We start from the raw sequence: 288,358 nt of genomic DNA on the forward strand, positions 1-288,358 counted from the left end.
ATGTCATCATGCAGAGGATTGCTTTTTTACCTAGTTCTTTGTTCACTTCTAAAAAAGCCATTATTTCCTATAATTTCTATGCCTGTCAATATTTAAATAAATTTTGACAGTAAGCTCAAGTTGATCTTGCATTTAATTCAAGCTTTACAACACCTTTCAGTCTCATAAAATTAACAAATGATTTTATACTTCCTATAATTTGTTTTAATTCAAATTTTTATACAATTGGAAATACATTTTATTCCTGAAATCATATGTAGACTTTAAAGCACAAAATTTTTAGCCTTCCTCGGATGACTTTTCATTCAAAAGCACACACTTCTTTGCATTGAAAAAAGGGTTCCTTCTGACCTCGAAACACGTGTCTGCAGTAATTTGCAATTTTTGTGCAATAAAATGTTGGTAATTCATTCATTTAAAATGCTTGTTCTTCCAAAGTCTAGTACTTTCTTTAAAATTGTGAACTACCGGTAGTTTTATAACAGCTCAAATTAGAGATTAAAAATATATATATATTAAATAAAACTAAAATAAGGTGACATGAGGCAACATATGTTAAAACAACTTCTAAATTTAGAAATTAGATGCAAAAAACTAGAGATCTCTAATATGACATATAGTTTTCGAAGAAGCAGTTGATTTTTAAAAGTTCCTGGGAATTAATCTTATTTAGAGATTCAAGATTCTGTAAAACAAAAATGCTAGGGGCGTTAATGAGAAATTAATTACGTATGAGAAACATTAGCTTATTAAAAAGAGATTTATTTCTAATGTTTAAGTAGTCAATTTCTTAGTTGTTTAAATACAGTCGAACTCTTATAATGAGCCCTAATTCAATGCGAAAATCCTAAATAGTCTGAAAACAATGTTAAGTCTATGGGAGCATACGTAGCTTTTAGCAAGAATGCACTGCTTAAAGCAAGCAATATTTTGTGATTAATCAAATTTCTATTGACTTGACTTCAAGTTCAGTTTAACCTTACTTGGACAAATGTCTTCAATGCTCTGATGACAAACGAAAGTCAGAGGTTTTTTTTTAATTAATGGAGAAGAAAAGCATTAGGAAATTTTACATTGGTCGACGCCAATGTTATCACTTTCGAAGTACACTTCCAAGAATATTGTTTCTCAAATTCTAGATACTGCAGATGAAAAAAAAAAGAGAGAAATCCTCGAACAAAATAGTGTAAAAAAGAGACAATAAGGCAGTCAACGCAAATTAACCAGCAGTAATAATAATCATAATAGTTTGAACTTTTGTGATTTTTTCTAGAAACTCCTTTTTTTTCACAAACACCTGGTTACAACGAGTAAATATCACGGTCCCTTTGTTCTCCAACTGTGTTCATCAGCGTGTTGTGTGTGTAGTTCATTTCTTAATTCTAGTAGTGGATGGTTAAAAAAATAATTGGAAAATGAAAAGACAGATCCCAACCATGAACTTGCACAAATAGTTTGGATTTATGCTCCCAAAAACATTAACTTGCATAATAGGATTTGATGGTGGCAATGAGGGGAAGGGAGAAAATAATGCTAATGAAGCTCAGCAGGTTATTTTATAAAGTAATTAACAATTGCAAAGCAGAACATTAGATTTGTCCACCGAACCACAAGAATGCACTTTGGCAAAATCAAAAATTGGCGCTAGAATGGAATTCTGAGAGAATTCATTGTGTTTTGCTGAGATAAGTTATTTTTGACTCGGAATTGGCACTACTGTGTTCTAGTTGAAAGAAATGAAACAAATAGAAATATGTTTTTTGAGACAGGAATATTAGGACAAAAGGTAAAAATCAGGACAAAATATATTTTATTGAGAATACACTCAAACCTGTTTTTGTGAGGTCCTTTTTAGTGCAGTATACAAAATTTTCAATAAGATTGGGACTCAACTGACGAAACTATTTATAAAACGGACAAAGTAACTTATAAACGAAATATTCTTTTAATGCAACCCCTATCCATTGCACAAAAGCAGTTTTGAGTGTATCAGGACAACTATGAACTCTGAATCTATCTTTAAAGCAGAGCTTAGTGCTTTTCCCAAATTTAAGTCTTTCTAAAGTTGTTTTTCTTGTTATATTTTAAATCAATTCAATTTAATTATTTTTTATTTGACATGTTAATTTTTTAAATAAAAATAAAAGAAATATACCAGTTTTTGAGTAGCAACAGCATTCGGAAAATTCTTCATGCAGACAGCAATAAGTCTCAGTGCATGGTACAACCACTAAAAATAGGGGAGAAAACATAATCAATATCATAAGCAATATATCTGGTCAACCAGAAAGTTCTGTCCACTCATGAAGAACAAGTAATACTGTTTTAACATATCTTTCATTTTTGAATCCCCCCCCCCCCCCCAAAAAAAAATCTGCAAGGTCTAAAGACCAGGTATTCTTCAAGAATGGGGATAAAATTGCCATCATGCTGGCAACAAATCATAACCAACAATGGAAAATCATACAGTAAATACAGCTAAGTAAATATTGTAGAGTATTAAGAACTGCATTATGCTCTTCCTTTACCTAAATGGACAAAACTTTCAAGGAGAACACACACACACACACAAATATTATAAAATAATCTTAAATTTGCATATTCTTGGGATTAAAAAAAATCTACGTCTTAGACATTCAATTTTTAAAATTTAGATAAAGATGTCAAACACAGAAAATAGAACAATATTTAAATTACAAGAGAAACAAAATTCTCTCTCAAAATTGTTTCTCTTGTAGTTTAAATATTGTTCTGTTTTCTTAATATAAATCTTGTAGCTTAAATATTGTTCTATTTTCTTTATATAAAACTTGTATTTTACGTTTGTAAAAGGTTCAATGTTCTTATTTCTTGTCATGCTGATATTCTAGACTTTCAGTACCCCTATGGCTAGTTTTGTGAGATGTCGGGGACTAGTGCTGCTTTTTTTTAGGCAATTTTGCCAGCAGCACTCACGAAACATCTCATGGTTTTTCCCTACCCTTGGGGAGTACCCCCTGATGAGGCCCAAGGGTATTTTGGGAATTTTTCATTTTTTCGTTCTTTTAAAAGAATTTTTTCTTTCTTGTTCAATCCCTATATTGCTATCAAATGTGTTGTCTACCAGTATCATGGAGCAGCCTATGGCGCCTATTGAACTGAGTAGTGAAGTTCATTTTGGTTGACTTGTCCAGATAATAAATACAGTATATGATAGTGTTTCTTTATATATATATATATATATGTGTGTGTGTGTGTGTGTGTGTGTGTGTATGTATAAACAGCAGCTGAGCTTTTTTTTTCTTTTTAATTTTACACTTCCATACCTTGATTCACATAAGAAGGTATAAAATGTCACTATTTCAGAAATACATTTTTATTTCCTATTCACTAACAACCATAAAAAATTATATTTCGGTAAATATGTTACAAAGATCCAGCTGGTTACAATAACTTAATTTTGATAAAAAGTGTAGATGCAAGTTCTGCATTTAGCACAGTAGAATGCACATCAATTCCTATTAATGTATTTTCCTGTGTATTATCCATGGATTATCTGTTAAAAAAGTAAATCTAATGAAGTGCAGATAATACCCAGCTGCGGATTAACTGTGCTTTTTACCTCAACGCTAGTGCATTTACACTCAATTTACAGAAGGATTCACCAATAGAGTTTTCGTAGCCTGAAGGGTTGTTTATTTTACATAGCTTGAATTTTCCTCATACGCAACAATTCTCACCGGTGGTCCAGAATCGTGCGCAGAGATTTTTGCTCATCCAAGTAAAAAAAAAATCCTTCCCTAAAAAGAAAACATGATAATAATAAAATCCTATATGTGTTCATTTAAATGAATTTATGATTATTTTTCAGTTTTCTATGTTATTTCAGCACCTATATACGATTATTACAATAATTACTTATCTTATTTTTTTCGCAAGTTAATGGTACCCGAGTCGAAAACTGCTATTTTTTTTACATTGCTTTAACGGTCCTCAAATGCATGGTTTTTAAAAAAGGGGGGAATCAACTGTCGGCACTTTTTTTTTAAAGAACTGTCGGTCCACAGGTCAAAAAAGGCTGAGAAATGCTGTCATATGTGATCAGGCTGCGTAAAATAAACAGCCGTACATTCATAGTAGCAGTCTCCATTTGCACTAGATTAGACAGTTTGCACCTTTGTTTTGACTGTTTGACTTTAAGTAATTTGTGTACTATAACCACGATTTCAAGAAATAATCATTTTTAGCTTAATTTTGACTTAAATATAAATGTTATTACTTCTTTATTTTAGTTGCTGAGATTGTATGTTAGATCAAAACAACTTTGTTTTATGACATTGCATTATACAAAGTTTCTTGAGGTCGATTTGAAGGCCTGCAGATTATACGCAGGAAAATATGGTACACTGTTAAAAAGATGAATACTAATGGTAACATAAATAATGCTATAAGAAATTATATAAACCACTTGTCATAGAGGCTTTGAAAAGCAATCACAACACAATATTACAAAAAGGGGGGGGGGGACAAAAGAATTTTAAAAAGAAGTGTGATTCATGCAGGAATAAATTTTGGCAACAAACAAAAATGCAAAATTACACTCAATTTTTTTAAACAAAAAAGTGTTTGTCAAATTTAATTTTTCACAAAAAGAAACCAAAAAAAAAGTTTGAATTATACTAGCCAAGTATGCACGACAAATAGCTTTTAGAAATTAAAAAAATGGCACAGAATATTACAGAAAAATGGCAAATTCAATAACTTTGCAAAAAGTTCTTTTCAACAGGAAGTTGGTAAAAATTAGATACAATGTTGGTAAAATCCATATTGTTAGGAGGCTTTTTGGTAAAATGGAAAAGAAATGGAGAAAAGTCATAAATCTTTTAATGACCAAAACTTCCTTAAATTTAAGAAGTCTAATAATCTGACATAAATCAGGAGAACATCAGCTCTGTTCTGGTGAGAGAAACTACTTTTACTAGAATTAATTCAAGTAAAATGATTTTTAAAAAACTTACTGCATCGGTATCATCAACATGAGGTATTACATCCTTAATTATTGCTGGTACAAGTGTATTTCTTGCTTCTGGTTCGTGAGCTGCATTCCTAGCATAATTCTCAACTATCATTATCAGACATTTGCAGGCAAGTTCTTTACATGCTGGTGCATTTCTACCCTAAAAAATAAAACAATTATTGTTGATAAAATTCTTCAATTCAAAGAAAAAAGTGAAAAAAAAAATGAATTCCACAGAACCTTTTACATTGTGTTTAATCCTAAGTCACTGAAAACAAAACACTAGTTAGGACCTAAAAAATAATCGATTGTACTAAGTAAAAAAAAACTTAAGTCAATTATACATTAAATGTTTTGAAAATAACCTCAATATTTAAAATGAGAAAAATAGATTTGAAACATATTAAAAGTGCAACAACATCTCAATCCTGCATGTTTAAGACAAAGTAACAAAGGATAAAATTAGTAGTTGCCACCAGCTACAGGGCAACTAAATGAAAACAAAAAGGCAGTTAAAATTATCTATCAATCTCTAATTCAAATTGACCTTGAAAACTACATGAAAATGCAACACCCAAAACAAAAGATCTGGCAATTAATCAGATATGGTCACAACCACAGCTCTACATGATTGCAATCTAGTTCTGGCAAGGGTGAACACCTAGGGAAGGTCATAGCGCAGTTTGAAATTTTTAGGGGGGGGGGGGCTTTGAGAGGTATTTTTCTCAATTGGGGAGGGGGCACCCCTGGTTCTGGCATGCTTCCAAAGCATCAAATGCTTTTTATAGTTGCTTACTTTCTTATTTTTATTTTTTTGAACATCAGAATATTTCTTTAGTTTTACTTTCTTCTATATCTTACATCTTTACAGAAAATAAAATAAGAAGTTTGCATGTGTGTGGCATGCTTCCTGGCAAAACGGTGAGGCCTAGTAATATCAAATTTGGTACACAAGTGCAATTTTTGCTGATGGTGTAGCTCAATCAGGGTTCGTACACTTGTTGGTAAAAACAATTCCCTGACTTTTCCAGTTTATTTTTTAGAAAATTCCAGGCTATTCGCTTCATTCAAGACTTAGTTTAAATAGCAATATTTTCAAAATAATTAAAATTCTTTAACGTAGCCAATGCAGAAGGACTGAAACTTTTCCCCGTCAGATTTAAAAAAAAAAAAAAAAAAAAAAATCTTGGTTTTTTTTTACACGTGATTTTGCTGTAAATAGAGCAGCAATCTTTTTGCATCCGGTTTTGGTTTACAATACTTGTTTTTATTTTCTTATTAGTATATAACACAAAACATATTGAGTAAAATACAAAGGTATTTTCCAGTATAAATATGATTAAGTTGTTCCATTGATCAGCATACCATATAATGCAGAATAACAAAAGTCAACATCTGCCTATCATAGGCCAATGCCAATAATCATCTTTTTTTTCTTTTGCATATTAAAGGATGCTTTTCTAAAAATTAAATTTTTTATTTTCAAGAAAATAATTTTTAAAAATTCATAATTTATTGCTCATTTTATGTTACTTTCAATAGTTTACATTGAGATAAACATCCAATTCTGTTTTTGGAAATTTTCATCTACTTCCAGGGGTCGATCCAGCGTCAAATTGGGGCCGCTTTGCGGCCCCTTCACAAAATTCCGCATGGCAAAAGCGGCCCCATTCACAAAATTCCGCGTCGTAAAAGCAGCCCCTTCACAAAAATTTATAAAAAGGCAGCCTTTTCACAATATTTTTTAACCGCAAATGTGTATGCATCTACGTGGGAGCCTCTTCAACCTTCCCCCATCTTATCTTTTTGCTTGCTGCGTGAGGTGTTTTTGCTTGAGGGCGTCAGAGGGGGAACGGGAGAGGGACACTTGTGATTGGTAGCTTATTTTCAGGAAAATCTTAAATTTTTCATTGATTACGCAATATATATTTAGTACTAGCAAAAATACCCGGCGTTGCCTGGGTCAGTAATAATTATGAGAAAAAATCGTTACTTGCTTTTGTTTTCTGTTTTAAGTGAAGGAATTTAAAACACATCTTTTTTGATGTGATTAAAAATAGAGTTTCTTCCTTACCCATAAAAGTAAAATAGCAATAAGTATAAAGAACAAAATAGTATTGATTTAGAAACGAAAGCACTATATTTAAGCATATACAAATTTCCAGAACATGAAATTATTCTTCTCATGTTTAAAAAGATTAATCTGTTGATACTTTTTTTTTTTAACATGGAGTCTAAAACCTTCTCTGTATGGCTAATGAAGTACGAAGTGGTTAAAAAAAAGTAGCTGCGCTCGTAATCCCCTTATACTTGCTTTAGTTATTTTGGGAAATTTCAATCATTGTGGGCTTTTGATGCGATTTTACCGAATTTGCGAAAGTCGTTTTGGGGTACCTTCGATGATGCTCCCCCCTTCTTTCCTTACTTTGTAAAACGATATGATATTAATTTTTGTTACAGAGATATCGTCGCCAGATGCTGAGATACTTTTGGTCACCATAAAATGGCGCCTCAACAGTTTCATCCGAAATGTTTCCAAAATAAGTAGTAAAATTTGGTGATTGTTTGAAATCGTGCAAAAAGGAAAAATAATGGAAGTTTTTGTGCTGTTTATGGATTTGCCTAATTTAGTTGCTGGATAATTTAACACAGTAAAAAAAGTCTTTTGAAAATTCTTTGATTGGCGATATTTTGTTTACATGGTGAAAGCTGAGAAACATTATGACGTAGTCTTCGGCTTTAAAAACAGCGACGTTGAAAAAACTGCCAAATGCATCAGCTACGGAAATCTTTCTGCAAAAATTTTGGCGATGTGTGCTGGTTGATATGATAATAAGTAAGTGTTCAATCAGCATAAATATCAATAAAAACCATTAATTACATTAAAGTTCCGTTTAATTGGAAAATGATCAGCCAAATCATGTATTATTTGCCAATCTTGTGCAAAAATCATACTTCAAGATTTGACTTGAGAAAAGCCTTGACCAGTTACGAAAAGCAAAGATAGTCAACAATACAACAATTGTCGCTATCGACAGGGAGTTGAGATGATACACTAAATACTGTATTGAGTTGAGGAAAGCCTTTGAACATGGAACTAAAAAGCTCATAACTCGTTTTTTATTCGACTTAGAAATTTGGAACAGGTGCCATCTTCATCAGAAAAATCAGAGCTTTCGATGGAGATATAATGTTAATATGTGCAAGTATTTTTTCATCCCAATATTAGAGAATTTATACAAAAATTGTGTTTTTTTGCCCCCCTAAGGGGGTTTTGCCCCCCCCCCCCCATAACAGGACGAAAACTACCCTATCTGTTATTCTGATGCATAAGCTATGTTATTATAAAGTTTCATCAAAATCCGTTCAGTAGTTTTTGCGTGAAAGAGTAACAAACATCCATCCATACAGACAAACTTTCGCATATATAATAGTAGTAAGATTAATTTCATTTGAGTTTCAAAATCCAATTCTAAAATAACTTTACTTAAAATAAAATTATTTTACATGCTGTTTTTATATTTTTATTGTTTTGAAGATCTTGATTTCCTTACATCGGCCATGGTAAACGAATTTTTCGCACTTTTGATGTTTACTGTACCTTGTTAAGAGGCAAACAAATAAAATTTCTTATATATTTATTAACATCATTAAATTGCAAAGTTTTAAACGAAATACCTACTCTGTAAGAACGTCAAAAGTCAAAAAATTAAACGCTGAATGCTGGTACAGTATTATTTTGGGTTTTAATTACTTTTAAGTTTTTCAAACACATACATGGAATCTTTAATGAGTATTTCACTTCTGTGTTAAGAAATATGTGATATCTTTGAGTCTGTTCATATTGTATTTATTAGGAGTTATCATTACGTTCAGCAGCATGTGCAATTTTCATTGCTCTTAAAGTATTTTATAGGGGCAAACAGGAAATCTGTTGTGAGACTTTCACCTTAAGAAAGTGTGCCTTGCATATGTATATTTGTAAAAAGCAATAAATGTAATGTATGTGTCAAATTACGAATAAAATGTTAAGGGTCTTACTTCCCCCCTCCCCCAGCGCATTTTCTCTTGACAGCTTTCAGGTATTCTTCAAGAACTTGCAATCACCCCCGAAACCTGTCTAGGGCTTTTCTACAACGATACGACAGCTAAAAATGCTTTAATATAATCTTTTCCAAGAAAAAAATCACAAGAAGGTCTTTTTTACAAAAATAAAGAAAATTCACAAAAATATTTTGCTTTTTCACAAAAATAACGAAATTTCACAAAAATATTTTGCTTTTTCACAAAAATAACGAAATTTCACAAAAATATTTTGCCTTTTCACAAAATGGGGACCCAAAAAATAAAACCTGGATCGACCCCTGACTTCCATTGTGCAAGCAACCAAATATGGCGACTAATGGAAAAATTTAATAGCCAGTTTTTATAAGAGTCAGGCAGGTCAGATACATGCCATTTTTGATTTCGCTAAAAATTTTACAGCGGTTTCTTTGAATGAGTTTAGAAAACACATATTTTTTTCTTTTCTTCCAAAAAAATTTTTTGTGTCCCACAAAATTCCCAAAGTTGAACCCAACATAGGGTTTTTCTCAAATCGACATTTTTTTAACATTCAATTATCTCTGCGCATTGAACATGAGTAAAAGTAATCTTTGTGATTACGTCCTGATATTTAGTGCCTCAAATGAAATGTATCGTAAATTTTATGGCTGACTTTCAGTGGACCCTGGCAGGGGTGGCTAAACTGTGCCGAAGAAAGTGAAAATGTGTCAGGTTTGAGACATCCTGGTTCCATGCACTGAGGTTCAACCATAGTTTTTGCGAGCAATTTGTGTAGTGGTATATATAAATTATTAAACAGACTCATTAAATGCATGGTTAATGCTCACTGCTGCAAAAAAAGAGCAGTTTTGTCATCAAAAAATAATAAAAAGTGTACTTTTTAGGGGTATGTATCTCGGTGCACTGAGGGTCAGTACAGAACATACTGCCTGCATTTCAAACTAGAGTATGTATTTTCAAAATCAAGTGACGGAACTATGGGCAAATTATTTTCAAGAACACAATACGTGTTTTAAAACAGTAAAATGAAATATTTCATTTTCAATTCAGTCAACATATCTGGGTTTAAACTTTCCTCCAGAGACTTCCAGATACAATTTAAAAAGCTAGTATGATCAAAAACTTATCATAAAAGAGTTATAAACTTGCATATAGACTGATTATGCTTCCTCACATACATTATAATATGATAATTGGAAGCAAAGTGAGAAAAAAAAAGGTTATTATTGCAGTAAAAACGTAAGTTATTTGTAACACTTTTTTAATGGGTTTTACGAATATTTTTAATTATTTTAATTACGATAGCTTTTTTGTTTGTACTGTACATTATAGCTCGTTGACATTTGTTTAGACTGTACATTATAGTGACAATAACTATTTTCTCTGCACTAAACTAGCATGATAGAAAACAATTTCTAAGTCATACTTTATTACTTATGATAAAAGCAATACTATGACAGTATAAAGCAAGGGTATAGTTGTCTAACTGACTAGTGCAACAATAAAAAAATTCAAGACAAAGCATTGTAGCTTGAGTACAACTAACTGGATACGTCATAAACTCTTATGCAGTTTCCTCATCTTGAAGTGCAATTTATTAGCCTGCAGAACCATTGCCACTTGTTTGTGAAAAGACACACTCTAGTTTGAAACGTAGGCATCAAGTTCTATATCAACCCTCAGTACACTAAGATACAAGCCAACGAAAAGTAAATTCTTTATCGCATTTTTATGTTTTTCTTTCACTTTGCTTCCAGTTATCAAAGTATGAAGTATGCGAGTAAGCATAATCAGATTATTTGCAAGTTTATAACTCTTTTATAGTAAATTTTTGATCATACTAGTTTTTTTAAATAATATCTGGAAGTAGTAGGGGGGCATACTACATTCCGTGGGAAATTTCGTGAGGAAATTGTGAGACCATTTTTTTTATATTCCTTATGGCCTGTATAACTATGCCTCACCGGGTGTTTTGCTTGAATTTGTGTCAGACGGCCTGTATGACGTCATCAATCCAAGATGGCGGCTTTGATGAGTTTTTGCAATTATGAGTTAATTTTTGTGTATTTTCTGATAATTTTCTGGTGAATTTACTTGATTAATATTCAATTCATCTTCTTACTATAAATTAAAAGCAAAATATTTGATTTATTTGTTTATTAACATATTTTTTAAAAAAATCAAGATAAATCTTCTGTTTTCACTTTGGTTCTCAGAATTAGCAGCTTTAAGTACCTCAAGTGGGATTTCGCAGTTAAAAATACTTTTAATTTTCAGGCTAAGATCACTAAACATTACTACAGTCGAGCCTCGTTAATTCGAACACGATCACAACGAACTACTGCTAAAGCGAACTACATTTGCAATCCCCGCCCTTCTGTTTAAAATCAATTTCGGATAAAACAAGCTGTTGTTGAGACAAATTCACTTTGAAGGTCCCTTTGAGTTAGTTTTAACGAGGTTCGACAGTATAATCGTTTAACAGAATTCTAACAACCTGGATACCCCCTAACCACCTAAACTCTTTGAGTGGGTGTGAATATCGTACATCAGGGGTGCCCTTAAGAAATTTGTAGGGAGAGTAGTAGATAAAGCTTCTGAGTAGAGAAAATATTGTTTGCCGATTCTTTGGTGAATAGTCTGCAAATCTACAAGTACGGGTATTTTTCCGTAGCTTATCACTGCTATTTTATTCACGATGTCTTCTCTCCCAGAAACTCATTTACAAGTTTCTTTGCCTCCATCTTTAAAAAAAGCAAGGCTACAAATTAATTATAAACTATGTCTTTTTTGTCAGATTAAGAAGTGCCCATTAGTTAAACCCATTGGTTATGATAAAGTATTAGAATGTATCAAGAAGAGAGTAGAATGAATTGACAAAGAGTATATACATTACATACTGATAGATTAAGGAATGTGACCGTAAAAGAATTGAAAAATGAAATCGCGTCATGGCATGCAGAATGCTACAAGAAGTGCACTCATAAAGCAAGTATGGACATAAGTAAGAAATTACAAGAAATGTAAAAGAATAAACCATCTTGTTCTACTTCCATTCATGAAGAAAATGTTGTAGGCTACACACAACGAGATCCAAAATTGTCGTTGGTGACAAAAATAAGTTTTTTCTGCCTCGGAAAAGGCGATGTAAGAAAACCATTGGTGGCGATAAAAAAGATTCTGCAGGTCAGCAATTAAAAAAAACATTGAAATTTCCAATTTCAAAATTAAACTCAGTGACTGTACAGATCCAGGAGACCCTCATGCAAAGAACATTTTATACCACAAATCTTGCTAGGCAAAACATGTATTTAATATTTTACGAAAAAATTGCGATTATGATGTAGTAACAAAGTCACAAGATGTTTCTAATGAAGCAACAGACGTAGAATTTCTGTGTACATTAAATAATTTTCTTGTTCAGGGAAATGTTACTACAATAACGGACTTGAAATGAATTATCAGTCAATTGTAAATAAAAATAGAAGAAAAAAATAAAACGTGAAAAGAAATTAAAAATCTCATTCAAGAAGAAATGGATGATGCTATATTTAGTAATCCAAAAAAGTGTAAATGAGTCGCAACGCGTATCTTTAAAGGCAACTGTAGATATTACCCTATCTAATACAGAAGATGATTTTATAGACATTGGGAAAAACATGAGAACTATCTTTGAAGCTGCAAACATTTTACGCAAAGCAGTTTTATCTGATCAGAAATAGACATTTACAGGATCTCTTGAACAGAATCAGATAGTTGATGCCGTTCCAACCGAAGTTGATCATTTTTTAAATGGTGCTGCAACGTAAAATTCGAAATAAATTCTATTTATGAGGTGCAGAACAATATCGTGCTGAATAAAGCTAAAAGACTATCACACATATTCATGTATACAATACTGTCTCCTTACCAAGCTTCGAAAGAAACTGTTCATCGACAAGACCGAAATATGCCTTTGCAAGTTGGTGTTGGCCTTAATATGCACTCTGCTACCCGAAGCAAATATATAATTGATTTTTTTTAACATAAAATAGGTGTTTCGATTGATTATGCTTAAGTTCTACGCTTGGAAACACAGATAGCAAATGAGGTAATAAAGGCGCATGGATGAGAGTGGCGGAATCTATACTCCTCCTGATCTAATAAAAGCAAGATTATTTTATGCTACAGGTAACATTGATTTTCTTGAAGACCCATCTTATGGGAAGAGTACTTTGCATGGCATTGTAATGGTACCTTATCAACAGAAAAAAGACTCGGATAGAAAAATTCCACTTTCTCTTACACACCTTCAGCAGCCCGTTCCCTTTTGACATTACCTCAGTCCCTGACTGAAATAACGTCCTATAAAATTGCAAAGACAAGTAAGAAAACTGAAAGTGATATATTAAAGGAATTATGACTGCATTAGAGGATCAGAAAAAACTAAAGGAATATTAGGACTCCATGCTCTATCAGGATGTGATACAGCAGGTTCACTTGTTAGGGAGGGAAGCCACCTTTTTTGAAAATTTATAAGACGGCAGACAAAAATACTCTTGATGCTTTGAGTCATCTGGGGTCAACCGAAGAATTTAGTGCAAATAATAAAGTTGCTACTGAAGGATTTATTTGCTCCGTGTATGTGCCGCTGAATAAGATTTCAGATATTGAAGTACTTCGTTGGTTCATGTTTTCCAAGCAAGAGGCTCAAAATGAAAATTTGCCTCCTACAAGATCATCTTTGTCCCCATACATTTTAAGAGCACATTATCAGGTATTAGAGTGGCGTCTTACTGACCAGCAGCACCCGAAATCACTATCACCGTTAGACTTCGGATGGGAAAAGAAAGACAACTTCTAAGCTTCAGTTATATGTATACTTCCTTCTGTGTCTGAATCCATCTTGAAACTAGTTCCATGCAGCTGTGTAAAAGGCAAATGCATTGTTTCATGCAAATGCAAATCTCAAAACATTTCATGCACTGAACTTTGTGTGTGTGGAGGTGATGAAACTTATGTGAAAAGCACCTCCACCCCCCCTCCCCAGCCAACAAAGTGATATTGATGACACTTCAGATGAAGAACTTTAAGTGAGGACTGTTTGTTTACTTCTAAATCTATATTTTTGAAATAAAATCAGAGTTTAAATAAATTATTCATTTCTTAGAGTACATAAAATGTAAAAAATAAAATCGTCATTGCTTCCGGTATGAAGAAACGGAAGTTGTAAATTTTTTCTACATTAAAAAAAAAAAAGCTTCTTATAACCCCCAAAACACGTGTATGTAAATAATTTTACTGGTTTTTTGGAATAATAAATTTGATTTAATCGTACAAGCTTTCCAAAATATTTTTTAGCTGGTATTGATTACTAAAAAAGTTCATAAAATCAGTATCAAAAGTCAAAAATAGCAAAATAAATAACTTATTTTACATAAACAATTTGTTTTTAAATTTGAAATGTAATAGTATTAAAGTGTTAAATATGTAATATAAGTTTAAAAAATGTCACAATATGCCTCAAAAATGAGTTAAAACCGAAAATTTTCATCAACATCTAGTGCAGCAACATCTTGGATTAATGACGTCACACAGGCGATCTGACACAAATTCAAGCAAAACACCCGGTGAGGCATAGTTACATAGGCCATAAGGAATGAATTAAAATTGGTCTCACAATTTCCTCACGAAATTTCCCACGGAATGTCTTTTTCCTTAAGTATGCAACTGGACTAAAGTCCCTGGAGGAAAGTTTAAAATCAGATATGTTGATTGAATTGAAAACTAAATAGTTCATTTTACTGTTTTAAAATATGTACTGTGTTCTTGAAAATAATTTGCCCATAGTTCTGTCACTTGTTTGTGAAAATACACATACTCTAGTTTGAAATGCAGGCATCAAGTTCTACACTGACCCTCAGTGCACTGAGAAAGGCTTATGAAAACTGTACTTTTTTGCATTTTCGATACAAAAACTGCCATTTTTTGGCAGCTCAAAGGGTGAGCCATGAAACTAATGAGGGTATTGAATAATTTATATATATTCTTACCCAAATTACAAGCAAAAACCATGGTTGAGCCTGGAAGCAAGGAACCAGAGGGCCTCAAGCATGGCACTTTTTCATTTTCTTCGACAAAGGTTGGGGACCCCTGAAAGGCTGTACCGAAGATCAGCCACAAAATTTACGATATATTTCAATTTAAGTACTTTATGTCATATTGTAAACACAAGAATTTTTTGGCTGATGCTTAATACACTGAAAAAATCACATTTTAAAAAATGCTGATTTGGAAAAACCTTTACGTCCGGCCCCCATGGCAGAAAGCTGCCGACACGGCGACATTGTCGCAGAATGAGAGAGAGTTAGTGCAGAAAGATTTTGCACCAAGGAGGGAAAAAAGGGATAGGGGGAAAAAAAGGTCACCAATAAAATCATTCTGCAGAACAATACCAAAGGATAGCTGTTTCACGGTAAAAAATGTAACTGGACTATAAATTAAGGAAAAGGCCTGATTTCCTACAAAAAATAAAATAATTGCGACATTTTACAAAAAAAAAAAAATTTGGCGAGCGCCAAATTGAGCATCATTAATGACAGTGGTAGTCTGCAACATCGGAGATCGGGAGGTATGGCATGGATAGAAACCAGTTCTAACCAGAACTTCTCACCATGTGGAGCGATTTTAAAGCAACCCTGTGTTGATTAAAGAAGAGTGGCTGGCAATGCACATGTTTGTGTTTGTTTGTGTGAAAGACTTGTGCCGACTTGCTTTTTTTCACCTCTGTTGAAAAATTAATTTAAGCCCTTAAAAAATTGCTTATTTGCGGTGTCGCAAGTTGCAGCAGCAGAAAACAGATGGAATACTTGATAAATTGTGTTCTATTTTGGGCTGATTAACAGTTATTCAGATAGGGGTGCTTACATGAATGAAAATCTTCCCTCTTTGGAGGAGTTATTAAATTTTTTTCTAAATGCATACTCTAACTAAATTCTTTTTTCTTCAAAGGAAAGGGAACTTTTGTTTGCTCCAGTACTTGGTTTAAATTCTTTTTTTTACATGAGGGAGAGGGCAGGGGTGTCCACCTGAGGGGGGGGGGGATCATGGCGCATACTGAGACATTAAAATTTGTAAGGAGGGGGAGTTGTTTTGAGGGTATTTTTTTATTGGGGGGCCGTAACATTGAAGGGGGTTCGCCCTCGCTCTTAGGGGGGGGGGGCATCCCGGAGTGGGATTTCTTTTTTACTTTAGTATTTTAATAAAATCCTATTTTCTTCTGAGGGGTGGTTGAACTTTCAATTTGTTCTGACTAAAATGTTTTTTTTAATTAAATTTATTTTCCTTTCAGGGAGAGGGGGATACTTCGTTTATAATCTTGTGTATTGCATATACATATATATATTTTTTTACAGGAGGGTGCCCTTTATTTATTGATTTTTTCCTCCAAATCACATGCATGTTTTAGTTTTTTTTTTTTTCAAACTGTAATGCATATTTTAATTAAAAATTATTTTTTCTTCGGATCTTATTTCTTTGAGTATTGAATAGATGTTGCATCTGTATTTTTCTGGTATTTAGAACAACAGACAAGTAAGAGCGACGAAGAATGAAAACTTAAATATGAGAGTGGCATCTCTGTTTAAATAATCACCCCTGCTATAACATATTAATTTACACTAGCATTACATAAATTAGCATAATAATTTACATTGCATTTGGTTAGATTTTATTTTTTTTCTGCACTTACCAATTGCTGTTACCATGGTGTTAATATTTTTTACCATATAGATTTAGTTCAAGGTCACCCCCTTTTTTTTCCATAGCGAAAACTGAAAATCTGTTAGAAGCTCTGATACTGAGCTTTAATGCTTTTTGTTTTGTATAAAGAAATTTACCTAAACAAGAAGTTGTGTGAAATTCGTTAATAAATAAATAAATTTTTCACTTTTGAAATGAACTGCACTTAAGTTTTTCATTAGTTCATTTTTCACTTCACGGAGCATTCTTGCAAAAAGAAATGAGGTCCAGAAAATTTGCCGCAGAAAGTAAAATAAAATTCTGCCACAGGGTGTCGGGCTCCACTTAACGAATTTTTATAGGTCCCCAAAAAACTTTTTGGAGGAAAAGAAAAAATACATGCCTTCTAAAATCTTTAAAAGAATCCACCATAAAAATTTGAGCAAAATCAAAAATGGTTTATATCTGAACACCCCATTTCTGCCTGGTTCTTATAAAAACTTGCTCTTAAGATAATAAGTAGATTTTTGAATTTGTAGCATAAAGGTAGTTATAAATAATAAATAATCCTTAAAAAACTACACTTAAAGATAAAATAGTCAGTTTTTAGCACATAAGCGTCTAAACCAATTAGAATAAAAAAAATATTCTGAAGATAAAATTTTGTATTTTTTTAGAAAATAAGTACGAATTATCCAAAATCGCAATAAAAAAGAGCTGACGTGTGCATCACATGATTTTCTTTTACACCAATTTAATGTTATTTCCCCATTTTTGGCAATTTTAATGTGATTCCATAGTTTACTCTCTAAATATCACTAACAGTGGTTAAATTGAAATCAGATTTCAAAAAAAAAAAAAAAAAAGCCAGATTTGTCACCAAGTTGGCGACAAAACTTGGCAACCAAAAAACTGCCGATGTATCGCCAAGTGTCCGCCAGATTATAACACCACTTGAGTTTGCATCGAAATTAACAATGATTTCCCCGCAAAAAGGTGCAAAAGACCTTTTTAGAAACACCCGAATGCAACCAAAAGAGTAGGTGCACAACTAGACCCCACTAGAAGTCTATGTACCAAATTTCAGGACCGGCCGAGACCACATATTTGCATTATATTTAACTTCACTCAATGTCAATGTGTCACTTTTCATTAGTTCGAATTTCACCAAAGAAAATTTTCTTATTATCATCGGTAGTATCCGATAAATGGATAGATAATGTGTTAAATAAACTATATTTCGTTTCATAATTTTAATGTAACACATACAAGCATGCATGGCAGCCAGTAGATAATGCGCATAAGAAACTACTTTTTCAAAAGCATACTTATAGGAAATGGATGCATGTAACTGTGGTAGAGATTAAACTGCAAATATGCAGTTTTTTTAAAAATAAATTTTAATATTTTTATGAAAACTTAAGACACTTTTTCTACATATATGTTTCAATGATAAGTGGGGAAATGTGGGGGAAAGTTAAATAGTTAAGAGAGCTAACCTTTTTTTCAAAATAAACACATTGGAAACATGCACTGAAAATTATGGTACATAAAGAAAGAACAATGTATTTGAAAATAAAACCTGCATTGAAATATTTTTTACGGTTAGCAATAAATTTGTACCTCCAAAAAAAAAGAGGAAAATTTTCACTTCTTTTTTTATGGGGCAAAGTGAAAAATACTATTTTTCTCTAATGAAATATTTTCTATTTTATTAGAGATTGTTAAAAATATTATTGATAAAAAAAAGAAAAAAAAAGTAAAATTAAAGAAAAGAATTAATGAGTTAATGAAAAGGAAATAAAACAATAAAATGAATAAATAAAAGCAAATGTATAAAAAAAGAAATGAAGGAAAAAACTGTGAATTGATTAAAAAAAAAAGTAAATGAATGAATAAATAAGGGAATTATTAAATGAAGAATGCTAAAAGAAATAATGAATGAATACGTAAGTGATTTGATAAAGGATTGTATAAGAAAAGGATCACTATTTCACTTCGCGCATCCACTTTGCCCCGTATGCACTTGATTAACTGTACAAAGCATTCAAAATATAAATAAGCATAATATTAAGCAAATAAATACTACACTGAATATTAGTAGGTATAAATTAGTATTTAAACAAGAACTTTATCATTTTTAATGACAAAACTAATTTTTGACTTACAGCAAAATATTACAATGTGAGTATCATTTTTTGAAAATGCCTTTTGTATTATCATATTTGATTTTCAGAGGTAATTTTTTTCTTGAATGGAGTAGACTACATAAGTTACTACATAGTTAAAATATTACTAGATAGGTGGCGCTAAAAGCAGAGTAATTATTTCCCCATTCCACTTTGACCCGTTATTTCACTTTTACCCACATTTCCCTACATCTAAACTTCATACCAAAACATGAAATAATTATAAAATAAGAAATAAAATAAACCAATTTAAAGTAACATAAGTGAAAATAACTTTCACTTTTCAACATTGTTGAAAACTTGACAGGATGCAAAAGGATTGAAACTTCAAGTTCAGCACGCAATTTTTGGCGAATATAAGCAATTCTTTACCCCTTCTTTTACTTATATGCTTCTTTTTAGCTTTCAATGACCAAAAAATGTTTGGGGTAACAAAATCACATTTTTGGCGCAAAAATCGCAAATTTGGCCGTTTTGTACCAGAATTTGAAAATTGGCAGTTTGGCAGATTTTCCACCTCTAAAATTGTTGCATTGCTAATAATTTTATGAATATAAAATCATTAATGACGTATTCACATCATAAAAATATAGCACACAATTTTTTGGTTATTTTAAATAATAAATGAATAATATTACTATGATTAATATAATTTTTATAATGAAAATACTGTAGTTGAAAAAATAAATATCGAAAATATCATGATATTTCAAAATAAATATTGGATATATACTGAGATATATATATCATGATATATATCGCCGAGCCCTGCTTCTTTATAACATTTTCAAAAATTTTCCTTGTAATGTTTACAGTATAAAGTTCATATTATGAAAATAAGCATCATTCACTACATTTGGCACATTAGAGAACACCTGCTTTTGAAATGCACTTTCTGACCAATTGGAATAGGTCAGGGAATTTTATTCTCACCACTTAAAAGACTATTTTGTACTTTAAAATAACGGTTCTAGGCAAAGAGATAATTTTGCTTAGTTCACTTAGAGCTGAGGGTTTTGCTAAGGCTTCACTTGGTGGTAGGCTTGCAATGTTGTAAATATATTCCTACAAAGAATTTTGTTTGAAAGAGTAGAACAATTAAGCTAGAAATGTTTTGTTCAGAATCTTTCGACGATATTCATGCTGATATTTTTTATCCATATTATTAATTTTTACATTATTGCTGAGTCTTTTGCTTGATTTTTGTCGAAGAACAATTTGAATCTGGTATCAAAAACAGCTGCAGTGCAATATAGTGTTCATAATCTTGAATTCATAAAAATTGTTCCTACAAATTTTATCCAAAAGTCTTTCGTGGTACTTACACAATAAAATCTGGATTAATCTAAATATAATTATATTTTTTCTATTGGAATAACAACTGAAATTACATTTTCTCATAAAGAAATTTGGTTTGTAACAGTCAATTTGGTAAAATATATACACACTAGAAATTTATGCGATGCAATGCTGAATCAGTTCAGTTATTTTCTTTTCCCTATTTATTTGATTATATGATATTATTCATAATACTCCCATGTTATGAAGAAAATGCTTCTTATAGAAAAAAATAATAGCTAAGTATGAAAATTAATTGTAAAGAGATGTAGCTAAAGTTAATATATTCCTCTTTTTGATAATTTTTTAGGCAAATATTTTTTTTAGTTTTAATATTATTATTTAAAAAATTTGCTCTGAATCACTTTGAAAAATCTTTTATAATGTATATATATTGGACTAGTAATGATTCAAGTTTATGCTTTAAATGCAACATATGCTTTGTTTTTAAATCAGAAACGAGTAAGCAATTGGATGGCTGAATAGCTAAATATTCGACTTTGATTGTGCCTCAATAATCGGTATTCGGCCAAATCACGTTCCTTGCATCACTAGCTGATAACATATTAGATAAATAAGAACTTTGCTGAGACCAATGAAATACGGTTATAACCAAGTTTATTGCCATAAACTGTGTTGTTATACACAGAATGTACTGTTTTCAGTTTATAAACCAAGTACTTAACTAAATTAATTTCTTGATATGTTTTAGTGAGTGGGGAGGGAGGGGGGACTTTTACAGTTTCTTTTTTTCTTTTCAGTAATACAGGTTAATTTGCTCAAATACTCATGATCACTTATGATGTTACTCTTACATCAAAGTACAAAATGACAATGTTTACTGCATCTGAATTTTACTTTAAATATGTACTATTTGTTAGCAGCATAAAGACGTTATGAGGGGGTAGGAGTGGTGTTGTTTCATTATTTCAATTTGAAATTCAACCAACATATCACTGAATATATTTTTTTTTCTGCATATTTAAAATTTATTAATACTAGTAACAATATATATTTTTTCATATTAACTTAAACTTTGCATATAAAATTTGTTTTTGACTGTATTTGACAAGAAGCGTCAGCCAACCTTTCTTGATTTTAGTATCTCTCACAGTGGATCCACATATCTATCATGGAAGGATTAAAAATTAATCAGACTGTTGGACACACAAAATAGTGCCAAGAAAGAAATTTGTTGAATTTTAAAACTAGTGCAACTGTATAAAAATTAATTTACCAATATTTCATGCAAAAAGTATTTTTTAATTTTCAAGTGAAAAGAATTATATCAAAAAAAGAATACCCGCAAAACTGATAACAGAGCATTACTCCATTTGTTATCTGCATACAACAATGGACACTGCTGCAAAGCATTTTCAAGTAATGCTAATCCTTCACACCTAGATAATAAAATATTTGCATTCATGAGTAGATTTACATTATAAATTACACTTCATAATTCATTTTGTTCATTCATGTTAACACTTACCCGAAAAATACCCAAAGGTTTAACAACACAATTATCAGAAACAATTAAAAACTAATAGAAACTTATGTGACAGGTAACAAGTCAGATAGTGCACACACTAAAGTTCAATTTAAATAAACACTTTAAAAAACAGAGATCCATACAGATATACTTGATGATTGTTAATAAATATGGACTCACAATTCATTAGAAAAAGAAAGCTTATAATAAGCCTGAACCTATTTAGAGTCTCAATAACGGCCGCTACTTAACCTTTTCCGGCAAGGTGGTCACAGGAACAAATTTCCAAAATTCACTTTAAAACCACAAAAAATGCTTTGGAGGTAGATTTATACTCTTTTTAATGATCATATAGAGGACAGCACTATGAAAATCACTTTTCCTGTTAGTTCAATTTTTTCTTTAAGTAACCGCCATTTTTTACAATAATAGGAATTTTTGCAAGCTTTTAAAATTTTAAATTTTAACTTTAAAAAATCAACTTTAAAAAAAATGATTTGTTTATATTTTTGTAAAAGATTCAAATTCATTTTTGAATGCATAAACACATTTGTTTCTGCCCTAGGCAGGCAGTATGAATAAATGTAGACACCACACCCTGGTGAAAGAAATTCATTTAAAAAAAAATAATAATTAATTGCACTGGTTTTATTGCCTAGGTGATAAACCCACTCATAGGTTTTTTTTTTAAATTATGATTACTATATTTACTCCGTGTGGTGACCGGAGCAGAATAGTCCCAACGTAGTCCATGCGTGTCGTAAAAGGCGACTAAAATGGATACCCAATCTAAGGCGTGAGGCACCGTGCTGATGCATGGATGGCACCTGGGCTGTATGATGTCTAAACGGTCTCCTTGTTGTAATTTGCTTTGCACTCGGGCGAAACCTTGTTGTAATTTGCTTTGCACTCGTACAGGGTGGTTGTGTGGGTGTAGACAAACCAGTTCCCAACTCCTTTGGAGCTGGATACTGGCTTGAAGGAGTGAACCAGCAACCTGACTGCTGGAGGAGGTGAGGGTGCAGGTCTGCAACCCACCGACACTGCAGTAGGGAGGCAGAGGGAACTCATTTATGCACTAAAATGCAACAGGTGCAAGCAAGAGAGGGAAGGCTGTTACAGAAGGCGAAAGCCAATGAGCCAGCCATTCCTGAGAAAGTAGGAGAAACCAAACATCGTCGATCGGAAGTTTCAACTCCTTCCCCTGCAAACTGCTGCTTCTTAAGGAATAAGGACTGGTCAACCACAGCCTATGCTTATGCAGTGCGTATGTTTAAGATGGCTGTTGTAAGAGAAACCTTCCTGTGAGAGAGGTTATCTCGCGATGACATTGAATATATTCAGCTTGTCTTTCTAAGGAGGACAGACCTGATTTTCTCTCAGGATCATATGCCAGAAATGCAATAGGCTTCTTAACAAAAATAATATTAGGAAGGCTTTTGGTCTTCTTACTGGACTTTATACCTTAAAGCAGCACCTTGCTATAATGGGTGTCAGTAATGATTCAATTCACAGAGGTTACCTCTTTAAGGAGGAAACTATTACTCACACCCTGTGTGATTGTGAAGTGTTTTGTGCCTATAGGTTTGAACACCTTGGTCATCATTTACTTGAACCATGCGAGATTCATGATATTCCTATTAGGTGTTTGCTGAGTTCTGCTTCAGCTATTGGTCTGTTTTAAGACTCCTTTTTGGGGACTAGTACAATAGACCTCTGGTCGCAAAGCTTGGTTCGGTTGAGCCCCCCCTTTTATTCATTTCATTTCACACTATATTTAAAAAATTTTAATGTCTCGCACTAGACAGGGTTACAGTACAGTCAGATCCCGACTTACGTGAGGGATGCATTCCAAGATCCCTCACATAAGTCGAAACTTCCTGTTGTGGAACGTATATTCAGAAGTTTTCTATTAAGCATACCCAATTATTTTAGACAATTGTAAATGCCCCCCCCCCCCGAATTGTTTCAAAAGATTTCTCAACTGTATATTACCATATCTTTCATAAAGAGCTTGCTGTATATTAGAAAAAGAGTTATTATTTAACATAAATTATGGTTATGAAGCAGAAAATCAATGGTCAATAGGCGACTAAGACATAAAACAGTTCGGTACTTACATTATGTACATTACAGTTTTATAATAGCACTGAACAGTAGATATCGTAAATTTAATTATAATTTTAAAAATGAAGATGTTAGTTTATGCAGAACAATCAGACTGTTATCAGTCTTCTGACAGCGTATGCACGTCAAGAAACTTGTCAGAAGAAGAAAGAGTGATGGTTCATCTTCAGCATTTTTAGTATAATTTTGGCTTTTTTTCGGTGGATCAGTCACCTTTATAAGAAAGGCTGTTATCTTATGGTGACCTTAGTTTTTTTCTTCTCTAAAACAAGTAAATTGCTGTAAAGAGCTATAGCAGACGCAAGGTGATTAGGAAGGTAATGGAACACATCATATTCTGATTTTGAGTCTCGGATAGTTTTAGCATTTCTATTGCGTATATGCTCATTTTGTTAAGTACTTCAAAATTCAGTTCTGGCAGCTCCCCAGATTTAACGAACTCTGCTAGGTCAGTATCTGACGGAGTGTGGCCATGGCAGTCGATGAGCTCGTTTATATCCTCTTCCTTCAGATTGGAGAACTCTACACCGAGGTGCTTCGCCAACACCACTGCTTTTTGAACTGCTTCATGGTGAATGTCTGCAGGAGCAAAACCTTCACAATCATGCAAGATACCTGGTCAATGTTTCTTCCAATTCGAATTGGTTGTCTGTGTTTTCATGGCTTCTAATGATGTGCCTATGTTTTGCAGAGTAGAGGCAATTGTGCACTGCTTCTGTACTTTTTCAGGTTGAAATTTTCTACACTGTTCATTGCTTGCACAAGGTTTTGGAGACACTCCCTTGCAAAAAGGACTTTAAATGCCTTAATAACGCTTGAGAGCCATTATATTTTATCAACATTCATGTGTGGAATGAAAAAAAAAGTAAAGAATCAAAGCGGTTTTGTGTACGAGTGCACAAATTTAAAGGAAAAAGGGTTGTTTAGACTAGAACAGTAGTGTGAACTTCCGTTTTCAGTGATGCTGAAGGGATGAAAGTCCATTTATGAAACCAATATTTAGTTTCAACGAAACCCAGGCTCCGAAACTCCTTTCCAAAAAAAAATCATACTGCAGGCAAGCAATATGCGTCATCAATAAAAAAAATTCATTATACAGGAAAAATTCACGTTATAGCCATTTTGCATAAGCCGGATTGTGTTGTAGCGGGATCCAACTGTACTGATAGATAAGGTTGACAAAACCTAAAATCCAAAACTCAAAAAACTGTAATCTTATAGTTGTTGTAATATTATTAGTAGTATTGCTTATGTCTGAGACAATGCATTAATGAGACGATTATCACAACAATTTGACAAAGGTAGCCTGAGTCATGTAAAAAAATTGGGGCTATTCTTTTTTTTTTCCTTAGCTAAGAAAACTTTACTGTAAAACATTATCTTAATTATTGCCATATTTTACTTTAATTCTCTATTACATGTATTACCAGTTTACTAAAAAAGAGCATGCAGTGTATTTTATGTATTTCTGCCTTAGGGCGGTAACTTACTGCAAAATAGAAAAGACTGCTTTATGCCCCGAAAATTCAAAAAAAAAAAAAAAAAATCAAGGAGTATTTAAGGAATTTTCAAGGTTAAAATGAGTTTTTTCAAGGACTAGATTACTTGGAAGCAGGACTGCGGAGTTGGAAGAAAAATGACCAACTCCAACTCCGGAATTTTGAGACGTCCAACTTCGGCTTATTTTTTAAATTTACTTATTTTTTCAAATCACCTTGCCTCATGGGAAGGGGAGAAAATCAATAAAGAGAGATTGAAATATTTATTCCTTTTTATGAAATTTTCGCGTAGTATTTTATTGTAAACCTAAGATGCATACAACGTTAGAAGTTCAATTTGAAAATCAAATTATCTAATAGTTGCGATTTCTAAAGAGAGATTACTTTAAAATCCCATTTTCAAGAAATTGAAAAGGATTAATTTGCTCCCCTTTAATGTTCAACAAACAGATGTTGATCAAATCCTGCGCTTTCAATTTTTTAAAGCTGTAACTTGAGAGAGAGAGAAAAAAACTTTTTTGTTAAGTCAAAAAACTTTTCTTGAGAGAGGAGATCCCCCGCTCTCTCCTGGGTGACACCCATCTGGTGAGTGACATCGCAACTTGATTTCAGAGTCTATAAAAATTGAAAATTGAAAATATTGAATTCTGAAAAATTTCTCCAAAAATAAATCTTAAATTTCAGCGAAAAATTTCAACAAAAATATAGCACTATATTATGGGGAGAGGTCGGGTACATGTACATCTGGAATAAATTTTACACAAAATGCGGCGATATACAGCTTTGTACGACTAGCATTTACTTTGCCCACATTTCTCGGCTCAACTTTAATTTTAATGGTAGCTTTAGAATTAACCTTAATTTAAAGATTTTAGGAGTAACTACAATAATTATTGAGTGTTGTAACCAATAAATCATGTACTGATTTTATTTTGTACTTTTTAGTAATAACCAAGCTTTTTTAGATAGTCTTTAGATTTAAAAAAACATTTATATTTTATGGGATCTTTTAAATTCATGCTTTCGTGCCAACACTTATTTGAATTTACCAAGCACAATCAGAAGTTTTTCGACTTGCTCAAGTGATACATTCCTTTTACTATTTTTATAACTGAGATCGTGGTAAAAAATATATTATTTTCATATGAAAGTGATTACTTAGAAAATGGTAGACAACAGAACTGTTTGCTGACAGTTGCTATTAGTTAAATAAAGTAAAAAAATAAGCAAACTAGGAGACTGCGGTGTAGGTAGCTGTTACAGAAAGTTCGATAAACAATCAAGCCAGCTGGTTGCCACAATGAGTTATTTTCTTATTAGTAGTCCTTTATACACGTAATCAAATTGATAGTCAGTTTTTTGAAAATTGCAAGGAGAGTCAGAGAAAATTAAAGAAAAAAAGAAACCAGGAGTCGGAGTCTGCCTGTTTTCAAACGACTGCTTTACCCTAAAATCAGTCCGACTCCGACTCCATAGCCCTGCTTAGAAGCGTGAACTTTTTTACAATAACAAAATAATAAGTGCTGATTCAGTTCTGGTTTATATAAAAGGGGGAGGGGAGGAGAAGGAAAAAGAAAAGGTTGTTTGTTTCACCATTCGCAAAATAATTGAGTGAAAAAAGAAAACTTGCATAATGCATATCCAATTAGTCAAACTTCATTTTCTAAGGAAACTCGAGCATTGGGCTGCTTTTTTGCTTTTGGTTGCTAAATAAATGTTTTACAATGGAAAATAAAATTAAATCAACATGCTTTGTGCGGAAATCAGCAAGATATTTTTACTTGAGTATGTAAAAGGTTGGTTTTTGTGATTGTAAGTTTTGCTAAGGACAATTTTTTTGATAATTTTTTTTTAACTTATTTTTTTTAAATATGAATAATTGCCGATAAATTTAGTTTCTTAATAATTTGCGGCCTTAACATCATTTTTTTTAATGAGCTCAAATGCAATTTCCATGCAATAAATTATATAGAAAATTGGTGAAATAGGAATGAAGAAGTTCATGCAGTCATTTGTTTGTTTTTGAGAATATAAGTAACATAGCTTGACCACGGGCACGAAGATAAACTGGAAGCGGAAACAGACCACGTCATTTTGTAGGTAATAGGTAGATCAACAAAAACGAGCAAGCAGCAAAGACGCATATTCTAGCTGATCCAACCTGATCAGAAATGAAGTGATCCTTTCCCACTACCAGTTCATCCGCTATCTCCTATGGTCAAATTAAAACTTTACTTTCTAGGATTAGCATAGCTGCTAAACCTAGATGATGTTAAACTTTTGTAACTTATTATGTGTATTTATTATCAGTACTATTATCATTATTATTTCTCAACTTAAAAGGCAATACAGTAGTGCATCAATACAGAAGTTTTGGGGTACAAAACACTTTCTAGAAACCTTAGTTACCAACATAGCGTGAGTCCTGGTAATTTACATACATAACATATAACATGACAAAATAAAAGACCCATGTGATTTCTGGCCACGCTACTGATTGTTGCCAATGCTTTTTGGGAGTTAAGTCCCAGAGAATAGTGCCTCAGATTTTTTAAAACAGCTAGAAAATAAAAAGTCTAATATAACTTACTGTGTTTTCTCAGAAACTATAAGTTCCACAATTTTGGTGATCAATTCTTTCAGATGGTCAGGTTCCTGGAAAAATAAATACTTGAAAACAACACAAGTACACCAGAATATATATTTTTAAAAATCAACTTTGGGTAGGACGATTAAAAATTCTAACAGAGAAACTTTGTGTAGTAAGAGTTTTTTCTGTGGACATTTTGAATCAAGAAAAATTTTAAATCAATTATCATTCAATCTGGTTGTTCTGAGGCTCATTTTGCTTTGAACTTGGTTCTATAAGGGCACAAATAAAAGAACTATTCATTGTTCAATCATTATTTCCATTTTTCATACATTCACTTTGACTATCTAAAATATTAATCTCTTAACAGATAAAGTAGCGGTATTTTAATTTAAGACACATGTTATTTCATAAACAGTAAACTCATGATTTATCCTGGGCAGATTATCTGCGAGTCAATCAACAAAGAGGAACATTTATTTTTGCGGCAAAAAGCAAACACTAATGGCTGGTTTTCTTTTTCTCAAAAAAAAAAAAATTTCAATTTAAACTCGGTTATTTTTATTTTATTTATTAATTTGCTTATTTTTTTATTGCGTTATCATCATTGTGCATAAGACTTATTCTTGTTATTGATGAAAAGTTCTATTGTGCAAAAATACAAAACAATTTTACCGTACTGTACACATTTTCACTGTTTGCTGAAAGTATTATGCATAAATACAGCCAAATTTATGAAGAAGGAGTTTTTACCTTATTTGACCCTCATTTTAATTCTTTGCGGTTTATCTGCGCACATGTGCCATCCAATTCGGCAGATAACTGGGAGTTTACAGTACACACAAGAAATACATAAGATAAACAGCACAGTAAGTGTAGAGGATTTACAAATGTGAGTTGTAAGCTAAAACAAATTGTAACCTACAGAAGGAAATTAATTGTTTCCTATCAGCTAAATAAATTTCTACCTATAGCAGGGGTGCACTCCCCCCCCCCCTTCTCATAAAGACACCCTAAAGCAAGAGTCCATCAAAAGAGAGAAATACCCTGCGCCTAAAAATTTCAATGCCACAGCCTGCGACATGACCCCTCTAGGTGAGCATTGGGTTCCCCTGGCTATAGGCTGAAATAGATTGCTTCTGACCAGTAGGATAAAACATATCATTACATATGCTAGATTTCTTGAAAATGTAAAAAAAAAGTTGGTGAGATTGATATTATTTGGCCAGTTGTCACTGAGAAATTTCAGCATTTAAAATATTTGCCACCTTGAAAAGTTTGCCCGCATGGGCTATAAGCCTAGCTAGCCAAGTTACAAATCCCCCACCAAGTGCTAAATTTTTTCTCAAATTGAAGTTTCATTTAACTGTTATTCAAGTTGTTTTGATACTTCAGTAAAATATTTCAATAAAATCAACTAAATGAAGCCAAATGATATTTAACCTCTTCATATTAGAAGCTTCAAAAACAACATAAAAAGCCATTATTGGCTTTTACACATGACGTAATAGACTAGGGGCTCTTAAATTAGTGCCATATAGGAAGAGGCGATGGATACTTTTAAACGTTTATGATATTAATATATAGTGTTAAGACAAAACTAAGGGGGGGGGGGAAAGAAAATTCTTCTAGGTAACAGAATTTCATATTTCAAGCATATTAAATTGCGGCTCTCCTCTGATATGCCCCCCTCTTGGCGAGATTTTAATTTTTCGCTCGATACGAAAATCGCCAATAAGGCGATAACTTGGCAACCCTGGTTTTGCAACTTGAACGCTGGAAAGTAGTTTCTCGAAGTCTGTCTTTTTGCACGGGGGTAGGAGGTAGGTGCTCATATGTTCCGCTCTTAGGGAGATTTTAAGTTGAATACTCTAAAATAAAGTTTCAATTCAAACTTTATTTTAGAGTATTCTTTTTCTTGTTGTTTTTTAATGTTAATTTAGTTGAATTTTCTATTTTAATTATGAGTTCGGTTTGTGATGTTGTCCAAATGTATCAATTGAAATTTTTGAATGAATCTTCTTTTTCTTTTTCGTCAGGTCGTCCAACGTTTGGACGTACCGGAGTCCTAAATAGATTTTTTATATTTAAACTAATTGAAAATAAAGAGGTTTTTTTAGAATTTTTAAGGGAAATTGGTTTACTTAAGAATGAAATGTTATGTTCTAGATGTAATTCTGTTATGAAAATTAAAAAAACTAAAAAATGTTCAGATGGGTTAATTTTTTTTTGTAGAAAGGTTATTGGGGGTGTTGTTTGTGGAAAAGAAGCAACGATCAGGAGTGGGTCATGGTTTAGTTCTAGCAAGTTGAAAATAGAGGAGATTACGAATTTTTGGAAATAATTCGCGAAATTAATTGGGTGGAGTACAAAATACAAGTAAAATAAGGTTGTTGTTTTTTTGGAATTTTTTTTGTCAAAACAAACATAATTTAAATATTTTTGTAAAGTAATGATAATAAAAAATGGGATAATTTCCCTAAGAGCGGAACATATGTGCACTGCCTCACGTGAGGAAGTAAAAGAAAAGTAAAAAAGGTAAGTGAACATATTTTGAATTATTGTGTTTTTAGTGTGTTTCTGGTAGTTTGTATTTTGGTCTGGTTGGCATTTTTGTAGCACAAAAATGGTGTTAATTTCACATAAAATCTGTGACTTTATTGTATACTGAACGGAGGAGATCTATGACTTATATCCGACTGTGATGTATATTAAAAGTCGGAGGGATAACGGACCGAGCGGCAGCGAGGTCCTGGCGAGCCCGAGGTCTCATAGTACTTTCGTAATGAGACCGAGGCAGGGGTCTCATTACGAAAGTACTATGAGACCGAGGGCTCGTATCCCGGAGAAACAACGGAAAAAAATTAATGCATTAATTTCATTAAATAATTAATGACATAATTTGAATTTTTCCTGTTGGCGCTAAAAAAGCATCGCTAAGAACGATGTATGACATATGACGTCATACATAGTTTTCTTGGCGACGCTTTTTTGGCGCCAACAGGAAAAAGTCGCCAAGAGGGGGGTATATCAGATTTGTTCCTAAATTGCATAATATACTGTGCAGATCATTACATCATTTTGTGTGAACAGATTTTTTGTGTTAACGGCTTTCAAGCTAAAGGTACTTCAATATGTACTAGCGCAGACTCCAAGAGGCTTGAGAGGGCTCGCCACACCCCTTGGAGGTACAGTCCCTTCAATAATTTTTGCAAGTTGGCACCTCTATATATCTATACTACTATATAATGGATATAGACTAGAGAAAATTACTTCGTCAAAGGGAGCTGCAAATTGGAAATATTTAGGAACCCGAGTTGATACATGGAGAAAAAAAAGCAACATTAAATGAAATGATATTTGAGAGCACTTGTAATTTAAAGTTTATATACGTTGACTTCAGGTTCCCATAGATCAGTAGATTCTATACAATAAATGTGAATCACATAAGATTTCATTTCTAAAACAACTGAAAAGCTTGTAACATTTCAAATTGCATTAAGCATATTGGCATATATTGGTATAAGGCATAAGCATTCGGCATATTGAATGCACTTCAAATTGTTTGTAAAATGCATCGAATATAGGTTTTCTCATGAATAAAAACTATTGCTCTTTCCCCAGCTGATTGAAGCTATTTTGTGATAACGGATAAAACAATCAGTTCATAATTAAACTTAGTTCCATTTGGAGAAACTTCTCACAACTTTCACAGAAATATAAATGACAAAACCCAAATAAACACAAGCATACAAGATTTTGAGCAAAAAGCTTGGGATCCACAATGATTTAAATTTAGTTATTGTCACCAAATTTTGGGTAGTTATTTTATTCTAGCAATATCAGCAAAGCAGAAATACATAGTTCTTAGTCCTTAGCTGCAAAAAAATTGCCAAGAATCTCAGTCATCGAAATCTTACCCAGAATATCAACTTCAAAACAGAAAAGAAAAAAATCAATATTCACAATATTAGTACACGAATTTTCTACAATCAGCAGCAAAGTGGCAGCATAGGAAATCTAAATCATAATAAATTCAAATTCGCAAGTCAGAACAGCAAGATTGAATGATATGATAGATGATTTAAACAATTTCGATTCATCAATAAATACTTACAGCGCGGAAGGTATGACCACTCAATGCAGAATTTAAATATGATACTTTACTTCTTAACGGTACATTCGGTTGAAACAACGTGGCAAGCATTTCATTCATGTTACTGCTTTCGTCGTGTTCGCTTTAAAAAATTCTAAATAAATACACGAACACGATATTCTAACATTAAGAGACGCGCCGCAAAAATAAACCTTTGCAATTGTCGGTGGAACAGTTAGGCCTGACAGTTACAGTGATATTACATAAAGTTAGAAATATTTTCCCCAGGGAAGCTTTTACTCCCTGTTTTCCCCAAAGAATCAAAATAATTAAAAAACACAAAACTCAAAGGTCAAAATTTTCGTTTTTAAATACATTTTCAATCTGAAACGGGACCGAGAGTTATGGTATAGCTGGAGTCAAAACTTGATTGTCTGCCAGTACTTGCGGAGTCAGAGTTGGACTAAATTTTATAGCAAAGGAGTCGGAGTCGAAGGTTCTATTTCTGGAGTCGGAGTCGGTTCTTTTCCTTCCGAATCCGCAGCTCTACTTCACACTTCACGATCATATCCTTTTACTTTGGGCCTTCTATAGTCCTAGAGTATAGTATACTATTTGTTATAACCGGGATTTAACGTCTGGAGACGGTTTTCGCAAGAGGAGCAGCATCGTGAGGCCGGTCGACGCGACGGTGGTGATGGCAGAGGGTGCTGGTGGGAAAATAAAATGAGAGGAATTCAAAACAGTCAAATGAGAACAATAAGCAATCGTGATTGCTCAAAAAAAAAAATTATATTAATTTGAATTTTTGGCATCTTGAATTCAAATTATGTTTTTCGCAATCACGAGCGTGTGTGTGTATGAATGCGCGTGTGTGTTATTTGCGTAGGCGCATATGTGTGTGTGTTTGTGTAGGCACATGTGTGTGGGTGCGTGTGTGTGTTTGTATGCATGCATGTGTGTGCGTGTTGTGTATGCAGTGCTGTGTGTGTATGCGCGCGCCTGTGTGTAGGCGTTCGTGTGTGTGTGTGTATGTAGGCATATGTGTTTGTGTCTGTGTGGAGGCATGAGTGCGTGTATGTGTGTAGGCGTGTGTGTGTATGTGTGTAGGCGTGTGTGTGTATGTGTGTGTACGTAGGATATGGACGCAACCTGGAGACGGTTTTCGCAAGAGGAGTAGCATAGTGTGCATGAGGCCGGTCGACGCGGCGGTGGTATTGACAGAGGGTGCTGGTGGGAAAATAAAATGATAGGAATTCAAAACAATCAAGTGAGAACAATAAGCAATCGTGATTGCTCAAAAAAACATCCCGTGGAACATTCAAAAATCATCATCTGAAAAAAGAAGAAAATGTCGTGCATTTCACTCGCATAAGAACAAATCAAAAGTTTCTTTTCTTTCAAAACAAATCGCCAAAACAATGAATTACATTTACGGTTGCTTTAAAACAATAATCCTAGACTGAACTGCTCAGTGCCTAATGCGCTAAGCGACCACGCTACCGGAACCCAGCCCTTTTGCGAGTGAAGCGGTTGTTTTTTCTTTAGCAATAATAAATGTTTCACCAAACAAACAAAAAGGTATTAAATCACATTAACAGTAGCTTTCAAATCTTTATATATCGAGAAATTCTTTAAATGACAACACACAGTTCTTGAGAAAAATACAGGAGATTTATTTACAACTATGTACAAGAAATATCGTTAACTGCTAAATTAACCATTGCAATTAGGCAAACATCAATTAACACCGTAAACTCATCGATGGCACACGTATTTACATCCAAATACGCAAAAACACAGCGCAAAGGCCAATACACACAGAGCTAAGTACATGCTCTCAGCGCAACGGCTAAGTCGAGACTGACTTTGATGACGCCGTCACGGCTATTTATAAACCTCGAAAGAGAGCTCTCAAATATCCCATAAATCCTACACCGTTTCTACCACTTTCTCACATTTTCTTTTTATTCCATTCACAAATCTTATGATTCAGAAATGGGAGGACCGTTTACTTCAGTCGAATTTAAGGGATTGTATATACATTACACGAAACTATTTACAGATTACGTTACTAAGATAATTTTAGATGAAAAATAATGGAATAAACGCCAAATTTAGACAGATTACAACAAATTAATCATTAAAATAATTACCATTTGCAGAATTTATTACAATATTAAGAACTGCGTTGCCCCGCTTTGTCCGGTCAACCTTGAGAAAAAGAATTGTGTCAAGTGACATATATTCAACAATCAGGCTTAAGTAAAAGAAAAAAAAAACAAAATGCAAAATTACCCTTTCAAACAATGACAACAGATATTAAAATATTTTCAAGAAATTAAAATGCGAAAGATGGATTTTAAAAGCGTAACCATGGAAACATGAAATAAAAACGGTTTAAGAAATTAAATGCAAAATAAGGAAAGAAGCAATGGATTAAAAAAGCGCAGCCGTGGAAACGCGAAATAAAAGTGTTGACAACCTGAATCAAATGACATTTTCCGAACTTGATTTTAAAACGCTTGTAACTTTTTTTGCTTTGAAGATAGAAGTTAAGTTTTGCGACCATAAGTCAAGAGAGATCTAGAGTAAAAAATGCCGCTTTTTCCAATGGCGTCAAAAAGAAAACTGTAGGACAGTTCCTTCACATTTTATTGATAGATTTACTGAAGAAAGTAGTGCCGTGCCTAAATTTCAGCTAAGCCTAAAAAAGTTCGAGCTAAAAACGAAAATTACTCCCGCCGTAATTAAGTTGGAGCATTGAAACAAATTGTTTAGAACGCGGGAAATTCTACCCTTTTTAACGATATGTCATATTAATAAGTGCAAGTAATTTTTCACTCCCATATTCGGGAATTCATGTGAAATTTGGGCCTGAATTGCAATAAAAAAAGAACTATTTTTCGTATTTTTTCGAATTATAGCCTATGTCACTCAGTAAGAAAGCACCTTTCATATAGTGAAGGAATTTTTCAAATAGATGCAGTGGTTCCGGAGATCACCTCGAACACATAAACACACAAAAATCCGCCCTCTTTCTTTATACGAGTAATATTAGTATAGATAAGTTTTATTAAAGAATTCATGAACTATTTCAAATTAGTTCTTGATTTGTTCTTAAAACCATGTTGAGATAATATATTGATACTAGCAAACATGGGTCAGTAATAGTATCGAGAAACAATTTGTACTTTCCTTTATTTAGTTTTTGCTGTTTATACGTTTCAATTGATTGCGCTAAACATCAATGCAAATTTTCAAGACAATATATAAGTTCAAAATAATTTCTTGGCAAGTTTTAAGCCAAATAGCGCGACAGGACAACACACCGATACTGGTGACAATGACAACAAATTACCATTTGTTATGCAAACAAAAAAAAAAGTTTTTGGCAAAATTTTGTACAGTTAAGAGAAAAATGAAAAAAAAAAAAAAAAAAAAATTGAATTTTGACATTTTGAATTCAAATTATGTTTTTCGCAATCACGAGTGTGTGTATGTAGACGTGTGTGTTTGTGTGTGGGGGTATGTGTTTGTGTGTACGGGCTATGTGTATGTGTGTGTAGGCATGTGTGTTTGTGTCTTTGGGGGGGGGGGGGGTATGTGTAATCTGTGTGTAGGCATATGTGTTTTTGTGTCTGTGTGCAGGCATGAATGTGTGGGTAGTTGTATGTATGTGTGTGTGTATGTTTTTGTGTGTGTATGTGTGGATGTCTGTAAGTGTGCGTGTGCATATGTGTTTGTGTATGTGTGTGTAGTTGTATGTGTGTGTAGGTGTATGTGTGTGTAGGTGTATGTGTTTGTGTGTATATGTGTTTGTGTATGTGTGTGTAGGTGTATGTGTGTGTATGTGTTTGTGTGTATATGTGTGTGTGTGTGTAGTTGTGTATGTATGCGCGTGTGTGTAGGACATGGATGCAACCTGGAGACGGCTTTCGCTAGAGGTGCAGCATCGTGAGGAGCTCGTCGACGGTGATGGTGAGGAGGGTGGCGGTGGGAAAAATCAAAGGAATGTCAAAAACAGTCAGAGGTGAGAACAATAAGCAATCGTGATTGCTCAAAAAAAAATGAAGTATTACTGCTATTAATAGTTGGAATAAATTTTTCATAGGAAAAATGCATTTAAAGTTACGCTTGAAATTAACTTTCACAAAGAGAAAGTGAGTGATCAGTTAAATGGAAAAATAAAAACATGGTGCACAAAAGCGCAAGAAAATGCGATTCATCTCGCCATCTAAAAATGACATATCATTTTGCAATCTTCCCGCTAATTTTGTTTAATACTATTCTATTAGTTCGTGCGTTTAAAGCCGTCAATAATTAGTTCTATATCATGGAAAAAGAAATGTGCATTTAAAATATAAATAGATATTTGATAAGTTAAATTGAAAATTCTTAAATTGAAACTATTTATTATTTTCAGCCAATACCGAGAATACCGGTATTTTACCATTTTATCTCAACAAATTGCAAAATTGCTCGAAATACCGGTATTCTGTGTACCGGAATTGCAATCACTACTCACTGCTTGATGTTATATAGCCTATAGCCTCCCTCAATATATAGACTATTCAACACAAAAAGAATTTTTGAATTCCAACTAGAAGTTCCGGAGATTAGCGCGTTCAAGCAAACTCTTCAGCTTTATTCGTTTAGATTACATAGCGTATCCCTTAATATCATGGTTTTTCTAAGAAGCTACCATATGATTTCTTTCATTTTGCATTTGCTGAAAAAGAAACCTATTATTTCGCAAATAGCTTCCTGGATAAAAAAGACTCTTTTTGGCACTCCCACACATTTTTTAAAAAATGCGAAATTATTAATTCTATCACAGACGAATTAATGGACAAATCGCGATATTACGTTATTTTGAATTCGAAACCAGCATGTTAAATGTATTCTGCCACTCTGGGCCTCTGACTCCAGTATTACTCCTTTAGCAATCAAAAACGCTTTTATTCAAAATATGCTCTATGTGTTTTGTGTTCTTTTTAATAAACTAAAATTGCTGTAGAGAAGTTATTAAAAAATAGTTAAATGCATTCATTCTTTTGGGGACAGGGGGGGGGGCTGGGCCCCTTTTAAAAGCGTCGCAATTGCGTCATGGTAAACTGTTTCTTCTAGTGTATTGCCAGTGTTCCTTCTCTTTGTGTTGAAAATCTTTCCTGTGTTTGTCAGGAGGCAAAGGCGCTTATTACGCAGTCCTCCATCTTCATAGAGATGATGATTTGTTTTTGTTATATTTTGTGTTGCAATCTTTGAAACTGAAACATCTGAAATTTCAGACAGCAATGCACCTTAAATATTCACACTTCTCAAATGAAAACCACAAATAGTCGTTGAAAGGAATTTGACCTCAGGTCGATGCGCTTTCCCGCCTATGCGCCCGTAAACCTGTCGGAGCGCTTTCGTACCTGTCTGTGCGCTCTCAAACCAGGCAGTGCGCCTCTTTTTTTTTTTTTTTTGAGCAATCACGATTGCTTATTGTTCTCATTTGACTGTTTTGAGGTCCTTTGATTTTATTTCCCACCGCCACCCTCTGCAGCATCACCGTCGACCGGGTCCTCACGATGCTGCTCCTACAGCGAAAGCCGTCTCCAGGTTGCATCCATGTCCTATGCACGCACGCATACATACACAACTACACACGCACACACACAAACACACACACACACATACACCTACACACATACACCTACACACATACACACACGCATACATACAGACACCTACACATACACACACACATTCATACATACAACTACCCACACACTTATGCCAGCACACAGATACAAACACACATGTCTACACACACATACACAACCCCCCCCCCACATACACCCATTCATACACACAACTACCCACACACTTATGCCAGCACACAGACACAAACACACATGCCTACACACATACACATATCCCTACACACAACACACATACCCCCACACACAAACACACACGCCTACATACACACGCTCGTGATTGCGAAAAACATAATTTGAATTCAAGATGTCAAAATTCAAATTCTTTTTTTTTTTTTTTTTTTGCGCTTCGAACCTATGCGACTTCAGGAAGGGGAAGGGGAGTTGCACCTTGTTTTTTTTTTTACACCCACTAACGTGTGCAACTTCGTTTTTTTTTCTCTCCCAACCTGTGCGACTTCGGGTTTTGTTTTGTGCCCTCAAACCAATGCGCCTTCACTTCTTTTTTATTTTTTTTAATTTTTTATTTATTTTTATTTATTTATTTATATATATTTTTCTTTCTTTTTTTTTCTTGCGCTCAACGCGCTTTTTGGGAGTCAAGGTTGGCGCCCTCTTGGAGGTTCCAGTCTGTCCCTGCTCAGGAGCCCATTTGCCCTGACACAATATTTTGGCTGTCTTGGTAATACAATATGCCCTGACACAGGCCCGTGACTTAGCTGTGTCAGGGGGGGGGGAGGACAGTTGCCTCCTGACTTTGAGAAATCAATGATGGCGCAGACTTAGGCATTGATAACTTAAGGGGAATTAAAAGAGAGAGATAGTCATTCCTCAGCATGACATCCCTGAAATGGTAGTCTGTATATTAACGGGCCTGTTTACTAGTACTATCTCGTGTTTGTTCGAGCTCCTCAGTACCTGCGGATATATAGATGACTAGTGGTACCTGCACGGCTTTGCCCGTAGTAGAAAATTAAAAGGTCATTTGGTTCGCTTGTATATTTACAAATAATGGATGATGAATTTCTCGCCAATTTGCTATGTTCATTTATTCGCCCATGCTACGGTTTCACGTTATGATAATTTGGTAATTTACTCATTCACGTTGTGATAATTTGCTCGGTAAATTTTTCTTAAAATTGGAATAGAAAAAGAACAAGGTTGAAATTTCGAAAAATCGCTTCGAGGTGCAGACTAGTAATGGGCATAATCGAGATCTTTTGATAATCGAGGTCTCGGGAATCGAATACTTCTGATAATTGAGTGATTGATAATCGAGATCTTTTGAAATCGAGAACTTGAGCGATTGATTAATCGAGATCTTCCGAATCGAGTACTCGAGCGATTGACTTCTCGAGATCTTTGCAATCGAGTACTCGAGCGATTGACTTCTCGAGATCTTTTGAATTGAGACCACGAGATGCTTTAAATCGAGGTCTCGAGACGTTTGAATCGAGTACTCCAGTAAAGTAGTTCATTTTCTAAGCTTTTCCAGAATTGAGTTGATTGCTACAGGGTTGCCCACTAAAAGTAGACTTGTCAGATTTCTGAAATGTTCAACCGGGACACCCGAATGTCTCTCCCCCCCCCCTTTCTTCCCTAATATTCAAAAGGGTACACACCTGTGGCTGATTTTTGGAGTGTTTTGTGGAGAAATTAATTCTTAATGCTTTGAATGAATGGTTACTAGCTATGAAATTATGAACAGGGGTAATAAAAAAGTGACATAAGCAGCGAAAATTTGAACACTTCACTTCTCAGATGAAAATTATTTACAATTTATTTCAGTGAGAAAAAATACTTGAATGAAGAATAAAAGATTGAATAATATTAACACATACCTTTCATTTTTATGATACCTTTTTATAAAATCTTTTTTGGTTTTAATTTTGTTGTAAAAATCCTTACAAGCTAATTCGGTACAGGCCCGCGCCAAGCCGGATCGGCGCCGTCGTGCAAATGTCTTATGAGCACCTTTATGCAGTAACGTTTTTAAACTGTAACAGTTTTTAAACTGTGGAACACAGTGTACGTTTTTACTTCATCTCTCGAAGTTATTTCGGCAATCGAAACTGACTTTTGAAATCTGACTTTTTTTATGTTGGAAACCTTGCAAGGAGCTGCTGTTAAAAAGATGGCCAGTTTCAGTTAATCAAAGAATTTTACCCTAACAATTTAAAAAAATAAACTTTTTTGATTGAAATATTTATTTTTTATTTTAGTCTAATAAGTACTTGAAAAAAATGGGAAACGGCTATTATATGCAGCTTATATTTCTAATATTTGGTATACTGTCCAGAAAGGAAAGTTGTCCTTTATGGGCTTTGAATTGATTAAGTTTGTTTCTGAAGAAAATTTCAAAATGTAGAAAATTGTGAAAATCCCACTTCACCGAAATAGTGGGTTGTTTCAAGTATGCCTGCCCGAAAAAAAAACCGGGCGGGTTTTTTCGGGCTTGGCCCGATTTGACGAATTCCGCCTTTGATATGCTGATGCGAAAAAGAAAATATTTTATTTGTCAAAGTTAACACCGTTCTAAATATCTCTCTGATCTCTAATTGGTAAATTATTATATTCAATGTTTTATGCCAGTCAAAACATGACAACAGAGAGCTAAATAGATTTCTAAATTGAAGTAGAGGGTATTCCCCCTTAAAATCTGAAACTGAAATCATTTTCAGTAAAATAAAAATTTCTAAAATACAGAACCGTTACAAAAGGCGCTGAATTTAATATCTAAAACAAATGCAGTCTCTCCAAAGCTTTTTTTTTTTAATTTAATGCGCAAATAGTTAAAGAAATAAAAAGTCGAGGGGGGGGGGAATCGAGTAATTATGTTCAAATCGTTACTTTTCGGAACGAAAAAATTAACTGAAATTATTGTATAGAATACATAAATATAACGCACATTAAAATATTGTGAAAATGTGCTTACCTTATTTTTTATGTATGATAACACGAAGCAGTGGAATTACCACGAATTAAAAATCACAAAAAGAATATAATTGCACAAGTTATAGTGTACAAGATATTCACCGCAAGATCCAAAATGGGGAGTAGCAAATTTCCTGCGCCTCGTATGCTCAACCTTGTGTACTATAGACATACCGAAATATCATTCATGATTCCACATTAAAGTTAAAAGTGCTAATGTATACATTGATTAAAGTCACTTGTTTTCAGTGTTGATGCTATGCAACACATGCTATTCAAAAGATTACGCTTTTGAATAGCATGTTCAGCCAAAACAAGTTAATAGTTTTACCCTTTAGATTCTCAGCGACACGGATTAATTATTTCAATAAGCATTATAATTCACCGCCGCCATTAGAATTCTTCAATCATCAAATTTATCTTCTTCTGTAACGTGAAGTAAACCGGCCGGGACACCGGGATTTTGTCTGAAAACCGGGACTGTCCCAGTCAAACCGGGATGTATGGCAAGCCTAACTAAATAAAGGGGGGGGGAGGGGCATAGTGCGATATTGGCCGGTGTTTTCAGTGTTTTTTATCATTTTCGGGAGGAGTGAGGGCATGGCGCAGACTGTGCCACTAAAATTTTTAGGACCTTTTTCTTTAAGAGGTTTTTCTAAGATCATTTTCGGGAGGAGGTCCATGGCTTAGCCTGCGAAACCGAAATTTTTAGATGTGGTTTTTCGAGATGTCTTTTTAAAAATCTCATTTCGGGAGGGGGGAGGAGAGCTCTTTCTAGATGGATGCTTCGTGCGCCATCACCCTGCGAAAAGGGGGGTTTGGAAGTTGAATTCCCGAATTGTTTTGGCAGGGGTGCGCTAGAGATAGGAATATTTTGTGTTATTCGGCATAATATGCAACTCGTACGATACTCTTTAAACCCTTCCTCCTCTCTTGTAAAGTCCGAAATAACGGACCTGAGTGTCATGACGCATACGATACGTAGCCATTGAAACTTCAATTTATGGTTGTCATGGGGGAGGGGCTTGATTCCCCCCCCCCAATTACTTGAAAAATTTTAGTTTTTATTTAAGTGGGTCTAGTTTTCGTTATTTTCCCTAAAATGAACAGTATACCCTTTGCCCCCCCCCTACCCTCCGGAAAAGTTCGAAAGCAAGTCTGTTTAAGGGGGTCGATTTGATAGATTTTAGTCTTCATTTAGGGGTCGCAATCCTTGGGGGATGCAGATTTGACGAGATTCCCTGTTAGCTTGTCAGAAACTAGGGGCTCGGCATTTGGGAGACCTCTGGATCGTAGTAGTAGGGAGAGGGGGGCACATGGGAACAAAAACGACATTTTTCTATATTTTTCATCATTGATTTGAGATAAAAAAGAAAAAGGTGATAAATATGATAAATCAAACATTTGCTAATATTTTCATGCAGTTATCCCCCTTCTACAAAAGTAAATTCCAACCTAAAAATTAATTCTAAAATATGTTACATTTTGTTCACATCTGCCCCGGTGGGGGGGGGGGCAGTTGTAAACACACCTGGGGCACAAGTGAACAGATACATAAATGGTATAAAATGCACCTAAGCATATCTATAAGTACTCTTGATTACACATTAATAAACACAATGAAAATATAAATATTGAGTGCATAATAAATTAACTTGATTCAACGAACATTATAGCCTTCAAGTTTTACAGAAAAAGAAACTGAAGAAGCAGCTCGATATGTGCTACCTAAAATTGTTGGTGGGGGTAATTTTAGCAGAATATCATCAGTGTTTACCATCGATGTATCATCTGTTTTTGGAAATACAAAGGTTTCTTTCTTCTGCTTCCTCATGAATTTAACATTTGCTTCATCACTCTCCATTTTCTCGATACGGATAACATAGTGAATTTTTGTCTTTTTTGTAGTGAATTCTATGAGGACAAAGTCATTCACAGCTAAATTTTCTGGTGCAAGGTTGACTTCAGCATAAATTTCTTGATGGCTACTCTCTTCAAAGCTAATGTCGGACTCGGAGTCACTGACTACAACCTTTGACTGCTCCTTTTTCAACAGTTCAGCAAGTTCTAACTTTCTTTTCTTTGCAACTCTTTCACATTTTATCTTCATTTTCTCTGCCTTTTCTTCCATAGCTTTGACAACAATGTCTTTTTCGGGGGTGTCTGTCAAAATTCTTGATTTTCTTTTTTGACGCTGCTTACTTTTCCCTAGAGTGGAATCGTTAAATTCTATTCTAGGCAATGGTCTCACACATTCCGGGGTAGGACTTGAATGTGCATTGCAGCTGGTGGAGGCATCCTCAGGATTAACTGGCATTAAGCTTGTTATTTGAATTGGGATGAAATCAGCGTCAGTAAAAGCAAGCCGAGATAACGGCCAAATTCCTGGTTCATAAAAACACGATTTAATATTTTTGGATGTAAAGGCTGCTGTGAAAGCTGGTGAAGAACACTGACCAATTTCATATTTAGTTATTCTTTTTCCTGGGTGTAATGTCAACCAGTCATTGAAAGAAGTTTTCAGTGCAGATTTAAAGGGGTCATAAACACCTACATCCAAAGGCTGTAAGCGATGTGAACAATGAGGGGGGGGGGGAATGTAAGGAGTACTATTCCATTCTCACGACAAAATAATATTACATCCAAACTGATATGACTTTCATGATTATCAAGTAGAAGCAAAACTGGATTTGCTGCAGTACAGCGGGAGTACTTTTGGAAGTGTTTTACAACTTCTAGGAAGATATCTGCTGTCATCCATCCAGTTTTGGATACTAACCCTAAGCTTTCTGATGGTGCTCCATTTAAGAAAATATCTTTGTATCTTTTTCTTGGGAATACAAAAACAGGAGGTACAGTGTTTCCCATTGCATTAACTATACCACAAAATGATACAAGTTCACCTCTCTTGCCTGAAACGTTTTGTCCAACTTGTTTCTCTCCACAAACCGCGATCACTTTTGGAGCCTCCAACACAGTCGCGATACAGCTGATACTAACTTCAATTATTGAAAATTTTAATTATTCAATGTTTCTTAATTAGCCTAATCAAACAAAAAAATTAAACAATTTTTGAAATTGAAATAACTAATAAAAAAAAAAAAAACAGTATGGGGCACATGTAAACAGTTCACACCTGCCCCTACATAGTGTGTTCACATGTGCCCCATATAACAACTTAAGCCTAATCTGATAAAAAGCAATATTTCTTTCAAATTTAAAAAAAATAGAGTACAAAAACTTACTTTATAAATCCCACTTCAAAATGAATAAAGTTCAAATCACAATAAAGATAGTGTTGAATGTGTTTTTACTCTGAGAACTGGAACATGAAAGTTTATTGGCACCTTCCAAAACAAAAGTTATTATAATAACTAAAAAACAAAATGGTTGAGATCTTTGAAATTTCAGGCAGCATACAGTACTACTGCTGTCATCTACATGAATTTTTTTCTGATTTTTTCCCTCATGTTATCTGGGTAAAATATGGTTTGTTCACATGTGCCCCATGTTTACATGTGCCCCCCTCTCCCCTACAAACTTTTATAGTGTTAAGGGTTCCGGTGCAGCTTCAACTTTCTTGAAAGGACGACACAGTTCTTGAGAAAAACACAGGAAATTTATTTACACTATGTACAGGAAAGATCGTCAACAACTGCTAAATTAATCATCAGCAATCAAGCAAATATCACCCAACACCGTAAACTCAACGGTAACACACGTATTTACTTCCAAATACGAAAAACAACACAGCGAAATGCCTCGCAATAAACAGAGCTAATACACTCTCAGTACAAATTCTCAATTGAGACTGACTTTTTATCATGCGTAATGGCTTTTTATACACATCGAAAGAGAACTCTCAAATATTCCACAAGATTCCCGAAAAGCGTAGACCGTTATTTTATTTCCATTCACAAATTTTATCATTCAAAAATAGGGGACCGTATACTTCAGCCGAATGTACGGGGGCTGTATATTCATTGCAAGAAACTATTTACAGGTTACGTTACTACACTAATTTTAGATGAAAGATAATTTAATAAACTCCAAATTTAGACAAATTAATCACAAAAATAATTACTATCTACAGAATTTGTAACATTGCCCCCTTCCCAAGGACTGCACGTCCCGGGCAGTACAATCCCCAGAAAGGGTGCCAAACTTCTATCACAAGTTTACAAATATACACATTAATTAATAACTAACAGATACAGAAAACACAATAATAACAAGAAATATTACTAAACATTTAAAGCAAAAATTATCTACAACTTTTATGTTATCAACCATGATTGTTTACGTAATACGCATGAACTATGGCCATAGTATCGGGCTAACCGATCATAATGTACAACCCTAGGTTTTGAATTAGGTGATTTTTGGTTCCTCACTACGACGTCATTCCATCGAGAAGGAATAGATGGAAAGAGCGCAACCCTACTATCTCGATACGGCAACCATACCATGTGACCTGGGGAGCAATTTCTAGTTGACCCTAACCGCTGAAGAAGTTTTCATTAGCTGAAGCCATGAATGATAAAAACATTTAACTATAGAAATGAAAAATTAGATTTATAGCAATGGTGCAGTATTGTAGCATTATAAACTGTGAAGAAAAAGCCACACCAGGAAATCCAGTAACTTTTCTTAGGTATGTACAAATGTTTTTTATTTCTAAATAAAGAAAAAAATAACATATATATGCGTTCAACGAGTACATTTCCCACAGTTGCCTATAATTTTTAAATTTTTGTACTGATTTTACCTATAAATGTAATAAAACATTGCATATCATGAGTGCAAATAACATTTTAGTTCCATAAAAACACTTTTTACTTAACTAGTAATTATTTTAACGGCTCTAGAGTAATTTGTGTACGTTTGCTTTGTTGGCGAGTAGCTTCTCGCCAAGCTCCTGTAAACGGCAGATGCGTTTAGAACAAGTTTTAGATTTAAAAATAATTATTTGTTACTTTTATGCTTTAATTTAAATACTATAGTGAGCCTGCGTATGAAATAATTTCAAAACATTGATTACAAGACACAATAATCCATAAATTTTCAGTCAATTCGAGAACTCTTTAAACATATTTGTACATGACCGTCAATACAAGGAATAAACATCAAAATACATGAAAAATGCAGTTACATCATATTTTAAAATCCGGGAAGAAGTGGGGAAGGGGAGTTTGAATGACAGGCCTGTATTTGTATCCGTAATTTATTTAAAACAGGGAAAAGGTTCGCAGCGTTGCCTTTGCTAGTAACAATAATCAGTAACGATACCTTTTAGAACTGATCCTACAACATTGCTCAAAACTCTGTTAATCTTCTAATAACAGTCATAGAGAAAGTTTCAATACTATTTTTCAAAAAGCACACACATGCGCTCAATTTAACTACACCGATGCACAACATAAAAACTTATCACAATAATTCAGGCTGAAAACTTTCGCTTACTCACAACACACTTGGTCGATCTAATATTCTCAGAAAAAATAACAACTCTTAATTGTTTCCAAAATATAATAAAAATGAATTTACGCAGACGATAAATTAAAAAAAAAAGGGCGGTTGAATTATTCTACTTCGTTTTCTTCTTACTTGGCTTGGCTTTAATCTTCTGTTTTAATAATATTGTTTTTCGAAAGCAGACGATATTTTTTCAAAAAACATATTCATTTGAATTGAACAGAGATGGGCAGACCATAGACTAATAATAAGAGTAGACCAAGCTATGGCAACCCTTTTGCTGCTCATAAACCAAACCATGTGACTGGTGGATATCCTAGCAACAGCGGGCTTTGATCATAGCAGACGATCAACAATAAATAAAATAAATTGAATGGATGGAACACGAAAGAATGATCTTTTATGGAGTCCGATTTGTAAATTTGTTATTCTAAGTTGTAAATATTTTGTTAATATAGTGAGTTTTTCGCTTAGATCGTATTGTGCATTTTCTTTAATCAATTTCAATAACTCTCTAAGCAATTAAAGATGCAAGCGCCCAAAAAAAAATCGGCAAACGGTAAGATTTTTACCTAAAATTTCAATTTAAGATACCGATTAGTACATTTTTGCGTTAACGCAAAACGTTTACGCCATTACGTTCACGCCAACGCTGACGTAGCAGCTCCAAATGAAATAAAAGTTACTGAAAACTGTGATCAAAAACTAATGCCAAAATAATGCATAACTAAAAGGAAAACAGTTCAATCTCTGCATCTGGAAAAAAAATTATAATGAAAATACATTACGTCTTAAAATGCATATCGAGTGCCAAACTATAGATAATGTTGCCATCTAGCAACCATGATGCCAAAGTGTTCGCCAAGCCTTCCACCAGTCACATGATGTATCCATGAACCAATTTTTTCATCAGCAAGTCTGGGAAAGCTCGGTCTACTCTTATTATTCGGAACTCCAGCGCTCGAATACGCCACCTTGCGGTGATTTACAAAACTGCAAATGAAACTAAAACATTGCCACGTTGCGTTCCACATGTGTCTGTTGACGTAAACACAGGCAGTTTGTTCTGAGTATTTATTAACGCAATCGATGTGTCTTAGTTTGCTTTCAGCTACAGAAATTGATTCGTCCCTTAGTAGTATTCTCGAACTTCTCAAAATAATGTTAGTTTTCCTTATTTCCTTCTAAAATATGAGTTGATTGAAAATGGTGAAAGCGAAAACTGGATTAACAAACTTGGATAACGTTATACAAGGTAAAAAATTTTATTGTTTTGAATGAATTTGTAAGAATATGAGATTTTTTTAATCTTAAATTAATTTAACTAACCATCTTTTACAGCAGCATTTAGTTGGAATGGACGGTATGCAAAATATTTTCTTGAATATATTATCGTAGAACAAAATGAAAAATGTTTCACCGAGAAAGAATTTACTTTATTCCTTTTATTCTCAGTTGAAAGGTTTCGCCAAATTTGTTTAGGGTTATAGTTTTAGTATTGTGCGAGCAAAGTAGCCTTGGCGAGATTTCGCGTTTTTAGTTAAACCATTTTTAATTTTTATCATGAGTGGAATAAAATGGTAGTAAGATTACAGAATTCGATAAGTAAAAAGAAATAATGGTCAATCAACTGAAAAGAAAACTACCACCATATATCCGTAAGAATTCTGTAGATGATTTGCATAACTTGACATAATTAAATCGTAACTCAGAAATTAGAAAAATCGAAACAGAAAAATTTTAAATTAACCGATTCGGGAATTCGAGAGAAATAACTCAGCAACAAATGCAAAACAATAAGCGCTAGCCAAGCAAGGCAAAGAAGTATCATCTTCTTTCGATAATAATTTGTAATGTCATATTGAATTTTCTAGCATTAATTGTTGTTCTTGTCAGGCCACAATTATTATTTAGTTTTATCAAGAATTGATAAATATCGAATTCAACATCGTGGAAATAGCTGCTTAGAACTACGAACTACGTAGTTTGCATTAATCTTTGACGTTTAGTAATGCTTCTTGAATTCTCATTTCTTTCTACGTGGGCCAGAATATCCACAAGACTTTGAAAATTAATTTAAAAAGAATAAAGCGAAAAAATCATACGTACGAACAAAAATCACAACACTTTTAGCATTTTCTTCGTTACCATGTGCGTTTGTTTTAGTTTTTAAGTCCGCCATTAGACAGTGACTTCAGTGCCCCCTATAGTTCGTTGGAGTTGCGAATTAGTCTATGGGGCAGACTTTACCATAAAAAGAGATACTTTTAATTTTCACGAATTGTCTCGATCTACCAGAAATGTGTGCAAAAATTATACATAAATTAATAATGTTAATAACTGACGAATAATTATTTACGTAGATAGTTAAAACAGGAAGAAAGACCTTCATTCTAAAAACCTTCTGGTAAACAATGTTTAAGAGTTGAAATTCAAAATAATAATATCAACAAATCAAATAAATATTTACATTATGTGCTGAAACAATTCAAAATCTAATTCATCCGAGATTTGCACTATATGTTATCTGTTACTTTGGTAAGCTTGGTGTATACTGATTGCTAGTCTTGCGAGTTCGGAATCAGAATCTTAGGCTCTAAAATTCCCGGAGTCGGGGTCTGCCTTTTTTCTCCCGACTTTGCAACCCTAAAGTGTTGCAGGGTTGCAGAGTCGGAGTTGAAGTAAAAGGGTCGAAGCGGAGTTCGAAGGTTTTGAAACTCCGAGTCAAAATCGGAGTCTGACTGCTTTTGGGGTAAAAAAGTCGGAGTAGGAGTCAAAAGCTCTAAAATTCCCTGTGAGTTGGAGTCGGTCCTTTTTCTTCCGACTCCGCAACCCAAATTTCTTGCAGTGCTGCGGAGTCGGACTGCTTTTGAAACTCCAAAATCTGACTCGGACTGCTTTTGGGGTAAAGGAGTCGGAGTCGGAAGCTCTAAAATTCCCTGAGTCGGTGTCGGCTAGTTTCTTCCGACTTCACAGCCCTACTTTGTGGCAGGGCTGCAGAGTCGGAGTCGGACTGATTTTTAAGTAAAATAGTCGGAGGCGGACCGTGTACTTCAGCCGAATGTACGGGGGCTGTATATTCATTACAAGAAACTATTTACAGGTTACGTTACTACAATAATTTTAGATGAAAGATAATTTAATAAACGCTAAATTTAGACAAATTAATCACAAAAATAATAACTATCTACAGAATTTGTAACAATAGGTTTATAGGTAGCGGCTAGAAAACTGGTAATGGGTCCGCCTTGACTCTTTGGTGGCCCTCAGGGGATGCTCCGTAGTGATTGGAGTGGTGCGCTATTATCCCACCCCCCTCTTCCAAACGGGTTGATTTCTCAGTTATCACGTGATTATTTCGAATGGTTTCGGGCTCTCAAACACGAAGTAAATAAGTAGGGGAATCGTTGCTCTGCGAAAAAGGACTAATTTATTCTTGTTTATTGCTTTGCTTTTTTTTTTGTGATGTTCTTGTTGAGAGTAGTAGTGGAATTATATTTATCCGAGTAATACATGAGGAGGGAGGATAAAATGTTTCTTGCTGTGTTTTCCAGAGGATTGGGATTCTCGGCTCATTGAAACATTGAAAGTGTACAAGTCTGGCTTGAAGTGCATTGAAGTTCATGATTTTTTTTCTTTCTTGTGTGTGTGTGTGTGTGTGATTCGCTCTTTTTTTTTCTTTTTCATTCGCTGACTTAGAGGAATATGCAATAACAGTAAAAGTGTAGGGAGTGAAGTTGAAATGTTTCTAAGTGCATAAAAAAGAAATATTGAACTTTGTCGTGTGGGATTAATTTTAGCTTCTACTCTTTGGCCCAATTTTTTTTAAATAAAAATTACATTTTATACAGATTATTGGTTTTTTTTTTTTTCAAATTCCATACGCAAGATATTTGTGACTTCTTGTGTGCGTAGCATTTATTTTCACGCGCGTAGTTAAATTTAAGTGTTTTGCTTGTTTTACTCGCCTCGCTTCTGTTTATGTCTTATTCCTTATATCTCAATGTCATATTCCTTATAATTTTCATAAATGTTGATTAGTATATTATTTACTCAACTTAAAAATTTGGAGTTAATTGATGTGCTGATTTTATGAGATTTTTTTTTTTTTTTGTAAAGTGTTGTATGTGAGGAAAAATTGATAAATTGCTTAGGCTCGCGACGGTCCATTTCGGAACTTAAGGTTCCGTAGCTAAGCTTCATCTTCCGTGCGCTTTTCCTCAAAAGGATTTAAATTTATTACCAAGTTTCTCTGAAAAGCAGATTACGTATTCGGTTGTCAAACCATGCGGCACGCTCGATAACCGAACATTCGACAACAAACAATATATTATACAAGGGTCCCCGCGAGAGAGAGGGTAGGGAGGGGGGATCCATGGCGCAGACAGCGCCATTGAAGTTTTGAAGAGGAGAGAGTAACTTAAGAGGGCTTTTAGTCTTATTTTAGAGGGCTCTCGTTCTGGGGTTTCTCCGTCACAATTGAGGGATGAGTGTCATCGTCATAGGGGGGGGGGGGAGGGGGCACCATTGCATTATAAACACATTGTGTTTAACGTTTCATAAACGTTTTGACATGGTTGTCACAGCGTTAACAGTCGTTTTAAAACGTTTACTCACCGAAGTGTGACCTTTGTGTAACCCCATCCGAAAAAAAGCACTCGATAAACAATTGTTTGATTTTATAACTTTATAAAATGAATGGGGTATCCGTCCGTCTCTGTGAGCAATGGCGGCCTCTTATGACACTTCCCCCTTACCCTCCCCTAAGAAACGATAATTCGAAAAAGAACTAAGACCACCTTAAAATTTCAATTACACGGTTTGTAACATACCGGTTCAATATATTTTTAAGTTTAACAACTCTCAAGTTTAAACCTGCTAGTGTCGTCCAAAGACCCGCCCATATCATTACCTTTCACTTTTTAATAAAAATTGTACACATTTAATCTTGATAACTGTCAAGTTCAAAACAGTATGTAAAGTGTTTCTCTACCCTTTGTACTTTGTTTCAAGATTTCACCACCGGATCACACCAGGGGCGGATACAGAAAACCATTGGGGGGGGGGCATGCGGAAGAAAGCTCTCTCCCTCCCCCATAAACGAAATTCCCGTTTTAGGTACGAAAAATGTCTTGAAACTGTTTGGGGGGTAAATAAAAAACCCCAAATCGGTCAGGAATAAGGCACCTAATTGGGGATAAACGTTGCAAATAAATTTTATAAGCAATGAAACGTAGTAGTTCAAATATTTACTTTGAAAAATAATTAATGCATTGAAAAGATACTGTCATCGCTTACATTTTATGCATAAATTGTTTGAACACAATGTGTACGAATACTGTTATCGATGACAGATGTTGTCATGACCCCTATGACGGTCCCATTGATCCGCTACACAGACAACACATGCTCCTCTCATAAATCCGCTCTTATTTTAATTAACAATTTTCGTTCGAAAAATATCGTTCCATTGTTAAGGAACCGCTCAATTATCGAAAATTCGGTGCCAAACATTCAACTATAACCACATCCGACTAAAGCAAGCGAAAAGCAGTCATTCGATTTTAAAATCATTCCAAATCTATTCATCCCAAGAGCGAAAGCGCACCACCTATGAAGTTCTTCCCCGAGAGCAATACCTCCAAAAGAGACAAAATCCTCTAAAAATTACAATCCCGCAGTTTGCGTCAAAACTCCCCTTCTCCCCTCTTATTTGCACCCATAGGAATTAATTACATGAGACGTAAAATAGTTATTTTATTAAGAAACTAATGGTACCCACACGGCTTTGCCCGTAGTTGAAAATTAAAAGGTCATTCGGTTCGCCTGCATGTTTACAAATAATGGATGACGAATTTCTCGCCAATTGGCTATGTTCATTCGCTCTCCCATTCCACGTCATGATAATTTCGTCATTTACTTGTCCATCTTATGATAATTTTGCTGCGGAAAGCGTTCTTAAGATTGAAATAGAAAAAGTGCAAAATCGAATTTTTGAAAAATCGCTTCGAGGTGCACACCCCCATGCTACAAACTAACTTTGCCAAATTTCATGAAAATCGGCCGAACGGCCTAGGCTATATGCGCGTCACAGACAACCTACAGACATCCAGACATCTAGACAGAGAGACTTTGAGCTTTATCATTAGTAAAGATAAATACCTTTGTGCCGAGAAGTAACATGAAATAACAAACGTTTTGTATCCCAAATATATAGAGTACTGCAGAAACGTGTTTTGGAGTTTTAAGGTACCCTTTTTTCAACAAAATAGTAAGCTTTGCATGTAAGGGGCCATTCATTAGTTACGTTAGGTTGATTTTGGCAATTTTTGACCCCCATCCCCCCATGTAAGGGTACGCAAGATTTTTCAAACCCCTCCCCCTATTCTTACGTAAGATTTCATTTTGTTTTTCAAAATAATAAAATAACGAATCTAACATCACTATAGAATCGAAATTAAATTCACTATTATTAAATTAAACCTTTTTGTGCAATGAAAAAATAATAAAAAGTTAGAATCTAGACTAAATGTTTTTTTGACATTTTTTGTATATGATGCGATACTAATTAAAAATAAAACATGCCATACATACTGTGATTCTTTTACTATATTTTACATTATTCATTCTTTGTAAAACAAATAAAAAACAGCTCATCCTAATACGTTTTTTATTTTTATTTTCCAGACGCAAATGAAATATATAATCCCTGTCAAACCACTTGATCGCGCGATTTCAAATGTAAAACATCGACTTGAAATATTGCAGAAGAATGGGTTTTAACCTCCCTCAAAGTATGGAGACATTTTTCCAACCCCCCTCCGCCTCGTGAGTCGGAACCCTTACGTTATTAATGAATGTTCCCTAAAGACATCCAGTAATGTCTTTACATCCACAATCTCACTATTTTGCGCTGAAAAAAGGGTTCCTTGAAACCCCGAAAGACGTGTCTGCAGTAATCTGCAGATTTGGGCTCTAAAACGTTTGTTATTGCTTGTTACACTTGTATCATTACCCAATGGTGTAGTCGAAGGTGGACATAAGGGGGAAGACGTTCCCTCAGGTTTTCAACTTAATTTAAGTTGAAAACCTGAGGTTTTTACCTGAAATATAATTTTTTTACCCCCCTTTTTACCTGAAATATAATTTTAATGCCTCTCAAGTCAGAACCTTATTAGCGCTCCCAACCTTTACTTCCACCACTGGGACACACAACACATGTCTCCCACAGAACCGTCCATGTGATCATCCATTAACATTTTTTGCTCAAAACGAATCATTAGACTACCAAAGCATCCCAAAGAATCATTTGATAATCAAGCATTCGACAGCATACACATTCAATTATAACACTATTCGAATGAAACATTCGAGAGGCAATTATTTGATCATAACACCATTTAGATCGCAAGGGTAGGTATCTATTCCTCAAGTATACTGGCACACCTTTTAAAATTAGGGACCTTCCCTTCCTCCCTCGAGAAGGATACTCCCTAAAAAAGACCGTCGTCCATTAAGAATTTCAATGGCGCATTCCGCGCTATGACCCACCTCCCCTGTAAGCACCTAAGCGCAACCCGTCTTCTAAATTTTTCTGGGGGAAGGGTTAAAGGGTCTCAATGCAAATCTTTTCAGAAGACAACAAAAACCATGCCCATTCATAAGTAAAATTATTAACTTTTCAAAGTCAGCCCTCTGACCCCCTAAATGACGGATTCGCCCTTGCAACTGAATAACTTCAGAAGCATGGGTGCCCCCCTGAGGTCAAGGGCGCACCCCCTCAATATCACAGAGCCCCCCAAAAAATGATAAAAATACCCCTTAAACCCTCCTAAAAATGTCAATGGTGCAGTTTGCACCATGATCCCCCCTCCTCCCTAAGTGTGAACTCCTGTCAGAAGTCAACTATATTGAGAGGTTCATTCGATTATCAAATCGATCGAGAAATACACTGCTCAAATGACTGACATCTCGAGGACTCAACATCTCGAGAACTCAATATCTCGAGAACTCAATATCTCGAGAACTCAACAGCTCGAGATCACAACAGCTCGAGAACTCAATATCTCGAGAAGTTCATAGCGAGAACTTGAGCAGTTAGTTGTTGATCACTCGAGCACTCGGAAAGTGATACAGTAAAACCTGTGAACTTGACCACCTTTGTAAGTTGACCACCTGGCTAATTTGACCACTTTTTTCAGGCACGGAATTAGCCCTGACCATATAAGTCAACCTTTGTAAGTTGACCACCTGTTTAAGTTGACCACTAAAGTAGTGCACCGCAAGTGATCAACTTACACAGGTTTCACTGTAATCGAGAACTCGAGTAGTCCATCGCTTGAGAACTCGGAAAGGGATAATCGAGAACTCGAAAAGTGATAAACGAGAACTCAGCAGATGATCGCTCGAGTACTCGGAAAGTGATAATCGAGAACTTGAGCAGTCCATCGCTCGAGAACTCGAAAGGTGATAACGTCAGAGATCCTGACAGAGAGATATCCAGACAGAGAGAGATTCAGAGAGACTTTCAGCTTTATTATTAGTAAAGATTAAATAGAGGCAGATTTTTTAAATATTTTCAAGAATAAAAGAAAAACAAACAACGAAAACAGGCACAAATTTACAGGAAACTGCAGCCGCGTATTTCGGGGTTGCAAGGAGCCCTCTTATGCAAAAAAAGTGAGCTTATGGATGAAAAGACATCCGACAAAAGCCCTTTCAGCTTCAATGAGATGACATTTGCCTCCAGCTCGGTTCTTGACTATTCCTGACTGATGAGTTCATAACAAGGACAAAACTGCAGTGTCTCTGTGTGTCACAACCGGGTTGTCGGTATATTGCATGCAGTTCAGCCTTAGCCCTAGCTTGAGGGTGATATCTTAGTGCTTAAACGCAGGGCTGCGAAGTCGGAGGGAAAATGACCGAATCCGGCTCCGATTCCGTGAATTTTAGAGCCTTCGACTCCGAATACTTTACCCCAAAATCAGTCCAACTCTGATTCCGCAAGCACTGGCAGAGCTGCTGACTTGTGGGAAAATGACTGGCCCTGATTCTGACTTCGACTCTTGAAATTTTAACCTTTCGACTCCCAAATGCGACTCCTTTAATCCAAGTTCGGCCCGACTCCACGATTCCGACTCTACAGCCCTGCTTAAAAGCCAGTTTTTTGTTCCGTGGGGGTCACTTCTTTTGAGTTTGTTGTAACCCCGAAACACGACTCTGCTATGCCCCCCCCCCGCCCCCTTTTCATCTGATACTGGATATTTCCAATTTCCCAGTTTTGAAGAGTGAAATGTACTATAAATTCTGCAAGTCTGAACCTACAATAAATCTTCTTTAAATAATAGTATTATTGAGAGACCTCCCTCCCCCCTTCTCTGGAAGTTCATAAAGATGATTTCCCAACATGGTGATAAAATTAATGAGTCGAATATGTTAATGCAGGTTTCGTTTCATTATATTACTCAGGCTCTTTTGTTTAATATCATCTTACTCTTTAACCGACTTCAAAAAAGGAGGTTATGATTTCGTATTGCGGCTTTTTATGTGTGTTTTCGAATCATTTCAACACTACTGGACCGATTTGAATTTTTTTTTTCGTTTGGAAGGGTATACTTCTCAGATGGTCCCATTGTAATTTGGTCTGGATCTGATAAGGGGTCTCGGAGAAATCCAAGAAACATTAAATTTCATACGTCATGGTGACGTGGTGTTGCTGTGAGCGGTGTATTTTCACACCTAAGCTTTTGGCTTTCGCTTGAACGATATTTAATTCTCGCGGCACATGGAGGATTAATTTTCTCAACGCTGCGCCACATGGTAATTTTTACTTTCTTCTATATCTAATACATAGCAGAAAGTATTAGATTCGTGCAAATTTTCGAATTTCGAATTTTGACGGATTCGAACGTTTTGAGGTGTGCTGAGTCCATTTCGACTATTTTTGGAAAATGTCTGTCTGTCTGTGTGTGTGTATGTATGTGTGTGTGTGTCACGTCTGTGTGTGACCAGTTTTTTGTGGCCGCGCTACAGCAAAAACTACCGCATGAAATCGAACGAAACTTGGTACACATATGTACCCCTATGTGAACTTGTGTCCATTGGTTTTCGGCGCGAATTCCTCCAAGGGGGGTGGAGCAATGGGACGTTTTTTGAGTTACGCGTGGTTGCTATTCCTCAGGAAGTAACTGGCGGAATCAAACAAAATTTGGTCCATATGTTGCCATTAACAAGAACAGGTGCTGATTCAATTTTGGTGTCAATAACTCAAACGGGGGTTGAGCTATAGAACGTTTTTCGTCTTCAATTGTGCCTGCTGTATCTCAAGAAATAATGAATGGAATGAAAGAAAAATTTATCGGCAAGTACCCCTTAGTGGGTATAAGAGGTGATTTTATTTTGGTGTCAACAGCTAAAAAGGGGTTAGCGCAATCGCCCGTTCTTTTTTTCCATTGTGAGTGCCCTATCTCAAGAAGTAATGCTACGTTCTGGTTGAAATTTGGAATATATGTGAATCTATATGTAAACAGGCTTTGGTTCAACTTTGGCGCCAATCGCGCCAAGAGGTGCTGATTTATTTTTATTATCATTATTTTTTAGCGAATAAAAATAGTTTTATTAATGCAACAATAAGAAAGATAAATCATAGACTAATAATAAAAGTAGACCGAGCTTTCTCATTCTTGCTGATGAAGAAAATTGGTGCCATAGCTCGGTCTACTCTTATTATTAGTCTATGAGATAAATCGTAATAGATTGTCGTCTGCGTATTTCTCGTGATTTTAATTGTATGGAAATGATCAGAAATATTCATAGACTAATAATAAGAGTAGACTGAGCTATGGCAACCCTTTTTCTGCTCATAAACCAAACCATGTGACTGGTGGATATCCTAGCAACAGCGGGCGTTAATCGTAGCAGACGATCAACGACAACGCGAAATAAAATAAATAGAATTGATGGAACACGGAAGAATGATCTTTTATGGAGTCCGATTTGTAAATTTGTTATTCTAAGTTGTAAATATTTTGTTAATATAGTGAGATTTTCGTTTAGATAGTATTGTGCATTTTCTTTAGTCAATTTCAATAACTCTCTAAGCAATAAAAGATGCAAGCGATTAAGAAGAATCAGCAAACAGTAAGATTTTTACATACAGTTTCAATTTAAAATACCGATTAGTACATTTTTGAGTTAACGCAAAACGTTTACGCCATTTCGTTCACGCCAACGCTGACAGCTCCAAATGAAATAAAAGTTACCGAAAACTGATCAAAAACTATTACTAATGTCAAAATAATGCATAACTAAAAGAAAAACAGTTCAATCTCTGCACCTGGAAGTTTTTTTAATGAAAACACATTGTTTTAAAATACATGTCGAGTGCCAAACTATAGATAATGCTGCCATCTAGCAACCATGCTGCCAAAGTCTTCGCCAAGCCCTTCCACTAGTCACGTGATACATCTATGAACCAATTTTCTTCATCAGCAAGAATGAGAAAGCTTGGTCTACTCTTATTATTAGTCTATGGAAATATTATCTCAATGATTTGAAATTTTTAACTGTTGCCATCTTATATTTGTTAACAAATAAAATATTTGTAATTAATTCAAGCAAGGCTTTTAAAATAACTTTCAATTTTCGCTCTTTGCTTTGCTTTTGCAATAATTCAGACATTGGGATGGTCGTCAAGTTTTTGCATGTGTAATTTCGTTTTTGTTGGGAATATTGCTTCCTCGTCAAGCATGGGGAGGGATCAGAAAAAAAAAAAGAAAAATATAGAAGAAAGTTTCGTGATGGTCACAACATACTAGTTTATTATAGGTGTTACTGATGTATTTATTACTGCGTAGCAAAGCAGTAAATTAAATATGTTTTGCTACTTTAATAGTTGAATCAATTACCTTAATATTTTATTTACAAATAAATAACTTTATTTAGGCACTAAAATATAAAGTTCTTTATTTAATATCCCAACTTTTAAATATATTTAGTGTTCAATTGAGGGGTAATTGAATACAGAACACCCCTCCCCCACGATTTAATTTATATTCTTTAATAATATATATATATATATATATATATATATATATATATATATATATATATATATATTATAACTGTGTATGATTTCTGAAGTTTAACCAATATTCTGGATTTACTATTTCACGATGCCGCCAGTTCAATTTGAAATTGGGGTTATATTAATTAGCAGGCTTTAAAAAAAAGGACGAGGTTCTGAACTCGTCGAATTTGTTTTTCCTTTGTACAATGTTCCATAAATACTCGAAGACACCTGTACCCAGGGGCGTGTACAGGGAGGGGGAAGGGACACCTGTTGGCCCGGGCCCGAGCCTGGAGGGGGCCCAATTTTTTTGTAACTAACGGTGAAATATAGGGGTAAACAATATGGAGAGGGTCCCGGAAAATTCATTTGTGATGGGCTCCAAAATTTCTGTGCACGCCCCTGCCTGTACCGATAAGGAAAAGTCTTTTTTTGTTTGAAACAGCATAGTTCCTCGGCGGTCTAATGTTAATCAAATTCAGGTTTGATGAAATTGAAGGAACTCTTCAAGTATCATACTCACATTTAAATCGATTTGTACTTTATTAACTTTGTATATCGTATCACTTAGTGAACAGGTTTTTATGCTTTTTTTTTTGTTTGTTTAGTGGTGGTTTTGTTTATGGGTGGTCTAACTTAGGTTCCAAATCTTTGATTTACCTTATTTGTTCTTTAGGGAAAAGTTAAGGGTAAAACAATAAATTTCATGCAATTTTCCTCACAAACGATTAAATATAAAACCCACTGATAAACAAAGGCCACAAAACAAAGGATTATACTTTCTTTATCGTTAATATAGTTAAATAGCTTTTTATAGTTAAAGAAAGTACTAAAAATATGTATTATTAAGAGTAATGATAATGAAAATTTTGAATTAAGGATTCTCTGAAGCAAGCATAAAATTCATTCTAGTGGAATTTTTAATCTTCATCTATAGTGGGGCCATGTGAAGAAACATGCGACTTTTATCACGAGTTACATAACACTAATTGCGAAACATGAATGACAATTTACAATATTACAATTTTACAAATTTAAACTAACAGCTATTTCTGTTTTTTTAGTGACTCGTGCATTTGCTTTCGGAAAGCAAACTTTGATAAAGCTGAACAAATGATGAAGACAATTTTTTTTTCTCCATAGTTACGCATTTGAAAACGCCTTTCTTCACAGTCGTCGGAAGTCTCCGAGACGCTCGCCGTGTTATTTACACCACTAAAAAGCAAAAAATAAATTACTTTTAAATAATTAAAAAAAAAAAACGCCTTCAAAAAATACCCAGGAACTAAAAACAAAAAATAACTGATTACACTTACATTCTATTTCCTACCCAAACATAGAAATGAAATTTATTTTACAATTCTAGTACAAAAATCAACTAAACTAAACACCGAATTATAAAATAAACACTGACTTAAATTACTATTCGATGAATTATTTTAAATACCTAACTAATTATATACGATCTCTTAATTTTTAATAACCTTTTTAAGTCGGGGCCTCCTATAAACTACCTCCTAACGTAACTGAGTAGGTTTAGTTTTAAAGACTAATTTCGCGTATAGTTAAATTAGTGTTTAATTCACGATTCGGTGGGTTGTCAGTTACGTTATGTTTATAGGAGGCCCTGACTTCAAAAGGTTATTAAAAATTAAGAGATCGTATATAATTAGTTTGGTATTTAAAATAATTCATCGTATAGTAATTTAAATCAGTGTTTATTTTATAATTCGGTGTTTAGTTTAGTTGATTTTTGTACTGGAACTGTAAAATAAATTTCATTTCTATGTTTGGGTAGGAAACAGAATGTAAGTGTAATCAGTTATTTTTTGCTTTTTAGTTCCTGGGTATTTTTTGAAGGCGGTTTTTTTTTTTTAATTTAAAAGTAATTTATTCAGAACACCCTTTATTTAGAAACATTTGACATTACGACATTATGCTGTAAAAACTTATCATAAAAGTAGGTTTAAAATACTCTTATGATAAGCTTTATATTTACTGTTAGTCAAAAAGTTAAATAAAAGGCTATAATAAAAGACATTACCTGCTGCTTTACACAACCGTTCTATTTATGTAGCCGAGGTGCGACATCGATGAAAAACTATCGATGTTTAAAATTAAAACATCGATGACGAAAGTATCAATACACCGACCTCAACACATCCTTGTTTTGAAACATCGAACTTTTATGAATACATGCTTCAGCATAGGGAACTCTAAACAAATATATTTATAAAAGAAGTGAGTTCGCAGCACAGAAATATGTATTTATTAAGTTACAATAAAATTTTTTAGCTGTCTAATCAAAGTCAATAATAATAATAATAATAATAATAATAATAATAATAATAATAATAATACAATAAACTATTAAAAATACATTATTTAATATAAAGGAATAAGTAACTGATGCATATTTAAATAAAAAGCATTGAAACATCGATCCAAATTTACAGGAGTAATTCAGTAACACTTTTTAATTTTCCACCTTAGTAAGAAACAAAAAAGGCTATACATGATTAATGCGAAGTAATTAGAGACGTTGGTAATACTAGTATTTTTCCATCTTATCACACGAAGAATGTATCAAAAGAATAAACATGTGTGGATTTATTTCCAGCTGAACTACAAAGAAATGCTCAAATTATATTTTACAGTAAAAGCTAGATTCAGTGGCTAAGAATACTAGGGGGTTCGGTCCGTCGCTTGCTAACCTCCGTTCATCACCTGCGGTGGCTCAATGCCGCCTGCGGCGGGTGACAATGGATGAACTTATGCTTTTCAGTGTGTTAGGACATTCCCTGAACTGGATGTCCAGCCCTTTAAGGTTTAAAGGAGTAAGACTGAGCGGAATCGCTTCCCCTGAATGTCCTGTATCAAACGGTACGAGTACCGTTTGATATAGGACCGGTTCACCTGGTAGACATTGTCAGTTCGGAGGAGATAGGGTTAAAGACACACACACTCATACAGACGCGTACAGATTTTAATAATATAGATAGATAGTGATTTGAAGCAAGTACTATTAACAGTACGGTAAAAATTTAAAATATGATTGTAATTTAAATATTTTAATCATTGACTTATTAGGGGGGGGGAGCTGAATATTTTAGTTAGCAGTGCTGAAAGGAAAGGATTGTTACCTTTTCTCCAAAGGAAGTCTACTTCTTTAGACAACTACTACAGAAAACTCTTTCCAATCTGATGGATGTCCATATCACCAGTGGCGGCAATTCGGAGAGGGGGGGGGGGGGGCAAGGGGAGAGTGAAAGGGGGAGGGGCAACCGCCCCAACCCCCTTTTTTATGGAAATTTATTTATTTTATTTTCAACAATTTTACAAATTTAAACTTAAAGCATTTTTTTTTTGTGACTCGTTCATTTGCTTTCGGAAAGCAAACTTTGATAAAGTTGAACAAATGATGAAGACAATTTTTTCTGTACATTAGTTACGCATTTGAAAAAGCCTTTCTTTACAGTCGTCGGAAGTCTCCGAGACGCTCGCCGTGTTATTTACACCACTAAAAAGCAAAAAATAAATTACTTTTAAATAAAAAAAAACCGCCTTCAAAAAAATACCCAATAACTAAAAAGCAAAAAATAACTGATTACACTTACATTCTATTTCCTATTCAAACGTAGAAATGAAATTTATTTTGCAATTCCAGTTCAAAAATCAACTAAACTAAACACCGAATTACAAAATAAACACTGATTTAAATTACTATACGATGAATTATTTTAAATACCTAACTAATTATATACGATCTCTTTGAAGTCAGAGCCTCCTATAAACTACTACCTAACGTAACTGAGTAGGTTTAGTTTTAAAGACTAATTTCGCGTATAGTTAAATTAGTGTTTAATTCAAGATTCGGTGGGTTGTCAGTTACGTTATGTCGTTGTTAATAGGAGGCCCCGACTTCAAAAGGTTATTACAAATTAAGAGATCGTATATAATTAGTTAGGTATTTAAAATAATTCATCGTATAGTAATTTAAATCAGTGTTTATTTTATAATTCGGTGTTTTGTTGAGTTGATTTTTGTATTTCTATGTTTGGGTAGGAAATAGAATGTAAGTGTAATCAGTTATTTCTTGCTTTTTAGTTCCTGGGTATTTTTTGAAGATGTTTTTTTTTTTTTTATTTAAAAGTAATTTACATCTAATGATGTTTTACACTTCCTTCTTCGGTATGCATGTTAAGAAAGATAGTTAAAACATTTTTTAGTCGAAAACTAAAATTTTCTTTGGAGAAATTAAACAAATGCAAAACATATTTTTAATGAAATTTACATTGAAAATCCGTCTGGAGCTAATGTCTACGGGGGTGATGGAATAAGTTTTGGAAGATAAAAAACTAAATTTATTTCAGCGATACTTTCAAGAGGGGGCTTGCATTCTTCCCACAGGCTCGAGTAGAAAATAATAATAATAATTTGTTTGGTTTTTAAATTAAAATTTGTGCGGGTCGTTAATAAACAATTATAATATTTGAAATTCAAGTTAAAACAGTCAATTAGTAATAAATCAAACTAAGCTATAAACCCATAAATTCATAACAAAAACAAAGTAAAACTTACATTCAAGAATCAGCTCAAAAGAAATGCTTTAATTTTTTCTTTTAATTATAACATTAAAAAATTATTAAAAAATTAGCTTGAATTTTGACATCCTGAATTCAAATTATGTCCCTTGCAATCACGAGTTGCGATTAAATCCTACTCGTTGGGTTTATTGTTTCTACAAACCGCTCCTGTCCCCCGTAGTAGTTGGAAAAACTACATTTTTGTAGCGAACTACAACTATATTGTTACAAATGTAGTTAACAACAACTACTTTTTTTTTTTTTTTTTGTAGCAACTACTAAGTACTTTTGAAATGTAGTTGCTGGTGTGGTGTCCTACAAAAAATGCAAGTCGATTTTTCAAGTCGCATCGCCCTTGTATCGTTTCCCATGTAAAAACAATTGTGAAAAAAAGTTTCAAAAAATTGAAACAACGTCAACCCGTGCCGACTTGCGTCTGAAAGTGTAAACCAGCGCTTGGATGCTAGGCCAAAAAAAAAAAAAAAAAAAAAAAACTTTTTTTAGAAACTCGAAAATTCTGTTGATCAAACGTTGCCTCTATGCCCCACACTCCATATGTACCACAAAATCATTCAAATTAAAAAACATGTAGATATCATACACATGGCCTAAACTTTATAAATTTGTTCACAAAATCGATTTTTTTCTATTTATCTTTAAAAAAATATGTATAAATTTAAATGAAATATCAAGTTCAGACATTATTAGCGAACATTTGCAAATGAATTATAAAAAAAAATAATATATTGTTAAATTCTGTAAACAGTAATTATTTTTATGATTAATTTGTTGTAATCTGGCTAAATTTGACGTTTACGACATAATCTTTCACCTAAATTTATCTCAGTAATGTAACCTGTAAATAGTTTCTTGTAATGAATATACAACCCCCTTTCATTCGAATGAGTACGTATATGGTCCCTCTATTTCAAATTGATAAGATTTGTGAATGGAATAAAAAGAAAATATGAGAAACTGGTAGAACGAAATAGGATTTTCAGGATATTTCTTTGCTGAGTATAAAAGCCGTGTGGCATTTGAATGAGAGTTAATTTTGCTTGTGAATCGTATCAGCCGTGTGCTGGAGAGCATGTATTTAGCTCTGTGTGTATTAGCCGTTGCGCTGTGTTTTTGCGTATTTTGAAGTAAATACGTGTGCGACCGTTAAGTTTACGGTGTTAATTGATATTTGCTTAATTGGTATGGTTAATTTAGCAGTAGTTAACGATATTTCTTGTACATAATAGTTGTAAATATAACTCGTGTTTTTCTCAAGAACTGTGTTTAAACTAAGTTGCACAGAACGTGGAACAATATTTAAAATGAAAAATTTAACTTAAACTTGAAAAAATCCATATCTTTGAGAACTATGTGGGGGATTTAAATATTGCAGGAGAGCAAAATTTTCTATCTAACGGAACTATCTACTTTACTGTTTACATTTTTTAGCTTGATAATTTCGTAAAATTTTCCTAACAGTTTCAAAAATAAATATAAAAAAAAATCAATTTTTGAAAAAATTATAAATTTTAGTGTGGGATACCTAAATGTTTTTTAATTTGAATAAATGTTCTTGTGGTGCATGTGGAGTGTAAGGGTGGCAACGTTTTATCAACAGAAATTTCAAGCTTCTGAAAAACGTGTCTTTTTTTTGCTTGGCCTAGCATTATGAGTGCTGGCTCACTTTCAGCCCGAAGTCGGCACTGGTTGCCGTTGTTCAAATTACATGATTTTTTTTACAAGTGTTTTAACGGTAAAAGAAAAAATTAAGAGGGTGTGTGACTTGAAAAATCAACTTTCGATTTTTTGAGACACCCTAATACACTCACACACCGTAAGAGGATTGAACGAAAAAAGGTTTAGATTGATAAATTAGCTCATCTGAACATGGAATATTACTAAGAATTATTTATCTATTATTTATTTTCTCTTCCCCCCCCCCCCCCCAAAAAAAATGTCCGTTATCATGCTCGTATTTTTGTAAGCCAGGGACGGCAGTTCAATCTATATACATCGTAATATATAAAAATCTTCTGTGCGGACGTTTGTCACCATAAAGCTTTTAAATGGCTGGACTGATTTTGAACAAATTTTTTGTGTGTAATTATATTGTGGCAAGCATAGTTTATATATATATATATATATATATATATATATATATATATATATAATTATTTGAACTTGAAGTAAAATATTCTACATTTAGACAGCGCAAATGCAGCTAAAGTATTAAATGTGTATTACATATATTATTTAAAGTCTCACTCATAGATAGCACAATGGCAAGTGTACTAAACAACAACAAGAAACATAAAAGAATATTAAAAATGTAAATTGAAAACCATGTAAATATGAAACGTTGAACAATATGAGCAATAGAATGGGCAGTAACTGCTACGTTATCAAAGAGCTGGAGCAGTTGGCATAATATATTAATTTTCAGATTTCTATAGAGGTCGGTAACGTTACCGACCTCTAACGTTCCTCTTTTATGTTTCTTGTTGTTGTTTAGTACACTTGCCATTGTGCTACCTATGAGTGAGACTTTCAATAACATATATATATATATATATATATATATATATATATATATATATATATATATATATATATATATATATATATATATATATATATATATATATATATATATAGAGAGAGAGAGAGAGAGAGAGAGAGAGAGAGAGAGAGAGAGAGAGAGAAGCGCGATGGATCGAATCGGAAACTTTTTGTTAATTAATGAATTAATTTAAACATTGGATGGTTATATCTCCCAAATGATTAATATTTACTTTAACCTATCGTTGAGCGAGAACTGAAATAAATATTTAATCCGTTGCCTAAGGACAACACGAAAGCCAGCTCTGCTTTTTGTAATGAAATTTCCCACTGTGATATGTCAATTGAGAATAGATAAAACGTAGAGAGAGAGAGTGAAGCCTTCATTTCTTGAAAGCAACGATTTTAGGTCCCGTGATATATTTTAAAGTCAAGTACTGGAAGGTTCACGCAAAACGTGCGTTCTGTCGTTCGTAGTTGAGTTGAACCATGTGATCGGATTGGTGCTTTAGGTTTTCCTAACCAAATGATCAGTACAAACCTCCCGTGTTTTCTGCAGACCTAATATGATTTTTTTTGCCAACCTGGTGTCAAAGTTTATCACATTATAAAGAAATGAATTTTTATTTTCCCTTTTTTTTTCTCCCAGAATGTGTATGAATTCTGTAAAAGTTGCTTCGCTGCCAACACAGTGCCAGTGCAAGGAAACAACCCCACATTACTACACTATTCAGCGTTCCTTAATAAAAGAGGTGCTTTAACTTTTTTTTTTTTTCTGGTGGATCTTTTATCGATTTTTTCTGTTTCTCATGAACCGCGTACGTAGGGTTAGTTCTAAAATTAGTTGGGCAGTGTAATATTTACATTGAGCTTCCCAAAGTAGTGTAAATCAAATGGTGAAGTTTTTCCCAAAGCGTTCTAATATTATCACATAGAAACAGAATGCATATGGATAATTAACGCATAGGCGGTTGGTGCACCAAAAAGGTGGGGGGTCAAAAGTGTGAGGGGTTAGGGGGCTCTCCCCTAAAAATTAGAACTAGTCCCTCCCCTATAAATTAGAATTTCCCTGCTTTTTGTTCTTTTTCCTTTGAAAACATGTAAAAACATTTCTTCTCCACCCATTATTGAAGATGTTATTAAAAATGTAAATTTTAGTAACTCTAATCTGCACTGAAATCGGTTTCTGTGGGGGGAAATATCTGAGCTCTCCCACTGAAATTTTGCATATGGGCGCTGATGGGAAAATATTTTTTAAAAGAAAAAAAAAAAAAGAAAGAAAGAAACATAATGTGTAGGTGTTACTTTGCACCATTGTTATAATGTCACTGATTTGAAGAGATGTAATAGTTCAAGATTTTCCAAGAAATATACTTATTTCAGACTATATTAAAAAGTTATAAATTTCGAATGTAAAACATGGCAGAAAGAGGAGGGAAGAAAAGGAGTTAGATAAGTTCCAAAAGACCTTGAACAACCAATTCACTATTGCAGAATTTTTAAAAATATAATGTACAGCAACTTGAGACAAGATGCTTTCATAACTCAAGTTGTAGTCACTTTTTTATAATTTTCACAAGAAACTATAATATATGTACAAATTATTAAACAATTTTGTTACTTACTATATAAGCTTACTTCAATTTTCTTTTTACAAATAACATTGTTATTTCTTTTATATAGATATTGATTTATTATTAAGTTTTAAGACAAATGTTGTCAATTTAGAAAAGTTAAAAAAAATCCCCCCTTTATCAAACACCCCGCTTAATCGAATAATATCTCTTGGAACCAATGATATTTGATTAAGCGGGGCCCCGACAGTAATGGTTAATAAATTATTTTTTCATTCCCATATGAAATTCTATGACTGCTAATATGATTTAGCTACACTGTGAAGACAATGGCTTTTGTTTAAAAATTTTTCATGCTTGCTTTATGACAAAACTCAAAATAAAAATGAGGTTAAATATCTTCAATTGGCACTTTTAGTAGAATTTTGTCGAGAATTAAACATTTTTATAGAGAATAAAATGTTGCCCCAGCAAAATTTAGAAAAAACAAGATAAACTGAAATAATTTTTATAGCTTTTATTTTATATAAATATTCAGTTCTTGAGTAGTATATTTATCACTTTAACAAATCACTTTAATTAACAGAAGTGTTTAGAGAACAAATTTCAAACAAAGCATCTTCTTGAAACAAATTAAGATTACATATCCGAATGGGAAATAACGTATTAGAGGAGAAAAACATAACTAATGGAAAAAATTATCATGACATTCTTTAGAATTATATTTCATTTTTGTGTCATTCAAAATCAAATTGAAATTCATCATGAAAATTTCAAGAAAGTACCTTAGAAAATAATCTCCCTGTAAAAAAAAAAAAAAAAAAAAAAAAAAAAAAAAAAAAAAAAAAAAAAAAAAAAAAAAAAAAATTGGGGGAAAAAAAAAAATGAAAAGTATACCATAAAAAATCCACAATGCAACTTTTAACAAAGTCAACAATAACATATTTAAGGCATGCTTATAGGGCTGCAGGGTCCAAGATAAAGAATAAGAGTAATATAAGCAATATACCTGGCTTAATAAAGGAGCATAATTACTGCTTAATTAAAGGAGTAAGAGGTTTTAAAAATTCAGGTGTCATTGTTGATCATTTTCTCTCTGAGTTTGCATCTCTGCAGAGTTGGCTTGAAGTCGTGGAACCAGTTTGATTTTGGGATAAAGGAGTCAAGAGTTCCAGACTTTAAAATTCTAGGGGGTCATCACCGGACATTTTTACTCTGACTTTGCAGCCCTGTGTGTTTACAATGAAAATTATAGATGAATACTTCAGGTCTGAAATAAGTCCACACCAAGGATGCCCATATGGGGGGGGGGGAGTGAGGGTTCAACCCCCCCCTTAGAAATTAGAACTTCTTTGCTTTTAGTACTTTTTTCTTTGCAAAAATGTAAAAACATTTCTTCTCCAGCCCTTAATGAATAAGTTATTAAAAATGTCATATTTTAATAACTTTAATCTGCACTGAAATCAGTTTCCATGGGGAAAATATCTTGCTAAACCATGGGGGAAAATATCTGAGATCCCCCCTCCCTTAAAATTTTGCATATGGGCGCCCTTGGTCCACACCCAGTGAATAGATATAGAGCTATGGATGGAATCATAGTTTCATCTCTATACATTGGGGAGGGGACTTGTGAATTTCAGAGCTTTATGTATGCAATTTTCATATAAACTTTGATTTGGATTCTGCTTCTATACAAATTTAGAATCATTATATAGTTCAAAATTTCAATTAACAGCTATAAGTAAAATATGAATAGTACATTGCACAAGATTTTTCTACAACATTTACAGATGTATTTGAAGGGGATTTCAATGTTATTTGTTCTTCGATTTAATAGAATTAAAAGTTTTCTATCAGTAGGAAACATTCGGAATACAATTAGCATAAAATAAACTTAAAATTAACCAAATAAAAAGTCATTTTTCTTTTATGATTTGGATTTACTTTTTATTGATCAATTGAAATTTTATAAGAATTACACTTAATTGTGCAGGGGGGAGAGGGGGAGAGGAAAGGAGCAATTGAATTTTCTTATTGCACAAAAAATCTGTAGTTTATATTATAGGGTCTGCTTTCTCAAATCTGCACAGATTGAGACCAAGGGTTGTACAGGGTGTAAAAATTTTTAGATTTCAGGCAATAGAGAGTTAACCATATCACAATTGTGAGGAGCCTCCCAAGACCATATACCAATTTTGAATACCTTGAAGGGTATTCAAAAGTGCACATGATAAATGTTTTATATAGTTCTGTGTTAGACAAAGGGGCCTAAAAATTGTACATCAGCCAACAATTTTAGGACATTGATTCTTCAGATTGTGACATGTGGTTGTAGCACTCTCCTCGAAAAAAATACATCTAAATAAGAATATTACAATCAGTGGCGTACCTAGGGAGGGGCGGAGGGAGCAGTCCACCCCGGGAGGCACTTTTTGGGGGGCGGCAATTTCACTTTCGATTTGAAAAAATTTAACCCGTTTTCCCAAAAAGTAAATCATGAATTCATTTTTTTTTTGAGTCAAAAAAAAAAAGGTCTTTTAATTCTGAGGTTGTGGTACGAATAAAAGAATAAAATTATTCAAATACAAAATGTGTGTTGTTCTTGTGGACACCTCAGAATTATATTGTTTGTTTTTCCTCTGAAACTACAGACTGAGGATAGCCTAAAATTGCTATCAAGATAGCTTAAAAGTTGCTTTTTTAAGTCTTCAATTTCGGATAATTTCTTTGCGAAAAGAAAGCATAAAACTGACTTTAATTTTGAAAAAAAAAAAAAAAAAAAATCAGGAGGGAGTTAAACGCCTCTTTCTATAAACTGTTACAAAAAATTGCCTAAATTTACGAATTTTGATTTAACTCTTGTAATTTTTCGTTGGAGTTCTGAATTCCTTTTTTTTCTTCTGCAAGAGAAATAAAAAGGAAAAAAATTTTTTTTTCTCTTTATTTAAATCTTATTTAAACACTTTTTACTCTTTAATGTATTAACTATTTCCCATCAAAAGGGCGGCAAATTGAGGAACCGCCCCCGGCGGCAGAAAGCGTAGCTACGCGACTGATTACAATTTAATAAACATTATTTTTAAATTTTTTGTATCTTTCAATGGTTCTGGTTTTGAAGGGGGAGAGACATAAGTGTGATATGCGGGTACAAATAGCGGGTCTGGGGGGGGGGGGGATTTACCCAAAATATCCCAAAACGCAGCATTAGGCTATCTTTGGTTGCTTAAAGGAGGAGGGGGAGGCGGGTGACTCTAGATCCATACTTGCATATATATATATATGTAAATACATACACACAGTAGATTCTTTAAACATTGTAGACAACTTGGGAATTAGGGTGCAAACAGAATTAGTTCAGTTTATGTAGAAGTTCTTAATGACTTCTTCATAATACTTGGCAATGACAATTCTCAGAAAATAATCGAGATACATAAAAGTTAATACATTTTAGCTTTTTTTCAACTTAATTTAAAGTCAATCTTACCTACTTCTATGCACTATAGTTTTTATAAATGATTGTTTGTTGTAAGACAGTTTAAAAAGTAAAATGAAATAAAGTGAGTAAATTTCTAAGACTTTACTGTCTGTATATATTTAAATCATTGTATAATATACAAGCATTTATTGAAAAATCAAACAACGTATCCCTTCACCCCCCCCCCCCCAAAAGAAAAATGTTTCTCAAATTTTAGAAAATATGGCAATATTTAAGATTTTCAGTTTTATTTTCCTACATGGTGTTTAGTTTCCTTTAAAATTTTAAAAAGAGCTCTAGTCATGCATTGTATGAAACTTTTATTTAAATCATCGCTCATAAAAATAATCTATGTAAAAAATTGAAATAGGCAATTGTATATACATTTTTTACGGAGAGAAAACTTTTTATAGATAGTAGTTCTTTGAAAGACAAAATTCTTAAATATCACTTTTTTTTAAACAAATTTTTACTAACATGTAGAGTAAAACCTCCCAAATAATTCCAGCTAACATGTGACCCTGCAATGAAAATGTTGAACCTTACTAATAAGTTATTTTTAAAAGAAAGGGGGATGATATATTTTCGACGGCGCATTATGCAAATTTATATAAGAAAAGAAAGACAATTATGTAAAATCAGTACTGTAGATGGGGGGGGGGGGCACCATCCCCTGAAATATTTGATATTTCACTACAGCATTGTGTCATCAATCATCAACTACAGCATTGTGTAGTGAGCATAAGTCACTGATATCAAAACGAATTAAGTTTCCATTCTCTTTGTTAATACATAACATAATAATAAAAAACTCATAATTCTTTTTACATATACCATATATGTAATGCAGTAGCTACTGCTTACTAAAATCAGGTTACTTACACTGATCCTACAAGAACAACTTTTCATTGGGGGGGGGGGGATGGTTCATAAAAACATGCATGTACATACATGTATACACGAACAAAAAAATGTGTACTATAGAACATCTTCAATCCGAAATACCTGGGAGACCAAGGGGTGCCCATTCCCCCAAATGCAACGAAAGCTTCCAACAGCTATCGCTGTTGAGGATCCCCTTAAAAAGAGAAAAATACCTCACAAAACACACCCCTAAAATTTAATGCTGCAGTCTGACACCATGACTCCCCTTGGTGGAGACCCCTGCAGAGTTCCAACTGCCTAATCATTAGGTTACTAAACGTATCTTTTCACATGGCACATTCGGAAAACAATTTTTAAGAGGGAAGGGAGAGGGGCATATTTAAAGGGATTCCTCTATATGAATGAATATATATATATATATATATATACCCACTGGCATTACCAGAAATTAATTTTACAAATTAAAAAATATTTATATCAAATTAAAAAACTATTCAAATGCAAATAAGTTTTAATCAAAAACCAAAATGATTTTAGGCACGTTGCCAGGATTGAATAACCAGTCTCATACCGTAATGAAACTAATTTGAAAGAGCCAATTTGATTTTATTAAGTGGAGGATATTATATGCAGTCAAATCTCGATAACTCAAAGTCCTAAGGGACCGGCTAAAACCTTTCGAGTAATCGGCCGTTTGAGTTATCGCAAGTTCCTTTCCTAACTTTTTGAAGAATAATTTTTATTTTCTTTTTCAAAAATAATTTATAATGGATACACTATAACACTTTTTGCTTGAATAAAATTAATTATTTATACTAGGCAAACTTATCTTTACAGAGAAGATATTTTATTAAGATACTTCGAAAAGGAAAAAATTATATTTTTTTATCTTATCCCTTGATTTTAGTTTGTATTGCTTTTAAACATCTTTTTGTTCTAAAAGCAGACTAGTATGACTTCAAGTCATACAGAAAATAAAGGCTAGTTGTTTCAATTTTTGGCAAAATTTTAAGTGTTGTTAGCCACTTCAAAAGTAGTTCATTTGGCTACTTCTCATGCAATCTTACAGCACTGTGTGTCATTAAGGAGCACAATTATAAATAAATTACCCCCTCAACAAGATAAGCAAAACACATTAATAACAAAAAAAAATTCTTTTGTTAGGCACATTTTTTCTGCATAAAATGAAAACAAAACTTTCGTTAAAGTTTCAACTTAAAAGGAGTACATTTGAGATATAGAGACAACTTTGTGTAGAAAATACTAAACTATTTTGGGACTGAATTAAAACTGTTGAGATAAAAAAGATTCGAGTTGTAAGGTTTTGAGTTATTGAGAGTCAACAGTACTTGGAAAGATCTGATTCTATTTTGACTATGTAAGAAATGTTTGTATCAATGATGATTTTTTTTAATTATTTTTTTTATAAGCTGAGACTACAAAAATATTTAAACAATGAAACTAAGTATAATGAACAAATACAAAAATAATAGCATTATGAAAATGGCATGAATTTTATACAAATATAACCCAGTTTCTAGTAATGTCAACAAGTGCCATGATTAAAATTTAAAAATACTAAAATAAATAATGACAAAAAACACATCAGTCTTAGAAGAAGCACATTAGGGGCCATTCACAAAAGATGCCATGCTTTGAGGAAAGAGAGAGAAGGTTCATGAAATTGTAAGATTAGCCAAGTTCACATGACTTTCGCTGTAACCTGCTTGTCACTGCATCTTGGTTTTTATCAATAAAATGTGGATTCTGCTTTGAACTGATGTTTCCACCCAGAATATAGTATGCAAGCTTGTTTACGGTACTAGTCAAACCACCTTCCGAGACATCACCAATTTTCACCTGTGCACAGGGAAATTCACAACTTTTTTCTGAGCAAGAGTGGGAATATGTGGATTTAAAAGTACGCCTTGTGAACAGGGCTTTGATGTCAAAGGGAAGGGGTATGACAAATACATTGAAAAAAGTGCAACAACATTTATGGACAGCTAGTTGTTGAGTTTTGAAGACATATTTATTTTAAAGAATTGCAAGTTTTTTGTAAATATAAAACACTCTTTTGTAAACCAAAGGGGTCCACGAGGTCGGGAAGGTGAATGACCCAGATTGCACAGTTAACATTTTTAGGGGTTTTTAGTTATTTTAGTCTTATTAGGGGATTTTGTTCCTTGGGGTCTTCTGTAACATGAAGGGAGGGATGGTTGCACAATCACTTTTAGGGACATCCCTTTGTAAACATACATTTAGATTAGTTTAAAAAAAATTGCACTGAAATAAGATTGCTTTTTGGCCTTAGTAAACTAAAAAATACATCATATTAAAGTGTACAAAACACATATAAACTTTCATCACAGTAGAAGTTTGTAACACATTCTGAATTTATCCTTTTCTAAAAATTGCCATTTCATAAAACCTTATAAAGAATGTCATGCCGCTGAATGGTGGTTCATTTATAAATACATAGGTATAAATAAAAAAGAATATGAAAGAAACTTACTTTACTGCATCTTGTAGTTTTAGAAATAAGATGAGCCTCAACACTATATTAACTGCAATGTGATGCTGCTTTAGAAAATCCCAGAAAAAACCAAAAAGAAAAAAGTTAAAAAAAAAATTATATTTTAATCTCAACGTTGATGTGAGCAAACTTACAAAACATCATAAGTAGAACTAACATTATTAATTTAACTTAATCTTTGAGGGAGGTTTTACTATACATAAACAAATATAGTTAGTTTTTACAAAACACTTGGGTGAAACAATTGTCATTGACATTAAACAACAAAGCTGTCTTTTATGCAAGTAGGTGCATTTTATGCACATTCACTAACAGATACTGCTGCCATTAGAAGATAATAATTTTTCTACTTCCATTTTCGCAGCTCCATCGTTCACAGTGTCCGATTCCACCAGCCGATGAGATATGCTGCGACAAACAATTTTGAAAAAGTCTTTGCTGATCCTTTTTGATTTGTATTCCGGATTTAAGTGCTTCCGCACCAAATCAGCAGCTTTTTTAAGATTGTCATTCCGAATTTGTGTAGTAGTTTTGACTTTCTCACTTTTGTGGTTGATTTTTTCTACAAAAGGGAACTTGTCAGGTGAAGGAGAGCGTTTCCCTTTTTTTGTGCCTGACTGGTGATGGCGAAGAGGGTCTCTTATGACTCGAGGCATTTTTTTCAGGGGATGAGCTCAAAGAACGTTTACTTTTTTCTGGCGAACCAAAATCAAATGATTCACTATTGATAGGACAGACACTTTCAAAAAAGTATTTCATAATGGGTTTTTCTTCTTCTATGCTATTCTTTGAGCTTACAGAGTATCTTTTACTTCTATGTTTTTTAGAAGGACTCCTTTTCTCTGAGCATTCAGACTCACTGTCTAAAGACATCTTTAAAAGTTTGTGCTTCTCAAAGTTATCACAGTTTGCACTGTCCGTCGAGACCGTCCTCTTCTTCCTACGGCTCTGCGGGTTGCGAAATATCGGAGCCGCCATTAGTCTTGTGACTATCAGAACAGGATAGAGAACTACTGAGATTTATATTTTCCAGTTTGTCTTCTGTATTTGGTTTATTTTTGGAGAAATAATCTATAATATTATGCAATCTTTGTTTAGGCACAGACCTTGAACCTGCAGTATTATGACCATGAACAAATTTTGAGACAACAGGGTGTACTTCCACTTGGCGAGAAGCTTCTCTCAAAGATTTTGTCAAACTAACAATTTCTCTCCTGTACATGTGAATGTTACCCTTTGAGCTAAACACATTCCACTCCAACTCGGCTGCACACTGCTGAACATCTTTATCACTTAAAGATGGGCAATCATTATTAGTTGAAGATGATTGCAAATGAAATTGCACTTCTTGAACCAATTTGTCGAAGTATTTTTCTCTCATTGGAACAGACACCTCTGGAATCTTTTTCACCGAAGGTTGTAAGACCTTTGGAACTGGAAGTTTTCATATATTTTTGAGCCTTTTCTTTCTCACCTCTCCTTTTACTGAATTCTTCACTAATTAGATTTGATAATTCAGCTGCAGCTTTTTTCTCTCGGGATGATGAAGTATCTTCCCTTTCATAGTCCTCATACTCATTTTTCGTGCCTTGTCTTCCTCCACCATACAGATCTCCACAGTCATCATTCCTTTTGTGCTTTAATTTAGTGCCTAAGAACATTGCTTTGACCACCGATATTTTATGCTCAACTGACTTAGGATTGGTACAGACATCACAATGCTTTCTACAGTCAGGCATATCATCGCCAAACTCTCTAGCTAAGACATAATGTCGACACGATGATTCTTCACAATACTTGATCATTGTGTTGAAGCTCTTAATGGTAGCAGCAATTTTGATACGAGCAATTTTGGATTTAGCCGAGGATTCGTCTTTCTTCAGAAGAAAGAGAATAGTGTCCCGATCTTTTCTTGAATAATAAATTCTACATTTAGCAGGCTTTCCATCTCTACCCGCTCTACCAGATTCCTGATAGTACCCAGCAACTGACTGTGAGACACACCAATGTGCAACAAATCTTACACTAGGTTTATCGATTCCCATTCCAAAACTGACAGTCGCTGCAATCACTGGTATTTTACCATCCATCCAATTGCTCTGAGTTTCTTTACGCACATTTGGCTTGATTCCGGCATGATAAGGTTGGGTAGGCAAGCCTAGCTTTGTTAGCTTATGCGATAACTCTTCACATCCATCTCGCGTGCGGCAATAAACGATTCCACATCCTCTTTCACTAGGAGGACTCATTTCCCAGTGATCACCTAAGGCAGAATAAGCAAATTTAGTCAAATCTTCATAAGGATCTCCTCCAAGTGTTTCTTTGAACACAACATCATAAAAAAGATTTGGACGGAAGCAAGAAGTTTTGAAGATAGCAACTGGTTGACAAAGTTTTAACGAAGCTAGTATGTCATCCATAACCTTAACTGAAGCAGTAGCCGTTAAAGCAACCCAAGGTATTGAAATATATTTCTCACGGAGTTCACCTAGACGTAGGTAGTCTGGACGAAAACTATGTCCCCACTGCGAAACGCAATGGGCTTCATCAACAACTATTCTTGCAATGTTATTATTTTTATACAATTCATCCATTATGGTATAAAAGCCAGAAGTCGAAGCAAGTTCTGGTGTGATGTACAACAGTTTTGTTTCAGGACAATTGCTGGTCAAGTCTTTTTTAACTCTGTCCCGTTCAGATACTGCCATTTTGGAATTGATTGTTTCTGTGCGAATTCCTAATGCTATCATTTGGTCCATCTGATTTTTCATTAAGGCAATTAAAGGAGAAACCACAATAGTCAAGCCTCTTCTTTCACTAACAAGGGCAGGAAGCTGGTAGCACAAGGATTTACCGGCCCCTGTTGGCATAGAGACAAACACATCTTGGCAACAATTAGCGACAGCTTCCACTGCTCGTTTTTGAACGAGTGTCCTATAACTGTCATATTTGAATACATCTTTCAGTGTTTTGTACAACTGTTTTTCTATTTCTTTTACAACGCAACCAGGTGTTTCGACTTCCTCGGGAGGAGGAGGTGGGGGCTGGGCCATTGGTAAAAGTAAACAAATATTTAAAGTGCAGCTCTAACAATGAGGTCGATGTTTTTTACATGACTTTTAATTTGAAATACAGTCAAACATCAAATACGAAAACAGTAACAGGCATTAAAATGTCCGATTCTATTTATTTTCATTTCCAACATGATTATTAAATTTCAAAATAAATCACATAGTTAAAAAAACTTTACAAGCAGCCAAATTTTCTTGAAAATCGGTCAATGCAGGAACGATCCTGACAGATAAACGGGAGGCAACCCTATATTTTGGCGCTAAATGATATCATTCTCAGACTTGGCGACAAGGATTCTTCCTGTACCTCGTGCGTGATTTAAAAAATGGCTTGAAGAATGTTGTAATGAGTAATGTGTTGATGTATTTATTATGATGAGATTTTTACAATTAGATATGCATGAAAGTAAGTGAAATATTTTCTTGGATGTGACTATATTAAATTGTATCTTTTTGTTTTTTTTTATTTTGAAAAAGAGCGTGTTCCTTTATTTATGCTTACTGTCTGACCACGGATTGTATGGAATGACAAACACCGTTTTACAGCCGGAAATGGATAAATTTATTATTTTTTACCGATGTCAGCTTTTGCAGAAGCAGAGTCTCATTCAAATGAGCGGAATACGCGCATCAAATTTTTACTTTTCCCCCTTATTCACATAGATTCGTTGATCTGGACGTTTGAAAATTCCATGCAATCTGTGGTTGGACAGTACAACGGTCATGAAATTAAAACCATGTATTAAGATTTATTATGGCTTGGCCTTAGGTTTTTTTCTAGATTATCATTCTATGTATCTGTACTTTCTATCCGGACAAAATTTATATTTATTTATGCCATAATTAGACGTCTTTCAGATATCTAATATAATATGGGAAATTGTTGTTAGACGTTAGCTTGCATAGGGGTGCATTAAATAAACGTTTCTCGTGTGCTTGAGATTTTTGCTTCCCCCCCCCCCTTGAATAATCGAAACTATTAGGCTTCTTTTAATTTCCCGCCTAAATTAACGTACATTTCTTTAAGACGTCCTTAAGGATTCTTCCTGTAAGCGTGCATGTATTCACATCATTAAACGTTTATCCTTTCTGAAACATTTAGATGTTTCCTTTTCCTTGCATAATTAAAGCTACTGAGTTGCTTAATTATCCAAAATTAACAATCATTTTTCTCAGACGTGTTGACTTTTGTCAGAATTGTTCCTGTCAGCCTTTAGCGTGCGTAGATCTGCGTCAACTGGAAATCTGTTATCGTGAGTAAATTGTTTAATTTCCTTCATTTAGTAAAACCATTTTGATGTATGATTAATTTAATTACTGCCAGAATTAAATTTATTCCTGTCATCAATTCTTAAGGGCAGATTCCTCCTGTTAGCCATTAGCGTGCAAAGATGTGTTTCTAATGAACGCTATTGAAAATTGTACTGTAAAGCATTTTTGTTCCTTGAACAATTAGGAATATTTAGCAGCAAATTTAATTTTCTGCCAAAATTAACTTTCTTTCAGATATCAAGTCTTAAGTAAGGATTCTTTCTGTCTCCTGTGTAGTTGAGCATCAAATGACTTCATTCTGACATTTATTTTCTTTTCCTGTTGCATAGTTGAAACTATTTAGGGCCATTCCTCCGTCACATGTGGGACAAAAATACGCTTAAATTTCATTAACATTTCATCATATCTCTTAATATTTTAATGAAACTGGGGTAAGCAATTATTTTAATCTTTAAATTTGATACAAAGATACTTCTGAAACAATTTTTTTATTTAAATTAAAATTTATTTACATGCGTCACGTGCAGAACATCTAAAGTCAACCTCTGGTAACTTGCTTGTGGATAAGCTAATATTTTTGCTCTATTAATACAGCAATGACGAAACAAATTGCAGATTTTGAAAGCTATGGTTCCAATGTAAAGGAAACATATCTCATAAGTTTAGAAATAATTATTTAAACCATTGAAGAAAAAAAAATGCCTATTCCATTGAAAATGGTCATTTTGTCCCACATGTGACAGTTTCTGTATTTCATAAAAAAGAAATAATTTTAGAAGAAAGTTTTGGCTAAAGAAATCACACATGCATTTGTGATGTCTTAAGCAACAAAATTTTGTTCATTATCCTTTTTAATTATTATTTTTTATGAAATATACAAAGCGTCACATGCGGGAAAAAATTACCGTTTTCCGTGGAATAGCCCTTTAACTGTTCAATTTCCCGGCAAAATATTTCCTTCAAAAATTAAATCTGTAAAGGTTTTTCCTGTTAAATCCCCTTCCCTTCAACTATCATATCTTTTCTTCTTGTTGAATATTCTCCCTATTAGCCTTCCCGGATGTGCCAAAAATGAACATTTATTAATTTTCATATTCTTGGTGTCAGAAATCAGTATGCTGTTTAATTTACTGTCAAAATTCATGAATTTTAGGTATTATTCTTATCCAGCATTATAGATGTGTAACAAATAGGTATTTATCATGAGTAAAATACTTATTTCCTAATCCTTACATAATTGAAATTATTTAGCTGTTTAATTCATTACTTAAAATTATATGCCAGATTTTTAATCTCTACTGAACTTTAACTTTGTCTAGCAACAAATGAAAGATTTTTGTAGTTTGCTAAGAGCTAAATTATTTAAGCATGAAACACTATTCTATTAAATTAGTAGGGCACCTGATACATTTGTCAATAGAACCTGAAGTATAAGTTCACCTTTCAGTGAGCAGTCATTGTTACAGCAATGATTGAAATCTTTGAGATTGTGGGTTTTTCACTGGTCAGTCATCAGTTCCAAGTTCATCTGATGCACAAAATTCCTGCGGACATGTGTATAAAAATGCTTTATTTCAGTGTGCCCAAAGTTTAATGTTCTATTTGTATTATGAATACATTTTTCGCTTATTGTTTATTTTTCAGAAGGGTTCCTCCATGTTAGTTTACCAAGATGTCAATTGTTTGATCCTGAATAGCAAGAAGTTGGATGATTTCATGGAAACTTAAAGCACAACACTAGTTGAATTTAGACTTTGCATGACAGTTACTTTATTAAAGTCTGCTGCAAAGTCTTAATTTTGCTGGTAATAATGCTTTAACTGGACCTTTCAATGAGCAAGAACAACCATTAGAATCTTTGAAATGCTGGGTCTATGCTTTGCAGTCAGAAATCAGTATTAAGTTTATCTGATGCACAAACTTCCTGTGGGATAAGTATAAAAATAATTATTTCAATGTGCCCAAAGTTGAATATTCAATTTGTATTGTGAACTATGAATACATTTTTTGCTTATTGTATATTTTTCAGAAGGGTTCCTCCATGTTAGTTTATTAAGATGGCAATTGTTTAATCCTGAATAGCGAGAAGATGGATGATTTCATGGAAACTTAAAGCACGACACTAGTTGAATTTAGACATTGCATGACAGTTACTTTATTAAAGTCTGCTGCAAAGTCTTAATTTTGCTGGTAATAATGCTTTAACTGGACCTTTCAATGAACAAGAACAACCATTAGAATCTTTGAAATGGTGGGTCTATGCTTTGCAGTCAGAAATCAGTATTAAGTTCATCTGATGCACAAATTTCCTGTGGGATAAGTATAAAAATAATTATTTCAATGTGCCCAAAGTTGAATGTTCAATTTGTATTGTGAATTATGAATACATTTTTTGCTTATTGTATATTTTTCAGAAGGGTTTTTCCATGTTAGTTTTCGAAGATGGCAATTGTTTGATCCTGAATAGCGAGAAGCTGGATGATTTCATGGAAACTTAAAGCATGACACTAGTTGAATTTAGACCTTGCATGACAGTTACTTTATTAAAGTCTGCTGCAAAGTCCTAATTTTGCTGGTAATAATGCTTTAACTGGACCTTTCAATGAGTAAGAACAACCAATAGAATCTTTGAAATGGTGGGTCTATGCTTTGCAGCCAGAAATCAGTTTTAAGTTCATCTGATGCACAAACTTCCCGTGAATATAAGTATAAAAATAATTATTTCAATGTGGCCCAAAGTTGAATGTTCAATTTGTATTGTGAATTATGAATACATTTTTGTTTATTAATGTATCTGTTTTTCAGAAGGGTTCCATAGTTTACCAAGATGTCAATTGTTTGATCCTGAATAATGAGAAGATGGATGAGGTTATAGAAACTTAAAGCACACTAGTTGAATTTAGAACTTGCACAACAGTTACTTTATTAAAGTCTGCTGTGAAGTACTAATTTTGCTGGCAATAATGCTTTAAAACCGACTTGTTAAAATTCAAGTGCATTCAACATCAGTCATATAGTGTAGTCTAAATATATGATTCTTGTGTCTGATGTATTAAAAAGCATTTACAGAATTAATATAAAGGGATGTTGTCACTTAATTTATGACTAAAACCCTCTTTATAAATGCTAACATTTTTTAGGCTAATTTTCCTCGAGATAAAAAGTTTGGTTTGAATATTTTTACTTGGTCACAGATATATTTTATTTCTGGTACAATTATTTTGCTTAGAATTGTAACACAGCCGGCTTAAAAAAAAAATCTGTATTATTCTATTTTAAAACAAATTCTTGCTGTTATCATACCAAGAATGAATATGCTTTTCTAAGTTATTCCTGTAGTTAGCTCTACTCTAGTTTTTCCTGGTGCATAAGTTTCATAAATGTCAAAAGAAAAGCATTTACAAAACTTCTTTGGCATGCTGGCATTAAAACTTGGAGATCACTATCTGTAATTTTATGGTGTAAGAAATTAGGGGTATGAGGAAAGTAGAAATTAAGCAAAGTATTCTAGTAAGTGAAGAAAATGAGCATTAAATCAACGTTGCATTTTAAGTAAAAGGTATCAGCAAAAACTTAAGTGTATAATAGTAGTGGTATATATGCTTTATGTTATTGACATATATAGTTTTTTCAATTATGTATTTAAATATTAAATTTCAAAGCTATAGTTAAAATAGAAAATTATTGTCTTTCTTTGGGTCAAATATATTTTTCTTGTACTTTATTGTTTTCTACAAAAGCACTATATTAGTAGTTAATGGTAAAAATAATATAGTAGTTTGGTAACAAGTTTAGCATGATAGTCATTAGGCATGTATTTCCCGTGGGGATTTTAAAAAGATCATCCTTTCAAATTAACAGAGGAGTAATTTTAAGCTATATTCATGTTTCAATGTCAAGAACATTTGAGCAAGAGCATTAAAAATATTCGCACCATGTTGAATAAGTGCTGAGAAGCATGTGGAGACATTCCTCAATTTATCATACGATCCTATTTTTAAGAATGTTTTATTCTGGATTTAGTTATATGCTGTAATTGTGTTTTTCAGTGTTAGCATTTAAACAACACACATTACAATTATAAGAGGGTAATTTTGCTTCTAAATTAAAATAAAACCACAACATTATATTTTGAATATGCTTCACACTTAGCAGGTTTTATTTTATAATACAGTCAATGTAATTGACGTTCGATTTTAACAAATTTACTGTAGTACATTCGTCCCTGGTATAACATGGTACTTGCGCAACACGGTTTCGATATTACACAGTACGAAACTTCAATTTAATACTTCATGGTTTTGATATAACACGAAAGTTATCTTTAATAAAGAAGACATTTCTTTTTTGTTTAATACATTCTGTTAATGTTTGATAACTCTAATGATGTTTTACTTTGTTTTTCATGAAACTTGGTTTCGATATCACACGATAGGCATGCTTTGATTTACATTATTTCTAAGTCTCGTATAACACGGTTTCGATACAACACGATACATATTGACATGATTTTTACTATGTACATGATTAATTAGTGTAAAAAAATATGTTAAGAAGTTTAAAAAAGTCTCGTATAACACGATTTCGATACTACACGGAACGAATACGAGAGACGCCTGTATATTTACAAGAAAATTATCCAGCTTTATATATTAAATAGTTTTATTAAGAATTGTTATTTAACTTTATGTTTCACATAGAGTTTTATTAAGAGTTTGTCAAATTTTAATCTATTCAGAATTATATCATGTATTTATATGAAACACATTACTTGGAAAATTCATTTCTATTTTAAACAAGTGTTATCGTTTTTTTTTTCTCCTTAATCCGTTTGCTATATGAACATTTTTCTGTATTAAACGTTTTTTTTTTTTTAAATTACTAAAAAGTCATAGTTTTGATTTTGATTTTTTTTTTTTTTTAATGAAGGCTATTTTGAGTGTACAAGCACCTGACAGGCTCGTCATTTCAAAAAAAAAAAAAAAAAAAACCAAGGGAACGATGCGGAAAATACTCAGTTTCTATTGCAGGAGAAAAATCTAGAGTAGGGAATGTTTAAACGGGCGGGGGGGGGGGGGTGCACCCCTAGTCACGTTAATTTAATATCTGTTACTCATGGAGTAGGAGAGGAGAGGAATTTTTTTAGTTTGTCAGTTTAAACATACATTTGCCCTTTGTATACTTATATGCACATATTATATAAATTGGGCTAAGTAAATAACTTAATGAAGTAGTGACTTGCTCCTTGCCTTTTCGCTGCAATAAATTAATAAATAATAGTTTAACGTAACAAATCGGTGGGTAGCCTTAAGTCCAGGTAGGTTTGCGTTTTCTTTGAAGTGGAAGGGGGGGGGGGGAATTCTAACATATTCTCTATTAGGGGGCAGCACAATAGGAAATATTTTTCTGCGGTCCTTCATTTCGAAATTTGACATGGAGGGAGGGGGTGTGCACTCAATGGGAATTGACTTGGGGGAAAACAACGAAAAACACGCCCGCTATCCACTTATAACTAATAAAAAGCATTATTTTTCCAAAGCAAGGGGGACTTTCGACCTTCCTCCCTTTCGTCCACATGGAGGGGGGGGGGGGTGGCAAGTGGGGGCTCAAGCCCCACCTTGGAAAATAGAACTTCCTTGCTTTTAGTACTTTTTTTCTAGCAAGAAAGTAAAAACATTTCTCCAGCCATGAATGAATAAATTATTAAAAATGTCAAATTTTAATAACTCTAAACTGTACTGAAATCGGTTTCTATGCGGAAAGTATCTTACTAAACCATGGGAAAAATATCTGACCCCCTCCTTCCTTAAAATTTTGCTTATGCGCGCCCATGCCCCGAAACCCCTAAATGACGACGGTTACTTGTGGCTCATTAGCAATCTTCGTGTTTTCATAAGCACTCAAGGATTAGTGAGAATTGCTTGAGACTCAATGAAGGTGCTCCCACCCCCCTCCCAAAGCCCAATATCTAAGGTTGTGCTCCTGTTTTTGGGCGTCCACTGATGTCCTGTGAATTTCTTCATTTGCAAGGAAGTACTGCTTGAGCTATTTACTCACGTTCTTAATATGTCATACATATCATTTTATTACCAATCTCTGAACTCTCAATATTTATTGCCACAGTATCCAACTATTTATTGCTGCTTATGCATAACGGCATGGAGTTGGAAAAGCGATATACAGTTTATTTTGACACAAAAGTTAATATTGTTTCTCTTGAAAGTTGCGTATGCTGTATCTATGTTACAAAAAAAGAAAAGAGAGAAAATATTAAAAAATTTAATGAACCATTTCTAATGAAAAATGTTACAACTATTATTTTGCAGAAAAAGTTTGCAAAATTACTGCATTTAGGGGTTCCCCCCTCCGCTTAAGAGCAAGGATGCACCCCCTCCAAAATAAGACCCCATAACAGGGAAAATACCAACTCGAAATACTTTCCCCCCATAACAATTTCGATGGTGCAGCGCTCCATGGCCTCTCCAAGGTGGGTACCCCTCTGCATCTATGTGTTTCGTAGTTGTCCCCTCCCCCAGTCGTGAGCAGCACCCAGGATACCCCTTAAAATTTCTATGGTGCGGTTCGTGCCACGATCCCCTTGAGTGGGCACTCAAGGGGGTCAATTAATATGTTATCAAAATTAAGGTAGTTAGTACAACGAGGGGGCCTCCGTAGCTCTGTGGTAGAAGCTTCGTCTTCCAAGCCGAAGATCGTGGGTTCGAATCCCGCCTGTGCCTTGAGTGTTATTTCCTTTTCTAGTGTTGTAAATCTTTCCTGTGTGTGTCCGGAGCCAAGGCGCTTGGCACGTAGTCCTCTATCTATGTGAAGCTGTCTAAAATAAATAGATAAATAAAGTGCAACGAGTGGGACTTCAAAGCAGACAGCATGATTGAAATTTTTAGGGAGAGGAGGGTTTGCTAAAAGTTGTCTTTGCCGTTTTTAGGGGATCTCATTTTGGGGATGCATTTGAGGGGAGGGGACGTCATTGTTCTTGAGGGGGAAGAGGAGCATCTCTGATTTAGGAAAGATGTTTTTTTTTGGTGCAAATGGAATTTTATAAAAAATGCGAAAAAACTGTAACGTCATTTAGTTTGTTTTATTATAATTCAAAATATATAACTGTAGAATACAGAACGAACCAGTTTATATTCTTAAACTAATTTGCATTTAATGATGTTTACCATTCTTGAAAATACCAATACATGAAAAAAAGTACACTTAAAATCGGAAAGAACATACTCCTTCAGGAAGTGTTTCCAAAAAGGAGAAATAAACTGCAACTGTATTGTTTATGGTATCGCACTTTTTTTTTGGCATCATGTTCGTCGTTGATAAGAATTCGCCTTGAAATAGATAAAGTCGCCAATATGGTAACCATGGACCAAGGATCGTTCCTGCATTGACCGACGTGTAATTTTCTTGATCATCACTTCACATTAGTTACAGTTACAGTTTACTTTTGACTTATGAATGCACTAATGTTAAAAGAGAAACAACTTGCTTAAATTTCGAATAAATCTTGAAAGCATTGAAAAATACTAAATATGGATGATATTTTTCTCCTCAAAGTGAGTCAAATCTCAAATCATCATGGGAAACTCAAAAACTGTTTTCATAAAAAATACGCAGCAGTCGTCAATCTACAACTAAAATCGTGTTTGTTGTTGCGGAGAAAAATCAAAATGACAGAAGAAAAATTATTTTATCGGTCATGTCAAATAATATTCTCAATCAACTAACACTAAGATGTAACTAGAAGTATTTTCATAAATTCAAAGCATCTTTTTTGAAAACCAAAGGTTTCTTTTTCAAAAATGTGCATTTTTTTCTATTATTTAAAGCAAAAATAAGATGCTTCCGAAGTATCACCATGCCGCTAGTTTTCTGTTCATTGGTATATTTAATTTTCAGTTTTGTTTCGCCTTAGCTTCTGAAGAGTCCACAGTTCTTAATTCTGGTAATAAAGCGACAAATAAAGAATTGGGTGAGTGTTAGTTTTTTCCCTTGTGCTTTTAAAGTATAAATATTTCCATCGCACTGATTTGACAGAGGTGTAATGGGTTGAATATTTTTGCAACAAGTGTTGTCTTGAATACCCTTATTTTTAAATCTAATACTTTTGGCGAAAAAATTAGGATTGTATTCACCATCCAAGATTAGGGATAATTTATTATTTTTGCACAAAGGTAAATTTTTGCATCTCAGAATATAGATAAATTTTGACGCATTTATCTTTTTGTGCAACAAATGAGTTTAAAGAGTCAGGCCCGTCATTTCAATTTTTTCCAGGAGGTGTACAGGTATATAATCATTGCATTGTACTGAAAAAACCGCCAAACCCCCTCCCCTCTCCCCCGCGAATTAAAAAAAAAAAAAAACTCTCACAAATCTGGAAATACCTTGATTTCTAAACGCAAAGGGTTCTACTGCCCCCGCCTGACCACTCTAAATGACGGGCCCAAGTCTTTGCTGTCATATTTTTTAAATATGTATTTCATGTTATGCATGTAATCACAATCAAAACATAAAAAATACATCTGTTGTCGTTACGGACTCTACATTGAATTTTTCTTCAATAGTGACGAACAGAGTTTCAAGCTAAAACTGCTTGGGACAAATAAAGTAAAGGATCATCTCTAATACAGATTAAAATTTTAATTAAAAAGTGCATTCGTTAAAAAATTATAAGTTGTGAAAATGATAATTTTCGAGTCCATATCAATAATTAGAAGAAAAGTTTTGTTAAAATTTTTATTTATCATTTAATCTCACTAAATTGAATATTTTCTAATCTCACTTATAGTGTTACAATATTCTAAAATAAGTTTCATGATTATTTAAATTCGTTATTTTTTATTGATTTTCTAAATTTGGTTACGAACTCGACATTTGGCAACTGTTTCAACGCAGCTCTTTCTTTACCAAAATGCTTGAACAGCCTGCACAGGAAAAAAAAAAAACTAAATCTTTTAAAAGGGAATACAACTTATATTTAAAAAAAATTTAGATTTTCAGAAAAATTTTGACTGCAAATTTTTGGGGGTTTTCGGCCCCCAAAAGTTCTCCCGAGGTCTTTCGTGTTGGATAACTTGGTTTTTTCATATTGGCACTAGTATACACAAATTTAAAAAATAAAATCTTTGACCCTATTTTTTGTAAGGCAAGCCCGTTTTTTTCTACCTATTGACTGGACTATTTGAATTAAGATAGAAAGATGAAAAACTGTTTTAAAATTTAATTTGCCTAACAATTTTTATGTTTGCAAAGCAAAGCAGAGGGAGTTTTTAAACTTCAAAACCTATTGTTTACTTCTGAAGAGTAGTGCAGTTTATAGAGAATTGCGTTATATAGGTCAGCGTTATAAGGGTCTTCTACTGTATTCTATTTTTAATTTAAAATCCAAAGAACGCAAAGGGAAAAAAAACAGCATGAAAACTAAACCGGTAAATTCAGAAAATCAAACTTCTACATGTGCGTTGACGGTCTTTGTGCAACAAGCTCTTCGAAAGCAGGGCTGCGGAGTCGGAAGGAAAATAGCCGACTCCGACCCCGACTCCGACTCCGGGGTTTCGAAACACCCGACTCCGACTCTGACTCCGACTCCGGCTTTTTTATTTATTTATTTTTCAATTCAACCCCTATCCCCCTCATGAGAAGGGAGGAAAACCTCTATACAGAGATTGAAATATTAATTTGTTTCTTATGAAATTTAAGCGCTGTATTTTTTTTGTAAAATTAAGAAGCATACAACGTCAGAAATTGAATTTGAAAATCAAATTGTTCCAATAATTACGATTTTAAAATTGAAATCACATAATCATCCTATTGTTAAAAAAAATTGAAAAGGTTTAACTTGCTCCCCATTAATGTTTAACGAATAGATGTTGATCAAATCGTGTGATTTTCAAAAACGCTTTTTTTGCTAAGTCAAAAAACCTTTCTAGAGCGAGGGCGGTCTGCTCCGGCCGAGATCCATCTGGTGGGTGACACCTCAAGTATATTTCAGAGTTTATAAAAACAATACACATACTTTAATTCTGAAAAAAAAAATCCCCAATAAATTTGAAATTATATTTCATCTATAAAATTTCAACGAAAATAAGGCACTATACTTGTATTGAGGGAAAATATGGGGTACATGTACGCTTGGAGAAAATTTTACAGAAAATGCGGCAATATACAGCTTTGTACAAATAGCTTTTCTTTTTCCTATAATTATTCCCTCAATTTTTAATTTTAATTTTACTGGCTGCTTTAGAATTAATCTTGAAATGAAGATTTTAAGATTAACTGCAATTATTTGAGTGTTGTAACCAAGATATTTGTTCTATTTCATACTTTTGTTGAGAATCAAGCTTGTAGATGTCGTCCTTAAATTGAAAAGACAGATATATTTTATCATGTCTTTTAGATTTGCGCCTTTGCACGCCAACACTAAGTTGAATTACAGAACACCGTAAGATACCTCTCGAACTACGGGCTCCAACTTGCTCAAGGGGTACATTCCTTTTACAATTTTATAACTGAGGTCGAAGTAAAAAAAATGTTATTATTGTTGTTTTAAAGTGATTTTAAAACATTTTATTATTGTTGTTTTAAAGTGATTAAAAAAATATAAAATGTTAGGTAAGAAAACCGTGCTCACAGTTGCTATTATTTCAAGAATGTTGAAAAACAAGCAAACTAGGGAACAGCGTAGGTGGCTATTACAGAAAATTCGATGAACAATAAAGCCAGCTGGTTATTAATGACAGTTGTTTTCTTATTAGTAGGCTTTTATACATGTAATCGAATCAACTGGTAGTCAGTTTTTCAAAAAATGCCAGGAGAGTCAGCGAAAATTAAAGAAAAAAAAAGTAGACCGGAGTCGGAGTCGGCATATTTTCTACCGACTCCGACTCCAACTCCTTTACGCCAAAATCAGTCCGACTTCGACTCCGACTCCGACTCCACAGCCCTGTTCGAAAGTTGCATGGTGTAAAGATGGATCGGTTTTCAGATCGCGATGCTGATCCAATCATTGAATCTTTGGCAAAAAAGCGGAAAAACTGCCAAAAAAGAATAAAGTTTTTTATTCCATATTATTATTTTCTGTATGATATTTGAAATTTGTTAAGTATCGTGGTTTTTGTTCTTTATACTGTTGACAATTCATCACTGTTTAAATCTGTGGTAGTGGCCATGCCCCCTTCCACCTACCCCCACTGCAAAATGCTGCTACCATTTTGGATTTTCAAAAGTTGGCAGCTCTGCTCAAACGTGACAAATATGTAGAGTCTGTAAGATGTTCATAAATGTGCAGTTCTTTAGTTAAATAATACCTTAAACAATACTTTTCGCCTTTTTAATAACTATTTTGGTGTGTAAATGTGTTATAGATAAACTGAGGCATAGTAAAAAACCTTCATTAGGTAAGAATAGTTATTACTTTCACAGAAAATTTGAAGATAGTTAAAGCAAAAATTTCCATGTCTTTTGATTGTAGAGTCCGTAACATGCTATATATCCAGGGCTCGAAAATATAATGATATTTTTGAAGATTGCGGATATTTTGATATATGTCCGATATTTCCAATCAGCACAAACTAAAGCCTTCAAAATAGTAAATGCATCCTCAAATCACTTTTTATTTTCTTATACTATAATAACAATATGTGGACTTAAATTAAGGTTTCTTTCGTTATGTATAATATTTCACTTTACATTTTTATGAATTTTAATGGAGTTAACCCTTAACAGGGGAGGTGCGGTCTCACAGACCGCTCGAATGTTTACCCCACCACCCCTTAACTCATATTTGGTCAGATCGAATGGTTTCTCCCAATAACTTATCGTTTTGTGATCTTGAACACCCTCCTAGCTTCTTTGTATTTTTTGGCACATGCATCTGGTAGAAATTCCGCTACATTCTTCAGTAGCGGTCTGAGAGACCGCACCTCCCCGGCTGTGTAACTATTTTCGGCCCTACTACTCATGGCTCTCAAGTTAGGTCCGCGGAGATATATTCAAGAAAAGGAAAACATCATACTTATGTTTATCATGTAAATACCCTGTTTGCTTAGAATGCACACAAAAGCTTTGTAATAATTGTTTAAGGGAAGATGAGGACTGAATAACTGTAGGAAACATGATGCAAAACTGTCCAAATTCAGGTACTGTCAAAATTTTTTTGTATTGTGCAATGTCGAAATTTCTGGTACTGAAATATTCTTTACATATTAAATAGCCAAGGTACATTCATTAATAAATACTATATTCGTTTTTATTACGAGTTTTAAATAATTTACTTCAACTTACCATTTTTTTCGAAAAATCTTAATGCTCCGGAAAAATTTCCTCAAAGAGCGTAAATTTATTTTTAAACGCAAAAATGATTTTTTCCCTTAGCAGAAAATGGTTCAGTGAACATTTTTGCCAAATTACACGAAATTAGTTCAATTACACGATTTTTAAAAATTTAAAAGTAGCGCGGTCTGTGTGACCGCACCTCCCCTGTTATGTCCCATTTTTTCACCTCCCCTGTTACGGGTTAATTCAGCATTCGCTGTTTTCTTCATTTTTCTTCTGTTAGCTACTTTTACAGTTATATGATTCAGAAATAAATAATATGCATTAGTCAAAGCACAGTCATAAGACATTTTCTTTTTTTCTGAGCTGCGTTTGATATTTACATAGGCACTTTTAATATGAATTAAAATTGTTACGTTACTAATAATTCTATGAATATAAAATACAACTAAAAAAAGAATATTCTATAACTTTGTTATATTAATGATGTATTAATATATCATAAAAATTTTTGGTTATTTTTAATAATAAATGAACAATATCACTATGATTAATGTACTTTTTGTATTGAAAATACCGTAGTTGAAAAAATAAATAGGGTCTGGTGGGTGAAAGTGGTCAATGGGGTAAAGTGGTCATTGGTCAAATAAATGGCTATAGCTTGGAAATAAATGTTCGAATGAATGTGAAAATTTTATTATAGAGTAGGGCAGTTGGAAACTACATTTTGAATAAAAAATTTTACAACTGGCAAAATTTAATTTGGTAAACAAAAATATTTTGTGTGAACATCAAAAGTTTTAAAACCTAAACACCTCTTTTAACTTCCTTGGGAAATTTTGTTTGTTAAAATTATGAACAGATTGACTGCATAGGAAACTGCCTACATGTCTCAAGAACTCTTACTCATTAGCAGTTAGCAGAATCTATTTTAGATAATTTTTAAGAACAATTTAAGTAAGATGGGGTAAAGTGGTCATAATATTAGGCTTAGCGAATATTGTTCTTCTACTGTCAGTTAATCGTTAAGTATAAGGCAGATATAAATTAAATATTAATTTCACTTAATATGTATTGTTTTTACCGTAAACGGGGTTAAATATACTCGTAGGCACGTACATAGACGTATTCACATAAATGCACCAATAAATACGTATATGGGTATCTGCAAGTATTTTTAATCTGTACAGATATACATTCAACTATACACGTATATACTCGCTTATACTCGTATATATATATAAACACTTATATACTCAAGTAGACACGTATATACGCGTACGTACTCGAGTAGACACTTACGTGCAAGCATATGATATACAAGTATACAGGGTGAGTTTAAACTTTTGGGAAAATTATTAAAAGGTGTTAGAGAGGATGATATGAAGTAAGAATCATAAGGAACATATGGTCACAAACACAATGCTGACGCGCTACATGCACGCAAACACAGAAACTCATAAATACAAAACACGTCACAAATTTATATATATATATATATATATATATATATATATATATATATATATATATATATATATATATATATATATATATATATATATATATATATATATATATATATATATATATATATATATATATATATATATATATTAATATATATATATATATATTAATATATATATATATATATATATATATATATATATATATATATATATATATATATATATATTACACAAAGACAATTTTACACAACATTTTAGGTCTCAAGAAAGTTTTAAAGCAATTGATAAAATTTCCGGCTAACTACAGGCCGTAACTTTTAACAACTGCTCTAAATATTTCTTAAAAACTAAACTGTTGGGTAAAATTATCTTTGTGTAATAAATTTGTTATTTGTTCTGCATCCATTTGTTTCTGGCTTTGTGTGCATGTAGCGCGTCAGCGAACTTAAGTTCCTTATAATTTTTTGCTTCTTATCCTCCCCTCTCACACCTCTCAGATTTTTGCCCAAGAGCTTGGATTCACTCTGTAGGCACACATGTATATAAGCTTATATACTCGTGTATACATACATGTACTGGTGTATACACGTAAATATACGTATATACGTTTATACAGGTATATAATCGTGTTTGCGCGTATACATACGTATATACTCGTGCTTCACAATATATATACGTGAGTAGACACGTACAAACACGAACTGGGTGTATCCACGAGTTAACTCGCGTATACTCGTATATGTGTGTATGTACACATATATGCGTGTATACGTCTACTGTACACGTATATACTCTGGTATGCACGTATATACTGGAGATACAAGTGCATGCACGCATATGATGTTTGTTTACACGCGTGTATTGTATACCCGTACATACACGTGACACGTATTCGTGTAGAGACGCATACACTCCTATAGATAATCACGTATACATGCTTATATACTCGTGTATATACGTATATACTTGAGTAGGCACGGGCATGGGGGCATGTATCTGATGCATACATGTATCATCTCATATATAAACATGTTTACTAATGTTTACACGACACGTATATAATCGTGTATACGTGTATACACACATATGCTTGTGCATATAATACTTGTAACTATAAAAATAACCGAAATATGCAATTACTAGGGTCGTTTATAATGGTTTTGCATCTATTTTTAACTATGACCACTTTACCCCATGCTATGACCACTTTCCCCCACCCCATGGGGTAAAGTGGTCATAAATACAAAGGGAAAAGCAAGTGTTATAAAACTACTTAAATTAACATTTATTTTTCTAAAACTCAATGTACCGTGTTCTTTAATAATGCAATGTAAAATAAAAACAAAAAAACTTTAAGTGTTTAAAGAATTTATTGTATTTATTATTCACCTAAGTTAAAAACCTGCGATTTTATGACCACTTTACCCCACCAGACCCTATCGAAAATATCAAAATATCATGATATTTTCAAAATAAATATTGGATATATCGTGATATACATCGGTGAACCATGTATATATCTTTCTATATTTTTAGAAATTCAAAAGAAATCTAAACAATTTTCAATGCTATGACAACAGTACATGTAGGACCATACATTTGCAAAAAGTTTAACTTAACTATTTGCAATAATCATGAGTAGGAGGCTAAAACATCCTTATGAAGTGTAGAGTCCGAAACAGCCAAATACTGTGAAATGCTCCTTCTATGAATTTTTTAAAAAGTGTATACAGTAGGCGCCGCTTAATGTAATCACGGTTAATGTTATCATTTGCTTAATATTATCAATCACGAAGTCCCGGAACACTTCTATATTACAATGTGTTAAAAAAATCAGATATTGTAATCAGTACCTTCATTTATTGTTATCACTTTTCCATAAAATTTCAATTTTTTCCCCCTCTTTTTTTTCTCCTCAATCAACAGTAATAACTAAGGCAAATCCTGACACGTAGCTTGCAGGAAAATAAATTCCCTTTTTATCAGTAAAGCTGAAGACTTTTTTCTCCCTGCTTACACTGAAAACTTCACTCTAAACAATCAAACATTTCAGAGATGTAGAAAAGGTGCAATTATTTAACTATCAGGGAAAAAATGACATTTTAAAACGCTTTAACAATTTAACCGTGATGAGTCATGGAAATGCTCAGAAGAGTTGATGGTTGACAAGATTTAAAACGAAGTGAAGCCTAATGAAAATTTAAACAACAAGTGAAACCGTGCTGGAAAATATGGTAAAGTTGAATCTGCTTTGAAACTGTTGTGTGCGAATGTCAGGGAAAAGGATGCGCGAGTAAACGGTCTGTTAATGCGACAAAAAGAGAAGATCTTGCTTTTAAAATGGGCAAAATAGACCAACTCTGAAGCATCGGATGGATGGTTTAATCAATGAAAAAAAGAGCTATCCCATTCTGCTAATTTAGTAATTTATAATTTAAAACTGCATTCAGTTGAATCACTAATTTTAATATGTAGCTGTAAAAATCAATGCTTCTTTTAATTCAAAAAAAAAGATCATTTTGTACGTGCTGGATTATATTCCGATATTGTTATTAATCGGTTATTGTTATCAAACTGTATTTGACTCAAAGTGATCACATTAAGCGGTGCCTGTTGTAGTATATTTATTTAACTCATTCAATGTTTTTTTTCAATTGTGTAACGTTTTTCCTGATACTTTCAGGTCCAAGTATTTGGTACAACTTCAAATCTTCTAAAAAGCCACTGATTAAATTAAAAATCCGAAAGCGAGCATCACGTAAAAGCCTGGGTGATAAGTGTGTGACCTTCAGTGAGTGCCCACCTATAGCACTATGTATGGGGGGTATCTGTTCCTGCCCATATGACTATTATAGCTATGCTCCACTTTCTCAACCAGAAATGGCTGTTTGTCGAAAAAAGATTAAATTTGGCTTCTTTTGCTCTCTTTCAGAAGACTGTTTAGGATATGATTCCAATTCACTTTGTTCCGATGGCATATGCAAGTGTATAAATGGAACGCATTATATAGGATCTCGCAACCTGCTTCCATACCATAAACGGTGTTATAAAATATTAGAAAGAGAAGGTGATGTATGTGAAATCGATGAACAGTGTAGTCGACTAGCTGATAATCACCACAAGTGTCGTTGTGTAGGCAGATGCGATTGTGCCAGCATCAATCGCTATGCAGGATGCAGCATTTGTCATGAAAATATAAAAAGAACGTTTTTTGGCGGAGCCGCATTTATTGTGATTTTACTCTCATCCCGTGTGTTCTCGAAAATGAGAACGCGAACTAGCTCACGACAGCAGCAGAATATTGCCTTGAATGGTACAAGAGAGAGATGCTATCGATTGAATACGAGTCGCACAGTCCCGTCGGTGTCGTACACGCGTAGTAATCTGAGATCAAACAGACATATTACTACCTCTTTGCCTGATGTGTTTTTAATCGAGAGCCATAGCCTGATAGGTATTCATTCCTCAAACACAACAGACTTTTATCCTCAGACCAGTCCATCTACGACAGACCACTCTGGGGAGAGAAATGAAGATGCTCCTCCTTCTTATGAAGACATTGTTGGGGATGATCGCGTTGTGTGGAATGAACCACCACCTGCTTATCATGAAGTTACTGCAAAAAGTCCATAAATTTCACTACTTTATATATTAACAGATATATAAGCTGTACATCAGAGAAATCCCTTTATAATTTGCATTAGGGCATTTCCATTTTAATAGTCGTATCCTTAGTTGCACAAAATATCTTTGTTTCATTGCATGAGCTTAAGAAAGAACGAGGACTCGACTTCCATACTGAGCAAAACAGTGTTTTTAAAAAATTGTTCTGGAAATCTTCAAAAGTTAACGGCATTGCATTTAGAAATGAATGATTCTAAAAGACCTACCCTTTAAAATGAACAATACATTAGAATCTCCTAAAAAATGAATAAAGCGTTCTTTTGAACAGGGAAAGTTATATCTTAGGAACATTGCACTAATAATACTCTTGCCACCCTGATTTGTTTCAGTGCATTCATTAATTCATTTTTACTTTTATGAATCTTCAAGCTATATTACACAAATAAGCTATTGCTGCTTGTTTCTCTTTCCTTTTTTATTGCTTGGTCATCAGCTTTTCGTTGCCATCTTGTTTAAACCACTAAATAAATCGAGTTTTGTTAATTTTACATCCTACTGTACAGGTTTTTTAATCATTAATAATTTAATCAATTTATTAATTGTTAATTTATTGTAAAAAATTTGCAATTATTATTATTTAAAAATATATTTAATGATTTTTTTAAAATTTAAAAATTTTTTAAGAACAAATTTAATGTACCATTCAAAACAATAAAACAATCCTCTGATGAACGGATCATTAAAAAGAATGACATTGCTCATGCCTAATTCCACTAGAATGAAATGGAATCTACGTTCTTCATAAATTTCATGCATAGAAGCAAGAATCTCAAGTAATTGGAAATTTCACAGGGTGTTTGGTGCAACAATTGATATATCTGTTATTTTGTGTTTTCTCATTAGTATTAACTTTTTAAGAACAGAAATATTTTGTCTTTTCACTAAAATCTAACTTAAAAACATTTAAAACCAAAAGGTTCAGTAGGATAAAATCTTTCACAAAAATCTCCTCTTCTGCTTAAAGACATGAATTTTTACTGGACAGTAATGTTAATAAAATTTTCGAATTCAAAATCGTAATAAAAAAAAATGTCTTGGCTGCTTAAAAGGATAAATGCAGATTTTTCAGTAAATGCTCAAAGGGAAAAGATTATGATTCATCTTTCCGCTTGTCATACATCAGAACAAATGCCATGCCTTGCAATTTTCTTAAGATTACTTCCTAGCAGACTTAGATAAAATGAAAAGGTTTCTGAAAACACAAATCCTAACTGGAAAATTTTCTGCAAATAATTATTTTGCCTAATTCACCCTTGTGAATAAAGAATTAAATTAATATTCAAATATGAAAGGAACAAAAAAAAAGTGCTTTAAATGATTTTTTTTTATAATAACATATAGTTAGTTCTTATTTTTCACCAACTGAAGAAAACTGCCAAAACCATTAATTTTTTCACACATGTGTTTTAAAAGGCTTTTGGAGAAAGGCTTTAACAGAAATAAACTGAGATTTTTTTAAAAATTCTCTTTAAAAAAAATTATTATTTTTTTCATAAACGTTAGCAATTTGAAAAAAATTTCTGCAGACCCCAAAAAAATTTTCTGCTAACGCTGTTTGCGCATTCGTCTATATTATGCAAGACTGCTTCCTAGGATCTCTTAAAGATGTTAGTCCAGATAGGTTAGCAAGGAAGGCTTTTAATAACCTCAACAAAAAAAAAAAAAAAAAAATATATATATATATATATATATATATATATATATATACACACACAGTTGACTCTCTGTTTAACGACGCTCTATTTAACGACTTTCTCTATTTAAAGACGGCTTTTCATGGTCCCAAATGGTCCACTGTAGTGTTAAAAGCATTCTATTTAAGGACGCTTTCTACTTAAGGATGATTTTTCGTGGTCCTTTGAAAGTCGTTAAACAGAGAGTCAACTGTATATATATATCTTAAACGTACACAATAGCATGAATAATTTGTTGAAATTGTTAGATTTGTTGATATTGATAGTGAAGAATTTGTGGATAGTATCTTTTAGAGTTTATGTTATGATTAAAGAATTTATAGATACATGAAGATTTCACATTGAAATATTACAATCATGATTTCTTGGAAAACCAAAGTCGAACTTTCAATTTGAAAATGTTTCTGATTAGTTTTTCTGATTTTCGTTATCAATTTCCAATACTGCATTATTGTAATCATGTTTAACATAGGTTTTGAGTAATTGCTGAACTTGAAAAAAAAATTAATTAAAAAAAAAATAATTTTATCAGTACTATTTTTTGAGAAATAAGGAGAATTCTGATCTTAAATGTTTCATTAAAATATGCAAAGTGCTTCTGAGAACAATATTGAACATTAATACTTTTCATATTATTCTGCTGCTAGTAAAATGAACTCTTCAACAGGATTAAATAACAAATACAGTGAACACTAGCAAAGCCAAAGAAAAAAAGTTTAACCTAAGTATGAAACAACTCTTGTTTTTTTTTTTCTAACAACATAGTGCATTATATGCATCAAATTTTCTAGTAGAGACATAGATTCTAATAAATTTCATGTATATAACTATCAATTGTTGAACTTTTTAAAATTACACTCTGAATAATTATTCTCTCTTTATACAAATATATTTATTGTGCTTGTGATAAAGGGGTTTCTCTGCTGAAAAGTTTAGTTCTATGCTATAGACTGTCTCAGATATTTTTGCCTTTTTATTATAAAAAGCCTTAAACAAATGGGAACAGATATAATTGTATCTTATCTCAGTTAAGAATTATTGTATGTGTTTTTCATAAATAATGTATGCATAGCTGTAGAATATCATTACTTCGGGGCCATTATTTGGTATTTAATTTTTAAATATTGAACAATATGTTTTTGTTTCTTAGAAAAGCTCATACCTGAATTGTCTCTCAAAGCTAATGAAAATTTCTAAAGAACTTATTTTGCATTGGGTCATTCGATTCTATTTTAATTTCCTCCTTGTTAGCTGCATAGCCAGATAGCCTTATTCATTCTTTCCATTTCAGTGCGAATTTGCCAATGCTGCGATGTTTTCTGGAAAATATTTTGTATTTTGTTGTGTAGCTTGATCAATTGACGAATTGAATCTTTTTAATCCAAGATGTGTAGCAGTTTTTATTTTGATGCTTATATGTTAGAGATTTGAAATAGTACCTGATGTTATGATGCAAGTAGATACAATCTGGTGCTTTTGATGTTTTTTTTGTTAAAATTTTCCAAGTTACTCTTTTGTTTATGGTGGCTAATATGACTTTTACCAAAAGTTCCTGGGGAAGGGGTGATATCTCTCCCCCCCCCCTTGCGGGTTTTCACTGGTGGCTGATATTGGCACTAAAAGAGAACATTTTAGATTTTTATTTTTAGTTTAAAAGCTAACGTTTTACAATATTACGATTCACTTTCAGAGTAAAAATTTTATTTCTGTAGAACATTACTACAAAAATTACTGAATGTTTTTAGGAGGTGCTAATTTTTTATGTGTTGGAACTTCAAAGTCCTAATCATACTTAATTTGACTACACCAAACAATGGCCCTGATTATGCCAATTTTTTTAATACACTGATCATTCATTTTTCCTGTCTTATAGATAGCTTATGATGTGCTGTAACATTTCAGTTGAATTGCTAAATATATAAGAAATATCATGTTTGGTGTTAGTTTAATATGAAAGAGAGAAAACCCTTCTTTTATACATCTTTTCTGTGTCAAATCCATTATCCTCGCTAAATCTCTCCTCATTTCTGCACTTCTTCTTTCTCAGAGCATTGCACTAGCTGCCAATTCATTAAAGCATTTTAAAGGCAGGGTTCATAATTTTTTTTTAAATAAAAAAAATCGTTTTTTTTATTTAAATCAGAATTTTTATATAAAAGCTTCAAAAATTTGTAGTTACCTGTTAATTATTTTACATTTATAAACATAATATTTTTCATACAATAGATGAATCCATTCAGCTTACTTTTATAACTAAGATAAGTTTTCCAACTCTTCAATACATTTTAAAGATTTATAATTACGTTATAATACCTACTTAGGTAAGAAGGGATTTTGCTTTATGCTTTTGCAATAAACAAATATGCTTGGTAATAAGGTTTCCATCATCATGTATATTGTAGTGTATAAGAATATTCTGATCAAGTACTTTTCTTAACTATATTAGTGATGGTGTATAAGAAAAACTGCAAATTTGTGTTTGATTCTGTACTGAATTCAACTGTAATTTTGGAGTAAAAGCAGTATCGCAAGAGTGAAAATCTGTTTCACACACAGAAAGAGGGATCTACATAGTTTTGCTTGTTGAACTTAATATTGTATAATGCAGTGTAATTAAATTTAGAGCAACACATTCTAAAAATACAAAATTAATTTATAAAAATAAAAGAAACTGATCTTAATTGATGATTTTGTTAAATCATTTAAATCAAATCAACTGATTTTTAAAAAAAAAAATCACTTATATACAATACAAATACAAAACTGACAACCAGCAATAGGCTCTGGGCCCAGCTAGACTGGTCCTAGTTAATTTCACAATCCCCAGTGAAGATCAATGATCCTCTTAAAACTATCTACTCCTTTGCTCATTACCACCTCTTCCGGTAAGCTGTTCCAAGGTTCCACTATCCTGCTGTAATAATAATTTTTCCTTATATTCATGTTAGCCTGAGATTCAAATAGCTTAAAACAATGACCCCTTGTCCTGTTTTCAGTGCTAAACTTCAGCCCCGTAACATCTTTCATTTTAATAAATTTAAACAACTGAATCATGTCCCCTTGGTCTCTTCTTTGCTCAAGATTGTACATTTTTAGCCTTCTAAGTCTGGAATCATAGTCTAAATGAGAAAGTTCATTTATTAGCCTTGTAGCCCGCCTTTGAACCCTTTCCAATATATTAATATCTTTCTTAAGATAAGGAGACCAAAAACTTGATTTAAATCAACAAACCCTATTTAAAGGTATGATTGTCATGATCTCTCTTGTATTTAGCAATTCATTTTCAATCTCATTTGCAATAGATGTGATAGCTAAATATTTACTATAGCAATAAATGTAAGCTCTGACATGTGCTTGTGAATATTGCTGATACAAGCACTGCCATTGTTGGTGTATTTTTAAGTCTTTCAGTTAACAATCATTAATGAATTTAAGCCATATATTTTTGTACTATTGTGCATTTGACTATATTCTCTCATGCTTTTGCTTTATTACAAGTGTTTATGGGAACAAAATGATTTTGCTCAATGTGTCTTTAAGTAAGGCTTACTTACGGTCCTCATTGGAGAGATCAATATTTTATTGCAATTTGCTCATTTGTCTATTGTCTCTCTGCCAATGTTTGTTGTTTTAAATAATTTTGCAAAAATGCATCTGTCAAACAATAAAATGCTTTGTAAACTAGTATTTATGCATGTTTTGGATTAAAAAAATATTAGAATGAAAATTGTTAATTATGTGTATTATTATTTTTGTAAACATAATAATTTGTATAAACAACAACAGAAATTGTTCTGAGTGATAACATATTTTACTGTTGAAGATGTTGTTGATGTATGCTTTTTATACATTTCTTTTTAAATTTTAAGTAAAAAATTATAAACTGAACAAAATAATGTGGTCAGCCACATTTGAATTTTGATTACAGTGGAACCTGAGAAATCTGAACTAATTGGGGCTGAGCCATGTTGAGATTATTAGAAAGTTCGAATTTACCTGATGGTCTGTTCAAACCCTCATTATTAGCTCAATAGTGATCTGAAAAACTTTGTTTTTTAAGTCAATGGATATGGATAAGAAAGCAAATTTACCCCTGATAAGGCATGAGTGCCTAATTTGTCATCACGTCGTTATAGTAGCAGGAATGTCTTGTAAGTATGTCCTTTACATTAGAAGGAAGCACAAAACCCATTGCATTTATTTAATGTTTTTACATATCTGTCTGATGTCAGAGGTACCCCCCCCCCCCCTCTAAGGGCAAGGCAGCACCCCTCCCTCCAAAATGAGAAAAATACCCCTTAAAACAACCCCACCTAAAAATTTCGATGGCGCAGTCTGTGCCCTAGGCGGGCACCTCTGGAGACGTACAGCGTATATGTGATTCATACATTATATTCAAACGTTTGATAACGGTAGCTGTCTTTTTATAAAACCAACTTTGCTTTTAAATCATCTATCCATTTTTCCTTTTTTCAAATCTAATTTTAGGCCTTTACTTTATGAGCTGTTCAGATTTTCCAGTACTTTAGATCTCCGGAGTTCAAATTTCTAAGGTTCCACTGCACGGTATAAAACTTTTTCTTCCTTTTTATTAAAATTTCCCATGACAATGATAAGATTATTTGCAGGAGTTTTGAATTCCACTGCTGTTGTTGTTCTCACCATTTATTATTGTTAAATTTGAAGTTTTAGTTTTGTAATAAGTGTGAGCGTTGTACTGAATGTTGCTTTTCTCTTGACTATATTGTTATAGTTACTTACGAAGAACAAAAAGTTCATCTAGAACTAAACAAACCTACTTTTCTATACATCAAAATAGATTTTGTAACATTAGTTATCTAATTAGGCTTTGGCGCCAAGTGATTCCAATTGACCCCTTTCGATCAGTTGAAACAATTATTTCAAAACAAAACTGGTCTTCTTAATATAAAAAGAAGCTATGGATTGTTGTGAAAATTAAACCCAATTTGTTCTCTTAAATAGTTAGCTATTATATTTTAGTAAATTCCAACTGTCAAGACTCTTTATTATGAGAGTTTGTAGCATCCAAGCACAGGGCTTTGGTGTGTAGTATCTAAATGTAGAAAAAGTAAAGTGTAAAACGGAATTGTAATATAAAATTTCAAAATTGAGTGGATTTTAAAAGAAAAAAAGCAAAGGGAGAGCATGTTTTACAAACTGTTGTATACACACACTTGATTTTAAAATAGTAAATCATGAAATTGCACTGGTTTATTCTAGAGAAACATATATTTTTACTTTTTAATAATTGCCACACTAATATAAAAAAAATAATAATAAATTATATATATAATATTATATATATAATTTATAACTGTATATTTTAAAACTTCATAGAATGTACTTCAAATACTAAGCAATTTTTTAAAGAGCCTCCAGTTTCATCTTTGTTAGACATTTTCAGTCTGGCAGAATTCAGGATATTTGCTTATGAATTTCTATCAAAAGTGTTCCCCCACTTTTGATAGAAATTAGACCTTGAAACATGATAAAATTTCCTGTCAATATTTTGGCTTTTACTATAATGTCATAACTGCCAACTCTCCCTATTCGTTTGTGAGACTCCTGAACTAATGAAGTAAATCTCACAGGGTTCATACCCTATTTGGATGAAAGAATTCCATGACTTTCTCATGACTTCAATAAAAATTTTCATGACCAAATAAAAATTTCCAAGCAGTAAAATTACATCGCTGAAAAAGGCGAGCGGTTGCGACAGAAGTGGATGCAATGCGATTTAAAAATTCAGATTTCATTTTAGGATCGCTATTTTTTAACTTTTAATAGCTTTTATGTGCTATACTAATAAATCATTCAAGATTTCTAATGCTCTATTAGTTACTGTTACTTTTTCTTTGTCCAGGACATTTTTCCATGACTTGATATAAATTTCCATGACTTTGAATGAATTTTTCAATTTTACATGACTTTTCCAGGTCTGAAATTTTTTAATTTTTTTTCCATGACTTTCCAGGATTTCCATGACCCGTACGAACCCTGATCTCAGGGGTGTTTGTGATCCAAAAATTTTGGGATGACAACACATTCTAAAACTGAAAAATTATTGTGACTGATAAGAGAGAGAGAACCTCAAGTCTGCTTTGAAAAACTTTTTAAACCTCAACTTTTTAACTTCAAACAAATAATGATAGTATTCTTTTTTTTTCCAAATTTTGAATCCTGCCGGATTGCCGAATTTTGGGTCTTATACGGGAAGAACTCTCTACCTTTATTTTAAAAATCCCTTTTGCACTCAAATTTCTGATAAATTTATTCTTGTTAAGTTTCTTGAATTAAATGATTATGTCTCCATAATTTTCAGCTTTTAAAGTTGACAACTATGCTGTATTAATCTTTAATTACAGAATATGATCCTTAGAAGCTTTTAATATCCATGGTTAGTTTTTGAGAGGAAGGGATCTGCTGCAAATTAGAATTTAGTCAAGAGTTAAAGGGGATAAAGCATGAAAAAATATTGCAATTCCTGTTCTCCGATATACAATGTTAAAGGTATTTAAGAGTCTCTTTGACTTATTTTTATGAAATTCTGCATAACTTGACCATTACTTTTTTATTGTAACATACTTACAAATTACGAAAATGTTTCAATAATGTAATTATTGGATGTTTCCTATATTTTTATAATTAATTGTGGATAATTTTGCTAACTAATATGAAATATATATTGAAGTGGCTTCCTTGCTGCTGGATAAGTTCTTGATTTTCAATTTTCTGCATGTGAATTAGTTGAAGAGAATATATTTTACTTTAAACATTGTATGTGATAATATAGTTTTTGCTGTAATGTTGTTCTTGCTTTGAAAAGAATAGTTTTATAAGACAATAAGTATACATATTTTTTTAGAAGACTGGGACAAGTAGATAGTATTTCTAGCATGCCTGGTAGCTTTTAGTAGAATAATGCTAGTAGTGCTTATAACATATTCAAGTAGATATTTTTAAATGTTCCGGTTATACATCCCCCCCCCCCTTTTTGTTATCCATTTAATTGATAAATAAGGTGAAAACATTGTATTTTGTATTCAGTTACATAATATCTATATCCAAAGCTGGCCTGCCATAGAGAATTCAATTTCGACAAATTTAATTCTCTGTGGTGTTTTGCTTTATCTTTATTTTTTTTTGGTTCACATGTATATTTTGAAGCACTCGTCCTACTTTCTTCTTGCATAACCTCTCCAAAACTTTCTGTACAATTCTTCCTATTTATGGAACAGTAAAATTCCAGTCTTTTTTTTTCTTTTAAATATCTTTGGATGAGAGGGACTGGAAAACCAGAAGTGTCCACCTGGAGGGATCATGGCGCAGACATTGAAATTTTTAGGGGGAGATCTTTTTCTCTTTTTTGAGGAGTGTCTTTGTGGTATATTTAGAGGGCACCCCTGGGGAAACATAGTGTGTTTAGAATAATTAAAACACAAATTAAAGAGCAATATTTTAGGAAGATTTGTATAAAAATTTCACGTTGAGTGTTGGCAACCATTCAAGAGGAATATAGGACAATGTTGAAATAATATAACTCTTATGAGTCCAAAGAAATATATTTTAATCAGTACATTAACTTTTTTCAGTGAAAGCAGTTCCTTGTTAAAGCCAGTACAGAACAACATTGAATAACATTTAGTAAAGAATGTATCATAGTCGATTCTTTGTTTGATGACTTTATTAGTGATATTCTCTATTTAAAGACAATTTTTCATGGTCCTGGACCCTCCTAAGGACACATTCCACTAAGGAACAATTTCTTGTGGTCCTTTGAAAGTCATTAAATAGAGAATCAACTGTATTACTATTGTACCATAAAATCTTATGTAAAGAATCAGTTAATTATTTTCTAGTTTACCTATGTTTAATTTGTTTTGCTGTGTAGCTAAGTAATTCTTTATTTGCCTTCGCCCTTTTCTTATTGCAGATTAGTGTTAGAACTGGTTGAATGTAAAATTATTCTGTATTAAACTTGTTAGAGAGGTTTAAATTGAAGTTTAAAAGTATCTTGTTCAGCAAATTTTTGATCCGAACAACTGTACCAACTATTGCCAAGTAATCTTTTTGAGGACTTGAAAACAATTGAAAAATGGATTTAAATATCTTGAAAAATTTATGAACAATATTTCTAAAATACGAAATCTGCTAAACAAGCATTCAGTAAATAATATTTTCTAAATACTCATGTGCATTCAGATTGCAAAAAAGTAAATTAATTGATTAAAAAGTGTAAAATTATAAGAATTTTAAAGATTATTCATTATTATAATTAGAAGAAAAAATGTTGATAGATTTTCTTTACTGTTATATCGTGTTTTTATGTCATCAACGTCAATTCCACTAAAACTTTCTCAGTAGAAAAAAGAAAATGTCTGTACAAATTTGCTAATGAAAATCATGGCATGTAAATTTCTTCAACTGACTAATTCTTTTACTGTTAAATTCTTGTCAAAAATGTAAAAAAAAGAAAAAAAATTAAAGAAATATACAAATGATTTCAACATGCTTGTCAAATTTTTGGAGTGAATTCCTTCACCATACGTACTACTCAAACATTCTTACGACCACATAGTTTTCACTATAGAAAATTATCCCACGAATATTGCATTAAAAATGTTAAAGCATTCCTCCTTAAGTGCTAATTTATTAAAATAAACTGGTTGCCACTTTGAATTTTTTTGCATACAGCTATTAGAGCATAAATTCATTTCATTAAAAATAAAAGAAGTCCTTGAAAAGCAGTACAGGTAATTGATTTTGGAAAGCAAGGCTAAAGGATTTTTGATTTTCTCTCTAGATCCTGCTGCAAAACTAAGCAGATCTGATTCTTTTTAATTTTCTGCATTTTCCTGTAATGTCAGATTAAAAAAAAAAAAAAAAATGTTTAAATTTTATATGTGTTCTGAGCTACCGTAAGACAGGGTAATTTTTGGACTGGGCGGCTAATTTCGGGATAGTAGATAATTTTTAGTTTAAGGGGTTCTCAGTGGGACACACTGCTTTGGTTCAGTCTGCAATCATGAATGTTGAGTAGGCCTGTATTATACTGCCACCTGACAGCTGTTGTCAGGACCATAGTCCACTGCCCTCGTTGTGATAGCCAAGTTATTCTTGCCATTTGTTTTTCAAAATTTTGGTCAAAGGTCTTTGGCCTCAAGAACTGCACACACCAAATTACATTCAAGCCTGCATACACATTGATAAATACCTCCTCATGTGACTAATATAGAAGTAAATATGTTATAAGTTTTATAACCTATACATTATAAATTTTCATCTTTACACCGGATAAATTTGGGATTCACAAATTTTCAAACTTGAAGAGCTGCAAGTTTACACCTTTTGGCTTTGGTTGATAAAAACGAAACTTTACAAAGTGTTAAAATAGTTTTTGTTACATCATTAGTTTGTGTAGTAACAGTTCAAAACAGTTAGAAATAATATATGCAATCTCGAGTTTTACCCTTTAAGTAGAATGCTTTCTTCTCATGACCTGCTAAATATAATATTCTAAAATTAGGTATTGTAATATTAATATAAACTCATATCCCTTGTTGTTTCTAATGTAGGTTGTCGTGTACCTATATACAGTGGTGTATATAGGTACACGACAGTGGTCTCAAACATTTTTTTAGACATATAGTATATACCCTCAAGCTTCATAAATTTTCACATTATGACGTACTATGTATATGATCACATACACAAATTATGCGTAATGGATTACTGGGAGTATACCACTAGAAAAATTGATGGGAACATCACTGCCTATATAATGATAGTAGAGTAACATTGGTACAAAGTCATGTTTCCTTCTGTTTTTAATGGGGATAAAACACTGTCCTAATGTTAAAATTGGGACAAATTATTCTTATCTTTTTAAAAAATGAAATACCATAGCAACTAAAGTTGTTCTTTTTTGCCATATCTTGTAAGAAAAATACTCGATCGACATATTAATGATTTTAAGGCTTTTTTACTTTGAAAATATTTACAGGAACAGAGAGTAAAACTTTAAAAAGTTCCAAAGTTACCCCATCTTACGGTATGAGATTCCTCTTACTATGAAGTTGGCCTTCAGGGTAAGGGTTTTTTTTTTAAATTTTAAATTTAACATATTAGTTCTTGGTTCTTTTTAAAGAGTTGACATGTATTAAAAAATGTACTGAAAACAATTATTGCATAAATGTATTTTTCCTCCCAAATAAGTTATAGATTGAATTTTTCGGTTTTATGTCAGAAGATTTATAAGTACAGTATAATCCTGATTTAACGATTGTCAACAACTGAGAAAAGTAATCGTTAAATTGAGGAGCATATACATTCAATGCAGTTAAATCCGGACCAGTGAAATATATCATTAAATTAAGGAAATTGTTAAATCAAAGTTAGTCTTTTTAAAACTTTTTTTAAATAGTGAATTAATTTAACCTAGAATCTTCTATTAAAACACATTCAACAGTGTTCTTATTGTAAAATAAAAAAAACTAATGGCCTGAAATAAAAATTTTCCATCTCAAATAAAAGAAAATCAGAAAGAAGAAAGTATACAGAAACATTTAAAAAACATTTATTTACACTTCCATTTGCAAGATAAAATACAAACATTAAATCCTCCAAACATAAAAAATGGAATGCTAAGCTGATTCTCATATAGAATTTATGTATATTAAATGATTATTTACACATTTTTCCTTTAAAAAATATTTGGCAACAAAATTCAAACTTGACAAAGCAACTTCCTTACTTGGAAGTATTTTGCAAATGATATATGTTGTACTACACATCAAATACACTATTATAATTTCAAATCCACTAATTGAATTATAATGTATTTAATATAAAAATAGTTTCTAATTTCACAAGGTTGATGAAATTGAGGCATTGAATGTGAAACATTATGTATAGTCCACTCTTTTCAGATTTGAAACTTTGCTTAACTTTACCAAAATTGATAAAGATTATTCTTAACTGAATTCAAAAATAACTCAGAAATAAATAACTTAATGAAAAATAGTATGAGATTATTTTGTTGAAAAAAAAAAAATGTTTCACATCAAATGGTGAGCCTCGTGTTAATAAGAGTCGAAATTTGTAAACAAATGATGCTTTAAAAGTAGGGAATTGATTTAAAAATTTGTTAAAACAATATTTGCAGCAGTGAGAAGCAAAGAGATCTAAGTGAACTTCTTCAAATTTTGAGTAAAATGAAGATTTCCTTGAAAATTTTTTCTAAGTCATGCTGTATGGCAGCTGTTACCAGGGCTACTAGTACATCTCTTGTGCCAAAAGAGATGAGCATTTCTTCTACCATTTGCAATGCCTGATTTAGGGGAGTGTAGGCGGGGCTACTGATCCGGGGCCTCCACAACAAAGGGCCCCCACAATAAAATTTTTACAAAATATCCTAACTTTCACGGGTCGAAAATAACGGGTATATACATATATATCAAAGTATTCGGATATATATAAAAGTATCGGATATTTTCGAAAATATAATGATCTTTTCGAACCCTGATTAGGGGTCTCCACTCCTTCGTTGCCCTGCGGCCTCCACACTTTCAAATCCGGCCCTAACCATTTGTACTAGACCTCCAAATTGTTAACTTTGGCACTTGCACCCCTTTGCTTCTAGGTGCTTCATTTGTCGTAAATAATAATAATAATTTAAGAAACTATAACTACAGTCGGACCTCCATATATCGAAGTAGCAAATTGCCGGAAAAAAATTCGATACATAGAAATTTCGATATATAGAAACGATATTATTTTATCCTAAAAATCTCTTAAAACATTAAAATTAAAGCTAATTTTCGTGTATGAAACCTAATTTCTAATTTATACGAGCATCGGATTAAATGGAAGATAATAATTAAAAAAAATAACAGAAATTACATTTTTGCGGCTTTTAGATCTTCATTTTTCGGCAATTCAACTTGATCCGCAACATTAAGGGATTTTCGTTTTGACAAATCGAGAGAAAAGTAAAAAATTAATCTCTTTAACTTGAATGATTTTTACTGCAACTAAAATGACTAGGAACGATAATCAACAGAACAAAAGGGATGACTTGAAACTGATTTTACAATGTTACTGGTTACAACTAAGATATTTGAAATAAACTTGAGGGAATTTAAGAATTCTAGAACGAAACAACGACCTATCTACACACCCCTCAACCCCAGATTCCTTATAAGTTTCGTAGCGACCTTTAGTGAACATAGTTTTCTCTCCCAACCTTTATTTTTCATGAGACAAACAGTCTAAGGAGGAAAAAAAATCTACGAATGTCTCGAAAAAAATTTCGATATATAGAGATTTTTTCGATATATAGAAACAGTTTTTCTATGTAATGAACATAGAAATTTGCCAGGATTTCGATATGTAGAAAATTTTGATGTGTGGAAGTTCGATATATGGAGGTTCGACTGTATAAGGTTTAAAAAATTCCATTCATCAAACTGGAGCAATGTGGATGATTATGCAGTTAATTATGAAGAAATGTTTCACACCCTATTTTATCCCCAAACATTTTTTTTAGGCAATACAGGTTGAAATTTTAATTTAGATAATAAAAAACATTAAAACATGATTGCATGATACACATTTTTTCCCTCTTACATTAATATACTTCACAGTAATCAAGAGGGAGAGGGGGGGGGGAGATCATTTCTTGCACATTTCCGTTACAATATAGCCCAAGTTAGCGGCAGTCCGTAATGAGCATTACTTGCAGGTTGTAAGAGAGACTCAATCTCAAAAGCAAGACCTTTTAGAGAACTGGAGGTTTAAAAAAGGAATCAAACAAAAATTACAATTGTTAAAATGAATTCTTTATAAAAGGTAAATTTCAAATTCATTTTTATGAAAATGGTAAAATTTATAAAATAGGATCATATAGCAACACTGGGGGCAGATCATTGATATTAGTTGCCATTACAAGATATTAACATTGAATTCCATATTTTTTTTTCACATTTTTGTAGCCATTGCTTGAAAAAAATACTGCTCAATTTAGATTATGTATACATTCTTTGTCCTTTCAATTCACCATCAATTTGGTATTGTAGTCAGCAATTGGCTACCAAAGGCTAGAAGCAAAACAATGTACATTCTGTGTAACAATATACTCAGTTTTTCTTTTTTATATTAGAAAGTCGCCCGTCAAAATATGACGGGTGAAAATTGCTTCTAGTCTACTACATTTGAACGAAGCAATTGCCTGTTTGATGACATTTTGATAGTTGAAATTTTAACCCTAACACCAGTGGCTTAACCCTAAAGTCCAGTAGATAGAGTTAATTGTTTTTATTTCTTCATTTCCCTGAAATGACACAGTCTTACCAGTAAAACTGTTAAGTTATTAAGGATGGAGTTCTGCCTTGTCACAGTCAGGGCTGGATTTAGGTGTGGGCAGGCGGGGCTACTGCCCCAGGGCCCCCACAACAAATTTTTTTACAAAATATCTTAACTTTCTCCGGTAGAAAATATCAGATATATATCAAAGTATTGGATATTTTTGAACCTTGATTAGGGGCCTCCACTCCTTTGTTGCCCCAGGGTCTCCACACTTCCAATTAAGCATTACCAAAACATATTATCAAATTATCATGCCGTGGCGAGGGTTTCATTGTCGAAACATGTGGGTTACTCAATCGTCGGCTATTATTTATATGAGGATTCAGCTTTTTGAAGGCTTTTTCAGACTCATGAGCTCAAAGGACGAAATTGCAGTCTCTGGATGCTAAAACGAGTAGTTCAGTATTTGCTTGCCACTGTGCCATTGTTCAAGTCATGGTTTGAAGCTTGTAGCTTCACATTTTGAGATGAAGCCTACTTTGTTTGTGGACCTTTCTTTGGTGTGATGAAATATTTTTAGCAACTAGAGGTATAATCAGCTTATTAATTTTTGTTTCCTTCAGCTCTGATATTGCTATTCCAGACTGATAAACCCAAAAAAGGGCAAAACTGCAGTCTCTGGATACTGTAACTGAGCAGTTCAGTATTTGCTTGCAACTCTGCCTTAGTTCCTGTTAGGGACTGCTGACTTGTAGCTTTATCTTTTATCATCACTTTACAAGGTGACATTTTACCTTGTTTGCTGACCTTCCCCTGGCATGCTGAATCATTTTTAGCTACCAGCATAAAGATATACTCAGTTTCTTTATTTTTATTGTATTTAGCTATGTAGTAGCTCTTCCAGACGGACAAAACTAAACAAAGGCCTTACTATAGTCTCTGGATGCTGTCACAAGACATTTGGTATCTGCTTGCAATGCATACATAATCTAAATGAAAATTTGAACTACATTATATAAATGTAAAATACAAATTTGGAACATATATAGGGAATAGTGGGCTGGTCCCTTCAAAATAAATACATTAGTTTTCCTGTTCCCAGCAAATAATTCCGGTTTCAAAGTTTTCTAAATGTTTGGCCCTACCTGAAATGAATACTTATATATGCACTTGTGTAGCAGAAAGGTACATAAAAATTTAGTTTAATATTTCAGTTACTTTCCTCTAACTTTCAGAGTATTTTGACCATTTGTTTTTCTTTTCGGTGTTAACATATTGACCTACATAGAAGACGGAAAAATTATTCGATGACTTTATAGAATGACAGTGAAGTAACAACATGGCATAATTTTAATATTTTAAGACATAAGAGGAAATAAATTTATAAAATTATACAAAATGTTGTTGCATTACTAAAATAAACAACATTCTAATTGAAATGTACCGGAATTTTCCAGCATAAATCTTCCTTCTGGTAACGTACAAATTCAAAGTTTCAACAAATTTTCAGAGTACTGATTAATTTCTTATCACTTAACTCTACCGCAGAAGAAAATATTTTGTATAATAGATATGGAAAGCTTTTTTTTTTTTTTACAGAAACAAAGTTTTAATGTGGAGTAAAACACATTTATAACATCAAAACGTTTCTCTTAAGCTGTTGAGTAGAAATTTATCAACACAACAATGAGAAAGAACCACAATAGCTGTTTTTCCAACAGACAGTTATGATTGGAAATAACTTAGCATGTAAGAGCATAGTTTTAGTAAAACATCAACATATGGAGCATCAACAGCATTTGTGTTTTTTTTAAAGGGGGGGGGGGCAAAAAAGGATATAAAACTGGAAAATATGGAGTTTTTAGTTAAATTTCACTTTGTAGAAAATATCTATATAATTAATTGACCCTCGAAGCATCAAGCAGCCTATTTCAATTTTTAAAAGTTCAGTTAAAAAAGATAGGATAAACCCAAGAAAAGAAAACAGGCAATTCGTCATTAAAAAAATTTGATTATTGTTGAGTGAAATGCATTATGAAATTCTTTTTGCTATCTGTGCAACTTTATTGTCATAATGTTTTCAACTTCTTGCATAAAAGTAAACATTGAATCTGCGTTGTTGAGTGGTTGAAGTATTTTATGGTCTATGTAAACACCGAAGATGTTTGAATGATAAATATTTTAAATAACACAACTAAAAATAAATTAAAAAACAAGTAAATAAAAACAATGAAAATATATATATTTAAGAGAAGAAACAGGTAGGGTCGATTTTTCATTTTTTGATCACAAAAATTATAATTTTCACTCTGCTACACTCATCATGATACACTTTAATATAAAGAGTCATATTTGTACTAACATATAATTCAGCTTTTCAGCTGCACTCTGTTATATCAACTTTTGAGAAAAGTTGCTTTGGCACAATGGCATATCCAGATATTTTGAGAGAGTAAGAATAAAATCATACGTAACGTCCCTTGAGTTGTGAAGTATGATTATTAAAATTGAAAATTTTAAATTTTCTAGGTTATACATAAAGAACAACTTAGAAAAAGTAGCAGATTTATAGAGAAACAATTGATACAATAAAAAAAAAAGTTAAAATCAGCTAGAAACGTCTGAGTAATCATATCGATTTGATAGTTGATAAAACAATTTTGGTTGAAGCACATCCTCTCCATTGTACTTTCTCTGAGCATGCCACTGCTTTGGTTCGAAAACAATATATTTTAAATAAGCTATCACAAAATATAATCATTTTCAAGCGATGTTCGAGTATTAATCTAAAAAAGATTTTCATACTGCATGAAAATGCTGAAGTGCTTGTTCACACTTCCTCACAAAAGCGCATACATGTTTGCACTGAGTAAAATCTTAGTCAGCCTCAAAATGAGAATCACATGGAAAATCATGGCAATGAAAAATGCCTGATGTATGAAAGCCCACCAGTAGTTGGGTTGCTGCTCTATCTGTCAGAATCTGCAGATGTGGACATGTGCGTTGAATCATCTTTGGAAGCGTCTGAGTAGCAATGGTCTAGGAAATCATCCATTGTTTGATACAGATGTAATTTTACATGACCGAGTGCGTGATTTTCATCAGGATACACCTAAAAGAATAAGTAATTTAACAATAATACGACTAAAAAAATTTCTAATACTATTATTATCTCTTTTGAACAGGTTTTTCCCTTAGGGCAGGAATTAAAATGGAGGGAGCAAGCATTGGCTTAGCAAAAACTGACCCAAAGACCCCAAGTCACGTGACTCAACAACGATGAATAGTTGGCGGGTTATGTGTGAAATGATCGGAAGAACCTATTTCTTTCAATGTTTTGCTTTAAATTCTATCCTGTGACTTGGGGTCTTGGTTTTATGAATGAAAGTCTTCACTTCCTCAGTTTTATCTCTTCTCAATGGTTCCCCCCCCATTATCATTAAATATATGAAATAAAACTTTGCATCCCTTTTTCTCCTGTTAGTCAACCGATTTCCTTCATTCTCTTTTTAGCACCTATTTATGAGTTTAGGTTATACTGATAAAAAATTTTTTTTAACAGAGCTAATTAGCAGAGATATTAATAAATGACTTTTCTATCTGAAGAATTTTTTTACCTTTAAGAGTTTGTTGTTGTTAGAAAGCTCCTAAAAAAATACCCAAGCAAAGTTTTTCATAAAACGCCAACGCTCAAATTACCTAAATTAACTAGAAGCAAAAATATCTTTTTTTAACAAAAGCAAAATTCATAATTTTCATATTTGATTTTGCATCGTTGGTGCGAGCTATAAGAAGTGTGAAAAATGATGTTTTAATTAATTTTCTCTCGATTTTTGGAAAGCTTTCCTTATCTTGAGGAATTGTTCTAATTTAGTTAACAATCTTGAAGTAATTCTGTTTACCAACAGTACACCTGAACACAACCACTGGAGGCACCCTAGAACACATGTCTGCAATTCTCGTTGATAATTGTGCAGTTTTCACGTTGTTATAATGTTTTAAACTCATTACTTTCTAGTTCCATAGAAAAATACTAATATTGTCAGCGAAGGAAATAAGCGGTATCGCACAGCAGTTTGCTATTCAAAACGTATAAAACACAATACAGTATCATAAATTTTGCGATGCAAAAAAATAACTATTTCTTAAATGGTTTCAGATAACTCTTTTTATTAATAAACAGGGTTTCAATTTTTTGAATGGCATAGATGTAATTATTTGAAATTTTCATATCCCAATTTGTCATTGTTCAAAACTTTTTAAATGCACGCATTAAGTATTACGTTTCTAAAAACTTGTTAGTTTTCTTGTTGAAAAAATGCAATTTAACAATTATCACAAAACTGCTTTTCAACCTTACAGAACTGATCCACAATATCAAAATTTGAGGAGCAGTACTGCTCCTCAAAATTATTACTTATTTCCCACACTGAATATTGTTTGAATTAAAATACACCTACATGCTCTAGATAAAAGAATTTATGTAAATGATTTATAAAGTTCCTTAATTTTCTGGTTGTGATATTTGATAGCCTTTTTGAGCAAAAATTATTTACCTGCATACGGAATATGACACCAGCATCTGTTAAAGCCTTAGCTAACATCATGGACTGTTGCCAATGAACATTGTCTGCAGAAAAAAAGATAAATAAGAATTAAAATTACATTTTCTCTCCCGTTTATTATTATAATTTGGACCATCTTTAGAACATTTTTTATTGATATGAAATGAATTCAGAGGAAGAGAAAGAAAAGAGAAGACATAGGATCACATTTGAGCTTACCATCTGCTGAACCATGAACAAGAAGGTATTTCTTTCCTTTAAAGCTGGAAGCTTTTCTCATGACATCCGAATTTTCATAATTAATTAAATTATCATTTGGAGCTGGACTTTGCATGTATCGCTCAGTGTAAAGAGAATCTGTAACAAAATGAAAGGCATTGATAAAATGAAATCCATATTTAGTCCTGTAGATCCCCCCCTCCGAAAAAAAAAAAAGAGAAAAGATTTCATGAGTTTACAGTTTTTCTGAAATATAAGTTTTAGACATCTTCAAATAATACGTCTCTAGTAATCCAACAAAAGTACTCTATATAATGACTTTATTCTCTTAGCATCTGATTTTGCAGCAAAAGTAAAAGAAACTCTTACCATAATATAACCAACTTGTGACTGGAGCTACAGAAATTCCACAACTGAAAACTTTTTCTTCACTGGCCACTGCCAAGGCAGATGCATAACCTCCATAAGACCAACCAAATATTGCAACATGCTTTCCATCTACGTATTGTAGATGATCCTTCAAGTAACTAGAATATTAAAAAAAGACAAACATAAATAATGTTGAAACTCACATTTACAGGAGTAGCAGAAAGATGCAATATATGCGTCATTCTAGTAGTTTTGCTAACAGAACATCAAGAATCAAGGTTTATAGCAATAAATTTGGATATGCTTAAAATATTTTATACCAATCCAACAAAAATTAGAAACAAAATAATCAACCTGAGAATGTCTACTTGGAATTAAGATTCAAGACATGCATAAATATTTGTATGGGGATGTACACATATGCATACAGAGTGGTCTGAAAGTGGGCATACCATCCTTTTATTTTCAACATTGTTATTTATGGGTAGGCTTGTCAGATTTCTGAAATGTTCAAATGGGACACCGGAATGTCCCACCCCTGGCGTTGCTAGTATTCAAAGGGGTGCATGCCCTTAACTGATTTCTGGAGCGTTTTATATAGAACAGTTTATACTTCATGCTATGAATAAATGGTTACTAATTATGAACCTGAAACAGGGGAAATAAAAATTGACATAAGCAAATTCTTTGAACATTTCACTTCATGATGTAAATATTTATATTTTATTTAAGTTAGAAAAAACTTTGAATGAAGAGTAAAAAAATTGAACAATATTTATAGATATACTTTTCATTTTATAGAACTTTTTAAAAGTCTTTTTTTTTTGGCTTTAATCTTGTTGCAAAAATCCTCACTAGCCAAACTGGTATTAATTTTGCAAGTCAATGCTACAAGTGATAAAGTAATTATCCTGAATAACCTTTCAAAAGTAATTATTTTTAGACCTTTTTGGTAATTTGTAATCAAATTAATCTTTTTCTGGGACGTGAAATAAACCAGCCTGGACACCAGGATTTTGCTTGAAAACTAAGACTGTCTCGGTCAAACCGGGACGCCTGGCAAGACTATTTATGGGTGCTTCTTTGTTATACACAGTTATCCAGAAGTCTTAAGAATCATAAACATAGGCAGTACACCATCCATGTCGTAACACAGCTGAATTCCGCGCCAGGTTCTCGCAGATGTGTTGCCACATTTCACGAATCCAGAAAAGTTTTGCCGCAAAATATCTGCAAGAACATGGCACAGAATTCAGCTGTGTTACAATATGGATGGTGTTCTACCTATGTTATGACTCTTAAGACTTCTGGGTAACTGTGCATAGCAAAGATTTAACCGTAAATGAAAGAATGCCTACTTTCGACCACTCAGTATATTAAGTAGTAAGTTACTGCAACAAATTACACACCATGCAAAGAAATAACACAGTATACATTTTGAAAATTGTATTCAAATTGTATGAATAAAAACATAACATGCTTTCTACTAGAATGAAATTAAAACAAAAATACGTAAACTTTTATCTTAGTAATTCTATAATTATATTTTCATTTTTGTCCATTTTAACATTTGATTTCAGTGTTTTGAATGATTTGAGTACTTTAAATACAGTAATCGATACTTAGAAATTGGAGAAACTTAAAAAAAGGCATGTTTAATATAGGAAATTTAAGAAATGGTACTCACGTACCAGGAGAGTTTCATCATGAGATTTATCTAAGGATTTAGGCAGTACAAAAGTAACCATTTCAATTTAGAATAAAACTGAGGGAGAAAGTATATTTTCCTTGTATAAGTGCGAAGCGGTCACAGAAAGGGTACGATTTTTTTGCACATGACCAAACCTTTTAACTCTTCAATAGTTTTGCATGTTTTATCACATTATAGTAAGCACGTCTCAAAAGCGTTTTACGCATATTTTTCTGATGCTAAATTTTTGTTGTCAAACGGTTTAAGGCACAGGGTCATAGCTAGGCATTGATATAAGGTAGGGCACTTGACTTCATGGCAGGTTACTCCAAAAAAATTTTTCATGGGGGAGAATTTCACACATCTTACTCATGGCCCAGGTCCATCACAAGGTTAATAAGGAACTATTCTTCATCAAATATACATTTTAATTCACTTGAAATCAAAATAAATTGTACCTTGTAACTGAAAGTTGATCAAATATTTCTACAGTTCCTAGTTTACGGTAAACTTCATGCAGGATTTTATCTCCTCGGTATCCGCTGCCACGCCCATCTATCCATGCATATATGACATTCTTTTTGCTGGCCAAATAAGAACCCCAATTCACAGAAAATTTTTCCGATATCATTTGACTTCCGGGTCCACCATATCTGGAAAATATACAAATGGGTAAACAACATTTAACTAACAACTTTTTGAAAATTGATAAATATACACAATACAGTGGTTCGAGGAAAAAATATTGTAATGGCAGAGTTTTAACATGCCTGTGTCTGATGAAGTCTTATGTTCAAGCGGTTTCAAGCAAATTTTGCTCCTTTTTTATTCATTTGTCTCTCGCACATTCTATACTCTTAGCATGAAAACATTACTTGATGACCATTGCATGGAGCATGTGCGAGTGTCTCAAATATTTTGATGTTTAGTTCCTTTACCATTTGAGTTCGATGAAGAGCTATCCCTCTGCTCTTGTGTTGAGTCAAAAATGCATAGAAGTGAGATCACGTTGCTGTTTGTTGCTATAATTTTCACACTACATAGGCTACAATTTATAGTCTGACCACGGATTGTATGGAAAGACAAACATCCGTTTTACAGCCGGAAATGGACGAATCTATTATTTTTTTTATATCGATGTCAGCTTTTGCAGAAGCAGAGTCTCATTCAAATGAGCGGAATACACGCATCAAATTTTTACTTCCCCCCTTATTCACATAGATTCGTCTTATCTGGACATTTGAAAATTCCATGCAATCCGTGGTTGGACAGAACTTCGAGCTTCTTTGTCAAAAAAGAAAAAGAATGGCTAGTAACCCAAAAATACCACAGGAAGTAGGAAAAATAAATTACTTTAGGAAGTTTTCATGGATTTGGCAGTGTGAGGTTTAAGCAGTAAAAAAAAAAAAAAATCCAGTGGAATTTAAGCAAGCAACTAAATTTGCACTATATGTAAATAGGAATTTTTGGAATTAGTATAGAAAATTTCTTTTGTAGTAAGTGAGTTTAAAAATATTTGTTTCATTAAAAATTACCTTTTGCATAAAAATTAGCGTAAATGCGTATATGGAAAAATAGATGATTCCATATATGCATTATTATTATTTTATAATATATGTATTTTACTCTGCACTTATAGCATAGTTACAAGAAAATTCTTCAGCAATCAAACGATTAATGTGCACAGTATATCTTTATCAAACAGCTAGGCTGGCTCACAGTCCTTTTCAAGAAGACTTAAACATATTAGATCTTTCTCATTCTAATTTGAAGAAAAAAGCTCATTTAGTTAATCTGAGACAGTTCCCTGAAAGGTATTTCAAAGATTATTCTTTTATTGACTTCTGCTTTAGAGATAGAGATAAATGTACAATTGTGTCAGAAAAATTTCAGCCAAATTTTGAGCCTCTTTGTTCCACAAAATTTCAAATTTTTTTCAAATTTGATTGAAGCTCAACACAGAATAATCAGTGTTTATTTTTTGGTGAATTTGTTTTGCATTCATTTTTTAGCGATCATTTTAGTTCGTAGCAATATTTATAATTCTACTAGCTACCTTGCCCGGCTTTGTACGGTCCACCTCGAAAATGAAAGTTATGTCAAGTGACGTGTGTTCAACAATCAGGCTTGAACAAAAAAAAAAAAAAGAAATCATTAAAATTTTACGGCAGATTTGGGAAAAATAACCAAAAAGTAAACATTTTAAATCTCCCGATTACAGGAGAAGCCTTTAAAACAAAACCCAGAATTTTATTTGCTCATATTTGAGACAAAAAATGGCAACAAATCTTTTGTTTTAATGATTTTCTTCACCGCTATAAATTTTAATAAAAGCATTGTTGCGGAAAGTTGAGATGAAGCACTGAATAATAATTTGAATGGAAGACAGCCTTCGAAAAATATGGATTTTGTGTCAAAATCTAAGTGTAATAATTAATAATTTTTAATTGATATCTCCGCTAATTATTATAGGAGGATTATGTTAAATAGTCAAACATAAAGACGGGAAGATGATGAATCCATCGATACCTGGTTCGATGGTCAGTTGACGGTCGTTCGGAAGAAGAAACTTGGACATAGGTACATACATAGATACATACGCTCAGTTTTTAATAATATAAGATGTTTTGCAATTATGTTTTCGTTCTTGTTATAAACTATGGAGCAGCACCAAAAAAAAAAAAAAAAAAACCCTCACAAATTTTATTTTTTATGTGTGTGTGTGTGTGAGTGTGTGGTATTCATTTTTTTTTATTACTTTTTGGCGAAAACGATTAAAAAGACTAAATATTAATTTGTTTGAGTTCATTTGATGAGTTTCACAAGAAATTATGCGAGAATAACAGATAGAGCAATCTAAGTGCTCGCTCTCCGGAGAAAACACACATTTGTGTATGAGATCCTCGCTTACATTGAAAAAAAAAACGTTTGAAATTTTTTGAAAAATTGAAATATCGAGGGTCTTATGCACTAATCAAATGATTTTAAGCATAAAAATCTAAATTTTTTCCCTCTGACACAACGCCTTCAGTAGGTCCTCGGTATGAAGGCGAAAAAGTAGGGTCCTTGCTTTGCACCATTCGCACAGTAATGTGTGCGTGTGCGAACGCATTTTTTTTTGCTTTTCACTTATTACTTTATTACCTAGTACGCAAGACTCAAGGGGTTTGCTAACTTCTTTCGGAGTTTGGAAGGGATTCGCGAGGGGGAAAACGTCAGGAACCATTGCAGCAGAAGACTGTTTTAATGCACACCTTGGGACCAGAGGTTGTTCATTATACAGGTTTTAGTATTATATAGATCATTTCACAAATTTTGAAACTAATATTCCGAATGTATGAATATATTTGCACATTAGAATAAGATTTTACTACACACACCATAGTATTAAAGCACAAATAATATGTTTCATAGCTAAAAAATAAAGTGCTTCCTGGTCCACTTTCATTGGCTTCATGGTTTGCATAACAGCTGCATTTACAAGAACTAATAGGTTTGAATTAATATAGGAAGTACTCTAAAAATTTAATTTTCTAAAAAATTATGTTGAAAAGACAAAACAAAGTACATGTTTTTAAACATGTACTGAAAAGGTGGGAGTTTTATAGGTTGGCGTTATGAAGGTACTGTAACACATTTATTACAAAATTCAATAAGATAAAACTTTAAGGAAGTTGATGACTACTATTTGTTCCAGTTTAGATAACTTATAATGCACGTGACCTATTTAATGTTTTATATAGGGAGTGGCATACTTGTGAAGATGCAACATATTCTGAAAGGATATAGTAAATATCCTGAGGAATAAAAACCACAATAGAACATGTTGTTGCAATCCAAGTTTGATGTGAGAAATGTGATTAGCTTCGGCAGGAAAGAGATGGAATGGTGTTTGTAATTTCCCTTATTTTTTCTAAAGTATATGTTATAATTTAATTAATTTCATCACTATAAGGCAGTCTGTGTAGAATTCAAATTACTTTTTTCCATACACAAGATTTTTTAGCCTAAAATTTCTTGCCCAGCTTTTATGATTTACAAAAATTTACTTCTTTGCTTTAGATCTACAACTTAAATCATCAGAAATATTTATTCTTTACAAGTGAGCCTTTATTATTAATGAACACATTAATTAATTAACAATGGTAAATACGGAATTGGGAAAATTGTAGATAAAAAGTCGTAAAAAATACATTTGAAACAATAAACAAGGCTATGTACACTGCTTGACAATTGCTAAGGAACAAGTGATTTATGCAAATTTGTACCTCAACCACCTGGCCAATGGAAATAAATTCAAGTTCAGATGGCGTGGTAGACCAAGACTCGTTATCTGTATAAAAGACAGTGCATACACGCTCAAAATTCGTACGAAAATTCATGCTGTTTGGTTTTTAACATAAATAGTGCTGGTTGTTAAAAACGGTTTTTCTCTGAAATTCTCTTTGGTTCTTGAAATACTTAAGAGTAAATTGTCAGCAAGACATCATTTGAGTTTCTACGATCGTGGACGAGCGGTTGGATGACTGGAAGCAGGTCAATGGGTCACCACAATGGCTACTGCAATGGGTGTATAAAAAAAAGCCATCTCCCGATTAAAGACGGCCACTGAAGGTGGAAATGTTTTGTAAAAGCATGCCGGGGGTCGTGGTAGGAGCACCACACCTTCAGAGGATCGCTGTGTAGCCCTCGTGGGAAAAAGGAACAGAAATTTCACTCTTGGACAGATAGCTGCAAATCTAACAACCGCTACCGGTACGCATGTTTCTGCAAGAACCATCTCACGGCGAGTAAATAATGTTGGTTTATATGCACGGAAACCCGTACGTTGCATTCAAGTTTAACCACGCCATCGTCAAGAGAGATTACGCTGGCGTAAGGAAAATGTTGGTGGAATCGTCAAAATTGGTCTAGAGTGATGTTCTCTGACAAATCTCGTTTCAGTGTGACAAGTGATTCTGGTCACCAACTACTGTGGAGAGAGCGTGGAACACGTTATGCACAAAAATTTGTTTGCGAATGTGATCGGTACGGCCCAGGCGTCATGGTGTGGGCAGGAATCATACACAATGGCAGAACACCGCTTCACATATTTGAATAAGAAAGCGATACGTCGCAAATGTATAGCAGAGATGTTATGCTGGATCATGTTCATCTTTTTAGGGGGGCTGTAGGTCCAGATTTTCTCTTAACGGACGACGATACACGGAAACACTTGAGCATTGAAGTGTCAGACACACTGCAAAGTGAAAACATTCTATGTATGCAGTGGCCTACTTACTTTCCCGACTTAAATCCAATTGAACTTGCCTGGGAGGCTCTTGGCAGATGTGCTGCGCGAAGAACCGTCCCTCCCAGAACAGTACAAGAACTCAAATCCGCATTGAGAGAGGAGTGGAGAAAACATCCCCTAAGCACTCCTCAATAATTAGTGGGGAGTAAGGAAAACAGATGTAAATTGTGCATCAGTATCCCTGGTAATCATACATCATATTAAGGTACTCATGTCTCCATCATTCTGACCTAGATCATTTTTTTGTGGTTGTATGAAAATCATTTAAGTAGGATTATTTTTTAATTTTTAAGTTTTTACTTTATTCATGCAGCAATATCTGCATTATTTTGTACTTATAATAAAGGCACATCCTCCCTACTAACTATATATTTCGTTCTGTTTCTTTAATCATTATCTATTCTTAACTATTCCAAAAAACGTTATTGTTCCTTAGCAATTGTCAATCAGTGTAATAGTTAAAGAAAACGTCAATCTTGAACTATTACTCTTGTTACACTATTCGGAAACAAACAAATTCTAATATAGTATTATTTTTATACCTTTTTAATTTACTACAAATTAAAGTAAAACTTACACTTCAACAAGCATAGGATATTTTGTTATTTCATATTCTTGTAAATAAGGAGGCAAAAACAGACGAACATTTGCATCTGTAAAATAAAGAAACAAACATGAAATAAGAACCAAGGGTGGATCCAGAAAATTTTCAAGGAGGGGGGGGGGGGGTTGATTTTTAACTTACTGGTTTATACATGCTGGGGGAGGAGGGGCACATCATTTTTATCTGCCGGGGAAAGCCCCCCAAACTCATTTTTCCTAACATCACCAAGAATCGTCTGAAATTGTATTTTTGAAACTTCAGTTCTGAAATGTTTCCGAGAATGTGATTGGAATTTGAACAGCACTTCCTACATTTGCGTTTTAAGACTTCATTTCGGAAAAATTGCCGGTGTAGGGATCCTCAAGAGAGGGGCAATTGCCCCCATCAATCCACCATCCCTTGTATCCAACCTTGATAAGAACTATTTACAAAGATTTACAGTTAAAAAATTTATTGCATATGAAAAAATATAAATAATAATTCAGAAAAAAATCTCAAAAAAAAAAGTTCCGTTCAAGTGTGTATGATTCTGTGACACTAAGAAGATCCCACTGCACCTTCTGCTTTGAAATTTTGGCACAAAAATTAGTTGGGACTCCGGGAGTGTGCACTTCAGAGCAGTTTTTAATTTTTTTTTTCATTTTTATTTTGAATTAATTTTTTATAATTAATTTTTTAAGCAAAAACTTCTCATAAATTGTGTAGTAAAAAAATAAAAGAATTTCCTCACTTCTTATATCATTTGAAACCATCTTTTTCTGCATGAGATGAAGTTTATTCCAAATTTTTCAATTACTTATAATAGGTGATACAAGCATTCCTAGTTTCAGAAAATCTTAGGATAAATTCAATTCAAGCACTGAACCACAGAGAAAAACATTACTAGACCTGTCTGGAGATCACGAATTTGATATAGACCTTTTAAACCGTATGTTTGGCTGTTTTGCTCTACCCAGGAGTATGAAACTAGTTTAAGCCCTAGAAGTGTGTCTTTTCAAGATTTTTTAAAAATAATTTTGTTAAAGAATTTTTTTTTCTTCCAGTGGGAGCAGCATCTTCATACAATTCTAATTATAATGAGTGCTTTGATTAAACTCAATTTCCCATGGAAGAAAGAGAGGATTTTCATTTTGTTCTAATTGTAACAAACACTTATTTGAATAAAATACTTCCTAGTAGAGGATTCAAATCTTCCAGAACCAAATAAGATTGCAAAGCAACCTTCGAGTGTTTATGAGCCTTAGTGAGCAGGTAACAAAGCCCCCTAGTCAATTACGAAAAAAAAAACCTCTGGCAGATAATTTGCATATCGAATATTTTACTTCTATGCTGTAAACTGGAGCATCAAATTTAAAATGTATTGCGATTGGCTAGTGATATTGAACAATCTATATGCGGAATATTTTTTTTACTATTAAACTTCAAAGCATATTCCTTGAAACATAAAACACTACTTCTGGCAGTTTACATACTTGATCATACTTAAAGTTGCCTCAAAGTAGCTCTTAAGCAGGAGGTGCTAATGGAGTTCTGAATTTATGCTACTCAGATAATAGAAAAACAATAATGAAAAGGAAAAAGTTTTTTTTCAGGATAATTACAGTATATACATTAGGATGTCCAAAAAAAAGTTGATTTTTCAAGTCGCAATGCTCTTATATTTTTCCTTTTGGGTCAAAACAATTGTAAAAAAGTTTCATATAATTTGAACAATGGCAATCCATGCTGACTTGCGCCTGAAAGTGTGAACCAGCTTATGTACTAAGCCAAATCGAAAAAAAAAAAAAAAAAAATCGAAGTTCAAAAATTTTATGTTGATGAAACCTTGCCCCACATATACCACAAAAATATTTATCCAAATAACAAAATATTCAGGTGTCCAGCAAGAGGCTTAAAATTTGTAATTTTTATAGAAAAATTGACTTTTTTCAAATTTTACATTTTATTAAAAATATGTTACTTAATAATAATAATAGACATATTTTTTACACAATACATTAAATGAGTTCATATTACACAAAAATATATTAATCAACAAAATCTTACGATAATTCCCATCGATAGGCACTTGAAGATTCTTTATTTTTGGCATTGCTTTTGTTTCTATGAAGTCCTTCAAATCGTCATTTGTTAGCAAAGTTGAAACTAAAAAAAAGTTTAATTATAACAACAATTGTAATAATGCAAGTAATAATTCATAAATAAATGCCATCACACTTAAGAAAATAATTGAAATATATTTACAATTTTGAATGCACTTACTAATTTTATTGGAATCTGTAGCACGAATTTCGACTCTGGGAATTCCTGGACCTAAGCATTCTAATACATAGTAGCTTAATTTTTTGCTGAAGGTAGCATCATTGTATAGACAATCAGGTCCTAAGTCACAAGTGAGACATGTTGTATTTTTGGGCTTCTTGTGCTTTAAGTCAGTGACTCCAAATAAATGCCTTTCCCCAGGTTTTCCTTCTAAAGTTGTGATGTAATATCTAAACATAAAAATTACAATATTTACAAAGATGTAAAATTGCACCCAAGCATTAAGATTAATTGTATCAAAAATGTTTCAATTGCGAAGACTAATTTATATGGAAGATTTATGATAAGCCCTTAATAATATAACATTATTAAAATAGGAATAATTCATGACAATAGTACTATCTTTTTAATTATTAGTAGCTTGAAGTGTCCCTAAGAACTAGTAATTAAGGATCTATTTGAATTATATTCTCATTAACTAAATTATACCAATATGCGTTTAAATCTAAAATTTTTAGAAAAACAATCCAAGAAATGGTTCACAGAGAGCTTAGAAGGAGGATTGCTGCACTAACTTTTCATAAATGTTTAAAAAAAATTAATATTTAATTATTCACAGGTTATGGGGGTACATGTTTTAATTTAGAAAACAGGAAATACTAAATATTTTTATTAGGCAGTTGATATAGTAACAGATAATTCATGTAGGATAACATGAAGTCAAAATCGATAGAATTTAAATTATATTCAAATTATTAAATTATTTAGGAATGATTCTTTAACACAGTAAAATAATTTTATAAGTATCTGCAAAAAAAAAAAAAAAAAAAGGTTCCAGAAAATAACTGAATATTTTTCAATGAAAAAGAAACTTATGCAACATAAAAATACATAAATACACTAAATTCTCATTTGGCTTTATTTGGTCCTAATTGTTCATGAATTTGCATCAACATTGCTGGTGCTGTCCAAAATAAAATTGAACTTTATAGAAAATTGAGAAATTGCTCTTACACTGTATTTTTTTCTATGTTGTGATCTAGTATTGACACGGTATCATATTTCCCACTTGTAAGAAATGTTTTTGTTCCATCCTAAAGAAATAAAGCATCTTATTGTTAGCATAAGAAAAAAATAAAAACTTTAAAAAAGAAATAAAAGACAACTTAAAGGTTTAGAAATTTTGTTTAAAATAACAACAATAATACTTATACTTCTTAAGTCAATTTAACATCAAAAAAGAAATACCACATATACCCACAGATATCGTCACCTCAGGGCAACAATGAGACATCTAAGCCTGAAAACAACAATTAGATACCCTCCTGTTGCTTTGAGGTGATGATATGTCCCACTTTTCTCCCAAAATTTTAAGGTCAAAATGAAGCTGCAAGTAATATATGAAATTTTTTTTCACACACAAATAATTTTACAACACATTTGCATCTTTCAATTTTTGGAAACCATGAGCAGTTTATGAAAAAAACTTTATTTTGATTGGTTGAAGGATCATATATCTTACACCAATCAACAGACTTAGACAAAATGAAAAGCTTTTTGAGAACACAAATCCTTCTTCTTTTTCGGCACTACAGCCTAGGGCAGGCCAAGACAGTCTCAATCAGTTTCCTCTATCCCGTCCTGTCAGAAACAGATTTCCTCCATCCACTGAGGCCAACAGTTTTTAAGTCTTTTTCGGCACAGTCAAGCCATCTGGTTGGTGGGCGGCCCCTCTTGCGTGCACCATCTGGAATTGTGAAGGTGACTTTATGGGTTGGGTCCCTACTACCTAGTCTAAAGAGGTGCCCCAGCCATCTGATGCGATTGGCTTTAATAAAGTGGATATTTTCTGGCTGTTTATAGAATTTTTTATAAATCTCAAAATTATAGAGAGTGCACAATCTGGACAGCACCAAAAATTCTTCTTAAAATGTTCCTTTCAAAAACCATCAATCTATCTTCTTCTGCTTTAGTTAAAGCCCAACACTCACTTCCATAAGTTAGGACTGGTCTTAAAAGAGTCTTGTATATGTTTATTTTGTACTTTGGCAAAGAAGTTTACTTTTTAATTGGCCATTTGTTTGCCATAGCCAGGCGGCAATTGATTTCAACACTAATATCATTGTTTCTAGTGATGACATTTCCAAGATATTTAAACTTCTCAACGGATTCAAATCAGTAGCCATTAACAAAGAATGGGGTAGAATCAAATGATTTACGGTTTATTTCCATATATTTGGTTTTGTCAGTATTAAAACTAAGGCCCATTTCTTTAGAAGCAGCCTCAATAGCAATGAAAGCATTGAACACAAATCCTAACTGGAAAATTTTCTGCAAATAATTATTTTACCAAACCTTGAATGAAGAATTAAATTCACCCTTGAATGAAGAATTAAATTTATATTCAAATATGAAAGGCGTCAAAAAAAAAAAAGTTTTTTTTAATTTTTTTTTTTTTTTTTTTTTTACAGTAACATCTAGTTAGAGTCTATTTTTCATCAACTGAAGAAAACTGCCAAAACCATTATTTTTTTCACACATGTGCTTTAAAAGGCTTTTGGAGAAAGGTTTTAACAGAAATAAACTGGGATTTAAAAAAAAAATCATTAACGTCAGCAGTTTGAAAAAATTTCTGCAGAGCCAAAAATTGTCTGCAAACTTCTTCGCACGTTTGTCTTCTATTGCAAGACTACCGATCAAGTCCTCCAACTACAAAAATGAGGGACCAGTCAATCACTTGGGAGATGAGTTCATTCCTTAAAATAGGTATAGAAGGAAAAAAAGACATGTGCCATTTTTATGAATTTAGCAACATTTTGGCGGTATGAATAAATTATTTTTTACAACAAGTTTTTTTTTTAAGTGGAAATATTTCTTAGACTATTAGACCCAAAAAGAGGTAACATTGTAGTAAACCATTCGAAATTTACCCTCTACAACATTTAATTCATTACTTTATAGTTTATTTCAATTGCTATAAATAGCTTGAGTGAAAAAACTTAAAATTTTTTATTTATCATTTGCTGACTGAAGTTTGATGATGATTATATTATTTTTATTACAAAGAATGACATATACGTAGTTTTGATGATTAAGATTATTAAAATCAGCTGAATTTATAAAAAATATATTACTAATATATACTGTCATGTGATTATTATTTATAATTGAAACATTGCAGCAATAACTGCAATTAGTTGGCTAAAAAGTAAAAATGATAAACTATGTATTTATTTTTTTTTTGCAGCCATATTGTTCTGCATGTTACACTTTCGTGATAATAGACGCTTCTGGATTAAAGGGTGGTGGAGTGTTATCTCTTGAGAGCCAGATTTTATATATTAACCGTAACAAGATTTGTCATATGGCTTAAAGCCAAGGTAGCTGGCTGGTAACCAACAAATCCTTTGCTGTGGCCCGAATACCTAAGAACTATGCATGAAACCATTGTAAAAGAATTTTATTTAGGTCCACTGAAGATGGCTCCAGAGTTTTAGATGTGATTCCCTAGCCTATGTCCATATTCTAATACTTTTTTAGATTGCTATGGTAAGCAAACAATATTTTTTGAGAAGTTTTGTAGTTTTTTTCCCTTTTGTTTCTTGTTAAGCAGTTTTTTTAAAAACATGCTTTTGTTGCTTTAAAAAGTTTTACTTCTTTTACTTTAATCAAAATGAAAAAAAATCCCACCAGAAAAATATTAATAATGAAAATTTAAATAATTCTACCTGTCATCTCTACTGACATGACTCATAATTTTTATCTTTTATTTTAAATAATTTAAATAAAGTAAACTCCCAATTATCGGTGGCTGGATTATCCACGGGTTTTTTAATTTTTTTTAAAGGTGATGACTTACAACTAACCGACTTCTTTGAAAAAATTAAGATATGTACTAATATTAAAAGTCATCAAATGTTTTTCAACTTGTTATTCTTTATATTTAGCTTTTACACATATTTTTTACATTCAATGTTATCTTTTTAGCTTTTATTTAAATGTATGTGTGAGTGTTATTCATATTTTTTAGCTATTATATACACCAGTAGAGTTTTTTATCTATTCTTCAGATCATCCGCAATTTTTGCTTATCTGCAGTTACCGTGTCACCCTATTCCGAAGATAATCAGGAGTTTACTTTAATGTGACACACATGTAATTGTGACTACAAACATGAAGAGCATGGCTTAAGTAATTATTGCATTTAAGTGTAATTTATCAGAGAGCAAAAATATACCTTAACATCTACAGCAGCAACATGTCTAAAACGACCAGCATCTCCTTCAGATGGTCCAGGAAGCTTTATGAAATAGTATTTTTTGTCTGATGAGAAAACAGTGCTTGTAGATACGTCTACCCAACCATGCCCATGTGCATCTTCCTGAAGATTCTATTGAAAAAAAAAAAATCAACATATAAAAGATGCCAACCTGGCAAGTTGATAATTAATAGAATTTGCTTCTTAAAAATAGTTAAAAAAAAAAAAAAAACAACTGACTTCAAAACTGCAGTGGGAATATGCTCTAAAAAGTAAAAAAAAAAATGTATTCTTTGCATACCACAGCTACTGCTTTTAAACATAGTTTTTGAAATAGGCGAAAAATCATAGGTAAAATGATACATAACCATGGGTGCAAGTTTGGTGATGTGTTCAAGATGGAAAATATTTTCAGAGAGGGTCTCAAATTCCCTTTCACTTAAGTCCATTTAAGTATAGCCTCAAATAGTTTTTAATCCACCAGCTACAAAACATTTTCATGTTATAACACCAAAACCAGGCTTGGAGTAATTGCCGTTTACGTAATCGTAATCTGCGTAATCGATTACATTTTGGTGTAATCATAATCATAATCTGGCAATGAGACACTCGTAATCTTGTAATCGTAATTTTAATCCACTGTTTCTTGCATAATCGTAACTGTAATCTAAATTTCAATAATCGTAATCCAGCCCTTGTAATTGTGTAATCCTGACTTGCTGCAAGTGAAAACTTAGCTGAGATTCTACAATGGTATAAATGAGATAGGATCCGAACAGAGGAGAAGATAAGACTTTAAACAAGCTGTATCGTAAGTTGTTTGCACCCCGCCCTGTAGGTGCAATTGACAGGGACCCAGCAGGAAAAATCTCGGTCTCCCAGGGTTTTATTAAGGATTGGTCACCAATTTTCCTTTTCATTACCCAATGACAGGCAAACAAGCGAAGCTACTGCCTCCGAAAGAGAACAATATAAACAGTACTAGCATATGTTTTTGGTTTGAAAAGCAGTTATACGCCTTTTTGGTGTTTTTTTTACTTTCATTCAGAAGATGTGTCAGCAGAACTGACTTCAAAAAAAAAAAAAAAATGTAGTCAGGGTTCATACTCTATTTGGATGAAAAAATTCCACGACTTTTGCATGACTTAATGAAAATTTTCATGACCTTGTTACACGAAGAGAATAGTACTATTTAATATCAAACTTGCCATTTTTTTATTTTTTTATTTTTGGAAATGAGCATTGGCAAAACTTCTATGTGAATGCCACTACCTGATTGAAAAAATATCAGTGTACCTTAAAAAACTGAATAATTCTGACCTGTTTTCATCATATAAGTTTAAGTTAAGTAAAACTACAGTGAATGATGCTTAAAAGTCGACTATTTTTTTTTTATAAACAGACAGAATGATAATGATTGGGGAAAAGGTTGAATGAATCATTACTAAGTTTCAATAAATTTGCTTCAGAAGTTGTCTTTTAGAGTCAACTTGACAATTTTTTGGTTCTTTAAAATAAAGCCATTCTTTAGTAAATTCATGTTTCTAAACCAAATATTTATTTCAAAAAATAATAAAAATAAAAACATTTCATAGTAAATAAATCTTTTGGTTTAAATATACTTGTTTACTTATTTGTACATTTTCAAATGCATATAAATTAATAGGTTCAGAAATTCTAGAACATGTTTGAATAATGAACGTACCAGTGGGTCTCGAGGATTAGTTTTGTGGGCCGTATATTGGGCACTACTGTTTTTGAGCATTAGAATTCCCCTATTTCTGTATTCGATTGCATGACTAAAGATTGTCCAAAACCTTCAAAAATTGAGATAAACTCTGATAAATTTTAAAATAAAGATTTAGGAGTGGTTGAAACAAACTTGGATGCAATGTTTTTTGAGATCGTTCAATTTTCCAGTTTAAATAGCTTTCATGGTGCAATACTAAATCGCTCAAGATTTCTAATACTCTTTTCAGCTACTGTTGCTTTTTCCCAGAACATTTTTCCATGACTGAAAATAAATTTCCATGACTTAGACTGAAAATTTCAATTTTCCATGACTTTTCCAGGTCTGAAATTTGCTTATTTTCTTTCCATGACTTTCCAGGATTTCCATGACCCGTACAAACCCTGTGTTGTTCGCATTTTTGGAAAAACCTGTCCACACTTCCAAACGTGATAATTCTTTCATAAAAGAGAAAATTGAAAGCGATCTAAAATCTTACGAAACCAGCGCACCAAATGGGCATGATATTAATCCCCTAAAATACTGAGGATCAAACATTCATGTGTACCCATTGCTCAGTAAAAGTGCACTTTTGCGCATCATCTGCTCCAGTTGACGTTTGTTCAGCATTGCTAGAAAATTTTACACTTCTCAGAGAATGAGAATGAAACCTGACGGTTTTTTGAAGTGCATGTATTTTTTTCCCATGAGCCTAATCCTAATCAAAATCGTAATCAGCACATCATAATTGTAATCAATTACATTTTTAAGTAATCTAATCATTGCTGTAATCGTAATTACATTTTGGCAGAGGATTATAATCGTAATCATAATTGTAATCTCCTATTTGTCAAGCTTCTAATCGTAATCATAATCGACTAAATTCTTTCGTAATTGACTCCAAGCCTGACCAAAACCATCTCTCATAAATTCACCAAAGATTGCCTAAATTAGTATTTTAAGACTCCAGTTTTCGATTTTTTTTAAAAACTTCCCCATCCCCACTTTTACATTATTGTAGAGAGCTGAAAACTTTTTGACTTTTTAATTTTTAAGAGTTTGCAGAGGAGAAATATCAAACCACTCCTAGCTTCAAAAATGGCTTTCAATTCAGTTTTTCGATATTTTATACTGGAGCCTGGAGCTCTTGAGTAGCCGCCCCCCTCTTAGATTGTCGAAGATATAAACGTTTTAAGACCTCAGTGTATTGTGGGTTAACTTGCGGACTTACCCTCTTTGCAAGAGCAGACCCCGAAGTGGTTTTTTGGAAGGAAAAAGTAGGAAATAAGGAATCAAAAATTAAAAAAGTAGGAAAAAATCACTTAAAAAAGTAGGAAAAAATAGGAAGAGATAGGACTACACACACGTCAAGAGGAAATAAATTTAGCGTAAATTTTATTTCTAATGTAAAATAAACTAATAGTATTTCTGATTTAAAAACTGTCCCAAAAATAAACCAACAGTACTTTTGAAGTATCAAAGGAATTTAATACAAGACCGAGCCTCAAAAACAAAACCAAAGAAACAAGCTGACAATCACTAGTATAAAAAATAAACTGGTGGAAACAAAGATATTAATTACAAAAATATGAAAAAAAAAATCCAAACAAAGAAACACCTTTCAACAATACAGTAATAAAATTTTTAATAGTTAAAAAATAAAATGCAATATAGCGACCGGAAAAAAAAAAGAAAATATATATATATATATATATTTTGGTGCAATAAAACCATTTTTGTTAAAGATTTGTTTTGTCAAAAACAAAAACATTCCTTCGAGAGCATCTATTTATCATTTAAAAATACTAACACTTTCAGCTCCTGTTGTCATAAATTATAATACAAAAAACAAAGCAAATATTAAATTAGTTTTAGTTAAAAATAATCAGCAGCTGACATGCATTTTTGCATAAGCAGGGGCAGATGTTTGAATTTGGAAAAAAAAAAGGAGATAGGCTGAAAGTGCAGAAGTAAAATAAATTTGTTCTTAAATATGGGACATAAAATTTATAAAAAAAATAATAAAACTAAATAAATAACGAAATAAGTAAAGAGTGGGCTGATAAATGGGGTATGGCTGTTAATGTTGGGAAATGTCAAGTGCTACATTTAGGGCATGGAAATAAGTGTACCAGTTATTATTTGCAAGGTTCAGTCATTAGTCAGGCAGACAAAGTTACTGATCTGGGGGTCTTAATAAGTCAGGATTTAAAGTTTAGCCAACAGTGCAGCATTGCTAGTAACAAGGCCAATAAGATGCTTGGGTTTATCAATAGATCTATTTCAAACAAATCTAAAGAAGTTCTTCTGCCCTTATATAGAAGTTTGGTAAGACCTCATTTGGAGTATGCTGTTCAGTTTTGGTCTCCTTATCTTAAGAAAGACATTAATGTATTGGAAAGGGTTTCAAAGGCGGGCTACAAGGCTAATAAATGGACTTTCTCACTTAGACTATGATTCCAGGCTTAGAAGGCTAAAAATGTACAGTCTTGAGCAAAGAAGAGACCGAGGGGACATGATTCAGTTGTTTAAATTTATTAAAATGAAAGATGTTACGGGGCTGAAGTTTAGCACTGAAAACAGGACAAGGGGTCATTGTTTTAAGCTATTTAAATCTCAGGCTAACATGGATGTTAAGAAAAATTATTATTTTAGCAGGGTAGTGGAACCTTGGAACAGTTTACCGGAAGAGGTGGTAATGAGCAAGGGAGTAGATAGTTTTAAGAGGGGCTATTGATCTTCACTGGGGATTGTAAATTGACTAGGACCAGTCTAGCTGGGCCCAGAGCCTGTTGCTGGTCATCACATTTGTATTTGTATTTCTATTTGTATTATGTTATGCATTTTTAGCATTCAACATAAATTTTTGTTCATTTATGGGGGGTCAGTGGGGTCAATTTCTCCCCTCCCTTGCTTTGGAAAATTAATGCTTAACTATACACGAGTTTGTGCGTTTTTGTTGTTTTCAGATAAAACTTGCATTCACAGTATACATCCCTCGCTAGCCACCCACGGAAAAAAATCCAAATGATTGTCCAGTTTTAATTTTAATCAAGCAATAAAAACGAATATTGGTTTGAGGATTTTTACCCCCTTCTTGTTCCAAAATTTTTGTCACGAAAAAAAAGGAAGAAAATATGATGGTAAACATAACATTTTTATCAAAGACAAAGGTCAGTTACTAATGTTTCTCTGTGCATAAAAGGGAAGGCATGTAATTTCTCTCAATCCTCACCATACAATAAAAATATTCAATCGGAAATTGTTTATGAAATTGAGAGTGAGGCAAGAGCACCTGGCATCAAATGCCTGCATATATCTCTTTCTCCCTCCCCCCTTTGATAAGGCGCCCTGAGTACAATAACTTACAGTAGATACGCCAAATTGCTGCACCCAGAAAAGAGTAAGAGTCTTTCAAAAATTTTTTAAAGAAAATGTGCAGAGTGCCGCATTGCCATAAACCCATCAGCACATAAAAATGATGAGCAACACCTCGATATTGATGATATATCAGAGTAGAAAATACACATATTAAAAAAAATCAGTAAATATTTGCTATCCCCCGACTTTTAAAAAAGTAAAAAAATAAAAACGGAATCTCGCATTTAAATTGACTTCGGATTTTTCTCCAAAAATCGGAAACGTTTTGTCCAACTAGGTTTTGCAGTGGCTTTTTTTCCTCTCACTCTTTTTTTTTTTTTGCAAATACTTTTTGCAAGGGAAAAAATGAAATTTATACATTTTATATAATCATGTTTGCGATTTAGAATGAACAATAGTCATGTTTATGCATGAAAAAAGTTAGTTTCTTCAATTATTTTTGAAGTGGTCCGTTTTTGCGAATTTCTGTTATCTGCAGCTTTTATTTTGTACTTTAACATAAATAAAATATGTACAGTGTACAGGTTTTTCATTTTTTGCTTCCTTACGTTCCTTTTAAGGTTTTACATTGCCTTTCTGTTTAAATAGAGCTCCATTTCACTTGTAATCAACAAAACAAAAAATTGGTGAATAGGAAATTTACGGCTTTTCCAGCACTTTTTGAAGTTGAACGTTTACTTAAAATTAAAGCTTCTAATTGACGGATAAATAATATATAGCTGCATCAGAATGTGCCAGTACCTATTTCTTTATTGTTTCTTTAAAACAGGACTGAAGTCGGGGAGATAAAAAGAAAAGTCGATCATAAACACCGCAACGGCAAAAAAGTCACGAAAATTTAACTTTAAACACGCAAACGCCGCGGCGCGGTGTTCCTTCCAGAAATTGCTGTAGTGGGTCAATGATGTGAGCATTAAGTGTAGTGGAATTAGAATGACTACACCGCTAGTAGAAGTGAACCTGCAAAACATGTCCTGAGTTTGAAGTTGAAGAAAATAAAAAAAAACCACGAGGAGCTGTTTTCCTTAAGGAAAATCTGTATTTATTATCTTTAGAGATTGCTGAAGTTGTAGAACAACATCCTTATTAATATTTAAAAAACATTTTGAAAAATAAATATATCAGCCGCTATGATACAACGAAACAAAGTTCAATTTACGAGCATGCTGGTTCCATGGAATATAAGGCATCTTCGTACATACAAAATAAGTCTAAAGGCATTTTAGAACTTTTAAATTAACATCACGTTGTAGACTATCACGACCTGCCAGGAGTAAAGAGCACTGGCAGACATCACAAATTACAACAAATTACAACATGCAACACATAACAGCTACGAGAGGTGAGAGAGAGAGAGCAAAAAAGATCGCTCAAAGGATTTAGTCTTCACATGGCTTTCGAATTAAGAATATGCAAAACACAAGATGTGTTGCCAATGCAAGAAAGTTAAAGATGTGTTGCCAATCAAAAAGTAACTCAATCTAAAAAAAAACTCTCGCTGTTATAAGATACAATGAACTTGTGACTCGGTTCACCCAAAAGTTCATTCATTTGACTGAGTTATCGTGGCCGATCGCACGAATGATATCACAACGTGATGCAATGTTTACATCGAAAAAGGATTGATTCTGCATGATGCAAAAACGTATTTTTAATGATTCTTATTTTTTTTATATTAAATGATTCTTTCACTTTTTGTGAAAGTTTAAATTAAAAATCTAACAAATGAAAAGCTCAGGATCCGATTGTTTCTTTTGCTTTTCAAAATTGAAACATGCAGAAAATTATCGATGTGGCATTACATTAAAGAATCAATGCACAATTAGAAGTGCTATACTAAAGAAAGAAAAAGGAGGGAAAAAAAGGAAAAAGTAGGAAAATAAGGAGAGTGCTCTAAAAAGTAGGAAAAATAGGAACTCTTCGGGGTCTGCAAGAGCAGCGTTTTTCGCACACAGGTGCTGCAGTTATTTTTCTAGTTTCCTTTCTCTCTCTCCCCCCCCCCATATTTCCATTCTAACAAGTGTTGGATTCAATGACATTGGAATTTAGTGATTCTTCAAGTCTTTGTCAAAAATGCCAGAACGGTTGCCCATCAATGTTTCCAACCAGCTTGAAATCCCCCGCCCCCCTTGATTATTTCCAAAATTCCCATTTTCATTAAAATCTTCAAAACCCCCGATAGTTTCCGTTTTACCTGGTATGTGGACCCCCTTTGCTGTGGAGAAAACATTTCATCTCATCAGCAATCGCTCTAAATCGGTGATTCAGATTCAACTCTTAAGACATTTTAAGAGCGTACATAATTTTCATTTTTGCGTGTAAAGTTTGCAAAAAAAACGCAAATGAAAATAAATGAAAGGATGATCGAAAATAGCATGAGAAAAGGCTAAATTTTCAGTTAGAGCTGATTATTTCGAAAATCAGGGAGAATAGGGAGCAACTCCGCAGTCTGCAATGCAATGAGTTGGAAATAACAGAGCTATACCTAAAAGAAGTCAAACAGAGCGAGTCTAGAAGCCACTCCTCCAAAAGCACATTGCAAATAAAACAAGTCCATGGAGGAAAATCAAGAGAATGTCGATGTAAATTCGTGGTTATGGAACGGTCCGGTAATTAAAGCACATTTTTCAAACACTCAATTTTTCTTTTTAAAGTAAAAGCTGAAAGAAATTCATCGAATTTCTTTGGGTCCCGACCTCTGTCTCAGAAATTTTGTCCAAGACGGAAGGTCTTGCACCCATGTACGTAACCATATTTTGTTTCTGTTTTTCAGATAAACCATTCTAAAAAATGAAATATTTATACTGTTACACACAGGGCCGGATTTAGGGGAGGGCAGGCAGGGCTACTTCCCCGGGGCCTCCACAACAAAATTTTTACAAAGTATCCTAACTTTCACGAGTCGAAAATATAGGATATATACATATATATCAAAATATTCAGATATATATCAAAGTATCGGATATTTTCGAAAATATGATGATCTTTTTGAACCCTGATTAGGGGCCTCCACTCCTTCGTTGCCCCGGGGCCTCCACACTTCCAAATCCGGCCCTGGTTACACAAATATGTTGTTATCAATGCAATGTATCAGAATATTATTGAAGAACCTGATTCTGTTAAACTTTAAATTTGAAGTGGAATCATGGTTATATATGATTTTAATTATTTTAATTTTGCTACAACTTCAAAAATTGTTTAAGAGTACATTCAACAATGTTCAAAGCATAATTTTTTTTTACTTTTAAGAGTAATTTTTCGCTGCAGTTTTGAAGTACTTTTTTTTTAACAAATATTTTCATTTTATTCTTTTTAGTGGAAATGTATTTCAAAAAAATTATGATGTTACCAACGCAAAACTTATGTGCACCTTATATTTTTTCATATAACTGTTCTATATTTATAAAAAAAACACTAGCACCTCTAAACTTTTAAGCAATTGGCACTCTGGGATTTATTTGTGTGCTAATTTGATTAAAACCATTTAAATAAATGGTTCCCCAAACTAATTTATATTTCGCAACAGTACAAGTTACTTGTGATAAAACCCTAAGTTACCTTACTCAACACCTTATATTGAGATTTTCAAATTAAAAATTTGAGAGGAGAAATAGGCGAGTGAAAAAAAAGTGAAAAGAATTACAACTGAAATTAAATTAAAATATTGGCTTAGTGTTGTAATTAACTTGAATATGGCACTTGCATATTCTTGATAACTTTAAATCATGATTAAGGTATAATTTGGATTCAAAATTACATCTTTTTCTTTGTAAAAGTTTCAATGCATTGTGCCCAACATTTGGCAGCAATCTAAAGAATTTCATAGGAGCAATGAAGTTAATGTTAAAGCTCACCTTTTTACAAATCCATCCATCATTTTGTCTGCATATACTGATAATAGAAGTATTTTGAGCTCTTTTTAGCCAGACAACGGAAAGAGCGTCATTGCCTACCCACTGAATTTCAGTGAAATAATATTCCCTGTGTAATGAAAAGAAATGTTAACTACTAAAACAATATCTAGATCATATAAAAGAACACATTTATAAATATTTCTCAGCATGAGAATTTTGAAAGGTGAAGTTACAATATTTGAAACATTGAAAATTATCTGAGCGAACATTCCATTTCCATAAAATAATCTTGGTTTTACATGCAATCAAAAACCTTGAAGGAAATATGAGAAAAAAATGCTTACATTATACTGTCAGCCCCTCTTAATCAGGTAACGGATAAACGAATATCTCACTTATACGAATAAAACCTCCCGGAACCTAATATTTCTCCATAAGCGCAATGTTAGAGATTCCCGCTTAATCGAATAATTTCCCCCAATAATCGAATTATAGTGATCAGTTTTTGCAAATAATTTTGCTGAGAAAATTTTTGAATACGTTAAAATAAATCAAATAAGAATAATTGAAGTAAAAATATAAAGAAATATTTTTCGGCAACAGCAGGAGGGAAAAACAACTTTCCCCTTCCATCAAGCATTTCAACTATTCTATTAATTTCTTTTACAGTTGCCATTATACAACAGAAAGTCGATATTTAAATTAAATAACACAATGGAGTATAAACATTGCAGACGACAAGAAAATGATGAATATTAATTATGTAAAACACGTTGATTGAGGAGGGAAAAATGAAGTTAGAAAAGTGTTCTCCGAAACAAAGATTTAATTTTTCAAGTTATAAGTTACATATATATAATTTCCATACGTATTTGTTATTGATATACTTAATTACTATACTATTTTGCATATTACTTAGCTTATTTAAAACGCTTTTTATAAAAACCATTAAATACTTTTATTAGATAGATATTGATTTATTATTATGTTTTAAGACAAAAGTTGTCAAACAGGAAAGGTAAAGAAAATTTCCTCATCGAACAATATTTCTTGGAACCGACATATTCGTTTAAGCGGAGCCGACGGTACATTTAACTTCAAATAAATAATTTTAGAGAAACAATTAATGCCTCCAAAATAGCAATAATAATAGTCTACTGAGATTGCAGTTGTTCATTAAGCCAAGAAATCCGATTGGTTACAGTTGAAAAGTTTTAACTCTTCTCACATATACTCAAAAGTATATTGAGGATTTTCTCTTTTGCATTCGTATTTCAAAATATTATACATTCACATCAACTTTTTAATCTCTAAAAGGTCAGTAAAAATTAAATAACCTAATCATATCAGAAATCACGATATCAATACTTACAAATCTTTATATTCTTTAGGAACTTGAACAGGAATATTTTCCTTTGATTTAATTAAATCAGTTACCCATATAGTAAAAGTTGGGTTTGTTTTACCTGCCTGAAATGAAAAAATCATGTCATAAACAAGCTCTTTTGATAATGTAATGAAAATTTATATTTGTAGAATTATAAGAAAATATTTATAAAGAAATCAATTATTTTATGCAGTGAAATCCAATTACAACCGATACCAATACAAGAAATATCCATTTTAACGAAATAAATTTTCAGTCCCCATTTAATTTCCATTACATTACTTGAATTCCATTACAGTGAAACTCCCATTACAACTAACAAAATTTGCTGTCCCTTCAGATGTTCGTTGGAACTAGACCTCACTGTATTAAGATACATATAAAATCTCCCTTTTGTAATGCTTGAGGGTTTGGCAAAGGCTATGGAACTTGTTATTAATGCAGAAAGTTATTATTTTGGGCTGGGGGAAAAAAAAAGCTGAGTTAAAGAAGAAGGAAAAAAAAAAGAAAAGAACTAAATCTTAGCACTGTAGGAAAATAACTATGCAAAACTAATATAAATAAGGAATTCATTTTGTAGTTGTTTTTATGCTCATGAATGATAATAATTGTTGGCTATATTTAGTAGCATGAAAAATACTTACCTTTGGGTACCTCAAATTTACAAGTTCTGGATACACATTGTTAACATCTGCATAAGATCCATAATAAGGGTATTGTAAAAGATCAACATCAGTGTCATTAAAAGAAACAAAACATAACTTCTTGCCATCCTCTGACCACCAGATTACGTTGTTGGAAGTAATTACTTCTTCTATAGAAACAGACAAGAAGTATGTAAGTAAGAGAATACATTTTTGATTGAATAGGTTTATAAAGATTTTCTAATTTTTAAAAAACTTAAACAATTATAATAATAGCTGTAAAACTTCAATACTATAGAAAATTTATATAACATATGTGAAATTTTACGCAATATGAAAACCAAAAACACAATTAGAACAATGTAGCTGAATTTGTATCTATATATAAACGAAAAATTTTAATAAACATATAATTAAAAAAAATTTATAACAGCAACACAATAAGAGCATTCTTTAAAAAAACACACTGATGACAAACAGAAAAATTTATTAACAATTTATAATTTAATACAAAATTTAAAAATTAGTTGCATTTGAAAGAAAAAAAACCATTGTCTACCGCACAAATAAATGAATAACAGAAATTATAAATACACTACTAAGGTTTTCAAATTATGTGAAGAACTACACACACACACACAAAAAAAAATAAAAATAAAAATAAATAAAAAAAAATAAATAAATAAATAAATAAATAAATAAATAACAGTTTAAAATTTATAACCCATAAAATAGTACAATGATAAGAACAAAACTTGACATTATTTAATCACAAAAAGGTGAAGGAATAGAAGGTTTGATAAATTAATATTTCTTGAACATTCTGGTCAGAGAAATTCAATTTCACAGTGCAGAAAAGCAAACATTACAAACAGGTATTTACTTACCTTCATAAACCCAGTCTGGAATACCATTAAATATGAGCCCATCAACTCCAGTTTTGGTTAATTGGCGAGGTTTAGCAGAAATGTCAGATAAATAATACACATTGTTGTCTAGCACATAAACCTTAAATGCAAAACATAAATTTTTTTTTGCGGTTTTGAACTTATGTTAACTATAAAAAAATTCTACATCAAACAGATAAAAATAAGTTCTCACTAGTTGATTTCCTGTTGGTCCCCATTCAGCATACTGCAGACGTACATCAGGATTATCAGGGAAGAGTGGTGCTAAATACCTTTAGAAAAATGTGTTCCATTAAAATAAGTTTTGAATTCAATGATTCAAATAAACTATAATTTAAGAAAAGAAGTAATGTATCAAGTGATTTTTCCAAGATTTGTAAAGGTTTGATTCAACATCATTAATATTTCAAAGATAATCCCTGAATCCCTTAGCTTAAAATGCTAAATCATGTTTGGGAAAAAAATTTTTTTTTTGGTTCAAAACATTAATTTTTAGAAATGCATTCATTTAAAATAATATCAAGGTGAACTTCATTCAATTGTAAGTACAGTGGAATTCCAATTTTTCACTGTTTGTTTCAAATACAATATAAATCACACACATTTACAATACAAATCAGTGGCGGATTTACTAGGGGGGCGGTAGGGGTGACCGCCCCCCTCCGTGACCGTCATTTTCCAAAACCAATAGTACAGAATTGAAGGAATTAGTACTAGCAATCGCTACTAATTTCAATCAAGTACATTCCACAAATTTGCTTTAAATTAAGTTCAGACAGTTAATGTAGTCGAAGATGGACAGCATTACCCACTTTTTTGTTGGTACCTGTAAGTTCGCACCCCCCCCTTTTTTTGAACTTTAATTACTTTTGTATTTCAATGTGTTTTCCAACATTTTTCTTCCACGGACTACACTATACTGGTATGATAATACATTGCTATGACTTAGAACAGTGGTTTCCTACCCTGGAGGTGACAGCCCCCAAAGGGGAGATTTGACACTTCAAGGGGGGATAAGTTTGTAAGGGGCAATAGGCGATGAATATTTAAAAGACAGGATAAATGGGGTTGGGTCAATTGACTCTCTGCCCCCCAACATGATGGGTTTGGGGGGGGAGAATAGCTTTTACAGTTTTCAACAGCCACCCCCTTGAATAGACTGTAAATCTGCCTCTGATACAAACAATTAAATTTCACGTGTTATCCTCTTCCTTTAATTGAAAAAGGTTCAAAGAAGGGCTACTAGGCTGGTAAGAGGACTTTCAGTTTTAGATTTATGATACCAAACCTTAAAAATCTTAATAGGTGTCTAAACTTAAAAACCTGGAGTGAAGGAGAGTTAGAGGGATATGATTCAGTTTTTTAAAGTTATCAATATGAAAGATGTTAGTGGGTTAAATTTTTGCATGAAAAGCAGGATGAGGGGTCATTGTTGGAAACTAGGAAAATTATTACTTTAGAGGGTTGTGGGCATTTAGAACAGCTTACCGGAAGAAGCTTTTGATCAAGGTGCTAGATAACTTTGAGAGGGCTATTGATCTTCATTGGGGACTAATAAACTGACTAGGACCAGCTTAGCTGGGCCCAGAGCCCGTTGCTGGTTCTCACATTTGTATTTGTATTATTTATATTGATCCATGAAAATTGAGATACCAGAATTATTAAAAGATTCCAGATTTTATGTCATCTTTTTTCAGAAAAATTGCTTAATAGATTTTGCTTAAAACAGTTGAAATCAAACTTCCATTACAAGATACGCATAAACTTTTTGTGTGCCCTCATTTTTAAGATAAATTTGTTTTTTAGCTGTTTGAAGCCATTCTGGTATTCTTTCTTTCTATCTTATTGTTTTTATCATCAAAGCATAAAAACTTTAAAACAAATTTTGCTTGCAAATGGCAAACCAAGAAGCATATTTGCAAAAGACTTTTAGTGCAAAATTTGCTATGAAGGAAATTGCATATAAAATCAGAAAACAATACTAGATTTCTTTCATTTGGAAAGTGTCGAATTTCAAAGATATTCTTAGATTTTTATTGTGCCCTGATTTTATTTTCCCTCTTGATATAATATTTATGACTAGTCCAACAAAATATGTAAAATTGGGGTTCCACTGTATCAGAAAAAATTTGGAAATGAAAACCTTTTTACAAACAAAAAAGAAAGAAAGCAAGTTTTTAAGGTTTGTGTATCATTAAATTTATCTATTAGACTAATTTAAAAAAATACATATATTTAAAATTATAAATAAATAACAAAGATTACAAAAAGGAATGAGCTACATAATGCAAATTTTTAAAAAATGTCAGTTTCTTTTATATACTATATTTTAGTTGTAAATATTATTCAAATAATTAATTATAATAAGCTTAACAGTTAAAAATAAAACTCAGAAAAAAGAAAGAAAACCATAAAAAATGCCATACTTACTCACTGCTAACATTGTATAGTAAAAATGCTGCTTTGTATGTATACCTAAATATCTATCGAAAGAAAGAATACAGAACTTCAGTACTAATTAATAATCTTAAACACTTGGTAAATAATATCAGTAAAAGATTACATTGTGTAAAAAACAAATTTACATATTGAAAAGCATTATTGATATTACGCATTATTTATATATTTGGTGTATGTGTACAAAAACACGCATGTTACACTTTTTTGACTAAAATAAATGCAAAAAATTAAATAAATAATCCTTATGCTTTTTTGGTAAAACAAGAAAAAAATCATAATTTAGATGTTTAAAACATACAAGTATTTCCAATTTTGAATTCAGTAATTTTATTCATTTTTCAATGTTTTATCGTGGTTAAAAAGAAAATTAATTTGAAAAAGACTGCATATTGTATAAAAACAGATAACTACAACAAGCTCAAAGTGAAAATTTTATATATAATATTAGTAAATCCAATACCCTAGTTCTTATAAAACAAAACTTGTAAGAAGAAAACTCAGAAGCATTCAAATTTTTTTAGTTTGAAACCTATGGCATAAAAAAAAAAATTACATTATGTATTGCCCATTTGCAATGAAATGGCACTTCACACTGTCTCCTCCAACACTGAGTTAATTTTAGCACGGGATGATCGGTAAACACATTCCTGTGCTTGTAAATGAGATGACATTAATTTTGACGTGCATTTAAGTGTCCAAAAAAAGTCTTAGTGTTCTCTACATCACAAGCTTCACTTGTCTGCTATTACTTGTTATTCTTGATTTTTAAAAACAGTTGCTTTTACGGCAAAATGCTATGATCATTAGGCCTTCTTCCAAAGACAGCAAAATAGAACCGTCGGATACCATGTGACAAAGGCGAAGTCTAGTACCATCTCCTGGTAAAGGGCAAATCTCCAAAATAGGAACAGTAAAACACCTCTAGAGCCAACACTAACAGGATAAACATTTTTGTTTGTAAAAGAGGGGTGTCTGTAGGACAGGGGTTTTATAAATGTATTCATTTATTTTATTTTATTTATTTAGTCTCTACTCTCAACATAAATATCTTTACACTATTCAGCTTAACATCTGCACAAATTTTTAATTTGCAAGTTTTTGAAACATGTATATAATAATCAATGCTATTTTATCAGTTTTCAATTTGCATTTTTGAACACTACTCGATGCACTAACGACTGCAAACTTTCAGATTCATAATTTTCACAAAATTCCACTCCGACGAATCATTTTTTTAATCCAACCTGCTATTGCTTCAGTTTTAACTTCCCTCTAAGCGTACTTTAACCAGCTGTCCGAAACATCAATAGTTTTGAGCAATTCCCTATTAGATTTAGCACTTTTGTGCCTAACCATGCCATAGGTTTCAAACTTAAAAAATTTGAATGCTTCTGAGTTTTCTAACAAGAAAATAGTTTATATGTTTTTTAAATGAATGTCTTTTAATGAGAAGTTGCATTGTCTATGAAGAAAACAACATGTCTCTTTTCCCTAGCAAACTTTTTATCCAAAGTCACAAGTCAATCTGATGTAATACTTCTTCCTTGGTTGACATCTAGTTTCTATAATTTGAATATCAGTCAACTGGTAAATACTTTAAATCCAGATCTGTAAAGTTTTGGGGGATTACTACTTAAATTACTACTTTAGTAGGGTTGTGGGCCCTTGGAACAGCTTATAGGAAGAGACGGTAATGAGCAAGGGGGTGGATAGCTTTAAGAGGGCCATTGATCTTCATTGGGTACTAATAAACTGACTAGGACCAGCCTAGCTGGGCCCCAGAGCATGTTGCTGACCGTCATATTTGTAATTGTAACTTATGATTGTAACTAATCATGTATTAAAAAATAATTGCTAAATTTCATGTTTGAGATTTATTTAAAAAAACAAAACAAAAATAAGTTAAATATATTACGTGAATAACGGACACCATATAGTAACATCTCTTGCATTCTAATTAATAAGCTAAAGGAAAAATTTTGGACAAGGATTACTAAATTGAAAGAAAATCAGCAAATATCAATATAAAAGCTTACCCGCTCATACTTATGTGACATTAAAATATACTGCCTATCAGCAGAAAGGAAGAACTGAGATATACTATGTTGTCTCTGGAAATAGAACAAAAATATATCTTTCATAAACACTTTAGACATTTTGTAATAAATAAATATGTGACACTTGTTCGGTAAGGTGGTTCAAAAAAAAAAAAAAAAGTTTCTCCTAAATAACAGGACACTCTTCAACATTTTTAGACTTGTGGATAGTAATATACTGGAAGAATTTTAGCTTCCTATTTCAACTGAAAGATTGTGCTCAACCCAATTCTCTAAACTTCATAAGTCTGGGGAGGGGGCAAAAAATACATTGAACCAAAAAAAAAAAAACAATGCTACATATTACAATGTACACTAGTAATATGCATATACATTGCAATAAAATATTTATTTACCAAAAAAAAAAAAAAAAAAAAAACTGGAGGAAATTAAAAGTTTCTAAATTTGTGGCATTTTTTATGCTACAGCTAATGTTAAATTAAGGGGTCATTGAGCACCCTCATAAAATTTGAGTAAGAAGCTAAAACTTTTACAGCATACTACTAATAGTAAGTCTAAAAAAAATAGGGGGTGTCCTGGACACTAGCTGAAAAAAAGTTTTTTTGAACCACCCTATTGTTCCGGTTAGCTGGAAATTGAATGCTTACTTAAAACATTGCAACAGAGCTGCAGAGTCGGAGAGAAAATCATCAACTACGACTATTGGGGTTTTAAAGCTTTTCAGTTCCGAGTCCTTTACCCCATTTAACTCCAACTCCAAGGCTCTGCAGTCCTGCTGTACAACCTTGTTATTGTACATTGACCATCCACCATTTTATTTGCATATTGCTCAATCCATTTGCATGAGTGCGACATTTATACGCATTATTCGCACTTGATTTCCACAATTTTTAAGCTTTGGCCTTTAATAGTGATATATTAGAATACGATCAAACCTCAATAACTAGACACAGCAAGGGAACAAGAAAACATGTCAACTTACTGAGGTTCCATAATATTAATTTCCAAAGAGTTTCTGTATTACTTACTTACTAAAGCTCAACATACACATTATGATAATTAATTCTAAAGTAAATGAATTTTCTTTTCCTTTCTTTTTTCCTTTTTTTGAAAAGTACATAAGTAAATCACTAATATTAATTGAATACCTTATGAGGAATAAATACAGAGTTTTTGAAAAGAGATAAAAACTTCTTGTCAGTCAGGTCTGTTAAAGACAAAAAGTCCTGCTTACACTCGTTTGAAAAACATTTTATCGTGTCTTCTTTCTCTAAAAGACTCCCCTGGGTACATTTGTCCTATCCTTTTTTAGCCTTTTAGAATTGCACTAACAGCACAGAGTGTGGTGGCCGACTCCTCTGGATAAATGATGGAATTATCTAAAAGAGCTTTCCAGAAAAGTATTGACGGACCAAGAAATCGCAGTGTGAAATTCTGAGAAAAGATCAATATGAAAGAATGTTGGTAGTAAAATTTGTGGACTAGAATAGCAATTGGATGTTGACTTATAGGGGATCCTGCAAATGTGTGTCAAGTTAGAGAGGTTTTCACCCATTGAAATTAGCATTGGGTCAACCATAAGAAAAATAATTGTCGAGTTACCGAAGTTTCACTGTATAAGTAAATGGTCACACCTGCAACCAGTATAAATCATCATCTTTCAAGCACAATATCTTTTTTAGAAAGTTGATGATTCATATTAAGACACACAATGGTTTCCTATATTTGAATATATCACAATTAAAAGTCAAAGTTTAAAATTCTGGGAATAAAGTGTCTCAATCCTGCAAACGGATTGAGCAATATTTCAATCAACAGTAAGACACAGAAAACAGTGGTTTACACAATAAGAGAATTCTTAAGAAATTTATGGGCATTACTTACAAATGTTGTATTGGACATAATAATTTGTTCAGAATTATTTGCAACATTGTAAATTCCAATGGCACCAAAAGCATCTTGGTAAACAAATTCATGATCTAAGGCAGGGGAAAAAAAGATTTCTCAGAATACTTCAAAATAATTTTCTACAAGAATAACTACAAGAATCATGCATGATCATAACTAAAGTGTTTTTATTTAAATAGTACTTGATTTTAGTGAATGAAAATTAAAGACATAAGTTACTACAGGTAAAAAACTTGTTGAATGAAATTCTAGGTAACATTTTTGGAATAAATGTTTCATTTATTTGAACGAAGTACTCAGGTTAGGATGGTTTGGGGTCAAAATGTCGCCACCGAAATGTCGCGGCCAAAATGTCGGCGGTCCAAAATGTCGCTTGTCCAAAATGTCGCTGGTCCAAAATGTCGCTGGTCCAAAATGTCGCCGGCCCAAAATGTCGCCTGTCCAAAATGTCGCCGGGTCAAAATATTGCCGATCCAAAATGTCGCCTGTTCAAAATGTCGCCGATCCAAAATGTCGCCGGGCCAAAATGTCGCCTGTCCAAAATGTCGTAGAACCAAAATTCGCTCACTCAGTTGGTAAGAAAAATGCAAATGTACAAAAATGCTGTTTAACACCAAATTTGCAGAAGAAATGATTACTGCCTTTAATGAATGTCTCCGTTAAAACTGGGACTGGACTAACCGAGTTTCTTGATAAATTCTAAAAAGATTATTCCGTTTTGATTCGCAACTCTCGGCTGTTTTTCAGCAAACAAATAGAATACAAGCGTTACGTTATCTTATTTCTTGTGACTCGCTATCTACCAACTGTAAAACGTTCTGACGGCGTTCAGTTCTGACGTTCGATAAATTATTTTAAACTTTTCTTCAAGAATAGTGTGCGTTTTATGTAACTGATTTTTTGGGGCCATTCTACGTCAAAACCTGTAGTAAGAATTCGAACGATACCCGCAAGTACCCATATATGATTTAGGGCTGCGTGGTTTTTTTGCGTCAATTCGTTCAAGATAGTGGAGTAACTGAACCTTTTCATCGATATGCGCGACTGTCATTGCTCAAAAAATGATGAACGGAATCAAATAAAATGTTAGGAAGCAGCAGGGGGACAGATTTTAGAGCTAATAACACCAGAGGGTGGAGCAATCGAATGTTTTTTTTTCCTTTATTTTTTATTATCTGTGACTGATATATCTCAAAAAGTAATACAGTAGACCCTCGTTTTCAGCAGGTTTATTTTACACGGTTTCGATTGTACGCGGTTGAAGATTTGACACCTTTATTTTATTTACACAGATGAGTTTCGGTTTTACGCTGATGCGGCAATGCAAACAGGTAACATTTTCCTCTCTTTCGAAACCCAAGCTCCTATAGATTGCAGATTACTCGTAACTAACTGCATTTTGGCGTGCTAATAATCGAACTTGGGTCCTTGGAGACATTTTATGCGATTGGTTCCAGAGCTTTTTCCATCAGAAGTAAAGTGATTAAACTCACACAGTTCAGAACTCACTGGAAGAAGAGCTTTTAGGAGTTACAAAGGAGGTCAAAACCAACGAGGATACCGACTCCGGTGACACACAACCAAAAACGCTCACATTGAAAATTTTGAACCATTCGTAGACAATAGAAATAATCTTTTTTTCTGATTTGTTAGTAAAGGAAGCTTTTATCAAGGAAATGACGCAAGTGGTCATGGATGTGTTAATGCTCAGCAAAGAATTAGAGGAAAAATTCTTAATGACCACCAAAAGACTATCATAGCCAGCTCTTCTTCATAAACAGAACACGAAATTCGTTTGTTTTCTTTATGCATATTATGCATAAAAATCGATATAAGTACACATTAAACTTTTTATACAATTAGTCATCACTAGAATGAAGTATTTTTTTATCTACGGAACCTAATCCCTATTTTGACACTAATATTAGGTCTCAATTTACGCGGTTTCGATTTACGCAGCATTTCCGTGGAACATAACACCCGCGTAAAACGAGGGTCTACTGTACAAGGGTTAAGACAAAATTTGGTCTACAGGTATATCTTAAAGGGCGAGTTGCTCATTTATTTTTGGCTTCAGTCACCCCAAAAGGATGGATCACCGAATAATTTTTATCGTTTTATGTGACTGCTATATCTCAAGAAGTAATGCGAGGATTCATACAAAAATGTAGTATGCAAGTGAAATTAAACGAAAACAAGCCTTATTTTCGTTCTAAGTTGAGTTTCGTAATCGTTTACGTGAGTCAGTGTAATTAAATAAACAATGAAAAATATACTGAATTTAAATATGAGAGTTTGAGCAAGATATCAATAAAATCTAAATTAGCCGTGTATTCCTCTCATTTTTGTAGCACTTTAACTAGCGTGGGTGTTAAATAAAAACTGAGTTTGCATTCTTATACAATTTGCGTAGTAAAAATTCAATAATTAAAACAGCAATTTTTTCTGAGAGGGAAAAACTTATTTTTTTATTATTATTATTATCAGTATTCTTTTCTTTCTGAATTACCAAGCTATATTGAGCTGGAACTATTACTTTTTGAAACTCATTTTAAAAATAATTCTAGGTCAAAATTGATCTGAATAATCTCATTGATATCAGTTATTTCACCCTACATTATGAAATTTTTTCTTTTCTATTTAAAATTGGAAAATGTGATTCAGCTGACAAGCGCTACTTCGCAAGCATGAAAGTATCCTCTTGAAAACCTCTAATAAAATAGCTGTTCTGAAATTGTCTCCCTTGATGTTCTATCGAATATATAAATTTCATGAATGTTGAGAATTGAAAACATTTTTCATCGCGTAGAGTCGTTTTTCAAAAATCTGAGTGAAAGACACCTGTTTTAGCAGTTACGGGTTTCATTATTTCAAAAGATTTGACGGTGAACATTTCGACGTAATTTCAGAATTTTACTCATAAGACATGGGAGTTCCCACGGCAATAATCTGTCATCTCTGTTAAACATTTGTTTTACTGTCCCAAAATCCCGGTCGCAAAGGACATACAAATGTCCTCTCAGAGGAAGGTCTCGAGCAGTCTTGTTAAACTTCTTCAGTTTCATTTCCAGAAAAAGTCTCAGAACAGTTTTGATCTTACTTTAACCAACGTATATCTCACTGAAAACGTACAATTTTTTTTTTTTTTACAGTTCTTAGGGTGATGTTAAAAAATCTATGAGAAAATTAAATTTCATTAAGATACCTTTCTACTTTATTTCCACCCTAGCCCGTGATTTCGAATTTTTCCAGTGAAAGGGGAGAGGGAGGATAACGGGCATATAACCAATGCAAATTTCATAGGATTGCTATAAAAACCACTTCCACTTGAATAATAAAAAAAAAATTCAAAGTCGGGGGCCATTCCGCCTGATCCCCTAAATGACTGACTTGTCGCTAAGGTAATAATATGCTAGAGTGAAGGAGTTATTTGTTTTTACTTCATTACGCCAAAAAATACAAACCGCCTATTCTCTTGCCATATTCACATCGCGCCTCACTATTCTTTCATTCGCCTTTAGAACAGTTTAGTTTTACTTCCATACCAATTTTTTGTCTGAATCCTTGCGTTACATCTTGATCCTTTGCGTTACATCTTGAGTATTATTATTAATCAGATTAAACGAGAAAGAGAAATCCGTTGCAGCAGCCTTTCGCATGTTTACGTTTGTAATAGTATACAGAAAAACGTATCTTTTTCTGAAAACTATTAATTTTCTGGAATTAATCTGATGTTTACGAATTAAGACAGGAGAAAACGTTTGCAATTTTTGAAGGAACTTACTTTGAAAGGCAATTAATATTCTTTCGCAACTTTTATGATGAAAAGCATCGACATACATTTAAATTTTTCGTACCAATTGAACTAGCGAATTTTGGGCCGGCGACATTTTGGACCGGCGACATTTTGGGCCGGCGACATTTTGGACCGGCGATATTTTGGACCGGCGACATTTTGGGCCGGCAACATTGTGGACTGGCGACATTTTGGACCGGCGACATTTTGGGACGGCGACATTTTGGACCGGCGACATTTTTGACCAGCGACATTTTGGCCGCGACATTTTGGCTGCGACATTTTGGGCGTATACCGGTTAGGATAACCAAAAAAAAAAAAAAAAACACAGCTTTACGTACCAAAAAAAAAAAAAAAAATCGAGAGAAATTGTATTTTTAGCTGCCTTGTCTAGCAATATTTTCAAAAATGAAACTGTATGCAGTAAAGCATCTAGTTGTTGTTCTATAAAACAAAGAACAACATTTAATGCTGCCATAACTTTTACATGCTAACTGATTGTCTGTTTCATTATTTAAATCTTCGGTTACATCCATTTCTTTGAACCAGAGACATATTTTAAGAAGAGGAAGAAAACTACATTATGTAAGCTACCTTGGAGTAATACAGTGTTTCTTTCAGACCTTTTGATCTGGGGGGCCAGTGGCGTACCAAGACGGATGGGGGCCTGGGGCGCTACTCGAAAAGGGCGCCTATCTGGTATTGAAACTGAAGTTTCTCAAACTATGTGTACGTACCATATTTACAGTAATTACTTTAAGTGGTACATTTTTACATATTTCAGGTAGTGTTGGTTTGATCTCGGACACTATTGTAAATACCACAGTAAAGCACATGGTTTTAAGTAAAATTAAGTAAATACTATATTTTTAATAAAATTGTGCTTTGTCAGAAAATATCAAAAACAGAAAAAAGTCTTAAAATTATATTGTACCTTTTTGGTATCTTAAAAGTTTATTGCATCTGAACATCCAAGTATATATTTAAAAACATATAAAACAAATTAAAGCAGCTAATTCTAATCTAGTTGTATAGAAGTTGCAATTCTTCATTACAAAATTCAATTAGTACTCATGAATTGAAATATTTTTAAAAAATATTAGTAACTACATTTTACTGACCTTTTATGCATGTGTAGAAATGAGAGCATTCAAAATATAGAACCGATTTCTGAAGCGAAGAGCGTAATTTCCTCCCAATTATCGGACAAAGCGCTAGTAACTATTTCTTTCGCTTGGCCGCAGCTCATTTCTCCATAGTCAAGTAAGCTTGCAATCGAGTATAGAATGGATGGGAGGAGGTATATGCAGTCAAGGTCAAAAGTCCCGAAGGATTGACCAATTAAACAGTTTTATGCTGTCGAAAGGGGCATAGCAAAAAAGAAGTCCCCTTTGCTTGAGTCAGAAGGGGTCCGTCTGATTTGCTCTTAGAAGTTATAGCTTCGGGCAGAAGACGAAACTTAAAACCACAGAAGTGCAGCTGGTAAAAAGAAAAATTTATCTGGCTGATTCTTCCAACGCCACAAAGGATAGATAACTGCTCAAATTAGGAATGGATTTTCTTGGTTATATGTTTGAATTTGGTTTCAAAAATAGTGTTATGAATTAAGACTAGACCATCGTAGTCTTAATACACAAAACAAAACATAAAACAGATATTTTAGCTGTATACTGTAATGATCAAAAATTATAAACGTGCAACTGTTATGCATTCGTTTTTTTTTTTTTTTTTTTTATAAATTGTTTGAAAAAAAAAAAAGCATAAAACTTTGCTGAAAGCACTTAACAAAATAAAAGCAAACGATTTTTATAGGTTTGGTTAATTTAAAAATTTGGGGCCCCCATTAAATTCGTGGCCCAAGCGCTCATGTGCCTTTGTACACTAGGACGGGTCACTGTGAAAAAAAAAAGTCATGTTTAACAAAATTTATGATATATACTCGCATATATAGGTAACTGATCAATATTTCTAATCATGATGTATATGACAGGTCTATTGGAAAAAAAAGATACAATTTCGGGGCCTATGTCAAAGCGGGGCCTGGGTATCATAAACCCTCCATTGATCCCGAAGAGGAGTCACTGTGAACAAATATTTGTTCTTTAAAAAAAATTATGATTTATTAGGCCAACTTGTTTAAGCATTCAAACCAAGATATGCGACAATATTGGTGAAAACCAAAAATTGAAATTTAGGGGCCTATGTCAAAGCGGGGCCTGGGGCGGACCGCCCCCCACGCCCCCCCTTCGGTACGCCACTGCTGGGGGCACTTTGAAAGTTGGGGTGGGGGGGGGGTCAAGGGCATATTTAAGGAGTGGGACATGACCCCCCCCACTCAAGAATCATATTTAAAATTACCAACTATGAATAATTTAATAACTTCAATTTGCAAAGTTACCTTCATGTTTGGCTTGCCTGCCCCTCCTCAAATAAATCCCTGTATGCATCCACGGGTGGGATAATAAGTTTTAAAAAACACTCCTGGTTCATTAAATCGCTCCCATAACAATGTAACAGATCAAAAGACTGACAGCACAACAATATTATAAAATATATATATATATATATATATATATATATATATATATATATATATATATATATATATATATATTGGAAAATACAAAAAAAAAAAAATAATGAAAACCTTTCTTAATCATTAATATTTGTACAAAATCACTCTAAGTGAGAAAAATATTATCAAGTTTCATATTGACGGTCCTCCGCCACACCGTAAATGCATAAGAAACTTTTGAATTTATAGAACTCGCAGCAAAGCATGAATTTCATGTAATAAAAATTATTTAAAATTCAGCATGTTTACAGAAATAAATATTCATTGAATTGCTCCTTCTGAAGTCGAAATTTGTTTCATTAGATGGTCTTACAATTCCTAAAACTGACGATAACATGTAATAAAATAAAAATTGCAAATAGTGAAGAAAAATAACACTCACCACAAGTTTTACAAAAAAAAACAAAAAAAAAAACAAAGAAAATGATTAGAGCCGGGATTATATGCACTAAAAATCATGAAGATATGCATGCATATATGCACTAAAAAATGCTTGAAATATTCACTAAAAGCTAAAAAAAAATGCGCTAAAAACAAAAATTATTTGCTCTTTTTCTTTCTTTTTTTTAAAACTTACTCGAAGAAAGAAGTGAAGAAAAATCCTATTAAAAACGCAGTAACATGCGTTAAAAAAAAAGTTTTTATGCATTTATATATGCATTAAACATCAAAAGGGGCCAAAATTAGCGATTACATATGCACGTTACACATATGCTAAAGACGGTTTTGTAATACATATCAGCAAAAATAAATAACTAATTAAATAAATAAATAAAACTAAGTAAAGAAACTAAGTAAAGATAAACTTAAGTTAAAAAAAAAAAAAACTTGGGGTTTTTAAGAAGTGAAATACTTTTATTTTTTTGAATTGAAAAAATGAATGATAATATTACTAAATTTGAATATAAGTTAATAATTGTCAAATAAGCACACGTGAGAAACTTTCAAAGAGTTATTTCTTTTACTTAAAATTTAAAACAATGTTATGAGGATAATGTAATGGGACCCCAAATTAGTTTCAATTTAGGATTTCGATTGCATCATAAAGAGGCGTATGTAAAGACTATTTATTATTAAGTAGATAGAGATTTTTATTTAAAAAAACATATCATGTATGGAAGTCTATTATTTTTTTTTTAACAACTTCATTAAAATAAGTTTTGATAAAGCTGTCAAGCAAAGAAAAATTGGAGAATGACTTCTGGACACACTTGTAAATTAAATATTGGAGTTCATTCTTTCATACAATTTTTAGAACAAACAGTGCAATATTATCACAAGTGATAGTTGTAAATAAATTTTTGAACCAAAGGAAAAAAAAAATATTAAAACACAAAAATTTCCCTCAAAATATTTTGTTTTTGACTCTAATAGGGAAGTTTTTGATTTTTCAATTTTATTTTTATATGATAGAGTATAACATGTATGAACATCATAGGTGAAAAAATTTTTGCGATACGATAAGTAGTTTTTTTTAAATTAATTTTTAAAGTTCAAGCGCTTGTGACGTCAAATGGCATAGGAAGTGACGTCATGCCCTCTTCTGATAGGGGAGAAGCCGAAGGTCACGCATTCGACTTCGAAAACGAAACATAAAAGGCTTATCTCCTTGCATTTAACTCCTTGCGTTTCTGGAACATTAAACCTCTCATCCTCTCGGAAATATTTGAATACCATCATTGTTGTTACATGAGGAAGATTATTTAGATTGTGCTTTAACGAATCCGGTCTCCATAGTGTGTTCAAAAGGATTATTGAATTTCTAAAAAATAAAAATATCAGCGCGCTCAAAATGTTCCTAGCGAAAACAAGGGATCTTCAGCGGAAGGCTGCCCATTCTCGCCCTGTGACGTAGACTCGTGACGTTTCAGAAGCGCGCAGTTTTGCGCGTGGATTTTTAAAAATTCATTAAAAATCAACCACTGTGTTTTTAAATTCGGCAGTGGTGAATTTTTTAGTTTTGAGGGTCAATGAACAATATCCAATAGCCAAAATATGAACATTTAATAGGTTGCAACTTCCCTATTGCAAAGATGATCGCTAAAGAGAGTTAAGACTTTTGTAGAGGAACAAACAAGTTCACACGTTAGAGAGCTTCAAGTTCTAAGAACGATTACAAAAATAAATCTGTTCTTCAGAAAAAATCCGTGTAGATTCTCAAAAGTTTTCTAATTGGTCTAACATCTTGTCGGCCTTAAAACTGTGGGATGACATAAAGGGGGGGGGGGGAAATGTGCGAATTTTCAGACATTTCTTTTGAAAAGAAGATGATGATGACACCATATTCTTTGTCATATAAAAGAGAAACAAACATAGGCATAAAAGGCATTTCAAATACAGACCACCAAAGATAACTCACAGCCCAATATCCCTTCTCCTCCATACAATGAACCTTATCCAGGAAACTTTTGATTTCCAACGAGATGTACTATGACTACATGAGTGCCCACAGAGTGACAGCGTACCTGTCCTAAGGTTCCGTTACAAACCTCACCAACGTATTGTGTGAGTTAAGAATTAGAAAGATCTAATACCTACGACAACAGAAATAAGCGGACAACAAATGAAAGAGGGTAATAAAAAAGGGGAACATATCTTGTTCGTTAATTGCACATATATTTTCAGGGGGAAAAATGTGCTTTTGGCAGTTTGTTGACAGCAAGGGACTTTCTATAGACAGTGACAAAATGGAGGCCACATAGGCCGATACCCCCTCCCCAGATGATAAAGTTCAAAATTTTCTATAATTTTTCCTTTTTTTTGTTTTTTTAAATCTTTACATAGTAAAACCAGTGTAATCAAAATTTTCCCCTGGGGGGGGGGGAGTTGACCTCCTCCAGGGGCACTGCCCCCCCCCCTCGGGAGAGATGCCTGAAAGAAACACTGGAGTAATAAGACTCGACTGTACCACAAAATTTCCATGTTAACTAGAATAAGTGATGTATAACGGATCTCTAATCTACATAACTGGATTCAGAACTATCAATGCTTCTTCCTCAACAAGTTTATGAAAGTGAATAATATTTTACTAGATTCAGTTTTCTCAACTAATTATTTCTTTACAATGTCTATATGTATTGTGGCAATTCAAATGTGGATAGCAGAGTGAGTGGTGTGTACGCAGCCAGGTTTGTTCCATGGACTTTCGCTATTCTACGAGAGCGCACCTTTTAGAACCATTTTTAAATCAGCATAACTCAACAAATTACTGTAGAAATTGAAAAAAAAAACCTACTTATCCATGAATCAGTAAACTATGTGCTTGCGGATGACAGGAAAAAAAATGTGCCAAAACATTTCAGGCAGAAGGTAAAAAATTAAAATCGATGACTATTCAAACCCCGACAAGATTTAGTGCAGACATGGGAAAGTGCTTCCGTGGAAGGATAGAGTCATGTGGTCTCCCCTCACTTTCCCTAGCGAAGATTCCTGCATCAACAACTACGCTCACTTGCCGTATCTATGTGTTATGGATCTAAGAGCCAAAAGAACCCCAAAGCACAGGGGCAAAGTTGGGTTATATATGCTCTCTGAATACATGCCACAGCATTTTAATATTTTAAAATTTACCCAAAAGTTCTCTCTTTCATTGCATCTATATTAACTTATACAAATGTGACGACCAGAAACAGGCTCTAGGCCCAGCTAGTCTGGTCCTAGTCAATTTATTAGTCCCTAATGAAGATCAATGACCTTCTTAAAGCTATCCACCCCTTTGCTCATTACCACCTCTTCCGGTAAGCTATTCCAAATGCCCACAACCCTACTAAAGTAGTAGTTGTTCCTAATTTCCAGATTAGCCTGAGATTCAAACAGCTTAAAACAATGACCCCTCGTCCTGCTTTCCGTGCAAAAATTTAATCCATTAACATCATTCATTTTGATAAATTTAAACAACTGAATCATGTCCTCTCTGATCCTCCTTTGCTCCAGGCTATACATATTAAGCCTATTAAGTCTGGATCAACTTAAAGGAACCTATCCAACATAAAATTTCATAAAACTTCTTTACCTGATATCCACGTGCCATTAAATCTCCTGTAACTGAAGCGTCCTTTTACCACTTCTTCTAAAGTTATTCTACTTTTTCTAATTGCAACACCTGCATCACCTGTTTGGAGAAAAAAAAAAGAATAAGGGAAAAGAACTGAATATGCAGATAATTGCTCCAAAGAACAAAAATAGATACTTAATGAATTAGCTTATTTAAACATAGGAAATTACAAAATTTCCTATGTTTCACAATATAATTTTTTTTCCAAACTATTTTGTTCTTTCAATCTTCAAAATTTGTTTTTTGAATATAAGGCTAAATAATCTCGAGCTAAATTCATCTCCTACAAGTAGTTTAGTAGTAACTACTTTTTAAGTAGTTTTGTAATCACTACACATTAAAAAAAAAAGTGGTTGTAGAAAGTAGTTATAGTTGACTATAAAAACTGCTGTGTTTCCGACCACTGAGCTGTAGTCTCGGGAAATAAGTTAGAGGGTCTTTTACAGATACAAGCACAAGTTAATGAAATCAAAGAGTGGGGAGACATCTACGTCAAAATTTTAAAAATTGGGAGGTCACAAATGCAAAAATAAAAAAGGAGTTGGGCATGGTCTCTCTGAGCCCCTACAACATCACTGCATTTCTTTGATTCCCATGCAGTGAGAAGGGGTGGGTGCTTATTGATTCAATAAAAATCTTCATTACATAAAAATTTAAGAACCATTATTCAAGTTTTTCAGCCTAAAAAAAATTTACTAGGCAAATAAAATAGTGTTAAGTCATACAAGTCATCATCATCTTATGCTTGTCAAAACCTTAATCAATGCTTATTAATATTATAATTAAAAATTAATAAAAAAATTTTTTAGTGTATTCATGTCCCTTTACCAAAAAAAAAAAAAAAAAAATCAAATTAGAACATCAAAATATCAGAATCAAAATTACCAGGAGTCAATAGCACTATTGCTGCAACTATGAGAGCACAAACAACAACTATAACCAAGAGAGCTATTCCTATACCACGCCAGTTTTTTTGGTCAGGACCAGATGCCACTAGTTCCTAAAATAGAAAATAAAAATAAATTTTATTGAATAAGTAGCAGATTTTTCAAGTTGTACAGCTACTGAACTTTTTTTAAAATTGTGTATTACTTTTTCACATGAACAAAAAAAGCAAAATAATTTAGCTTTAAAATTCTAGTATTTTATGACCCCAAAACACCCGAGACAGGAGTACCCCCCCCCCCCCCAGGGCCAGATTTAGGGGAGGGCAGGCGGGCTACAGCCCCGGGGCCTAAACAACAAAGGGGCCCCCACAGTAAAATTTTTACAAAATATCCTAACTTTCACGGGTCAAAAATACCGGATATATACATATACAGTCGAACCTCATTATTGCGACACCTGGATTTCACGGCACTCTGGATGTCACGTCACTTTTTCAAAGTCCCGAACTTATGCTGTATTATTTTAATATTAAGCAGCTCCGGATTTAACGACAGTTTTTTTAGTGCAACTCTGGTTACGAAGACACTTCGAGCTGCGCAGACTGGATCAAATATTTCTTTGCAACTGGAAAATGTTCAGTAAAAAAATGAAAACACCTGGAAATGTTTGTTGTAGGAACTTGGGACTTTGACAAGAGATTTAACCAGGCATGACAACACCTCAAGAATGGCGAGGGGCGGGTAGATAAGTTCTGAAAGGTAGAGGTTTCAGATTTTGACAAGATGAGGGATAAGAGACAGGAATTCAAAGCAGGTGGATTGTAATACTGGATGAGGGAAACAGCAGAAGAAGAGAAAGATCATAGCTACCTGAAGCAGTAGGTGGTCACTACAAGCTTCTCCCATGAGAGAAAAAGAGTTATACAAAGGGGTTTTTCATATTCGAAAGGTGGGTTAGCCGTCCAAATCTAATCAAATTGCGGACAAAAGTGAAGAGTCTTGAATTGTTTTCTTTCTTGCTGATAATTTCATGGAAAGGAGGAGTTTTAAAAATGTTTTTCAAAAGTTTAGCAAGCACTTATTGGAAAGTATTTTAGAATTGGGAAAAGAAAAAAAAGAGTGAAGTTTTTTTTTAAATAATTTTTGTCATATCTACAAATAATTCAAATTTGTGTTAGTTTAATCTAATTAAAAACATATATATATATATATATATATATATATATATATATATATATATATATATATATATATATATATATATATGTATATGTATATATATATATGCTATTAATCTCTTCATTACATCTAATTTTGTTGTTAACTTATGTTTAATTACGAATTTTTAAACTATTCCGGTTATGACGTCGCTCCGGCTATGATGACACTTTGTTGACAGTCCCAAAGGTACGTGAAATACACCGCCAGCTCAGTCATTTCCAGCTGAGGACTGCAGTTTCGTGCTTATTAGCACTCATCAGCCCGGCATAGGAAAGTGACTGAGTTGGAGATGGAAAACCTCTTAAGGAAGCCAAGAGTGCCAAACAAACTATTTTTGAAAATATGATGATCTTTTCGAACCCTGTTTAGGGGCCACCACTCCTTCGTTGCCCCGGGGCCTCCACACTTCCAAATACGGCCCTGCCCCCCCCCCCCCCCCAAAATTATGACAAACCCCTCGAAAATCAGATCAATCCTCCCCTTCCCCATAAAAATTTCAGTGGGGAAGTCTATGTCATGGACACTTCTCGTGGGCCACCTTAGATTCCTTTTTGAATCATTCAACAAAAAGTCATCTGAATGGAAGGAAATGACATCCAATGAACTTCTTGAAAGTTCAGACACATTTCCTGCTCACAAGAATTAAGAAAATATCAATGTTTTAATTCTGCTTCAAATGGGCAGGTATTTTGCAAAATTCTTCATGAATTCTTAAACAACAAATGTTGGAAATATAAAGAATATATCTTTAACAGCGTAGCAAATTTTTTAAAAAATATCCTGCTTAAGTTGAAAGCAATAAACTTATTGGTATGTGGTTTATTTTAGAATGTGAACAATATTTTAAACTAAAATTCAAAACAAAATGCAAAAAAAGGATAACAGGATCAACCTAACATAAAATTTACAGTATTTTGAAAACAAATTTTTATCAAAAATCAGCATATAATCAGGAGAAATTTTGCTCTAGGCTTTACATAAGTTTGTGGAGCAAAATAACTTTTATTTTGATAATATTTCAACCATTTTCTTTTTTATATTCTATTATATAGAGAATAATAATGCTAAAAATATTCTTTCAAAGTTGTCTTCCTACTATAACAAACAAACAGTTCTTCTCAATAAGAAGGGGGGGGGGGGAATGGACAAAAGATTTAAGAAAATAAAATATGCCATTTCTAATTCATACTTTTACCCTGGGTAACACCATAACAAACCCTTAGGACTAAGAGCAATATTTTAAAAGTATGTTAAGACTACTTCTTCCGAAAAATATGCCCACTTTTACATAAGCTTGAAATGCATCTTTTCAGAATCTAAATAAAAACATCATAAAAATAAAATTGTCACAAATAATCGCACCAGGTACCAACAGCAAATTATTCAGAAAAACGGTCGATGAATCGGAAAAACATTTGACGTTTTCCCCTAATAAGTATGGTATAATCACCATAGATTACAACAATCAAGTTTGTAAACAACGAGCTTACCAAGGGCTCTTGCGGCTGTTGATGCACCGAATTGGAAGGAGGCGTTTCTCTTGGATCCAATTTAGTATCGGCTGTCATTTTTCCCGCCAAATAAACAGCGAGCTCCTTAGAACTCTATAATGCAAATAGTGCTGTTTACATCTTAAATCCAAAGCCGCAGAACAGAACTTTTTTAAAGGGAACTAATGGCATCACCGCATCATCATCTGCCTCCCCCGGTAACAAATCAACAAATATGCGAGGGATCGTCGTGAAGGGTTACTTTCCTGCCGCAGCCAAAAGCGTGCCAATATCGCCAGAATTAAATCACTTACGATATTAAGTCATCTGACAAAAGAGCAATGAAAATATTAAAACAAAACCTTATGTTTTCGAGAATGAGGACAGGTGAAACGTGAGAGTTTCCTCGTACGGTCTGAGTATGCTCGGAAATGCCTCTATTAACCCATTTAGTTGGAATTTTATATTTTGCAGCAGTATTATTTTTATTGTATTACGAATTTATGGAACTTCGTAATACAATAAAAATAATGTAATATCTAACTATTCATGATTTGAAAGGTTGAAAAAAATCAAATGATTGTTGAATGATAAAGAAAACGATGCAATATTTTCCTTTGGGAGCGAAAAGAAAAGAGAGAATTTCCAAAGAAAGAGAGAGTAGTAAAAGTTTTTATTCTGATGGCAAGGGTGAATTTGGTGGTGGGGGGGGGGGGGTGAAGAAGGGAATCTGGCTCCTCCCAAAATAATTTAAAATTTCTCATTGTAAATTAGGATTTTAATATTTTCAAGCTTAAATTAGGAAACTTCTCGGTTTTTCTATTAAAAGCTTCATCCCCTCCCAAAATAAATTCCTATATTCGCTCGTGTCTAATGAAGAAAATGACAAGATTTTAAGTTTGCAATAAATTAAAACCAGTGAAGATCAGAAGATCAGGTCATTTACTTTAAAAGACACTATTCCGTTGCATGTTATTGTCTTTGTTCCTGAGGAGTTCAACTAGAAACAAAAGGAGAAAATGCATTTTCTGAGACTATATATATATATATATATATATATATATATATATATATGTTCCTTATGCTCTTTTGAACCGAAATTGCAAGCGGCGCAAAAGATCTCACCAAATTCAAAGCAAACTTTCCCATTATAAAACATATGCTTCATTTTAATCATTGTAGTTTTCCATCAACGTAGAGTGAAAATGCTTCCAACGAGATTTTAAAAATTGCTTATTTCGGTTAACAATGCCTGTAAAAATAAATATTAAAAACTAATTCAAAATTTTAAACTTTAATAGTTGCAGTGCTATTTGCTTTCATTTTTCTTACTAAGCAGAACGCATTGATATTTTTTCATCTAGGAAGAAAATATTGATTCAAGAGCCTATTTCACGTCATTATAAGATTAATACATACGTTAAAAAAAATTTCATTATTCTTTCTAATTTAACACCGTATCAAATAATTTTTGTTTGATGATAAATTCCTCTTAAAGCAGAGCAAAGAACAATGACAAGATTGATGACAGTCGTTTAAATTCTCCCACAAAAATCGATTGCTCCGTGCATTAGTATCTGTAGATAAAACAATTAATTGGAACAAAAGTGAAATAAATTTAAATTATATCTTGTTAAAGCAGACTTTAATAAATTAATAAGCCCTTTGAAAGTGTAACAATGATAAAAGAAATTTCAATTACTTTCGGTATTTTTGTTATTCTTTTGCTATAATAATCCTATCCAGTTAAACAAGGATAAAGTAAATAATTTAAATTATTATCATAACCTCTCTCCTTCCATCACTCTCTCCCTCTTTTTATTACACACGCGAGCAAGCGTGTGTTGTGTGAAGGCATTGAGTGCACTTGTTAGTATGTGTGTTAAGTATTTCAGAGGTTTCTAACATAATAGCAATTATTAAATAACTTAAAACTACCAAATTATGAAAAAATTATTTAACTTAGTTAAAAATTTATACTATACAGGGGTGCCCACCTGGGGGGAGTCATGGCACAGACTACGCCATTGAAATTTTTAGGGGGGTTGTTTTAAGGGGTATTTTTCTTTCTTTTTTTTTGAGGGGACTTCCGGGGGGTGTCTTTTTGGTATTCGAGGGGTGCGCCCTTGCTCTTAAAGGGGGGTGGGGCACCCCTGATACTATATGTGTAGTTGAGAGTGGTAGCAGATCAGGGGTGATGATAGCTAACAGTCAGTCATATTTTTTTATATATAAGGAGCTTGTGAACCCTCCTTCCCGGTAAGATTTCTGATTGCGCCATGACTCGATAAAATAAATTGATTACTATCCCAAAACAATAACCTTCCGTAAATACATGAGAACTTACTCTAAAAACTGTAAAACTGTTACGATTTCGAAGAAGCATACTTGCTGTTCACAGCAACTAATATCAGTGAGCACAAAATGCGATACATCCCTAAATTAAGTTATCACCTTAAAAAGTAGTAATAATAATAATAGAGTCGAGAACGAGAGCTGACTCAAAAATGAGCATTCAACTCAAGTGCTTTACAAGCAAAATTACAGGCTAAGAGCAAGCAACACTAGATCTGGCTGCTGTAACGAGCTGTTCGGTGTTTATTTCGGTATTTGCTTGCAGTTATTCCTAAACTCGGCTACAGGGTAGTCACTCATAGCTTCATGCTGGCTAATGCTACAAAATAACTCACGGAGAAAACAGACGAAAAACAATCATTTAACCCTTTAAAGGTCAACAACGACATGGGAAATACCTGAGTGCAAAATTATTTTCTAAATTATCGAAAACAAATAATTTACAAATTTTACTTTTTTCATGCTTCAGAATTTTAATATTAGCAAAAAAAAAAAAAAAATAAAAATAAAAAAAAAATAAATAAAAAAATAAAGTAATATAAAAATATAGTTTATTTTATTTTCTTTGTTTTAATCTACACCCAAAAGTTTTATACTCCCTGTAGAGTTTATAGTCTTCAAAGGGGTAAAAGGCACTTAACATTAAAAAAAAAAAAAAAAGAAAAAAAAGAAAAACTCTTTTACACGGACCACAGCGTAAAAATTAACGACAATAATGTTATGCTTCTTTGATAATGCCGCTGAATTCACCGAACAATCGTTTTTTTTCAGATCCAGATCAAAGTGTAATTGCTTTATTAAATTTGAAAAAATGCTTCAAAAATAGAATATTCAGCAAAATTTAAAAGAGTGAGGTGACTGTTCTGACAATTCACAAAGACTATTGAAACCGTTACGCCAGGCTGTGGTCGGAGTGATATCAATAAGCAATCTTCTTGATTGCTCAATAAAGGAAATAACCTCTCACCCTAAAACTAAATCACTGATATGCGTCACAACTATTTTCCACAAAAGAGAAAAGCATGAACTTTGAAATACATAAAGACAAATTTTGTTATTAACTAACTGTAAAAAAATGACTTTTTGTATTGTACTTTATTTGTCTTAACTACAGAAAAGCGCTATCATAATAACATGGACAAATTTTGCTCATGTTCTAAATCATTCACATTCCATGGCGTGAAGAACAAAATTTGTAAACGGCTACATGAATAGAAATAAAATTTCAAAATTTTTGTATTACGCAATTACGAAAATTTCGTTATCCTTTGGACACAAACTTCCTTATGACATCATTATATTGCAGTCATATTGTCATTTCAAATAGTTGACATTTTTTGTTGTCTCGTCATTTATTTCTGATTTGTCCTGTTTAGATTTTTTTTTTTTTGATGAATTTTACTTTTCTATTTTAGAATGGAAAATGCTTTTCCAATTAGATAAATGAAAAATAGGTAGTTTCATAAATTTCATTCTCTATTTTCAATCGATGGCATAGTACTACACTCTTATAGGAAAGAGAAAGGGAAAAAAACAAATTGGATTGTGTTGTATGAGATGAAAAAAAAAAAAAAAATTGTTAAAGGGAAAAAAAAGAAACAATTTTTCGACTAAAATCTTTACTTTCAATCAAATCAAATCAGATTTTCCAAAAGTAAGTTCAACTGCTCAATATGCAGAGCTGGTATCATATCAAGCAGTTGTTTTATTCGCCCACTTTCCAGCAGAAGTATTATTCATTATAAGAGTAATTACAGTATATATTTCACAATTTGTTTTTAAAATTTCAACTTTTCGATTTGATAAATATTTTTTAAATATTTGATTTTCTGTTAGATTAATTTACGCATGCATATTTAATTTTTTAACAAGAATTTATGGTTGAAGCAATATTAAAATTTAAATTATTCTACCTCCCATTTTGTGTAAGTACGCATGTAACAACAGACCCCATTAACCAATATTTCTCTTACATCCACCGTAAACCACAGTCCCTTAAGATTGACTAATTGTTTTTCTTAAATAGATATAAATATAAAATTCTTGTCAGATATAATATTAAATGGTCTTTATATATTTGGTCTTTTTTCTTTCTATAAGAAAAAAGACCTGTGGATTAAGTCGCAGATAGTAATAAAAAAGTGACGCCTTTCTTAAAAGTGTCTACTGACCACTGTTTACTAACTAAAAATTTGATTTTCCAGGTTGAGTAAGGAACAAATAAGAATGATCAAGCAAGGACAAACCCTAGAAGCAAAATATTGGAAGCCAAGTCACATAGACTGTAAAAAAGGCTGAACTAGTGAAATTAAGAATTTTCAAGACGATTTCTGGGGTTTAAGTTAAAGACTGATTTAAATCAATTATTTTTCTAATCAAAAGATTTAAATCTTGGTTAAGATCGCTGATTTAAATTAAGAATGCGCCGAATAATCGGCAGTATGGATTAATCGGCTAATATTTATATTAATATTTTCTAAAATAAATTTTTTAGCATACCTTAAACAAGAAACTATGTTAACAATAAATTGTTAACAATGAATAAATGTAATTTTCTGCAAACATTATTATAACATGTAGTATGAAAGTGCACAGAGTAAAAACAGAACAAATAGTTGAGAAAGTGCGTAAAACTGAATGAAATATTAAAGGATCATTTTCTAACTTTGTTATGATACCTCCATTCCAGCTTTTGACAACAACATTTTTTTTTTCTTTCCCAGTTATTTTTTTCTTACTAACTGTACATAAAATATACATTTTACAACTTGCTCTTTAGATTAATAATTTTTGATTAAAAAAATATTATTAAATATCATTTGATTAAAAAATATGTACATACTTTATTACTATTTTTTACAAACTGATGGTTAAATGTTTTTTTTTTTAAATTTATTTTTTCGATTTTGAATAAATATACACATGTAGACAATTTTGGAACCTTTTTTCATGTGTCGATACTTTTCTCCTTTACTCGTAGCATAGTGCTTTTAAATAACCTTATAATTTTTATACAGAGTAAAAGTCTTGGATTAAATTGCTATTAATAATTAAAAAATAAATTTAAATTAAAAGTGTTCCTATAGCCTGTTGACCACAGGCTATCAACTGTTCATGTCCAGTTAACATATTATAATTTTATTAACAGTATGAAAATTGGCGAAAGAAATTGAATGAAATTTAGGAATTATTTTAGGAAAATGAGGGAAAGTGGAGAAAAATAAATCGTTTCTCAGAAATAAACTATTGATTGTTTCTAAAGTCGAAATTATAAGAGAAAAATATGATGGAGAAATTGGTAGTATAAAAAACAATCATTATGATCATTAAAAGGGCTCTGCCGATTAATCGGCCCATTATAAACAGCCGATTAATTGGTAATCGGCCAATTTGCTTATCGGTGCTTTCCTAATTTAAATCATTGACACTGAATCATACAAAATTGATTTATGTTATAAAATTCGGCGAATTTCGTGAAAGATTCGTTTTTATAATCGCGAATTCAGCATCTTGTGAATACATTTTTTATGAAATAATGAAAGAAAAAAGGGAGAGAAAAGAGAGTGGGAGAAAATGAAAAGAGAGCTTCGTTTCACTGCCCGATTACTCTAGCGCACAAAAAACAACATTTACAGGGAAAGTTGTTTTCACTGAAACAAGAGCAAATTTTGCGGTTTGTTAGTACTTATTAGATAGTTACCGTTATTAGATAGAAAATCTGAAAAATGCTGTCAGCCTAATACTCTCAGTTTACTCACTTTAAATAAAATTAATGTTCAAAATTGACATTTTGAGTACTATTTGTTCTATTTAGGGTAAGGTTAAACTGACAGTATCATTCTGTTTTGTCATTTCGATTCGTAACGCATAAGTGCCGGCCTGTCTCTTTTTTACAGAGAAGTATCAGACTATCTTATGTAAACAGGTGCAGTGATATCATTATCAAAACATATTCAAGCAAAGTGGTTTAGTGTTTAAAATATTGGTTCTCAAAAATCAATAAAATAAAAATATCATGTTTTTTTTTTTTTTTTTTGAGAAGCATATCACCGATTCATGTAAGTTTTTGTAGTCTGGAAGATTTCGTAGCTTACATTTCGATAAATTAAGATATATTGTTCCAAAACAGTAAATAACACCTAAAATAGAAAATACTGAAAGTTTTGTTGCTCAAAATTGCACAATGTATAATAAACAATTAAAAAGAGCTAAAAGCACACAGAACAATTAACATACATTCAATTTCTTGTTATAAAAACTTCCATGATTACACTGGAACCTCCTTTTAAGGACATCTCTATTTGAGAGACATTCTTTCTTGTCACAGTCTCTTTAGATTGGGACCTCCATGCATTTTCCTCTTATTAAAAGACAGTCACACAGGAAAAAAAAAGGGGGGGGGGGTTGTACATAAGAAATAATGAATTTACTGAGATTCAAGTTTCACTTTTCCTCTCAAACGTAATTGATGAAAGTTTGATATAAACATACGTTGAATGAAACAAGCATGTATTGTAAAAATTTGTGCTGAAATTTACATGCATGATTTGCCCTCTTAGCAATTTATTCAAATAGGCCGACGGAGAGTGCACAGCAACCAAGAAGTTTTGGATATGAAATTTGAAACGTGAATATTAATTGTAAATTACATGACATGAAGCAAATGCATGTAAAGAATTAGTACAAAATAATTCCTGTACACTACAAAACTTTGCCATTACTAAATTTTTGACCAAATTTTAATTATTAAAACATAAACATAGAAATTTGAGTAATTTTGAATTTATTTTGTATATATGAAACATTTTCAGTATTTCATTTTTAATGTTTATAGTTCAAGTTAATTATAAAAGAGTTTTTCCAAGATAATATATTGCAAACATCAGTTCAAATACCTACGACTACGACACTTCTGTTTAAGGGACAAAATGTCCAGTCTTCGTAATGCCCCTTATCGAGAGGGTCTACAGTAGTATTTTTTTACGCTAAAAGGCAAGCGGCCAAAAAGATCAATAAAGCGCCAAATGCGAAAGCCTTCCCAATGCCGAGATGCCGAAGAGAATGAAGGTAAGTAGGAAGGTTCACTGGCCCAGTAGCATCTTTAGTTTATCCGTCGATGAAGTATCCAGTAAAACTCTTGGAATTCAACAAGTACAATAGAGTCATTTTTTATTCCAATTTACGCACATTTTCCGCGAAAAGTTATTGTTCTGAAGAGAAACCACCGTTAGGAATTGCTTACTTCCGTTCAATGAAGCTCGAGAGGGGTTAATGAACCTAGCTATTTTTTAATGTAATTTCATTCCAACAACTGATATTTTGCCAGAAAAATGCACTACAACTTTGACTTTTTCTAACTGCATTAAAATTGTCTTCAATAATAATTTTTGACCGCTGCTATCTTCTATGCTTACGAATATTTAACTTCAACAAATATTTTTTTACATTTCAATTCCCCCCTCCCCCCAATCCTTCCTCTCCGTCACACATAAATAACCTTTTCGTAGAATTACTTTTTAAAAAAGTATGACAAATGTGGGCCTTTGTCTTTCTTTAGGCCACCGAACCTCTTACTACTTTTGTAACATTACTTACAGGCGTGTATCTAAACCTACACGTGTATCTAAAACCAATTTAAGGTATCTGCTATAGTGCTATCTTCTATAAACGGTTTTGAAGGTAATAGCAGCATTAAAGTGCACAAAGGCATAAAACTTATGATAAAAAGTTGAAAATAGGTTTGTTTATGTGTTTCAACTTCAATGCGTAATTATACGAAAAAAAAAAGCTTCAAAATCTAAAAATTTGCAAGTTTCTTTTCATATTTTTTCGGTATAAAACAAAAGTTCACAAAAAATTAAACAAAATTTCTTTTACCGCGGGCCGTTTCATACATGAGGTACATAAACACATATCGCTTAGCTTGTTAGGAGTTCCGTTTAATTTAATTCCAAATAGTAATATTGTTTTTAAAAGGAAAATTTAAACTATCAAGTACATTAAAAAAAGAAAAGAAAGAAAACATTTCATTATATAAGCGTACAAACGTAGTAAGAATAAATGATATAGGGTAGGTGGGGGTAAATCCCCGCGTGGGGTAAAAACCCGCACCGATATTTTAACTTGATCACCTTGGAGTAAGAAATTTACCTCTAGGTGGTGGGTTTGTCCTATGGAAACCTATTGATCAATGAAATTTTGTCCTGACTAGGCACTCCAGAGACGAGAAAGGGGGATGAGTCTGTTTTTTACTACTTTGATCTAACTTTTCTAATATATTATTCGAACATTGTAAAATGAAGAATTTGAAAAGAAGAATCAATGAATCACATGTTAATTCTGGTACATTAAAACTTCACCTTCGCGTGAAAACAGTTATTCTAGTGGTTGATTAAAAGCAACATGAGGCGTTTTTCAGAAAGTGACAAAATGGGGAAAATCCCCGCAGTTGTTTTGGGGTAAAACCCCGCATCTCCAAAAAGTCAAGGATTCTCTTCACTCGGCTTAAAATTGTCTCTTTTTTGAAATATTATTAATATCTTTGTTTAGCATGTGTTTTGTGCAGCTTATTCATCTTAAAAAATTAATTGTTGGTGAACATTTACTCATGAAGTTTTAATTTGGATAAGATTTGTTAGGTAAAATCTTACATTCATTTCAATTCAAACGTGCTTTCATTAATGTAATAATTTCTTCTTTTTTTAATTTTTTGTTCTAGTACCTTCAGAAAAAAAAACAATTCAGAATCATGATAAATGTCGAGCCTAATCAAACACGTACATTAATTGCAGGCTTCTCTTCGTTCTGTATGATAGACATTAAAGTTAGGTAAAAAAATATCGATTGAAGACATCTCTGAAAAATGGAACAAAAGCTTGGGACTTCGAAGAAGAAACAAATTTCCCTATAATTTCGAGTGAAACTGTAGAGAATAACTCGAAACTTATCCCTGCACAATGTGGCCAAGATAACTTCAATATGACTAGAAGGAGGAGGTTATGTAGAGGGTTTTTCTTATATAAAACACCTAGAAGCCTGCAAATGTACTGAGCACAGGAAGAGTCATTGGAAATGAAGACGTTATAAATAAATTGTCGTAAATAAGCAGGACACGGTTCCATCCACGATGCAATAACATTTTTAGAAAATTCAACCTAGTGTACTGTTAACTTAAAGCACCGGGTACTAGGTATTCAATTAAATTATAGCTTCAGGCATTTAAATTATTTTTTATAATGCGACTGTCCTTTTTTTCCCGGGTAATTGATCCTCCTTTTGTGGAGAAGAAAATAATTTCGTGATAAAGTAAAAAAAGAAAAAGATTAAATGTGTGAGATATTTAAGTTCAGTACTGCTGAGTAACAATAAACCAATGGTTCAAGGAGGTTTTTCAAGTGTTTTTATCAAACAGTCACCCTTTTCATTCACATTCATATTGAATGGGGCAAAGATCCGTATTGCGGGGTTTTACCCCATTTTGTGGGGCAAAACCCCGCAATTTTGTTTTCCCGCTAAATTGTAATTTTCTCAATTATTACTAATCAGACGTAGCTAAAATTTGGAAGGATTATAGGTAACAACCCACGCAATGACTCTAATTTGAAAATATGGGAAAATATGCCATTTATTGACCATGGTGGTATAAAAACTGAAAATCGCGGGGCTTTGCCCTCACCTACCCTAATTATAAAATTTCATCCAATATAATATGTGAAGTCTCAATAGTTCGTTCATAATAAATTGAATATGTACGAAAATAATTTATTTTGCTCCTTGGTGTTCATATAAATTTTAATCTTGTAAGTTCATTGCTCTTGTTGTCTTGTTAATTACATGACGTTTAGAAGTAAGGAGTGGTTAGGGATCTTCCTCCAAAAATTTTCAAAATTGAAATCCTCTAAACTACTACCTATTGTAATTGATTAGGTTTAGTTTTAAAGATTAATTTTGTGTTAGTTAAATTATTGTTTAGCTCAGAATTTGGTGGGTTTTCAGTAGGTTAGGTAGTCGTTTATAGGTGACACTGACTTCAAAAGGTGATTAAAAATTAAGAGATCGTATATCAATTAGTTAGGTATTAAAATAATTCATCGTATAGTAATTAAAATCACTGTTTATTTTATAATTGGGTGTTTAGTTTAGTTGATTTTTGTACTGGAATTGTAAAATAAATTTCATTTCTAGTTTTGAGTAGGGAATAGGATGTAAGAGTAATCGATTATTTTTTGCTTTTTAGTTTCTTGGTGTTTTTTGAAGGCGGTTTTTTTTATTTGAAATTAATTTATTTTTGCTTTTTAGTGGTGTAAATATATTATAAGTTCATAGGATAGAGTATGTGGTACATGACGTCGAGTAAGCAAACGTCGAGCACATGAGTCTGAAAACAACTAAGATGAGTACCATAGAAAAAGAAATAGACTACAGTGTCTCGAGTACTTCCGACGACTGTGAAGAAAGGCTTTTTCAAATGCGCAACTACGTACAAAAAATTTTTGTCTTCTTTATTAGTTCGACTTTATAAAAGTTTGCTTTCCGAACGCAAATGCAAGAGTCAGTGAAAAAACGACAGAAATCACTTTAAGTTTAAAATTGTAAAATTGTAAATTTTAAAATTGTAACATTGTAAATTATATTTCACAATAATACATATCACACAACCCTCGATAAAGCTGTCATAGATTTAGGAAAATAGAACTCTGCGAAAGGACGAGTAAACGTAGCTCTCAGCATAGTCAAGACTTGAAGAAATAGCTCGATCTGATTTACAACCCCTTAAACTTTCAACTAAACCAAACGATGAACGAGCCATTAGCAGAAACATCTCATTCCTGTATAGACTGGATTCAGTATTTAGTTAGAACCATTAAAATGTTTACGGTTTCCCAAACTACAAAAAAAAAAAAAAAAAAAAAAAAAAACTGTAAATTGCAAGTCGTAAAACTGTAAATTATAAATTGTAACATTGTAAATTGTAATTTATGCTTCACAAGAATACGTGTCATGTAACTCGTCATAAAAGTCGCACGCTTCTTCAAAAATGCCCCCATTATAGATGAAGATAAAAAAATCCACTAGAATGAATTTTATGTTTGCTTCAGAGATTCCTTGATTCAAAATTTTCATTATCATTACTCTTAATAATAATGTTTTTTAGTACTTTCTTTAACTATGGGTAAAAAAACACATACCTTTGTTTTATGGCATTTTTTTAAACAATGGGTTTTATATTTAATCGTTCGTGAGGGAAATTACATGAAATTTATTATTTTTTACCCATAACTTTTCTCTAAGAACAGATAGGGTAAATCAAAGATTTGGAACCTAAGGGAAAAGTTAGACCAACCCCTATCCACTAAAGAAAAAAAACCACAAAACACGGTTTACTTGTGAGACGATATACAAAGTTAATAAAGTACAACTCACTTTAAATCTGAGTATATTTGAAGAGTTCCCTTAATTTCATGAAACCCGAACTTGATTACCATTAAACCGCCGCGCCGGGGAAGTATACCGTTTCAAACCAAAAAAAAAAAAAAGAATTTTCCTTAATCGGTACAGGCAGGGCCGTGCACAGAAATTTTGGGGCCGATCACAAATGACTTTCCCGGGCCCCTCCCCATTTCCCTCCTCCACCAAAAGGAAATTTATTAAAACTTCATAAGAGTGAGTTCGGATTTTTGACGTTCGACTGCAGAACGATTGATGCCATTTTTAAGCAAATCATCTGATGTTCAAAACAAGTTATAGCGTGTTATCAGCTGTAAACTAATTAAGGCTTATAAATAGCACGTTAATGATACACAATGAATTCTGCGCATAAATTTCAGGATCTTTTCAACAACAAAGAGATTACAAAATATGGAATTCATATCAAGGAAGAAAGGAGGAGTTCTTGACCTGGATCGATGTATCAAGAACGTGATCACCTTGAATTGTTTCATCGATTGAAATGAAACTGGGAAACGGAATGAATAGCCGTTGTACGTCTAAATGCATTATACTTTCTTGAGAAAGCTCGCTGTCAGAGATCCAGAGGAAGAAGTAGTCTTGTCGCTAGAGAAATTTTTAACGCTTCTACAAGCGTATTTCACGCATTGAAGATCTGAAATAAGACTTAAAAACTTAGTCAAGCGTATTTTTACGCATTTTACTTTTGATAAAAATTTAGCATGGTGGAAAATGCAGCGGGAGGGAGGTGGGGGGGGGGGAGAACAACTTTAATTTGAAAAAATATTATTTTGAATGATTTTCGATATTTTTGAAGTTTAAAATGTCAAACATTCTAAGTGTTAAAAATAAAAAAAAAGTAGAACCATAAAATAATCCAACTACGAGCTATATACATCTCGTCTTTCGAACGAAAAAAAAAAAAAAATCTAAGTTGGAAAGAAGAGGAAGGGGAATTTTTTTATCCGTGGCCCATAGTTGCACCCCCACGGGGTACAACAATGGGCCACCTCATTTTAACCTAGAAAACAGTGAAAACTTGATCTAGCCTACTGCTGTCTGAGACTACACGTTGTCCTCTGCTTGAAACTGTATAAAAAAATTTTTTAGTCCATCATTTACCTTTTTTTCCCCATTTTTTAAGACTTAATCATCACTTATCCTTCTGAGTGATTAATAAATTTTAACATGGTAAACGTAGATAACGTTCTTTATTATCTGCCTAGGTTTTTACATAGAAATATTTGAAAACTAGAAAAATCTCACTAACTAAAGACTAGGACTACCTACCTATACACAGGTCTCAGAAAATATGTTGGTCTGACAAATTTTAAACGAGATCAAAAACATTTTTTGAAAACTAAAATGCGAAATCACATTTCTTATTCCAAATCTCATCAAAATAAATAATTTGTAAAAATTATCTCAGTTTGTATTTCGTCTGGATTACAGTCAGCACCTTCTTCAAAAACTCCTAGTACGGACTCATGAGTACGGGCGATAGGGTGACTCCCAAGCCTTCTTCTGTCTTTTCTTACCATTATTTACAATAAATAACACAAAATATGACGAAAGCAATCCCTACAGAGAATAAAATGAAGCTCCAAGCCACTAAAAACCGTGAAAAATAGGTGGCCCATTGTTGTACCCCCACATTCTCATTTTCGATAAATGTTGAGAACTTGTGAAAACTACGAAACATTTTAAGTCAACAAGCGGCTTAATTAATAACTGACAAATTAGTAAAGCAGATCTGAATTTACCAGATCTTGGAAAACAGTATAAGTGGTCTGCCCAAAGGAGACTTTTGGTTCTTCCACGAGTGAGTAGAATCACGCACTCAGAACGACTAAGCTATCTAAGGCATACAAAAACAATGGCAATCTCCGATGAAGCGTCTTTAGCTACCTAAATGGTTACACTACCCGGTGATTTTTTTTTTTTTTTTGGAGCTCGTTAGTTCAAAAAAGAGGCTACTAAAGAGCAAAATCATCGCCATGGCAACAGTGGCCCACTGTTGCCCCCTTGGCACAAAGTTGTACCGTTTTACGGAACGTCAAAAATCCGAACTAGTTGCGACCATAGGTAGTTCGGATTTTCAAATGTCAGATTTTCGAAAATAACTAAAAACGTACCGTTAAGGAAAATAGTATGTCATTTAATCAAATAAATAAGTGATCATATGCACATAACATACGCTACAATATATGATTACATTTAAAAAAATAACAAAAATAAGCTCTTATTGTTTACTGAACGTAAAGGAAAATTTATTAAAACGTCATTGGAGTGCATTGGGATTTCCGACTTTTCGAATATTTGACGTTCTTGTGTAGTACACATCTCCTCTTCTCCTCTCATCTTTCGTTTCATCCATAGAAAGTTGGTATTGTTATCAGATTGATCACTATTATCATTAGACTAGAAAATTGGCCGTCATGGTATGAATCCCTGACACCGATGGATTAACCCTAAACTCCAGTAGATAGCGTTAGTTGTTTTGGTTTCTTCATTCCGCTGAAATGGCAGTCTCACCAGTAAAACAGTTCAGTGACCGGATCGAGTTCAGCCTCGTCAAAATAAAGCCTTTCCCTGCACGTTAATCATTACCAAAACATATTATCAAATTATCATGCCGTGGCGCGAGTTTCATTGTTGAAACTCGCGGGTTACATCGGCAATTATTATCATTAGATAATTCATGTCGTAATAAATGTACGCATAGTGGCACCATGTATCTTCAAAAAAAATTTTTTTTTTACATATTTTTTTCAACAAAACAGTCCAGGGTCCAAACATTTGATAGTTTGTTGAAATTTTTTAACTTATCAATTTGCAAAGTTTGAACAGAACAATGTCTGTCTGGTCCTCTTTTTTATTTATATAAACTTACAAACATGGCTCTAGTTAGAGGCCGAGTTACAAGAGCTAAATTGATCAATAAAATTCTACATCAGTGTTGTTTCGTTTTAATAATCGTTTATTTCGACAAATCTTCGCAGGTCGGCATCACGTTTCGAAAAAGCAATCTGCAGAGATGAACTTCATTAATTCCCTCCCGTTGCGAGTTATCTCGGGTTACACGCACCATCTCCTAACGGTGTTGACTACTTCAGTTTCTTCCCGGAGGAGAAGGAAAAATGATCTATTTGAAATTCGAAAAATTTTCCTCCGGCGAGAAAATACTCAGAAGAAAGCGAATGGAGGCAGTTACCTGGAACTAACGTTGGTTTTATGAAAAGGTCAACGTTCACATTAGTTCCCGCAAACACAAACTGTTGTTGTGGTTCTATTTTGGAGTCATGTTTTCGTTGGACGAGAATAGATGAAAATTAACCCTCATATATATATTAGGCAATGATCGAGTAACCCGCGAGTTTCAACAATGAAACTCGCGCCACGGCATGGTAATTTGATGATGCGTTTTAGTAATGTTTAACATGCAGGGAAAGACTTTATTGTGACAAGGCTGAACTCGATCCGGACACTTAACTGTTTTACTGGTAAGACTGGCATTTTAGGATAATAATGAAGAAACGTAAAAATTGTCAACAATGAACGCTATCTACTGGATTTTACGGTTAATTCACTGGAGTTATGGTTAAAATTTCAACTATCAAAATATCACCAAACGGGATTATGGCTTCGTTTACATGTAGAAGCAATTTTCACCCATCATACCTTGACGGGCGATTTTCCAGTTTTTAAATATTATCTTTGTTTTTTTTTTTAATGTAAATAAGGGAGAGTTGGGAAGAATGGGACTTCAGGAGGAATCGGACAGTTGCATAGGTATGCCGAAATGAAACGTGAAACATTATTTTTAGCTTGTCCAGTGGATGTATTGCAAGTCAAGCAAGCGCCAAAAGCTATTACATCTACTGGGGAAGCTAGAACCATTTTTTTTTACAATTTATTCTGATTACTTTACATTTATAAACATAACATATTTCATTGAATAGATTAATTCATTCAGCTAACTTTTAAAACTAAGATAAGTTCTCTAACTATTTAACACATTTTTAAGATTTATAAATATGTCATAATACTTAGCTAAGAAGTGATTTTGTTTTATGCTTTGCTTAAAAATAAGGTTTCCATCATCATGTACGTTTTAGTTCAAAAGAATAATGTTGAGCAATTACTTTTCTTATAAGAGAAATTGCAAATTTTTATTTGGTTCTGTACTGAATTAAACTGTATTTTCGGAGTAAAAGCAATATTGCAAGAGTATAAATCAGTTTCACACACAGAAAGTGAGATCCATGTAGTTTTACCTGTTAAAGTTCACACTGTAAAAAAATTCCGAATCGTTACTGAGTATTTCCTTGTAACGTTTCGGGATTTCAATAGTTTTTATCCACTTCCTGCAAAAATCAAGTATCATTGTCAAAAAGTTTCCTGAATTGCTACAAGTTGTCCGAATCCAAACTTCTCTCTGTCGTAAAAAAATACTTTTAGCTCCCAGTTTAAAGATTAACTGAGAGTATTTATTAGGTGTATCGGTTACCACTCGATTGAGGTTCGCCCATGCTGACTACTCTCCCAAAGGGAGCGAATAAGTATGGGCTGCGTAGCTTTGTAAGAATTGCAATCAAGTGAGATGCTTGACACTTTGTTGCAATTCTGGCTTAGCTTTGGCCATGTTTGCAATTCAACTTTTGGAACTGGCTTGATAAATCAGGAAGGTTCCAAGTAGTTATATTAACCCTTCTTAAGACTATTCTGAAGTTCCAGAGACACGACTGGCTTTAAACGGGAAGATTTGAGGATTTTTCTGGAAGGTTACTGAATTTTAGCGGGAAATGTTCCTGGTTTTTGCGACATATGTTACTGGTAGAAATTGGGCACATCATCTGCCTATTATTTTCCAGGAACATTTCTGAATCGTTTTTACAGTGCAGATTGTGCAATACAGTGTAGTTAAATTTATAGCAACACATTGTAAAAATGCAAAATTAATTTTAAAATAAAATAAACTGATTTTAATGAATGAGTTTGTTAAAAAAAATCACTTGATTCAAATCATTTGACTAAATCAATGATTTTTTTTAAAAAATCACTTGATTTAAATCATGATTTAAATCAACGAACCCTGGTTCTGAGAGCTACAATGTCGATTGAGTGACCTCTGAAAAATGTGGAATGTGACCTAGGAAATCGGAGAGATTGACCCCACCGTAGACTCCCCCTTTCTTATCAAAAGTTCCTCATTTTTTGAAATAATACGAGACAAATCCATTTATTAAACATGAATTTAATAAAAACGATACTATTTTATAAGAATAAAAGAAAATCTATATTATCAGAGGAATATATGCACAGAGAAAATTGTATTTTTTACATAACAACAATAACTAGTATGAAATTAATGAAAAACAATATAATACTCGAATTTCAGGTAAACAATATAAAGTTATAAAACCAAATAAAACGATTATTAAAAAGCAATTCTTTTTCTTGGCACCGCGGCTGTTTAATGAACTAACGGAAGATGTTAGGAATGAGAACTTCAAAAAATATAAACAAGGGGTCACTGAATATATACAAAATAACGACATTCTATCAATAATAAACTTTTAGCTGATGAAATATACTGACTTGCCAACCGGGAGGGATTTTGTATTGTATTTTTTATAATATGAAATGTTTCAATGCGAGTTATTATGTTACTTTTTTTTCAGGAGTCAAACAGTCAAATTAGTGTTCTGAGTGAAATATTTACTACTTGTGCATGCTGTGATATTTTTTTTAAAAAATTGTAAATATTATATTGTTTAATACATATTTATGGGTTTGTACCCCATATTAAACTTATTTAATAACACTACGGACAGTGCCTTTGGCGCTCTTTAGTGTTGAATTCTTACTTTTATCTCATGTTGAACTATAACCTAGATTTTCTTAATATTTTGTGATTGCCGTTTGTAATTCACGTTGTATGTTTTAACTTTATCTTATTTTGCTTACTGTTTATTATGTATATGTGTGTTTTTAATAATAATAATAAATCTTATCTATTTGGAACTTTTAGTTTTATTTTCGTAATCCAAATAAATATAGCTGTAAAAATTCTTTTTTTAATCGATCGTTAATTTTAACTCCGAAAAGTGAGGGGGCAAGGTCTCTTTACTTTTGGAAGTGAGGGGGTAGTCGTAGAGGGGGGAGGGGCTAACCCCCTGTACGAGTCGCCTATGGTTGTTTCTGAAATTGTATGAATTTCATGTTTACTATAAAATATTAAAACCTTTTTTTTTGCGTTTCTAGAAAAGGGGGGGGGGGAGGGAAATGACACCACAAACTTTCGCCCCGTTTCTCCCCATGCTAGATACGCCACTGATATATATATATATAGGGTAGGTGGGGGTAAAGCCCGGCGTGGGGTAAAAATCCGCACCGACATATTAACTTGATCACCTTGGAGTAAGAAATTTACCTCTAGGTGCTGGGTTTGTCCTATGAAAACCTATTGATCAATGAAATTTTGTCCTGACTAGGCACTCCAGAGACGAGAAAGGGGGATAAGTCTGTTTTTTATTACTTTGATCTAACTTTTCTAATACATTATTTGAACATAGTAAAATGTAGAATTTGAAAAGAAGAATCAATGAATCACACGTTAATACTGGTACATTAAAGCTTCACTTTCGCGTGAAAACAGTTATTCTAATGGCTGCTTAAAAGCAACATGGCGCGTTTTTCAGAAAGTGACAAAATGGGGAAAATCCCCGCAGTTGTTTTGGGGTAAAACCCCGCATCTCCAAAAGGTCAAGGATTTTCTACACTCGGCTTAAAATTGTCTCTTTTTCGAAATATTATTAATAATTTTGTTTAACATGTGTTTCGTACAACTTATTCAACTTAAAAAATTAATTGTTGGTGGACATTTACTCATGAAGTTTTAATTTGGATAGGATTTGTTAGGAAAAATCTTACATTCATTTCAATTAAAATGTGCTTTCATTATGTAATAATTTTTTCTCTTTTTTTTTTTGTTGAACATTTACGTACGTTTAATTTTTTGTTCTAGTACCTTCAGAAGAAAATCAATTCAGAACCATGATAAATGTCGAGCTTAATGAAGCACGTAACTTAATTGCAGGCATCTCTTTGTTCTGTATGGTAGACATTAAAGTTAAGTTCAAAAATATCGATTGAAGACATCTCTGAAAAATGGAACAAAAGCTTTGAACTTCAAAGAAGAAACAGATTTCCCTATCATTTCGAGTGAAACTGAAGAGAATAACTCGAAGCTTATCCCTGCACAATGTGACTCAAATAACTTCAATATTATGACAAGAAGGGGTAGGTTATGTAGAGGTTTTTTTTTTTTTTTTTACATAAAACATCTAGAAGCCTGCAAACGTACTGAGACACAGGAAGAGTCATTGGAAATGAAGACGTTATTAATTAATTGTCGTAACCTCAGCGGGACACGATTCCATCCACGACGCAATAACATTTTTAGAATACTCAACTTAGTGTACTGTTCACTTAAAGCACTGGGTACTAGATATTCAATTAAATTATAGCCTCAGTTAATTAAACTAATTTTTATAATGCGACTGTCATTTTTCCCGGGTAATTAATCCTCCTTTCGTGGAGAATAAAATATTATTTTTGTGACAGAGTTAAAAAAAAAAAAAAAAAAGATGAAACGTGTGAGATATTTAAGTTCGGTACTGCTGAATAACAGTAAACCGATGGTTCAAGGAGGTTTTTCAAATGTTTTTACCAAGCAGTCACCCTTTTTATTCCCATTCATCTTGAGTGGGGAAAAGATCCGCATTGCGGGGTTTTACCCCATTTTGTGGGGCAAAACCCAGCAATTTTGTTTTTCTGCTAAATTGTAATTTGCTCAATTATTACTAATTAGATGTAGCTATAATTTGGAAGGATTATAGGTAACAACCCACGCAATGACTCTAATTTGAAAAAATGGGAAAATATGCTCTTTATTGACCATGGTGGTATAAAAACTGAAAATCGCGGGGCTTTACCCTCACCTACCATATATATATATATATATATATATATATATATATATATATATATATATATATATATATATATATATATATATATATATATATATATATATATATATATATATATATATATATGTGGTATGTGTGTGTGTAGGAAAACAACGCAATAAACATCTCTAACAGTAGCAGGGTTGAAAAAAAAATCGGATTTTTTAAAACTTAAATCAGATTTTTTTAAATTTGATTTTTTCTATTATATTTACATATTTTTTGAAAAATTCGTAGAACATTTTGTTATAAAAAATAAACTTTAATATATGGAATATTCCACTCAAATAGAAAGAATCTACACAAAATATTCTATTTAAATTTAAATATTTACTTTTTCTAAATTTTAACTTAAAGGCATCCTATTTTTTTCTTTTTTGTTATAGGATAATTAAGGGAATTTTAAAGAACAAATTAAATATTTTATTTAATGTAAAACTTTTATTAAAAGGAAAAAAAATCACAATCCATACAACATTTAAAAAAATGAATTCTGAGGATTTAATTGTTTGTATAAAAACGTTAGTTTTGATGCTTTGTCCACTCCGAAATTGCCACGAAGGCTAGAATGAACAAAACCAAAATTAAAAACTGTCCTTCTATTCCAGCAGATGAAGCTACGGCTGTTCTTATTTGGTGTATAAACTGGATTTCTGGTTCTGTGATGCTCTCTACCTCCCATTGCATAAAATGAACCCCAGCCATAAGCGGTTATTGTATCTGTTACATTTTTATCAATCAATGCTAATTTTTGAAATGGATCACTTCTTGCTTGGAAATCGGCAACAATTCTGACAAGGATTGGACATATTTCTTTGATAAATTCCAAACCTTCATAATTTTCACCCATATTAATTGAAATTTCATTTCGATTTAAGACAGAGGGGCTTTGCATCTTTCATGGTATTTACCTATTTGATTCTTATCCAAAACTTTTTGAATTTTTAAAAATTATGTCCAAACTAAAAAATGATTTAAATCAATAGTTTTTTCAAAAAATCAACTAATTTAAATCCAATGGTTTAAATCAATGATTAAAAAAAATCAACTGATTTAAATCTAGATTTAAATCATGCCCATTTTGAACAGTAGCATTAAAATTTCAATTTCTACAACACAATTAAGCAACATTTCAAAACAAATTACTTTAAGCGTCAATTATTGAAATTTTACCGAAGCGACATTTTAAATTAACTTTGCCTAAGCCGTATTTCGATATCATTTCGGAAATTTAATGACTACTTTGGAATTTTCGCCTCTAATCTTTCATTTCACAGCCGTTTCAATACGTTAAGTCAAACGGAGTACTTAAGTTGCAAATCGATTGACAATTTCAGATGTCATTCTTATTAACATTAAATTTAGTAGTAAGCTGATATTTTAGCAAAGGAATGACAGCGTTAAATTGTTGCGTTAAGAGCATTACATTTATATACAGGATGACAAAAAATAACTTAGACACACATAACACACTGTAACTTTAATGCTAATGAAAATATTACGACCAAACTTAAAAATAAATATGAATACAATTTTTCGGCTAATAAATTCACACAAATTTTCAAAGTGGCTACCTTTAAATTAATACAGAACTTTAAACGTGTCATAAATTTTCGGCTCTGGGCCGCAACTCACTTACTGATTTTTTATCCCATTCCTTGCATAAGGATTTCTTTTAGGGATGCCAAAGTTTTATGAGGTTTAGCACATCCTTGTTTCCAAGATGGATCAAACAGAATAATCCATTGGGTTCAAATCTGGGGAAGACGATGGCTATTCTTGAGCTCCAATGCAGTTCGGAAAATGTTTTCTTGTACCAGTCTTTGTGCAAGAAAGTATCAGAGTGCCTTTTGCTCTGTGTGCAGGTGTGGAATCTTGTTGCAAGGCCCCATCTTTTGCTTCCAAAGAACTTTTGCAACCACGGTAAGACAACATCTTCCAAAATGCGTTTGCGTTATGTTTCTTGACTAATTTTATCCCCTGATCAACAAAAACAAGTGATACATTCAAACTAGCACATATCCCACCCCAAACCATTAGATTGGGGTCGTTGACGCAGTACAACAATGCAAGAAGTTTCCTGGAGACAAGGTTGTGCGCTAAACTTCCTAAAACTTTGGCATCGCTAAAGAAATCCTTATGCAAGAGATGGGATAAAATATCATTAAGTGAGTTGCGACCTGAAGCCGAACATTTTGTGACACGTTTAAAGCTCTGTATTAATCCTAAAGGTAGCCACTTTGAAAATTTGTGTGAATTTATTAGACGAAATAATGTATTCATATTTATTTTAAAGTTTGGTCGTAATATTTTCATAAGCATTAAAGTTAGGTTGTATTATGTGTGTCCTAGTTATTTCTTGCCACCCTGTAAAAGAGTTTTGGCGTTAAATTTTAATGTAGTGTATCAGCACTCATAGGCATTAATAAAAATTTAAGGACGATCTGCAAGAGATCATCAATGAAAGTTAATTCCTAATAACGGTTAATGCACAATCAAAAGTTAAAACGCATAAACCATTTTACAAAGACACTTACTTTGTAAAAATAAGAAATAGCAACATATAATTTTACGAAAATGGCAGATTACTGCATACACGCGTTACGGAGTTAAAAGAGCCCTCTTTTCAATGCAAAATAAGTGAGCTTATGGATGAAAAGACACTTAACTATATTAGAAAATCACTTACTTCGTATTTGCAGCCGAAAACCATGATATGTTTTTACAAAAGCAGTATCCAAACAATCGAAAACGTGACGAAACAGTTTTTTTTTGCTACTATCTGCGACAGTAAGTGAAACGTTCCAACGAGAGAAAAATTTTCGCGCGACTGACCAGATTCTTTCACCAACAAAACTTGTTCGAGATTCAGGAAAACAAAGAAAAAAGAAAAACAAGTAATAAATAATAGAAAAATGAGAGGTAAAAATAGCATGAGTCGTAGGTTCCCGTAATGAGCCGAAACCGACGAAGTAGGAAAGCGATGGTCTGAGAAACCCAAAGCAGACCACTTTTGAGGAAATATTTAAGAAAATCGAGACAGTGTCTAATTAGGCGTTCAAAATAAGAGAGAATTTAGAGGCAAATGTATAACATTTACTCAGCAGACATATGGAGAATGGTGAAATATTAGTTCGAAAATTTGTGAATAAAGAAGCATATGATTGAAAAAAAAAAAAATTAAGATGCATTAAATAGCGTGAAAGAAAATTTTTAGCCAATCGCAAAATATTCAGCATAAATTAACCACAACATAAAAATGTATTGTGCATGTAAGTCAGCAGGGGTCGATCCGGGTTTTTATTTTTAGGTCCGCATTTTGTGAAAATAAGAAGCTTTTATGAATTTTTTTCTTTTTGTGAAGTGAAAAACTATTATTTGGGGCATTTTTCTTCTACATTTTTTTTTCTTAAAAAAAAAAAAAAAAAAAAAAATCCAGTCGTATACAGCATGTTTATGTATCGTATGTTTAAATATCGTATGCAACATGTTTAGCTATTACAAATCCAATCTATAATCCTCTTGGCCAAAATATTTTCTTTGGGAATGACCTGGAAGCTGTAGGTGTTTTTAAACTGAATTTTTCCTTTTAGTCGAATTGAACTGAGCTTAAGAGTGATGAAAAAACTAGTTTTACAAATGAAATTTTGTGAAAGTTCTAATTTTAAGACATGCAATTTTGTGAAGGGGCTGCACAGCGAACCCTTGTGTGTCGGAATCAACCCCTGGTCAGTAATGACTCTCATTAAAAATCCTGAAGGATTAGCATTAATTTCAACAAAACGATAACCCTCTTTTCATCTATTACGAATTAACAAAAAATCGACATCGTTTTACAACCTTTTTTGACCTGCGGACAAACATTTTCAGACCAGTAGCAATACTTATTTTAACCTGCTAACTGTCCCATGCCATAAAAAATTCAAAGTCTTATTTAAAATTTCAAAGCGAATCATTTGATGCTTCCATGCGTTGAAGCTATGATTAACTTTTTACATGCAATTGTGAATTTGACCAAAATTTTAACTCGGATTTAAGCATTTCTTTGGAACCTAATGAAAATAACTAGTTAAAAATATCTAACTAAAGCACAATGCTCTGATTCGGGGAGCAAGCGTAAAAGCGACGCTGATTACTCTAATGAGAAAGAGAAAAAACTTTTTGTATAAAAAAATGGCATATTTTCGCATGCTGTTTCAACATCGAGGGGGATTATCTTTCAAATAAAAATACACTTTAACGAGACTGAAACATTTCTTTTTTCTCCCCACGTTCCTCCGGAGAATAAAACATGATTAATTACTCTCAACTTTAAAAGCACTCTTTAACCGTAACTGCCAGAGAAAGCAGAGTATCGATCGGACAAAGTGGCAGTGGACTTTTTACGGTGACAAATTCAAAACAACAGGCGGTGTCTTAATTATCGGAAGAGAAATTAAAAGCTGCAATAAAAATTAATTAAGTCCCGCCTAGTTTAATTAATTAGCTGTTTGAGCACTCAAAATATTCGACATTCCATAGAAACTTTATTTCGCTTATTTGATTTTTTTTTATTCATCATTCATTCATCATTTTACGCTTTGTCTTACAGAAATTCGATTCATGTTTAAGAAAAGAATATTATAAAACGCAATCTTTAAGGAGTGATTCACTGTCAGAAATTGAACAAATTAATAATTAAAAGCCATTTTTGGTTTAGCAAGGGTCTCTGTAAAAAGGAAATATTTTTCGCCAGGGAGTTGTTAGAGAAGTAAAAGAAGCAAAGGTTGGATTGAGACGATGCGGAAATATAATTCAATTACACTTATTACAATTGCAAGAATCATGAATTGTAAGGCAGGGGCTCTCAATCTTTTACGCTCTGCCTCCACATTTAAATATGAGGATACCCCCCCCCCCCCCAAACCATACGTCGTTGCACAAACAAATATTTCTTTAAAATTTGGGAAAAAAATAGAATCGCACTTAGCACTGAGAAGGCACAAGATGTCTGTTAACGCAAAGTATTGTTGAACTTAATGGTGGTTTAAACATGTCTGCTAAGATAATTATACTAAGATTAAGTTCAGTATATTCCTTTTTCGGATTGTGCAAAATTTTTTCGCTTTTTTTTTTTTTAATTTCATTTTTCTTTTTTGAGCATGAAAGCGAAAATACCCGGCTTCATTTTCGTAATTTAGATGTGTTTTCGCATTTTGCAAAAAATGTGACCGTAGTGGAAACCTAAGGTCATGTATGAGGGCACGCCCACCTTATGTGCTTAATGCAATAGGAATTTGTAGCTGACTAGGATAACTAAGTAAAAAACCCAGATAATTTCACGCATAAAATTCAACATTCCTTCACAAAATTTTATTTTGAACATATTATTATTAAAACTTATGAAATTAAAAAAAAAAAAAAAAAAACAGAGAAACAAATAAAATGTTTTTGAGGTAATTCAGGATCTGGAGAGGTGGGCGTGCACAATCACACATTCATAAAATTAATAAGAGGGCTGACCTTGTTTTTTAATATTCAAATGAGACCAAAAAATGAATAAATCATTGTATTTTATTTTTTCTTTCATACCCTCATCACCCCCCCCCTTGAAATTATTCTACGACCTCTCTGGGGCGTAAACAGAAATTTTGGGGTCCGTCACAAATGACTTTTACGCCCCCCCCCCTGCTCATTGCTGGCCCCTTCGTTCCTACACGTATTTCCCCTTATTTTAAAAATTTTGGACCACCTTCTGGCTCGGGCCCGGGTCAACAGGTGTTTCTTCTCCTCCCTTGTGCACGCCTCTGCGATGGGGGCACGCCGGTAGTAATCAGTTCAAATTGGGGACAAAGCTTTAGCAAAATGTTAAAATGTGCCTAATGATACGTTTACGTATCTTTTCCAGACTCTTATGTGTTTCATCTCCAGTAGAAAGCGAAATTCAAAATTTAGTCGTAGTGACATCCTCATAAGGAGCAGAAAGCTGAAGCACGATGACTACACACATTCTGGAAGATTTAAATGTGCTACGCTAATAGGTAAACACGCTAATCAGTGGACAAACATAAAATATTAGTTGTTTCTCTTCATAGAAGAATAAAATTACTGTTGCCAATTCATGTACCGAAAAATCATTAAAAAAAAAAAAATCTATTCAGCACATAACATCTAGCCCCTGTTATTAATTTGAATTCCGACATCTTGAACTCAAATTACGTTTTTCGCAATCACGAATTGCAATAGAACCATTCTACTCGCTGCGTTTCTTGCTTCTACAAATGGCTCCTATCATAATCATAATTGCGAAAAACAAAATTGGAATTCAGGACGTCAAAATTGAAATCAATATCAGGAGTTAGATGCTAGAAGTTGTGTGTTGGATGCTATTTTTGTCCAGAAAGGATTACGTAAAGTCGAGGGAGTCGGGTATAAATAAATTTGATTCCGAGGGACACGAACGACACCGCCCAGGAGGAGCATCCGCGCGCGGAGGCCGGTGGAGCTCAAAAAGGAACCCCCACCCCCCGGTCCACCAACTTCAATCAAGTGAGGAAAATTAACAGTTAGTAATTCTCAAAAAAAAAAAAAAAAAATGTTCATTTGCTGCAATTTGTTTATTTACACTGCTCGAACTAACGCTACCTCAATTAATAACTTTGCAAATGTAGATGTTCTTCAACAAAGTATAATTTCTATTCCTATGTGTTCGTCACTTCAGTTTCTGAACAAAAGCACGATTCCGAAATGTCAGAACATGTTTCAACATCAGCTTCAACGAAGAAATTAAAAATAGACTCCTTTATAACACAAACAACACCAACTCGGAAGAAAGAACAGGATATTCAAGTAGCACGCGTGATACTATGCAGCAAATGTAGTTTTTCAAGCAGTGGAAAAACGCATACTTTAGGAAGTGCATTGAAAATTTGCGCACGCGTTACTCATCATCAAAAGGGGTTCTCCACCTGGGAGGTGTGAATGCTTCAAAAAAGAAAATGAAAAAGCAAAAATATGATTTGCTCACCTGTGTGGTGACCAGGGTTCGCCAATATATATCAATCGATATATATATATATGTGATATATATCCGATATTTATTTTGAAAAAATCATGACATTTTGATATTTTCGATATTTATCTTTTCAACTAAGATATTATCGATATAAAACCAAAAATTACTCATAGTAATTTTGTTAATTTATTATTAAAAATAACCAGAGTTATGTACTATATTTTTATGATGTATTAATGCATCATTAATGTAACTAAGTAATATAATATTCCTTCTATTTTATGTTCATGAAATTGTTAATGGTGTAATAACTTGAATTCATATTAAAAGTGCCTAATTAAATGTTAAACATTGGCCAGGAAAAAAAGAAAACGTCTTATTACTATGCACCAACTAATGCATATTTTTTATTTCTGTGTACAAGTAGCTAACAGAAGAAAAACAAGTAAAGTAGCTAATGCTAAATTAACTACATTAAAATTGATAAAAACGTAAAATGAATTGTTATATATATGTAATTAAAGAAACCTTAATTTTAAGTCTACATATTGTAATAATGATATAAGAAAATAAAGAGTGATTTGAGGTTGCATTCACTATTGCGAATACTTTAGTTTGTGCTTATTGAAAATATCGGATATATATTAAAATATCCGATATATATCAAAATATCGGATATTTTCGAAAATATCAAGATATTTTCGAACCCTGGTGGTTGCATGTAAATCTTTTAGATTTTGCCTTTTTGAGGTTTTTAGTGCAGTTTTCATCCTTATCTTTCAGATGTACTTATTTATATTTTCATTTTAAATCCGATGTCAGCAATCTTAACCAGTCTTTATTAAATAGTTCTGATTTTCCGATTGAACTATACTTGTATTGATCACATATGAGGCAGTAAGAAGCAAAAGGAATGTAAGTGGCAAAATAAAAAAATTGGAGGCAATCAGAATACAAATAGTATTGGAAACTCTGCTCTGTCTTGGTGCAAGAGATAGTACTAGCAAAGATATATTCTGTGGTACTAGTAGCTCTGGTAGGTGATGCTGTACAGCATGATTTAGAAAAACTTTTCAATGAACCTAGGACGTTATCTCTAAACGCGTTCTGCTCAGAACTTAAGAAAATGTCCCACTTTAGTGGATATGTTAGGAGGGCGTTACCTTTCATCAGTGTTCAAAGGAGGACGCAGAGCTTGAAATGTTGAGAACCCCCTGATCTAGAGAACATCGAGCTATTCTGAAGTTGGCAAGTAAACGGTAGTATCTGCAGAAATGACATTTATTCGTGATCTTTGAAGGAATGCGTTTGTGATTCAATACTCACAATAGGGTTTAGGAGCCCTCAGTTAAGGTAAGAGCTAGGATAATAAGCTGAAAGTGTTACCCCCTCGTTGTTGGATCTCAAGAAAAACTACTACAAGCCAATACCAAAAAGCTCGTTAATGCACCCTAAAACATGCGTTGCTGGGCTTTTTGTGGATTAAAGATTTTGATTGGTGAGAGTTTAAATTGCTAATGGCAGAAATTGTCCCAAACAAAGACGGTGGCAGCGGGATTTTTTTTTTGAACATGGAGAGATAAATGATAAGCATCGCCATTTGATAAAAAGCTTTTGAAGTGAAAAACATGGTTTATTTAGGAAAAAAAATCGCCAAACTAATGAAGCAAAGAGCTTGTCTGCGTGTCAACTGTTTCCAAAAACAATGCTGATAAAATGTAAGTGAAACTTTTTATTTCAAATCAAAACAAGACCATTTAAGTAGCTAATAGGTCCGTTAAAACCCTCATATATCCGTTAAAGTCCTCATATTTTAAAGGAAATTTAAAACCCTCCGTTAAAATTCTCATATGATCCTAATAGCAAATGTTTGAGTAACACTGACATCATCAACAATGAAACTCGCGACACAGAATGATAAATTATATTTTTTGACAATGCTTGACATGCAGGGAAATGCTTTATTTTGACAAGGCTGAACTGGATAAGGTAACTGAACTGTTTACTGGTAAGACTGTTATTTTAGGAGAATGAAGAAAAGAAAACGTGGTAAACAATGAACGTTATCTACTCACTGGAGTTTAGGGTTAATCCACTGGAGTTGGGTTAAAATTTCAACTATAAAAATATCACCAAACAGGTAATTGCTTCGTTAAAATGTAGAAGCAATTTTCACCCATCATACCTTGACGGGCAACTTTCTAGTGAATAATAGAATAATAACCTAAATATTAAATCATGCCATTAAAAAGGAAAATAATAAAAATAATAATTACACTGCTAACTAAAATTTAAAGTTCCAAAATGTAAAATAATCAGCCAAATAAATACAGAAGCAAAATGTGAAATGAAAGCACGAAGAGTAAAAATGACGACAGCAATTCTTGTAGTGACATTTTTTAGTCCATTTAGCATGTTCTATGTTAATGATTATTCCCTACTTTTGAACCAAGTTCTTTATCAGGAGGAAAAATTAAATGTTGCTAAAGAATTCTAACACAGAGCCTAAGACAGGTTTAACAGAGTAACCCAAAATGCGGCAATATAAGGCGAGGTCAACAATGTCTCAAACATAATTTTTTTTTTTCTCAAAACGCTTACCGTTTTACTGACGCTTTCACGGACAGCCATACTTCCACACACAAACTCCACAATTAAAATTGTCCGTAACTAAATCTAAATTACAATAAAATAGAACGCAGTATATATTTCTGGCGACAATGATTATCACGTGGGACATAAATTGTTGAAGCGCAGTTTAGAAGGTGCGTGTGCCTGACAAATGGCACAAAAATGGAGATTACAGACATCCCAATGAAACGATAAGCATCATTGCCATTGCATAGTTATCTTCCCAGAAATGCCAGCTGCTACGTTGTCAAACAAAGCGAAAGCATTCAAAACCTGGTGCTTTATGCTTATCAGACATTTAAGTAAACGTTTCCCCGAGCGAGTCACAAGGTTCGGGGAAACGTCAGTCCATTTTAATGAGAAATCAATTTGTTCACTGTTTGTCATCAATGGAAGGGAATGTTTGGTAGTTTTCAAAGCAAAATTTAAAATCGATTTTATCATCATTAAGGGGCGGAGTTGAGAAAATTCTGGAGTTGCCTGTGGCCATTAGTAGCGGCGACATTGCTGACCACTTCTTCTAGATCGGTTTCCAACGTTTTTGGGCCCATCGCTACCTTTTAGAGAAGGACTGACGCCTATCGCCCTCTACTTCTTCCTTGAGAAAGCCAAAAGTCGGAGCTAGCGAACATCCATGTTATTTAAAATATCCATGCCTAATTTTAATTTGAAGTAATATATAGGGATGGTTGGGATGAGTGGGACCCCTTTTGAGAACAGTTTGTTTTTGAAACCTTACACCAAAGTTTTGAAACAATAAAATTTAAACTTATTGTCTTATTTTAACTTGGATGTTATTAATAAACAAAAGTTCATCATTATTTTCTAAAATAATGCTTTTAATATTATTAACGATTACATTTTTAAAAAAATCAGATGGGTGTTCCACTAACATAATAAGGGGTAAGTGGGCCACTCCCATTTTATTTAAATTCAAATGAAGCATATATAACAAAGGGTTAAAAGGGTTTTACTTGATAAAGTATGTACATTTTTAGAATGATTTATTTTTTTGCAAATTAATCCACTTATTACTGTCTTTTAAATCTGTATGACAGAAAATTTTAAAACAAAACAATTACGTCCGTGAAATTTATTGGAAGCCTATAGGTACATACTTTCCTTTTAGATATAAAGGTGTGCTGAATAAACGTAATACAGTTGATTAAGATCAATTTTGGTAAATTAGCCAAAACTTTAAGGTGAAAAAAAAAAAAAAAAAAAAAAAAAACATAAATGGCTGCGTCTATTTAAAGTTGGCTAAGAAAGAACCAATATCACATCATCCTCAGGAATTATTTTAACATCATCTGCACCAGGCCAATAAAAAGTCACTAATTCTATTCGAACTTGCAAATTAGCAGTATTTTTTTAATTTGTATCATCAACTTCCAGCATTAGATCTATATAACACTTTATGATTTTCTTTGATGTAAGCTTCAAATACATCACCATCACCTTTAGCAGTTTTTGTAGCTAAACTATCAATTCCTACTCGGTCATCATAGTTGTCTTGTATTTCACTAATACTAATATTTCATCAGAGTTGTTTTTGATTTTAAAATGTTCACTATTATGGGGGGGGGGAAACCCACCAGGTTTCGCCGATATATATCAGTCGATATATATCAAGATATATATCCGAAATTTATTCTGAAAATATCATAATATTTTGACATTTTCGATATTTATTTTTCCAACTACGCTATTTTCAATATAAATTATATTAATCATAGTAATATTGTTCATACATTATTAAAAATAATCAAAAAGTTATGTACTATAGTTTTATGATGTGTTAATGCATCATTAATATAAGAAAATAACATAATATTCATTTTTTATTTTATATTCATAAAATTATTAGTAACGTAACAATTTTAATTCATATTAAAATTACCTAATTAAATATTAAACATTAGTTGAAAAAAAAATCTTATGACTGTGCTCCTGACTATTGCATATTGTTTATTTCTGAATCATATAACTGCGAAAAAGTAGCTAACAGAAGACAAATGAGTAGAACAGCTAATGCTAAATTAACTCTATTAAAACTTACAAAAATGTAAACTGAAATATTAGATATGAATAATGAAAGAAACCTTAATTTTAAGTCTACATATTATAGTAATAATTAAAGAGTGATTTGAGGATGCATTTACTATTTTGAAGACACTAGTTTGTTTTGATTGAAAATATCGGACATTTTCGAAAATATCATAATATTTTCGAACCCTGGGACCGACTCAAGCCCGTGTTCAGGATTTCATAAAGGGAGGGGTTTTGATTTCAATATTTTTTCATTATTTCCTGCATTGTCAGGAAAACACAGCCTTGCTCCAAATAATTCAATTCTATTTAATGGTCTCAAAAAGGGCAGCAGGGGGGGGGGGGGGGATTGTCCAAATTCACAGAAGCCTTGGTTTTAAGAAATTAGTCATAAAACATCTGCGTCGTTAGTGAAAGAAGGTATTATTTATTCCGTTACTTATCGTATTTAACAGTAAGGTAGACCGGGGCACGTTTACGCGGATTTTTTTCAATGAATTTTCTAAATTTTATGTTTTAACTCAGGAAATTTTAGACATTGCGGTTTAATAAAGCAGTTAATGAAGTCAAAATTGGTATATTCAGTTGTTGCTAAACTTTTGTTTTTAACCGTTAATTTTTTTTTTTTTTTTTGAGTCCAAGTCGGTTGCGTAAACATGCCCCGGACACGGGGCACGTTTACGCATATTTATTTTGACACCTAACGTGGTTTTGTTAGTGTTTTAAACATAACATCATACCATCGTTAAAATAAAGCAAATTTATTACAGACCAGGGTTGGTAAAAAAACCTTTTTTTTCCACCCCCCCCAAACGGTTTTTATTTTGTTTTAAACATTATTTGTAAGAAACACAATTTTATTTTAGGAAAATCATGAAGATTTTATCAATTAATTGTTGAGGAATGTTTAAAATTCATATTTGTACCTAATTTCTTCGTAATTAATAGTAAAATCTTGTAACTTCATTTCCTCATACATAGAGAATTCTATAGGAGAATATTATTTTAAAATCTTAAACTATTATAAAAAATACAGTACGTAAATGGACCTTGGTATAAACAATCAAAGAAATAATTTACTGTGATAGTTCAGACATTATTAACTACAAATAATTGAGAATAAATTCTTGTAAATTTTTAATTTCCTCATAATCATAGCTATCTACGATAAATAAAAAAATAAAAGTAAAATTAAAATCACACATTCTTAAACATGGAAATTATTTTGCAGTATCTACAAATGAATCACAGGTCTGATTTACATTTTAGAACTTTAAAAATCAAAAGATCAACGCATATTTTGTTTGAAGATGTAAAAAAAAAAGTTATAAATCAAGTAATTTATTTACCTAATGTATCAGTGACAACAATTATAGAAACTGGACAAGTAGGTTTTAAAAAAATCATTATGTTTTCCATTTTAGACATTTCTCCTGGTTTAATGCATTTAGGAATACAATTTTTTTATCAAAGAAAAAAATAATTAAAAGCCTTTTTTTAAGAGCAAGAGTTACATATATATATATTCTGTTTTCATAATTTTAAATATTTTCTTTTCTTGCTCTGACTCCATCGTCTATTGAGGATGCAAAAAGTGTGCAGGTATTAGCGCAACTTTATGCCTACTCTATGTGTTCCTGGACTTCTTAAGTTATTTTTTTTTCAATTGTCATTTAAATATTCTAGCGTTAAAATTGATATGCACAATGCTTCGCTTCAATGGTACATAATGTATCTCAACAAATCTCAAGTAATCAAGCAAATTAGGTAGTAGATGAAATTTTGGTTGAAATATGCTTTTTGGACTACTTTGAAACGCAAAAGACTGAAAAATAATGATAATTGAATTTAAAAAAAAATAGCTGCTTGGATTTTTTCTCCAAATAATTTTAGAAAAACTTAGTTGTTCTGCCTTGTATATCTGTACCTAATAGTAAAGTTGCATTGATTTAAAAAAAAAAAAAAAAAAAAAAAAAAATTATTTAGCAAACTTGCATTATCGTAAAAAATAAAGTTTCTAAATTTTTAAATCTGGCATCTATAAAGCTTTGCTAGCTACTTTGCATCGATTAGATTTTATTCTTTGCAATAACGTGTAAAATTTTTCAACACATCTGGGGGGAAACGATAAAGATTAAAAAAAAGAAAAAAATTTTTTTTTTTGGGGGGGGGGGAACATATGTTTTTTTTTTAAACACTTGGTTTAAACCGTGGTTTAAACCAAACGTTAGTTTAAACCAAACAACCCTGTTACAGACTGAATAGTGTTTATAGTAAAAGCTGAACGGATATGAAGGCAATACTGCATGATTATAAGCTATGAGATACGTATTTGTAACTGAGTTAAAAATTAAATGGTGATTTTCAAAACTGGGAATAGCCTGAAAATACTAAAACGTTTTGAGAGGAGTGAAAAAAGCGTAAGGGCACGTTTAGAAGTAAGCCGCAGTATGAATTTCTTAACTAAGTATTATTTATTCACAATAAGCTTCAAAACGTCCAACTTAAAACTTACTCGACTTGGTACAGAACAGATTAGTCTTTCTGCATGCTAGATCGAAGCTCGACTGATGCTCAAAAACTTGTGAAGATATTTGCTACGGAGCAGCATCAATCTGTTATGACTGCTGGCTCTCCAGTTGTAACTCGTTTTGAAAAAAGGGAACTGCGTATAAACGTGCCTCATGCGTAAACGTGCCCCGGTCTACCCTATTGCACACGAAAAAACGAGCATTTTTCAAAGTAACAATAATGACATATTTTGAGATACTTCAATTAGTATCTTTGAAACTTAGTATAAGAACATCCTAAATAAAAGGCAACTTTTTAAAACACACTTTTTACACTTCTTCGTAAAACGGAGAAAAAACGCCAGATTTTCTTGAAAAAGATCTTATGCATAAAAAAAAGTACAATCAGTGACTTGAAATATAGCTTTACTACATGATATCTTACTTTTAAACTTTAAAATCGCGCTCCTAAAAAAATCACTTTTTTTGAGATATGACGTTTTTGAAAGGAGTGAGTGATTTGATTGTCAAAGGCAATTCATGGCATCAGTTCAGAAAAAATGACAACATATGACGACAGATAACTAATGATCTCAGACAATTAGTATAAAACAAGTTGTGATTAACTGGGAATGATTATTGAGTTTATTATCGTAGATTTTTTGATAGTGAGAATCACCAGCGTAGCCAAAAGCTTCTCCCTTGGAAGGGGTTCATTACAACAAGCCGAAAAGTTTTTGCTTATGTAGGGGAACATGGGAAAAAATGAAATAGCGGGGCAAAGTGAAATGGTAAAATATTTTCTCTGCTTTTAGCTCCCCCTATCTGATATTATTTTACCTATGTGGTACCATATGAGGCAGTGAGAAGTAAAGGGATGTAAGTTGACATTTTCAAGTTTGAGCAAAACATGTTAAAAGATAACATCTTAGGCAGGTTTTTTTTTTTTTTTGAAATTTTTTTCTAAATCATGCTATACAGCAGCACGTTCCAGGGCTACTAGTGCTATCTCTTGCTCCAAGACAGAGGAGGAGTTCACCTACCATTTGTACTGGTTATCTCCAAATTTTTAATTTTGCTACTTACATCACTTTGCTTCTCACTGTCTCATAAGTGGTCTATTCCAATCAGGAAAAAAAATCGCCGAAGATTAAAACATTTGGTAATACAGGCAATTTTTAAAAAATGATGCTCATATTGTAATATTTTGTAGAAAGTAAAAAAATATTTTTGTTACTATTAAATGATAAAATTATTGTTATTAACATTTTAAATACTTATTGACACCTCCTAATACTCGATGCAGTATTAATTTAGTTAATATTAAGCGCATTTGTATTTTAAATAAATTGTACAATTAGTCAAGTACATACGGAGTAAAGTGGATAGGGCAAAGTGAAATAGTTTGTTTCATTTATTCACTCAATCATTTAATATAAATCACTTACGTTTTAATTAATTAATTCCTTTACATTCCTTCGTTTAGTAATTCACTTATTTGTTCATTCATTCCCTTAATTTCTCAATCATTCATTCTTTTACTCGCTCATTTATTTTTCTTCATGTATTAATTGATTTATTCATTTAATTATTCGTTTATTGTTTCATTATCTTCTCATTTATTCATTCAACCTTTTATTTACTGATTCTTTTGATCGAAAATATGCTTTATAATCGAATAGAAAATATTTCATTAGAAAAATATTTTATTTTTCACTTTGCCCCATGAAAAAAAATGAAAATTTTCTACTTTTTTTTTTGAAATCTCAAATTTAGTACTAAAAATAAGAAATACTGTTTCAACGCAAGTTTTATAATAAAATACAATGTTCTTTCTCCATGTACTGTAATTTTCAAAACAAATTTCCGATTTGTTCATTTTGAAAAAACTCAGTCATCTTAGCCATTTCACTTTGCTCCACATTCCCCTACATATCAACAGATTAGGATTGGCAATGTAGCTTAAAAGACCGGGATCTGAAAGTGGTAGAGCATACATGGAAAGGCTGACGCAATATTATTGCTGATTATTGCTACAAGCACTGTAGTGATCATAAAAACGCATGTCGTCGTCTCCTTGGGTGGTCGACATCCCCGGGGGAATAAGCAATTATTGTAGGTACCTATTATATGTAAGCAAATGAACTAGAGACGTACCGAGTACTCGGTAACTACTCGGTACTCGGCCAATTTGCCGAGCATTCGGTACTCGGCCAAATTGCGATCAGATACTCGGCCAATACCGAGTAGCTGTAAAAAATTGAAAATTGTTCAAGACAGAATTTACAATTAATAAAAAAGTGCAAGCATATAATATACTGCAGTCATTTACAAGTCAAATTTAAATGATGAAGTTTGCTATGCTTCAGTGGAGCAAATCTGTATTTTAATGTCCCCAAAATTAACAAAACTTATTTATTAAAAATAGAGCAAAAAAAGGTAAGTATAGAAAATATGAAATTTTTGTATTAAAATGGATTTCCGCAACAAGCAAAAAATTTTTTTATAAGAAATATAAAAATAACTTTATTAAAAAAAAGCAAATAAAACAACGTTAAAAGCACAAAAGCACAGGAACACTGCAGGCACGTGTTTTGGGGGTACAATGAATGCCTTTTTCAATGCACAAAATGTGAGCTTATAGATTTAAAGACATAAGACAAAAGTCGAATTTTTTTGTCGGATGTCTTTACATTCATTAGCTTATATTTTATGTGCAGCAAAAGACGTTTCTTATAACGCAGAAACACGTGTCAGCAGTGTTCCTGTACATTTGTGCCTTTAACGTTATTTTATTTGTTTTCTAAAATTATTTATGTCTGGCAGACTAGAACTATAATAAATTGATATAATTTGTTTCAATTCCAACTTGATTAATCATACCTTTTATTTATTTGTTTTTTTTTTAACTTTAAAAATAACATCTTGTGTAAAATTTTTGAAACAAACAATTTTTTTAAATAATGCGTAGTTGAATTTTAGCTGGAATTTTGTTTCAAAGACTTACTATATGGACTTGGAGGTCTAAACTACTATTCCAATGAGTTCAAAATTCATCACGTGTGTGTCGGTTGTTCTTCTTAAAACATAATTAGTGCTCGGTACTCGGTACCCGGCGGAGTACTCCGTACTCGGTCAAAGTGCTACTCGGTACGTATCTAAAATTGACAGGAAAAAAATCGAATAAGATATTATTGTTTTTGTTTATTGATTTAATTTATTATTTCATTTATCTTATTTGATTTTTATTATCACTGTTGTTTTTCAATGAAAAGTTTTAGTTTTAATACTGACAGATAAGAATCTGAAGCCTAAATTTTTCCATGGATCGGTGGATGTCTGCCGGATCAGCGATTTAGAATTCCCGATTAATAGCGAGTAGAGAGAGCCCTGAGCCCATCCTTTGTTGTTAATAGCACAATGTTAAACAATTTCTACAAGTTCCCATGAAAAACATAGCATGGAGTTAGAGTCACTAGAAGATTTTTTTCCCCTCTAGTAATTCATTTAAAAAAGAACATGACATGAAAGACATCATCATAAATTGTACCTTTCTCAGTACATGGTTCTTAATCGGAAGCCACGGTAATTGGATTCAATAGATGGAAGCACCAACATTTTAGAAATTAGCTAGAAAACTAATTTTGTAGATGGCAAATCAAGATGGCTAGTGTGACATTTATCTAAATGGCAAATAAATGAAATTAAATAGAATGCATTACAACTTACCCTCAGGAGAAACCCTCTAATCTTTGAGCACATTTTGGCCAAATAAAATACGGCAAATTTGAAAATAAAGCCTAAAACATCATTTATAAATTGAATTGAAATTTTGTGTTTCCAGACGTTGGTTTTACCAGTTACGTGTCGACTAACTTGACTGCGGCGAAGCAGAAACTGGAGAGAGAGAGAGAGAGAAATAGAAACAAAAAACGCCTGTAGAATGAGAACATATTTGCCATTTTGTTATCTTTTATCCACACAATAAGTCATTTCGCATCACTGAAGCACTAATTGAGGTTTTTCCTTCTAAAACATAACAAAGCAAATCTTCCAGAACATCTGTTTAACATCAAAATGAATTAGTTTGTATGATTTCTGAAAGTCAAAAGGCGTATCAGTAGTGTTTTATGATGCATAAAAACTGATGGTAACGGATTACAAGTAGTTCTCAACTTTTCAAACGCATTGTTATGTTCCTAAAAAACAATACCGAACGAAAAAATATGCAACAAAAGTAACTATAAAAAATTGCGTGTCGTAAAGACACAAGATAGTAGTGCAAAAGTTTTCTTTTCATTCTGAATTGTCACTTCACCCACACGTTTTCTATCACGCCACGCTCTTGTTCTTTCTGCACCTGACACAGGCCTATTCACAACAAAATTGTATATTTTAAAGAAGAAAACAAATTATAGACAACGAGGAATATAAACAACACTCGAAATCCGCTTTTTATTTGTTGCCAAAAACAATGATAATTATAAAGTTGATTTTGCTAATAAAAGTTACAAACTAATTCCAAGGCTGAACTTAAGCAATGTAGATTACGCTTTTAAACTGATGACTTGACTTGAATCAGAGAAATCTTCGACCACTGAGATTATTAGAAAAAGTTTAAAAGGTCAAAAATCCAAATATATGCTTGATTCAGTTCAACCTTGAAAATCTAACAAAACTAACTTCATTGTTTTCGGCAACGATTAAAAAGCGTATATATATATATATATATATATATATATATATATATATATATATATATATATATATATATATATATATATATATATATATATATATATATATATATATATTTGGCGTTAATTAAAAAACAACTACGTTACTTCTGTCACACAAAAATTTCGGATCAGAATTTCAGAGCCTTCGTATAAAAAGTTTCATTTCAAACATGTTTCGCACACATAAACTTTTCTTTTGTGAACCAATGTAAGAGGGGCATTTATGTTTTAATGATTTCTAAAAACAACAAAACCTTTTTTTCGATGCCAAAAAACTTAAAGGGATATTACACTGCGTATACATAACGTTACGTCACAAATCTTTTTAAATTAGACGCATTAAAATTTACAAATGTTGAAGTTTTGATTACCTAAACACCAGTTATTCCTTTATGCAAAATATTTTTTTTAAATAATTGCTTTAAGCCTATGCAGATGAACTTTATTTCAGAATTTGCGAAAACTTCCTTAAAAAAGGGTCTAAGGAGAGACAATCTATGCTCCAGAAACAGAAAATAAAGGTCATGCACGCGTTTTACCAGCCGAAAAAAAAAAGTTCTGAATGCTGAATGTACTTGAAGAAATTTAAGCTTTTAAATATTAAAGACCTTCTTAAATGTATTTAAGCTAAAAAAGATCAAATATAATTTCCTTCACACATACCCATATGCATTTTTTTTAAGATCATAGCAAAACACACAAATGACTTTAGATCAGTCGTGCCAACGACAAAACGAGCGGAAATAAGGAAAATGTAGTTCGTGCGAAATGGCTTTTTCACGCGCTAACGACGTATATAAATAAAATTGCACTTTTAACATTAGGACAAATCATTTAGAACGCAGCTAAACAGTGAACTCAGATATCCAGCAACCGAGAATCACAAAAAAACTTTGGCGAATGTTATCGTTTTATTAACCTTCAGGCCTTTTTTCTTCTGTGGAAATAATGATATGTAAACAGAAATCGGTTAATTACCTTTAACGCTCCAACTTATAACTTCATAAATGTTAAATGTTAACGTGTTATTTTTGCAAGCTAATGATTACAAGATTTCCTTAGAAATAAAAACATTAAACAGAATGCAATATGGTATTTGTGTTTCATTACACTTCATGTTATTATTTCATAAAATTTCATTTTATGACTGTACGATTTCATACTACTTTAAATAGTTTAAGAAGCGGTTTGAAATAGTTTTGAATTTCTGCTTTTCAACTTCTATTTTTACATGCTTAGAAGTTTAAAAGCTTCTTTTTTATTTACTTAGAATAACATAATTGATTACTTTATAAATGACATACAAGCTGATATTTATAAAGTTATCAATTATGTTTTTCTTAGCAAGTAATAATAATAAAATAAATAAATAAATAAATGAAAAACGAGTAAAAAGTTAAACATTGAAAACATAAATTCTCTTGTTTATTCATCCTACCTACTTTGTTTAACTATTTTTTCTTGATTTTCTAAGCATATAAGAATGTTTTTAAATAATTTCATAAAATTTCATTTTTATGACTGTACGATTTTATACTATTTTATTTAGTTGAAGAAACGGTATCTTGAATTTCTTCTTTTCAACAATGTTGGTACATTGACAAAACATACAAGCTGATATTTATACAGTTATCAATTATGTTATTCTAAGCAAATAATAAAGAAAAACATAATAATGATAAATAAATCAAAAGCGAGTAAGAAGTAAAACATTTAAAAAAAAGTTTCTTGTTTATTCCCCCTATCGACTTTATTTAACTATTTTTTCTTGATTTTCTGAGCATATAAGAATGCTTTTAAATGCAGGACAAACTGAATCAATTCCTATTACCTCGAGAACATTTATTTAAAAAATAAATAAATAAAAGTAAAAAAAGTACCTTTTTTTCCTTTGAAATTCAGACAACATAATTTATAGCCCTATTACGGTTTCAAATAATCAACCAAACTAGTTTTTAAGCAGAAAATTAAAGATATAAATAAATAAAAGACCGACAAAATGTTATCTACTATCGCCTGCAAAAATAGTATGCAAATCAAAAAATTTAAAAAATAAATAAATAAACAAACATAAATGAATAAAATATCTAAAAACGTGGACAGTATGATGCTCATAATAGACAGCCTCAAAGTTATTTACCCAATTAATGAAATTTTTAACTGAGTACAAAGTTGAGGGTGATTTAAAAATTAATTAAAAAACATCACAAGATTAGGATATAAATAAAATGTTAAATGATATTGAATTTTAGTAAGTAACAAACTGAGTCATCAAAGACGCTATAAGTTTGAAACCTATTGCAGTAAAAAACCATATACAAGCATTTAGCACATGAGCAATAAATTTTAAACTTTCTACTGTATTTTTTAAATTCACATCATCGCTATGTCTATTTTAATACTATGAATATTATATACCTCGATTCACAGAAAACAATTTCATTTAAGAGAGAAGTAATAGAGAACTTTCTTTCCAAAAAGTGACATGAACATTATTTGCACACCGAACAATCGCGGCTTCAATTCACGCGTAATAGCTGATCAAACACTAGATGGCATTGATGAAACACATAAATTTAGAGGCATAAACCCCTTGGACATGCGGAACAAAATAACATTTTATCACAATTAAATAGATTTTGGTTTATAATGCAGCTTTGATAAGTGGAATGTTGAAGGCGAACAAACGATCAAAATGGCATTAAAAGATGATGAATAAAATGAAGAAAATAACAAATGGATAGCAAAACTAAATTATTGAACAAGAAGTTCCCGTTTAAAACTAAACGAGCCTATTTTCCCGTACACCAACATTGATTTCCTAGCATCAGATAGAAAATTTTTCTCTCAAAAAGCTAAGATTGCAAATCACGTCAAACATACCTTTTTAACATTAAAAACTGATTTCTAAAAAAAAAGCCTCTTTCTTGTTAAAAATTTGTTTATGATACAGAATTTAATATTAAATTCAGTTTCTCAAATTGTTATGCTTTATTTTTCAGTAAATTTTAATCCTTAAGGATCAACTTTTCTATTTGGAATACATTAAATGAAGCTATTTTGTCCAACGTACAGTTTCATTAGAGGTAAATTGAACAACAAAATTATAAAAAATACTTTTCACAACATGCTATTGAGAGGAGAAAAAAATATAATAATAAAAAAATGGTAAAAAATAAGCAAACAGATAAAATAGCAGGCACATTTATGATAATAAAAAAGTCAGGTTTTCTGTTAAAAAACTTAGTCGCTCGCAGAAAAGAGAAAAAATATTAAAACGTTAAAATAAATAATTTTTATCAATGTAACAATATCGTTTACAGCACGTTTTTAAGGTAGAAAAATAAAGTGCTTCAAATTTCTATTTTTTCCAGTTGCCAAAAATAAAATTAAAAAATAAATAAATAAAAGTCCACCTAATTAAAAAGCTTTCATCAAAAATAAAATCGCTTGCAGCTCCTTCTTTCAGGTAAAAAATAAAGAACTCTGAATTTCTTTTTGTTTTCTCCAATGCCAAAATAAATAAATAAATGAAAAAAAAAACATTAGAATGAAAAGGAAAATAAATAGGCTGAAACAATTATTGTTTCACAATATAACATTTACGCTTTGAATTCACTTCATTTTAGTTCAGACAATTTATCTCTGACTTGCGTCTATGTTGTCTACGACCAATGGTATTTTTGTTTCTATCAACGACTTTCTTCCTACTTCTTGAAACCAAAAATAAGAACACATTCAGAATCTGCACAACATTTTCCTTTTGATACCAAAAAATAAAATAAAAATAATAATAATAATGTTGTTGGTTTCTGAGATAAAAAGGCTTGAAATACTCCTGTAGGCGTTCATGTTAAAATGTTTTTGAATTTTTCAGAAACTACCCTTAAAATAGCTGTGGCAAAAAATCTTATCTATATACATGTTCTTTATTACGAACTTTTCCCAACAAAGTTGATTTGAAGCAAATTCGTCATAAGTTTAGGATATATATTTGCCTTAAAGTTCTCTGTGTACGCTAATGCTAAGTTTCTTTTTTGAACTGTTTAAAATTGAAAAAAAAAAAAAAGTTCAAACCACCAAAAGTGAAATACGGGAATGAGTTGTCCTCTCCAAGATCTTTTAAACAAACTGTATTTCTGCCTTAGCCCTGGCTATAGGGCGGTAACTTACTGAAAAACAAGTTTGTTCGAATCGAACTATTCCCTAAAGAGTTATCAGAAGGAAATTGATTATTTTATTTATTTTTGACTTTTTGATAGTTTTTTAGTGATATCTTAAAGATGCATTAGGCCTTTTTCTAGTTTGGTACGTAATATATAAAGGAATTTAATGTTTACAATTATTTACAAGCTAAGGAGGAATATTGGTTAGAAAAACTCACAATTCAAGAAATATTAACCATTTTTCAAATTATATCTACTATACATAAAGAACTTCGGTGTTGTCAACCATAGAAAATTTAACAAGAAAACAATTTGCATAAAGTTTCGTTCGAACTTTTTCTTTTTTATGTCTACATAAAATATTCCACAAAAATAATTGTTCATTTGACTAGTTTTGATAATTCATACGTTATTCCTATGTTATTCATATGTTATTCCTATATGTTATTCCTATTACTCAATGCAGTATTAATTCAGTTTATATTAGGCTTATTTGTATTTTAAATAAATTGTACAATTAGTCAAGTACATGCGGGGCAAAGTGGTTGGGGCAAAGTGAAATAGTTTGTTTCATTTACTCACTCAATAATTTAATATAAACCACCTACGTTTTCATTTATTAATTCATTTATTTAAATTCCTTCATTTATTCATTCACTTATTTATTCATTTATTCACTTATTTTCGTATTCATTCATTCTTTTACTCGTTCATTTATTTTTCCTTTTTTTAATTGATTTATTGATTTGTTCACTTAATTATTTATTTATTGCTTCATTATCTTTTCCTTTATTTTTTGAATCTTTCATTTGCACATTCTTTTGATCAAAAATACCTTTTATAATCGGATAAAAAATATTTCATTAGAAAAATATTTTATTTTTCACTTTGCCCCATGAAAAAAAAAGTGAAAATTTTCCACTTTCTTTTTGAAGACTCAAGTTTAGTGCCAAAAATAAAAAATATTGTTTCAACGCAAATTTTATTATAAAATACAATGTTCTTTCTTTATGTACTGTAATTTTCAATACAAATTTCTGATTTGTCCATTTTGAAAAAAAACTTAGTCATCTTAACCATTTCACTTTGTCCCACATTCCCCTATTCCCCTACTAATAATCACATATTGAATTAAAATATATATATTTCACCATATTTTAAGTTTTTATGTTTCATGAAACAGTGCAGAAATTTCAGGAGAGAGGGGCAACTTCCATTAAAAGTTCTCCCAGGAAGATCTCTAATTAATAACACGAGAAAGAACAAAAGAAAAAACTTGGGACTACCAAACAAGAAAATTTGGCTCGAATTCTAAACTTCAACCTTTTTACCGACAAGCAAATATTTTCAACGAGAAAATAAAGTTTCAACATTCATCATTAATGAAATTCAAAATATCTCATTCCATATTTCTAGGATTGTGGGAAACACTAATGCCGTATGTATGTTTAACTTAGCACCTGAACTTTAAGAGGCCAAGTTGCTGCTGCTTCAGCTGCAGAATAAGAAAAGATGTTCAAATAAAAGCAATATTACTGTACATTTATCTTCTAAAGATTTTCCTTCCTAACAATGGAAAATTTTGAAAGGTTTCTAGCATAATATGCTATAAACAACATTTCGGTTAACACAAAATGAAACACGTTCTATTTTTGTTGTATATTCGACTAACATCATTTCCATTTAATTCTGTTAATGACAACTAATAACTCAAGAAATTAATATGTCGATTTCGTCCAACAGAAAATTTAAACACGAAAACGCTTTAGTATAAAAAGTTAAAAGCTGCCGTGCAAATTGCGGACAGTGGCGTAGCAAGCCGTGAGTGAAGTGAGCGGCAGTCCACGGTATCGCAACAAAACTTGAATTTACGTCATAAAAACTCAAAGATCCTAAGTTATCTAATCGTAAAAAATAATGATATTATGTGATAAATTTAATCAATATGATCAACTTTTGCAGTAAATGTATGAAAAACAGATAATGTAAACACTATCAATCATAATAAGTAATTCAACTCAACCTTTTAAGTTTCTTCTGTAATATTCTTTTCTACCTTCTTAAAATTAACTTGTGGTGCACTCCGGATAACGTTAAATCTGCCACAGCGTCTGCCGCTCTCCTTGTGATTTCGCTTTAAATTTTAATTGTGTTGCCGAGAGATATTGACGAGCCCGTGGTTTAGTGACCTAATGGTCAATTGACACGGCATTTGAGAAATAAAAAATAAAGCTTAAAATGAACTCTCCTTATTACACAATTGTCCCTTAATTATTTGTTCATTTTAGAAGTTCAATTTATTAGAATTTTATAACGTATCCTATGTTGTGTTTTTAATCTGCCTTTGCATATTAATTGTTAAAATGCAACGCATCATTCCCCACAAACGTATAAAGAAGCAGCTTGTGAAGAAACTCTTAATTTTCTGCCCGTAAAAATTGTTTTCTATGAATATTTTTTAGCTGAATTCTTACGTGTTAAGCTGAGTTAATGAAAACTTGAATATACAATGTCCACAATATTTATTGCTATACTACTTTAATGATTCTGTCGATTACTTTGTTCAAGTACTTGAATCTTTTTCTAATATCTTGTAGTATATTGTAATATTCATCTTGTATATATTTTGTACAAAAATAAACAAACAATTTTTAAGTACAACTAAAATTTTTAATTTCCAGAAAGAATTTTTGCAACTTCAAATACTTTTCACTTTGATTAATGAAAATTTTATAATTTTTTAAAAACTATTATTTCACTTTTCAATACATGTGACTTCAATTAAAAATTTTTTCCTACATTAATAATGAGTAATTTTGTAGCAATATTATTCTTTTAATTCAAACTGCTTGGACTACACCGCGAAGCATCGAAACATCGCGATGTAAGGCACCACGATGTAGAAATTCCTACATAACCCAGCCCTAGAATTATCCATAAAAACTTTGTGTTTCTTACAAAATTTATTTTCAAAACATTAAATTGTCTTTAGCCTCTAGTATTTCTCAGAGCTAGTTGGGCAAAGTTCAGAGCAAAAGAGGGGCCCCCTTTTCTTTTCACATTAAACAGTTATAGATAATGTAATAATTAACGTAATGTATCACTGAGAGGGCTTATACAAATAGGAAAAATGAGGCAGTGAGAAGCAAAAGTGGACATTTTCAAGTTTGCGTAAAACGCGTTTCAAGGTAATGTCCTAGGTAGGCTTTCATTGATTTTTTTTCTAAATCATGCTTTATAGCAGCAACTACCAGGGCTACCATCTCTTGCCCCAAAACAGAGGAGAGGTTTCTCTACTACTTGTTCTGGTTATATTTTAATTTTGCCACTTACATCCCTTGGCTTCTCACCGCCTCAAATAGGCTTAAAAAACTCATTATGTGTTTCATTCTAGACATTATTTCTCCCGATTTAATGCGTTTAGAAATACAATTTCTCTTTTAAACGAGCTGATGTATGCATCACATGACTTCCTTTTACTCCAATTTAATGCCATTTCCCCATTATTGGCAATTTTAATGTGATTCAATTGTTTACTCTAAATATCACCAACAATGGCCAAATTGAAACCAAATTAAAAAAAAAAAAAATCATCGCCAAATTTGTCGCCTAGCTGGCGACCAAAAAACTGGCGATATATCGCTAAGTGTCGACAAACTATAACACCACTTGAGTTTACATCGAAATTAACAATGATTTCCCCCCAAAAAGGGGCAAAAGACCCCCTTAGGAACATCCGAATGCAACCAAAAGGGAAGGTGCACAACTAGACACCACTAGGAAGAGTACTTACCAAATTTCAACTTTCTAGGATATACCGTTTTTGAGTTATGCGAGATATATACGCACCTACACACATACATATACGTACATACGGACGTCAGGAGAAAATTCGCTGTAATTAGGGGGTTGTCAAGATGGATATTTCGGGTGTCTGTACGTTCCTTGGCATACATCTATATGTGGTCGGGTTGAAAAAAAAAAAAAAAAAACTCAACATTCATTCGGGGGTGAGAAAAATGGAAATTAAGGTCGATTATTGGGTGAAATTTTTTTCGCGAATACAATACTTCCTTTTTTTGTAAAAGGAAATAAAAATCATTTCAATTAAAACACTCAAATAAAAAGACAAGTTTTGAAGTTTTTTCCTAATCCTAAATATATTCGTTATATTTTAGAAACAAATCCAAATAATGAAACTATTCTTAAAACACATCAAAATAATAAAGACATTTAACTATCAAAAATAATGTGTTTATTCTTCTACCATTCATACATCATCCTTTTATTATATCGGGATTAAAAAAGTTCTTTAAAAGGTGAAAACTTGACACTAAATTTGTTATAAGAGCACAGATTTACACGGATATTTTCTGTTTTCAAAATTTTATACATTTTTTTTTCTTGCTGTGACTGCATCGTCTGTCATAGATGTCAAAAAGTGTGTTTTTTTTTCTTGTCATTTTAATATTCTACAGAGTTTAGATTTATATACAAAAAATATATATATAGATTGCTTAAATGACACATGATTTATCTCTATAAATCTTAAGTAATGAAGCAAATTAGGTAGTAAAATGAAGTAATTCCTGAAATATGCTTTTTGGTCAATTTTGAAATGTAAAAGAGAAATGAAAGAAAAATAAATGAATAGATAAAGACAATAAACTAGTACTTGGATTTTTTCTCTATATACCTTTAGAAAAACTAGTTGGTCCGTTTTATATTTATGTACCTAATAAGAAAAGTTGCATTAATTTAAAAAAGAAAAGAAAAACGATTGAGCAAATTTACGTTACATTAAAAAGAAAAAGTTTGCAAATTTATTAATATGTAATTTATCTCTAAAGCTTTGCCAGTTATTTTGCATTACAGTAGACCCTCGTTTTACGCGGGGGTTGCGTTCCACGGAAATGCCGCGTAAATCAAAACCGCGTAAATTAAGACTTAATAGTAGTGTTAAAATAGTGGTTAGGTTCTGAAGAAAATACTGCATTTTAGTGATTGATAAATATACATAATAAGTTTAATGTGTACTTTTTCCGATACATATGCACAACGTGTATAAAGAAAACATGAATAACTTAGTGTTTATAAAAAAGAGCTGGTAATGATATTCTTTTGGCGGTCATTAATTAATTTTTCTCCGTAGCTCTTTGTGTGGCATTAACGCTTCCGGAATCACTCGCGTCACTTCCACGACAAGATCTTCCTTTACTAAAAAATCAGAAAGATCATTTGCCAATGTCAAGGAAAGGCTCAAAATTTTCAGGGTGAAAGGTTTTGGTTGTGTGTCATCGTTATCGGTATCCGCGTTGGTTTCGTTCTCCTTTGCCAATTCTGAAATCTCTTTTCCCAGTGGCCACGGATTTGTGTGTGAGTTTAGTAACTTTACTTATGTAAAAAGCTCTGGAACCAATCGCAAAAAAATGTCTCCAAAAGGTCCAAGCACGCTTACTAGCACACCAAAAAGCAGTTTATTGCGGGTTATCTGAAATTTCAGGAACTTGGATTTTGAAAAAAGGAGAAAAGTTTATTTGTTTACAATGCTGTATCCGCGTAAAATCAAAACTCAGTCGCGTAAAATAAAATAAAGTTGTCAAATTTTAAACCGCGTATAATCGAATCCGCGCAAAATAAACCAACGTAAAACGAGGTTTACTGTAATTGGAATTTACATCTTCCAATCATATGTAAAATTTATGGAAACATTTAAGGAAAAACGATGTAGTTTTTCAAAAAAAAAAAAAAAAAAAAAAAAAAAGAAAAAAAAATTTGAAAAAAAAGTATGGTTAAAAAAAACATTTGGTTTAAACCGTGGAACCATGGTTTAAACCTACGTGGTTAAACCAAACGACCCTATTTATAGTATCATGTATTCTGCTCACTGACATTTTTCGCTTCATCAAAAATTGTGTGTATTGGATCAGGATAGGCTGTCTGCTTTTTTAGTTTTATTTACTTTTACAAATTACACCAAAACAAATCTTGTTAGGAATGATTTGTTTGAACAATTAAAAATCCAGATATTCAACTTTGAAAAAATTCTTAAAAATATATTGTTTAAAAAAAATCTGCAATGATGACGAATAAAACAGGAACTATTATACTGCCGTGTGCAGGTAAAGGGCAGTATATGCAAATTTTTCATTTTTTCACTTCTTTTTTTTTTGTTTTGCATTTTTGTCATCTATTATACGTTAAGTTTATTGTACAAGCTTCTTATTAGGTTTCCGCTGAAAAAAAAGCGTCTAGTTACAAGATTTCCCTATGTTTAATATTTTGATTCCGACAGATATTTCTTCAAATATCTCGAAAACTAATTTCTGTAGTTATACAGTCGTTTACCTGCACACGACAGTATAGATGATAGGTCCTCTGAAAAATATAACTCTTTATTCAAGTCAGTGCAATAGTTTGATTTACTCACTCAAAATGTCTACTGAGAGAGAATATCATTTCATTTACATTTGCCCAATTTAGTCCAGGATCTGAAGGGGGTTGAGCATACATGGAAAGGCTGACGCAATATTATTTCTGATTATTGTTACAGGCACGATGGTGATTATGAAACCACATGTCGTCGCCCCCCTGGGTGGTCGACAACCCCGGGGGAGGGGGGAAAGCAGTGGGGGAGCCGTTTCCTAAAACACTCATAACTCGCGAACTATTTGAGATAAAACACTGAAAAAAGTGGTAATCGACGCAACAAAACAAGGGCTTCATAAAAGCTAAATATAATTATGCACCTATCCTTGTTGGTTTCTGAGTAAAATTCCATTTTTCGCAAACAAGCAAAATTTTTGAATAAAATGCGCAAAACAAACTTTTTTTGACCAAAATAAATTCCAAATCAAAATTGTTTGATTTTTTTTTTCGAATAATGTCCAAAATATCATTATTCAGTTTGTTAAAATCATTTAAGTACTGTTAACTCGTTGAAAAACAAAATGACAGTAGCAAACTCGAACACGATTTGCATTATAGTTCAGGATCTGAAGGGGTATTTTGAGCATGCATGGAAGACCTGACGCAAAATTATTTCTGATTAATGTCACAGGCACTATAGTGAATATGAAACCACATGTCTTCGTCCCCCCTGGGTGGTCGACAACCCCGGGGGAGGGGGGAAAGCAGTGGGGGGAGCCGTTTGCTAAAACACTCATAACTCGCGAACTATTTGAAATAAAATACTGAAAAAAGTGGCAAAAGATGCAACAGAACAAGGGCTTGAAAACCCTAAATATATTTATAGTCTTATCTTTGTTGGTTTTTAATTAAAATTCCATTTTTAGCAGCCATGCAAAAATTTTGAATAAAATACGAAAAGCTTTTTTTTCAAAGATAAGTTTTTTTAAAAAATTATTTAACCGTTTAGGGAATTCATAAAACCTGAAATTTCATTATTCATTTTGTTTAAAACTACTTAATTATTACCAACGTGAGCGTTAAAAAGCGAAATAGAAAATGCAAGCACTTGCCTAAGTTAGCGCATTGAATAAAACGGCAGTATGCTAAGGAGAAAAAAAAAATAGCCTTATTATCCTTATGACGAACTATTTATTCTTCAGTTTACAAACGTATTCTAATTGCAAAGTATTTAACTATGGCTTTAATTTTGTTATATACTGCTTTAAATTTGAGAGGAACTAGGGAACCAGGCCCAGAGTAGTTTCAATTCAAATATAATTTTAATTTATTTCTATTAATTTGTGTTTTCAATTTGCACAACAGAATATTGCGGGTATTGTTTTGCGGATATTGCTTTTTATAATTTACTCAACAAAGAAAAATGATACAAGAAATAATATGTACTAAATAAATATAAAAAATGAGAAGCTTGAGCTTTTATGAAAACGAATATAAATATAAAATTATACACTAGAGTTCTAAAAAAACTAATTAAATAAAATTAGTAAAATAATGCGTATTAAAAAATAATTGTAGAATATCAATATGCATACATAAAGCATTAATACATCAGAAATTCTGAAAGCTGGATCATACTCTTTTTTGTTGATTTGTAATATTCTATTGAATCGTTCTCTTCCGAGTATTTTGTAGTTTACGGGTTTTTGCTTTAGTCTTAAAAGCACAGTATTTACAGCAAGATGAATTATTAATAAAACAATTAAAAGATTATTTACAGTTCTTGCCTGCGCAGGGTGGATTAAACTCTCTGGTAACACTGGCTAAATCATAAGATGTGGGGCTTTATTGTTTTAGTTTCATTCAAGTGAAACCCAAACTTGGTTACATCTAAAGGCACTGCTAAGGTACAGGGGAATTGATTCAATAGTACAGTTGAGCAATACTTCTTAGCACATGCTGGAAAGAATTGCAGGAGCATGGTAAAGAGCTGATATTATATTTATTTCTGATGGAAATGACAAGAAATTATTGTAATGTACTTTCCGGAACTTCTGGTTTTCAAGTTATGAAAACGACAGTGAGATGTACCGATCGTGTTTAAGGTCCACTCGTGTAGTTGGACTATTGGAGAGAAAATTTTATTATTTTTTATTTGGAGACCTGCAAAATCTTTGCTACATTTGAAAGTAGTGTTTGGGACAATATGAACCAGAGTCATTCATTCTATCGATAACTGGAACTTTGTTCTCAAAATAGGGTGCTTCTTCCAGAGTTTTGCTGCAAGAAGTATCATTTTCAATTACATTCACGAAATCGGACCTCGCGCTTTGCTTCAGTGAACCATTCTGATGAACCTAACCCAGCATTAGGCTTATTGTATGGGAATGATTTTTAGATGTACTAACATCACTTTTGAGTTAACGTTTCCCAGGTTAAATGTTTTTTGGTTTTCTTTTGCTGTTTTGCAGTTGCTATTGAAGACATTGCCATTGCAGGACTTCTCTAGATAAGAGACTATTCACATTTTCTTTAACGTTCCACTAAAATTTTGATGCTGCTTATGTGGCAATAGCCTCGCTCACTATATTTCATAACTCAGGTGTAAAATCTGCAAAAGGGTTATACTGATCATTTATCCTTTCCGTAATTACTTCGTACTTGCAAACTTGCATGTTTTAATTTTTAAAAAAGTCCCATTGTGACCCATACTAAGCAGCTATAATGCGTTAAAGGTTAAGTAATTAAGTAATTACTTAACTGGGACATTGTTTTGATAATAATACGAAATAAAACCGCCAAAACAGGAGAGCCACAAAATTTACTTTGGTTTATGTCGAGTCTTCAAGGTACATTGCGCAAACTTGTTTTTTTTTTTTTTTCCTTTTGTGAATTACCTCAAATGATTTTTGAGCTTGATTTTATTTCACTTTTCAGCGCTTTGATAATATTTAAGTAATTTTAAACAAACTGTATAATGATATTTCAGATTTTATTGGTTCCTTAAACAGTTAAATAATTTGAAAAAAAAAATGCGTATTTTTTTCAAATTTTTTGCTTGTTTGCGAAAAATAAGAATTTTACTCAGAAATTAACAAAGATATGATCATAGTCATATTTAGCTTTTATGAAGCCCTTGTTTTGTTGCGTCGATTGTCACTTTTTTCAGTGTTTCATTTCAAATAGTTCGCGAGTTATGAGTGTTTTAGCAAACGGCTCCCCCCACTGCTTTCCCCCCTGCCCCGGGGATCTCGACCATCCAGGGGGGCGAAGACATGTGGTTTCATAATCACTATAGTGCCTGTGACATTAATCAGAAATAATTTTGCTTCAGGTCTTCCATGCATAATCAAAATACCCCTTCAGATCCTGAACTATAATGCAAATCGTGTTCGAACTTGCTACTGTCATTTTGTTTTCAACGCGTTAACAGTACTTAAATGATTTTAACAAGCTGAATAATGATATTTTGGACTTCATTTGAGAAAAAAAAATCAAACAATTTTGATTTAGAATTTATTTTGGTGAAAAAAAGTTTGTTTTGCGCATTTTATTCAAAAATTTTGCTTGTTTGCGAAAAATGGAATTTTACTCAGAAACCAACAAAGATAGGTCCATAATCATAATTAGCTTTTATGAAGCCCTTGTTTTGTTGCGTCGATTGCCACTTTTTTCAGTGTTTTATCTCAAATAGTTCGCGAGTTATGAGTGTTTTAGGAAACGGCTCCCCCACTGCTTTCCCCTCTATCCCGGGGTTGTCGACCACCCAGGGGGGCGACGACATGTGGTTTCATAATCACCATCGTGCCTGTAACAATAATCAGAAATAATATTGCGTCAGCCTTTCCATGTATGCTCAACCCCTTCAGATCCCGGTCTAATTCACCACATTCATTTCGATATAAATAAGGTGGAAAAAGAATTTCGTAACCAATTGCGAATGACGCATGCATAAAGTGCCTCTGCTTTGTATTTGTACCTGAAAAAACAAGGCTAAGAATACAGGATGACTCAACATTAGTTGTATTTTTGCAAATGAGTGAAGTGAAAATGAAATTCTTCTCATAATGGAATATGAGAGAAGCAACAAAAACGAGTGACGTCAAAAAAATGAACTCTCATTTTCAACGGCGCTAGTCGCACCTTGAAAATTTCTTCGAAATATTTGCGTTTTATGTCAGCCTTTTCACACATGGATTGGTATAGCTCCATGGGTTGCTATGCGAAGAATTACGTAAGGTTGAATAATTCTTTAGGGTTCAATGACCACTTGAGCAGTTAATACAACAGTCTCATTTTGTGTGCAAAACACAGAATTTTCATTTATCTTCATAAAAGTATTATAGATTACTGCGTCTTCCTGTCATTCGTTCTTCTCTTTTTCACTTTTTGTACAACAGAGACTAAGATTGTACATTTGTAACTTGTACATTTTGGACTTTATTTGAATGCCGAAAAATAATAATACCGCTGTTGGCGACCTAAATGCTTCACCATGATCTAGAAAGAGACTTTGAATAATTATTTTTTTTAATTCTAATTATTATCTTGCGGACTGGAAAAAACTCTCGGCTTTCTTAAAATTTAGTTTTGAAGATCGAGAATTCTTAACTAGCATGCAACCTTCTTAATATTTTTCTAATAGTATATTCTTTGATTAAAATTATATTTTTTTATTTAAACTACATACCACTTGCTCTACTGATGGGTCATTGACAACCGCTATGTCCGGAAAAAAAAAAATTTAATATTCAGAACTCCTTGAGGAATCGTTACAGACAGCTGAACAAATCCAAAATCGGAAGGATAAAATTTCATAAGAGAAGAGCAATTATCAGTTAACTTTGTGCCTTTTATATCGTTGAAATATTTGCTTAATTTTCATAGTCGGCAGAAAGGTAATTATTTTTACGATGTAGTCCAAATTTTATTGCTTCATTATAAAAGGTAATTTTAGCACGGTTACAGTTGAAAAGGGATTAAATGCTCAGTGATACTATTTGCTTTATATATTTTTACTAGCAATTAAAATACATAAAGGGCTATTTAAAATTTTATTTTAACTAATAAAATGTAACGATTATTCATATTTTGGTTGCAATAGATTATAATTAGTTGGGAAAAACCTAACCTGGCAGCGTCATAATGCTGTGAGAAGGATCTGCGCAACCTTCACAATAGGGTTTCCAATCCCTCACCAATCTCAGTCCCGCGGGATTTCGGGATTGTAAGGAGCCAATCCCGCGGGATCCCGGGATTGACTCTATTCTTCTAAAAGTTAAATTCTTATGTCAAATAGAAAAAGTTGTGCTTTTTAGGAAGGACTGCTTTTGTTACATGAATTAGTCGTTATCTCGAATTCCGTACACCATTACAACGAAGTATTACGGGTACTACGAAGTCACATCTCAAATAGCGACTATCGTTTGGCACGCAAAAATGTACTTTAAAAAAGTCCAATGCGTTTTAACAAAGCATCGCTCGAATTGGATGGGAAAAGATTTTTGCGAGATTAAATAATTCTGAATACTTAGCAAAAAATCCCCATGAATTTCACTATCTTCTAAATTTGATTTTTTTTTTTCATTATGGGGATCATGTTAGGGGTTGTTGTAACGAACTTCAAATTTTGCACAAAAACGGTATGTCTGTTTAATTTGTGTATTACTCTATCCAGTTTAACTTGACTTGTTACTTTATGGTCATTGTTACTGTTGGTCATTGCATCAGTGCATTTGATTCGTTACATCAGGGGGTGAACGCTGATTGGGTCAAAGTCTCAGTAAAAGTTTTTGAACAATTTCGTTTAATTTTACCTCCCATTTTAAAGAGACAATCAAAAACTTGAACAGCTTAACGTACTGCACTATCATGAGAGTCATCTAGTGTTTCACCCAAGTTTTTGTCACTTCTTTTAGTGTGGCACCGAATATTGAAGATTTCTCAGCTAATTTATCCAATATAATTTTCAAGGTAGCACACACATTTATACTATTAGCTTCACAGTGATAAAGACATCGACAGGCACATTCTACAGGTTAGGGAGCATAAATAAAGAATAATATCAGGTTTTTCATTGCTTTTTTCTTCGGAAAAGAAAAATATTGTGCACTTTTAGTAAAGTTTAAGGTTTCAAATGCACTCTTTAAGTTTACAGAAGCGTTACAACATTGCATTCAGGCTACCCCAGTGGATTTTGCACTATGATACTTTCTCAATTTCTTCTAAAGCCCAATCATCTGGGTTTCAATATTTCAATATTTAGTGATGGTTTTGAAAAAGGCTTATAATTTTTACGCATTTTTGTATACTGAACGCATGAACATGGAAACCTCGAATGAAAATACCAATTCATTCTCAGGAAAATATACTCAATTTTTATTGCTTTCTTGAATGGTAAATCTACCGTTTATCATATGAGACAAAAGTTTTTTGGCTCTTCTTGCAGATGTACAGGAAGATGTCAGGGCCGAATTTAGCTCTATGCCGCCCCTAGGCAGATTTGAAATCTGCCGCCTCCGCCTCCTCCCCTTAAAAGAAGCAAAATTTCCTTGACTCAAAAAACACGAAAAAAAAAAAAGGTTACCGAAATTTAAACTGTCAAGCTAATGAAGAAATAATGACGTTTCACTTTCAGGGGCGCCCTGATGGGAGGTCACAGTGATCTCCCCAAAAATTCGTTATTTGGAAAATTTTGCTGACGATTCGGCAAATTTGGAGATAATATGGGAACATAGAAATTATTTTTTCTCTTTGAAAATTAAAAAAAATGTTTTTTCAATGATGCTTAGCGTTCCTTGTACGTATGTATGATATGCGTTTAAGCTCGCGTTTTATCATTCGCTAAAATTATAATTTTTCTTCTAACAAAAATTTTAATTTAATGCGCCTCTGTTTACATTATTTAACTTTGTATATCGGTTCATGGCTCAAGAACTGCCCTTGGGTAGGTTATTAAGGGGACACTGGACCTTGAAAACAAACTTTTTTAATTATTGATGGATTTGCATGAAATTTTAACCATATACTTTAAACACTGGTACAAGCTTAATTATAAAATTTCATTAAAAAATTTTAATTAGAAGACCAATTATTTTAAAAAATGTAAATAACCTTAATGATAATTAACAAAACTTTGAAAAGTCCCTTGCGTAATTATTTTGATTTCACAACACTGAAACTTATTTTAAGTCATTCTCTATACTATCTTCTATACATATAATAAAATAAGATGTTTGTGTGTGTGTGGCGTGCATTCCGGGCAAACGGTAAGGCCTAGAAAGATGAAATTTGGTATACTGGTGCAGTTTTTGCTGAAGATGTGCACCTCGGGCTTCGATTTTTGATATTTTTAATAGAAAAAAAGTTATTTAATGTTTTATGCGTTTTTTTTGCACTTTTTAGTACTTTTTACCTCACAGACCCCGAACCAATCGCACCACACAAATATTTTTTGTACTATAGTGTAGAAAATTTAATTTTAAATATGATGAAAGAAACAATTTTGAAGATAGAGCAATTTTTGTATTTTTTATAAATTTTTGGAAAAACCTTTATTTTGCATTTTTTTCTGGGTTTAGTTTTTTTTGAAACCCATCCTGCAAAAAGTATTGAGCCCTCAATTCCAAAATTTTAGTTGGTAATAGTAAAAACATTCCGCCCCCTTCAGAAGAAAAAGTTTTTAAAAATAAGCAAAAGTTTTTTTTAAACAATTTTTTAAATGCAGAACACGACGCGACCTGTAAGCATTGCTGGCTGAGTTCCGCACTTCCTCATCACGTGACCTAACTGAAATCGTTTGGAGTGGCTTCAATGAGCATATTATGCACCTTCTCCGTGGAAAAATACATATATATAGCAATTTTCATAATAATCGGTCCAGGTATCAAGTGAAGCCGTGACTATACTCAAATTTTGTACTCACGCAGTTTGCAAGATCAATCAATCGCTAAAAATATCAAATAGAAAAAGTTTTAAATCCCCCCGTTGCATGAAAAGCCATAAAACAATAAAGAAAGAATTTATTTGTTCAAACTCAAGAAGAATGGCAACAGCTAACTTCTTATCAATGAGATCTTTCACGCGAATTAATTTCTGCAGCCGATAATTTTATTCGTATTTATCCAATGGATTGTAACTTAAATTGGAATAAAAAAGGAACTATCGATCGGATTTTTTTCGAACTGGTCTATAAACATTCCCAGTACCAAAAATAACAAACGGTGAAAGTTTCAGCCAAATCTGCCGGGTAGTTTTTGAGTTCATGGATGACATACAGACAAACATTCATTTTTATATATATAGATAGATAGACAAATGCAGAGGTCGATATAGTTGATGAACAGCAAGAAAGAGACATGCCCGTCATTTAAGGAACTTCAACGGGGTGTCAATGCCCCCCCCCAACCATGATTTTGAAAAAACAATGCTTTCAAGTAAAAGTGGAAGTGTTTTTTGTTATTTTTCGACAAAATTTGCATCAAGAGCAAGCCGTTTGTGTCTCCCCTCCCCCTACTTTAAAAATATTCCAAACGACGGAACTAGAGATAGATCTAGAAAATACTTTATTTAAATTAATAATGATATAGATGGATTGATACCGCCACGAAACTTATTTAAGCTGCCGCCGAAGGCGGCAACATTGGCGTAAAAAGGCAGATGATAATATTGATATATAGAGAAAAACATTGATTTATACCGTCGCTAAATTGTCTAAGCAGCCGCTGAAGGCGGCAACCCTAGCGTAAAAAGGCGGACCAGCTGGTCACCGAAGGCGGCTAGTAATAAATAAAACAAAACTCACAAAATTGTCCTCATATTCAAATAAATTCAAAAAATAAAAATTTCAAAAATTTGACAGAAATTTCTTCCTTTTGAACGTACAGTGTCCCCTTAAGCGATTCACAGAAGACCAATTTAAAATATTATTTACAATAGAGCATGGTTATTATTTTTCCATGGCCCAAAAGTTTCATAAAACACGTTATAAGGAAATCAGGTAACGCCAGCTAAAGGTAAAGTGAAGGCAATAGGCAATCTCAATTGTTTTAAAGCAAAAAGCACATATATGTGACATTTCAGGCATTTAATTTGATACGACCTGCACGGGTTGCTACCAACGCGATCAAAATGCTCACCAGAATACCAGATTCCAGTGCACTAAATCGTTAAGTTTTAATACATGAAATTCCAATGTATCAAATAAGTAAATTCTTATGTATTAAATTCTCACGCATTAATCTACAAAGCCGTTTAATATACAGCTGCTTCATCAGTCACATTGTATATTTCAATACACAGTGAAGCAGCGTTTATACGTTTCTGAAGGGATTGAATGAAAAACATGTATAAATGATAAAAACGTATAATAGGTACACGTTAGTGTGTATTAAACGCTGCAGGGACCAAATTAAAAAACGTATAATTGATTAAAATGTATAAAAGATAAACGTATAAACGGTGCTTTACTGTATTTTTAACAAACTAGAAAATCGCCTGTCAAGGTGTGACGGGTGAAAATTGCTTCTACATTTGAACGAAGCCATAGCTTGTTTGGTGATATATTGATAGTTGAAATTTTAACCCTAACTCCAGTGGATTCCCCATAAAAGTAGGTAGCGTTCATTGTTGACTATTTTTTTCGTTTCTTCATTCCCCTGAAATGACAGCCTTACCAGTAAAACAGTTAAGTTACCGGATCCAGTTCAGCCTTATCAAAATAAAGCATTTCCCTGCACATCCATCAAACGTTGTCAAAAAATATTATCAAGTTATCATGCTATGGCACGAGTTTCATTGTTGTTGACGGTGTTACTTGGTCAGTGAATTCGCTTTTGTATAAATGAGGATTTCTAAACATCCCTTTAACTTTTCTTCTTAATATTTTCAAAATATAAGATGGGATTAAAACGGCTAGCGAATTTTACGATTAAATTAAAGTCAAAACTGCTGTAGTTCCTCCAGTAAACAACGGTGAAAATTAAACAAATTGCTTGTGAAGTTCTTTTTTTTTTTTTCTTTTTCGAATGAGAGCCGCAAGTGATAAGGTATCGAAAGTAAACAAACACGTACTTGAAGCTAAATTGAATTAAACATCCCAGGGCGCTATCTAATCGATATTTTTATCAAAACACATTGACTGAAAATGAATTTTATTTTTCGTATTTTTTTCACTCAAGGTGCTAAACGTTGTTTCTGGATGAGAATTCAATTCGAAAATGAATGTCAAATCATCAGATGGCGTGTGTACGTAACGGAAAAAATGATACGTTTGATTTGTTTTAATTTTTTCAAATGGTTGTTGAAGTGCAATGTATATATATATATATATATATATATATATATATATATATATATATATATATATATATATATATATATATATATATATATATATATATATATATATATATATATATATATATATATATATACATTAGGGTGGTCCTTATTTTGGAAGTTGTAGATATTTTATGCGACAGCCCCTTAATTTGTTCCATTATACAAATAAATGATCCTTGTAAAATTTTAAGCCAATCCATGAATGTTAACCAGTGCCCCTAGGGCCCCCTTTTTTGAGTTTCGAGAAAAAAATGCGGATCTTCCCTTTTTATGTAAAAATATTCTTACGTTTCATATGTAAAGTAATTTTTAACCTCAATGGATGTTGCTACTTCCAGACCGACCATTCTCTCACTTTCATTCTGTAAAATTTTGCATGTTACAAAGGGTACATGTACACCAACGGCCTTGGTTCAGGCATAACGCTATTCTGCGCCCCTTTCAAACACAGCGGCAGGGGAACATTTCTTTCCACCAAGATGGACACAAGGGTAATTAATGAATGGCCTAGGCCATTAATGAATGATCTTTGAGAACAACAAATTGCCTCCTCCAGACTTTGGGGGTGTTGAATTACAAAATTTCCTGTGTAATAGGTGTGGCAAATAGGGTCGCTAGGTTTCAATGCAATAAATATAAATAATGGCAATTATTATATTTTAATTCGCTGTTCTTTTGTTATAAATAGGCTTAAATGTTTATGCAATTTTTAATTCTTAAAATATAAATTCTGAAAAATCCTCCATTACTTTAACATAAAAATATAACGGATTTTCCATATCTAAAATAATATAAAAAATTCCATATCGGAATAATGTAATAATCTATACTTTAAATTGATTTTCTTCTATTTCAGTACATAGTCCTTTATTATTATCAAATTTTTCTTGCAATTAACAAGATTTAGAAACCGAAATGGGTATCTATCCTAACCTGTTGAAGTTTTTTCCCATAGTTGGTCTACAACAACGCAGAAAAGCTTGAAAACTATTGATATCTGCTCGCCCGTTAAACATATGCCATATTAGGGACAAAGATGCTGTTCATTTATTAACAGCCTATGTAGATGCAGTAAATGTTAATCCAAATGACCTTGTGGTCAATCGTACATCCCTTAAGAGAGGCAAGAGAAAATCTTCGAGAGGTAAACTCATATTTCATGAGTTTAGTTTTAGATTTTTTAGTTATTCACTGGGATACAAAGCTACATCTAGATGTAACTGGGGAAAAAAAAAAAAAACGTGATAGGCTTACCGTGATAGCTTTAGGTCCCAATGTTGAACAGCTACTCGGAATTCCTGAAATATTTCTTCAGTTGTGTATGATATCTTAGATGATTGTTCTTTATTGATAACTGTTCAAGCTGTAGCGTTTGATACAACGGCTTGCAATACCGGCCGGATAAATTGTGCATACAATTTTTTACAGTAAAAGCTGAACGGCGATATATTACATTTGGATTGCCATCATCATGCACTTGATATCTTACTGCAGAGTGTGTCTTTAAAGAAGTTCTCGCCTTTCTTAGTTCTAGATCCGATATTCCATTCAAAATTTTGCGCTTCAAAATTTTGTGAAAAATCTCCATCATTCAGAACTTCTAACATTTGAATCAAGTACACATACCACTTAAATTCTAAAAGACGAAGTTGATGACACATTATTGTTCGTAAAAAGCGGAATTGAGAAAGATTACAGATAATTCTTATAATTTGTAATAATATTTGGGTGAAGTTTCTCCTACAGGGATATGTTTTCGGCAACCTGGAGCTTATCCCTGACCCAGATGGATGGCAAAAGGAATTTATTGTTTGAAAATTTATATATTTAGGAAGCAATTCAAATTAACACTACATGAAGAGAAAGCCCGTAAATGCTGTTTTACAGTTAAATGCTGTATTATGAAGATATGGTTTATCGCAGCAACCCAATCAAGGCTCCTTTAAATAATACAATGTGTCTAAAAAACTAGCAATGAACAAAATGATGACAAACATGCAGCAGAGACAGTGATTGGAAAATTCATAAATCGCTTATAGTGTTTAGGGGATGTACTATTAGCTTTGTTCGTATTGGATGAAGGGATTTACTTTGAAAAAAGGAAAAGACTACTCTAAAAAATGCTTGCTGATAAGGAAGACGTGTCTGATGACTTAATAAAAAATTTCAGATAACAGTAGATGATATGGAACACTTTTTTTAGTAAAGATCTTCCCCTTTATAGAATCAATTACAAGAGAATAAAACTGTTTGATAAGTTACAAACACCAAAAGATGTTTTTCTATATTATCCCGATTCATGGCAAAATAAAGGAAGCTATTTAAAGGGAAGAGTTATCGTTGAGATGCTGAAAGTTGTGAATACAACTGAAAGAAGAGCACAATTAATCGAAGAATTTTACAATCAATTCACCAAATATGAGTCACAAAAGCAATTTATTTTACAGACAGTATAATAATAAGACTATCGGGAAAAAAATGCACACGATTGAGATACATTGAGAAAAGAGTACGATTAAGGTAAAGCTTCTAAAGCACTATTTCATTCTGCTTCAATGTAAAATCTTTAGATGATATGAAGTATTTAAAAAGATTAATTTTAGTGCTATCTCACTGCAAAAATATTTTGCAAACCTAGGAGAAACGATGTACGATGTCTGAAGTTAAAACTCGGAAGATTTGTGAGAAAATTATCAAAAGTGTTAAAGTTCAACGTCCTAGGGGCACGTGTTATTATTGACCGATCGAGTTCAAATTTTGCACAGATTACTTTTTATTATAGTGTCACAAAACTAGGGGGCGTCACTTGTTAAATTCCGGAAAAAATATTTTCCCATATAAATAAGGACCACCTAATATATATATACAACATTTTTAAACCCCCGACACACGAAGAAATGGGTTATAAGTTTGACGTGTGTGTGTGTGTGTGTCTGTGGCACTCTAGCGCTTAAACGGGTGGACCGATTTTGGAAAAAAAAATTTTTTTTGTTCAAAAGGAGAATTGATCGAGAGTGTTCTTAGCTAGATTGCGTCTTCGAATGATATTAACTAACGAAGATATTAATTAAAACCTCTAAAAAGTTTTTCGTGATTTTTGGAGTGAAAATATATTTAAAAATTTTAAACTTTACTACCAAATTAACGAGTATTTTTTTCTGCGTCTGATAGAATGTGTTTGGAACTTCCATGTTATGTAGAATTTGAATTATAACGCTTTTGAAAGCAGATTTTTTAATACGGCTAAGCCTTTGTTCAGCGATTAGTAACCGAATTCACTGTTGGTCGACAAGGAAATTAAAAGCAGTGATTTAAAATTTTTATCTGTTGCCAGTTCCTATTTGTTAACAAATAAAATATACTTGTAATTGATTTTTAATAGTATAAGACTTTTCAAAAGATTTTCAATTTTCCCTTTCGATTCAACATTTGAGACTCAGTCGGTTTTTTTTTTAATTTTCAATTTTAGTTTTTTTGTTTTCCATTTCAAAATTAGAAGAATCTCATACTGCATAGCAGCAAAAAAAACTTAACAATTTTTGCAAATTCCAAAACGAAGTCAAAATATTTTATTACCTCACTATATAGGAAAAAACGGAAGTTAGGGGGCGGGGGGGTTTGGTGAGGTGCGACATATTATGAAAGGGGGAGGAGTGAAAAATGTTTCAAAAAAGTGTGACATCATTTATTGAGAGCCCCAGGAACCGACATTAGATTTATCGTATAACTGAAATCGGCGTCGAGCAATGATGAAAAATAAGACACCAATTCAAGTATATGCTACCTGTGGATCATAGCCTAGAAAATACAAAACAAATCTTTCTGAGCTGAAAATTTAGATTTATTTTTCTTTAAAAACGTTAGTTTTTTTTTTCCTCGACTAAGAAATAATTGCACTTTCCCGAGAATCTGCGTCGCTCGTCGCAGCGTCGCGCGATTTCTGCAACCGGTTTTTTTTTATGTTCGTTAACAACAAGAACTTTATCATTTCATAACAACAATAACAATTTTTGTCTTACAACAAAATATTACAGTACGAGTATCAATTTATGAAAATTGTTTATATTATCATATGCTTTGATCTCCAGAGGTTACTTTTTTCTGACTGGAATAGACTACATTTGTTTCTACATAACTCAAATTTTACCAGATAGGTAACGCTAAAAACAGAGTAAATATTTCACCATTTCACTTTGCGTCACATTCCCCTACTACTTGTACCTTTGAAACAGCAAACATTCTGTCTCATTACTTATTGATACAGCCACATGCCAGATTCCCAATGCTAATGTTTTCGAGTAAAGGAAAGACCGGTTGATCGGATCGTTAGAAATTAGTTTTTTTTTGGTAGGTCGACATTCGAATAACATAGCAAAGAGTTTTTTTTTTTTAAAAGTTGTTCGTAGCATCACAACTAAATCCATAAAGAGTCTGTGTTTCACGATTAATCGATTCTAACTGCGATCGTAATACGCATGAATCCTTTTTAGAAAGACGCAGTGCTTTTTTTTAATGTTTGTTGTCTTTGGTCAAGTACCCTGTTTCCTATCAAATGACCAAGAGCTTGGAAACACTGGCAAACGTCACGATAGTTGATTTGGGAGCACGCAGTAGGTTTGAAAATTTTGAATTACTCAAGTCATCGCTTTTTGTGATCTATTTCTTGGTTACCAATGAGATTTGAGACAGATGAAGCATGCTCTATGATTTAAAAATATATAATAATGATAATAATAATAATGACAATGAAGGGGAAAGAAAATCTGCAACTTTGATGCTTAGATCCAATTAAGCCAAAAGCGAAGCCATCAGATTTATTTCCAACTCACTTTCAGGTGAAACCACTATAGAGGTTAAGTTTAAACACACTTGAAATTTAATTTCAACCCAAAATTTAACGTCATCGATCCGGTTCGTAAATACATTATTAGGACAATCTTTCATACACACATGTCACTCAAAAACTTAAAATTCAACACATATTTTGTTTTGTGGTGATATTTAGTTTTTGTCGACAGGTAAGTAGTGAATATAAATTTAGTTGCAAATAGTAAAAGTGCAAACAAGGAATTTCGTAACAGTTGAGAACATTCGTCTTTTAAATTGCACCAGAATCCAGAATTTCACTGAATGGCATCATTTTGAATTTCAGGTGCAAGAAAGGATACAGCGCGATTTCAATAAAAGAGCTGTATTCTAGAGCTGATACATTTGAAGGCCGAACACTGACAGCAAATGGCGTATTAATCCACTATTGAAATTTTCTCAGTCGTCCGTTCATTCGGAAGATATTCATTAAATATTTCACTCAAACCTTATTTTTTAAGTGACTAATTTAAACGTTTTGAAAAATAGGAAAGCTGCAGGTTTTGTGGAACTCTTGAGAATTTTCCGTAGAACCTTGACGCTCCGCAGAACACAATTTCAGAAATGCTGCTGCAGATATGTATCTACGAAATCTGTAAGCAATTGCAGCCTAATATACTAAAAAGCCATCTTTGGTTTTTCCCGCAATCCCAAGCCACTTTTCTAGTAGCTATCCTCCACACTAACAATACTACCACCTTTTATTTAGACGTCAGCACCTAGGAAACAGAATAACTCAACCAAATCGTTCATATGCTGACAACAAAAAGAACGGACAAGATGAGATGGTGTCAAATCCACGTTGTTTATCTATTTCGCCGCGCTGCTTCCGCTGCTCGATAACGGTCCGGCAGAGATAACAAGTTTCCAGTGATCGATAAGTGTTGGATGAGTAGAATAGAGATATCTTGACTGAAATCAGACGTTAATCGTTCTCTCTTTTTTGTATTTTCCGGAAATATCGAGATTCCACGTGAAAAGTTTATTTTGAGGCTTTAAATTAAAAAAAAAATTAGAGCGAAACCTGGACTTTATGTTTCCCGAATCCACGTTTTCTCGACATTTTACGTTTTTTTCAAAAAATCAGGTCTCGCTTTTTCCGTGTAATAAAAATGTTAATTTAACCCGTGTTGTGAGTTTGTTATGTATGGAATTTCGCGCATTTTACGCTTGCCCTGGAAATAAAAAAAAAGTTCTAAAATGAGTAATATGTTCCCTTTTGTGTGTGTGTGTGTGTGTTTTAAGATCATAGACGTTGTTGAAAGTTAATCTCTGAAATCAGAAATGCATTCCACAGATTCCTGTTTTTGAAACTGGTTTCTTCTTCATTGTTTGAGGACACAATTTTGGACATTTTACAACCATTTTTTTTGATGAGAAATGACATAAAAATGCATAAAAGCTATTCGTCTGCCGATGAAAATGAAGAATAGAACCAGAAGCACAGCCCGGCCCTTTGAATATTGCATTGAAGAGCTTACAAACAGTGAAAGACTATTTTGTTTCTCAAAAAGACCAGGAAAAAAACTTTTTCTATGTATCCTGCTACAACCACTTTGAACTTAAAAAAAAAAAAAAAAAAAAAACAATCCACTATTACGGAAATTTTTAAACTAAACTCCAGGATTCGGAACTAAAAATGATCTTAAAATGATGGTGAATTTCAGCGGTAACGGCAGAACAGTTTTACAAGTTTACAAGAAAAAAGAAAAAGAAAAAAAAATCGATGCATTTCTGTCTGTGAGCATATCAAAATACATATTTTTTCAAAAACTGATGCGCAGACTTTATACACATCATAGTAAGTTGCTAAAAAAGTCAAAGCCAGGAATTTTTTGTTAGTATTTTTTTTTTAAATCAAATTAAAAAACGGTAACGGAAGGACATTTTTGCGACATTATTTTTACGCTATCATACTCTCTTTAAAAGTTTAGCTAAACTATATAAGGAAAAATTCTACAAAAATTAGAGCACGTACGGAAGAGTTCAATCATTACAATTTCACCTTTAGTTTTAAAAAATAATTATTTTAAGCATATGAATTATGTATTTGTTAAGGGAAGGATAGTAATGGAAGGACAACAAGTCCTAAACAATTACACTTGGTAAATTTCAACTTACAAATATTTATTCAGCTAATACAACAGTCTGAAAAATGATATCTAATGCTCAGCTAACTGTTACAATCCTGAATTCTTTAAATACTCAAAAATTTTATCACAATCCATATAACATTTATCTTCTTTCCCACCAAACACAAAGATCATTCCCACATTATTTCGTACTTTCAAACAATGTACTTCTATTCCTTCATCTTCTATATGAAATACCTGTGCAACATTTTGCTCCTTGTGAATTTCTTTCCCTTCCATTCAACTAGCAAAACTTGTCCAAACGTTAATGAATCCTTTCTCGTATTCTTATGATTTGGTGTTTTTGGTTCAGCTGTATCTTCATTTTCAACATTATTTATTGACTTTCAAAGTCAGTCTGTTGACTTTGAAGTGAAATATCCTTCAATTTGTTGAAGTACTTACTATATTCAATAACATAACTTGTTACAGGATTCAAATAGCGCATAATGTGTGTGTCAGGATGAGAATGGATATTTTTGGATCATTTATTCTCATCTTTTTGGAAGTTGATCTATGAATTTACTGACCTCTTCGGAGAGCTTTGATTTAACGGTTAAATCAATGCTCTCAACAGTCCTTTCCTGTGACTGGCAACAAATCTGAAAGCAGTTTCAATGTTGTTTTGTTCCAATATAAATTTCAAGTTATTAAGCAAATGTTTCTGCTTGAATTGGCTTGTCATATAACAAACATGTCATGCCAAAACGATTTTCACACGCTTAGGATTTTTTAAGAGTAGTTTCATGATTTTCAATACATACAATAGAAGAAATAAAATCACGAAACACTTTTAAAAAACTTAATAAAAGTTAAATTTTAAATAAAAGCACACATAATTTTTGTACAAATATTACTTATATATGTTTTAAATGTGACTACTAACTTAAAATAATAGTTTGTTTTGTACTCGCATTCTAAAACTTTACCCTGTACAAGCTTATAGTTAAATGTCCTTCCGTTACCATATTTTTTTTGTCCTTCTGTTACCATTAAAAACCATATAAATTTAATCTATATTAAAATACTAACTATGCCTCCTTGACAAGGGACATAACTCTGCTTTGCATAGAAAAACATTAGTTTCTATGCCCCACAGGTTCTTGGTGAACTAACTGAGATGTAGTATTTTGGTAACGGAAGGACGTCAAACTGTCACTTTAATGATGGACCTATTTCATGGTTGAAAAAAAAAATTAAATTACTTTTCGAAAAGTTTAATTAGACATTCAAAAGATAAAAGTTAACCTAAATATTATATGCTAATAACAAATTTATTGAATTTACAGTATGTAACAAAAAGAGATTTTTTGCTGTGTAAAAACACAAAGAGAAAACTTAGTTTTACACCTGATTTAAAGTCATCAAACTATTTGGGAAAAACAGGTTAAGATTCAAGAAACTCATTTATCTCTAAAGAGAATGGTATATGGCAAGTGACAGAATATTAATTTTTAAAGTTCAAGTGTCATGTCCCCTTTTTCCTGGAATTCACCTGATGCGTATTACGATGTTTTCCGTAAAATATAGATACTATAGATACTATACCTTTTGAAAGAGTCATCTCAACTCCCTTTATTTTTTTTTCGCACTTGACATTTGCTTTCTATGTACTATTTCCCTTATTTTACGTTTCCCCGTATTTTATAACCCAGTCCGTCGATTAACGTAAAATCGGTGTTTCACTGGAAATTGAAAGTTAAATTGAGCGCCTTTCCTTTACAACGAATACCGGTGTAAAAAAAAGAGTCTGGGCCATTCCATGAGTAGGGTAGAATGAAGGGCGCGTTTTTTGAAAGTGCCTACAAAACTTGTCTGGATATGTACACTTTAGTTACTTACTAAAGCATTTTAACAACCGTACAAAAAATGTGTTTAATTTTAATAATTACTACAGCCAGGGTGAGGAGTTTGGAAATTTGAAAACATCTAAGTCGGTTCTCTAAAAATTAGCTACTTCAAGACAGACCCCTTTTTATTCTGCGTGTGCGACTTCGTCAAGCACCTATAAAATACATAATAGAATGTTCTAATTTTATTTTTAAATATGAAAATTAAGTGAGGCATTCTATGACTATCATAATGTACTTATATTGAAATAAGTAGAAAAGTTTTAATCATACGTTCTTCATTTTAAAAACGCAATTTTTTCTTTTTTTTCGTTGCAATGGAATAATATATTTTTAACATGCATACTACCATGGTAAATAACAATTTAAAATTTCAACCAACAAATGCAGGAAAAAAGAAAAAAGTTAGCTTTACGTTTAGTTCATTACGAAACATTTAAGCCATTTTCAGTGTATCCTGAACCATTTGTCGACATTTCGTATAGCTATTTGAGCATCTAAACCTGATTTTGATTATTTCATACTAAGGTTAACCCTTTATTTAAAAAAATTTCATTCCCCCCCCCTCCCAATTTTTAACATTATATCAAGGATAAATTTATTCAGGAATGTAAACAACAGGTGAGCTCAAAACTTGATCGTAAGACAAGCTGCTGAATAAAAGGTCAGACGAAAAGAGCTCTACATATGTGCTACTACCTTCTAACCTTTTATTGGAAAAAAAGGAGTATTTCAACTTTACTTTAAGATTTATTTACTGGATCTGGTAATTATTTAAACAAGAATAAATAATGGAAACATCAATTGTTAGTGTCAAAAATATGTAACTATTAAATGAATATGAAACATATTATGTGTATAAAAGATGCTCATTGTCATTTTTTGAGGCGATCTTTTCGTTCTCAGAAGGACATAATAATGCAAGGAAATAGGAGCTGCGGAAGATCAAAATAAATATGTTAATAATCATGAACATGTGATAGAAAACTGGAGGAAAAAGGACTCGAATACAAATTTTGGAAACTAAGATAAATGTTAATAAGGGACAGTGAAAGTAGAAAACATTGACAAGAATGCCAAGATAATTTAAAGAGATACCCAACAAGAAGAGAGTAACCAAAATCAGAAAGAAAAACTCGTTCCCCTTCAGCACTCAAAATTCCATTGAAAAGAAAAATAGAGAATGAAGTATTTGCGATCACTTAAGAACTGCACTATCCTAGACATAATAAGGAATGAATCTATTCGAAGGGAATTACAGATATTCAGCCTCAATTTAAAAAATACGGAATACCGTAACGATTGGAAAAACCATGTTCGACGTATGGCACGAGGGAGACTTCCAAGAGCTGCCTTTTATTACAGTCCAAGGGGCAGACGAGACCGTGGTAGGCCCAAGAAGCGGTGAAGCGACCAAGAAGCCGGAACAGGCTATATGCCTAATCCTTGAAGAAGAAGAAGAAGATGATGATAAAAGAAAGATAAGAAAAAAAAAAGAACGAGAAAAAAAACAAGATGAGAAGATTTTTGTAAATTGAAGTAAAAAAAAAAAAAAAGCAACATTTTTTAAAAGCAGACATTTTATTTATTGTCACTTTGATCAAAATCGACTGAAATCTGTTCGGTAAGTTTATACTAAGTACTGTTTCAGGGTTCGTACTCAATTTCAGAAATAAAATGAAGGAGTTTTGGAGGAGTTTTGAAGGAGTAAAATGAGGTTTTGAAGGAGTACTAATGGAGTGTCATTAAATGATGTCACTTTTTTTTTCAACATATTTGACCGTCTGCCTCCTTTATCACAAACTATCATGCTTCACCTAACTCCTCCTCTTGTCACGTCATATTGTCTATAAACATATTGTTGCAATAACTGTGTGATGTCACTTTTTGTCACCCTTTCTCTTCCCCTTTCATTGGCCCATCTCCTCCTCAAAGCATGACATCACTTATGGATGACCCTTTTTACAATATCATAACTGCAATTAACTAAACATTTTTTTTAACGCAATCACTTAATGTAGTACATTTACTTATGTAGTTTTAAATATTTAAATAATAATTAGACAACTTGACTTTTGCTGCTGAGAGTGTGGTGAAGGAAAAAACAATATTCATAAAACTTGAAAAAATAGCCAAGCACCATTTAAAAGACATTAAGCATCCAATAAAATTCTCACCTTCAACTTTTATGAATTAACTATGATTAATTTGTAAATCGAAAAAAAAATAAATGCACGAAATTACTACATTAAAATCTCCTTTGTGACGAAGTTAGTTGTCAATAGAAGTATTTTAAGTTACTGTCATAGAGGAAAATTATGTCGTCTTGAACTAAAAAAGAAGGAGTTTTGAAGGAGTCAAAACCAAAATGAAGGAGTTTGAAGGGCCCTTCAAAAAAATTTCATAGATGAAGGAGTATTGGAGGAGTTTTGAAGGAGCGTACGAACCCTGTGTTTATAACTCGTTATAAAGGAGCTTAGTGGAGTGGTATCTCTAATCGTACTCTTGAACAGGGGGAAAGCTTGAGGAAAAACTTGGTTTCTTTTTTCAGTTTATTTTTTATTTTTAACTTTTATTGACATTTTACTTCAAATACAAAAGAATTCTTGCGTGCAAAAATTAAATTCTTACAAAGAATGAAAAGTTGCCCAGTGATAAAATTTGCTTGAAATATAGACGTAGTTCACAGCTCAAATGGTAAGCTGGAAAACATGTATGGATGTATGTTCAAAACGTGTAACAATCACTTTATTTGACAAAAAATACATCATTTAACAGAATAATATAATTTGGTTATTTTACCTTTTTTCAAAGCTGATAAATATAGGATTCTGAATGTCTTTTCTTACCTTTGTAGCCCATTTCGTCGTTAAAAAATACAGATTTTCAACAAAGTATGACCAACAATTGAAACAGCAAAAAAAAAATTGAAATTCTTAATATATTACGTCTTTTAGTTCAGGAGAATAAAAATTCATAATAAAATGTGTGATTGGTTTAAGATGTGGAGAAGTGTATGTATTTCATTATTAAACTAAACAGCCTCAATACATGGAGAAATAGAATTAATATGAAGTTTATTTCCATCAGCAAATAACATCCACATGTTTCGAGTTAGAAATGAAAAACATGGAATTATTTTAGGGCTTTTAAACGATAAGAGGACTTTTAAATCAAAGGGTAACCAAGATAAGATATAAAAGAGCACATGTGTTTGCAGTTGAGCAGTTAGAAAAAATAAGAAAATCTGGATTAATTTGTTTTTGATGAAAAATGAGCTTTTGAAGAGTGAAGAGTTATTTTTTATGCTAGCAAACATAACATTTTGTTTTTCTTCTGTATCTCGTAAAAATTGAAGATATCTGATGTAATATAATTATCCTGGAGTTTTGCTGGGATGACACCCATCAGGGGCCGGAGGGGGGGGGGAATACCCAAAGTGAATTCAAGAGAAAATACAAAAGATAAATATTTAAATTCCGAAATTCCGAATAAATCTTAAATTACACTTAATCTGTCAAATTTCAACGAAAATAGACCATAATATTGCGGGGAGAGGCCGGTTACATATGCGCAATTCTACACAAAATGCATTCATAATTTGTACTTTTCGTTCAGTTTAAACTTTCTTTTCACCAAAAATAAGTAAACAAATAAATAAATAAATGAGCTGTTTCTGAAAATTGTACGAACTTTATGTTAACATAAAATATTAGAAGTCTTCGTATTTTTTTTTTTTTTTTTTTGGAGAGAGTTGGGGAGGAAGGGTGACTCCAGAAGGGAAGTTGCAACCTATTAAATGTTCATATTTTGGCTATTGGATATTGTTAATTGACCCTCAAAACTAAAAAATTCACCATCGCCGAATTTTAAAACACCGTGGTTGATTTTTAATGAATTTTTAAAAATCCACGCGCAAAAGTGCGCGCTACTGAAACGTCACGAGCCTACGTCACAGGGCGCGAATGGGCAGCCTTCCGCCGAAGATCCCTTGTTTTCGCTAGGGACATTTTGAGCGCGCTGATATTTTTATTTTTTAGAAATTCAATAATCCTTTTGAACACACTATGGAGGCCGGATTCGTTAAAGCACAATCTAATAATCTGCCTCAAATAATATCAATGAGATGTTCGAATATTTTCGAGAGGATGAGAGGTTTAATGTTCCAGAAACGCGAGGAGTTAAATGCGAGGAGAAAGCCTTTTACGTTTCGTCTTCGAAGTCGAATGCGTGACATTCGCTTCTCCCCTCGGGATGACGTCACTTCCTATGCCATTTGACGTCACAAGAGCTTGAACTTTAAAAATTAATTTAAAAAAAACTACTAATCGTATCGCAAAAATTTTTTCACCTATGATGTTCATACATGTTATCTATCATATAAAAATAAAATTGAAAAATCGAAAACTTCCCTATGAAACCCTCGCTAGGAACGCCTCTAGAGTATAGTAAATGCGGGATACGATTCATAAAAAGATAAAATTTATATTAACAAATCAAAAAGAATTTTTTACTTCAATAAACAAGCAATTTTAAATTGAAAAAAAAAAAAAAAAAACATATACAGTGGCTCCCAAAAGTGTTCGTACACTTTGAAATTTTTTAGTAAAACCAAAATAACTCAAAACTGAATTCGAATATGAAGTCCAATATTTTTTCACATCCTTCCTATGTCATTCTAAATATAACCCATTGGTTTTTTTCAAAATATTGACGGATCTTTTTTTTTTGAAATGGGTCAGAAAACGAAGAGACAGAGAAATAACACGCCACAAAAGTCATCGTACACTCAAATATTTTCGAATAAATTCATGATTAAAATTATCATATGCCGTTTTATTAATATTTTTGCATTATGTTGACCCTTATGAGTCATTTGGCTTTAATTTTTTGTTTATTTATTCCTTACTATATTGCTTATTACTGTAAAATGGCTGGTATTCGTAAAAAAACCGCAAACGCCATTCAAAATTTGAATTTTTTCCCATAGTAGTGGTAAATTGGTTTAAAATGTCTCTAAATTAGTTAATTTATTTGTTTGTATAGTAAATTGCTTGATAAAATGCTTTAAAGAAAGAAATCGGACCGAAAACAAGGTAAGAAAAGGTCAACCGGCAAAGTTGACAAAACGTGATCGTAGATTTAAAGTTAAAAAATTAATGAAAAATACACATTTGAGCACTGTAAAAGTTTCTGCAGAGTTAAATGAAACATTTTACATTTAATTTTCACCTGAAATTGTTCGCCAAGTTCTTTGATTAGCTGGATTAAATGGGACCTCTTCCTGCAGAAATTTTCTTGATCGTGCGAAAAACAGAAAGCTTATGCTTTTCGGCCCAAAATCAATAATAAATAAGCTAAAAACAGTTTAGAATCATGTCTTACTTACAGAAAAAAATTAATTCAACATTTTTGGTTAAATTGTTGTATAACTGTAAGTAGAAGAAAAAATTAGGAACTTAATCTTAAGAACTTAGTTGGATCAGTTAATCAGGTCGGTGAAGGTGTTTTAGTGTGAGGGTGCATATCAGCATCAGGACTTGGTAGTTTGTATTTTTTTGATGAAATAATGAATCATGCTGTTCCTTTAAATATTTTAAAAACCAATTTTGAACTCTTAGCCAAAAATTTGATTATTGGAAACAACTTTGTTTTTTTATCAAGATAACGATAAGAAGCACACGGTTTTCAACGTTTGCGTCTAGTGACTCGAAAATTGTCCTAAAGTTTAGAAAATACCCCCTCGATCTCCAGATTGTAACTTAATGTAACGTATTTAGAGATATCTGGAGGCCAGATTACGAAAATAGGGCTTTAAAACGAAAATAGAGCTAGAAATAGTAATACTCGAAGTGTGGTAGAACACTTACTCAGAAATTACGCTAAAAAAAGAAAGAAAAAGAATGAAATCTATTCCCAGACGTTTAAAAGGTGTTATTAATACTGTATGATATTCTACTGATTAATAACTTAATCAAAAGTTGGATTATTCAATAATATATAGACATTTAATAAAGTGTACGAAGACTTTTGTGAGATAAAATTTCCGGCACTTTTCGGGTTTTGATTTTTTTAAAATTAAGTTTTAATATTTTTTAAAAACTATTCATGCAGTTTTGTTAAAAATTGATAATAAATCTTATAATTAAATACCTATTCCGAAATATTAATTCTAACCAATGATTTAGGGCCTATTTCGTTGAAAGTCGTAGGTGTACGAAGACTTTTGGGAGCCACTGTAAATGTTAAGCTCCAAGTCGAGAATCAAGTTTGACGCAAACGACTTTTCACGTTCAGTGGCGAATGGGGTTGTTTCCTTCAGTCAAAAGTAGTACTTTTTGTCACTAAAACCGATAGAATAATCAAAAAAAAAAAAAAAAAAAAAACCATGGACCCAGAAAATACTTCCATTTTCTCAAGAGTTATTTTTTAATTATTACGCTCTACGCTTGCTCGTGACACGAGACTAAAGATGCGATTTTAATATTTTGCTCTGTGGATGGCAACACAGAATGGCATTTCATCATTTGTGATGTCATCGGACAGAAGCATAAACATTGAAAGCGCGCCGATTTAAGCATTTTTGTTTTAAATATTAAACAAATTGTTTAAAAAATGGTCGGATCCTATGTTTTTAAGCATGCTCTTTCAGAAAAAAATACTTTTATAATTTTGGAAACGACCCCCACCGCCGTATCTCCTTGTCTTTGGGACCCTATGGTCGTGGGCCTCTCGCAATTGTGACATGGAAAAATCTCACATTTGAAACAGGTTGATGTGGAAAAATTTAATTTTCATAAAATAGTCTAGAAGAAAAAGACAATATACGGGATAAAAATGTACTAGAAATTGCATAAATCGATTTAATATAATTATCATAAGGCCCACTTACATATTAACAGGGTTCGCCGATACATATCAGTCGATATGTATCATGATATTTATCACGATATACATCCCGATATTTATTTTGAAAATATCATATTTTCGATATTTATTGTTTCAACTACCGTATTTTCAATATAAAATTTATATTAATCATAGTAATATTGTTCATGTATTATCAAAAATAACCAAAAAGTTACGTACTATATTTTTATAATTTATTAATACATCATTAATATAAAAAAGTAATATAATACTCGTTTTTACTTGTTTTTTATATTCATAAAATTATAAGTAATTTAACAATTTTAATTCACATTAAAAGTCCCTATTTGAATATTAAACATTGGTCCGATCTAAAAAATGTGTTATGACTGTGCATCAACTAATGCATATAGTACGTATTTTATTTCTGAAGCACATAACTGTAAAAGTAGCTAACAGAAGAAATTAGTAAAACAGCTAATGCTGAATTAACTTCATTAAAATTTAAAATGAAATATTAGAATGTAAATAATGAAAGAATCCTTAATTTCAAGTCCATAAGTAATACTATAAGAAAAATAAAGAGTGATGCATTTACTATTTTGAAGGCTAGTTTGTGCTGATCGAAAATATCAGATACATATCAAAACCTCCGATGTATATCAAAATATCGGATATTTTCGAAAATAACATGATTCGAACCCTGCATATTAGACAGCTTAATACGAAAACAATTCGTTCAGAAAAAAAAAAAAAAAAAAAGCCTCTCGGAAGGAAATTTGCAACCACAAGAAAGTATAATTTTGTTCTATTATTATTAAAAAGCTATACTGCGAAGTGATTTTATCTGTATCGAATTTTGTATTTTCATGTGCTTTCAATCTTCTGAACAGGGGGAAGACGTGTGAAAATAAGTCGTTCGAGAAAAAACTTATTAATTATGCATTCTTGTTTCAGTTCTGTTCAAAAGATTTAATGTTATTTCAGAGAATCTTCTGCACAGGTTAATATTCAACACCAACACATAACAATAGAAAAACCGCTTGCGAAAGCAGCACTGCCGGTAACAGAAGAAATAGAAACTGCCAGCTGATACAACTCTTCTACTCCTCATGAAATTTTATTTCTTCATTTTTCCGGCTTTGTCAACCACGGCAAATCGAAAGTGATCAATTTTTTTCTGTTCAAAAAGCGAAATGACATTCACACTCACCTCCTTATAACGGGAAAATAATTCATCCTCTTCTACGGACACGGGAATATAACCTTTGCTGCGAGACATTTGTGTTTGCACCACTTCATAAATATATTATTACTGTTCTAATAATGTTCAATGAAATAGTAATAAAAAAGTTTCGGAAGTTCTCACGTGAAAGTATATTTTCAACAAAACATAAAATCTTGTGGCGCCATCTTTCGTTCAGATTCAACATATAAAAATATATAATCGAATCATGCCGAACACCATCTTTGAAAGCTAACATATATATTAGCAAGGACGAACTGGCCCGCCGGCCCATCGGCCTGCGTTCTAATGCGTCCTCCCGCCTATGCGCCCTCAAGTTTGAACACCATTTTTACTTATTTTTAATTTTTTTGGTGCAATTTTTCTTACTTTTTATTTTTTTTTAAAAATTTATCTTACTTTTTTTTTATTTTTTGGTGCGAATTCCACATTATTATTATTTTTCTTTTTTGCGCTTACGAAGCTGTGCGACTTCACTTCGCTTTTTTCTTTCCTTTAAACTCGTAAACGTGTTTACCATCGTTCTTCCACCACGTCTTTCCTTTTATTTTATTTTATTTTTTTGCTTCTTTTTATTCTGTACTTTTGTTACACCTATTTTTTTTTTTTTACTCTCTGCACTTTTTTTTTTGCACTTTTTTTTCTTTTTTGCGCCCTTTGAAGGTCAAGGTTAGTGCCCTCTTGCGGGACCCAATCCGCCCCTGCATATTAGAGAGATTTTTTTTTTTCTTAAACTCAAAATACATTGACCACATTCCAAAGGAATACATGCCCATGGTAGTGTTATAGTATTTATTGAATGGAGACAAAAGTCTTTTTTTTTCTTACTCTATGAAATTTTAGTTCTATTCTTGTCAATAGTTAATCTTAAAACGCGAAATTTGTGTATGGATGTATCATGTATGTTTGTTACTCTTTCACGTTAAAACTACAGAATAGATTTCAATGAAACTTTACAGTAATATACCTTATACATCAGAATAACGCATAGGCTATAATTTATAAAGATAGTGAGTGAATTTTCCGAAATATATAACGATAAGTGTCAGGTTAGTAGGAAAAAATTCTGCCATCTGCGAGCTATTCTGGCGTGCGCGATCCAAAAATCAAAATACCTTTATCGCTTCTGGTTTTATGTAAATTGCGTTGCGTTTTTGAGTTGAATTCTTTTTTATACGGGGGACAGGATTTTTTATTTGTTCTACACATTATGCCTTTTTTTAATTGCGTTCTTTTTCTTCAAAGAAAAGAAGAAAGAGCGGGGTTTTTATTTAAACGTTTTAGTTAAAAAGATCGAATCGCTAATTGATTGGAGTTCGCTTCGCTCGTTCATAGGCAGGTTTTCGGTAGCTTGGTCGCTCGGCGAGATAGGCAATAAACAATGGCGTTGGTGGATTATATGACATTTTAAAGCAACTGCTAATGAAATTTAATGTTTTTTATTTCCTTGGAGAGATATTTTAAATTGCAAAAGAACTTTTACTGTTTTTTTAACTTTAAATTAAAAAAATTTTTTTTTTATGGTGTGTGCGGAAAGGGGGGGGGGGGATTTTTATGTATTCAAGGGAAATTCTTTAAATTCTTATCACGGGCATCGCCGTGAGGGAACAGCTAGTTTCTACATAAATGTTATTGCACTGAGCTGAAAAATTACATTTCTGCTTTTTATCATTTGTTTATTTAAGTCATTATTTTGGTGCTTTAAAGCAGCGGTGACTTCTGGGTGGGGATTAAGCTCCCTCGTCCCTTGAGGGTGCACCACTGTAACCGAAGCGACACTATATAGTTCAATCGAATTTGAATTAAAGTTAGTTTATGGGAAAATATTTTTTTGCTCAAACATTTCTTACTCTGGGTCATGATTTGCTGTGCTTTTGTGCTCCATTCGGTACTCAGAAAAAGTGATAAAACAATTTTGCTCTTACCGCAATTCTTTTTTTTTTTTTTTTCACCTCCGGAACAATTTTGGAAAATGGATATGTCCCCTTTTGATAAATTAGTCCTCATTTGATATTTCCAGCTGATACTCCAATCTGAAGAAGTTACGTGAAGGGATTCTAACGTGCTTACATTTTTTAGACTCCTCATTCTATACGTCCAATGCATTGCTTCCTTTGAGCTCGCAAGAAAAGAAATAAATCTCTGAGGGAGTTCTCTCAAAATATTTCGTCAATTCCAGTTGATGAAATCTTTTTTTTTTTTTTTATTGCTCAGAATGTTGTGTAGAAAGTTGCAAAACTGCATATAGTTCTTTAGGTTTGAAAGCGCTACACGTGGGAATTAATTAGTAGAACAAAAATATGATAAGACAGTTTTAATGTTATAAGAATAGGCAGTTTTTGTGACTAACAGAAATGATATTACAGGGGTGCCCACCCCGGGGGGGGGGGGGGTCATGGTGCAGACTGCGCCATTGAAGTTTTTAAGGGGATATTTCAAGGGGTATTTCTCTCTCTTTTTTTGCAGGAGTTGCTCCAATCTGTGGAAGGGGGTCTTCGTGGTATTGAAGGAGGGAGGTGCGGCATTGCTCTTATGGGAAAGGGAACCTACATTACACGCTGGAAAATTTAGACTGGGTAGGTTAAATTAAAATTTCACTGTGTTAACTTGCTAGGATTGGCAATATTGCTTTAGATCAAGAGTTATTGGAATTGAACCACCACTTGGCTGTACCCTTGATGATATGTTACAAGCCTTTGTTTTAATTTCCCATCTTTTAAAAGTTTATCTTTGCACGTTTTGCCCCTGGGGCAGCAGTAAGAAATATTTTGGGTTAAAATTAATATTTTTGAAACGTAGTTGTTTTTATGATTGGAGTCGGATTTTATATTTGGTTGAGTCAAGTTCGGTCAATTTATATTTGGTTGATTCTCAACCATGTTAAGAAGAAATAATAGTATTTTGACGCATTGTGATTTGTAATGTTTTGTAAATAGCTACGTGTATATAAATAAATTTGTACAGTTTATAATTCTCCTCAATGTTATTGAAATCTACTGGGTGAAGCGAAACTCAGATTGAAGAGAGAAATAACATGATAAAAATTTATTGGAAGTAGTCTACCAAAGTAATCAATCATTTTGTATTTTAGATAAGATTTATGAACTTGGGTCTCATAACTGAGGCATTATTCATGATAGTATTATTTTTCTTTTAAAACTCTTTTCTCTTACAGATTATACAGTAATACAGTTAGTGACGACTCACAGGGACCCATCAAGCCAAACTGATGATCAGGTCCTGGTAAATGTTAGTAGCCCATCACAAGAAAATGCAAAAATGTTATCTGGAGGGGGAGGGACTCATAGCATTTGAAAGAGAGGGAGAAGACCCCTGTGTACAAGAAAACCAATCAGATATTCATGTCTACATATTGCACACAATTCCTGGATGCTGGGCTGGTGCTAATTGGTGCTCTTTGCTCCGCTCCCACTCACATGTAAATCTACATGAAAATTTGCATTTTTGAAAACTAATCGTATGCTAGAAAAATAACTACAATGCCTTCAATTGAGATGCGCTAAGAAACGAGTAGGGGAGAAAAAATTGGTATCTTGATCGATTTTACCAATTAGTTTCTTTTTTTGCCTCTTTTTAATCACTTCATCACTAGGCAACAGATGGCAGCACCAAATCTGATCTTTCGGCCCAACCATTGTTTTAGTTTTAGTGTGTCATTATATAATAGTATTTGTAAAGAGAAGTTGAAGAGTCTTCATTACACCGCAGAATTTACGTCATTGCGAGAGGAAGACCATTTAAAAATTAAATTAAAAAGGTAGTAAGCAAAATCTGTCAGTAGTATTTTATTAACACTTTAATAACTTTACATTTTATTTTCGGAACACAATTGTCTACTATGTTTATTACTGTTTCGTAAAGTACTTAAAGCAGTTTGTTTTTGCGTAATAATATTTGTAACACATAATAATTGTAGAAATCAGGAAGAGATAGCTACTGTAATTTTTAACATAGATTTCGACATTTTCAAAATACGTGTACTGAATTATCGATTTTTCAATTTACTGTGCATTTGGAGTAAACACGAGTCATACAAAATTAAATTTCATCCAGTTGCAAAAAATAACACAATACAATTAGCTGTTGATAAAATATAATTTGAATAACAGCTGTTTGAAAAGAATTTAAGTAAGACAATTTTATTAATAAAATTAACCGCAAATAACATCGCTACAAAGAGAAAATGGAAATGATGCTATTTTTTCTTTTCTTTTTTAAACATCGACGTACGCTACCCCGAGTTGCGCGAAGTCAGAGTTAGTGGTTTCTTATTTTTTATCTCATGGCCAAGACCGATTTATTCCACCAATATTTTAGCGGTTTTATTTTGTTTTAATAAACAAATAGTACTTATTTAAATATATTTATCGCGCAATAACGCCAAATATTTGCCTTAATCACACAATCTTTATTTTATCAATTTATCCCCATTTAATCATTATAATTAACTATAATTATTGAATGGAAAATAATGTCTCCGACTTACGAGATTTTGAATTACGCGCTACTTTCTCGGTTCCGGATGTTGTGTTTCATAGAACAGAAAAAAATGAAATGTAACGCAAACATTCTCAGAAGTGAATTCTCAAATCTCATTTAATTTACGTTCGTATTTTTCAGTTTTTCAAACATTTTTTCAACTTTTTTTTAAATATAAAAACAATGTTTATAAATATACGTAAATATTTATTGTTCCTTAAAAATGAAAACTTCCTAAAGCAAACACATCGCTATTTAACAGTTTTCTGGCAAAAATAAATAAATAAATAAATAAATAAATAAATAAAGGTAATCCTTTGGGTTTATTTGAACACAAGTTAATAATATTAGATGCATGGCGTATTACCCTGTCGAGTCATCAGTGGGGGCAAGTAACTTGTAATCAGGTGGGACATATAACCTTTAGGGCAATCGCCCCATCACATCTTGTTTAAACAACAAGCCAATAAATATGGCTGCAATCAACCGATAAGAGCCTTCTTTATGATGTTCTTATGATACAGACTATTAGAACGCTAGTTACTGGAACAAAAGTTCTAAAAAGTATTTACCTAGATTAAGAGTTAAAAAGTGTCACTCTTATCTTTCACTTTGCTATAAAGCTGTAATTACCACTAAAAATTTGCTGAAAATGACTGCAGAGTATATGCGAAAAACTTCTCTATACACATTGCTCTTGGAAAAGTCGACACAGGCACACTTGGTTGCTCAAATCGTGAAATACAGTCACTGAGGCGTTTTACCTGGCGGGGCATGATACCCCACTTACTCTTTAAGACAAAAAAAAAAAAAAAAAAAAAAAAGAAGAAAGAAAGAAAAGAAAAGAACATTAAAAAAAGATAAAATATAAATGCTTTATCCTTTTTGTTTATTTAATATTCGTATTTCATAACTCATAGAAAATATAAAAAAAGAGAAATAATGAAAGTGCATACTTTTCTTACTTAAACTAATATTCGGTACTTCATAAATAATGAAAAATTATCTTCACAAATAATAGAAATTTATACTAATATTATAAAGAGAGAGAGAGAGAGAGAGAGAGAGCGGATTTTTGTGTGTTTATATGTTCGAGGTAATCTCTGGAACCACTGCACCTATTAAAAAAATTCCTTCACTATGTGAAAGGAGCATTTTTACCGAGTGACATAGGCTATAAATTATGCATATATGTCTTTGTACTGTTTTTTAAATCTAATAAGTTATCTTCGCTACCAATTTATGTTTCGTACAGTTTTGTTTTTATATACGTCAAAACTAACACCGATTGTTCTGCGTTCGTAATTACAAAATGGTTGAAGCTGAAGGCTGAGGGATGGGTACATGTGAAAGATAAAATTATCACGATGCCAGCAGGAGAACCACCAAAAGTTTTTCCTGTATTTGAGGCTGCGGAAGGTCGGGTTTGTCGCATTCTATTGGATTACTGCATTGAAAACCGTTTACAGAAACATAATGTTTACGCTTCAAAAATTAACTAAATGAAATATAACTGCGATTCGCTTCGGGAAAATTAGTTTTTGAATTTAAGTATTGTAGATAGATAATAATAATCCGTGTTTCTGAAAGTTGTAACTTTGCATGCATTCAATTAAGTACATTTAGTTAAGAGAAGTATTAACTGAAAGAGTAATAAAACACAATTACCGTACTTTCAAAGTTAAGTTTTAAAACAACAACGAACAAAAACAGTGGATAGGAACGAATTTGACAAAGAGGAAAAAATAAATAAAAATTATTTGCGGAAGTATTATTCATGATGACCGTATTAAAGCATTTAAAAACGATATAATAAACTAATATAGCTCACAAATATCGTATCTGAAGGAAATTTCCAAAAGAAAAAAAAAGGGGGGGGGCCTATGAAAAAAGCAAGTTTTTCGATGGAAACGAGTACAACATTTTAAAAGGCATCCCGGGCTTAAAAAAGACTCACCCCTTAGTTGAATGTACAATATTCATTCAAATAGCTAATCTAAATTCGGTCACATAATAATTCATTTGAAATATTTCCGTGGTCCTACTTATTTGCGATGTCGATTCACAGTTAAAGATCCTGCCTACCTATCAAGCAGCATATAAAGACCACTGTCTTATAGACTTGGAAAATAACTTTAGTTTATACATGTAACTTTTTGACTCCGCTCCTAAACTCAGATAATTGCTTTCAACTATTTAAACTTTTATGTCAACTTTTAAACCCTATTGCTTTCTGGCAAAAATTTAAAAAAGATCTCTTTGAAGACAAATTGCTAGGACAGCGTAGAGCGTCAGCAGAAATACTTTGATTGTCGTTCAACGTCAAGCGATATAAAAATTAAAAACAAAATTTGTGAATGAAGCCGACACTTAAGAGGGGACTTTTGTTTGCCACCGCCGAAGAGAATCAACGAAAAAATTCTATTGGAACATGAATTTTTTCGTGGGTGCATGAAAACCAGGAACGTAAATTAATGTTGATCGGCATACCCGGTGGAACTGGAAATAATTAATACATTCAACACTATTAAAAATCAACCAACAGGCTTCTGCCATGTTTTTTTTACGGAACTGCAGGGAATTTAATTAGAGGTATAAAAACTGACTATTTCACATTTAAACTACTTTGAATATCACATGCAGAAAAACTCCGTGTTTTTAACAAGAAAAAACGAACAATTGATATAATTTCTTTAATAGGGTAGGTACTTTTCTGAACTTATCTTCATGCTTCTAAAATTAAAGGCAATATCCTAATAATTTTATAGCGCAACTTTAATCTGCCTAATCTCTTAAATGGAATTCAACCCCAATGTAATTCACTACGGACTATTATGATTTCGAGTATTGTTCTTACTGCACCAGCAGCAAATCATTTGGCTCATATTCCTTGCATCCCCATCCCCGCAGGGGCGGCAAATAGGGGTGCGAGAGGGGGCGGTTTCACCCCCAAATTTTTCACTAAGAATAATATAAAATGGTAAAATTCAATTTAGATAACTTAGAAAATCATTTGCCTGAATTTTCAGAACAGAAAAAACTGATGGAGGATAAGTGTTTGCCTTAACTAAAGAAGTAATCTCTTCATATGCGTTAAATATTTCAAAATTGAGTAATTTATGTTATGATGATGCATCTTGTATGAGATACCCGTACAGTGTAGAGACTGTGCAATTTTTACGCGTAAATTCCATGTCATTTTACATAAATTTTTATGCTCATATTATACCTTAATGTTCAGCTAGTAAGTGTTCATTGATGCTATGTACTAGAAACACATTTTAGCAACTCGGTGTATCATATGCTTTCATGGAAACGTTTTGTAAAGATATGCTATTTTTGAAAAACATCCCACATCAAAAAATACTTTCACATCAACAAATGTATCTTGAGGCTCTTTACTTGACAATCTCTGAGTGACACAAGATGGTCTTCAAGAGTTATAAAAGCCCCCTGGAAGAATTACTGGAAAGCGACCTTTTCATTGATAAAAAATTTGATGTCATTTTAATATGTATGCCTTTGTCTGAATTTTTTGTTCACTTTATTTATACTGCGGAACGGTTTTTTTTTTTTTTTTTGATAAATGCTACACTCTATCATAAAAATTTTAATTCGCTAATCTTAATTCTTGGATTGACAATTGAAACTCTTAGTAATTTTCGCATTAATGCTTACTTGAACCAGGTGTGGAACTTTGTGACCGAACTTTTCGTAACAGTTTTTAATGTATGCCAAAGTGGAAGAGGTGACAAAACCCAGATGAAGTTTTAGTCAAAATATTAAATCAATATTTTGAATAAACTGATCAATTCAGTTTCTCAAGAAATTGAGACAGAATTTAATGAGATAGTATATTTATTATTGGTCTTAACTTCAATATTATGTAGGTCAGTTATAGAAAGCGAAAAAGAAGATATTACTTATAAGTAATAGCATGAGGGAAGAGGAATTGTTTTGTGAATTGTGACTATACTTTTTAATGACACAAAATAAATACTAGCCTATTTAAAAAGCTTTCTTGGTTATTTTAAAGAGAGGAATCTAAAGGAAATGTGCTTTTTTTTGACATAACTTTCTTGCTTCCATTGTTTTTTGACTGTTTCAATCAGGTCAGTCATTTGAAAGATGACTTTCGTGATTAAATTGAAAAACCGACGTAAATAAAGCACAAATTTACACGAAAATACAGCATATAGCTATTTCAAGGCTATAATAATGGAGCCTCTTTATCGGTGTAAAAAACTACGCACACAACCAGAAAGTTGTAGGAGAACTGAACGTCAACCAATTTTGACTTTCGTGTCTCAGGAGGTTAGAGAATTGCCTTCGAAGCGCAATGAGGCAAAGCAAGACCTTCCTCTTTAGCTATACTGGCAATAAATTAAGTCATTGGATATTGATTAACTATAGTTACAAAATTTTCGGGTTTTTCCTGACTCCAAAAATAGCAGATTAAAACTTTACTAAAAAATAAAAACTAGTAGCGAGGTATTTTGTGAGATAACTTATAACAAAATAAATTGAAAGCTTCGGTAGAAAAAATTTTAATTGTTCTTTACAAACCTAATTATTCTTAACATTAAAACCATTTAATTATCAGTTCTTGTTAACCAATATGTATTTTATACCGTTCTGAGGAAATTCATGTACAAGAAGCTCGACCCCCCAAAACGAAATGCCGAAATGTCGCCCCTGCATCCCCGTATATTTTCTTTTCCAATTTAAGCGATTACAATATCCAATAAAAATGTCTTTTGCCATTACCATCATCAAACGTACAAGTATACGAAACGTGGTACAACATTACATACGGGAAGATTGAATTGTTCAGTGGGAATTATATGTTGGCCTCTCTTGATCTGGAAATGAGGTAAATCAATTTGCTTTAAACCTCATAAAAGTGAAAGAAAAAAATATTGCTTACTATAAATTTTCAGATTAAATAGTACTTTTCTAATATTTATTTGAGATAGATAGTTTTTTTTTTTAACCCGAACTAGATCGAGGCGGACCTCTAGTAAATAATAAAGAAATAAATGAATAATGTACCTTTTTAAGTGAATATTCACTATTTGATTATCAATAAAAAATAAGCAAAACTAAACTAATAAAAATGTGAATAAACTAAAAACTAAATTAATGAAAATGTAAAATAATGAAAAGTGAACACTTTTCAATTGTATTCTCTACTTCAGAAAATTAACTTCATAAAAAAGTAGGGGAGAAAATGAAGATGAAAAAAATGATATTTCTTTAATTTAGTTAATATTAACTATTTGACTATCTATGGAAAATTAAGAAAAAGGGAGGGGAAATGCAATCAAATCATTTTTTATACAGCTTTAAAAAGAAGAAAAGTTTAAAGTAAAAGGGAAAATTTACTGATGATTAATTTTCTTATTTAACTTAATATTCCCGACTTTGACAAAGAATGGAAAATTATAAATCGAAAGAAAAAGAAAAAAAAAAAAAAAAATCAAGCGACTAATATTCTCTTGTTCAAGTCGATATTCATTATTTGATAAAGCAATGATGAATTTAGGTGGGAAAGCAAATTAATACATTTTTTTAGTAGTGGTACCCGCACGGCTTTGCCCGTAGTAGAAAATTAAAAGGTCTTTTGGTTCGCCTGTATATTTACAAATAATGTATGGTGAATTTCTCGTCAATCGACTTGCCCATGTTACGGTTCCACGTTATGATAACTTAGTAATTTATTCGTCCATCTTATGATAATTTTGCTCGGGAAAATGTTTTTAAAATTGGATTAGAAAAAAAAAACAAAATCAATTTCCGAAAAATCGCTTCGAGGTGCACACCCCCATGCTACAAACTAACTTTGTGACAAATTTCATGAAAATCGGGCCGAACAGTCTAGGCGCTATGCACGTTAAAGAGATCCAGATATCCAGACAGACAGAGAGACTTTCAACTTTATTATTAGTAAAGATTTATGTTGATATTCTTTACTTGGGACAAAAACGTCACAAGAAGACTTTTCCCATGTTGATAAATGTTCAGAGCCCTGTCTAGAAGTCCAGAAAGTGGCTTTTTAAAAGTTGATATTCGCTTTTAGATAAATAATTAGTTTTGGTATTGATTTAAGAAAAACATTTGCTGTAAGTTGTTCTTAAAAATATTAGCAAGCGACAAAGAAAATTCATCAAATTTCAAAATGTTGATTTTTCCCCCAATGTGGCAGTTGGGAACATAGATTAATCGCAAAATTCATAAAAATAAGATGCTAAACTTAAAAACCGCAAATGCAAGATATTTGTGGATAAAATCCTAGAACCGAGGAAATACAGTACAAATCTTCATTCGCTGAAATTTGAGAATTTTTTGAATAAATTTTCATCATAGAGTGTCGAGGAGCAAATACAAATGAGAAAGGCAACAGAAAACAATATTTTGATTTTTTTTTTGCTTATTAATGTGAAAACTGTTTCTACATTTGCCACGTTATCACTTAAACAGCAATAACATAAAGAACATCATAGTCTTAATAACTTCTCAGTTTATTCTTTCAAACATCCCTCATGTATCCTTATTTTATTTTTTTTTTTTGGTTTTGGATATTACTAACCTAGATTGTGATTTTGAAATCCTGAAGTTCGTCATTGAATTGCTTATACTTCTCCAATTATAACATTGAAAAGAAAGATTCTTTGGTTCACTATATATTTCTTTCATAATTTCATCAAGTCTCTCAATAAAAAAATTATAAACTGTAAAAACATATGTATGTATCAATTTTACCAATTATTTCATATTTAGATTTAAAAAAAAATTCCCATTCACGTTTTGCATTTTTTCGTAAAATACCCAGTTTTTGGGTACTTACCCAGGCCTTGGGTAAATACCCGGGTAAATACCCAAAAAATATTTACCTACCCGCTGGGTATTTTCTCGATCCACATCACTAGTTACCAAAATACTACATCTCAGTTAGTTCAACAAGAACCTATTGCGTGTAGAAAGTAATGTTTTTTTTTTAAATACAAAGCTGAATTATGTCTCTTGTCAAGGAGGCATAGTTAGAATTTTAATATAGATTTAATTTCTGTGGTTTTTAATGGTAACGGAAGGACAACAAAATACGGTAACGGAAGGACATTTAACTATAAGCTGATACAGGGTAAAAATTTAGAATGCTAGTACAAAACAAACGATTATTTAAAGTTAGTAGTCACATTTAAAACATATATAAGTAATAATTGTACAAAAATTATGTGTGCTTTTATTTAAAACTTTAACTTTTATTTATTTTTTTAAAAACTGTTTCGTGATTTAATTTCTTCTATTGTATGTGATGAAAATCATGAAAACTGCACTTAAAAACTCCTAAGCATATGAAAATCATTTTGGTATAACATCGTTCTGATATGACAAGCCAATTCAAGTAGAAACACTTGCTTAAAAACTTGAAATTCATATTTTAACAAAACAATATTGAAATTGCCTTCAGATTTGTTGCCACAAGTTACAGGAAAGGACTGTTGAGAGCATTGATTTAACCGTTAAATCAAAACTCTCCGAATAGATCAGTAAATTCATTGATCAACTTCCAAAAAGATGGAGGATAAAGGATCCAAAAATATCCATTCTCATCCTGACACACACATTATGCGCTATTTGAATCCTGTAACAAGTTATGTTATTGAATATAATAAGTACTTCAACAAATTGAAGGATATTTCACTTCAAAGTCAACAGACTGACTTTGAAAGTCAATAAATAATGTTGAAAATGATATTGCTGAAGCAAAAACACCAAATCATAAGAACTAGTGTTCGCCCTGTGGTCGAAATTCGACCATATTCATAAATGAATATTTGAGAAAACTTGTATGAATTTAACTGTTTCCAACATTTCTATTTCTACTCTTACTCATGTTTACTGCATATCTTAAAGCATACATTTTTTATACAGACACACAATACCACAGTAATAATTTATTCCAATTTTGCTTTTTATCTGTTAATATCAAAATAAATGGATGAAAGGGGATATTTCGGTAATAGGGTTGTTTCCAAAATTTTCAAAATATTTTTTTCTGAAAGAGCATGCTTAAAAACAAAGGTTTTAACCATTTTTTAAATAATTTTAAAAAATTTAATATTTTTTAACAACTATTTTAATCGGTGCGCAGATTGAAATTAATTTTTTGGCATCAAAAGCGATAAAATGCCACTCATTGATGCCATTAGCGCACCGCGCAAATTATCATAACCCGAAAACGCGGTTGAGAGCAAATTGTAAATATTTAGCGCGACAATGGAGTCGCACGCCAAAGTACATCACTTATCTTTATACATAAAGGGCTAATCTCTGTCCGGATGTCCGGGTTAAACTTCAAAACTACTGGACGGATTTTAACCATTTTTTCACCACAGATAGCTACATAATCGGGGAACAACTTAGGCTGTAATTTATTGCTAAAAAACTTAGTTTAAGAACGTCGTGATCGAAAACAGTAAATGTCATGTAATTTCCACATCGAATGATTAAAGATTAAACCCATTGTTTCGAAAATTCGTTGCCTAACAACAGGAACATTAAAAGTAATCATAATGTAAATTTTGAACCAAGGCCTCTCTGGAGCAAGCACGACATTTATTGCTTTCTTACTTAGGAGTTGCATCCTCATTTTTATACATAAAGTGCTACTTCTGTCCGGATGTCCGGGGTAAACTTCAAAACTACTGGACGGATTTTAACCATTTTCTCACCATAGATAGCTACATTATCAGGGAACAACTTTAGGCTATAATTTATTCCTAAAAAACTTAGTTTAAAAACGTTAGGATTGAAAGCAGTAAATTTCATGCAATTGCCCCATTAAATGATTAAATATAAAACCCACTGTTACAAATTTTTTTTGCCTAACAACAGCAATATTAACAGTAATCATAATGAAAATTTTGAATCAAGGCTTCTCTGGAGCAAACACGATATTTTTTTTTCTTAGGAATTGTATCCTCATCTTTATACATTAATGGCTACTTCTGTGGGGATGTCCGGGGTAAACTTCAAACCAACTGGACGGATTTTAACCATTTTCTCATCATAGATAGTTACATTATCAGGGAACTACTTAGGCTATAATTTATTGCTAAAAAACTTAGTTTAAAAACGTCGTGATCGAAAACAGTAAATGTCATGTAATTCCACATCAAATGATTAAAAATTAAACACATTGTTTCGAAAATTCATTTTTTAGCAACAGTAACATTAAAAGTAATCATAATGTAAATTTTGAATCGAGGCCTCTCTGGAGCAGTCATGACATTTATCTTTATACATAAAGGGCTACTTCTGTCCGGATGTCCGATGTAAACTTCAAATCTACTGGACGGATTTTAACCATTTTTTCACCATAGATAGCTACATTATCAGGGAACAACTTAGGCTATAATTTATTCCTAAAAAACTTAGTTTAAAAACGTTATGATCGAAAACAGTAAATGCCATGCAATTACCCCTTTAAATGATTAAATATTAAACCTATTGTTACGAAAATTCGTTGCCTTACAACAGCAATATTAACAGTAATTATAATGAAAATTTTGAATCAAGGCTTCTCTGGAGCAAACATGACATTTATTGCTATCCTAGGAATTGTATCCTCATCTATATACATAAATGGCTACTTCTGTGGGGATGTCCGGGGTAAACTTTAAAACTACTGGGCGGATTTTAACCAATTTCCCACCATAGGTAGCAACATTATCAGGGAGCAAATTAGTTTACAATTTATTCCTTGAAAACTTAGTTTTAAAAAGTTATGGTGAAAAAAATTAAATTTCATGTAACTTCCTCATTAAATGATTAAATTCGAACTCCAATAAACTATAGGGGGCGCAGCAGCCACTGTCTAATAGCGGATGAAATAGGTAAAACCAACAAATGCCGTAACTTATAACTTGCTTTGACGCATAGTGAATGACAGTATTTTTTCGTCGTGTTTGTGAAAAGCTTTCTTTTCTATTCTTCTGAAATTACATTACACCAGAAACTGCTTGAAGCCTGTAATTTACCCCAAAGAAAACACGTAGAATGGAATGTTTTACCTTTTTCTTTAGTATTGGTAACCAACGCAAGGTAGCGTATTCGAGCTCTGTATAAAATCCACTGTTACAAAAATTCGTTGCCTAACAACAGCAATATTAAAAGTAATTATAATGTAAATTTTGAATCAAGGCTTCTCCGGAGCAAACATGAGTTTAAAGTCATTTAAACATTTGGAAACTCTACTTTTTGCACCCTTAAAGATACATAGTAGAGAGCTTTTTTTTCTTTTGTGTGTGTGTGCTATTTAATTAAATAAAGTACACGGTTTTTTTAGTGATCTTTGTTTTTGTTAGTTCTTATTTTGGAAATTCTTCAAATTTTTATATGCTTAAATTATTGCTTTCGTTTCTAAATGAATATTCGTTGATTCTTTATACTTATTGCTATTTTACTTTTATGGGTAAGGAAGAAGCTCGATTTTTAATCACTTCAAAGCGGTGTGTTTTGAGTTCTTTCAGTGAAAACAGAAAACGAAAGAAAGTAGCGATTGTTTCTTACAATTATTACTGACCCAGGCAATGCCGGGTATTTTTGCTAGTAACATCATAAAGACCACGCCTTATTTCCAAAATCGGACATTCAAAAAAGTTAAAAAAAAAAAAAAAAACTGTTGAGAAAATATAAGTTTTTTTTTCTTTTTGGCTCAAAGTTTTTTTTTCCTTATTCTATCTATTTCAGTGACTAAAAGTAGTACTTTTGATTGAAGGAAACAACCCCATTGAGAAATTGGTGTGGTCGACAAATTGCTGGCTTGAATAATTTTATTTTGGATATCATGTTGCTTTGTGCTAACCCTATGCAAATGAATATTTCACTACTCTTTGTTTACGTATGCAAAGGAAAAACATTTTTCGCGCTCGCATTAGAAACAAAAAAGTTGACGCCAATGGATAAAAATCACCAATTATCCAATTTTCGAAATCTCCCCGTATGAAATGAAGCATCAAAACTCAATTTATACGTAAAACTTCTGTGTGAACAATGAAACTTATAAAACGTCTACTATTATTAAGTAAGTTTATTCTTTGTCATTAGAAATATAAATTTCCAAGTATCAAATGAACAAACTCTACATTTTCGACCCTCTCCCCTCGCCTTTGTCACAATATTTTGCACTTCACTATACCCCCTCTTCCCTTTGTCACATGTCACGCTTTTTTTCATAAACGTTCCTATTAAAAACAGGCTTGTTGTCACGTTCTCCCCATTGTATGCTCCTCTTGTCATGTCTTTCCTCTCACTTGTCACAAACTGTTACTATTTCGTGAACCCCACCTTAAAGCGGGACTTCATTCGTGGACAGCCCCTATTTTGTGGCAACCGTATGCAAATATACATTTTTCTACTCTTCGTTTTCGTATGCAAAGTAAAACCATTTCTCGAGCTGCAATTGGTGCCAAATATTTGACGCCAATCGATGATGAACTTCCGCCAATTTAACAATTATCGAAATCTTCCCGAATGAAATGATCCTGCAAAACTCAGATTACACGTAAAACTTCTGCATGAACAATGCTTCTTTTAATAAGTTTAATATTATTGAGTAAGTTGCCTTGACCTTTGCTGTTAGAATTATTAAGTTCCAAACCGTCTTACTTGCTACACGAATCTTACTTGCTACAGTAAAAATTGTCCATTCAAAAACACTGGACGTCGCAATAATAGTGTAATTTAAAAAAAAATCGTGCTTGTGATTTATTTACGGTTTAGGGGAAAACTGACAAATGCACTTTTCAAAATTTTTGATCTCTCTCCCCTTTGTCGCAAAGTTTCACACTTCAACATAACCCCTCTTCCCTTTGCCACATATCACACTGTTTTCCATTAACGTTCTTATAAAAAAAAGCTTGATGTCCCATTCTCCCAATTGTATGTTCCTCTTGTCATTTATTTCCTCCGCCTTGTCACGAACGGTTACAATTTAATGAACCCCACCTTAAAGAGGGACTTCATTTGTAGTCAGTTCCTTGCAGATACACATTTCTGTATTCGTTTTTTACGAATGCAAAAGAAAAATATTTCTCGTCTTGGCATTAATGCCAAAATGGATAAAGTTCGCCAATTTCACAATTATGGAAGTTGTTCTGAATGTGAAATGATGCCGCAAAACTCCCTTAATACGTAAAACTTCTGTAATTTTTTGTAAAAGTAGGCATGATCTTGCCGTTAAATATAAAATTTCCAACAGTCAAATGAACGAACTCTACTCATTCGACATGTAATTGTCTCATGGACAATTACATGTCGACATTCAACATGTAGTTGTCCATGCGAAAGCACTGGACGTCGTAATAATACGCCAATTTTATCAAAAGTTTCACCTTGAGATCTGTTTGTGGTGATAGCGAATGCAGGTATTATTGGGAGCTGGAACTGAAAGTCGTCCCTCACTACGTAAAATAATTTATTTAAATATTAAAATCGCAAAAACATAATCAAAATGAAAGTATTTTAAATGCCTGTAGTTACCCAAAAAGCCTCAGTAATAAAAACAAATGCAAGTGTTTCATTTCTTTATGCTCAAGCGAGAATTGGCAACACCACAATATTATGCAGCAATTTCTTCACGCTAACTATGTCGCGTGAAAAAACAAATAAAAATGAATTTTCACTAACTTTTAATTGCTTCTAGCACTGTTTCTAGTCAAGATAGCAGATTTCGATTTTCGCGCGGTAAACCGGTTAAAACGTGCTTTAAAGCATTTTTTGCGAGCTTTCCAACCATACCAAGCTCGAAGCATTAAAATGTATTTTTCGTGTAGAAAAAGCGGTTTAAAAAATGAATTAAAACTTAAGAGTCATTTTTTTTAAGCTTGGACACTTTTGATAGTTGATGTCTTCGATTTTCGTAAAAATTTCAGGATGTGTTAGTGGTACTATGATAAGAAAAAGTGAAGTTTATTTTTTTAAAAAACTGATTTGTTTGCCCTTGAGTAGAGGTCAAAGTTTAAGAACGTGAGAAAAAAAAGCTTAATATATGATTGCTTTGCTTCAAAACCAATGGGTGTAGCAAGCCAATTTTTTTTATGTGGATACTACTTGATACTAGGTACATGCTAGCCGAAATATTTTGGTCGCTCATTCATGGCTTTGAGGGCAAAGGTCAATTGAAAATGCTATTTTTTAAACTTTTTTTGCCCTGTTTGGGCCCGGATATCTGCTAAAGCCGTGAGTAACCCTCGAAAATAAGTATATACCTAACTACTCACCACAGTATAGTACTAAGAAAAACATGAAATAGCAAGGGTTACTCTTTGCTTTAGCAGTTAAACGGTCTCAAAGTCGATGATTTTTTAAAAATAGCCAAGTTTAGACGTCAATAACTCTGATCGCGACGCATCAACAACTTTGGGACACAACTGTAGTTATAGTCGAAGTGGTCTATTTTAAGGTCCAGGTTAGAAACCCATGGCAACTAATAAACTTTTTTAGTTACACGGTCTCAAAGTTGAAAATTTGATCTATAATTTCAACTTATTTTTTTTTTCAATTACTCTATGACTGATGAGTTAGTAACTTCGAAAAAACAGTTGTAATCATACCCTAAGTGATGTAGTTGATGTAGATGACGTCAAGACAGCGTGATTTTAAATTTTGTTTCGTTATGGTTAACTGTCGTTTATAAGTATTTAAAAATAGTTCTTTATTTTTCTTGAACCCCAATCTATGTAGTTGAAGAATTAAAAAAACATAAATGCCGCTGTGAACCGTTGCTTTTTCCTTTGATTTTTTAACCTAGAAAAACATATTTTTGCCCATTAAGGTCATGGTTAGCCTTATCAGCCCAGTGTCCTCACTAGGACACCGGGTGATGGGGTGGAGGATATGATCCTGTCTTGCCTACGCTAAACATATGTCTACGAACTGTGCTGAGTGACCAAAAATCATAAAATGCCAATTTATCAGTGTCTTAAATGTGACAATTGTACTTTCACCTTTCCGCTGAAGGAAATTTGATTTTTTTTTACAAGTTTATTGAACGTGTCAAATGTGTTTTAATATGCTATCCTATTGGCAACAGGGAATGGTTTCTTTTCGGAGGTTTTTTTTTTTCAGAGTTGGAGACCAATGTTCCTAGTTTAGCCAATTTGCCTTTCTTTTTTAGAACAGTGTAGGAAAACGTAATTGAAAATTATATTTTTTCCATGGAAATATGTTATCTAATGAATGTGCAAAAGTTGGAGTAGTCAATCATAAATGAGGTCACGAACTTAGGATGGCCTTGTTTGGTGCACTAAGCATATTTTTTGTACTTCTCATATGCAACTTAGGGGTAAAGTAAAATATCAGACCTGAACAATAGCGGTCCACTAATACAGTGGTTTTTTTTCTGTTAAAAAAGAAAAAAAAGTAAATCAACACGAAAATAGGTCTCAAACATTTTCTACCTTGATTCTTTGCCCACAATTTTCAGAAAATATTTTATTTGACTAACGAGAAAAAAATTATATTGATTATTTTTTGAAACTTGAATCAATTTTTGTCTACCTTACTTTCAATTGAACATATTTTGTTAAACTATATACAGTTTGTTTACTAAACCACGTGTTAAGTCTCATTAAAATAGTACAACTATTTGAACACTAGTACTTGTAAACTACTTAAATGAAAAAATAGTTGGTTAACATAAAAAAAGCAGTACCTTACCTTTACACAATATCTGGCCAACATTCTCTCTGCTAAAAATTTAAAAAAAGCTGGTTGTTGATAGATTTTGTTTTGAATGCTCCGCCTTTCAAAGCTTCGGTTCAGTGTTGTTTGTTTAAAATGGCTACATCAGCCACTACTATCCGGTTTTATAAGTTTTACATATATTTTAATGCTGCCATCTATAAAATAAAGTACGAAACTTTTAAAAAAATCAGAAATACATTTTGAAAAGGGAGAAAACTCAACACGTGCTATTAACTATATTGAACAAGTAAAAGTTCGAATTAAAAATATATTTTTTTGAAATTTTAAAAGTGTCATGGGTATGAAGCAGATTCTAAAACTACATCACTTGGAGCACAATTACAGCTGTGTTTGAAAGTCTTGTTTTCGTGCATTAGCTTAGTTGAAACTTGACACTTTATGTTAAAATTATCATTTTTGTGAGACCGTTTAATTAACACTCCGTCGGGCGCAACTGATCTATTAGGCACAGCTCGAATTCTTTAGTTAGCCACGCCACCTCAATAGCTTCAATCAATGTATATTCATTTTCTCAAATAAACTTATGTTACATTCGAAAATCATGGAAAACTTTTATTTCTATTCTTTGGTGTTTGTAGTTGACAATTTTTTCGTAAGAAAATGTGAACATGCGTAAAAGATCAGTAGATCAAAGTGTGCTTCCCAGGCTCAATGCGCCCGATCATGTTCTACAACATATTGCGCCCGACGAAGTGTTAAGCAAGATGATTAGATCCCAAAGTTTTCTGGCCTGAGTCTAAAACTATATCACTTTGAATGTAATTACAAATGTTTTTCTAAGTTACTAACTCACCAATCATAGAGAATTGAAAAAAAAAAAATGAAATTATAGCTCAAATTTTCAACTTTGAGGCCGTATAACTAAAAAAAGTTTATTACTTGCCATGGGTTTCTAACCTGGACCTTAAAATAGACCACTTGGGACTATAACTACAGCTGTGTCCCAAAGTTGTTGATGCGTCGCGATCAGAGTTATTGACGTCTAAACTTGGCTATTTTTAAAAAATCATCGACTTTGAGACCGTTTAAACTACTAAAGCAAAGAGTAACCCATGATATTTCATGTTTTTCTTAGTACTATACTGTGGTGAGTAGTTAGGTATATACTTATTTCCGAGGGTTACTCACGGCTTTAGCAGATATCCGGGCCCAAACAAGGCAAAAAAAGTAAAAAAAATAGCATTTTCAATTGACCTTTGCCCTCAAAGCCATGAATGAGCGACCCAAAATATTTCGGCTAGCATGTACCTAGTATCAAGTAGTATCCACAAAAAAAAAAAAAAAAAATTGGCTTGGTACACTTATTGGTTTTGAAGCAAAGGAATCATATATTAAGCTCTTTTTTCTCACGTCCTTAAACTTTGACCTCCACTGAATTGCCAACAAGTCAAATTTGAGAAGAAAGAAGCTACAGTTTGTCTTATCACAATACTAGCAACATATTCTGAAAGTTTCAGGAAAATCGAAGGTGTCAACTATCAGGCTCCCATTCACTTTGTCCAGCTTTAAAAAAAATGACTCTTAATATTTCACGCTTCCAACAATGAATTTCAACAATGGAAAGGAGATAAAATTAAAATTTTTGAGTTTCGCTTACTAAAAAAACGCTTATAACTTTTTTTCTAGTGAATTTAGGTTATTGGACCTTGGGCGCCCCTGACAATTTTTTCGTTAGAAGTGTTTTTTAAAGACTTTTCCAACTATATCAAATTCGAAAAAATTGGACCATCCGTTCGCGTAGAAATAGCCATTTAGGATGAAAATGCGTTTTTTATTAATATCTCCGTTAATTAGCGTTCGATTTACAAATTTTTTATTGATGACACTAAAACTCGGCAATAGATACCGAACAAAAAAAGAATGCAAGAAATCGGTTCATAAACAGAGGAGAAATCGGTACCGAAAGGAAACGGCTTACCTATTCATCTTCTTTACTAATAATAAAGCAGAAAGTCTCTCTGTCCGGAGGATGTCTGGATGTCTGGATGTCTGTAGGATGTCCGTAGGATGTCTGTGACGCGCATAGCGCTTAAACCGTTCGGCCGATTTTCATGAAATTTGGCACAAAGTTAGTATGTAGCATGGGGGTGTGCACCTCGAAGCGATTTTTCAAAAATTCGATGTAGTTCTTTTTTTATTCCAATTTTAAGAAAAAAGTATCATAAATTACGAAATTATCGTAACGTGGAACCGTAACATGGGCACAAGCCAATTGGCGAGATACGAAATTATCATAACGTGGAACCGTAATGTCGGTACAAGCCAACTGGCGAGAAAATTCACTATACATTATTTGTAAATATACAGGCGAACCAAAAGACCTTTTGATTTTTCTATTGCGGGCGAAGCCGTGCGGGTATCACTAGTAATATATAAAGATATGCCAAAGGATTCATTAACGTTTGGACAAGTTTTGCTAGTTGGATGGAAGGGAAAGAAATTCACAAGGACCAATGTCGCACAGGTACTTCATATAGAAGGTGAAGGTATAGAAATATCTTGTTTGAGAATGCGTAATTATGTGGAAATGGCCTTCCTGTTTGCTGAGAAGGATGATAAATGTTCCATGGATTATGATAAACTTATTGAGTATTTAAAGAATTCATTATTGTAACAGTTGGCTCAGGCATTAGATTTCATTGTTTCAGACTGCTGTATTAGCTAAATAAATGTTTCGAAGTGGAAATTTACCAAGTTTTAATTGTTTTGGACTTCTTGTCCTTCCGTTACTGTCCTTTCCGTTACCCTTAACAAATACATAATTCATAAGCTAAAAATAAGAATTTTTTTTAAAACTAAAGGTGAAATTATAATGATTCAACACTCCCGTGTGTGCTCTAATTTTTATAGAATTTTCCCTTTCATAGTATGGCTGAACTTTTGGGGAGAACATGATAGCGTAAAAATCATGTCGCAAAAATGTCCTTCCGTTATCGACACTTAAATTTGATTTTTTAAAAAAGTTACTGACAAAAAATTCTTGGATTTGGCTTTTTTAGTAACTTACTTTGATGTGTATAAAATCTATGAAGAGAGAAAGAGTTTTTGAAAAAATATATATTTTGATACGCTCACAGACAGAACTTCATCAATTTTTTTGTGAAACTGCCCTTTCCGTTACCACTGGAATTCACCATCATTATTTTTCTTGCAAAATATTTGAAAGCAAACTTTTTTCTATAACATTGTTCACGGTATGTCGACTTTACTTTTCAAAAGTTTCACCAGGATCGAATTATTCAAACAGAAAATAAATTGTTGCTGTCTTACTATTCCCCCTGTTTACCTCTACATACACCTCTCCTTCGCTTAAAACTGATGACTTGACTGGAATTAGTTTAGGTTTGCTTAACTTCAGCCTTGAAATTAATTTGTAGAATTTATAAACAAAAAATTAAATTTTTAATCATTTTTCATAATTCATTTTTCTGTTTTTGCCAACAATTCGCAACTCCAGCGCTCGAATACGCTCACAGTAATTAACAATACTAAAGAAAATAGTAAAACATTCTATTCCACGCGTTTTCTTTGGGGTAAGTTACAGGCTTCAGACAGTTTGTGATGTAAATGAAAAATTACTGTTATTCACTAAGCGTCAAAGCAAGTCATAAGTTACGGCATTTGTTTGTTTTGCCTTTTTTCATCCGCCATTAGACAGAAGCTGCAGCGCCACCTATAGTTTATTGGAGTTGCGAATTAAGAAAAGAAAGAAATTTAACTTCAAAATCACAATTGTTTTTCACTGTTTTTGACAACAATTACAAAGCAACTACGTCACTTCCGCCACATAAAAAGTTTGCGAATCAAAATTTCAAAGACCTCGCACAAGGGCGGATCCAGAAAATGTTCAAGGCGAGGGAGATTGTTTTTTACTCTTTGTTCTTTCGAACTTCAATTTCTAGTAACTTTCGCTGGAGTGTACTGAACCACATCGCTTACCTTATGTAATTAGAGGTGTCCTACAGTTGTGTTTGTTTCAAAAAATATCCAAGGTGAGCCTTTGAACCTATCCTTAATATTATCTAAGACCGTCTAAAGTTGTGATTTTGGAATTTCAATTTCGAAAAAATCCTTTAGAAAGTTCCAATTCCCATCTCTAGAGTAATATAAGAGGTGGGCTACGATTGCGTTTTCAAAATTCAGTTTGGAATAATTCCGGGCAAGAGCTCTCTTTCTTCTAACACCATAGAATATTACAGTGAAACCTGTGTATAACAAATCGTCTATAACAATAAACCTGTCCATAGCGATATTTTCATTGACCTTCAGCAAAATATCAGCATAAATAATCAAACTGTCTATAACGATAACCTGTATATAACCAAACCGTCTATAACGATAACCTGTGTATAACAAACCGTCTATAACAATAAACCTGTCTATAGGGATATTTTCATTGACCCCCAGCAAAATATCAGCATAAATAATCAAACTGTCTATAACGATAACCTGTCTATAACAGTATTTTTTTAGGTTCCAACAGTATAGTTGTAGACAGGTTTTACTGTATGTAGAATTGCCTTTTTAAATCACTAATATCGAAAATATACATTAAAAAATGTTCCCGTATCTCGGCTCACGGAGGGGGCGATCGCCCCATCGACCCTCCCTTGTATATGTCCTTGCCCTTGCATTAAAAGTTTCAGTTCAAAAAATGTAAACTGCGGACGGAAACAACTTAAAACAATTCGAGTAACCTATCGCGTGAGAGAAGCGACTAAAAATGTATTTAGTATTTTTTATCTGGAACTGCGTACATTTAGCCAATCAGTCTATGATGCTTTTACAATGCATTTCTCGGTCTCACTAATGTCGTGCCTGCAAAAACACACGAAGTCATGCTTAATTATTCACGAAGGGCCTAGGAAACAAATACATCATTGCGGGATATGAGCCAAATGATTGGATCGATTGACTTTATCATCATAAAGAAAAGAATCATGTTTATGGCATTCACTCAAAAACACAAATAATTTTTTTTTATCAGTGCGGAAGAAAGCTCGGATACTTACTGAAAATATTTATAAAAGTGAAAGTCAGAATATATTTACATAATATATATTTACTTGCCAGGCTGGGTCTCAAGTAGAAAACATTTAAAGGAAGAATAGCATTTCTGGTTATAATAATTAAGACTCATGCATATGTAACGCGTGGAAATACAGACTAGTCGGCGCGAATGTAAAATTAGTTAGTCACGGATGTACGTTTGGTTACTTGTGTACATGATTCAGAGCAGGCTAGTCAGAAAGTTTAGTAATCGTTAAAGTTGTTTATGAAATGAGGATTAAGAATACGATTGACGCAGTAAAAAAATGGCAGATTAAGATCATAGCTATTTTCAAAATCATTCGAAATGATTTCATTAAAAAACGCATCTTTCATGTCGAAATGTAATTGTTGTTTTCTTGTGCAAGGCTGACTGGCAATTAGGGGTGTGCTGCTTTACTTTTCAACTGCACCGTTATTTGGCTTGAAGTCCGGCTTCCACAGCACACTCATGCCATGAGGACTTATTCTGAGGTAGACATAGGCAACCATTCACAGCAGAACAAAACATTTTGACAACAAGTAACTAAAATTAGAAAATTAAAAAACTCCCGACTGGGTCACAAATGCAAAATCAAGAGGGAAAATTGAAAACCATTAAATGCCTTCTAAAAATAAATTACATGTATTTTATTTGTTGACAAATAGAAACTGGCAGCAGGTACAAATTTTAAATCATTGCGTTTAATTTCCTTGTCGGCCAACAATGAATTCGGTTACCAATCGCGTAAATAAAGGCTTAGCCGTATTTAAAATCTGCTTTAAAAAAAGTTATAATTCGAATCCTATATAACATGGAAGTTCTAAACACATTCTATCAGACGCAGAAATAATTACTCTTTATTTTGGTACTTTTTTTTAAAAGTTTTTATGTTTTCACTGCACAAATTGTGTAAAACCTTTTAGGGGTTATTCAATTAATATCTTCGTTAATTAATGTTATCCGAAGACGCAATATAGCTAAGAACACTCTCGATCAACTATCCTTTCGAACAAAAATTTTTTTTTTTCAAAATCGGTCCATCCGTTTAGGCACTAGAGTACCACAAACAAATACACATACATACAGATACACAGACGCGTAAAACTTGTAACCCCCGTTCCTTTGAGCGTCGGGGGTTAAGAAAAAAAGGAGAAAGACAGGAAAGTGCATCCACGCACGAGCCAGGATTTGAACCCGGAACCTCCTCATCCACAGTCAGACGTCTCTGACCACTAGACAAGACGACCGACCGCAATGTAATCAATGCTCTAAATAATAAAAAATAAAAATTCTGAGGTTAAAAGCTGCAAATACTTACAAAAGAATGAGCATGTCTAGTGAATGAACAGCTAAATTTTACTTTTCAAATTTTTTACTTTTAAATAAGATTTCAAAAGTTTTCTCGCAGATAAATTGGCAGCAGTAACTTCCTTTTACGCAATGGGGTGGTTTCCTAAATTTTAAAAGTTTTTTTTTTTTGACAAAGCATGTTTCAAAACATAAAATTTGACCATTTTGTAAATAATTTAACAAAGTTTATTATTTTTTAATTTAAATCGGTGCACAGACTCAATTTTATTTTTTACGTTTCTGTACATGACATCACAAACGATGAACTGCCATTCATTGTTGCCATTAGCGCAGAGCACAATATTTAATTCACTTCTTTACTCATATGTAGGTAGCAACGATATGGTTGATAGCAAGCGCAGAGCGCAATATATAATTCGCTTCTGAATTATCATAATTTCGAAACGCGGTAGACAGCAAGCGTAAACATTCAGCCCGCCAGTGGAATGCGCCAAAGCACATCATTTGTGACGTCATAAGGACCACACCTTGTTTGAAAAATCGGACATTTTAAAAAGTTAATTTAAAAGTAACTGTTGGGAAAATGAAAGTATTTTCTGTGTCCACGTTCGTATATATGTATTTTTTTTTTTTTTGCTCATTCTATCAACTTCAATGACAAAAAGTAGTACTACAGAAAACAACAAGACTAAAGAAAACAACACCATTGCAAGAAGGAAACCATCAGAAAAATTTGTGTTTTCTCCATTAGGCAAGTTCATTCATTAAGTTGTTGTGCCACTTTCAATTTGAAAATCCGCCAAAACCTGAAGCAGAACCAAAAAAGATTCTCCAGTTTTTGTTTTTACATAATTACACAGATCCGCAAAAATGTTTTAAATGAAAAACACCAAATGCTAGTTTTAAAAATATTATGAATTTTTGAAAATAAAACTGTTCTTAAAAGTTCATTTACTGGTCTGACTACACTGTAAAAAACAAAATCCGAAACGTTGTTGATTATATCCGTGGGACGTTTCGGGATTTCACAGATTTGCACCAATACCTGTGAAAATTAAGTATCTTTGTCAAATAGACTCCTGAATCACTACTAGTTGCACGGAGGGAGCCTTCTCGTTGCTGTGAAAAATATTTTAAGCTACTAGTTTAAAGATTAACTGAGAGTATTTATTGAAGGAATCGGCTGAAGTTCGATTACGTCTTGTCCAGACTGATTAAGCTCCCAATGAGAGCGAATGAGTCTCTGGATTCCGTAGCTTTGCAAGAATTGCAGGCAAAGCGAGATGTTTGATTCTTACTTGCAATTCTGTCTCAGCTTTAGTCATGGTTGCAATATTGCTTCTGGAGCTCTCTTGGTAAATCAGGAAACTACCAATCGATTATTTTAAAACTACCTAAGTTTTCTATGAAGGTTCCATAGACATTTCTGAATTCTTTAGAAAAACTGCAGAATAATTTTAGGAAAGTTTCTGACTTTTATGGGAAAACGCTCTTTTTTTTTTTTTTTTTTGCAAGATTTGTTGCATTTTTGCATGTTGTCAGAAATTGGGCACATCAGCTGCCCATTTTTTTTCCAGGAACGTTTCTGAATTGTTTTCACAGTGCACTCTATACTAATGTAGTGGAACCCCGACTTTACATCGTCCGCTTCGTACGCTATTCCGCTTCCGACGTCATTACATTTGGTCCTCAAAGAATGCTATACTGGTAAATTTAAAATGTTTCGGACTTTAAGCAAACCATTTTCAAAAAACCTCCGCAACATAAGTTTTTCTACAAACAGATCTAAATCATATTTCCTCTACAAGACTCACATGTATTTTTTTCTGAATCTGTTTTCCAGTATAAAATTTATTTCTTAAGCTGCTTGAAGCCATTTTGGAGTTCTTTCTACTCCGTCGTACTGATTTTGTTCCCAAATTATAACACTCACACACAACTCTAAATCAAATTTTATTTGCTAATAAAAATTATGGAGAAAATTTTCCAAAAAAATGTTAGTACAGAACAGGGGTGCCTCTCCCCCCAAGTTCAATGGCGCAAATCCCCCCCCCCCCAAATCTCAACCTCATTTTCCTTTTTATTTTTTAGTTTCCTTTTTTTTATTAATATTAAATTTTTTTTTTAAAATAATATTTATTTATTTTCTTATTTACTTATTTTTAATTATTATCATTATTATTATTTTATTAGAAAAATTCTGCGCTACCGCGAATGACATACACATACACACACACAAACTAAATAAATAAATGAAATAAAATAAAATAAATAATTTAAATTTGAAATCAAAAAATGAATTTAAATAAATAAATTGAAAAAAAAATCCCTCTGAAAACTTTTGATGGCGCAACCTGCGCCATAATCCCCCCCCCCTGTGGATACCCCCGGTACAGTACGCGCTATAAATGAAAAGAATCTTGAAAAAAAAAAAAAAGAAAATTAATTTGAATTCTGAAATTTTGAATCCAAATTATGTTTTTCGCAATCACGAACTGAGACAGGACCCTACTCATTGGAGTTATTGTTTCTAGAAACGGCTCCTATCCCCCCCAAGCCTGCTTCTCCTCCTGGGCGGTTACGTGTGCATAGTTGTGTGTGTGCGTAGACCTGTGTGTATGCACGTAGGCGTGTGTGAGTGTATGTGTGTGAAGTCGTGTGTGTGTATGTGTGTGAACGTGCGTGTGTGTAGGACATGGACGCCTCCGACCAGGAGAAGCGGATACCTCAAAACCGGAGCAGCCGCGCCAAAAATGGTCAAATGAGAACAATAAGCAATCGTGATTGCTCAAAAAAAAGTACAAATTACAAATTTCTTCCACAACTCCAGAGGAGAAGTTACTTTAAAAAAAAAATAGTTTTTTAACCCACGCAAGATTTTATTTTCCTTCTTGGTGTCTTTTTCATCACTAGTCCGACGGAATACGTAAAATCGGGGTTCCTCTGTATTATGAACGAAAAGCGGTTTGTCGAATAATCCTGAATGTAAAACTTCGCCAAATAACGTTAGACGCGTTTCATAATTCTAAGCGCTTTTACTGGCGAGATACGATAAGCAGATGAGGTACCACACCCAAACGTTTGAGGGATTATTACAAATTAAATACGGCTCTAACAGCTTTCGTTCTTCTTTTTAAATAATTGCAAAACGAAAAACGCTCTTGGAGGAGAGTTTTAATTATGATCCTTTTTCTACTCCACTAGAGTAATCGGCGTCAATAGTCAGAAGAGCATAGGATTTCCGTAATTACCTCTACTACAGATAGTCATTTAAGCAACGTATTAGGAAAGTTTAGCTTTAATTGCAATAGTATTCTAATGTAGATACTTTAGAGAAAGAGTGGTAATGAAAAACGACGATTTTCGTTGGAGAAACCTTGATTTTTTCTCCCTCATAATCATTTTATTTTTAGGAAGACTATTATTAGTACTAGACATTTGAAGTAGAAAAGTTTAGAAGTTTGATTTGGCTACTTGATTGCTTTTTCATGTGCAGATTAATTTGTATTACTTTTTTGAATTTTGTTTAACATACACAGAAAATAGCATCAAGAGCTGACAAGAACTACAAGTATTCAATGGGGTCGTTTCCAAAATTTTAGAAGTATTTTTTTCTGAAAGAGCATGCTTAAAAACATAGAATCTGATCATTTTTTGAAAAAAAATTTTTACGTTTAATATTTTTAAAAAATTACTTAAATCGGAGCGCTTTCATTGTTTACGGCTTCTGCCGATGACATCACAATTGATGAAATGCCACTCAGTGTTGCCATTCACAGTGCAAAATATTTAATTCGCATCTTTATTCACGTGTATTGGCAACAATATGGTTGATAGCAAGCGTAAAGCGCAATTTTAATTCGCTGCTTGATTATCATAACGTGGAAATGCGGTAGAAAGATGCACCATATAGTTCATCATTTGTGACGTCATAAAGACCACGCCTTGTTTGAAAATAGGACATTTTAAGAAATAAATTTAAAAAAAACTGTTGGGAAAATGAAAGTATTTTCTGGGACCGTGTAATTTTTTTTTTTTTTTTTTTTTTTTTGCTTATTCTATCCATTTCAATGACTAAAAGTAGTACTTTTGACTGAAGGAAACCATCCCATTCTTCTACTTGTTTCTATTTTCGGAGGAATCAATTAGATCAGGGCTTCCCAAACTGTGGTCCGCGGACTCCTTGGGTCCTTGGGGGTCCGCGGCAAACTTCAAAAAAAAAAAAAAAGTTTAAGGAACATTAAATAATTCTTAAAATTTTATTAAAAAAAAAAACAAGAAATTTGACTTTTGAAGTAAGGAAGTCTTATGAGGTCTACTCCCGACTCCTCGTGGTAGCATGTTGCATGATCATGCCTAAGTGGTCGAACCGTTTTCTGCTTCGACGAAACAGTGCAGTCTATCGTCATGTGAATATGAATGTTTGATAGACATAACTTCAAACTGAACCTTGAAATGTACCTTCTGGGATACTTACCGCAAGGGTCCGGCAAGTACGACTGAAAAAGAAATACTTTGGTGATTAGTTCCTTCAGAACAATACCAATTCAGATTTTTAGAAACCATGTTTAGAAACAGAAAGTTTAGAAACAAAAAAAGAAAGGGAACTAAAAAATAAAAAGGGAAATAGGGTTGAGATTTGGAGGGGGGGGGGGAATTCGCGTCATTGAACTTGGGGGGAGGGGCACCCCTGTTCTGTATTAACATTTTTTGTAAAAAAATGTCTTAGCTTTTATTAGCAAATAAAATTTGATTTAGAGTTGTGTGCGTGTGTTTCAATATTATTACAACACTGAATTTTCCACCAAACCCTTAAAAAATAATTTGTCCGGAGCAAATTTTACCTGTTTGCTACGATTTTACAATTTTTGTCAGTCCGTGCCTTTCCTCATTTTTGGCTTCCGCTGGAAAATAAAAAGTACCAATCCTTGACAAATTTCTGTTTGTTCAACTTGATTTCTGTACTCCAGAATTTTTAAATAAAGTCAAGCACTGTAAACTATCTACCCCTTTTTTAAATAGTGATATTCCCCTCTAATTAGTAACACTTAACTTAATCAAGTTCCTTTATCTAATAATTATAGGAACCTATACACTCCAATGACAGGGGCCTGCACTGAACATTGGTCCATGAAAAGGGTCTGCTGCCTATTAAGTTTGAGAAGCCCTGAATTAGATTATCAACCGGACATCTTAAGAAAAGTCTTAATTTTCAACAAAAATAACCCGTCCGTCAACGTAACAATTCGACTCTACTGGAAAAAACTAAAAAAATCCGATCGATTTAAACGTATTTTTATTCAGTGTAATTTAGATACTCGTTATCAGTATTTCAATAGTTTGTAGCTATACATCATTCAATTTTAGACACTAAAAAATTTTGAGAATCCAAATAGTTATACAGTAGTAGAGTGCTAAATAAGGAACCTACAGTTCCAAACTTACAACGTAGGATTACTGGTGAAGCAATCTTGAACCCATGTTGCTTTAAATGATTACTTTACCTCTTTCTTTCCCGTTCTAAATGATAACTTGTGTTTGAATTTAAGTAAAATTTGATTTTAAACACATACGGGTCTGAAATTTTCACGAGTAATTTGATTCTTTTAGGGCACTCGTTGCTAGTTCACAGATAATGCTCCCCAAAGTTAACCTCGACAGAAAAAATCTGAGAACTCACTTTCACCAGAAGCTGTCCACAATTAACAAAGTCCAATCAGGACTTCTCTGCATGAAATACTAAATCAAAAGTTGTTGAAGAGCTCAGTTTAACTTGGCCACGAAATGTGTGAAAATAATTCCAAAAAAAAAAAAAAAATAATAATAAATAAATAAATAAAAGTAAAAATAAAAATAAAAAAAAATAATAATAAAATAAAATAAAATAAAATAAAATAAATAAATAAAAGAACTTCAAAAAGAAAATGTTGAAGAATATCTTTCATATGTTGTGATTAGGGATTGCAATACCGAACCAAAAATTCGATATCGGTATTCGGTATTTTTAAAACGTGATACCGGAATAGCGGTATTTATACCGGTATTTGAAATTTCTCAAAAAATTCTTGAAAACATACTGTTTTGCTGCCACATATCACATTTTTTCTCCAAAAATTGTACTATTTATAAAAACGTATTGGGAACAAATATAAAATTAAGGAACAAATAATGTCATAATAAAAAAATCAATAATAGTAAAAACCATAATGCATCTATTGAATTGCCTCTAAGCCTGGAATTCATTTAGTGCTCAACGCTCCTACAGTTGAAAATACTCTTTCTGAATTCATGCAGGTCGATGGTACTGTTAACAATACGCAATACCCCTCCTCTAGTTGACTAAAAGTTCTTCATCTTCAAATAATTCGGACTCTTGAGTGCTATTTTTGGAAAAATCATTTTGTGTGTTGTTTCTTTTGGATTGTGTGAACTATTATATTTTTTTAAAGATTTTTAGCTAGCTGTAATTTCTGTCTGAGAGACTTTTCCAATATTAACATCAGTTTTTCTCGAACAGGAGAGGTTTGTGTTTGATTTTTATTATTAGCTGTTTTTTTTTTATTATTATTGAAATTGAGAGGTTTGTGTTTGATTTTTATTATTAGCTGTTTTTTATTATTATTGAAATTTACAATAAACATGATTAAATTTGATCTTGTTAGTTTATCCTATTCGTTTTCGTGTTCTTTTCAAAATTCTTTACAGTTATAATTATGTAAATGTCTGAAAATATGTTTCAAATGATTATGTTTAACCTCTATGCAAATTTTCAAGGCATTATTTAATTTCCAAATATTATCTTGCCAAGTACTATAAAGCGAGACATGTCATCAAACCAATACCCGGTGACAACAAATTACCATTTGTTTTACTAGCAAGACAAGTTTTTTGCCAAAATTCAGTACAGTTGAGACAAATATTTAAAGAAAATATCTTGAGGTATTACTGAAATTGATGGTTAGAATAAATTATTCATAGAACAAATACATTCGAAATTAACTTTCACAAAATTGAAAGTGAAAGATCAAGGAAATAGAAAAAAATAAAAACATGGTGCGCAAAAATGCGATTCATCTCACCATCTAGTAATGAAAATATCATTTTTCAACCTTTCCGCTGACTTGTTTAATGATATTCTCTTAGTTCGTGCTTTTGAAGCCAATTTTTTGCTTCAATAGATTGGTTTCGGTTCTGGGTCATAGAAAAAGAAATGTACATTTAAAATTAAAGTAGATATTTTAATAAGTTTAATTGAAAAAATACCTTAATTGAAACTATTTATTATTTTCATCTAATACCGAAAATACCGGTATTTTACCTCAGCAAATACCGCTATTACGAAATTGCAAAATTGTTTGAAATACTGGCATTCGGTATACCGGTACTGCAATCACTAGCTGTGATATTACAAAACAGCGAGTCAGAGGGGACAGCTTTCCGTTGGCAAAATCAACTCTTGCACCCCAGACCCCCTTCCCCCCCCATGGTCAAGAAAACTGAAATAGGCACACTAGGCGTTGACTTCCACGGGATATTGCGACGCTGAGTTTAGTTTAGAGATAATTATTATAATATTTCTTAAATTGGAATAAATATAGTGCCTGAACCTGAATAAATGTGTTTTTTTTTCTTTTTGAGCACAGGCATAAATTATTGTGCATCGAAAAAAAGATATCCCCAAAAAGTAAGCTTTAGCTTTAATTACTACAAGACAGGGTCTTATTTTCAGGGGAAAATTGGTGCATAAACTTTACAAATTTAGAACGTGGTACTGACCAAACAGTTTTGATTTAAAAGCGGGAACATTTGGCGGCTTTTAGCTATCAGTTGGCGTAATATTTTTAATATGTTGAGAGAAAAATACACTTCACTATTTTTTCATCCCCAATGAAGAGGCAGCGCTAATATCCTGACATTTACAATGTATGGGCGTGGTGGTTCTTTTGAAGTCACAAGCGACTAAAAATAGGATCAATTACAAAATACCCCTCGTTCAGAGATACTTTGGGACAAGGGGCGTGGCGTGTGAAAAACCTCCGGAATATTAAACTGATCACAGCTTTTAATTTATCGATTCTTTTCCACCTCCTAAACACATCAGAAGTCTTTTCTTTCTGGGAAATCACTTCCTTGCAGGAAATTACTTTCGCCCGAAATGCGAAGTAATGGCTCTAAAAAGCGGACACTTGTTTTATGTCACACGGCGTTTTAGAGGGCAACGAAAATAGAAATTCTAATGTCGGTGAAGGATAATCTTCAGGACAATATCTTTCACGCCTTATTCTACTTTACGATAGTCCTTCAGAAAAAAAAAAGAAAACTTTCGCCTTACCTTTGTAAAAATTACATTTTAAGTATACGAAAAATAAAATTCGTATGAGAAAATAAGACACTCTCACGCGCCAAATGTCTGCAGTGTTTTACGACGCACAATGCGGCGAAAACGGCAAAAAGCGCTTAAAAATGTTTTAAAACCTGTCTTGGTTTTTGTTTTCACAGGCATGTAATTAACGAGTTTTTTCGATTTGATTGGGCTCAGGGTCCGAAATTCGCAGGTTTACGCAGCTAATTCCTCTTCAGGGCCTTTCTACAGACTATTTAAGGCTAATTAATATTAATTTCAAAAAGTACGTAAGTGTACATTTTTTTGTAGTGTTTTGAAAAAAATAACCTTGATTTTCCTAGTTTTCGGTGCTGCTCAAAACCGATTTTCGGATTGAATATTCGATTATTAATTTTTTTCTTTTTTTTTGTCCTACTACTATCGTTGGACACGAGAGAAATTAAATATACTCGCCTTTAATAAGAAAAAAAAAAAAAAAACAGACTGCTTAGAAGGCTTTTTATTTAAATACCCGCAAACAGGATTATTTACCGTCTAAAGGCTCCCTTTAGCTTTGTAGTGGACGAAGGGCTCTAAAATTCCAGTTCTGATTACTTAAGAGGGAGGCCAGTGCAAATTTATTAATCCTCAATCGGTTGAATATAGGAAAAAACATTTTAAAGCGCTTTTTGGCGTTTTCGCCCCTGTGTGCGACGGTATGAATTTTTGAAGAATAAATTGTGCTGAAGCGTTCATTCACTGATCGATTTACTCTACTTTTCCGGAAAGTATCCTCGTATTGGATGTAAAAGTTGATTTTACAGCTATCTCGCAATTATTATTTGCTGATAGGGTAAAAGCACCGAATACGGGGCGGGGAACCTTTTGTTTTCATCCCCTACAACTGGCATGATTAAGAAAAAAAAATGTAAAATTTAGCGGGGGAAAAAAATCAGAATTCTCTGGGACTGAGAAAAAATTAATTTAAAAGCATAAAACAAAAATTTTTGCAACAAATTTTACTTTTGAAAAAAATCGGAAAAAGGTTTCTTTACGAGAGATTACTCTTGTTATTAGGTATCACAAAATAACATAAGAAAACGAGTTTTAAACATTTCATAAATTAACTATATGCACTTCGAACGAATAATACTCTTTCAAAATGCTTAACACATTGTGACAGCACAGCAGCGTCTCGTATTTTTCTCTGTTAAGTTTTAAATAAAAGGTGATCAAACTTTCTCCTTTGATTTTACCAAGAATGGAGTTGTTTCTTTCAGTGAAAAGTACTACTTTTAGTTACTGAAGGTGATAGAATAAGCAGAAAAAGTAACATGGAGCTAGAAAAAACGTAATTAAATTCAAGCACTGGGAAAATGAACTTTTTTTAAGTCTCCGATTTTTGAAAAAAAAAAAGGGTGGTCTTTATGAGGTCACAAATGATGTACTTTGGCGCATCACTCTACCGCGTTTCCACGTTATGATTATCAAGAAGCGAATTAACTATTGCGCTATACGCTTGCTATCAACCATATCGTTGCCAATACGCATGAGTAAAGATGCGAGTTAAATATTTTGCTCTGTAAATGGCATTTCATCATTTGTGATGTCATCGGCAGAAGCGTAAACAATGAAAGCTCATCGATTGAAGTAATTTTTTTAAAAATATTAAAGTTAGTCAAATTATTTATAAAATGGTCAGTTCCTATGTTTTTAGCATGTTCTTTCAGAAAAAAACTTTTAAAATTTCCGAAACGATTCCATTGGAAAGTATCAAGGCTATCGATATACCTGTTATAACTACACTACATACATTCGACTTTTTGTGATAAACTCTTTCAAGGTAGAAGCATAATTTGCAAAGAGTTTCATTTAAGTGAAGATATATTGAAATGCGTTGATGAATGCGTTTGATTTTTTAATTCAACTACACATAAGTATACATGTTTTTAAAATTCATTCCTGATTTTCAAATGATAACATTTTGATCTTCAGTTTTACTGATTGTTTGGAGAGCTTTTATTGTAGTTCATGATTATGCGCGTTCTTTATATTGTTATTATTTCAAACTTATTTCAAAAAGTCAATGAATGAATCTCCTAGCAAATTAGCAACAAACAAAAGCACAAAGAAAAAAGGGCGATGACTTAGCGAGTAGAATGCCAGATTCCATCAGCAAACGAGCATTTTGGCCCTCGTGCGCATATGCGTGACTATAACTTCAACTTTCTATTTACTAAATGAAGATCTCCAATAATGCAATTTAGGAAGCTTTCGTAACAATTCAGAGTAAATCGCTTGCATTTTGCGATACTTTACGAGAGCCTAATTTCATTTCTCACCAAAACCTCTTAATTCGATTAGAAGTTAAAGTTATTGATGTGAAATAGTTGATTGATAAACTTAAATAAATAATGTATGTTCATGCATGGCCCCACTGAATACTTAAGCGCCAGCGCATTCAGTGGGGCCATGGTTCATGACACTCTGTAAAACAAAAGTCTAAATAATCTGTAAACATAAATCGGACCTCGATTTATCGAAATCATCGTGACCGAAACTTTTACACGTTAAATCGGGGTTATTCCTAATATCGAGGTGCGAAAAAAAATTGCACTTGCCTTATCTGAAAGCCATAAGGAACAGCATAAAAATAGCTATAATTAGAAAAAAAATATACTTTTTATTCAGCATTCCGCTACTTATTACACACTAGTTAATTTAAAATTTTAAAGTACTGAGTTGTCTGACAATTTCCTTGACACTTGAGTTGAAGTAATTATCTCGCGACTCTATGGAGATAAAAAAAAAAAAATACTGAGTCACATACAGCCTGCTGCATGATATATGATTTTAGTTTCCAAGTAAGCTTTAATGGGAGTTTCATTATCGCTTTCTGCATCAGAATCACTATTCATAGGTTGCCTGTCAAAAATTGCTGATTCCAAGAAAAGTCTTTCTGTTTCGGACAAGATGGATATATCATTTGGAAAACAATTCAACATTTCCAAACTCAAATTAACAAAAAAAAAAATAATTTGAATTTTTGGCATCTTGAATTCAAATTATGTTTTTCGCAATCACGAGCGTGTGTGTTTGTGTAGGCGCATGTGTGTGGGTGCGTGGGTGCGTAAGTGTATGTATGCATGTGTGTGAGTGAGTGTTGTGTACGTGCGTGTGCGTGTAGGTGTTCGTGTGTGTGTGTGTCTGTGTAGGCGTTCGTGTGTGTGTGTCTGTGTAGGCGTTCGTGTGTGTGTGTGTCTGTGTAGGCGTTCGTGTGTGTGTGTAGACGTTCGTGTGTGTGTAGGCGTTCGTGTGTGTGTCTGTGTAGGCGTTCGTGTGTGTGTGTAGGCGTTCGTGTGTGTGTGTAGGCGTTCGTGTGTGTGTGTAGGCGTTCGTGTGTGTGTGTAGGCGTTCGTGTGTGTGTGTAGGCGTTCGTGTGTGTGTGTGTAGGCGTTCGTGTGTGTGGGACATGGACGCCACCGCCCAGCAAAAGTGGATTCCGGTGGACAGTGCTCAGGACCAGCCGCGCCGCCGCCGGTGGACGGTGGTGCTGCAGGCCAGGTCCAAGCTGAAAAAGGAACCGGGACATCAAGGACTGTCAAGTGAGAACAATAAGCAATCGTGATTGCTCAAAAAAAAATTTTTTTTTTTTGGCTGTTAAAAATATTAATTCGGGGTTTATTACTCGGTAAACAGTGGTTTTTGCCTTCATTTTAGTCGGGAAAAAAGAAAAATTCGCTAAATCTCGAAATTCGTTAAATAAAGGTTCGTTAAATCGGGGTCCGACTGCACTAAGACTTCTAAATCTCCAACCTTTTTTGCCTGATTTAAAAGAAAATATCTTTGTACCTACCGAATGCTACATTTCGAACTAATTAATTCCATAATTATTTAAATTTGAAAGAGCTCAATTACTCGTATTGGACAACGTCGAAAAATCAAAAGCAGTTCCAGAGCAATTCAATAAGGACTGGAGAGTAGAATAGGGATGTATTGACGATATATCACATTTATCGCTATAGGAAACTAAAAATGTTTTAGTTAGTGGCATTAGACAACACCCTAGTATTTGCCACCATGTTTGGTCAAAATTACCACGAACCTACTACATTTAGCAAAAATGCCAGGGTTGGGCTTTGATGTCAAAAACCTATTTTTACGTGACGTGTCAAAAACCTATCGAAAAACTCAAATACTGACACTATTGTCAACTACAGTCATGATTGAAATTTTTTACTAACACATAAGATTTCCTCATGTTGAAAAATTCTTTAACTATAATTTCTTAATATATTTGACGACCCTTTTTTTTGTAAATATGTGGACGCTTTTAAAAGTTTTCTTTTTTTTTATTATACTTGAAAAAAAAAATCATTTTAAATTCAAGCATGCAAACCATCAATACTAAAGAAAGATTAATGAAGAAAAAAAAAGTTATACTTTCTTTATGCGCAACACATTTGTATTAAAATGAAAGTCTATACCGTTTTTTTTTTTCCTTAATAAGGGTAGGTAACAAGAAAATATGTTTTAATTATCAAAAACTTTCACCTCAAATAAATTTTAAAACCAAAAAACTTTAAAACAAAATATAAAACATATTTTTTAATTCTAAGAACTATTTCTATAAGCTTAGATCGTACTAAAAAGTATGAAATAAACTAAGTATATGATTTATTGATTGCAACACCCAAAAATGAAGGTTGATTTTAAATATGTATGTTTATCTAAATTCTGAAGCAGCCAATAAATTTAAAATCAAAAGTTTGAGAAGAAACATAGGCGGTATAATAAAAGCTATTCGTACAAAGCTGTATATCGCCTATTTCTTCGCACAAATTTTTATTTTCAATTTTATAGGTTGCTTTAGAATTAACATAAACATGCAACGTTTTCCGAAATAGAGGTAAACATTGTCAGAGTCGGAGCTCAACTTCTCAGAGCCTCACAATACTACAGTAGACCCTCATTTTACGCGGGGGTTACGGTCATCGGAAATGCCGCGTAAATAGAAACCACGTAAACTAAGACTTAATATTAGTGTTAAAATAGGGGTTAGGTTCCGTAGATTTAAAAAAAATACTTCATTCTAGTTATGACTAATTGTATAATGAGTTTAATGATTACACTTCTATCGATTTCTATGCACAACATGCATAAAGAAAACACAAATTAATTTAGTGTTTATGAAAAGAGGCTGACCATGATAGTCGTTTGGAGGTCAAGAATTTTTCTCTGTAGTTATTTGCAGAGCATTTACGCATCCATGATCACTTCCCTGTTAGAATTATCAATGATAGAATCTTCCTTCACTAACAAATCGGAAAGATCATTTCTATATCAAGGAATGGCTCAAAATTATCAACATTGTTGGTTCTGCTTCATCGATGTCGGTATCCTCATGGCTTTCGTTCTCCTTTGTCACTCCTGAAAGCTCTAGTTCCAATGAGTTCTGCACTGTGAAGGTTTAATAACTTTACTTCTGGAAAGAGCTCTGGAACCAATCGCATAAAATGTCTCCAGTGGCCCAAGCTCGATTTTTAGCACGTCAAAATGCACATTATTGCGTGTAATCTGAAATCTTTAGCAGTTTGGATTTTGAAAGAGGGGAAAATTTTATCTGTTTTCATTGCCGCATCTGCGTTAAACCGAAACTTATCCGCGTAAAATAAAATAAAGGTGTCAAATCTTAAACCGCGTATAGTCGAAACCGTGTAAAATAAACTCGCGTAAAACGAGGGTCTACTGTATTTACATAGCTGCTCTAAAATAAGTTCAGTTTTCAGTTTTTGTCATAGTAGAAAGTGAACAAGTAGCAAAGCACTAATCTTCACTAAACTCATGCTCATAGAATCAAAAGAATTTGCAATGATCAAACCAATTTAATGAAAACTGGTAACACTTGCAACTTAAGCTATTCTATATTGTATTTTCTTTGTAACGTTCTTTTTATTACAGCTTAGCATTTTTTGTGCTGTAGCATTTATTCTCTAGTTTGAACATAAAGACAGCTTGTAAGACGTACGTAACTACGTTAAGTCAACATTCGAAAACACAAACATCAACACAATTAAATTATACTCTCTTGCGAGATGACTTTTCAGCAATTACCGGAAACTTTTGGCCATTATTCAGCGCTTCAAGAGGCGTTCATGGGAATTACATCTTTGAGTACCTACACGTAATGTCTTTTGTTCATTACACAAATTCCGGAAAAGAACTTCGAATTAATCTCCTTTCTTTCAATGTAGCTATTTATTTTGGCGGCGATTAAGCCAATCTATGGTTTTATATTCCGATTCACCCTTGTTTTTTGATTTAAAATGAAGTTTCTTGAAAAATATGATCATCAAAATATAAAAATAATAATAAGAAGAATCGATGAAAATAAATTTTGAATAAGGCGAGCGACGAATATGCCAATGATTTATTATTTTTTAATATTTTTAATCAAGAATATTAGTAATAAGAAAATGCATTAATATTCATTTCGGACCCTTCTCCGATGATTCAAATCACGAAGGAAGTAGGCAGACGTGCAGTCGACAGAAAACTACCTCTTTATCTTGCAGTTAACACAAAAGTTTTGAGTTCTTTTAAAAATGCTTTTATTTGTACTTTTATTCACGTTGCCTTGTTTTAATCATATCTTGGTACAAGTTTTTGAAGCTTTTTTTTTACATGGATAGGACCATTACTCTTGGGGGCATTGCGAGAGTTCTAACAAAACGCACATTTTGCTGCGGTTTGCAATTTTTGCGCTTTTGAAACATTTTTCTCTTTTAACTTTTTTTTTCAAATCTTATTTTCAGAAATTCATAAAAAATAGCATTTGATAAGAGGCAGTAAAAACATTTTTATTAAAAAGTGTAGTAATTAAAAAGAAAAATCTTAGGAAGAATTTTATGATTTCGTTTTATACTTTTAAATATGCTGTTGAACTCGGTTAATACGAAACGTCAAAAATCCACGAATTTATTCGTATTAGCCGTTATGCGTAGTGAGTGATACCAAAGAAATGCTTACCTACATATTTAGAAAATGTTACTACTAATACACACACATTCTAATCCATTAGTACATTCAGAAAAAAATCACTTATTTCTTATAAATGAATGTTTTCGGAAAATATTGAAAAAGGAAGATGATAATAGACAATCGCGGAATAGGTTGTAACCCACAATGGATAATGAACAGTTTTATCTCCGAGGAAATTAAAATGTCTACGGGCAAACAAATGGCTTTATTTTCTATGGAAAATATTTGATATTTTCTTCTCGACACAAAATGGGACTCCCTAATAAAATGATGAATAATTTATGAAAGAGAAATTACAGCATCCAACCACGAACATTTCAAGTAAACAGATCAGAAATTTTTCTTCGTCTTAGCCGAGATTTTTAATTTACTGCAAGTATTATACGTGAAATTTTTAATGTAATAAAGTAGCAAATCAAACTTAACGAAGAAAATGTTCACTTTAGCCGTGATTTTATATTAAAGGTGATTGTGTTAAGAGAGATCATAATACTTAATAGAGAGAGAGAAAGAGAGAAGAGAGAGAGAGAGAGAGAGAAGAGAGAGAGAGAGAAGAGGGAGAGAGAGAGAGAGAGAGAGAGAGAGATGAGCAAAGTTTATGAAAAGGACTGGTTTCTAAACACTTAAACACTGAGGGGGAAAAAAACTTCTATCTTTTTGGAAAAAGTTATCGCTTATAGGAGGATTGTAAGTTATCGAGTTATTTTTCTTCAAATATAACCCAATCACATCTGCAGATATTGAGAGAAACTTCTCCATGTATATCGACAAACGATAGTTTCAAACGTTCGAAAAATATCTGAAAGTTTTAATAATCGAATACAATTCTGACCTATTGTAGCTTCCTGAAAGAGAGGTTTGAAGTACGCTAAAAGTTCAAACACACACAAAAAAAAAAAAAAAAAAAAATCTGCCTGGTCTGCCCCCTGAAGTCTGATGTGCTTAGAAGCTGAAACTCAGCCATTGCGTTGGCTCGCAGTGAGTCATGCCATATCAGGATTAAAATATGCCCAATACTTCTTAATTCCATCCAGGTGGTTTCCCGTATGTATGTTTTACTACAGTTATCAAAGCAATATTTGATTGATTTGCTACCTTTCATGGTTATCGTTTATTCGACAAAAATAGAACTCCGTAATGCCCGAGGTTCCATGTTCAATACATCTCTGCCGTGCTAAGCACAGATGTCGTATCTGCACTTTTTATCAAAATTGAGTTATTGTTATTAGGTGGTTTTTTGTAACATATTTTACCTAAATACAATGTTTTATGGCCATTTGAGAACGAGAAAGTTTTAAAAAAATTCTGAAAAAGTGGCTTCTGGATGAAACACATGGGGACACAAAATTATAAAAAGCAATATCTCAATTTCAGCTTGACTGCAGATACCACATTTGTGCTTAGTATGGCAGATCTCTTCTTGATTTCTCTTAGAATTAGACTTAGAATAAGAGGGATGAACTAAGTATATTTCGAGATGAGACTGCTACTGTTAGTACATTTTTTGTACATATATATAAATTACTCACACCAATAGACCAGCCCTAACTGTCTGCCACAAATTCCATTTAATTATCTCCGAAAGTAATTCTCTTTCTGTGTGACATTCAATTTTTTTTCCCTGAGAAAAATCGTCCTTACTTGTACAATATTTCTAACTGCGAGACTTTATCTTGTTTTTGCTTGCTTACCCCCTGCCTGTCCATAGCTCGTTAGGAACGCTGCCAAAATCGAAAAAGAACAGCAAGCGTTTTATAAAGCTGAGAAATATGAAGCTCATTAAACAGCGATTGACTTCTCATTTACTTGCGAAAAATTTCCCGATATTTTGACAGAAGTATTACATGGTTTTGAGACATCTCAGGTACTTGCTGACTTTGCGAATATTTAAGTTATTAAGGACTCAACAGACACTTAAAGCAATTGTTGACTGAGCAATCACGAATTGTTTACTATCCTCACTTGACCAAAGTTGAAGTTGCTCTGATTTTTCTGATTACTATGACAACGAAAATAAGTCTAGTTTGTTGTTTTAACACAATGAAAATTCGATTGCTTTAAACGTTCATACATCATCATTTGTTCAATATTTTAACTTCAAATTTTATTATTATGTTTCTCTTGTATGCTGTCTAATGTTCAGAAAATTTAATAACGTTTGACGGAATACTCCGCGTGTTATGAGCCAAAAAGCATAAAAAAAAACCGTATTTTTGAAAGAATAATTATAAGAGATACTTTCCTGAAAATATAAAAATAAATTCTACATAGTTTGCACAGTGCCGGTAAAAAAATCTCAGCATTTGGTTGGCAATAAAAAACTTTACATAACTTTTTGAGCAATCACGATTGCTTATTGTTCTCATTTGACGGTCCTTGGCGTTGTGGTTCCTTTTTCAACTTGAACCAGGGGCCTCTGCAACACCACCGCCCACCGGCTCCTCTGGTCCTGAAGCACTGTCCGTGTCCCCCAGAATCCACTTCTCCTGGTAGGAGGCGTCCATGTCCTACATACACACACGCCTAAGTGCATACACACAGGTCTACGCACACACACAAGCCTACACACACACACACACACACACAACTATACACACGGAACCGCCAGGGGAGGGCAGGCTTGCGGGGAGAGGAGCCATTTCTAAAAACAATAACGCCAATGAGTAGAGTCCTGTCGCAACTCGTGATTGCGAAAAACATAATTTGAATTCAAAATCTCAGAATTCAAATTAATTTTCTTCTATGGTGTTCTTGTCATGATTTCACTTGGCATGTTCACTTGTGAATTAGCCGAATACCGAATATTCGGCATTCGGCCCCTTTTCACAATCTGAGAAATTATTCGGTATTCGGCCAAATCACTAGGGAGCATGCCAAGTAAAATCATAATAAGTTTGCATGTATAGTTTTTTTATTGCGAACCAAATGTATTTTTTTTTTTTTTTTTTGCCGGCACTGGGGCGAAGAAAAGGAAATTGTAATTCAAGAATTGTTGTTAGCATTACTACATACTTATAAATAGAACTAAATAGAACAAGTGAAACGGACAAAGGTAAAATTGACTTTGAGAGAACATAAGTAAGTATTTTAAATACTTACACCACTAGGTAGTTGTAAACCGATGCAGGAAAGACATTTTTAGATATTCATAATAGAAATTTCAAAAATGTTTACCAATGGTTCTACGAGAATCTCGCTAAATATCGCCTAACTGATACCGGATTCGAAATCTCATTTGGGCGTAGAATTTATGCGCCAAATTGGCAATAAACAATTAGACAGAAAAATATTGCTGAAACATCTGAAAATTGCTAATTGAACTTGAACGATGAAGTTGGTATCTTTAACTTATGACGTTACATCAGCTTGTGTTGAAGTTAAGTTTGATTTGCAACGAAAACCGAAGAAAGACCCTTCTGGAACCCCTGACTGCAACCAAAAGGATAGATGGACAACTAGGCCTCTGAACAAACCCTATGTACGAAATTTCAACCTTCTAAGGCATACCATTTTTCAGGGGTGGCCATTAGGGTGGGTCGAAAAAACTTTTTTGGAAATCTGGTTTTGGATAGTGCGGAAAAGTTGTTATATGGGCCCGTTATTACCCATAAAAAATTTCGCTAAATTTGTTTAATATTTAGCCGGCGCTATATTTTTTCAAAAAAAAAAGAAAATGCGGGGAGGAGGGTTAAAAATAAAAACTTGAAGCTAGTTTCAGCAAACATTAGAAGTATCTGTCAGTGAATTAGTTGAAATCCTCAAAGACTTTTATACATTTCGTAGAATATTTAGCTACGCTCCTTTAAGACTGACACATGGGAAAAATGAAAAAAAAAAAAAAATTTTTTTTTAAAAGTAGTTTCAAAATAAGTAAATACTGAAATGTTACGCAATACGTCACTTAGAAAAAACAGTGAAAATTCAATCAATTTTATGCGACATTTGTTCGCCAATTTTAAAAAATGCATACACTTAAATAAAAAATAGTTACATAAGATGCTAATTTTTTAATCTTCGGTTCCAATTGTTTCTCCTGGATAATAAACGGCGCTCAACTGCTTCTATTATTGCTAAGATTATGTTATAACTATTTTATATATGTTTGACAAATAGAGCCCTTGAGTATTAAAAAAATGTGAGTCCTCGGAAGTCTTTTAAACGGGAGCCTGACATTTCGAATGTCATTGCATTATTATCTTTGTTTTGGTATACAACACGACTGTTATGTAGAAAAGCACGAAAAAGAAAGTATTGCGAGCAAGCACAAGTAGTCTTCTATTTGGACCTGGAAGAGATTTGTCTCCTCCCGATGCTTTATTTCGTCCAACATATGAGGACATTATCAGATGTTATCAAATCACTAAGATGCAAATAAAGGGAGAAGGAAGTAAGCAACCATCTTCAGCAAGTGTGGCCGCTGTAGTTGCAAAAAAAGTTATTGATATTTGGGGGCGTGCTTCCCTTCCCCTTGTTTCGATAAGAAGAGTGATTGCCATGATTTTATCTTATTATTCTAAATATAATAGCGCAACAAAAAATGCTAAAAATATAAAGACGCAACTTTTACAATCAAAGCTAGGCAAATTTAAAGCAGAGGAAACGACTTTGTTTGACATTTGTGCCCGCAAATGCGCAGATTTATATTCGTGTAATTGCAGAAAAAAAGCAAAAGTCCCTGATAGAGAAAAACAATTTCTAATTGATCAAAGGACAGTAAGAAAAATGGCTATTGGAAAAGTGGATAAGGTAACAAATAATGCATATTTCGCTCATCCTGAACAGCTACTGTTGACAATGTTGTTTGACTTAAGAAAAATGCATTCGGGAATTAGCTGTTAGGTGCATTCTGAACTCTAGAAATAAGACGAAGAGCTCGGATGGTTACGATTTTTTAAGCGTCCTAAACTCAATTTTGAAGTCATTGATTATGCTGATTTAGTCCATTGGGCAAACTGTGTTGCAGCAGAGCCACCTCTTACAATGCATCTAAAAGACCAACAATTGAAAGAAATGTGCAACGAACAGCCTACAGCTGTTTCGAGAAATTTCCCTGTCACACGGAAGCTGTGAAACGTTGTGTGAAACTAATAAACGAAGCTGCAATATAAGTTCGTGGTGAAACTGCACAAGATGGATACATTCCTGCCAAACTTCAAGCTAGGAAAGAGCTTCCATCATTTGATAACAAGAGACAATATTATTCCAAAAAATAATATTCATTATGCATGAGGTATTATAAATCAAATTTGGATATTTCTTTTTCAAAATTTTACTATCTTTATATGTAATTCTAGGAAATGTATGATATTATTGCGTGATAATAATTACTATGATTAATAGTGCTATTTAATTAGTCTAAGATTTAATTTTGAAAAATAATTTTCACAATGGTTTTTAAAAAAATTCAATATTTTTTCATTTTTCTCATATTTTTTGATGTCCGAAAGGAGCGGTTAAATGCTCATTAAAATTAATGAAACATTTTATGGGCTCGAACTGGCTCAATATATAACATTTTCGGTGCATTCCATCAAAATATTTGGAATTTAGTTTTTTAAAAAAAATTTCGACAAAAATGCATTTTTCTCTTTTTTTTTTCGGTTTTTTAGTGTCGAATAGCGCCGGCTAGATGTTTTTTAATATCCAAGAAATTTTTTGTGAGTGCTAACTAGCTCATCACGCAACTTTTGCGCACTATCCAAAAATTGATTTCGAAAAAAAAAATTTTTCGGCTTATTTCGGCCCACCCTAGTGGCCATCCCCTATTATGAAGAAAGGGCGCACCCCCTAAATTGCACCCCCCGCAAAACAACAGCCACCCATAAAAAAAAAAAAAAAAAAAAAAACCCGCAAAACAGCCTCCTAAAAATTTTAATGGCGGAGTCTGCACCATGACCCCCCCCCCCCCCCTAGATGGACACCCCTGCATTTTTGAGCTATGCGAGACGCGTATGCACATGCGCAGTTGCACACACGTACATACATACAGTCGTCACGCAAACATTTCTCCAAATTAACTGGGGGGGGGGGGGCAAAGCCGCCGAGAGCCAAGACGGCCCCTTGTCAGTTTGGTTAAGTGCCTACCCTTTCCCCATGAATTTTATACTATTCTGATTCCAATCTGGGCCGCTGGGCCCCTAGTTTCTGACTGGTCAAAATGGATATTTCATCTGTCCATACGTTTGAAGGTACATCTTCACATCATTGAGAAGAGGTAAAATGGAGGGAGTGAAGACTTTCAATCGTGAAGCCAAGAGCCCAAGTCACGTGATAGATTTCAAAGCAAAGCATTGGAAGAAATCAGTTCTCTTTCGTTTGCTTCACGCAACACGTGACAACCATTCGTCGTTGTTGAGTCACGTGACGTGGGGTCTTTGACTCAGTTTCTGCTAAGCCAATGATTGGACTCGCTCCCTCCATTTACTAATTCCTGTTCTAAGCTTCACATATATGCGTGCCGAAAACACTATTTAACATTCATACGGGGGTGAGTAAAATTTAAATGTAGGCCAAAATTTGAGTAAAACATTATGTTAAGCTTGAAGTGTTCAATGCACAACGCAAATTTTGGTATTCAATTTACCAGGGGTGCCCATCCTCCCAAGAACAATGGCGCACCCCCATAAGACCCTCAAAATCGGGAGCCCCTCCCCCCCCCCGAAAGAGAAAAATAACACTTAAAACACTCCCCCAAAAATTTCAATGCCGCAGTCTGCGCCATGATCCCCCTAGGTGAGCACCCCTGAAATTTGTTAGCATAGAAAAAAATCATGATAAGAAGTTACATAGCTGTGAGGCTAAAATTTTTCATTGCAAAGCAAAAAATTAAATAGTTTAAAAAAACTAAAGCCAAAATGAATCGAGAATAAATTCATCGCAATGATGCAGATTTGCATTTTCAAAACGTAATCACTGCTGAGTTAACAACTCTTCCAGAACCTTGGCCCTTGTTATCAATAACTGGTACCCGTTGCCAAAACTGCAACTATTTATGAGTCTTAGCCTTACAGAATAACAAAAAATGCCAGTTTTTCTATCTCCATTTTGGCAATGGTACGAAAAATGGCAGTTCTTTTGGCTTGCTGATGCGCACACAAACTTGCAAGAGCAACGAAATCAGGACAGAAGACACTGACAAACAAGAAAATTTGTTCCTATAGCCAAGAATTTCTAAAGCTATATTTTTTGCAAAATTTCAATTCTCCGCTTTTCTTTTTGGTAATCTTCCAAAGCTTCTTCGCGGATGCTCACAAAATTGGAAGCATTGTTGCATAGCAATAGTTTAGCACGACTAATGCAGGAAGAAATAAAAATAATAATAAAAAAAACCTAATAGCCTTTTGAGGACTATCAGTTGTGGCGGAGTGGGAAAATTTGCAAAGTTATCAAGGAAAAAAACTGCATAGTGTTTTAACAACAACTAATAATAATAATAATAAATCTTTTTCTTTCTTTCTTTTTCTTGTAAACAGCAAGGCTATTAAGATGTCTGGATAATATGGAAAAGAAATATATAATTAAAAATTATACTTTTTATTTGTATTCAATAGTTTATGAAATAAATTTTTCAGGGGACACATATATTGTCCTTTGTTCTTTATTATTTTTAGTTCAATAATTATTTTTTATTGAGTTCAATAATTCTTATTGATTTGTTATTTATTCTTTATTATCGCGTCATTAATTCTTAATTATTCTCAGTTCATCCTACATAACACAAAATATAAAATTAATTTTCGAAATAAAATCACTGATGATTGCAACACTGATGATGACATACAATTAAACTACTTGTGGGGATAAAGTTTTGGCCCATTACATTTGAAGGAACGGTTTTGCAATCCATTTCTAAAAAAATTAGTATCATTTTTGAAAATAACTTCACTAATATTCAACCGAAATCCAAAAATTTACAAAACGCTGTAGCCAACATTTTTTTTTTATTTTGTCAAAAATACAAGCAGGTTACTTTCTTGAGGTTGGTACTCGACTATGATGCAAAATTAATCAAAAATAAGGTTATTCGAAAGTTGAAAGTCATTATATGCTCTAATGACTAAATCACACGGTAGTCAATCCAATTTCTACAGCACTCAAGAATTGACAATCAAATAACATAGAAACTGTTTTTAAAAAGTGCGGAAATTCTAACGTTAGTTAATTTTCATGTATTAGTTTTTATTCTTAATCTGAGGTGGGTGACAATCTGACCCATATCGCAACTGTAGCAGAAGAATAGAGCCAACATTCATGACTTTTCACGCCAGCTTTCGTTTATAACGGGAAAATCACGCATTTTTCTTCCCCATCTCATTTCACAAGCTGCTGACATTATCTCCTCGCATTAGTTTGTTTTTCGTTGAGCCGAAGAAGAAACGTCGCGATAATAATATTTTCTTTCGCGGTATTATTAGTTAGGAAGCATGGAGGTGGAAGAGATGAGACGTGTTTAT

At 32.7% G+C, this 288,358-nt stretch overlaps 4 protein-coding genes across 5 annotated transcripts; 1 reads left to right on the plus strand and 3 right to left on the minus strand.

The window, feature by feature from the left end:
- Nucleotides 1-238: 238 nt before the first annotated feature.
- LOC129228572 (uncharacterized) lies at nt 239-32,276 on the minus strand. The gene is made up of 6 exons (XM_054863255.1): nt 32,130-32,276; nt 28,013-28,077; nt 21,611-21,707; nt 4,998-5,156; nt 2,156-2,230; nt 239-244 (listed from the first exon to the last, which is right to left on the minus strand). Exons 1-6 carry the CDS (start codon nt 32,226-32,228, stop codon nt 239-241), a joined length of 501 nt encoding a protein of 166 aa, XP_054719230.1. The 5' UTR covers nt 32,229-32,276.
- Nucleotides 32,277-73,959: 41,683 nt separating this feature from the next.
- On the minus strand, nt 73,960-76,960 carry LOC129228573 (ATP-dependent DNA helicase Q5-like). The gene is given in 3 exon segments (XM_054863256.1): nt 73,960-74,546; nt 74,852-75,336; nt 75,338-76,960. Coding segments are annotated over 3 exon segments (2,439 nt in total). The 3' UTR covers nt 73,960-74,215.
- A 414-nt stretch (nt 76,961-77,374) lies between these two features.
- On the plus strand, nt 77,375-95,643 carry LOC129228574 (uncharacterized). The gene is made up of 3 exons (XM_054863257.1): nt 77,375-77,384; nt 86,178-86,234; nt 94,694-95,643. The coding sequence occupies exons 1-3, from the start codon at nt 77,375-77,377 to the stop codon at nt 95,641-95,643; spliced, it is 1,017 nt and encodes a 338-aa protein (XP_054719232.1).
- A 16,652-nt stretch (nt 95,644-112,295) lies between these two features.
- Nucleotides 112,296-241,322, minus strand: LOC129227252 (prolyl endopeptidase FAP-like). Of its 2 annotated transcripts, none has more exons than XM_054861769.1 (21): nt 238,894-241,322; nt 159,613-159,727; nt 158,686-158,784; nt 148,279-148,373; nt 146,374-146,448; nt 144,308-144,360; nt 142,071-142,149; nt 141,857-141,977; nt 140,970-141,139; nt 140,311-140,408; nt 138,939-139,065; nt 129,954-130,106; nt 126,731-126,810; nt 125,717-125,946; nt 125,501-125,599; nt 123,428-123,503; nt 118,016-118,210; nt 115,868-116,025; nt 115,499-115,636; nt 115,271-115,344; nt 112,296-113,826 (listed from the first exon to the last, which is right to left on the minus strand). In XM_054861769.1, exons 1-21 carry the CDS (start codon nt 238,960-238,962, stop codon nt 113,683-113,685), a joined length of 2,448 nt encoding a protein of 815 aa, XP_054717744.1. In that variant the 5' UTR covers nt 238,963-241,322; the 3' UTR covers nt 112,296-113,682. The 2 variants fall into 2 exon arrangements, with proteins under 2 accessions (XP_054717744.1, XP_054717745.1); XM_054861770.1 differs by lacking the exon at nt 238,894-241,322 and adding an exon at nt 191,759-191,950.
- Between the last annotated feature and the right edge of the window lie 47,036 nt (nt 241,323-288,358).

The sequence above is a fragment of the Uloborus diversus genome, chromosome 8, assembly GCF_026930045.1.
Source record: "Uloborus diversus isolate 005 chromosome 8, Udiv.v.3.1, whole genome shotgun sequence".
Classification (NCBI taxonomy): Eukaryota; Metazoa; Arthropoda; class Arachnida; order Araneae; family Uloboridae; genus Uloborus; species Uloborus diversus.

Bases quoted from the DNA above. Each gene is read 5' to 3' on its own strand.
- LOC129228572 (XM_054863255.1), bottom strand. From the start codon at position 32,228: ATGAATGAAATGCTTGCCACGTTGTTTCAACCGAATGTACCGTTAAGA. The intron at 28,078-32,129 runs GTAAGTATTTAT...TTATTTTTCCAG, and splicing joins GTGGTCATACCTTCCGCGCT to GAACCTGACCATCTGAAAGA. The intron at 2,231-4,997 runs GTAAGTTTTTTA...CCCTATTTTTAG, and splicing joins ATGTTGATGATACCGATGCA to TGGTTGTACCATGCACTGAG.
- LOC129228574 (XM_054863257.1), top strand. The intron at 86,235-94,693 runs GTGAGTGTTAGT...TGATACTTTCAG, and splicing joins AGCGACAAATAAAGAATTGG to GTCCAAGTATTTGGTACAAC.
- LOC129227252 (XM_054861769.1), bottom strand. From the start codon at position 238,962: ATGTCTCGCAGCAAAGGTTATATTCCCGTGTCCGTAGAAGAGGATGAA. The intron at 116,026-118,015 runs GTACAATTTATT...TTAATATTCTAG, and splicing joins GATCAACTTTCAGTTACAAG to TTACTTGAAGGATCATCTAC. The intron at 115,345-115,498 runs GTAAGCTCAAAT...TTTTTTCTGCAG, and splicing joins TGTTCATGGTTCAGCAGATG to ACAATGTTCATTGGCAACAG.